Here is a 288,358-nt window from a genome sequence, read left to right as displayed (position 1 = left end):
TTGTCAAGTAAAGGAGTTAGACTAAGTTATCTCAAAACCATAAAATTATTTGCTATCTGTTACATGTATCTTTTGAAATATCCACTTGCAATCTCTTCTAGTTACTAGCAAATATAAGTACAACTTGTACGACTATTGGAGAAATTATGAAAATAAACATGGGATGATTAAGATGTGATTCACAATGACGACATAGATGATGTTTGACTTAGATATCAAACTGCCCTACTGAAATTAACTATGTACAAAACTAAACTCATCATCTTGCCCCATAAAGATTTTCTTTTCTATTAGAATGAGAAGTATGTCCATCCACCCAGGAGCTTATGACAAAGATTAGAGTGTTGGTCTTGACATTTCCTTTACTCTAAGCACATCATATTGTAACTACAATCTATATCCATACATCGTGTGAATCCATCACATCCGTCTCCATTAGTACCCCTAACTCAAGTTACCATTGCATGTCTCTTGTAATAACATGATAATCTCCTAATTTGTTTTCCTACAGTCATTCCTGAACCCTCGAATCCATTCTCCACACTCCCTCATATGCCCATTTTAAAAACAAATCTGTTTACTCCCTTCCAGGCTAGAGTTGTTGTGTCCTCTGTGGGAGGTTATATTATTCTAAAAAAAAAAAAAAATCCTCATTCCCTCTCCTATCATCTCCTTTAGAAGATTACACTCTGAGTCCCCTTGATGTTGAGCATGACCATGTGATTTACTTTAACCAACAAGATATCAGTCACATGATAGCAAATTTTTGCCTATTGTTTGCTGCCAGGCTTGCTCTTTTGTGCTTCTGCCATCACCATGAAGAGAACTTCCTCAGCCACTGACCCTTAGACCGCTGCTCTGGAACAATCCATATGAAGCAGAGCGTCTTAGCTGACCATCAGACCTGCAGCCTCTAGCAAAACCAACCCAACTCAAATGATATGTGTAAACAAGAAATAAACACTTCCTGTCTCAAGCTCCTGAGATTCAATGGTTGTTTGTTATGCAGCAATAGCTAACTGATACAGCTACACGTAAAATCAACTTAAAAATTTTAATATGCCCTTACACCATGCTCCCTCTTTTTCCTCCCCACACTATGCTGTAATCACTCTTTCAGTTCTTCAAATCTGCCAACACTTTTACCAGCCTGGAGTCTCTACACATGTTGTTCTCTTGGATGGGATATTATTTCTCTTTCTTGGTCTAGCCAACCTCTACTTACCATCAGTCTATCTTTATATGTCCCTGTTTCAGAGAAACCAGCCCTAAAATGCTTCCTCATTCAAACACCAGACTAAGAATCATCCCCGTATTATATGTTTCCACCTCACACTGTGCATTTCTTTCATGACATTCATACAAATTATAATTTGTTACTTTGGGGAATGCTTATTTAATGTCTCTTTCACTAAATAGCTCCATCATATCAAGGACAATGTCAGTCTTATTTACTTCTGTTCTTCATGACTGCTAAGTCACTTCAGTCGTGTCCCACTCTGTGGGACCCCATAGACGGCAGCCCACCGGGCTCTCCCGACCCTGGGATTCTCCAGGCAAGAACACTGGAGTGGGTTGCCATTTCCTTCTCCAATGCATGAAAGTGAAAAGTGAAAGTGAAGTCGCTCAGTCGTGTCCGACTCTTAGCGACCCCATGGACTGCAGCCCACCAGGCTCCTCCGTCCATGGGATTCTCCAGGCAAGAGTACTGGAGTGGGGTGCCATTGCCTTCTCCGCCTTCATGACTAGTACATGCCAATTATGGTAAACACTTGAACAGACAACTTGAGGCACTCACAGTTCTTTGATTAGAGGAGACTAAAAGAGGAGTTACACAGTATTTATTTATACCAAATAAAGTCAATAAAGCTGGATTTTAAAGTCCTTCAATTCCAGGTTGTTTTGCTCAAATAGACAATTTTCATGTCTCTCTAGAATTCAGCTTATTTCTCCCATTCTTGTCACTACAATACATCTAAAGATGTCACGAGTCTGAAATGACAGTTAATAATCTACCTTTTCCTTTTTGTATTTCTAGCAATAACATTTGACAAGTTGAGTTATGAGTTCCCATATGTAAATAAAATATTAAAAGAAGTCATAACACACCAGAGCTTTTTTTTTAAATGTTAAAGAAATTTTTTAATTAAAATGTTGCTGAGGGAGAAAAGTAAAGTGAAAATATCTTGAGTCTAGAATTGTGATAAGGGAGGAAGGGGCATATCAGGTAGCATTTTTTTTAATTAACCTATTATCCCATATTTGTAGTAAATGGTAATTGCAAGAAAAGAAGGGGGAGGAATGGGAAGTGGAAGGAGGCAAAGAAGGGAACAAAGGGAAGAAAAAACGAAGGAAATAAGAGCTTTCCTTTTCATCAGCTCCTCTGGTCAAAACTGAACTGGAACAGAAATGCCTGTCTATAAATAAGTAACCCTTATTAGACTTCTAACTAACTAATAAGTGGTTAACAAACTGTCTGAAGGCTGGAGCTCAGTCTGACCACTCTGCTAAAGCAACTGTGTAAGCAACAGACTCTGTAACCTTCAGAGCAGTTGCTAAGAATGGCAGAGAATGGGTCAGGCCATATGGGAAAAAGAGGTCAAATCTGCATTTTTGCACAGAAAATTTAGAAGAAGATAAACTTTCTTACAGTGTTTTTTGATAGTTCTTGATATATCACCTAAAATCTGTTCTTCCATCACTGTAAACCACTAGCAAACAAGACCAGGTAGAGTAGATTTTATCAGACTTCTCTTCCAGAATGACCCACATAGAGGGGCCCCAAAGCACCTGTATTTTTATACCTGAAGACAATACAATTTGATAATAAGCTGAGTTGAATCCTAAGGATTGTTTGCATACGTGGTTGGATTCTCTGAAGTAATATGTATAAGATACTTAGCATTACATCTAAGTAAGAAATGAAGTTCAGATCCACTCAAAATAATACCTCTTTCTGGAATTAGGCACATGATTAAAAGAGAAATTGCCACTTTCTTACAAACCCCAACTAGTCAGCACCATTGATTGGTTGACAGATGCTTATCAGACAAAAGTGTATCCTACACCCTGGATGCAATTTACTGGTCTGGGATGGGGAAAATGACATCTGTTAAGGTCATTCTAACTTTTCCTTAGGCTATCATTTTTGTTTGTTTGTTTATTAACTTGGGACTAGAGAGCATCTTGGCCCCTCCTCAGTAGTACATTGGAGAGGAATGAGGAGAAAAGCTACTTGTTTCCCACTGTGGCATGAAAGCCAGCAATATGCAGAGAACAGAAAGAAGACAGAACAAACTAGTGGCTGCCAAATCCATGTTCCCACCACTGTAAAACCAGCTGGAGTCCCAGCTTCTGTAACTTGCAACACAAAGCTCTGGCTCATATACACTGACATCAAGTAACAATTCAACACATGATGAACTGGACTGTTGAGTCTATTGACCATGATTGAGAGATCCCAAATCAAGACTTAGCCTGATAAAGGATTTCTCATGTTTGTGATTCTTCTATATCAAATTTTTACAAATGTGTAAATGCTTAGTGATACTGTGTCAAATATTTAATGTGTCATCTTTTTACAAAAGAATACAATTGTATGGTGGTGAGGATAACCTTCCCGGAAATATCCGGGAAGTATGGGTGCCCCAATTTCGGGTGCTGAAAGCAATAGCTAATCATATAGAAAAACACATATTGGACTTCTCCTCCATAAATAAAAATAATTCTGAACTGGAAAAGAATGAGTTAACCTGCAATGCCTAAAATCTACATTACGGTTGTTACTATATTCCTATGGGTACCAGAACAAATATGTTATCTGATTATTCCTATGGAGAATTTTTTATACAAAACTATGAAAAGAGAATATATTTATGATATTAAAATGCATCCAAATGCTATCAAGCTCTAAGCAAAATAGATTAGGTGGCTCAGCAGTAAAGAATCTGCCTGCCAACACATGAGACGCAGGGTCTAGCCTGGGTTGGGAAGATCCCGTGGAAGAGGAAACAGCAACCCACTCCAGTATTCTTGCCTGGAGAATCCTATGGACAGAGGAACCTGGTTGGTGGGCAACAGTCCATGAGGTCACAAAGAGTCAGACCCGACCGAGTGACTGAGTATGCATGCATAGCTGGTTGTCCAAGACCATTCCTCCACTCAGGATGGGTTTAATCAAAAGCGAGAAAGAGACAAAACTTGTTTCCCATGTTTTTGTCATGAGTGCTAGATATCATAGCACTTATATATATAAGTGCTTATATATCATATATCACATATATATCATAGCACTTTATATCTCCTAAATCTACTGTGAACATATTTCTTAGGGAACTCTCTTCACAAAATTCAATGCTTTTTTTTGCTCTGGATTCCTATAAGATTTTGCTTCATGTTGAATCTCTCATACTGTGTATGGTACAATATAAGATTTCCTTGCTACAATTTAAGATTTTCAAGGGCAAAGATTGTTTTGAGAAACAAGTATTAACCAAATCCATTGTTCTTGCCTCAGAAGAACTGAATTGAATAAATGATTTAAATGCAATCACTAAAGATTACATTAAGATAAGCTTGCATTTCTGTCACTCAAGGACAGAAGCTGAGACTGTTTTTTGACCATCACCCAAAGTAAGAAATACATTATACTTTGTAACACAGTACACATGTACATAGATACATAAAACCAAAGAGGAAATTTCACCAAACAGTATTTATTCTTAAAACATGTGACAAACTCTGACATCTAATCTGTTTTCTTTTCATTTTATTAATAATGGTTGTGATACACCAGATAAATTTCATGACCCCCTAATGGGTCGTGACTAAGAGTTTGAAAACATTGTTCTAATGAGAACCTGTGGTTTAGTGCATGCTTATCAAATAAGATAGGAAAACTGAGAGGAATTTGCAAAGCAGGTGAAGTGTCAAATGGCCATTATGCCTACACACCTATTTAACTTATACAGAAGTATAAACTTACAGAAATACTAGCCTAGAAGCAAAATTTAGAGTATTCTTTCTCTCACTCTAGGATATTATTTATCTACAGATGACCAAATCTGCATTAGGTAAAGGAAACAAAATCTTGAAGGATTTGTTCATTCCTTCAATGATTTACTGAGCACTGCATGCTAGATGCTTGCACTACAGAGGTGTATAAAATATACAAAATTCCTGTCCTCATAGAATTTACCTTCTAGTGAGGATATAGAGAAAAAATACAGATAAATGAAATGCAATGTCAGGCAGTGATAAATTTTTCAAAAGAATAATGAAACATAGTAAGGGGCTAGAAAGTGGTGGAGAAAAAAGGGCTGTTGCAGACACGGTGATCCCTAAAGCCTTCTCTGTGAAGATGTATCAAGAAGGCATTGTGTTTAGTGAAATACGTCAGGCAGAGAAAGGTAAATACTGCATGCTCTCACTTTCATGAGGAGTCTTAAAAATGAAACAAACATGAATATAATAGAAACAGACTCACAGATACAGAGAAGGAACCAGGGGTTTACCAGCTGGGAGAGGAAAAGGGGAAGGGCAAGACAGGGGAAGTAGCAGGTACAAAGTACTCTGTATACAGATAACCGATTGGTCATCTGGAAGGGGCTCAACATCACTAATTATTAGTGATATGAAATAAAAACTACAATGAGTTACCAACTCACACAGCCAGAATGGCCATCATTAAAAACTCTACAAATAATAGATGTTGGAAAGAGTGTGGAGAAAAGGAACATTCCTACATTGTTGGTAGGAATGCAAATTGATGAAGCCACTACGAAAAACAGTATGGAGCCTCCTCAAAAAACTAAAATTAGAGTTGTCATATGATCCTGCAGTCCCACTCCTGGGCATAAATCTGAAGAAAACTATAATTTGAAAAGATATATACCCCTCAATGTTCAGAGCAGCACTATTTATAATAGCCAAGACATGGAAGCAACCTACATATCCATCATCAGACAAATGAATAAAGATGTGGTATACACACACACACACACACACACACACACACACACACACACACACACACATACAATGGAATACTACTCAGCCATAAAAAAGAGTGAAATAATGTTATTTGCAGTAACATGGGTATATCTGGAGATTATCATACTAAGTGAAGTAAGTAAGAAGCAAAAAGACAAATGCCATAGGGTATCACTTATATGTGGAATCTAAAATGTGATGAACTTATTCATGAAGCAGAAAGAGACTCACAGTCATGGAAAATAAACTTATGGTTACCAGGAGGGAAAGAGGGTGGCAGAGGGATAAATTGGGAGTTTTAGATTAGCAGGTAAAGCTATTTTATTTATAAAATAAACAACAAGATACTACTGTGTACCATAGGGAACTATATTCAGTATTCTATAAAAAACTATAATGGGAAAGAATATGAAAAAGAATATATGCATATAATTGAACCACTTTGCTATATACCAGAAACTAATACAGCATTATAAATCAACTCTACTTCAATTTTTAAAGACTATTATGTATAAAATAAATGAATTACAGGTTGTATTATAGAGAACAAGGAATATAGCCCATATTTTAAACTTTAAATAAAGTGTAATCTATAAAAATATTGTTTCACTATGTTGTACACCTGAAACTAATAATATACTATAAATCATGCTTCAATAAAAATAAATAAATAAAACAGATGACTCAATAATTAAAAAAAGAAAAGAAGAGAAAGCAGCAAGTACTGCAGATATGTTTGTGTGAAAGAAAAGGAAGATGTTAGGCAGATGGCATGATTGATAGCTTTAGCCATCACATCAGTGGTGTAGATGGGCCCAACCCCATCCCTTCCAAGGGAACCACCTTGAACATAATCACTGGCCATCGGGAAGATATGGGCAGTCATGATGGCAATATCTCCTTCCTCCTCTTCCAGCATGCCAGCCTCAACATTGTGGACCAGGTATGGACATTAGACCCAAGGTATCCTAGATTTGGGGTTGATTTCAATAACTGCATAGGAAATAGCAACTATATCTTGCTATGGATTGAATTGTCTCCCCCTCCAGGTTCATTTGCTGAGACCTTAACACGTAATACCTCAGAATGTGACCTTATATGAAAATAGGGTCATTGAAGATATAATAAGCTAAGCTGAGGTCCTATTGGAGTAGGTTGGGCCCCTAATCCAACATGACTGATATCCTAACAAAAGGGGCAAATTTGGACATGGATAGGCATTCAGGGAGAACTCCATGTGGACATGAAAATGATCACCTACAAACCAAGCAGAGAGACCTGAAATAGCTCTTTCCCTCAAAACTTTCTGAAGGAACCAACCCTACCAACAGCTTGAGCTTAGACTTCCAGCCTCCAGAATTGCTAGACAACATCCTTTTAGTGTTTAAACTGCCCAGCCTGTGGCACGTTTTTATGACAGCCCTCACAAACTAATACATCTCCCCAGGGGAGAAGTTGAGTGTATTCTATATGCAGTAGGATGGATAATATACAAGTGAATTGTGGCACCTGTGGCAGACTGCCAGTTGATCTATTTCATATTAAACATATCCTCACTTTTTAGCTGAGCCAAATTAAGTACATTTATCACTCTCCAGGAGAAGGCAATGGCAGCCCACTCCAATACTCTTGCCTGGGAAATCCCATGGACGGAGGAGCCTGGTAGGCTGCAGTCCATGGGGTTGCTAAGAGTCGGACATGACTGAGCAACTTCACTTCCATTTTTCACTTTCCTGCATTGGAGAAGGAAATGGCAGCCCACTCCAGTGTTCTTGCCTGGAGAATCCCAGGGACGGGGGAGCCTGGTGGGCTGCCATCTATGGGGTCGCACGGAGTTGGACACGACTGAAGCGACTTAGCAGCAGCAGCATCACTCTCCAGTGCAGCTACATTTGGCCAGGTCACTAAATTCTGGCTAATGAGCCATAATCAGATGTATCTGGTGGCAGCTTCCAGTGGTAGTCCTTAATAGACAGCTGAGAGCTGTCCTTTGCCCCCTTTTTTCTGCATTCTTTCCTGCTATCTGGTGACTGAAATGCAGATGTGATGGGTATATTTAAGCCAAGAGTGACATCAGGAGTGGCTGCCATGAGGGATGAAGAACCAGGGTGAAAGGAATGAGTAATCAAAAGCTTGGCAGAGCAGAGACATCATACAACAGTGGACTGCTCATATCTGGACTTAAACATAAGAAAGAAGTGGTCTTTTATCTTGTCTAAACCACTGTCTTTGGATGGGGGAAGGGATGGCATTACTATTACTTGAATCTAATCTTAAACAATACAAGAACAGAGAGTGGAAATAGAAGAAAAGCAGAACCCGAGAGAGGATCTTAGCTACAGAGGTGGGGAAATCAGACTGAGAATGAATAATTGAAGAGATAGAAGGAAAACCAGGAGAAAATTTTATCTGAAAAGCTAAAGAAATAACTAAAAGAAGGGAGAAACAATGCACTAGGTATTACTTGATCAACTGTTGTAAGAACCAAGAAATATCACACGGTAGGTCTGTGCTTCTCCAATTTTCACACTTCAAGATATAGAAATGATTCAGTTCAGTTCAGTTGCTCGATTGTGTCCGACTCTTTCAGACTCCATGGACTGCAGCACACCAGACCTCCCTGTCCATCATCAACTCCCAGAGCTTACTCAAACTCATGTCCATTGAGTCAGTGATGCCATCCAACCATCTCATCCTCTGTCATCCCCTTCTCCTCCTTGCCTTCAATCTTTCCCAGTATCGGGGTCTTTTCAAATGAGTCAGTTCTTCACATCAGGTGGCCAGAGTATTGGAGCTTCAGCTTAAGCATCAGTCCTTCCAATGAATAGTCAGGACTAACATCCTTTAGGATGGACTGGTTGGATCTCCTTGCAGTCCAAGGGACTCTCAAGAGTCTTCTCCAACACCACAGTTCAAAAACATCAATTCTTTGGCACTCAGCTTTCTTTATAGTCCAACTCTCACATCCACACATGACTACTGGAAAAACCACAGCCTTGACTAGATGGATCTTTGTTGGCAAAGTAATGTCTCTGCTTTTTAATATGCTATCTACGTTGGTCATAGCTTTTCTTCCAAGAAGCAAGTGTCTTTTAATTTCATGGCTGCAGTCACCATCTGCAGTGATTTTGGAGTATCCCCCAAATGAAGTCTGTCACAATTTCCATTGTTTCCTCATCTATGTGCCATGAAGTGATGGGACCAAATGCCATGATCTTACTTTTCTGAATGTTGAGCTTTAAGCCAACTTTTTCACTCTCCTCTTTCACTTTCATCAAGAGGCTCTTTAGTTCTTCTTCGCTTTCTGCCATAAGGGTGGTGTCATCTGCATATCTGAGGTTATTGATATTTCTCCCAGCAATCTTAATTACAGCTTATGTTACATCCAGTCCAGCATTTCTCATGATGTACTCTGCATATAAGTTAAATAAGCAGGGTGACAATACACAGCCTTGACGTACTGCTTTCCCAATTTGGAACCAGTCTGTTGTTCCATGTCCAGTTTTAACTGTTGCTTCCTGACCTGCACACAGATTTCTCAAGAGGCAGGTCAGGTGGTCTGGTATTCCCATCTCTTTCAGAATTTTCCACAGTTTGTGGTGATCCACACAGTCAAAGGCTTTGGCATAGTCAATAAAGCCAAAATAGATGTTTTTCTGGAACTCTCTTGCTTTTTCAATGATCCAGTGGATGTTGGCAATTTGATCTCTGGTTCCTCTGCCTTTCTAAATCCAGCTTGAACATCTGGAAGTTCTTGGTTCGTGTACTGTTGAAGCCTGGCTTGGAGAACTTTGAGCATTACTTTGCTAGCGTGTGAGATGAACGCAATTGTGCAGTAGTTTGAGCATTCTTTGACATTGCCTTTCTTAGGGATTGGAATGAAAACTGACCTTTTCCAGTCCTGTGACCACTGCTGAGTTATCCAAATGTGCTGGCGAATACATTAGAGATTTCAAAACATTAAATTTGAGCGCAATCAGGAGAGGATGGGTAAGAAAAAAAGATTATTGTTTCTATTATGGGTGCTTTGAGAAAATAGGGTATTTATCCAGGAAAGAGGAGAGACTTGGGTTAAATATATTGATAATGGTGAACTTTGAGTATCTAGTGGATTATTTTACAAAAGGGAAAAAAAATCTTATTCTTACAGATCCAGAGAGAATACCAAGGAATGGAAGTTTCCAGGGATAGATTTCATCTTACAGTGAGAAAGAATAGCCTAATGATTCAAGTTATTTGAAAACAGAATGACTTGCCCTTTGAGATAGTGATTTTCTTATTACTGAAAGCATTTAGGGGAAAGTTATTTGCCACCCATGATGCAAGTTGTATAAGGGATTCCTGCAAACTCACTAAGCATTTTAACTATGCGAAAATTCTGTTCTGTGTCCCTTCACTGCCTGTTTCTTTAGTAAACCAATGAAGTATGGTACTGCTTATGGTAAGAAAGATTTTCTTTGTGTAGTCCATATCTTGAAGCCTCCCTGCTGTAATCTGTAAATAATGGGTATGCAAAATAGGTGACTGCCTACATCTCTGAACTTATTAAAACAATTCATGTATTTAAAATCATTCAAGTCACCATTCAGACTTCAAATCAGGGATTCTAAATTCTCACTTTTTAAATAAATCCTTTTTTTAAGCCTCTACTCACTTTCCTCAAGATTATTTTGACCATTTAAACAAATGACCTGGATTTTTCTATCATGTTAAATTGGAACTTCTTTATCATATATTTTCAGCACTCCTCCTTTTAGCATATTTTGCTCAGAGCATTCTGCAAACGTCACCATGACTGAATAGGTAGAAAGTCTCTCATCCCATATGACAGACATCAATATTTCCAAAGCAGAGGAAATTACATTCCAACGACTTTATGAAAAAAAAAAACAAAACAAAAAAAAAAAACCACAAAGCCCAGCACATCTCAACAGATCCCAAATCAACACTGCAGAGACTGCTGTATTCTTTTTTTCTCTTAGCCTAGAGACAGCAGCATGACCTAAACACTTCCTGGCTGCTCCACTGTGGACCACCAAGCCATTGAAAATGGAGACAAAGTCTTCTGCCCTTCAAGATGAGCACAATTCACCAAACTAAGTGGTGGCTTTTTTGCCGGCTGATTAAAAGGGAGAAGGAAATTGCAACCCACACCAAGATTCTTGCCTGGGAAATCCCACGGACAGAGGAGCCTGCGGGGGTGGGAGGTGGTCACAAGAGTCAGACGTTACTTAGTGAACAAACAGCAACAACAATAGAAGGGCGGAACAAAGGCATCTTGGGGAGTGCCGCAGGGTGACACCATCTGTGGCACCTGTTGTGAACAACAGCTGATCCCAGGCCATATTGTAGATTGCAATCAAGAGTTGGCATTTACAGAATTGCTATTTCCTTGTGGGTTCAAATTTATTGCTGTAGCAAGTGTTTTGTGAAACTTGATTTAAATCTCAATTTTGCCAAGTTTTAAATGATCAGAACCCTCCGTCTCTTAGGATAAACTGGAGAAATAGGGCATTGATAGTTTGTTCTTGGATTGTGAAGTTGGGAAGGTTATACTCAGGTCTTTAACCCACCCAAATCACAATATGTGGATTTGCTTTTGAGCAGAATATTTTTCTCTTCACATACCTGTGTAATATTTTGTAGAATACAGTAATTAATATATAATCAGATATACATACATACATAGATATGTGTGAGTACATGTGTGCATATATAGATATATGCAAGATTTTGGACACATCACTGAAACTTCAGATTCAAAGTGGCAATTCTGCTGAACATACTGTCACATGGTATTTGCAAGCACATACATTATTAGGAACATATCAGGAGGGAATGAAAAGTACCAAATGCAGTCCATTCCTTTGAAATAGTTTAAAGAGAAACAATATTTTTATTTGGCGTTTCATGTATCAATATTTGCTTCCTTCTCACAAACTTGAATGTCGATAAAAATTCACAAACAATATAGTCTAGAAAGGCAGAGTTCTAAGATTCTAGCCTAGCCCTTGAAAATAATTTGCCAGGGGCACACACCACAAAGTATTTCAAAAGCTACTATCCTAATTGTTCTAACCTTTTAAAGCACCAAATAATCCTCAAATGAGCCTTTTAAATTTATGTGTAAAGCAGTCATGCCATTTTAGTTAAATCAGAAGAATTGTTGATATAGGGTCGTAATTCCTATCAAAATTAGATTACTTTCTGATCCAGCTCCCGCGCTGTTCTGTGAATCGGTTCGTTTATTCTAGTTCTTCTGAAGGAAAGGAAAAGCGGAAGGGAAGAACACTGCTGTTCTCTACCTTGGGTAAGAGGGCTATTAACATTCGACCACTAGGAGGCAGCACGGACCTGGGAATCAGAAACCTTGGGTTTGGTCCCGCTCTTCATAGCTCATCTCCACTCCTTAATCGTCCTCTAAACGAGAAGCTTCAGTTTCCTTATCAGAGCCACGCCAGAATTTTGACTTATCTATTGTTTTAGGATATTGTTGAGATAGTGACCCACTTGGAGAGCCTGACATGCAGGGCGACATGGGCTGGGAACCCAAAACTGGGCCAGCCAGTGTGTATTTGAGGAAAGATGGAGCCTCCTGGGGAGGCTGCATCCCAAGGTTCAGTGTCTGGGTCCAAGGATAGTGGGAAGGTGGGCAAGGGGAGGGACTTTGCGTACAGCCAACGGTGTGCTACTTGCCCTTACATCTAAAGTGGGATATGTGGCCAATTTTGTCTGCAGGGCATTTGCAAATAAATATCAATCTGATCATTTGTAAGAAGACTTGGACATCTCAGGGATCAAAACACTCACATCTCTGTGGTCAGAGCATTCTCTTCCTTTAGGCAGGCGGACAGGAAAAGCAAGCAGCAACCAGAAGGTCGTAAGGTGACAACGTTGCACAGCATCTGGGTATGATGCATCTGTCTTCCACAAACAGACTTGGTGGGACCAGAACATTTAACATCTGATAGCTAAAGCCCACTTTCTGCTCTTGGTATGGCATACACACTGCCCATGAGTGCTGTTTTTTGACATTAATTTTTCCCACAAGCCTGGGAAAACAGTGAATATGTGTCTTTAAAGGAACCTGAATGAATGATCCCGATTTCCCTTCTGAATTAGTATTCGTGAGTTTGTGATATCACCAAGACTCAGGACAGCTGAATGGTGAGCGAGTTCTGGCCATACTGCCTGGTGTCAGATCTGGCTGCTGTGGCTTGCTATACCTGCTGGATAAGTTACTTAATCTCTCTGTGACTCCACCTTCATCATCTCTAAAATGGGGAGAATAGCAGTATCTATGTTCTAAAATTGTCATCAAGGTTAGATGAGTTAACACATGAAGCGTTTGACATGGTGCCAGCCACATAGCGTGCCCCTCAATTTTAACTCTTTTGAGATTGTTCTTACCTGTTTTCTTTGTAATTTTTTTTATAGATTTAGTGAGTCTAATATTTAGACTGTATTTCAAGACAAGGTGTACTAAACACAATCTAGTCTTAATATTTCATGCTGATTAATCAGTTGACACAGCCAGTTTTTTAGTAGGAAGTATTTTATATATATATAAAGCTTCCTTATGGCTCAGCTGGTAAAGAATCCCCCTGCAATGTGGGAGACCTGGGTTTGACCCCTAGGTCGGGAAGAACCCCTGGAGAAGGGATAGGCTACCCACTCCAGTATTCTGGCCTAGAGAATTCCATGGATTGTGTAGTCCAAGGGGTTGCAAAGAGTGGGACATGACTGAGCGACTTTCACTTTCAAGCTGATTACCTGGTTGACATAGTTAATTTTTTAACAGTAGTATTAATATCACTATTAGCATTGTGTACTTCCCAGGTGGTGCTGGTGGCAAATGAAAGGAGATATAAAGTGACTTGAGTTTGATCCCTGAGTGGGCAAGATCCCCTGGAGGAGGGCATGGTAACCCGTTCCAATATTCTCGCTTGGAGAATCCCTTGGAGAGAGAAGCCTGGCAGGTTATAGTTCATAGAGTCATAAAGAGTTGGAAATGATTGACACAACTTAGCCGCACTAAAATAAAACTTATTTTTAAACTAATGAGCATGTATTCCTTAGGCACAAAGAAAATAGATAGCTCCTCCTGGCTGAAGTCTTTTTCAACTAGAGCCATGGCCTTCAAAGGGAGACAATCTATTGATCACTTCCAGAATTGTGCCAGAGAGAAAAAGAGACCAGAAAAAAAGAAAGCCCTTGAAGTTGCTTTTGCATGCATTAACCAAGTCCAAGGTGAGCTTTCTGCAGAAATGTGTCAGGCTTTGTTTGTGCTATCTTATTCCTATTCCCACTGTAGGGTCAGAGTAATTAAGGAACACTAATCATTCCTAAGTACTGGATAAAAGTTGTCAAATAAGAATAGAGAAGAGCTTTAAACCACATAGATGGAACTCATTTTGTAGTTCTTCAGTTCAGTTCAGTCTCTCAGTTGTGTCCAACACTTTGCAGCCTCATAGACTGCTGCACGTGAGGCCTCCCTGTCCATCACCAACTCCCAGAGCTTACCCAGACTCATGTCCATTGAGTCAGTGGTGCCATCCAACCATCTCATCCTCTGTCATCCCCTTCTCCTCCTGCCTTCAATCTGTCCCAGCATCATGGTCTTTTCAAATGAGTCAGTTCTTCACATCAGGTGGCCAAAGTATTGGAATTTCAGCTTCAGTATCAGTCCTTCCGGTGAATATTCAGGACTGATTTCCTTTAGGATGGACTGGTTGGATCTCCCTGCAGTCCACGGGACTCTCAAGAGTTTTCTCCAACACCACAGTTCAAAAGCATCAATTCTTCGGCACTCAGCTTTCTTTATAATTCAACTCTCACATCCATGCATGACTACTGGAAAAACCATAGCCTTCGCTAAACTAACCAATCTAATCACATGCACCACAGCCTTGTCTAACTCAATGAAACTATGAGCCATGCTGTGTAGGGCCACCCAAGATGGATGGGTCATGGTGGAGAGCTCTGACAAAGTATGGTCCACTGCAGAAGGAAATGGCAAACCACTTCAGTATAGAACACTGAAAGATGAACTCCCCAGGTCAGTAGGTGCCCAGTATGCTACTGGAGATCAGTGGAGAAATAACTCCAAAAAGAATGAAGAGACGAAGCCAAAGCAAAAACAACACCCAGGTGTGGATGTGACTGGTGATAGAAGCAAGATCTGATGCTGTAAAAGCAATATTGCATATGAACCTAGAATGTTAGCTCCGTGAATCAAGGCAAATTGGAAGTGGTCAAACAGGAGATGGCAAGAATGAACATCGACATTTTAGGAATCAGCAAATTAAAATGGACTGGAATGTGTGAATTTAACTCAGATGACCATTATATCTACTACAGTGGGCAACAATCCCTTAGAAGAAATGGAGTAGTCATCATAGTCAACAGAAGAGTCCAAAATGCAATAAATTGGTGCAATCTCAAAAACGACAGAATGATGTCTATTCATTTCCAAGGCAAAGCATTCAATATGCTTCAATTCTATGAAGACCTACAAGACCTTCTAGAACTAGCACCCAAAAAAGATGTCCTTTTCATTATAGAGGACTGGAATACAAAAGTAGGAAGTCAAGAAACACCTGGAGTAACAGGCAAATTTGGCTTTGGAGAACAGAATGAAGCAGGACAAAGGCTAATAGAGTTTTGCCAAGAGAATGCACTGGTCATAGCAAACACCCTCTTCCAACAACACAAGAGAAGACTCTACACATGGACATCACCAGATGGTCAACACCAAAATCAGATTGATTATATTCTTTGCAGCAAAAAGTGGAGAAACTCTATACAGTCAGCAAAAACAAGACTGGGAGCTGACTGTAGCTCAGATCATGAACTCCTTATTGCCAAATTCAGACTTAAATTGAAGAAAGTAGGGAAAACCACTGACCATTCAACTATGACCTAAATCAAATCCCTAACAATGATACAGTAGAAGTGCAAAATAGATTTAAGGGACAAGATCTGATAGACAGAGTGCCTGAGGAGGTTTGTGACATTGTACAGGAGACAAGAAGCAAGACCATCCCCAAGGAAAAGAAATTCAAAAAACAAAATGGCTGTCTGAGGAGGCCTTATAAATAGCTGTGAAAAGAAGAGAAGCAAAAAGCAAAGGAGAAAAGGAAAGATTCCCATTTGAATGCAGCGTTCCGAAGAACAGCAAGGAGAGATAAGAAAGCCTTCCTCAGTGATCAATGCAAAGAAATAGAGGAAAACAACAGAATGGGAAAGACTAGAGATCTCTTCAAGAAAATTAGAGATACCAAGGGAAAATTTCATGCAAAAATGGGCTCAATAAAGGACAGAAATGGTATGGACCTAACAGAAGCAGAAGATATTAAGAAGAGGTGGCAAGAATACAAAGAAAAACTGTACAAAAAAGATCTTTACAACCCAGATAATCATGATAGTGTGATCACTCACCTAGAGCCAGACATCCTGGAATGTGGTCAAGTGGGCCTTACGAAGCATAACTATGAACAAACTAGTGGAGGTGATAGAATTCCAGTTGAGCTATTTCAAATCCTAAAAGATGATGCCGTAAAAGTGCTGCACTCAATATGCCAGCAAATTTGGAAAACTCAGTGGTGGCTACAGAACTGGAAAAGGTCAGTTTTCATTCCAATCCCAAAGAAAGGCAATGTCAAGGAATGCTCAAACTACTGCACAATTGCATTCATCTCACATGCTAGTAAAATAATGCTCAAAATTCTCCAAGCCAGAGTTCAACAATATGTGAACTATGAGCTTCCAGGTGCTCAAGCTGGATTTAGAAATGTCAGAGGAACCAGAAATCAAATTGCCAACATCTGCTGGATCATCAAAAAAGCAAGCGAGTTCCATAAAAACATCTATTTCTGCTTTATTGATTATGCCAAAGCCTTTGACTCTGTGGATCACAATAAACTGTGGAAAATTCTGAAAGAGATGGGAATACCAGACCACCTGACCTGCCTCTTGAGAAATCTGTATGCAGGTCAGGAAGCAACAGTTAGAACTGAACATGGAACAACAGATTGGTTCCAAATAAGGAAAGAAATATGTCAAGGCTGTATATTGTCACTGTGCTTCTTTAACTTATATGCAGAGTACATCATGAGAAACGCTGGACTGGATGAAGCACAACCTGGAATCAGGATTGCTGGGAGAAATATCAACAAGCTCAGTTATGCCGATGATACAACTCAAATAGCAGAAAGTGAAGAAGAATTAAAGAGTCTCTTGATGAAAGTGAAAGAGTAGGGTGAAAAGATTGACTTAAAGCTCAACATTCAAAAACAAAGATCATAGCATCTGGTCCCATCACTTCATGGCAAATAGATAGAGAAACAGTGTAAACAGTGGCAGATTATATTTTGGAGGGCTCCAAAATCACTGCAGATGGTGACTGCAGCCACTAAATTAAAAGACGCTTACTCCTTAGGAGAAAAGTTATGGTCAAGCTAGACAGCATGTTAAAAAGCAGAGACATTACTTTGTCAACAAAGATCCTTCTAGTCAAGGCTATGGTTTTTCCAGTGGTCATGTATGGATGTGAGAGTTGGACTGTAAAGAAAGCTGAGCACCAAAGAATTGATGCTTTTGAACTGCGGTGTTGGAAAAAACTCTTGAGACTCCTTTGGACTGCAAGGAGATCCAATAAGTCAATCCTAAAAGAAATTAGTCCTGTATATTCATTTGAAGCACTGATGCTGAAGCTGAAACTCCAATACTTTGGCCACCTGATTGAAGAACTGACTCATTTGAAAATACCCTGATGCTGGGAAAGATTGAAGGCAGGAGGAGAAGCAGATAACAAAGGGTGAGATTGTTGGATGGCATCACTGACTCAGTGGACATGAGTTTGAGTGAACTGTGGGAGTTGGTGATGGACAGGGAGGCCTGACGTGCTGCAGTCCATGGGGTCGCAAAGAGTCAGACACGACTGAGCGACCGAACCGAACTGAACTGACTAAACTGACCTTTGTTGGCCAAGTAATGTCTCTGCTTTTTAATATGCTGTCTGGATTGGTCATAGCTTTTCTTCCAAGGAGCAAGCATCTTTTAATTTCATGGCTGCAGTCACCATCTGCGGTGATTTTGGAGTCCCCCAAAAATAAAGTCTGTCACTGTTTCCATTGTTTCCCCATCTATTTTCCAAGAAGTGATGGGACCAGATGCCATGATCTTTGTTTTCTGAATGTTAAGCTTTAAGCCAATCTTTTCACTCTCCTCTTTCGCTTTCATCAAGAGGCTCTTTAGTTCTTCTTCGCTCTCTGCCATAAGAGTGGTGTCATCTGCATATCTGAGGTTATTGATATTTCTCCCAGCAATCTTGATTTCAGCTTGTACTTCATCCAGTCCAGCATTTCTCATGATATACTTGGTATACAAGTTAAAGAAGCACAGTGACAATATACAGCCTTGACGTGCTCCTTTCTGGATTTGGAACCAGTCTGTTGTTCCATGTCCAGTTCTAACTGTTGCTTCCTGACCTGCATGCAGAGTTTTCAAGAGCCAGGTCAGGTGGTCTGGTATTCCCATCTCTTTCAGAATTTTCCAGAGTTCGTTGTGGTCCACACAGTCAAAGGCTTTGTCGTATTCAATAAAGCAGAAGTAGATGTTTTTCAGGAATATTTTGCTTTTTCGATGATCCAATGGATATTGGCAATTTGATCTCTGGCTCCTCTGCCTTTTCTAAATCCAGCTTGAACATCTGAAAGTTCATGGTTCATATACTGTTGAAGCCTGGCTTGGAGAATTTTGAGCATTACTTTGCTAAGCTTAGTAGATACAATTGGCTTTGCTTCTTTTACAGTTTTGTTTAAATCATTTAATCCATGTAAAATATATTATCCCAAGCAATTTTTTAATCTCTCCTTTTTAGGGTTTAAGACTTAACAAACAGCAAGCTAAACTGTAGTTAAATGTGTAAATCATTTGTACAAATAATCAATATTAAGATTTATTGCAGAATATAATAGCCAATGTAACACTTAATCTTGAGTAAATGAATAATTCATGAAGGACTTCATGACTTTTCAAGAAATTTGTAATCACATGGTTAGATTTAGACCCAAGCCTTGGGTAATTTCAGGATATAAAATATTAAAAATATTATAGAACAAATTATTGAAAATGTGGGATCTAAAGAGCTTGATTGATGCTTTGAGATCATTGTTTTAAAAATATGTTTCTTCAGTTGTTGGATTATATCCAGTGCCTCAGTGCCAATTTTTGTAATTTGAAATCTTCCCCTCACTTTCCTCTGTTTCTAGTACATTCTACCTGTCATTTTATCCTTTCTAGAATTGCACATACATACCATGAAGGGCAGGTCAACATATACTGCCACTAAAAACTAAAACAAAAAATCAATGTCCATTTTTCCTCTTTTTCAACAAGGGCATCTGAATGGTGATATGCGTGAATTGGCATAGAACTCCCTCCTGGGGAAATTAACGAGAACAAGCTAGAGTTTTCAGAGAGAAGGATGCCCAGTGAGCAACCAGAGGCAGCACCCTGGGTCACAGGGCCCCAGTGGGTTTCCAGGGACCAGGTTTGGTTCTCTGCTTCTTTGGTTCTCTGCTTTGAGCTTTTGCTCTGTGATAATCAGCCTCTTTGGGACTCAAATTAACCAAATCATCCCAGATTGATGCATAAATCAAAATCCTAATTAATTAGATTGTTGTGAAAAAACACGTATTCTTACTTGTTACCATAATATCGAAGCTGACCAAGGATGGTGTCACATTTGTGTGACCAAAGTGCCTATGTGCTCTTTTGCACGTAGCAGCCATTCAATAGGTATTAACTAAATGTTTGAAAACAAGGACAGAAAAAAAAGAAGGAAAGAGAGTAAGGGAGTAAGACTGAGGAAGCAATTATTTCAAATCATAAAAGCTTGGTATTCCATCCCACCTCCTCAGAAAAACATTCCCTTTATATCCTAGTTAATACTAGTCATACTAGTAATTCAGATTCCATTTTGTCTCTTGAGAAAAAGAAAACGCATTGATTATTTTAGCCTCCTTGGTTTTCAGCCTTCATTTCCCTTTATACATTTGCCTTTCTTTAGGGAGATTACATAATAATTGGCATTAGAGACTCAACCCTAGTCAGCTTGCTCAGACTCCCCAAGTGTCTCCAGGTACATATTAATAACAGTTTCTTTGTTCTTGGAGAAAATTGCTTCCAAATTCAGAGTCTCCCTCTTTACTTGAATATATCATCCACAAAGAGCATCTGAAAGAACAGCTAATGCTCTATGGAGAAGACAATATACTTCCACACATCTCCCTCTCCTGACCCCCCAAGAGAAAAAAGGCAATGGTAAGTGAATGTGGATGGCTGGTATCTTCAACAAGAAAAGAGAAAAAGAAAAGGAAAAAAATCCCTCATTTCCAATTTATAAATTTTTATATCTGAAGTAAAATGCTACTTGTTACTGCAGAATTATGCATGTGTATTGACAATGCAAATCTCATCCTGTTTGACTTTCGGGGCCTAGGGTTGTGCAATATTTTTCCATGTGAAAAAAAATTTTTAAGTCAAATTATTCTCTTATTCTACTTCTTGGCTCAAACCAGGACTGTGCATATCAGAAATAAAGAATTACTTAACTGACAGCTCAAGGCCTCTGTGGCTCCTAACCGATCAATTACCTGAATAGCTCTGAGTCCTGCTTAGAAAATGTATAGGAGGCATAGAACCAGATGGTGTCCCCTGGGTGATGCCAAGGAATCCTGTAGATCCTATTCTGTGTCACAGCCTCAAACACAATATTGAGTTGGGAAGAAGCATGCAGAGAAGTCAAACTTCCTCTCAGCTTTCTTTTCCAGCAAATGTCTAGGGCAATTTTCCCTGTTAAGGTTATCAGTATTATTTGTGTTATTAATGCTAAAAATAATAATGACAATGTTGAGAATTATAGTCATCGTGATGATACTAATAATTAATCAAAAGTCTCTTCTGGCCAAGTCTTTCCCTAATATTTTATAGATATTGTTACATTTAACTTTCAGAACAATTCTGTGAGGTCTTACCTTTCTCATTATACAGACAAGAAAATTGAGACCTGGCAGATAAAAAAGAAAAAACAAAACTTGCTTACAATCATACAGCAATTAAGTGGCATAATCAGTATTGGAATTTTGGATTGACTCCAGAGCTTGGTTTCTTAAACTAGTAGTTTAGGGCTTTCTTATCTTAAATCTCAGTAGGAAAATTAGTTCCATGCCACATGCCAACTAGAGAATCTTGTGTGTGTGTTAAGTCATTTCAGTCGTGTCCAACCCTTTGCAACCCCTTGGACTGTACCCCACCAGGCTCTTCTGTCCATGGAATTCTCCAGGAAAGAATACTGAAGTGGATTCAATTCAGTTCAGTTCAGTCACAGTCATGTCCGACTCTTGCGACCCCATGAACTGCAGCACGCCAGGCCTCCCTGTCCATCACCAACTCCCATAGTCCACCCAAACCCATGTCTACTGAGTCGATGATGCCATACAACCATCTCATCTTCTGTCGTCCCCGTCTCCTCCTGCCCCCAATCTCTTCCAGCATCAGGGTCATTTCCAATGAGTCAACTCTTCGCATGAGGTGGCCAAAGTATTGGAGTTTTGGCTTCAGCGTCAGTTCTTCCAGTGAACACCCAGGACTGATCTCCTTTAGGATGAGCTGGTTGGATCTCCTTGCAGTCCAAGGGACTCTCAAGAGTCTTCTCCAACACCACAGTTCAAAAGCATCACTTCTTCAGCTCTCAGCTTTCTTTACAGTCCAATCTCACATCCATACATGACCACTGGAAAATCCATAGCCTTGACCAGATGGGCCTTGAAGTAAATTAGCCATTCCCTTTTCCAGGGGATCTTCCCAACCCAGGGATCAAACCCAGGTCTCCCATGTTGCAGGCAGATTCTTCACCAGCTGATCCACAATGGAAGCTTAGATTTCTAAAAATCTCATTAGATTTCTTCTTAGATATCCCCTTTGGTCAATCTTGACTCATCTTAGGGCCAATATGCATGTATAGTCATAAGTATATATGTATTCCTAGCTCACCAGTCTTTATGCTCTGCTAACCTTTTTATTCCTTTAGGACTTATATCCCACCCTATCAGAGAAGGGGCTTCCCTGGTAGCTGGTGAAGAATCCATCTGCCATGCGGGAGAAGACCTGGCTTCAGTCCCTGGGTTGGGAAGATCCCTTGGAGGAGGACATGACAACCCACTCTGGTATTTTTGCCTGGAGAATCCCGACAGACAGAGGAGCCTGGAGGTTGCAGTTCATGGGGTCGCAAAGAGTCAGACACAACTGAGTGACTAAGCACAGCTATCAAAGAAGGGGCCCTAGAAGAGGTGGGAGATAGATCACTTAATTGTGTTATCATAACAGCTTTGGATACAGCTGAGAGACTTAGGAACTAATGTACAAAATTAAGCTTCAGGATTATCTACTTTAGTCCTTCATTCATCTGGATCTAATGAGATGACTTAGCCCTTAGCCAAATCCCACTTACAACTGTGATGTTAAGTGTTGGGGGTAAAACTTCATGTATTATATTTCTGTCATTTTGCCCTAAGAACATTCACTTTATGTTTCTTTTTTAAGAATGAAATTCTGTAAATATGATTTATGAATTATGATTAAATTGCTGTTAAATAATAGCTTTCCTAGTTTTGTAGTATTGATTCAATTTTTTTTAATGATTATAAACCCAAGCTAATACATAATTGCTTTAAAATATCTATTTTTTTCTATTATCTTGCTTTTCTTTGTTTTGTAATCAAAATAGCAATATTAGTAACAGAAAAATATGCAAACAAATGACAGTCTATAATTATATCTAGCGTAGGCAATGTACAGTTTCCTTTGATATTTAAATCTTGACTTCTAGGATTCAATGAAGGAACTCTAAAAAATTAAAGATAATATTACTCTCTAATATCTAAATAGTATTCCTGCACATTAGTTGTGTTTCTTCTTGTTCCATCCCTGTAGAGATAGAAAATAGTTTGTCACAGGACCAGCCAAGGGTTAACTTATATGCTATGAAATGTTCTGTGCTTTATATATATGAAGAAGACTCAGAAATCAAATTTTAATAGGATTCCAGTTTTGGACAGCAATCAAAGATTTTCTCTATAGTAACAATTACACACACCACTGATCTGAGATCAAATATTTATGTCTTCCCCCACATTCTACAGAACTAGCATTTCGCTAGTTACTGTTATTACCAGGGCAATTCAATAGAGGGCAAAAGAGACCAAAAATGTCATTTCACAGTGGAAACTCTAAGAGAAAGCAATAACAAAGCTGGAAAAGATTAAGCACAATTGGAAATGAGTCTAAACTGAAATAAAGTATAATATTTGAGTAGATTTTTTAAAGTTATAATTTTAACTTCTACTAAGGTACCCTTGTTTTGCCTATCATTGAAACACACATAAAAGAATACAAAGAAGCCTGATGTTAACAGGAAACAAAAGCTCTTCATTTCCTAAAAGTACTTTCTTTTCTAGAGTGTATTGTTTGGAGAAGACTCTTCCATTATGCCTCAGGGAAAATGTAGCCATTTTCTTAAAAATGACATACAAAGTGTTCTTTCTTTTGGAAAAAGTTTGCTTCCTTTGATGTCTAACATAGAAAGCAATAAAAGAGTAAATTCTTCTCATGCAGGACCCCATTAAGCAATACCAATGCCTCATACAGCTTAAAGAACAAGAGCTTTCTTCACATTGCTGTTATCATCACCACCACCATGATCATCACATTACCAACTGCTATACTATAATATCTTTGGAAGTGTAATTTTGCAGCCCGCTCCAGTTACTTTTCAGGTTTATAGCTGCCTGTGAAGAGTTTATGGTTTAGGAACTTAGATTAAAGTATTATATTGCCATTCTTACAAGACTTTATTTCATTTCTGTTTATATTTTAGGTGATCTTATTTGGTTCTAAAGAAGCTGTAAAATTCTATTATTTCTTCCAGTGCTGTGCTGTGTGCTAAGTCACTTCAGTTGTGTCTGACTTCTTGCGACTCCATGGACCATATAGCCCAGAAGGTTCCTCTATCCATGGGATTCTCCAGGCAAGAATATTGGAGTGGGTTGCCATTTCCTTCTCCAGGAGATCTTCTCAACCCAGGAACTGAACCTGCATATTTTGTGTCTCCCGCATTGGCAGACAGGTTCTTTACCACTAGCACCATCTGGGTAGGCCTGGCTGCAAATATACAACCCAAGAAAGCCTCCCTGTGACCTCTTCAGTCTCCACTGAGGCCTTTAAGCTGGGGATAGCTCCAGTGAGATTATGGTCCCTGAGAAAAGTGCTTGAATAATCCAGATGTGTAGATAGAACCAGAGACAAGAGAAGATAACTAGTAATAAAAGACAGTTCTGAGTCATAGAATGGCATGTTTGGCCAGAGTTCAGGAAAGGGAGAGAACACTGGATCTGCTGGCAGCTGGGCAGACTTCATGGAAAAGGGTCTTGCATAAGAATAAGGTTTCCAGATCACTAAGACTAGAGGAAAGTTCCTCCAGATAACATAAATGGCTAATGTGAAGGCTTGGGAATAGAAGGAGTAAAGATGTTCCTGAAGTGGTAAATAGATCTGTCTGCCTATAATGCAGTATTCATGAAGACAAGAAGTAGGAGGTAACTCAGGTTGTCTCAAGTCTTGAATGGCAGGCTAAGAGATTTAAATTTTGTTCTCCATTGATGTTGGAGTTATTGGAGATGTTTAGAATAGGGAAGTGGCAGGATGAAGGTGGTATTTTAAGATGTTTAATGCAGAAGCAAAGTACAGAATAGATGTGAGAGGAATGGAAATTACCTCCCTGGAATGGGAAGACACATTAGTTATTCCTACAAAATGCAAGGCATCTTTCTTTCATTTACTGAGTGTTTATTATGAGATGCAAACAATTCCAGGCCCCAAGAAAACAGTAGTTAACAAAGGTGGAGCTAGATTGTATGGGGCTTGAAGTTCAAACAATTTGAAGATCCTTCTTTAAGAAAAAGAGTACAAAATTCAAATACCAATTTAAATATAAGGAGAGAATGGCCAAAATGGCCAAGCTGGAAGACCCTAAGCTCACCTCCTCCTACAGGCACAACAACATTATAGGCATTATGGAGCAATTACTGATGAGAAAGACCAGGGGACTAGCAGAAAATATCTTCAACAAAATTGATAAATCTTCAGCCAGAGTCACCAAGAAAAAAAGGGAGAAGGCCCAAATCAGTAAAACCAGAAATGAAAAAGGAGCAGTTACTACCAACACCACAGAAATAGGAAAGATCATAAGAGATTACTATAACAATTATATGCCAATAAAATGGACAACCTTGAAGAAATAGGTAAATTTCTACAAATTACTATCTCCAAGACTAAAGCAGAAAGAAATAGAAAACATGAATAAACCAATTACCAATAAGGAAGCTGAATCAGTAACTTTAAAAAACAAAACAAAATCTGTCAGCACATAGGCCAGTTATTGTACAAGCCATTCACTTTTTAAAAGACCCTTCTCACTGTGAAGAGTGCAATACAGTAAGACAAAAATGGAAACAGGAGTTACAAGCAATATCCTGGTAAGGGCTGGTGCTTTCTTGAACTATGGTGGTAGCTGTGAATGTAAAAAGAAGTTCATGAACTTGGGTATGGGATGAGAAAGATACCTTCATCTAGTGGTTAAAAGCATGTCTGGCATATGCTGAAATTAAAAGTAGAGTAAGGTATTGGGACTTTAGTCATCAGAGAGTTACTGAAGATTTCTTGAGGGTAATTGATTGAATGAAAGCAGTGCTTTAAGAAGATTCGAGTGGGAATACAGTGCGGAATAGATTCAGGTAGAAGCAAAGTGCAGGAAGGGGAAAGAGATCTGACACAGGACATATGTTAGCAAATTCATTCTTTCCGTGATCCAGGGAATAGATGTTAAATCCTAAACCACATCGTAAAGCTGCAGGTTGAAGCAATAGGAGAGGCAAGATCAGATGGGAATGGGCTGTTGCAGAGAAAGACAGAGAGAATTGAGGGTCAAGAGCAAAATATTTTAGAAGTCAAGGTCTGGAAAAATGAGAGTTGCAAGAAGAAAGAGTGTGGTCAGTAGAATCAAAGCTTCAAAGTGTAGTGAAGTCGCTCAGTCATGTCCGACTCTGTGATCCCATGGACTGTAGCCTACCAGGCTCCTCTGTCCATGGGATTTTCCAGGCAAGAATACTGGAGTGGGCTGCTATTTCCTTCTCCAGGGGATCTTCCCAACCTAGGGATCCCACACTGCAGGCAGATGCTTTAGCAAATAAGCCACCAAGGAAGCCAAGTGTAGTAGGATTGTATAAATGTTACATTTACCAATTAGAAGCTCTTTCACAAGATTATAGAAAGCATTCTAAAATGTTTGGATCAAAGATAGAGGTCCAAGATTTCAGGGACTAGGGAAAAGTGAAAGAAGGAAAAAGGATTTGTGGTGACTGGGATCCAGACAACTACCTTATACTTAGTTATTACCCATCAAGTGCAGAGAGAAAGGAAAACAAAAAAGTACGTGTTTTACAATGAGAAGGCCAGCATTGAGGGTTTCTATTTGTTCACCCTATACATTCTATATAAGAATTGAATTTACTTATAAAGATAAAAAAAATAAGTAAAAACAAACAATGCTTTCTGAATTATAGAAACAATTGTTTGCAATGAACATGGCATTTTTTTTAAAAATTCTGAACTACAGGCAGTTTTCCTCCCTTTAAAAAGAAACCACTGTTTCTTTCTTTGCCAAGAATATGAAAACATGGTTTATTCCTTTTTTATCCTCAGAAGTAGTTTCAAGGATCTCTGTTTGCAAGTGTGATGGAGCAAAGAAGCCATTTTTTAAAGAAAGGCATTTCACACAGTCTTCTTTATTGACTTTTTACCCTTTATCCAGTTTTGACCAAACCTATACTTTGCTACACTACACTATCTTTAAAGTATCTCCTCTGACAGATTTGGCAAAGAAATGGAAGTTTTTTGAAGTTACTGCATTTTTCTATCTTCTTCTGTAACTTATTCAACAAGTAGTTCACATGAGCCACAAGGCCAGGCTGCTTAAAACTTGAGATATTTCCAATAAAACTGAAGGGGTGGGAGAGGGAGATATCGGCATCTATAGGAAGACAAATTAATATTATAGAAAAATGCTCCTATGTTTCTGAAACGTTGACACCTAATTTTAATTGCTCATTCAGAAACTATAATAGTAAAATATTATTATTATTCTTATCTGCAGATAAATGGATGGTGAGGCAGACTTCTTTAGCTCTTGTGTTTAAGAGAGAGTGGCAAGGTATTGGATTCAAGCAAATCTAAGCATGAATTCCTGTTTCATTACCCACTAGCTATGCCAAAGTCTACTAACTACTCTAAACGTTCATTGTCAATTTATGTTTTAATTGAACATGAAACACCCTATTTTTAAAATCTTTTTAATTGATGGAAAATTGCTTTATAACATTGTGCTGGTTTCTGCCGTACAACAATGTGAATCAGTCATAATTATATATTTATTCCCCTGCTGCTGAGGCTCCCTCCCCTCCCACCACCCCCCTCTAGGTCATCACAGAACTCCAGGTTAGGCTCTCGGTGTTATATAGCAACTTCCCACTATCTTGTTTAAAATAGAACACCCTATGTTTTAGCAGAGTCCCAGGCTACCCATCTATAGATTACATTTCTCAGCCTCCTTTGCAACTAGATGTGGCTATGCATCTAAATTCAGATTAAAAGGATATGAGCAGAAAAGATTGCTCGGTTTCTGGGTTATCTCCTTCAGGACAAAGCCACTTGTCCAATATATTGGGTTGGCCAAAAGTTTCCTTCAGTTTTAAAATAAAAATAAAAGACACATTTTTCATTTTCCCCTAGAACTTTATTGAACAATGTATTCACCATTTTGTTTCATGACCTTCTGCCATTTTTCAGGCAACTTCATAGTTCCATCTTCCCAAACCTTTTCATCTTTTTGAGCAAACAACTGTCTCAGGTGCCTTTTACAGTCTCCCAGGGAATTGAAATTTTTTTCCATTAAGAGAATTTTGTAAAGACAGAAATAAATGGAAACCCTAAAGTACCATGTCTGGTGAATATGGTGGGTGAATCAGAACTTCCCAGCCAAGCTGTAACAGTTTTTGCCTGGTCATCAAAGAAACATGGGGTCCTATGTTATCCTGATAGAAGATTATGTGTTTTCTGTTGACTAATTGCAGACACTTTTTGTCAAATGCTGCTTTCAGTTGGTCTAAATAGAAGCAGTACTTATTGGAGTTAATCCTTTGGTTTTCTGGTAGGCTCTCTTAATAGAGGACTCCCTGCCATCCCCATCATATACACAGCATCACTATTCTTGGATGAAGACCGACTTTTGGTGCGGTCATTCATTTTGCTTGCCCCACCATCTCTTCCATCCTACATGATTGTACAGTATCCCCTTTTCACTGTCTGTCACAATTTGCTTTAGAAATGGTACATTTTTGTTATGTTTAGGTAGAGGGTCACATGTAGAAATACAGTCAAGAAGGTTTAATACAGTCAAGAAGGTTTTTTTTTTCACTTAACTATGTGGAACCCAAACATCAAAGTGATTAACATAACCAAACTGGTGCAAAAGGTTTTCAACACTTGATCTGGATATTTTGAGTATGTCGGCTGTTTCCCACATGGTGTAATGTTGATTGCTCTCAGTTAATGTCTTAATTTGAGAGCTATCAACTTCCAACTGATCTACCTGATGGTGGAGCTTCGTCCACTGAGAAATCTCCAGCACAGAACTTTGCAAACCACTTTTGACACGTTTGATCACTCACAGAACATTTTCCATAAACTGCACAAAACTTTTCTGCATTTCAGTTGCATTTTTACCTTTCTTGAAATAATAAGACATAATATGCTTTAAATGTTTTTTTCTTCCATCACCAATATTAAAATGGCAACACTGGCAACCCACTCCAGTATTCTTGCCTGGAAAATCCCATGGATGGAGGAACCTGGTAGGCTACAGTTCATGGGGTCGCAAAGAGTCGGACATGACTGAGCAACTTCACTTTTACTTTTCACTTTCACTTTTTCAAATATATATTCTTAAGTGACCAGATTGCATAATGGTAGTTTTCAGACATTTGTATTTTACAAGTAGTTATTGATCTGACTATTATTTACAATAAATTTTGCTCTAGAATTTATAAATCATTTACACAGACAAGTGTACTATGGCTACTGAATTTTATGTGAACTATTCTCTTTTTAAAATTATTTAATTAGTTTCACAAATATTAGTGCACATCCATTATATTAGGACAAGTTTAAAGTAAACATATTAAACAGCTGAGGACTTAGGACACACACACAGTTTATTTCAATGGGAAGCTGTAACACTAAAGTTGGTACTTATCGCAAGTTACATTACATACAAACAGTTTCAGGGCGTCACAAAAAGGCCTAGATGAAAAAGAAAAGAGGTTTTAAAATTTTACAAGTTATTCTCTAAACAACAGTCTCAGGATGAAGAAAAACTAAGAGAATTCATCACAAAAGTAGATCTGATATTAAAAAAACTGCTAAAGAAAGTGCTTCAGACCAAGGGAAATTAGAAAAAGAATTGAACACTGAGAATGAAGGAAGAGCAACTGAAATATACTTACTGAGTACCCTCATACCTAACTTAGGCCCCATGATAAATTCTAAGTGGATAATAAAAACGATAACAACAAAATAAACAAATATTATCGATGGAAAAAAAAAAATAAAATAAAATGGCAACACAAAAATTCACCAATTTTGATAAATTTTTAAATGTATGCTGATATGGCAGCTGTCACAATACAATCTAACAATTGTTTTGAATGAAGTTAAAGAAAACTAAGTGCTACTAAAGCCATTTTATGGAAAAAAAAAACAGAAAATTCATTAGCCAAAACCATTTTCCTTCCTCTCCCATAACCTGGAACATGTGTATGTTGGTGACTGAGCTTTGGCGGTGCAGGAGATGGCAGTAGCAATAGAAAGGGAATCGGGGCCCCAGAATGACCCAATATATATATAGGGTAGAGTTGCTATATATATATAGGGTATAGGGTAGAGTTGCTCCAGCAACCTGAAATGCTCACACTGGGGCTGTTAAGAAATAAACAGAAATAAGGGTTTCCCTGGTGGCTCAGATGGTGAAGAGTCTGCCTGCAGTGCAGACCTGGGTTCGATCCCAGGTCAGGAAGATCCCCTGGAGAAGGGAATGGCAAACCACTCCAGTATTCTTGCCTGGAAAATTCCATGGACAAATGAGCCTGGTGGGCTACAATCCACGGTGTCGCAAAGAGTCGGACACAACTGAGCAAATTTGACTCACTCACTGACTAATTAAGCCTCTATATTTTCTGTTTTCTTCATTATAGCAGTTCAGACTGTAACTTCAACAATTCTTGTGTAAACAGGATAATGCCTATACCTCATCTTTGTTGTGAAGCCTCAGTGAGAAAATACACAGGAGAACTGGAGCCTGGCAAATGAAAGGAGCGTGATAAATATTTGTAGTCTTCCCTTCGACAACTTAGGAGCACGTGTTTCTTGTACTTTTTCTCTGAATCTAAAGTACAGAGACTGAATGTCAGGGTTAATGATACAGCTGAATCATACAGCTGTATATTTTGCACAGTACAAAATACACTCCAGTCTAAGACACTCCAAGTGTTGTTTGAATAAACTCAGGAAATCATTGTGTTAATCAGATGAAGTCCAGTTGGTCCAGCAACAAGGTTCCCTATTAAATCTCCAGTGTCTAGCACAACAGTGGCCTCTGATGGGCCCTAGATATATTCCAAGCTGTGAGTGCTCAGGAAGCTCTAGTGATAGCTCTGCAGTTGTGAGGGTGGGTTGGCGTTGTATGTATGAAAGTTCCTAGCAAATCAAAAGTTTTCAAAAAAATTTTAAAAAGCACTCAGAAGTTTTCATCACACTGTATGCTCCCCCCGATTTTTTTTTTACATTCATGCACATTTTAAATTAAGTTCTCTCAATACCCCAGTAGGTAGGTAAGATATATTCCAGAGACAACATTAACATGGCATATTCAAAGACATCTAGAAGCTAAGTGTACAACTGAGCTGCAATTCTCCTTACTGTGGTGACGGCAATTCAGTGACTAATTTATGTATGACATGTGACCCTTTAATATCTCCAAGGTGGCTGTTTGGATGTCATGCCCTCCACAATTTCCCAAAACTAACTGAGCCATTCTACACTCAGAATGGCCCATAGAATAGGCAACCATCTCTTAATTTTTCATCAGAAAAAAAATGATCTAGGGGGTCACCAGGTCAATTCAAATATTTTTGTATATTTTACAAACGTGTCTAGGTACTATATAACCCTATAGCAGCAGTCATTTTTCCTACTCTTTACTTCTTAGAGAGTATAAACTGTTCTAAAGTACCCCTACCATTTTATTTCAAAGATCTTAGAGTATAACTTGAACTTTTGGGATCCCTATGGGAAAAAAAGTTTATAGAATTTTCTCCAAAAAGATCCTTCTTAAATAGCCAGACTAGCAAATCTCCAGCCTTCAACCCTGGGTGGTATTTACAGTAGAGAGGAAAGGAAAGAGAGAGAAACCACCAGCAGAGCTATCACGTTCTAACTGGAGCTCGTTTGCAACACCGTCTACCCTTTCATCCTGAGTATCAGAGCAACACAAGAGTCACCGATCCCGGACAAGGTTAGCCTCTGCTCTGCAGCGAGGGGATAAGCGGAACTAGTTTTTTTGTGCTGATGGCTGCTGAGGTTTTGATTATAAAGTGCTGGTTATAACTGACTCAAGACTCAGAACTCTGAAGGAGGCAGAGTTTTTCTTCCCAACGTACTTTCCCTTCCAACATCCCTACTTTTATATGCCCTTGCTATTTTTAGAGGCATGTTATTTTTTGCAGCTGATATGAAAGATATTGGCTTAAGTACATTATAGTTGGATGCTTATGCAGGGATATTTGCATATTAAAAAATCAGGTGAGAATGAAAAATTCCAGATGAAAATTTTTTCTCTGTTTAGATTCAGAAGCGCTTCCTCTATGCTGTCTGAACTACTAACTTGAAAAGCATAAACTTGTAATTGACCATTCTTCCATATTTCTTCTTAGGCTCCACTCAACTCAAATAAACTAAATTAATATTTATTTGCATTTAATATTGTACGTATTCCCAGGTTCACAAGGTTCTTCAAATATTATCTGTAAGTATTGTATTGGGTCTTAGATATTCATGATGATAAGGACTTAAAACTTTTTTCTTTCTGTCTTCATTCTTTCATTTTAACCCCTTCCTTCTCTTACCACTCACTCCCTTTTTTCTCTAGCCTGAATCACAAAGGTGGATTCTTTTCAGGGTGAGTGTTTGGAAACCATCTCAGTACCCTTCCAATTCTGCCCCTAGATGTGGGAAAGAAAAATGCTCTTAGATTTTGCCATCTTGAGTCTTAACTGAAATTGTAGCTGCAAAAAACAGTGGTAGAATTTGCCTTTAATCCCACTTGGAGCAATGATTGTACCTGTACAGTTTTGCATCCACACAGAAATCAAGTCTACCCCACAGCTTACCCAGTGGTGATGAAATATAGGGACAAGGAAGATCCTACCCTACACAACCTTCCCTCACCTGAACTTTGGGTCTTTTAAGATATGTATTATATCCTGATAGAAAAAATGTTTTTCTCAAATTAGAACATATATGGAAAGATAATAAGGGAACAGAAATGTATTTGGGGAGGGGAGACCTTGGGAAGGAGGGACTTTAAATAGTTGACTTAGTGAAAAAGGGAAAAAAAAAATTTTATGAAGGCAATGATCTTGCAACTTGTAGGCATTTGGTAGCAAACAGAAAGCCTCTTTTCCATTTTCTTACTGCTGTTATGAGAGACAGGAGTTGGGCAGGGGAAGAGTGGATAGGGCAGCTTGGGTATAGACCAAGGACAGAAGAGAAAAGGGAAGCAGATTCAGATCAGAGAAATTACTTGTGAAGAAGTAGCTATGTGATGTCTTCTTTCAACACCTCATTTCTAAAATGTAGTCAGTTTTCTACTTGCAGGAGATATGAAAGTACCAAACAGCTAGTAAAACCAAACCATGCCAAATGCAAAATAAACTTCCTTAGTAACCCACACTTGCAATCTGCATGTAGGAAGAGAATGAATACTCTCAAAATTCATTGCAAAAAAAGTATAAAATATGTAATACAATTATACTTACTTAGGAACATTATACCTTTCATAAATTACTAAGCAAGAACTTTATTATTGGTTACAAAATTCATTTTAATTATGTTGCTTTGTTGAGTTCTCTTTTCTGGAATCCAGGAGATAAACAATAATTCCTTATTGCCTGCACACTTTTCCACTGGTGTCGGCAGTTGGGTTGGGATCCCCAGCTTGTTCTCATGACCTTTTGGCACAGCATCTAGTAACAGCTTCGGGGGGAGAGCTGCTGGAGGAGGGAGGGACATAGTACATCTGATTGCCAAAGATGAGGCAGCACCAGTTTGCAGTAAACACAGTGTGGCATCCATGGCTTCACTGTAAGGTCAAACAGGAGACATCTTCTAATATGTTCAGAATCTTTTTTTTTTTTTTTCATTTTTTTCACCATGGGCTTCCCTGATGGTTCAGACAGTAAAGAATCTGCCTGCAATGCAGGAGACCCAGGTTCAATCCCTGGGTCATGAAGATCCCCTGGAGAAGGGAATGTCTACCCACTCCAGTATTCTTGCCTGAAAAATCCCGTGGACAGAGGACCCTGGCAGGCTACAGTCCATGGGATCGCGAAAAGTTGGACATGACCGAGAGATTAACACTTCACTTCACATATGTATACACCATAGGTTTTGCCTCCATTACTGGAGCATATTAAATGGAGTACAGAAAGATCCCAGCACAGTGTTTTACATTCTCATACCAAATTGAAAAAAGGATCCCATGCTCAATGCTCAAAAATTAAGACATGTTTTGGTAAATAAAGGGAAGCAGAGAAAAAAAAAGAAAAAAAATGGGAAGCAGAATTCATTTCAGTAGGGCTTCTGTGAGTTTCTAAGGGAGGCACAGAATGGAGAATTTCCATCACATGTTTAACCACCAAAGTCTCTTTTATTCTTTTTAGTTTTTAACTTTTTTCTTTTTTAACCAGGACATGTCAAAGGACTGGAATACTAAACTGAAAGACTGTTTTAAAGTCTCTGTATGTCAGTGATTCAACAGACGTTTCAGAATCAGTCAGACACAATGATGCAGAATAAGCAGCTATTAGTCATCAGGCATTACCCTAGCTGCTGGGTGCGTGCGTGTGTACTGACTCACTTCAGTTATGTCTGACTTTTTGTGACTCTATGGGCCATAGCCAGCCAGGCTCCTCTGTTCATGGGTTCTCCAGGCAACACTGGAATGGGTTGCCAAGCCCTCCTCTAGGGGATCTTCCTGACACAAGGATTGAACCTGCGTATGTTACATCTCCTGCGTTGGCAGGCAGGCTCTTTACCACTAGCCCCATCGGAGAAGCCCAGGGGGTTAGAATAGACAAAGTACTTGCCCTCAGAGAACTTACATTTACCGAACAGAGATAGGTAACAAACAAATAAATAAGACAGCTTCACAAGTGCAGTGAAGAAGATGAAAGAGCCTTATGGGGTCCATTTGAACTGAGAGCTGAATGAAAAAGAAGTCTTCCGTGTGAAGACCGGAAGGAATACTTTGAGGAAGGAAGAGCAGCAAATGTAAAGACCTTGACATGGAAACCTGTCTGACTGATGTTTGCAGAAGTGAAAGAAGTAAAACTGTCTGGAGTGGTTCCAACAAGAGTGGAGTGAAGGGTGATAAAGGCAGTGACCAGCAGGGTTAAGTAAGAGGATATATTTGTCCAGCTAAATGTGGCAATAAGACACTGGACCCTCTTGCTTGGGATTTGTTAATTTGTTATCACTTTTTCATTTTTTATCTTGAGCTAATTTCAAAATTCAGAGAAGATGCAAAAATATACAAAAAACTCCCATATACCTTCCACCCATGTGCCCCTACAAAACCATAGCATAACCATTGAAATTAGGAAGTTGATACAAACCTATAAGCTAAGAGACCCCATTTAATTTCTACAATATTCCTAATAATATACTTTATAGAAAATTGTCATCTTTAGGTAGAAGATTCAATCTAAAACCATGGGTTTAATTTAATTGTCATATCTCTTTACTTCAACCTGGAATAGTTCCTCTGTCTTTCCTTGTCTTCCAAGACCTAGACATTTTGAAAGGTTGCAGGCCAACTATTCTGCAGAATACCCCTCAGTTTGGTTTCCTCTGAGGTTTCTTCAAAATTAGATTCACATTATGCCTTTTCGGTAGGAAATTCACACAAGTTGTGCTGTATTCTTCTCAGCCAACGTGTAAGACAGTGCATGACATTAATTTGTCTCCTTCCTAATAATGTTAATTTTGATTAAGGAGGATCTATTCCTATTTCTTCACTCTAAAATGAATATTTTCAACCCAGGTAATAAGTTATCTTGTGAAAGAAAAACTTTCAGGTTATGTAAATAACCCATTCCTCAATAAAATTTTACTGCCTGGTTTTATTGGGTCCATTGATGATTTATGCCTGAATCATCATCATCGGGGTTGTTGAGTTGTGGTTTCTTAATTTCACCATTCATTCAACATTTATTAGATGCATTCTGGGAGGCGATCACGATGGCAGAACGGAGAATGTTGAATTCACCTCCCCCCATGAGCACATCAAAAATACACTGGAAGACAAATGGATCCTCATCTTAGTTATGACAATTCCATGCTCTAAAGGAGTATCTCCCACTTATGGAGTTGGTAATGGGGACTTACTTGTATTAGGGAAGAGTTTGCATGTTTCTTAACATCAAAAATTATGTTCCTCTCTTAGGGGGATGGTTTCCAAAAGGTTAATTTTATATGTTGCCCAGGAATTGCAGGGCTTCCTTGGTGGCTCAGGCACTAAAGAATTTGCCTGCCATTCAGGAGACCCGGGTTCATCTCCTGGGTTGGGAAGATCCACCTGGAGAAGGGAGTGACAACCCACTGCAGTATTCTTGCCTGGAAAATCCCATAGTCGCAAATAATCAGACACAACTGAGTGACTAACACACACAGAGAAATTGTATCTTACTAATAAACGTTTTATAATTGATTAAAAAATACATCTAAAATGGACAAACAACAGCATCCTACATATAGCACAGGGAACTTTGTTCAATGTTACGTGGCAGACTGGATGGGAGGAGAGTTTAAGGGAGAATGGATACATTTATGTATGACTGAGTCCCTTTGCTATTCACCTGAAACTATCACAGCATTGTTAATTGGCTATACTCCAATATAAAATAAAAAGTTTGACAACAACAAAAAATACATCTACATGTGGAGCAGCTCTCACTGTAAACAAGCTGGAGACTGGCAGAAAGGTTTTCCTACAGCCAAGGCAGAAAGGTAAGATTCACATGGGGTCAGGTATGAAGGGAGAAGTAGCAATCAGGTAAGTACCTGTGCTCCTAGCCTGGGACATAGAAGAGAAGGTGAATATCATGGGCTCAGAGATCCTCCCCGAGAAATGAGGGGCTCAAGCCACATATTGGGAAGCCCAGCCCTGGGGTTCAACACCAGGAAGAAAAAGTCATCCTAGCTAATTTGAAAACCAGTGAGGCATAGAGGAGGGCTGTCAGAAACTAAGCGTCCACTCCTGAAGAACGCACACACATAACTGCCCACTCTTGGGAGGATGATTGAGAAGAGGAAATGACCTGGAACTCTGGCCGGTTTCCTGTGCCAACCCAGCATATGCTCCGCCTGCACCATGCGCCTCCTCCAGGAAAAGGAAGAAAAGCAATGAATTTGTTTAAAGACAAAAATAAGAGAAGAGAAGAAAGGACGAAAAAAACACTGAAGGATTTCCCCTTTTTTTAAGGGGAAAATTTTTTTAAAAATAAAATTTAAAACACAAAAAATAGGGAGAAGAGTATACTGACCCCTCTCAGTCCCTGACTAGTTTTGTCTGTCAATACCCCTTCTTTCTGGATTATTTTGAAACAGCCCGAGAAATCATATAATTTTATCTTTAAAGTTGTCTGCGTGCACATAAAAACTTTTAACCACAATACTACTATCACACTTTAAAAATTCATTGTTGTTTTCATTGTTGTCTAGTCGCTAAGTTGAGTCTAACTCTTTGCGACTACATCATGCCAGGCTTCCCTGTCCTTCACTATCTTCCGGAGTTTGCTCAAACTCATGTCAGTTGAATTAGTGATGCTATCTTTCTCGTCTTCTGTTATCCCCTTCTCCTTCTGCCTTCAATTTTCCCAGCATCAGGGTCTCTTCTAATGAGTTAGCTCTTCATATCATGTGGCCAAAGTATTGAAGTTTCAGCTTCAGTATCAGTCCTGCCAATGAATATTCAGGACTGATTTCCTTTAGGATTGACTGGTTGGATCTCCTTGCAGTCCAAGGGACTCTCAAGAGTCTACTCCAGCACCAAAGTTCGAAAAGCATTGATTCTTCAGGGCTCAGCCTTCTTTATGGTCCAACTCTCACATCCGTATGTAACTACCTCATAATTATGTCTTGATATCATTAAACATCTAGGGAGTGTTCCAGTTTCCTCAGTTGTGGAGGGTTTTAAGCAGGGACAGAATATATTCATCTAGAGATTTTCAAAGAGTCTCTTTAGTCACTGAATGAAGAATGGGTTGTAGGGTAGCAAAGAGGGAAATTAAGAAGATCAGATAAAATTTTCCTGACTGCTTTAGTCATCTATGATGGTTACTTGGATTAGGGTGCATCATGGGAGATAACAAGATGCTTAATGCATTTTGGAAGTAAAATGAATCAGATCTGTTGAATAGATAGGATATGGATGCGAGAAAAAAAGAGGAATGAAGAAGCATTCCTTTGATTATACCATCAATTTCCACCCCTTCTTTCCCTCTGTTGAACTTATCTTCCAAAACTCAATCCTAGTTATATCACACTGTCCACCTATTTGATACATGAACCTGAGTATCAGAATGTGCCTGGAAAAAAATATGAGCATGCTAACAGGTTTTACTTTAGATTCTTGACCTCATATGGGTCTCTAGTGAGATCCTATGCTATTTCACTAGTACATTTACTTTCCAGCTCTCTTAGATAGTGTTCCAAACCTTCTCTCTGCTTAAACATCCTTCCACATTCTCATGCTTGCTACTGACCTGTGTTTTCTATTTTAGGGGTTTCCATGTTTCTCAGTGGGTAAAGAATCTGCCTGCAATGCAGGAGATGAGGGTTCGATCCCTGGGTCAGGAAGCTCCCTGGAGGAGAGCATGGTAACCCACTCCAGTAGTCTTACCTGGAGAATCCCATGCACGGAGGAGCCTGGTGGGCTACAGTCCATAGGGTAGCAAAGAGTAGGACATGACTGAAGTGACTGAGCATGCTAGCATGCAGCATGCACAAGTAAATAGAATTATTAAATGATAGCTTTCAGCTCTTAAGCACATTGTATTACATCAATCACAAAAAGACAAACACTATATAATTCCATGTACATGAGGTGTGTAAAGTAACTCAACTCATAGAACAGAAAGGGGAATGGTGCTTGCCAGTGCTGAGGGGAGGGGAAATGAGTTTTTCAATGAGCATAGCATTTCAGTTTTGCAAGAAGACATTCTAGAGATCTGTTGCACAACATGAATATATGTAACCCTACAGGACCTATATTTAGAAATGCTTAGGATGGTAAATTTTACCTTACATAGTCTTTATCACAATTAAAGGAAAACAAAATCTTTCAGTCTGCAGTGTAATCCACTCTCAGTCAGGGCCATGGTGTCCACCCCAGGTTTCCTGTCCCTGGCCATGCCTTCCCGACCATCTGATCTCAGGTACTTCCATATTCAAGCAGAGGTGCCAATGAAGGCAAAACAGAGACATCTGTGTAGAGCTATTGCCGTAAGAAAACCCTGCCAATACAGAAAGAAACGTCAAGGTATCTAGCGGGAAGTCTCAGAACTTTCAGGCTGCAGCCCAGACTAGAGAGGAAGTTGCCCCATGAACCCATCCCTGAAGACAAGCTGTTGGGACCCCTGGAGAAGTCTGAGGAAGATACTAAGAATGGAATGTGGGTGAAGGAGGAGTGATCAGGATGGCACAGCGAGTAGCAAACCTCAGCATTACCAACCAGAACCTATGCCAAGGAACTCGGGAAGCGGACGAAAGGGGATGTGTGTGCTGCTCGTGGTGGGTGAGAACTGACTGCCCCCAGTGCCTGGAGGATAAAGCCAAGACCCAAGTATCTGGCTCTTTTTTTAAATTCAATAATGTTGAGGGGTTTCAAAGGCCAGTTTTGGGGGAAATTTAATGTTCAGCTCCACCCACCACTCCATTCTTGGGCATGTATTTGTTGCCTGTACTATGCAACCAGAATGAGATTTAGCACTTGTCAAAACACCCCAGTAGAGCAAATTGGCTGCTAATTCTAGGACATCTTTTGTGATTTCCTCCATGATAATCTACAGGGCAAAAATGTGTAATTGCTGAAAGTAACACATGAAAATCAACACATAAATAAATGTTTCTTTATAGATACCCATTAGTGCAGATTGTTTACCTGCTGAAACAGCTTTGTCTCAGAAGTACAATATACCTTCCAAATGTTGGGTCAAGAGAAGGGAGAGTATAAACCAGGGTTGGCAAACTTTCTGTCAAGGTGAATATTTTCAGATTTGCAGGCCATTTGGCTCAGTAAATGATTCCAAGAAGGCTTAGGTAATTCTCTGAGTTGACTACATTCATAAAACGCGTTCCTTCTTAGGAGTTGCAAAAATATCTAGCAAAGTTCTAGAAAAAGGGATTTTACCTCACATTCACTCACAAATTTATTTGTGAATTAAATGCTAGTGAAAATGAAGATTATAAGGCATGTCAATGGGCTGTGGGGAATCATGCCTTCACGTGGTTTGTCACTTCCCTAAACCATTACTCTAGTTGTTATAGAAAGTTATTTCTAATTTCTGGAAGGGTGAGACCCTCATTTTTTCCCGATGCCTCACCTAGCTTGGGTCCCAGGTGGTTCTAGTAGTAAAGAACCCACCTGCCAATGCAGGAGACTCCGGTTCCATCCCTGAGTGGGGAAGATCTCCTGGAGAAGGGCATGGCAACCCACTCCAGTATTCTTGCCTGGAGAATCCCATCGACAGAGGACCCTGGCACAGTCCATAGGTCACAAAGAGCCAGACACAACTGAAGTGACTTAGCATACACCTAGCTTAGCAGAGTATTATGTATTTTAAGAATGGGATTAAGGACTTCTCTGGTAGTCCAGTGGTCAAGAACCTGCTTGCCAGTGCAGGGGACACAGTTTTCCCTGGTCTGGGAAGATTCCACATGCCATGGGGCAACTAAGCCCGTGTACCACACTACTAAGTCCATGCTCTGGAGCCTGTGGGCTGCAACCACTGAAACCCTGCAGCCCTAGAACCCAGGCTCTGCAACAAGAGAAACCACCGCAGTGAGAAGCCAGTGCATGTCAGCTAAAGAGTAGCCCTCACTTGCTACAACTAAGGCAGCCAGTGTGCGGCAACGAAGACCCAGCACAGCTCAAAGCAAATACACAAGCATTACAAATGGGATTCAAATCAAAATAACTTTGAAATTTTGTTATAGAAATCCCTCTCCTCACTAGCAATGACTTAGATTCCGTAGTATCAAACTGGCTGTGTGAGCATTTAGGGATATTTGATATTTCCCATCCTGTACATCAGCTGAGGACCAGCTGTAGGCAAAGCTGAAGCCTCCTCGCAGTTTCATAGGCAAAGAACATAAACAAAACAAGACAGAACAAAAGCCAAGTAGGAAAGTTTCTTTTTTAAGAAAGCGTCCTGCCCACCACTAATCTACCTGCCCTGACACTGTGATTCCAATCTAAGCCAGGATTGTAGGTAATCCTTCTCCTAATTGTTGCTGTGATGCTTCTGCCACTGCAGGGAAGTGAAGCCCCTGAGTTGGGGCTTTGGAGACTGCCAGAGGGGAGGCACTTTGTTCACTCCGTTCCAATCTCTTCAAGTGAAGCCCATTTGTCAATCTTCCCTAGCAAAATAAAACCAAAAATATCTACCTCTGAAAGTTTAGTAACCGAAAACCTATCTGAGTCTTTGCTGGTGGCTCACTGGAATTCATTGCTAATGTGCAGGGGACTGGTCTGGGAAGATCCCACATGCTCCAGGGCCACTAAGCCTGTGTGCTACAACTACTGAGCCCACAGTCAGCAACTACTGAACCCATGTGCCCAGAGCCCACGCTCTGCAATAAGAGAAGCCCCACAATGAGAAATCCATACACCCCAGAACAGTAAATACATAAATAAATTTATTGTTGTTGTTTAGCCACTAAGTTGTGTTTGACTCTTTGTGATCCCATGGACTGTAGTCTGCCAGCCTCCTCTCCCTGGGATTCCCAGGCAAAAATCCTGGAGTGGGTTGCCATTTTCTTTTCAGGGTATCTTCCTGACCCAGAGATCAAACCCTCGTCTCCTGCACTGGCAGGAAAGTTCTTTACCACTGAGTCACAAGGGAAGCTCAAATAAATAAATATTTTTAAAAATTATCTGGATTAACTCATTGCTTTTAAGCAGAGCTACAGGTAATCTGGCCTAAATTGCCCTTAAGAAGACAATTCTAATCTCAAATTTCTGCTTTGCCAATATTGGAACACGCTTTCCTCAGAACTCAGGTTATCACAGAATCAAAGAGATTAATGCCCTTATCAAAGGCCACTTTCCCACTTCATTCACTCATTTTTCTGTACATAAGAAAGATGGGTCTTGGGGGATGATAATAAATCAATATAGAATCCAGAAAATCAGTTACAATCTGAGTTCTCTCTTCCCTGGAGCAAATCAACCCAATCCTTGGTACTAGTTCGGAAGCTGACACATGTATTTGTCTTTTCCTCAATAAATAGAGAACACGTGAAGGAGGAGTCTACTTTCACCAGGAGGTACAAGTTCCGGAGACCTTTTCTTAAGATTGTAAACTGACAGGTCATTTCCACGTCGAGTGGGTGGAGTCAGCAATTTTGCACCCTAGCTTTGCTACTTGTATATATGCTGTTGGTCCTTGAGGCCAGTGCTCTTACCTCAAGAGGCCCTAGAGTAAGGTGGTTAGAGGCAAAGACCCTGGAGTCACACTGTTTGGGTTCAGACCTTGACCTAATGGAAAGATCTGGCATTTGTTAGGTAGCTTGGTGCTCTAACTTAGCACCAATAATGGTAGAATAATCTGCACATGTATACCTCCTACTGTAATGCCACATGGAAACAACAGCATCTCCTATGACAGATTCTTGCCAAAAATATTTTGCTTGAATCTAATAACTTCTCATTTAGTGTCTAGTCTACAGCAAATGCTAGACATTGAACAGCATTAGGGGGAAAAATCATTCACATTCTCTTCTCCTGGAAACATCAAGGAATATAATCAGTTGCATGTGTGAAATGTATAAGATGTATAAAAGCCTTGACCATTAAAATCTCTGAGGTTTAAATACAGATTAGGTATTAGTTGGTATGAGAGAAGTATCTTCTCTGTGAATGTATTATTTAGGTAGGGATGGTATGTTATGAGGTCTCTAGGAATAACATGATTCAGTGAAATATATGCAGAGAGACAGATAAAACATAATAAAACAGAATATTTGCAATTGCTGAGACTTGGTGATGAATGTATAGATGTCTGTTACACTGTTCTTTCAACTTTTCTGTACGTCTGAAAGCTTTCCAAATAAACAGTTGAGGGGAAAATGATAGCTTCTACAGCTCCTACCTAAACATTTACCAGCACACCTGCATCTGCATTCATATACTGTGTCTCTCCTGTGGTTTTTGTGATGGAAGTTTTATTTTGCTTTGTATAGTCATTGTCGCCATGATTTAGCAGAGCATATCACTTTCACTTACCTGAGGACATCATGTCAGCAATTTTTCCTTTTCTCTCCCACATGAAAAATTTTCCCTCTTTTGGCCCACATACCGTTCTACCTACTAATGCATTTTCCCACTACCTTTTACAAAAAAACCCAATTCAATTTCATAAATATTTAATGAATACCTACTATGTGCTGAGGATGTAGTAATGAACAAAAGACAAAACCACCACTCTCGTGGACCTCATCTTTTAGTTGGTGAACACAGATAATAAACAAAATAAGTAAACAAATGATGTATGAGAGGAGGCTAGGAAATAAAGAGAAATATAGCAAAGTAAGAAAGAGGGAGTACGTGTGTAGATGTATCCAGGTGTGCTAACAACCTGTACGAAACACTGTACAGACAGAGCCTTGTACCAAGGCACTTGGCAAGCAAAGCCTCAGCTAGAATTCAGGCTTCACTTTATTCCCCTTGACCAGACACCTGCATAGAATAAACATCCTGCACAACCACGTGGAGTGACTCTGGAGATTTTGCAATTTAAATAGAGTGGCTTTGTAAATACCTTGGATTTTCCTAGTGTTAGAATAAAGAGCTGTTGTTGAGCAGAGAGCAATATGATCTGACTGTGGTGATGCTTCCAGCATCACTTTGACTACTGTGTTGAGAATAGACCTCAGGGAGACAAAGGTGGAAGCAGGGAAATCAGGTAGAAAAATAACTCAAGGAAGAGAGGATGATGTCAGAGGAGATGTTTGTGGTAAAGGTGGTGTTTAGTGGTTCAACTCTAGATGTATATTTTAATAGACTTAAAAGAATGTGATGGCATGGATATGAAAGAGAGGAATTGAAGATGACTCCAGGGTTTGGGGCCTGAGCAATCAGAGGATGAATTGATTATTTGAGATGGAGATTATGTGTAGACCAGAGTTTGGAAGACCGGAAGTTTCACACTGGATACGAAATTTTCACTGCTTGTTAGAATCCAAGTGGAGGTGGATATAGAAGTCTAGAGTTCACGTGTCTCAGAGATTTCGTGTCTCCTTGAGAGGGTTGTCTGCTGGCATCATTATCACTTCCTCTTTCCTCCTTCCCCTGTGCACTTGTGGTATGTTAAGAAATGCACTTTGTCTTTCCCCCTACTTTCTAGCACAAACCTCAAATCCTTGGAACTTTTCTTTAAAAAAAATTTTTCTTTTTCTTTATTTGGCTGCACCAGGCCATAGCTGTGGCATGTGGGATCTAGTTCCCTGACCAGGGATTGAACCTGGGCCCTCTGCCTTGGGAATGTGGAATCTTAGCCACTGGGTGACCAAGGAAGTCCCTTTTGGAATTTTCTGAGTGATAAGAGTGTCTTTTGTCCTTCATCAGGACCCCCTTTTGAGCTGATGCTAATGAGGTGACTTAGGGTGGTGCTCCTGGGTAGCCTTAGGATGGGGCTAGTCACTCACGTGATTAGAGTTAGAGCTTCCAGCCTCAACAACCAACCTCTGAAGAGGGGAAGGAAAGTGCTGCAGATTAAGCTCTATAAAAACCCTTGAAAACAAGATCTGATGAGTTTCTGGGGTGGTGAGCGCGTGCACAGGCTGGGGGGATGGTGCACCCCGGTTCTATGGGGACAAGACTCCTGCACTTGGGATGCTTCTTGATCTTGCCTTGTGCACCTGCTCATCTGTTTCCTCTAGAAAATTCTTTTGATAAACTGGTAAATGTAAATAAATGTTTCTCTGGGTTCTGTGAGCAGTTCTAGCAAATTAATCAAGTCCAAGTTGGAGGTGTGGGAACCTCCAGTCCATAGCAAGTTGGCCAGAAGCTTAGGTGACAACCTGGACCTCTGATTGGCATCTGAAATGGAGGAGGGGATGCAATTTTGTGGGACTAAACACTTAGCTTATGTGACCTGATGCTCTCTCTAGGTAAATAGTGTCAGAATTGAGTCAATTGTAGGACACGTAGTCAAGTGCCTGTTGAGAACTTCAGATTTACTTGTGGTTTGGACAAAACATATTGGAGAACTAGTTTCAGATTTTTGTCCCCTACCACTTATTTGCAACTAAGGTCACTGTTGACCTCCCATTGTTAAATCCAATGATCAACTCTCTTCACACCCAAAGAAAACTATTCCAGGTACAGAAAAATTAGAAGTCTTTGCAAAGTCATCTTATCAGGTTTATTTGACACAGGAGGTCATTTTATCCTTTAAAAAAGTTTTTTTTTTCTAATTTTATAACTCATTTTTAAAATATTTTTTCTACTTAAAAATTTTTTTTCTCATTTTTATTTTATTAAAACATTTTTTTTTCTTCAAACCCTTGTGTCAAGGGCTGACTTTCAGTAGATCCCAGCAAGGGAGCTTCTCTGCTACATACGAAACCCCTATCCAGAAGCAGATTGTTTACGAGTGGTTTAGCACTGGGTTCCCCACATCTCCTTTTTTGGAAAAAAAAAAAATTTTAAGTGAACCTCACCCTTTTCTGTTGTTCCTCATTCCTCACTGGACTCTCATTCCATGTTTCCTTTGCTGGTTTTTTCTCATTTTCGCAATGCAAGTGTTGGAGTGGAGAGTCCTAGAGCTAAATCCCATGGACTTATCTCTTTATATAGATTAATTTTCCAAGCAGTCTTTTCCAGTCCTAAGTTTTTATCTCCAGTGCAGATTTCTCCTCCAAGCTTCAGACCCATGATTACTGAACATCTCCACATGAATATCTAATATTGACTTCAGATTTATGGATCCAAACTCAAACTCCCTTATCCCTTACTGCCCTCTAGTCCTTCCACATCTCAAAACAACAACTCCATTCCCCTAGTTACTCACATCAAAACTTTGGAGTCATCCTTAACTCCCTTTTGTTCTAATATTCATATTCACTGTATCAGAAACTCTTTTAAGATCTACCTTAAAATATATCTATAATCCACATCTACCACTACCACTCTGGTTCAAGACTATCACCCCTTGTCAAAATTAAAGAACTTTATCTCTTAACTGATTTATTTCTTTTACACTTCCTCTTGCATAGTCTGATAAAGTCAGAAGAATCCTTTTAAATATAAGTCCAATTATGCCATCCGTTTATTCAAAACTTTCCAAAGTTTTTCCACATTATTCATGGTAAATGGCCCAAGTCTTCTGATGGCAAAAGTGATTTGCAGAACTTCCCCTTCCCCACCAAACTTGACCTTCTACCTCTCTCCTCCTCCATCACTAACACTACAGTCACCAAGGCCTCTCTGTTTTTCTTGAAGACACTAAACATACTTGTCATCAAGGCTTTTGCACTTGCATTTACCTCTCCTTAAAACTGTTCTTTCAGATACTTACATGTCTTATTCCCTCACTTTCTTCAGATTTCTGCTAAAAATGTCACCTTAGCAGAGAGGTTTACCTTAATCACTCTGTAAATCCATCCCCTAACCATCATTCCTATTATCCTTGCCCATTCAAATAAGGCAAATCTACTTATTTGGGAATTCCAGTGGATGCTGTCCAGTCGTTCAGTTGTGTCCGACTCCTTGTGACCCCATGGTCTGTAGCACACCAGACCTCCCTGTCCCTCACAATCTCCCAAAGTTTGCTCAAGTTCATGTCCATTGCATTGGTGATGCCATCCACCCACCTCTTCCTCTGACACCTTCTTCTTCTTCCCTCAACATTTCCCAGCATGAAGGACTTTTCTAATGAGTCAGGTGTTTGCATCAGGTGACCAAAATACTGGAGGTTCAGCTTCAGCATCAGGCCTTCCAATGAGTATTCAGGATAGACTGGTTTGATCTCCCTACTGTCCAAGGGACTCTCAGGAGTCTTCTTCAGCACCATAGTTTGAAGACATCAATTCTTTGGCACTCTGCCTTCTTTACAGTCCAGGTTTCCTAACTGTACGTGACCACTGGGAAGACCACAGCCTTGATTATATGGACCTATGTCAGCAGAGTAATGTCTCTGCTTTTCAACACACTGCTTAGGTTTTTCATAGCCTTCCTGCCAAGAAGCAACCGTCTTCCGATTTCATGGGGGCAGTCACCATCCAAAGTGATTTTAGAGCCCAAGAAGAGGAAATCTGTCACTACTTCCACCTTTTCCCCTCCTATTTTCCAAGAAGTAATGGAGTTAGATGCCATGATCTTAGTGGTTTTTTTTTTTTTAATATTTAGTTTTAAGCCAGCTCTTTCACTCTCTTCCTTCACCCTAATCAAGAAGTTCTTTAGTTCCTCTTCACTTTCTGCCATTAGAGTGGTATAATCCTCATATCTGAGGCTGTTGATGTTTCTCCAGCCTAACCTTGTTTAAAATTAAATTATTTAACTGGAGGATAATTACTTTAAAATATTGTGATTTTTTTTGCCATACCTCAACATGAATCAGCCACAGGTACACAGGTGTCCCGCTATCCTGAACCCCCCTCACACCTCCCTCCCCACCCCATCCTTCTGGGTTGTTCCAGAGCCCTGGCTTTGGGCGCCCTGCTTCATGCATCGAACTTGCCCTGGTCATCTATTTAACATATGGTAATAAACATGTTTCAATGTCATTCTCTCAAATCATCCCACTCTCCCCTTCTCCCATTGACTCCAAAAGTCTGTTCTTTACATCTGTGTCTCTTTTGCTGACCTGCGTGTATGATCATCATTACCATCTTTCTAAATTCCATATATACATGTTAATATACAGTATTTATTGTTTTCTTTCTGCTTACTTCATTCTGTATAATAGGCTCCAGTTTCATCCACCTCATTAGAATTGACTCAGATGCATTTCCTTTTCATAGCTGAGGAATATTCCATTGTGTATATGTACCTACCACAACTTCCTTATCCATCTACCAAAGGACATCTAGGTTGCTTCCATGTATAGCAACTGTAAATAGTTTCAGCCTATCTTAATTCCAGCTTGTAACTCATCCAGCCCGGCATTTCTCATGATGTGCTCAGCGTATAGGTTAAATAAACAGGGTGACAGCAGACAGCCTTGTCATACTCCTTTCTCAGACCTGAACCTATCAGTTGTTTCATACAGGGTTACAACTGTTGCTTCCTGAAAGAGACAAATAAATAAGTACATTTGTCTTATTTGTCTTCATCCACTGGAATGGAAGGTCATGAGGGCAGTGATGTTATCTGTCTTTGTTTTTTGTTTTTTTTTTTTTCTATTAAATCCCCAACATCCAGGAAAGTGGCCAGCAAACAGTCAGTTCTCAGGAGCTAAGAATGGAGAATGGCGGTATGTATCAGAACAGTGACAATGGAGATGGGTGGCAACCAGCTTCCGAGATGGCTCCCGAAGATCCCCACCTCTGGTCTTCATCCTCTGTATAAGCTCCCTCAATGATTAGAGCTGACTGCCCTGTATGACCAACAGTAGAAATGATAATGCATGATTTACAAAAGATGTTATAGCTTCCACCCCACTCTAAGTCACTACATTTGAGGCTAATCTTTTATGCCACCATTGCCATGACCTCTTTGTGGTTCTCCATCGAACTTTACAAGCTTGGAATCAGGATTGCCGGGATAAAAATCAATAATCTCAAATATGCGGATGACACCACTCTTATGGCAGAAGGTGAAGAACTAAAGAGCCTCTTGAAAGTGAAAGAGGAGAGTGAAAAAGCTGGCTTAAAACTCAACATTCAAAAAACGAAGGTCATGGCATCCAATCCCATCACTTCACGGCAAATAGACAGGAAAACAATGGAAACAGTAGCTGACTTTATTTTCTTGGGCTCCAAAATCACTGCAGACAGTGACTGCAGCCATGCAATTAAAAGACGCTTGCTCCTTGGAAGAAAAGCTATGACAAACCGAGGCAGCATATTAAAAGTGAAGACATTACTTTGCCAACAAAGGTTTGTCTAGTCAAACCTATGGTTTTTCCAGTAGTCATGTATGGATGTGACAGTTGGACTATAAAGAACACTGAGCAGCAAAGAATTGCTTTTGAACTGTGGTGTTATAGAAGACTCTTGAGAGTCCGTTGGACTGCAAGGAGATCCAACCAGTCAATCCTGAAGGAAATTGGTCCTAAATATTCATTGGAACGACTGACGCTGAAGCTGAAACTCCATAACTTTGGCTACCTGATGTGAAGAACTGAATCATTGGAAAAGACCCTGATGCTGGGAGATTGAAGGCAGGAGAAGGGGATGACAGAGGATGAGATGGTTGGATGGCATCACCAACTCAATGGACATGAGTTTGAGTAAACTCTGGGAGTTGGTGATGGACAGGGAAGCCTGGTGTGCTACAGTCCACAGAGGTGCAGAGTTGGACATGACTGAGTGACTGAACTGAACTGACTTGAAACTTTTATTCTTGGTTTCTCTTCTGCCTTAAACTCTACTCCCTCAGTTTTATGTCTTGTTCTCTTACTTCCTTCAAGTCTTTGCTAAAATATCAAACTGTGTGGTTATGCAGCAATGTAACAATAGGCAACAAACACGGGATGTATTTGAGATCCCCTGAAAATAGGGTGGAGGCCATGGGATTTAGCAACTGATTGAATAGGAGGGAAAAGAGAGAGAGGAAGGAATCAAAGTGAGGCTCAAGTTATTGCCTTGTGTAACTAGTGGTGCCATTCTTAGTTTAGGGAAACAGATATGGGGCAGAGGTTATAAATTTAATTTTAAACTTGCTGAATCTGAAATGTCTTAACAAATATCCAAGTGAAGATGTTCAAACAAGTAGGCAGATATACCATGTGCAACACAGAAGAGAAAGCTGAGCTGGAAATAAATATCCTGACATCAAGGCCAACTCTACAATTTGAAGGGCTCAGTGCAAAATGCAAATTCAGGGTCCCTTGTTCAAAGAGCCTTTGAGATCCATGAGCTGCTTGGTCCTCCTCCCAAAAATCTGCAGAACTGAATGCTCTAGATGGGGGTGGAGAAGTTGAGTCCCTTCCTATGGCCTCTAATCTCTAAACCACATCAGAGGTACACCTCCAAGAGACTACAATTTCCAGGCTAGGATGCACTTGCGCATGGGTCAGAGGCTCATTCCTAACAAGTCACGCCTAGGTGCACTGTGGCATTGACAATCCAGGACAGCTGCCACCATGCCCTGCACACAAATGAACCTGACCTTCCCTGCACCCTTGCCCAAGTCTCTCCCTGGTCCTGGATGAGGTGAGAGGGAGAGTATATAGGAGTGAAATTCCAGAAAATGAGAGGAGCTGGCAGCTAAACCTATCCCTGAGAGGCAGAGAGGTGGCAGGAGGCATGCTCCACTCTGTCAGTGGACTTCACTTACAAAACAAAAACCCAAAGATACTGTTGGTAAGATCTTCAAGCTGGCAACCACAGAGCATTAAGACCTCAAGACTTCAAGTATATTAAGCCCTTCTGAGTGCCGGGCCATGTGTGAATGAACTGTTGGTATGCCCATGAAACTAGCCCTGCTTGGAAAAGATAATACAGTTATAAGACTGAATGAGTTAAGTAGGGAAGAAAAGAGGTCTGAGGATGGGAGCCAGAAAAGTACCAATGTTTAAGGCATGGGCAGAGAAAGATGGGCCATTCTGTGGCCGGACAAAGCTTGCAATTAATTAGAAGACCAGTGAAGGGGAAGATACTTGGTCTATGATCCCTGACTTGGAAAAGCTTTGCCAGTTTTATCACCTGGCCACAAATTTATTTCATAAACTATTCATGATATAGATGATAATTTTTCAGAGTCAAAGGTGCGGTTCTTACCCAGGCCTGTTACCTAATTATTTTTGAAGCATATATTACTCAGTTGAAAAAAATAATGCACGAAAGAAGCTATAGGAAATAAAATGGATTAAATGAAATAATGGACTACTAATAATAAATTTACAACTAACCAAAGTAATTCATTTCCCTTCTAGCAACAGTCACCTTTACATATAAGTCTAGCAATGTCTCTGCAACGTTTATCAGGTAAGAAAAATTCAAACTTCAAAATCTGCGAAGAATTTCAAATGATTCAGTGAAACCTAATGGAAAATCAATCACAAGAGTTTTCTAACTACTGATTAACATTGAACAAAATCCTAGGCCCAAAGAACTAGACTATTTGGTGAAAGAACTATAGCAGGGAGTTGACGAGAATTTTAAAGCTTTAGAATTGGTGGGGAGGGACTTCCCTGGTGGTCCAGTGGCTAAGACTCCATGTTCCCAATGCAAGGGGCCCAGGTTTGATTCATAGTCCATGCTTCCAATGTTGGGGGCCCAGGTTCGATTCATGGTCAAGGAACTAGATATCACATAACATAACTAAGAGTTCACATGGAGCAGCTAAAGATACTGAATGCTACAACTAAGACCTGATGCATCCAAAGAATGTTAATCACATTCACATGTAACCAAAATACTTCTGGAATTTCTATTTTAGTAGGAACCATATTTTAAGCACTAGGGGCAAAGTTTACTAAAAGAAAATAATCTTTTCTCCTCACTTTTTCCCCTTCAGTCTCCTATCTTTAAAATGCTGTATTGGTTTCTCTTTATATTAAAAATAATTTTCCACCAAAAGTTTCCCTAAGAAGCAAATGTGTTTCCTGGATATTTTCTTAAAACTAATTTCCTCATGTCTTATAATGCATATTCATAGCTGCTTTCCCACTCCCACTGACAGTTAATCTCAATGCTTTCTTTCATAAGAAAATATGAGAAATAAGTATATAGGAGAATGAAATGCACAGATTTTGTGTCGTCTGAATATTTATTCTCATTATCATAACAATTTTGGACTTAAATGGAAAAAGCACAAAAAGTTTCAGTAAGTTTTAGGGGAACAATGAATATAACAAGGATTTCAAATGCACCTTCTAGCCCTTTGGAGAAGTCAAAATGGACCCATGGGAACTCACCAGCTTCTTTGGAAAAAAGTTCTGCTGATGTACCCGCAGTTCAAATTACCCCATGTGTCTGAAAGCAGAAATCCCTTTTTATTGGTCTTACTGCTCCCTCTTGTTACCAGGAATGCATTCTTATACTCTCTGCCTCAACTTTATTTCAGTACTTTGTTTCCTCTGGTTATGATGGTTTTTCACACTGCTCAAGAGTACAGTTCACACCTAACCATTGCTTGAGAGTAGAATCCACACCTAACCATAATGGAGGTCTTCGCTTCCTTTGCCCTTGTGACACGGAGGATGAAGCTTTCAAGATGACCTCTTGGCAATCATTTCTGACCAGCCCCTGCATGCGCCCCTACGGGCGGGAGTAGGGGGCGCTTCTCCCGTCCCTAACCTAACCTCACTAGATGCGGAAATCCTGCCTCTTGTGAACGTGTTTCTTTGGATCTCGCTCTCTTGGTCTCGTTTTCTTTTGTTGTTTCTTATCTTCGAGTTTGGCCTCTTCTCTGTAATTGCCACCTCCCCACTCCCCTACAGAACACATGTTTCCCCACTTGGAGTCAGAGGAATTGATACTTTAAGATCCGCCATGGGCTCCACTTCACCTTTAAACACCATCTAGACTCGCTCGCCTAAAGGGTCTTTCCTGGGAGCTGCAGCAGCAGCGTCGTCTCCCCTCTCGCGTAGCAGATATCAAAGAAAGCGGGCCCAGGACGTGCCCATATAAGAACTTGAAACAGAGAGCTGCCTCTTTCGGAGTTCACGCTCTCGCCTCCCCCTTCGGCGAGTTCACTGGCGGGCACCGCGCGAGCACCAGCTCCCTCCTCTCTCCGCCTGACTTCCTTCTGGGAGCTCGTAAAGCCGCGGCAGTTCAATCATTCCGCAGCGATCCTCGGCGCTCACTGGGCATGCTCAGTGGCCCGGCCCGGCCCGGCTCCGGCGGCCAGAGGTTGTCTTGGGCGCACCACTCGGGTCCGGATTCCCCGAGCGCGGGCTGAGCACAGCGGCCCTTGCGCCGGGAGTGAGACGCGCCCTGCCGTCCCTGCCCGGGCGCCCGCCCCGTTAGAGAGCCGAAGTTCCGGACTCCACGGAGCCCCCAACTTTGCGCCAAGTTCCCAGCTGCGGGGGGAGACATGCCCATGATGACGAGGGACGTTCTGCTAGAAATGGAGCTGGAGGAGGACGACGAAGAGGATGGGTATATCGGTGAGCGAGGAGTTTCCCTGGGGCCGGGGTGGGTAGGGGGGCGGCGCGGGGCCGGGCACCCGTCCCCGAAATCCTCAGCCCACGCAGCAAGGACTAGGGGACTGCGCGTGGGCGCCGCACCCACCCTCGGCAGGTCGGGGGCGGAGGGACCGGGAGAAGGAAGCCCGCGCCGCCCGCCTGCGGCCGCAATGCGGTCGCTTCCAGCCGCCTCCCGGCTCAGCTCGCGGCGGGCGGGCTGGCGAGCGGGCGGCCCCGGGCAAGGACGGGGAGGCGCGAATCTCCGCGTCAGTTTCGGGACGGGCGAGGGACGAGGGCCCTGATCGGGCATCGTAGATACAGGGAGACCCCCGCGCGTGGAAGCCTTGACTTAGGACAAGAAGTTTGGGTCATTTTCTCCGGCTCGAACTGGCACGGGGGATTCCGGGGAGCCAGCGCAGGCTGCCAGCCCGAGGGCGGGGTTCAACGGAGCGCGCCCTGGTAAGGCGAGCAGGGGTGTGACCCGCCTGAAGCCATCTCTAGGTGAAGGCAGACGCGCGGCCCAGGGACGGAGGGCTGGGGCTGGGTGGGGCGGCCCGGGACTGATTTGAGTCCGCTGGGCGTGGGCCGGGATCCTTTTTCTATCGGCGGCGTTGGCAGGGGAAGTGATGCGGCGGAGGAAGCCCTGAGGCAGGGTAGACCGCTGGGCATTTCCTACCGGTCCAGGGGGCCCCGGAACTCGGGGGGAAGCCCTGCGTGCCCTATTTCTGGTTAAAAATGCTTTAGAAGTGGTGCACGGAGCTGAGGGAGAGCTATTTAAGAGTTAACTGAAAGGGGTGGGAGGAAGTGAGGAAGGGGAAAGCAGTTGGAGTGGAAAGTCAGGTCCCTAAAGAGAACACTGTCAGCTAATGATGACAGATAGAGCCCATCCGGAAGACTGGCAATTAAATTACCAGGCAGACTCCGACTCAGTTTCCTGGACGCCAAATCAGTTTCAATAACCTAACAGTTCTTGCTTATGTACTAACACTCTTCTCTAATATATTCTAATATAGTCTTCTGTAATAACTTTAGTAGTAATTTTCGGAGTTAGGTGTGGTTTTTCGTTCACATTCTGGGTACTGCTCATGTATTTATTTTTGTTGTTTTCAACTCTATTGAGATATAATTGACATTTAACAATGTGTAAGTTTAAGGTAAAACATGTTTGAAACATTTATATATTGCAAAATGATCACCACCAGACAGCTAACACCTCTAACATGTCACTTAATTACCATGCCTTTTTTTGTGGTGAGAACATTTAGGGTCTAATCTCAAAGATACAGTGTTAATTGACTCCAAGCACTATGCTTAGATACCTGGAACTTACTCATTTTATAATTGGAAGTGTACCCTTGCCTAACATCTCCCCAGTCTGCCCCACATTTTAGTGTTTCTGTGAGTTCACCTTTTTAAAATATTTCAGATGTAAGTTACACAGTATTTCTGTGTCATATTTCACTTAATGCCTTCAAGTTCCATCTGTGCTGTTGCAAATGACAAGATTTCCTTCTTTCTCATGGCTCTAATATCCCATATTATATGCATGTGTGTATACCTATACATATCACATCATCGCTCTTCATTCACCTGTGGACAGATAATTATTGTCTTTCCATATCCTAACTGTTGTAGGCACTGCTCATTTAAATCCAGAGACAAATTGAATAGAAGGTATTATATACTCCATACTTTCATTTACTTGAGAATAATTTATTAGGTATTCATCCATATGGAGGGGACAAATAGTAGTGTTCATTTTTATGGGAGAGAAGACTGAAGCTCACAGGTTGATTTGCCTAACTTCTCACACAGCTTAAGATTCAAACCCAGGTTTTCTGACTTGCGAGATCTGTGTAGATTGACGCCCTTCCACCTGGTCACTCCAGCTGTCAGGGTGTTATTATACTACTATTTAGCAGGCTGTGGTAGTAAATCCTGTTTCCTGCAGTCCTGTGGAGGTCCTGTAATCAAATCCTGCAGGCCTTCAAAGTCAGATTCCCTGAGGATTCCCAGTCTCTTGGCGGGATGGCCAAGCTGGAGAGCCTGGTGTAGGGCCTAGAACCTTCACAACAGTGTGAAATCTTTTTTGGTCTTATTGTTCTCCAGCTTGTGGGTTGCCCACCTGCAGATACAGGATTTGATTGTATCATGGTTGTACCTCTCCTACCATTAGTTGTGTCTTCTCCTTTGTCCTTGGATGTGGGGTGTCTTTTTTTTTTTTTTTTTTTTGGTGGGTCCCGGTGTCTTCCTGTCAATGGTTGTTCAACAGCTAGTTGTGATTTGGTGCTCAGGCAGGAGAAGATGAGCACATATCCCTGTACTTCTCCAGCTTGACCCAGTTTCCTCAGTATACTAATACTGATTGTTTAGTCACCAAGTTGTGTCTGACTCTTGTGACCCCGTGACCTGTAGCCTACCAGGCTTCTCTGTCCATGGGATTCTCCAGGCAAGAATACTCGGGTGGGTTAGCATTTGCTTTGCCAGGGGATCTTCCGGAACCAGGGGTTGAGCTTGGATCTCCTGCTTTGGCAAGTGGATTCTTTATCATTGAGCCACCAGGGAAGCCCAAGTTCTTATTACATACAAATATAAATCATAGGAGCAAACTTGTAATAAAGTTATAATAAAATTAACACAATCTGTTTCATAGGAAAACAGTTTTGCCTGTTATGGTGAGGTGTCACTGTTTACATGGACAGTCGTAAATAAAGAAGGGTGAAAACCTTTCACCCTTCACAAATAAAAATTAAAGTAAGCAAGACTGAGCTTTGTTAACCATGCCATCAGGAGATTTCACTTTAGGGGGAAAAAAACCTAACTTCTGCTAGTCTGTATTTACCTGATGGTTGTATCAAGTCAGGCAGTGTAGATATATTTAAGAAAATAAATATGTCTATTCTTCTTTAATTCCACCCTTCAGAGTCTACTGATATTAATACTTTAGTGTATATAGGGGTCAAGTCAACATTTTTTATGTCAGTCAACAAATACCAGGTTTCAACAATTTGGAGTTGTTATACAAATTTAATGTGGGTTGCCGTGGCTTTATATCAGATGTTTAGCATACCAGTGGAAAGTTTGTCATTGTAAAATAAGCTTTTTTAGAGCTTACCAGAAGTAGGCTAATGGTATATAACCTTTTATGAAATAATTATAATCGCCAACTATGGGAGAGAAGACTCTGGTGCTCTACCTCTAGTTTTATAATGTAGGGCTCTGCTAAACCTATTGACATATTTCTCCCAGCACTTGTCACTACTGAGAGTTGTGTAATAATTTAAAACCCACTCAGTTACTGAAGGTTTCTATGAAACTTCTCTATAGCTATTAAATTTGTAACTCAGAGCAGAAGAGTTATTTTGACGCAATTTCCTGGTTAAAACCTCTATCATCAATTAATTAGCAAGAGACAAAAAGAAAAACTATTTAAACTAGATGTGGCCCCCGATTACATCATAGAAATGTTTTACATAAACAGAAGTGTGCCTTCTAGTAGACTGGGATTTGCACTGTCCCCCCACCCCCTTTTGTTAGACATGTGGGTTTCTGCTTACTTTCAAAGCATTGTTGAGTGCTTTAAGTATAAGGCTTGCTTCCTTGTTTAGCATGAAATAATCGCCAGAGGTCTGTGAAAGAGCCTAATGGCATGGGAGCATTGTTGCAAAATGGCACTTATTTTCTTAATCATTTCTAACAATGAACCACAGATGTTACATCCAGGCAGTGATGGCAGGAGGTATCTGGCTCATGGCCTTGATTGCACTGGTGCCGATGGAGATCACAGTCGAGGTAGGTTCCGTGTGTCTGGTGTGCAGAAGGTCCTTAGCTGCCTTGCCTCCAGAAGCACTACCCCCACATCCTGCCACCTCATTAATCAGCGAATTGAATTAACATCTCTTCTTGTTGCTGTAGAAACTGATAGAAATGTCTGTTATAGTCAGAATGTAGATATTTAGTATGCTGTTTTGTTTCTTGCATTTCCAGTGTTCAAACTTAGCTGAGGGATGAAAAGTGTTCTCCAAAAGGAAGGCTTATCAGGAACACTTCAGATGGTTTAGGCAAAAGGTTTTTGTTTAGGTGGATGGTTGGGTCAGCTGGAAAAAAAAAAAGCATGACCTGAAAGTTGAGAATTATGTTTTGTTCGGGAGCTTACTGAGGACCATAGCCTGGGATGACAGCCTCTCAGGTAGCTTTGAGGGACTGTTTCAAAGAGGCAAGGGACGACCCAGGATATATAGGAGTTTTCTTGCTTAAAAAAAAACATGAAAAACAAGAAACAAGAAAAAACAAGAACATCAAAAGATTACTGCTAATCACAAAAACCAGACATCTCAAGTTAGAGGTTTTAGTGCGTTTCTGTGTATAGGAAAATGCAAGAATCTGGGCTTATTGAAATCATTCCTTTGATATTCATCTTAACTGTTATCTAGGACCAGTATCCTATTTTCCCTCCATCCTGAATTCCCTTCAGAGTTCATCATGGGGTGGCTACAGTGGTTGATGAGTTTATGGCAGTAACAACTTCATTTACTGAAATGGCTGGTGACATTTTTTGACTACTTTGGATTCCAGACTGCCTATGCTAGAGTTTACTCTCTGAGCCCACAGTTAATAGTCCTGTCACTGGAATGGAGGATGGGTGGGAAGAGGCCTATTACCTCTGAGAGGCAGTAGTCCAGCTCTGCTTCTCAAGTGTCTTTGTTAGCTTTCCTTTTACTGTTGCACTTTTCTGTGGACGTATCTTCTGCACTACCTCTGTCCCCTCACTACAAACTTTACCTTTAATCACTTGCAAATCTGATTCTTGTACCAGTTTTGCTTTGTCACCATTAGTTGAGCAAACCTGTACTAGTTGTAGGATTAAGTGCTGAGCTTGTGGGGAGAGTAAGATGCATGTCCTGGCCGTAGAGAGTGGGTTCCATGGAACCAGTGATTTGCAGTAAGTGCTATTACGGAAGTACATCCACAGCCATGGAGGAGGGTGGGAGACGGCTGCACAGAGGAGATTGCTGAGCCAGATGTTGAAGAAGCAAGCAGGCAGAAAGTCTGGAGTTCCATGTATTGCCTGTGGTGGAGGAGAGCAGTGACGAGTCTGGGAAGGCAGGAAAATGTGGCACCATGAAGAATCCTCCAAACATTTTAAGGGTTTTGGATTTTACCCTGTAGGTCAGTGGTCCCCAGCTGGCACCAGGGACTGGTTTCGAGGAAGACAGGTTTTCCACGGATGGGGTGGGGGATGATAGGATGATTCTCATAAGAAGAATGCAGCCTGGATCCCTTGCTTGCGTAGTTCACCACAATAGGGTTCATGCTCCTTTGCGAATCTAATGTTGCTGCTGATCTGACAGGAGGCAGAACTCAGGCAGTAATGCAAGGGATGGTCTGTAGCCCGGGGGTTGGGGACCCCAGCTGTAGGTGATCTGGAGCTCATGAAAAATGATTAGGAAAGGAGTGATAGAATCAAATTTGCTTTTGGAAAGGTCTCCCTGGCAGTGCATTGGGAAATGGGTTGGAGAGGGGGAGATGGTTGAGGTAAGCCTTTCTGGTGGTCAGGTTCAGAAATGGCCAGTGGTGGTCATGGGAATAGAAGTGGAGCTGAGAGCTTGTGAGAGAGGCAGCACCTATAAGGTCTTGGAGACTGAGGGCTTCTGGTAAACAGAGGAGTCCCAGGTGGGGACTTGAGCTGAGAGATTAGGTGGAAATTAATGGCAGGAGGTGGAGAACAGATGTGCAGGAGAGGAGAATTTTGCATTGTTCTGCAAGCTTTACACTTTTCTCTTCTGCTCTAGCTCAGACCATTCCCCTTCCCAGCAATACCAGACTCTCATTCTCTTTCTCGGTAGCTCCCTCCCCTTCCAAACCCATTACAGTCCCAGAAAGCTATTGTTGATCTCTCTAAACCCAAAGTGCCCACCAGTGGATGCTCACATCCCTAATTTTTCTATTGCACACAGTTAGCACTCACCTTGTATTTTTGTTGTTCATTATCTTTGCATTAATTAATCCACCAAGTATAATGTAAATTTCTTGAGGGCTGAGACTAGGTCATGTAAAATATCCTAAATGTTATAGACATTCCATTCCTGTAATTTAAGAAAATTCTCTCTTCCTCACCCTCCTCTAAAATGTAATAAACTTTCTGCAGTGTTTTGTGTGTTTTCTGTTCTAAGCTAGTCCCCTGGTAGCTCAGCTGCTAAAGAATTTGCCTGCAATGCAGGAGACCCCGGGTCGGGAAGATCCCTTGGAGAATGGATAGGCTACCCACTCTAATATTCTTGGGTTTCCCTGGTGGCTCAGCTGGTAAAGAATCCTCCTGCAATGCAGGAGGTTCAATCCCCTCTTGGGTTCAGTCCCTGGGTTGGGAAGATCCCCTGGAGAAGAGAACGGCTACCCACTCCAATATTCTGGCCTGGAGAATTCCATGGACTGTATGACTCATGGGGTCTCTAAGAGTCAGACACGACTGGGTCACTTTCAGTGCCTAGAATGATGCTTGATATCTTCAGTGGAAACCAAGTAAATCATTGTTGAAAGGAAGAAGAAATGAATTACTCTGAATAATTAAAATAATTAAATAAATTTATGTAAGTTAACTAAATTTAATTAAGTAAATAATAAGCGTAATGGTTAGTGGTTTTTATGGCCCTTGGCCCTTGGAGATGCCCACAGTCATCTATCATAAAAGTGCTGATTGTACATATTCTTCCAGGCTCTCTGTTAGGTTCTGTGGTCTCTGACCTTCCGGTTCCTCACTATCTGGGAAGGAGGTGGATATGTGAATAGATAATTGCAGTCATCTGTGATTAATGCTAGACTGTGATCAACATGTGTACCAGTGTCACGGTGGCACCAAGGACAAAATATGTAACCTTGCTTAGGAGGATCCAGGCTGGCTCTACAGAGGCAGTGCTGACCCTCAAGGAATGGCCAGATAGGTGAGGGGATGGGGCTAAAATAGTGGAGGGTTCTGAGCATTCCTAAATGTTGCCTGATTTCTCAGCAAATCATCCTCGATGCTGTCCTTGCCTTATTTGCTCTGACAGGGGCTCTTATGTATATGGCGTGCATGTATATGTGTGTGTATTCCCTACCAGGGGTATGCCGGCTAAAAAGCAAACTATTCTTAAAATCCTCTTTGAGCGTAGTCAGTCTTACCCTGTTGCATAAACTTTTTGTTATTTTCAGTTTTAAATCCACAGTCACAATGTATCTTCTATGTTCTAACTCTCAAGTCAGATAATTGCTTTCCCAGTCTCCTCTTAGCTGTCTCATTGTTCTTTGGATCTGACACAAACAGCTCTAAAAGAGGGAAAGAGTTCTACACACACATACTCTACCCCTATTTTTTTCTCAAGAGGTTGCAACAATCACATATGTTGATTGCCATGTGTTTTTTTTCCTTTCTTTTAGAAACCAAGAAATTTAGACTTGTGTAAAGGTTACCCTCAGAGATGCTATTTAAATTCTGACATTCGTGGAGGAAGATTATAATATATTGTTAAGAACTCCACAGTCTAGCTTTATTTATACTTTTTGGCCACACTAAGTAGCATGTGAGATCTGAGGTCTCTGACCAGGGATCCAACCCGTTCCTTCTGCAGTGAAAGCATGGAGTCTTGACCACTGGACCACCAGGGAAGTCCCAGTCTAGTGTTTAATTAAAGGATGGTCTTGAACTCTCGGTGTTATTTGTAGCAAGTCAGATTAAAATCATTGTATTTTATATAAGTTTTCACTCTAGCTAATTCTTTGGGTTTTCTTCTATCATACACATCGCTTTGTGTTTTGCATTCCAGTTACTTTAGCACATTTTAACAAACTGTGTATCCTTAGAGGGAGAAGTGCTATCTCATTTCCTTTGTACCCTACAGCCTAAATATCATAATGCTTTTCACAGAGTCCCAAACATTTGTCAAGAGATGACATTTTAGATTGTAATTGGAAGCCTTTTTATTACAAGTTATAAGCTGGTTGATCTGCTTTTGATACAAATCATTCAGGGTTTGGGTCTATGCAAAAATCACTAGTTTTAGAACAGAAAAATCTATTTCCAGTCATCTTCAACCAAGGAAATGTACTTCTTGACTGATTGGTAACTCATATGTAAATGTAGAGATTGTGAGATTTTAATACAGTGTAGTCATTGTTTTATGTCCTTATTGCTTTTCCTTTAGTTCTGTCTTGCTTTTTAAAATGCAACTAAAATTATTTAGCACCCATCTTAAGAAGTAGCCAGTTTAAAAAGACTGCTTGGTGAAAATGTCAACAATAGAATATTTTGGACATGTGCCAAAGAGCAATCCAAACACTATTCAGCCCCAAATCAGATGGAATGTTTACACAGAAGACAAGTTGAAGGGTTAATAGGCAACTTTCTCTGCCATGGTACTTATTACTGCCCTGGCTACATGTCTGAATATTAATTGAAAGAACTTGCTACAGTAAGTTGTTCAGCAGCCAAAAATACAAATGGATGAAAATGTATTCTTTTGTGAAGTCCAGATGTTGCTTTTATATTTAATGCTTTCAATCTAGAACATTGAAACTCTACTGTCTCCTACATTATTTGAAAATACAAATACTTGAAATTGGGGGGGAAAAGGATATTAGTCACTAAAATTCTCTTTTCTATAATTTTTATTTTAACTTTGGCAGAACTTGAGCCAGAGGTCAAAGTCATGTAAATAGATGTTCTTTCACAAAGTACAATTATGCAAATTATAGGTTTGTTTATAAAGCTTGTTTTACATAAACTAACATTGTATTTACATAATTTATTTTTTTATGATTTCTTCAGACATTCTATCTAGATGTTTGAAAAATAATCTTTGGCTTGGCACAGACAAGATGATGGTGAGATTTTTCTTGTGGCATCACACAGACATAAACTAAGACATGTTTTTAGTTTTACTTTTTTCTGATTTGCATGGTTTCTAATAAAAGTTATTCCCCACTAAATTTAAAACAAAAATAATACAACCTCCCCACATGTAAACCCTTAACATTATTATAAATGTTTTGTTCTAATTTATGATTTTAAACTATTGCATTCATTTGTTATATTTTTATTCCCCTCTACTGTTATTTATTAAACAAGCCCTGAATGCTCAATCTGTGTTAAACACAAGATACTTTTATTTTTCTAAAGCCAACAAGCAAAAAAACAAAAACCAACAAATCAAACCCACCTTTGTTTCTAAGCAATACAGATAGTGAAGAAAGAGTGTAAGCTCACTGATCATAGATGTTCCTTAGGGAAAGTAGAAGATTTTAAAGACAGAGCCTCTTGGATTCATTGGGGGTGAGTTATTCCTTAAAGAGGACAGTTTAAAGCAGAAGGAAGAAAGAGCCTGTGAAGCCTGTGCTAATACAGAGCTGTGAGGAGGGAAGACAGGCCTGTAGATGGAAGACCTGAATTAGCGGTTGGCTTTGGCCTCCGAGAATCTATCACCTGGAGCAAGTTTCTTGACTTCACCGCCTGTGTTTTCGGCCTTGTGGGGTTGCTAAGAAGAGGCGAGGAGGCTGGTATGGTGCTGATGTGCTAAGTTGCTTCAGTCGTGTCCATCTATTTGTGACTCTGCGGATTGCAGCCAGCCAGGCCATCTGTCCATGGGATTCTCCAGGCAAGAATACTGGAGTGGATTGCCATACCCTCCTCCCGGGGATCTACCCCATGTCTCTTATGTCTCCTCCATTGGCATGGGGGTTCTTTACCACTGGTGCCACCTGGGAAACCCCAGCAGTGCTGGGTATGGGGCCTTTTCACTCATCCTACCTGAGTGGCAGTTACAATATCACCATCAAAGTGAATTCTTTTACTTAACAGCAGTCGTAGGAACTGCTCCTCTTCACCTCGGAGAGCCCTAAGTCCTTCCCCGCTGTCTGGTTTGTGCTGCTCTGTCGCATTATGCGTGCAGGAACTGCCCGCGAAGTGTCAGGTTAAGGGAGATCATGACAGTGGTTGTGCTGCAGACACATGTGCTTAAAGACAAAAGAGTTGAAGGATAGCATGTGGTTTCTGCAAAGAGATAATTACTGTGTGTTTTCCTATATTCTTACCGATCTTCAGACAGGATGATAATGTTCTTCAGATTCCAGGAAACGTATTTCAGGGGGAATCTCTTTCAGGGAATCTTAGCAAAAGATTCCAACAGCGGACACTTCGTGGGTTCCCGATAAATGACTCATAAATGTAAGATTGTATTTTCATCGGGAGCACCTGTGGCTTTTCCCATTCTTCAAGTTGCCGTCAGCAACCGTGTGTCACCATGTAATTGTATGCACAGGAAGAGAGGAAGGAGACTTTTAAGTAAGAGGTGAATAGCTTTTATTACAAATTGAGCTTTTGGAATATCACCGGAGGACTGAGGAGGGAATGACTGATGTTGAGATTATCGGTGCTCAGTATTCTCCGTGATCCCTTTGTCTCTACTGAATGGTGGATCCTGGAGGATTTCAGTGAGTTCAGCGTTCCATGGAGAAAGGGCAGTCACCAGGCAGTGAAGGAACGATTATGGACCTGATGTTAATAACTTCTGTGAGGGCTTCCCTGATGATGGTCCAGTGGTTAAGAATTTGCCTTGCAATGCAAGGGACACGGGTTCAGTCCCTGGTTTCGGAAGATTTCACATGCCGCGGAGCAACTTAGCCCATGTGCCACAATTACTGAACCCATATGCTGCAAATACTAAAGCTCAAATGCATTTGAGCCTGTGTTCGGCAACAAGAGAAGGCACCACAGTGGGAAGCCCGGGCACCACGGTGAAGAGCAGTCCCTGTTCATGGCAACTAGAGAGAGCCTGAGTGTAACAAAGGCCTAGCATGACATTAAAAAAAATACCTCTTGGACGTTCTTCCTACCAGCCCTCTCCCAATTTCTGACCGTTGTGTTTGCAGGCACTGTCAGTCTTGGCCCCACATTCTCTTAATATCTTCGGAGATTATCCCTGGGTCTCTGAGAGAGGACCTTCTCGGCCTTTGTTGGCCCGGCATACTCAAACCCACTCTTACAGGGTTGGGGGATGCCTTGGGAATCGACATCTTCTTTGATCCAGAGGGGAGGAGAGACGAGGCCCCGGGATCCCTAACCACCAACCAAGCCCTGCATAAGTGTAGATATTAGGGATCAGGTGAAAGTGGTCTTTATTTGAGGCTTGGATTTGCAGGTGAAAACTTCACTTTCATTAGAGGTACTTACATTGGAGGTAAAAGAGGATGATTCTTCCCTCTGTTGAAAGATTATTTCCACCATCTTTTACAGATATCCTGACATTGGCCAAGGCTGTGGACCTGCTTCCTATTGGACCACAAATGTCTGTGATGAGGGAGAAAGGGGCCATTCTGCTGGTTTGTGGTCCTTTTAATTTATCCCACACCAGTTTCTCCTGCTCCTCAGTGGCTGGTCGTTCTCCTCGGGGTCTGTTGTCTTGCCCCTGTCCCAGTATTTTCATCAGGCCCTTAGCCTGGGTCTGCCGAGATAGAGGCCACCACTACTTAACCTTAAGTTTTATGCAAATAAAAGTTCAAATTCTAACCTATAAATTCACTAGCTGGGTGACCTTGAGTGATTAATGTAACTTTCGCCTCTGTAAAATGAAGTTAATATTAGGACCTATTCAAGGGTGATTATGTCAAAAATGACATAATTTTAAAAAGCTTGCTTTCCAGGATTGTGGTGTCTAATAGAGTAAAGCCCGCCATAATTAGGAGCTAATGTTAGTATTGTGGATAGCTGTTTTTTCCTGTGTTTTAACTCAAGTGTATCTCTTTTGCTTTTTATTAGAGATTTTACTACTCTTCCATTTATACAGCTTGTTGTTTTTGTCTTTTTCGTTAAACTAAGGGCATCTTGAGAGCTATTATCTCAGTGAGAAGCATAATGCCTGACACAGAGTAGGTGATCAATACAATCTTGGTGAATGAGTTAGGCAATGAATGAAAGATATTGATTACTGAAGAGTGGTATGGTATAATTGGAAAGGTGGGACGTTGGATACAGATCGACCCTTGGATAGGCTCATGTAACTGTGGAGCCTTGGTTTCCAGATCAGAAAAATGAGTAGAGATAATAATACAGAAGGGGTAATGATATATACTTTATAAGATTCTTATAAAGTTTAAAACTGACATATAAAATGATGAGGGACAGTTCCAGGCACATAATAGGCCAGTAACTAATAGTGACGTTCATTATAAAACAATTAAAAATGGAGAAATATAAAAAGTGTGTTAGTCTCTCAGTTGTGTCTGACTCTTTGTGACCCTCTGGACCATACGTAGCCCTCCTGGCTCCTCTGTCCATGAAATTCCCCAGGCAAGAAGACTGGAGTGGGTTGCCATTCCCTTCTTCAGGGGATCTTCCCAACCCAGGGATCAATCCTGGGTCTCCCACATTGCAGACTGATTCTTTACTACTGAGCCACTGGAAGAAATACAAGTGACTAGAATAACCTAAGTTGGATTTTCCAGTAGATGCATTTCACAGTAGGATTATATCATGAATATATATAATTTTAGTAAGAAAGGTAGGAGAATATAGGATAAAAATTCATAATGAAATTTAAGCGATACTTTGATAAGCTTTACACTAAAGAAAATGTGTAAGAAATAGCGTCTCTTAATCTAACAAATTTAAGATTTTTGAAAGTGTCTTTCATCAAGGCATAAAAAGTAACTGTTAATGTTGATCATGTGAACTTTTAATAAAATAACCATTTAATAAAATAGGTAGTTTTAAAGAAATATGTAATTTTACTTATCGTGTGAATGATCAGTTATTTTTAATGGGAAAATTCTGAAATGTTTAATTTTCCCACAAGACTAAAATTTCTGTTAGTTGAGTTTTATTGAAAAGTTTGAAGTCAAATAAAAAAAACCTGTTAAAAGAGATGGATGTGAAACAGCTCAAAACGACAAAACATGAACACACAAAGAAATTGTTACCCTTCTGGTTTGAATTGCTTTAAATTTAGTGATATAAAATAAGGCAATAGACCATATATAATTTGCAAAATAGGTATATGAAGTAAGGTTTCTCATTTTATAAGCTTGACATTTGGGAATGAGTCAGCCTATATTGGTTTGTTAGAAATGGAATACTGCCAGGTCCCCCTCCAGTAGCATCAGACCTAAGAAAAGTTAGACATTCCATTCCTTTTGGGTAGGCGAGAGCAAAGGAAAGGGAGGAAGGCTGCTTTGATCCCCAAATATTTTTACTGTTATTTGTGTTATATGTAAGTCTTCCCTAGAGGTGACTTTTCAATAAAAGCCAGAGTTACATCCTTCAGTTACTGCACTTAGAACTGCGTTTCTTGTCCCCTGGGTTTCAGCCTTTGCTCCATCCACAAGATGCCTGGCTGGCTCATATTTCCTGCCTCCACTTAAATTTAGATAGTGTTTGGTGCTCACTGGGTACATGCTTCTATAACAGGCATATTGCAGCTTCCAAGTCACAGAGGAGACGGGAACATTTCGAACATGCCTTGCCATCCGCTCTTAATGGTGAGCAACACAGCGAATGGCTTTTGAGCAATGGGGTGATCATGGTTTTCTTGAGGCTTACAGTTGCCTCAGCTGTGGCTGGTGGCTTGTTTTGTACTTCAAAACGCTTATTTGGAAGAGTTCAGTCACAATCTTGACTAACTTATTTGGCACATACACAAAAGTCCCTTTGAAAGCTGATCATAGTATTGCTAGCAGTGGCCTTCATAGATCAGACCAGGTTTGTTGCTTTTTTAAAAAGTCATGTGCAGAGATTTCATTTAGCTCTGAGCTGGCTTGATCTCATCTCACAATTTTTATTAATTCGGTAAATATTTTCTGAAGACCTCCTATAGGCATGTGCTGTTTAAGGTCTGAGGGCACAGAACCAGGTAGAGAAGATCCCATCTCTGATGGAGCTTATAGTCTAATAAATAATCAAATACTACCCCCCCCCACACACACACAGAAATCTGTTTATTTACCTAATGTCTATTCAGCACACTCTCTGTGCCAGGCATTGTGCTGGGCACTAGGAATTCAGTATACAAGACAGAAGAAACAGTCTCTGCTCTCGATGAGTAGGCCCACTGGCAGGGAAGACAGACATGCCACCCAGTCACCAGCAAATTTACCAGTCACCAGCAAATTTATATTTAAAGATTGTGAAGAAAGAGGCAGAACCAGGACAGCACAGCCAAGAACAGAAGTGGGGCATGTCCGAAGCCCGGTCAGAGGACTGGGCCCTCCCTGGGGGATGGCTGACAAGTGCAGCTGCTGTTCTCATTATTCTTAAAATAGCATGACCTTAGACTACAGTCTTTAAAAGGCACGTCTTCGAGAAGGTTCAAGATGTACATTAGATTAATGTGTACAACACCACACGTGGTTTCAGGCTCACAACTCCAGTTTTACTGGGGGGATCCTCCACTTGGCAGCTTTGTTGGTGCTGATGTCAGTAGCTGTTAATACACCTTGCAAAGGTGAGCAAGTGGCATTGTTGCTGTGCCAGGGGGCCTGTATCTCTGTACCCCTTGGTAGATTGGCTAACATGTTAGCCCTGGATTGAAACTGAAAGTGTGAGCCACTGAGTTGTCTCCGACTCTTTGCGACCCCCATGGACTGTAGCCCTCCAGGCTTCTCCATCCATGGGATTTTCCAGGCAAGAATACTAGAGTGGGTTGCCATTTCCTTCTTGAGGTTATCTTCCCAATTCAGGGACCAAACCCGGGTCTCCTGCATTGCAGGCAGATTCTTCATCATCTGAGCCACCAGGGAAGTCAGGTGAAAGGGAAAGTCGCTCAGTCACGTCTGACTCTTTGTGACCACATGGACTGCACGGTCCATGGAATTCTCCAGGACAGAAAACTGGAGTGGGTAGCCTTTCCCTTCTCCAGGGGATCTTCCCAACCCAGGGATCAAACCCAGGTCTCCCACATTGCAGGTGGATTCTTCACCAGCCGAACCACAGGGAAGCCCAAGCACTGGATTGGAAAGGAGAAAAACTTAGTGGGTCACTCGTAATTCCTTTTTCTCTTTCTTTGTGGCTCAGTTTAGCCTAGTGTTGTGATGGAAGTTGAACGAGAAGGTGAGGTATGGCCCAAGCAATTCTGTGTATTTTCCTTGAGCTTCCAGCGGAGGAGGACGGATGGGGAGGTGGGGCACGTACCTCTTGTTCCCTGTGCCCCACCCTTTCCTCTTTTCTAGATTCTCAGCCAGAAACTTGTCTTCCTGCCCCACCAGCTGAGGGGTGTGACTCATTCCTGTTTGGAAGTGACCAATGTTAGCTGGGAGTCATAACCAAGCCCCTGAGGCATGAATCAGAATTTGTGTGAGGGTGGAAAAGCCTCACAGAGACTTTGAGATGCATATTCAAGAATTTCTCCCCTTGACAAATCCTATAACTAGTGGGGTGGTGGTGGCAGTTTAGTCACTAAGTTGTGTCCAACACTTGTGACCCCATGAACTGCAGCCTGCCAGGCTCCTCTGTCCATGGAATTTCCCAGGCAGGAATACTGGAGTGGGTTGCCATTTCCTCCTCCAAGGAATCTTCCCAAACCAGGGATTGAACCTGGATTTCCTGCGCTGCAGGAGGTCTCCTGTAAAACTTTCTAACAAATAAGGTCCTACTGTATAGCACAGAGAAATACATTCAGTATCTTTACGTTAAACCATGGAAAGGAGTATAAAAAAATCACTTTGGTGTACAGCAGAAATTAATGCAACATTGTAAACCAACTACACATCAATAAAGAAATATTGAAGCTAAAATAAATATAAAAAAGAAACATTCTCTAGAATTCCTTCCCTGTGAGTAGCCGAAGCACCCTGGTATCAGAGTAGTATGTGGTGGTGGTTTACCTGCTTAGTTGTGTCTGACTCTTGCTACCCCATGGGCTGTAGCCTGCCAGGAATGTCCTTGGAATTTTCCAGGCAAGAATACTGGAGTGGGTTGCCATTTCCTTCTCCAGGGTATCTTACTGATCCAGGAATCGAACCTGGGTCCTGCATTGCAGGCAGATTCTTTACCAACTGTGTTCCTGGAGTAGTAGGGAAGATGCAAATTAAAACTACTTTTGTGTTTTCAGTTGATAGAACAGAAAGAAACAGATGCAAATTGTTTCCATTTACTCTTAAAACATCCTGTTGTTTTTCTGTGTTAGAATCTTTCATACGTGACTGAAATTTAGTAGGCAGTATGGTTGTATTGTTAAACTTATTGTCATATCCATTACAACTAGTTCCTTACAGATGGAGACTGTTTTCTTATAAATGCCATTGAGATCTAGAGGTGCCATTAACCCTTTGCCATGCTTTTTATCTGAACCCTCCACTCCTGGTAATGTTTACTTAGTTAAGTAGTATTTTTTTTTTTTAGCATGTAAAAGACATATTTCACATCCTGTAAGATGCAGTTAAATGTTCAGTTTGGTAAGTTTTGACAATTGTATAACCACCCACCCAAAATAAGACAGAGGACATTTTCATCACCCTTTCAATTCAAGCTGTCACCACCCCCTCCCACAATCCAGGCAAACACTTAAGGATATATACTACATAAATTGGTTTCACCTGTTCTTAAACTCCATATAAATGAAGTCATAGAGAATTTATAGTCTTTTGTGTATTCTTCTTTCACTTAGCATAGTACTTTTTGAAGTTCATCCATGTTGTGGATGAATGTTTAGTATATTTTAGCTGTAAGAATATCTGGAAAAATATTTTGATTTAAGTCTTAACATATTACATCTCTGATAAAGAGCAAACTAACAATACTTAACCTTTTGATTCTGTTTTTAAGGTCAAATATGTTTTGATCTTTGTTATTTTTGTACTTTTGTAATCTTTTTAGAAGCTCATACAATGCCTTGCCTGTAATAGGAAATTAGCGAATGTTTTCTTTAAGTTGGGAGAGAATGTGTGAGGAAAATGAACTCATATCTCATTTTATAGAAATTCAGATTTTAATTGCCCTGCTGTGGTTTGAAAACAAACAGCACGTTCATTCTGAGCATTAGCCCACTAGCAATTTTACAGTCCAGAGTGGACTGTGGGCACTTTTCTCCAGGGTAAGAAGTTCAAGTGTAATAATAATTCATTTTTCCAAAAGGTCAGTTATTATTGACTTTTTTTAAACTGGTAAAAATATCTAAACAGATATTATTAGCCTCATTTGGTAATTGAAGAGCTCTGAAAACAAGGACATTTATAGTGATCTATCCAAAATGAAGGAGTGATTCAATGTTGGTGCAAGATATTCAGTTCCAAAATATTTGTTCTAGCACATGTGTTCCAAGTTCCCAGAGAAGTTATTGACACTGACGCTGGTTCCTCTTAAGGGTGACTCATGATTTCTTGAGTCTGGTTTCCACTGTTAGTCATCTGCACTGCTCGGATTAAAGCAGGCTGTTAGATTCCTCTGGATTCCAGCCTTCACAGTATACCACCACCCCCCCAACCCCCCTGCAACCCGCCCCTGCTCCCACCCCCTTGATTCCCACCTCCTGGCTCAGCCACTCAGCAGTCTGGAACCAATTCTGACTCCAGGAAAGCAGGATTTTATAACTGAACTTTTAGTATCAGTGCATTGTCAACCTTGGCTTACGTTTCGTTTCAGTCTTTGATCCCTGGTTGCCTAAACTCCTCTCAGAAACGTGCCTGGAACGCCAGTCTCTCTAGCTGTTCCGGTCCTGTCTTAGTCTCCTCAGCGTCTCCTCGTTTCTCCCATTTGTGGGAAGTGAAGTCCTTCCTCCTCTTGTGTGGTGCCGCCTGCCCATGTCCCCAGATTTGGTAACACCAGCTGTATCTCTGTCCCTTTCTTGAGCTGTTTTACCAGTGGTGCCTTAAATTTTGGCAGTTTTCCGTCAAAATGCATTTCTTTTCACTCCGTTGCATTAGTCACGCATGCTGACTGTAAGAGTGGGATACAGTTTCCTGCGATAAGAGATAGGAAACGTGACTTCAGCCCAGCACCTGAGAAAGATCAAGTGTGTATTGGGATGTGGGCACACCACCTTCTGGGCCCTGGTGGAAGTCTGTGCCTGGCCGTAAACAGTTCTGTTCAAAAGCAGTTCCCAGGGCTGAGGAAAGACCAAGCTGAGCATCGGGGTAGCTGAGCTGAGCTGGTGCTTAGCTGAGAGGGTGCTAGCTGGGGCTGGAACCCTTCTTTCCCTGTTCTTCGATAGGGAAAGGGGATATTTTCTCAGCCTTGTGCATGTACACATTTAAGAAAAGTCCCCGGTCAAAATTTCCAGTATTTGAAAATGTGCTGAAAATCTACAAAGGAGAGAACCACTCCGAGCTTTCCCCTTCCCTTCCTGATGCTGATGGCGTTTCTGAGCCAGCCTGCTTGTCTGCCTTCACGTTCCTGGGTCACCACATCCTCTGACAGGTGGCCTGCCTCCTGGTTCCTGCACTGGGCTTAGTCCAGGCACATGCTCTCAGGCCTGCTTCCTCCCAGGCCGTCTCCACAGCCTCATCCTGAGTCTCCCTGGGCCAGGCTGACTGTCTTTGGAAATGGCAGAGGCTGTATATGATGCAAAGAGGGTTCTTAACCTGCATTTGGTGAGGGAAATTAGCTAAGGTGAACACACAGGCAAGACAGCCCTAACCCTGTTGGGACAGAACCTAGAAGACATCAGGTTCACATTTTAATTGTTTTAGAAAAGTGATGAATGCTGTTAATAGGCAGACTATTTAAGGTTTATTATCAGACTTCTGATGACACTAGTGTGTGTCCTTGTCATTTTATTAAGCTTTCACATGTGAAGCTGAAGATAGATTGAGAAAGATTCCCTTCAGAATGTAAAATTTGATACAATATCTAAGGTTACAGTATTTCACATGCCTTTGAAAAAAGCTGATGTGACTGCTGACTTTTAATCTGCTACTGGAATAGAAATGTATGTATTAATATTTTGTAAACACATGTAGAAAATCCATAATCCGTGACTTTATTTGTCCACAAGTAGTAAGAGATTTGGATAATAAAATATGGTGACAAATTGCTTTGTAACTTTTTGAAGTCTAAATGAATTTATTGTACATAGGAATCACCTTGTCCATCCGTGCATTCACTTTTTGTTTTTTTTTTTTACTTTGGCCAGAACATGTAGCATATGGGATCTTTGTTCCCTGACCAGGGATCAAACCTGTGCCCCTTATAGTGGAAGTGTGGACTCTTAACCACTGGACCATCAGGAAAGGCCCACATTCTGAACTTTTAAAAGCACCACTTTCTTAATATTATCTGCTCATGACAACCTGGAATAAAGCATTTTATTTTTCTACAAATCTCTCTCCTCAAATATGAAAGAGTGATTGAATTTACCTGCTTTCTGTTTTTATTAGAGACGAATATAGATGCACTTTTTGGTGTAATTCATTACTGCAGTTTAAATAAGAGAGATTCATACATAGTACACGTTGTCTTTCATTTAATCTCCTGGAAGAGTGTGTTATAAAGAAATATTTAAATAACTTAACTTGGAAGCTTATTTTCTTGTAGGAATAGTATATAAAGGAAGATTATACTAAGGGTTTTTTTTTTTTTTTGTCCTGTGTTTTATAGAAATAATCACAAAATACTTGAATCCAGTATAAGTGCTATATAAAGCTTTCCGTGTAACTTAAAAATTGATTGGTCAGGGAAATCCAGTGACCATATAAAATCATACTTGATTTTTGATGACGGAATAGTAAAAACTTCTGTTCATGTTCTCATGCTGCTGCTAAGTCACTTCAGTCATGTCCGGCTCTGTGCGACCCCATAGACGGCAGCCCACCAGGCTCCCCCGTCCCTGGGATTCTCCAGACAAGAACACTGGAGTGGGTTGCCATTTTCTTCTCCAATGCATGAAAGTGAAAAGTGAAAGTGAAGTCGCTCAGTCATATCCGACTCTTAGTGACCCCATGGACTGCAGCCCACCAGGCTCCTCCTTCCGTGGGACTTTCCAGGCAAGAGTACTGGAGTGGGGTGCCAGTGCCTTCTCCAGTGTTCTTTATGATTCCTGCCTTATTTTTATTGCAGCCATTAGAAGATGAGTGAGTGAAAGACTTTGCAAGTGGATGGGTTTTCAGGAGGCTCCTGGAAGGACGGTATCTGTGAAGCATCTTTGGAGAGGCTTGTGGGAGTATCTGGCATGGAGGATGGCCTTTCTTTTCTTCTTTTTTGGCCATGCTCTGTGACACGGAAGATCTTAGTTTTCTCACCAGGGATCAAACCTGTGCCCTCTGCAATGGAAGTGCAGAGTCTTAACCACTGGGCCACCAGGGAATTTCTGAGGATGAACTTTTTGAGAAACTGAGCAGGAAGATGCTTGCTGCCCCATTTCTGTCCCTATTGCTCAAGCTACTAACTGGGTTCTTGACTTGGGTCAGTAGATTGACATGGGTGGGCTTGGGGGTAGGAAGACTCTTAGATCTCCTAAACTGTATGAGGAAAGAGTTTATTTGCATATTTACAGGTCTCTGGTGAAAGGAATCCATAACTTTCATCAGACTCTTTTTTAAAAAGTTTTTAAATTTTAGTTGGAGGCTAATTACTTTACAATATTGTGGTGGTTTTTGCCATACATCAACATGAATCAGCCATGGGTGTACATGTGTCCCCCCATCCTGAAACTGCTCCCACCTGCCTCCCCACCCCGTCCCTCTGGGTTGTCCCAGAGCACTGACGTTGAGTGCCATTTAATGCATCGAACTTGCACTGGTCATCTATTTTACATATGGTATTATATATGTTTCAGGGCTATTCTCTCGAATCATCCCACCCTCGCCTTCTCCCACTGAGTCCAAAAGTCTGTTTTTTATGTCTGTGTCTCTTTTGCTGCCTTGGGTATAAGATTGTCATTACTGTCTTTCTGAATTCCGTATATATGTGTTAATACACTGTATTGGTGTTTCTCTTTCTGGCTTACTTCACTCTGTATAATAGGCTCCAGTTTCATCTGCTTCATTAGAACTGACTCAAGTGTGTTCTTTTTTATAAGTGAGTAATATTCCATTGTATATAGGTACCGCAGATTCCTTACCCATTCATCTGCCGATGGGCATCTAGGTTGCTTCTGTGTCTTGGCTATTGTAAACAGTGCTGTGATGAATATCAGGGTACATGTGTCACTTTCAACTCTGGTTTCCTCCGTGTGTATGCCCAGCAGTGGGATTGCTGGGTCGTATGGCAGTTCTATTTCCAGTTTTTTAAGGAATCTCCACACTGTTCACTGTAGTGGCTGTATTAGTTTGCATTCCCACCAACAGTATAAGAAGGTTCCCTTTTCTCCACACCCTCTCCAGCATTTACTGTTTGTAGACTTTTTGATGGCAGCCATTCTGACCAGCGTGAGATGGTGCCTCATGGTGGTTTCATCAGACTCTTAAGGGACTTGTTGATCCAAAAGGACTGAATTGCCAGCTCAGTGAGACTGGGAGGATTATGATAGAGCACTCCTGCATTAAGATTTGTCAACTGCACAGGCTGTAAGTTCACTGACAGTGCTGCCTTTTGGAATGCGCTGTCATCATCTGCTCCCAGGTGGCAATCCTAAGGTCCACCTGGTTTAAAATGGGCTCATGACAGTGGATTCCCTTGTGTGGCTGTACTGGGGGAAGACTAGAGAAGGAATAGAGAATGTTCTTATTATATATATGTTTTTTAAGTCTCCTGACTTTTGACTTTGTTTTAATTAGGAATCTTTGGTCACAGGGGACAGGAAGTCTAATCAAATGGCCTGAATAATCAAGGGAATTTATTAGTACAAGAAGTGAAAGGCTCAGGGGGTGATTTTAGTTCCAGGAGCCAGCCTTGCCCTCGGGTCTTATGGAAGGGCCTCTCAGCTGCACCAGCTCTCCCACTGTAGCTGAGGACAGTGGTGGTTTCCTACCTTTTGCCACATCATCCACAGAAAGAAAGCATTCGGGTAACTTCTTAGCCCTATAAATCCCACCAAATAGCACTGATGAGATTATATACCCACCTCTGTAACCACCATTGTGGACATGAGTCACAGGGTCTGTTGATGAGCCCCCAAGAGTGGAGTTATTTAAGCCACATAAAGAAAATTTCTTCTGAACTTTTGTATTGTTAAATTCTGAAACTAAAACTGTGGTGAAATAATCAGTTAGTTCACAGTACTGAAGTATAATTTTTAATAGTCACAGTAACTTAATAGTTTTATGTTTGCTTTTTCTTAATATAAAAATTGGAGCCATAATATCTTTTCTATTATTCTGTCTTAAAAACAAACAAAACATTAAAACTGATTTTTCTTTGAGGGAGGAGGCTCATTAGAGCCCTCCTCTCTTTCCTTGTGTTGGTGGTGTTGACAGCTCTTTATAGAAAAGATATTTCCCTGGCTTAATCTGATTTTTTACTGTGTTACCACAAATGTTTTTCAAATACCTCTCCAGTGTAAAGCAGTGGAAAACTTGTTGGGAAGGTTTTTTGATGTTAGGATGACTGAATTAAAATCTTTACTCTGATGCTTACTTGTTGTGCAAACTTAAGTAAGTTGGTGATTTCCTGAGCTATTTTCTCTCTTTGTAAAGATAAAATGAGAAAATGTATTTAAAGGACTTTGTACAGTGCCTCGAACTAGTAGCTGTTTATATTAGCCAAATTATGTAAATGTTATAATTTCAAGTAAAATTATTATAATGTATACAAGAAATTAATTATAGGTATTCATGCGTGGGTTCATGGCTAATTATTATGTCTGTAGAATGAATATGTTCATTGTAATTTTGCATAGATTCTCTTGGGTAGGATTCCAGAAGTTAGATTGACATTTTAGTAAAAAAAAAAAAAAAAAAACCAAGAAGATTATTAAGATGACAGAGATAGCATATGGTACATTAATATTACTAATAAGCAGTACTTGGTTATTGAATTAAATCTGAAAATATCAAGAGAGAAATTAGCTTAAAAGTGCTGAATTTCCAAGTCTGAATGTAAGTACACAGTATGTCTGTAATTGATTTTATTCCTTGGGGGACCTTATTCAGTTTGTACTAGGGCTCACTTTTCATAATATTGTAATAGGGATGAATAAAAATGAATATATCCATTTACTTTCTGCAGTAAATAGTTTTGATCAGAATTGTTGTATCAGCGACATCCTTTGGTGCCAGTGAGTACAAGACTGAAACCTATTGGAAGTTTACTTTGTGGTTTTTGGGTTTCTTGCACTTTCCAGTGTAATCCTCTTTGAGTTTTTCAGGATTTTTTTAACCTGGGTCAGTATAGTGCCTGAAACATTTCTACACTTGGGAATTCAAACAAAATAAATGTTGTTAATCCTGAGGCCAGAGTAATGGGGCTGAGGTTGTTGGGCTTTAAAAAAGAAAGCTGACCAGTAGCCTGTAATAATGTAGAGAGGCCAGCTGTGGAAAATGGATATAGAGGGAATCCTAGCAGATTCAGGGAATTCATTCCTATAATTCAGACAGTGGTATAGATTGTTAAACACTTAACGTGTTCCAAATATAGACTTTTCCCTAAGAATGTTTAAAAGTAGACCAAGCAGGGGTTGGGTTGGTCTGATTGTTACAGCCTTGCTGGTGGTGATGGTATACCAGATGATTCCATGTGGGTTTGTTCATCCCACTTTCTAGTGAAATCCATCAACCAGAATTTAATTGTCTGCTGTGTGCTTATCAGTGTTAAACACTAAGCAGTTGTATAAAAAGAGGAACATATATTATGCACCATGTATAATGATATGTATTTTATATGTATTAATACATTTACTGGTTATAATAATGCTACTGTTACCAAATCAAGTCTGGCTGCTAGCTGCTTGAAAATCAGTATGGGAGAGGGAGTGAGAAAGAAATGTTGATAGAAAGGAAAGTTGCTTTTAATCAAAATGCTGACCATCTGGGGAGATAGTGGACCCAATGTTCCCTTAAAACCACCTTCAAAGATTCTGCTGGTCCATGAAAGCTCTTTTAAGAAAAATATTTATCTATTTATTAATTTGACTCTGCCAGGTCTTAGTTGTGACATGACGAATCTTTAGTTGCAGTGTGCAGGACCTAGTTCCCTGACCAGGGATCAAATCAGGCTTCCTGCATTGGGAGCACAGAGTCTTAGCCACTGGACCACCAGGAAAGTCCCTCCACTCAGCTATAAAAGCCTTTAAAAGGAAAAAGGAAAGTCATCTCAATTAATCATCGAATAGGGGGTCACAGTCATCTCCATTCCCCCACGGTGTGCAGGCTTGTGATTTTTCTTTAGATTCTATCTTGTTCACACAGTTTATTCTTGAGATTACTGAAGGGGGAACTGGGGAAGAGATCTGGTTATCTGTTAATTACTTATTTTTCATTTCTACTTCTTTGGTCTGTGGAAAGACCTAACAAGTTAGGCAAAGTATTGTGTGATTGAAAGATTTGAAAGATGTGCTTGGACCTGAGATAAGTAGAGCCTGGCAGTGTCTGGTTTAAGGTTTAGTGACAAGACAAAGAAGCCTCCTGCGTAGAGCTCTTTTCTGCAAAAAGCTCCTTCCAGCCTGAAGTTGCTTACAAACCCCCACTTGTCAGAATATCATTCCATTTCCATGGGGTGATGGGCAGAGGTCTGTCTTTAGTAACTTCTTCCTGCTGACATAGGATGCTATATTCTTTGAGTGGGAGATATTGACATAGGGCTGTACCATATACAGGCAGGACAAGCTATGATTATTTTGATGTCCACAAAAATATAGATTATTATGAGCAATAGTGTTAATCCCATTCTCTTAAGGCCAGTTCTAGGAATTGTTCTAGCCACTGACTTAGTATTGCTCCAGGTGGGGAAGCTTCTGTTTTGGCTGCAGTCTGTCATCCTGTAGTCAGCCCTTTTCCTCTGGTGTCAGTTAAAGTACTTTAAGACAACTCAGGTATGTGCATCAGATACTGTGATTCTATTGACCTAATCATTAGTTGCTTGAGCCTGGTCCTTTGTGACTCAGGGAGGCCTGGGAGACTTCAGATTCTCTACAAACAAGAGGCAGGAGACGTAGATGGGCCTTTGTACTTGGGGGTGGAGGGCCCACAGAGTTCTGCTTTGTCCCACTGTTAGATAAGTGCTATTATGATAATACCTATTTTGTGGATGATAAAAGAGGGTCAGGAAAGTTAAGTAATTCACTAAAGTCACACAGCAAGTAAATGATGAAAGCAGAATTGGAACTTAGGCTCAATCATTATGCTGATTCCTAGACAGTCTAGTTATGGATACAGAAATGCAAATGAAATAAGAACAGTATAAATGTTTGATTAGCTAATGTACTGGGGGACTATGGATCTTGTTTCATAAGGAATCTCATTGCCATTAATTTTGTTTCTTCTGCTTAAAAACCCTGCTAATTTTTCCCTAGGTGGAAGGCTGATCTGGATATAATAGTGAGTCCTTGGAGTTAATGAAGGAAAGAGTTTGATAAATACTGCTATAAAGTTACCCTTTCCCCCCCTTGGCAAGCATGCGTAATGGTTATAACTTCACTTTGTGTAACTGTGGCACTTCCAGTTAACACAGCACTTGAGTCTTACTTGATTCTTACAACAATCATGTAGAGTTGGCAGGACATCTATTTAATGGATGATGAAAACTGACCTGCTGTGTTACGCTGAACTTTGGTCACTACACTATTGTGTTGCTCAATTTAGAAACCTTTTGCCAAATAGTATGGCTGCATTTTTGTGTGTGTGTTTATAGGGAATATACATGAGATAGTGAAGTAAATGTGTTTCATATAAGTAAACTTTTTAGGAAAGAAAAAAAAAAAAGGAATTTGCAATCAGTTGACCTGAAGGAATATGGAAGAAGACACTGGCAAAAGGCATTTAAGCAAACGGTTATGCCAATAGCTGGTATTATGGGTCCCCACTGAGTCAGTCTTAGAGTGTGTTGACGGGGGGGAAAAGAAAGCACACTCTGAAAGTTGAGCATTATGATTTATTTGGCAGACAAAACTGAGGACTTAAGCCCAGAAGATAACCCCTCAGGTCACTCTGAGAGACTGCTCCAAGGAGGTAAGACAGGAGCCAGTGTTTATGGGCATTTTTGCAACAAAGACCAGGTAGTTGAAACATCAAAAGGTTACTGTTAGAGAAAACCCACACAGCATTGTAAAGCAACTGTACTCTGATTTAAAAAAAAATATGTGTAAGTCACGGCTTGTGACATTATCTTGGAGGATTTTGATGATTCCAGCATTTACTGCTATGGTTAGTTAATCTCTGCATTTAAAGTTGTGCATTATTCCCTGTCTGATTTACTTCACTCAGTATGACAATCTATATAGCTTATTTGTGGGGTCTAAAAAAACGGGTACAGGTAAAGTTATCTAAAAAAACAGAAATAGAGTTAAAGATATGGTTACCAGGGGTTAAGGTGGGTAGGGAGGAATAAATGGAGAGATTGGGATTGACATATACATACTACCATGGATAAAATAGATGCCTGATAAGACCTACTGTATAGCACAGGGAACTCTACTCAATATTCTGTGATGGCCTATATGGGAAAAGAATCTAAAAAAGAGTGGACATATGTATATGTACGACTGATTCATTTTGCTATCCACCTGAAACTGACTTGACATTGTAAATCAACTATCCTCTAATAAAAATTAAAAAAAAAAGAAAGCCAGATATCTCAAGATGAGGAATTTAATATTTTTCTATGTATCAATTCAGTTCAGTCACTTAGTCATGTCCGACTCTTTGCGACTCCATGGACTGTAGCACGCCAGGCCTCCCTGTCCATCACCAGCTTCCAGAGTTTACCCAAACTCATGTCCATTGAGTAGGTGATGCCATCCAACCATCTCATCCTCTGTCGTCCCCTTTTCCTCCTGCCCTCAATCTTTCCCAGCATCAGGGTCTTTTCCAGTGAGTCAGTTCTTCACATCAGGTGGCCAAAGTATTGGAGTTTTGGTTCCAACATCAGTCCTTCCAGTGAACACTCAGGACTGATCTCCTTTAGGATGGACTGGTTGGATCTCCTTGCAGTCCAAGGGACTCTCAAGAGACTTATTCAACATCATAGTTCAAAAGCATCAATTCTTTGTCACTCAGCTTTCTTTACAGTCCAACTGTCAAATCCATACATGACTACTGGAAAAACCATAGCCTTGACTAGACAGCCCTTTGTTGGCAAAGTAATGTCTCTGCTTTTTAATATGCTATCTAGGTTAGTCATAACTTTCCTTCCAAGGAGTAAGTGTCTTTTAATTTCATGGCGGCAGTCACCATCTGCAGTGATTTTGGAGCCCCCAAAAATAAAGTCAGCTACTGTTTCCACTGTCTCCCCATCTATTTGCCATGAAGTGATGGGACTGGATGCCGTGATTTTAGTTTTCGGAATGTTGAGCTTTAAGCCAAATTTTTCACTCTCCTCTTTCACTTTCATCAAGAGGTTCTTTAGTTCTTCTTTACTTTCTGCCATAAGGGTGGTGTCACCTGCATATCTGAGGTTATTGATCTTTCTCCTGGCAATCTAGATTCCAGCTTGTGCTTCATGCAGCCCAGCGTTTCTTATGATGTACTCTGCGTATAAGTTAAATAAGCAGGGTGACAATATACAGCCTTGAGGCACTCCTTTTCCTGTTTGGAACCAGACTGTTGTTCCATGTCCAGTTCTAACTGTTGCTTCCTGACCTGCGTACAGATTTCTCAAGCGGCAGGTCAGGTGGTCTGGTATTTCCATCTCTTTCAGAATTTTCCACAGTTTATTGTGATCCACACTGTCAAAGGCTTTGGCATAGTCAATAAAGCAGAAATAGATGTTTTTCTGGAACTCTCTTGCTTTTTCGATGATCCAGCGGATGTCGGCATTTTGATCTCTGGTTCCTCGGCCTTTTCTAAATCCAGCTTGAACATCTGGAAATTCATGGTTCATGTAGTACTGAAGCCTGGCTTGGAGAATTTTGAGCATTACTTTGCTAGTGTGTGAGATGAGTGCAATTGTGAGGTTGTTTGAGCATTCTTTGACATTGCCTTTCTTAGGGATTGGAATGAAAACTGATCTTTTCCAGTTGCATGGCCACTGCTGAGTATTCCAAATTTGCTGACATATTGAGTGCAGCACTTTCACAACATCATCTTTTAGGATTTGAAATAGCTTAACTGGAATTCCATCACCTCCACTAGCTATGTATGGGAAGATGCAAGAGTCTGGGCTTACTGAAATCGTTCCTTTGATATGTACCTCAGCTCTCTGTGGCCAGCATCCTGTGGTTTCTCATCCTGAATCTCCTTGGGATACGTTGCTGACTGATGGCTGGATGATGGGCATCTGGTTTCTATCCTGAGGTTTCTCAGGGCTCACCATAGGGCAACTATAATGTGATGGCTTGATGGCTGCAGCACTCTTTGTTTACTGATATGGCAGGCAACATTTTTTCATTGACTGATGCTACTCCAAGGATATCTGGTCTGGGCTCGTTGGGCCAGCCTTAAGCCAAAAGTAAGACCTGCCCTTTATAACACTTCCTTTCTTGAGAATGAGTCTGCTGTGGAGACGGAAGCTGGTACTCTGAGGTCAGGATTGTTGGTCTGGTGATGGAGCTCAACCTCACTGGTCTTCAGATTGTCTTAAAACTCTATATACTGGTTGTACCACATAGGACTTTTTGTAGGAATGAATTGATAGAGTAGGTGTGAAACTGCTTCAAAAAATACTGAATTTCAAGCTAATACAGAACATTATCCCAACTGCTGTAATATCCTGGGTCAAGAGTAAGTAACTGTAACAGTCTGCCATTTTGAATTTGATTTATTAAGTATTCTGCCAGTTTATAAAGGTTTTCAAAATCGGAAGTTTTTTTCTTTTTTTCCCCCCTTCAGGACAAATGCATTGGCAGGGCAAGACATTCCCCTTTTGAAGCATTTTAGGGATCTCTTTTTTGTGTGTTTGGGATAGGGCATGGAGGATGTAGGTTTATTAAGGGAAGAAGAGGCACGCCATCAGATACTAAACTTGATTTTCAAAAATTTGGATGATACTTCATGGAATTTTAGAGTAAATTTCTTCTGGAGGAAAGTGATATTGAGGATCCTCCAGATGATTCAGTTATTTTTGACTGTCTGACCTTTGATACTTACAGTGACCTTTAGATACTTACAGAGTGCCAGTTACCTACACATCAGTATCTTGTCTACTTTTCCTTTTAAATGGCTGCCAGCACCTGTTTCTTTATATTTGTATTGTCTTCTTTTCCTTGCTAATTAACAGTTTAATGAACCATAGAATCCAAAAGACTGAAGTACTTGATGAGAAATCTTCTGACTGAGCAGATTGTTGATCTGTGCCTTCAGGTTCATATGGAGCCTGAAGAACTTGTGAAAATGCCACACAGAAGGCCAACCTTGTAAAGCTTAGTGTTGACTTTTAACATCTAGTGCCGCTAACTGAAAAGATATAAGTAAAGCTCAAGAACTGGGTTACTAGTGCTAATCACAGGTCATTGATTGTCTTAACAAGTTGGAGCAAAACATTGACTATATAAATAATAGAAGAAAATGTCAGTGAAAATGATCTATCTATAATAGAATTAGGAAATATTTTTATTGGGGCCAAACTGAAGACTACAGCCTAGAAGACAGATTCTCAGATAACTATGAGAGACTGCTCTGAAGATGCATGGTTTTCAGCCCTTCTTTGTATCTTGTCAGAACAAAGAACATCAAACAAGTCCAGGATACCTTCCTTCAAGGTTTCAACAAAAAAACAGGTTACCATATACACAGTGTATCAGCATGGCTTTGGCACCTGGGAAGGGAGTCTTATCATTGAAGGTGGACCAACATTGCATCCCAAGAAGGGGGCATTTAGTCTTTATTTTTGATGTGGACATTCTTTACTTCTGGTCATTGTGCCCTTTCTTTAATAATTAAAGCAGATGTACAGTGTGTGTTTGATAGGCCACAAACAGGCTGTTCTAATTAGTATCAGATTCAAGTTAACTTATGAAGAAGCCAGAATGTCTTCCCTGTATCATGATATGTGAAAATTTCTTTTATCAAAAACATCACCAAGGTTTACCCTGAAGATATTTCACATGAAATGAGAACAGAGGTGAAACATTAGGCATACCTTTGGAAGCTAACACTGCTGTCCACATTACTCAAGCAAATTCTGGTTAGAAGTTTTATTTCAGACTCTCTCAATAGTAATTCTTCCCAGTTTCACCCAAGGAAAATGTTTAAGATAAAGGCATGAGAAAGAAAACATGTCAGATTGTCCTTAATTTTTAATGGAAGACACAGCTTCTAAGAGCGTGCCCTAATACTACTCTTTGAGTTCCCACAATAACAGGATAAAAATGTGGAGATGGGATGTGATGAAACCAAGGTGGGCTCTTTAAAAGAACAGACCTGGGAGCCCCAAAACCTGCTTTTTAGTTTTAACCCAGTTGCTAACAAGAGACCTTGGACCCTTAACTAATCTGAATCTGTTTCCTCAAAAGCAAATAGCAAACAGTGTTTCACCTGGAGATCTTCAAAGCACCTTCCAAATTCTGTGATTCTCTGCATAGTTGCTACATAACAAACTCTCCTAAAGCTTAGTGATTAGGACAATAGCCATGTGATTTTACACAGACATTCAGCCACGGCTCGGTGAGTAGCGCCCAGCTGGCAGATAGTCATGTCCCAGACGGCTTCACTCGTGTTTGTCTACCCTTGGCGGGGAGTCTGGAAGGCTGAGTTCAGTTGGAGCTGCCCATCAGCTTGGCAGCCTCAGGGTAGTGGGGCTTATGCTAGGGGAGCTCAGGGCTCAGAGCCCCATGTTCCCGTGGATGAGGAGGGACCTGCGTGACCTTTGAATTCACAAGCACCCTTTCCATCATACTTGATTTGGAGGAAGCAGTCGCCATTCCACCCAGATTCAAGGGGAGGGGACACAGCCTCCATCACCTAATGAGAGAAATTTCAGAGAATTAACGGCCGTATTTTAAAGTTGCTATAGTCCCATTCACCATGGATGGTAAAGTCTGTTCACCTGTGGTAAAACTGGCTGTTTTAAATTTGGCCTTCTCAAAATCTTGGCAGGATAGAAAAATCATCCTTATGCCCTAGCAGAGAATGCTGATGACCAAAATTAATACCCTGTTCTCCATTCATTTTTTCTTCTCCATTCTCCGGAAAATGTTTTCTTATTCATTTAATTCTTATAAACTTTTATTTGTTCAGTTTACATCTCAAGGTCCCTCAACCACTGTTTAAACTTTACTATTATTATTATACAATATAAAGAGTAAGTACTAAGATCTTGAAAAGTGGAGCTTGAGAGCATATTTCCAAAGGTTTGACATGGGGTGAAATGAACAAGGTGTTTCCCAAACTTATTTTTTTCTTTTTAAAAAAAATTATTTTATTGATGTGTATTTGATTTACAATGTTGTGTTAATTTCCGCTGTACAGAAAAGTGATTCAGTTATACATATATACTTCTTTTCTGTATTTTTCAGTATGGCTTATTGCAGGATATTGAATATACCTCCCTGTGCTATGGAGTAAGATCTTGTTGTTTATCCATCCTACATGTAATTTGTGTCTGCCAATCCCAAACTCTCAATCCATCTCTCCCCCACCCCTTCTGCCTTGGCTGGTCTGTTCTCTATGTCTGTGAGTCTGTTTCTCTTTCATCGATAAATTCATTTGCATGACAATAAGATTCCATATGTAAGTGGTATCACACGGTATTGTCTTTCTTTTTCTGACTGACTTCTCTTAGTATAATAATCTCTATGTGCAACCATGTGGCTGAAAATGGCATTATTTCATTCTTTTTATGGCTGAGTACTATTCCATTGTATATGTGTACCACATCTTTATTCATTCATCTGTTGATGAACACGTAGGTTGTTAACATGTCTTGGCTATTGTGAATAGTGCTGCTGCGAACATAGAGGTGCGTGTCTCTTTCAGAATTATAGTTTTGTCTGAATATATGCCTAGGAATGGGATTGATGGGTCATATGGTAACTCATTTTTGAGGAACCTCCATACTGTTGTTTTCCATAGTGGTTGCAATAGTTTACATTCTTGTCAACAGTCTAGGAGGGTTTGTTCCTTTTTTCTCTACTCTTCAGCATTTATTATTTAGAGTGTTTAATACAGGTCATTCTCACCTGTGTGATGTGGTGCCTCGTTGTAGTTTCGATTTGCATTTCTCTAATAGTTAATGATCCAGCCTTCTTATTCTGTGTGGTTAATTGAAGCGGAGAGCCTGGGGGAAGTGCTGGCTTTATGTGGCTGAGCACACAGATAATCATGAAGCGATTTTTTCAGCAATTGGAAAACTGAGGGTAATCTGTTGTTAAACAGCCAAACTGCCTGATCTGATGCATCATGTTTCTGTAATATTGAAGTTAAATGAAACACTTTGAACTCATCTCTCCTGTAGACCTGTGTTCATTCTGAACATAACAGGTGACGTTGTAAAGGGTTTAAAGAAATTAATAGCCAAATATTTTAGGAAAGTGGTCAGAAATCTCTAAACACAAACATACCTGTATCTCCAAAGATGCTTAATCATTTTTTTAGAAGTATAGGTGATTTTTAAAATTTTAATTTTATATTTTGGTTACTTTTAAAGCTATTGTTTTTATTAGCTATAATGTATAAGAAATGACATCTCTCCTTTGCTTCCTAGACAGAGGCACATGCTGAAAATTGGCTGACAGTCAGTGTCCTCATTAAATACTCATTTTGCTGCTGTGAAGGGATTTTGTTACCCAGGCCCATAAAAACCTGAGAGCAGGGTACTTACACCAGCCACCACAGCCGGGCGTTCATTCACCCTCGGTGAGCCCAGAGAACTAGTACAGTTTTACTGAGGCTCAAAGTGAGCTAGGACATGGTGGTGGTGACGGCTGGTGGTGGTTGGGAAATCACGTCCAACTCTAGGAACTGTAGGCTGCCAGCTCCTCTGTCCAAGGAGTGGGGAAACAGCAATTACTTTATTTTTAAAAAATGTTATGTTGTCTTATTTCATTACACTTTATAGATAATGGCTTGTTCATTGACACACCTAAATATAAATAAAAATTTTGTCCCTGAGGGGACAAATTACAGTAAGGACCTGATCTTTATAATCTCTCTCTAAATTAACTTTGGGGATTTGTGGAAACTTCACACAACAGGGGATTCCTGGCTCATTCAGATGCTGATGTCTTTCTCTTGAGACTGGCTCAGGGAAAAAATGACCATTGTATTGTTCTTGCTTTATTCTCTGCAGATACTGAAGATATCAACACTTTTATTAGCCTTTATTGATTAACCTTTTATTAACACTTATTGTCTTTTAGTAATTAGCTTTTTATGAAAAGCTCTTTGTGTCTGTTTTTAAAAGTGGCCACCCTTCCTTGTTCTGTCAAAAAAATTTCTTTGCTTTATTATAGTGAGATGTTCTATAGATGAGTGTAACACAAATTAAGATCCTTTCAGTGAGTAGAGAACATTCTATACTGTGGATTATTTAACATCACATTTGCTTAATGGCATAAAAATTACATTGTCACTGGAAGAAGATGAGAAAACAGAGGAAGACACAAAATGATAGTACCTAAAAATGTTTACCAACATTTTCTTATATCAGGAGTTAAACACTTATGTTTATCAAATGTAAATTAAATAAAAAATACTTAAGAGCCAGTATGGCACAGGCACCAGCTAATGAGAATGGATTTGTCTTTCATGATCTCTATTGTCTGGTTAAAGTTGGCCTTGGATTATATCTCTCGGATATTTCCCCATGTAAATGTAGAGATGCTGTATATTTTAAACAATGAGCTTTCTTACTTCTGCCCCTTAAAAGTGTTTGAATGTTTTCATAGTCTGATTCTACCAACTTCAATTTGTGTATAAGAAATACAGAGCTGAAAAATAATTTTTTCCTTGTTTATTTGTCTATGAATTTACTTTTGACTTACCTTAATTAGGCTTCTCAAGTGGCACTAAAGAACCCACCTGCCAGTGCAGAAGACATAAGAGACTCAGGTTTGACCCCTGGGTCAGAAGGATCCCCTGGAGGAGGGCATGGCAGTCCACTCCAGTGTTCTTGCCTCGGAGAATCCCATGGATGGAGGCGCCTGGAGGGCTGCAGTCCACAGGGTCGCAGAGTCGGACATGACTGAAGCGACTTAGCATGCACGTAGGTTGCCAAACATATAATGATGAAAGAGTTCCCTTTAGTAAATGTAAGAGGATATGTGCATCTTGTTAAAGGCAGAGAACATCTTAGGAAAAGATGTGTGAAGGTGAAAGTCGCTCAGTCATGTCCAACTCTTTGCCACACCATGGACTGTAACCTACCAGGCTCCTCTGTCCATGAAATTCTCCAGGCAGGAATACTGGAGTGGGTAGCCATTCCCTTCTCCAGGGAATCTTCCCAAGCCATGGATCAAACCCAAGTCTCCTGCATTGGAGGCGGATTCTTTCACCATCTTGCAGAATGTGCTCACCCTGCTGTGTCCCGCTGCACTTTCTTGGTTGAAGTAGGAGTCCAGAGCGTGCATCTCACGTTCGTCCAAGTTCCTGCCCTGATCCAGTTGCAGAGAAGAGAAGACAGAATTCAGAAAGCTTAAACACACAGTTATTCATTGTTTGAAAATAATTTTTGAGAAGTGCATTTGATGCCATTAGTAATGACAAAATGTGAAATGTAGGTCCATGGAAGAAGCCCAGGGTTTAGAAAGTTTAAGTATTATTCTAAATTTGCACGTGATTATAAGTTAGAAGGTATTCAGTATTATTAACAACCTGAATTTATATGATTAGCCTTTCACAACATTAAAATGTCGAAATGTGTAAATAAGTTTTTCCTTAATGAGTGCCTTAATAGTTATATGAACACATTAAGTTGCTTTGAATGAGTTGTTATTTTGGCTCTAGGTGACCGGTATCATAGTTTCCTTACCTATACAATAAGGAGTTTAGATAATATCTGATTGCCACCCCCATCAGCTTGCTGATTGCATAAACTCCTATAACGAGGCTAGTCATATTTAGTTTACACTTTAGATTTTCAAAAGCACTTAAGAACTCTGCATGTTATTATTCCAGAAAACTCACTCGTCTTATGAATGAGGGGGTTAATGCATACTGGGTGGTACAGAAAGGAGAAGTCAGTAGGGAAAGACTCATGAGTTATAGTTGAAGGGTTGGGGAAGGTTACTCCAAGATTCTGGAAACTCAGATTTGTAACACAGTTGTCCACACCTCTTGGAAGTATGCCGAGAAGTAGGAGGAGAGAAAGCACGGGCTGTTACTGGTCATTGCCTGCGGGTGGTACGTGCTAGAACATGGCTTTGGCTGAGTGATGACTACTTTTCCTGTTCTACTTTCACATGGAGAACACACATGGCCAAAGAATTGAGGCCATAAAACTTCCAATTGGATGTTTTCAGTATATTTCCCTTGCTTTTACTGTGATCTGTGGGGAAATACATACATTGGTGGGTTATTTATTTACTTATAGCTTTATTTTTGAGCCTGTTGCTGTGGTTTACTGAAAGCCTGCCAAGATTAGAAACCACTATGAGAAAGAGGAGCATCAGCAAGAGTCAGAATTCCCGGTCCAGACCTGTATCTACCCCTTACTAGCCTTTGACTAATAAGTGTCTTACAGTTCACCAAAAGCATGCCCTGATCCTAGACACTAATTATGCTATGGTGGACATAGCAGTTCTGTGAGAACTGCTTTTTAGTTAGACCAGAGTACTCAGACTCCGGTGATTTTTATTGCATGGAAAGCCCACAAAATAGGTAATAGTTTTAATAATGATGATGATAATAATTATAATAAACTACAATAATAAGCCAATCTTTATTGAGTATATACTGTGAGCCTCCTGATGAAGGTGAAAGGGGAGAGTGAAAAAGCTGGCTTAAAACTCATATATGAAAAATGAAGATCATAAAAAAAAACAAGAAAAAAAAAGATCTAAAAAAAAAAAAGAAAAATGAAGATCATGGCATCCAGTCCCATCACTTCGTGGCAAATAGATGGGGAAACAATGGAAACAGTGACAGACTTTATTTTCTTGGGCTCCAAAATCACTGGATAGTGACTGAAGCCATGAAATTAGAAGATGCTTGCTCCTTGGAAGAAAAGCTATAACAAACCTCGACAGCGTGATACAAAGCAGAGACATCACTTTGCTGACAAAGGTCCATATACTCAAAGGTATAGTTTTTCCAGTAGTCATGTCCTGATGTGAGAGTTAGACTGTAAAGTTGAATGCCGAAGAGTTGATGTTTTTGGACTGTGGTTTCGGAGAAGACTTGAGAGTTCCTTGGACAGCAAGGAGATCCAGTCAGTCAGTCATAAAAGCAATCAACCCTGAACATTCTTTATATGGACTGGTGCTGAAGCTGAAGCTCCAATCCTTTGGCCACCTGATACAAAGAGTCGACTCATTTGAAGAGACCCTGATGCTGGGAAAGATTGAGGGCAAGAGGAGAAGGGGTGAGAGAGAGAGTCGGTGGTTGGATGACATCACCGACTCAGTGGACATGAGTTGGAGCAAACTCTGGGAGACAGTGGGCCAGGGAAGCCCGGCGTGCTGCAGTCCCTGGAGTCACAGAGAGTCAGGCCCAGCTGAGCGCCTGAACAACAGCTGTGTGGCCGGAGCTCTTTTATGTCCTTCACGTTAAAGCATTTACTCCTCACAACAGCTTTGGTCGGTTAGGTGCTCTTATGATTCCATTTTTACAGGTGAAGAAACTTAGACACAGAACGATGAGGTAACATGTCAAGGTCATAATATCAGCGAGTGGTTGAGCTGGGAATTGAACCCAGGCCACCTGGCTCCAGAGGCCATTTTTTTAACCATGGTGCAGCCTCTTTCCCAGAAGACTGGGCTGCCCAGGACTGGGCAGGTTCGTTGAAGGCATGAAAATGTTGAAACTACTTGTACTTAAAGAACCAACTCTTTATTGTCACATTTTAAGTTTTTTTTTTTTTTGAAGATGAGTGTAGTTTAGTATCGATAATTGGTGCTTTTTTTTTTTATTTTGACTAATTTTTTTCATTTGACTAATCAAGTGTTTACCACACTTTGGAGTGAACATAAAATGGTGACATTTAATTCTTTTCATTAGTTATACTTATGATTAAACGAATTGTGGATATTTCTCAAAAATTATAAATACAAACAATGAAACCCAGTTATCAGTTGAAAATGAAGTAGAAATTCTGTTATGGCCAAGTTCTTCTATAAACAGATAAACTCAATATATTTGAATGCATCAAGTTTCCTAGTTCTGTGGTTTTAGTGTATATTTTTATCTAAATATTATGCCATGAGATAATCATATTTTATAACCCTGTCAAGATTTGAGTTATCAAACTAGTAACTCCTTTACATACTTTATAGTTTAGAGTAAGCTCGTTTTTTACTTAAACTTGCCATGATAAATGTTTCTTACATTGTAGACAGTAAAAATTACTGTCCAGATCATCAAACTCAATAAAACTTTATTCCTGTTTACTAGAGTGTTCTTAATTTTATAGCTCCTTTTTTCCCCCTATCATTTAGTTATTTATTTTTTCCTCTCTCCTTCCTTCCCTGATTTTATTATTCTGGTATTTATTGAATATTTAATGTATTGGAAGCCCTTAATCTCGCTCACCTTTGAGGTGATTAGCCATCATTACCATATTTTACCTCTTCTTGGAATTCTTTCCTTCATTAAAAGCGGAAATGTTGCTGGCGGTAATTTTAACAGACGTTATTCCTAAAGGAATCATCATGGAATCTTAGGATTCTCAATTTAGGAAGACCATCCTAAAGTTATTTATTTTAAAGTTAATTTTTATTGGAGTGTAGTTGATAATGTTAGTTTGTTCAGCAAAGTGAATCAGTTATACTTACACACATATCCACTCTTTTTTACATTCTGTTTCTTATAGGTCATTAAAGAGTGTTGAGTAGAGTTCCCTGTGCTATTAGTAGGTTCTTATTAGTTATCTATTTTATGTATGGGGGCACTTCCCTGGTGGCTCAGTGGTAAGAATCTGCCTGCCAATGCAGGAGACACAGGTTTGATCCCTGGATTTGGAAGATCCTCTGAAGAAGGAAATGGCACCCACTCCAGTATTCTTACCTGGGAAACCCCATGGACAGAGGAGCCTGGTGGGCTCCAGTCCATGAGGGTGCAATGAGTCAGATACAACTTAGCAACTAAATAACAACACAACAGCATTTTGTATATGGTAGTGTCTGTATATCAAGCCAAATCTCCCAATTTATCCCTCCCCCTACCCACCTTGTCAGTTAGTCATTCAGTCGTGCCTGACTCTTTAGTATCCCCTTGGTAACTGTAAATTTATTTTCTGCATCTGTGACTCTATTTTTGCTTTGTAAATAAGCTCACTTGTACAAGTCATTTTATTAAATTTTGCTATCTACTAGGTGTGACCCCCAGTTCTGGGTGGTTATCAAGAGAGGAAATTATGACTCCATCAGTTCCTGGATAGATAGTGCTTGCATCTCCTTCTAGCCCACATCTCACCACTATAATCTTGCAGTTATTGCCTCTCTTTTTATGATCACACTGCCATCAAGTTGTGCGTGCATATGTTGTGTACACATACATACTATTGGCAGAAATGACAGAAGATGAAGAATTCACAGTATTTGGCCTTTCCTGGCTGTATCAAAAACCGACACAATAATCCTTTCAAATTCTGTCCCTTTCCTGGCTTTCTAAGCCTTCCAGTCTTTATCTAAGGCAGTCAAGGTAATTTATTTTCATATCTGTCTGTTGGTTGTTGTGTTGGTACCTTGGAAGGGCTGGTGTTTTCCATTTATTTGATTGTTCCCACTGTTAATCATTACAAAATCTTATTATTACTCCCCATATATAAATCAGAAAAAGCAAATTTGATTTCTAGCATTCTAATGTGGTAAAAAATTCATGAGTAGGGGAGCCTTTTTATGCAAATGTAAGCAACTGACAGAGAATAAATATGGGCACAAACTCTTGCTGTTATAATCGTCTTTTGACCTCCACCACCCTTTGTATAGGCCAAGTAATGACTGTTTGATATTTATTATAAAGCATATTAAATTCCTTGATTAACTGAACCTTTCATTCCTCTTTTTTTGTTTCACATAGCAGTGAAAATAGATTGTTCTATTATCATTCTTGCCAGGAAACTTATAAAATGTATAATGTTATTCATAAATGTATTTTAAACTGGAGATGTATTAATGTATTATTGGGTGTCCTGAGAAGAAAACATTTCTCTCACATTTGAATGGCAGGCACATGATTATAAATCTACTTCCTACTGAATATTAATTGTCAATTCCATATGGCTGGTGGATAAAGCTCAGAGAGGCAGCCAGGAGATATAAATTCTTATCCTCATCATGGACTTTTTAATCTGGTTTTGTTTAATCATTGAAGTCGACTGAATGACCTTCGAATTAAAAAAAAAAAATTCTTCCTAAGAAGTTCAAGGGCAGGATGGTCTTAGTATTCTTTCTGCTCTGTGTCTGACTGTTTCTTCCTTCTTGGTCTCCTGCTTCCTCTGCTTGACTTGAAGCCCTGGTGTTACTTAAAGTATCCATCTGAGTTCGCTTTTGTTCTCACTCTCTGTTTTCTTTTTTCTTTCTCTTTTTCCCTCTGGTCACACAACTTGCTGGATCTCAGTTCCCCAGCCAGGGATTTAATCTGGGTCACTGGCTTCTCTGGTAACTCAGTCGGTAAAGAATCTTTCTGCAATGCAGGAGACCCGGGTTCTATCCCTGGGTCAGGAAGATCCCCTGAAGAAGGAAATGGCAACCCACTCCAGTATTCTTGCCTGGAGAATTCCATCTCCAGAGGAGCCTGGCAGGCTGCAGTCCATTGGGGTCGCAAGAGTTGGACATGACTTAGGGACTAAAGCACTACCACCGTGGTAGTGAAAGCCAGTGATCCTAACCATGAGGCAACCATGCATACATATGATGAAAGAACAGTATTAGTGGTTTTCTCAGTATGGTAGGGTCCTAAATGTTTATGACTTTTCCCCATTTTCTGCAACTACCATCTATTACTTTCAAGTAAGAAAGAAAAAAATGTCTTTCAGTGACTTCCTACCTTTACAAAATAAATTTGGGCTCCCTTCCACCTCATTCAGGGCCTTCCATAACCGCAGCTTTCTTTACTGCTTCCTCAACTGTTACAGGTTCCTCCTGCCTGACTTTTCAGTCACCATGAATCCTGAATTACTTCCTTCCTTGGACATGCTATCTCCCGTCTGTGTGCCCCTCCGCCTGTAACGTCCACCTCTAACTTTTCTCATTTACTTCTGTCCCTCCTCTGGGATTTAGCTTAAAGTCGCTCATCCCATAACGTTGACCATTAGGATCTCAGTGATAAAATTATCTGGATTTGTGTCTCTTCCACTCAGTGAATGCTTTTTCTCCAGAATAAGGACTTTACTAGAAGCTGGAAATAAAAGATGATTAAGTTACAATCCATACATGCCCTCTGGTTGCTGATAATGTAGCTGGGCGTGGAAAAGAGCTCAGCATGGAGAATGGTGGCAAGTTGAGTCTGAGGTGGGCTCTCCAAGGTGCTTGACACAAGATAGCAATTCAGAAACATTCAAACTGAACAGTATGCCCCTCCTCACAATCCGTGTATGGGCTTTAGGAGCTTGTGAATCTCCAAAAGATGTGTACACTATTTTATGTTTACGTGCTTCTGAGAAATTTTCTGGAGGAGGGATCCTTGAAATTCACCATTTTCCCAAAGAGTTGCATGGCCTGTGAAAGGTTAAAAACCACTCTTGATGAATATTCTACCACTAGACATGGGCGAAGCCAGGGGTGGGGGATAAAAAATGATCAGAAGATGAACTGTGCCTAGCTGCAGCTGATGGGGATGCACGTGGGCATCCACGGGGCAGTCACTCACCGGCTGGGACCGCCGAGGGCCTGGTCACCGTTGGCACTTCTGGTAATGGTTCCACACCCGCTTTTCTAGTTCCTTTCAGTGAGCAGCCGTTCCTGCCTTTATGTTTGCTCCATCCAGGTTATTACAGTGTTCTTTTCCTGATAGTCAAAGCAACTCTCCAGGGCAGGAAACACGATGAGGTTAAAAGCCTTGGAAGGGAGTGGAAGCACCGTATGTTTTATTTTGAAAATAAAGAGGTGAATATGTGAGGAGAACATGAATGCATATGCAGTAACCAAAGCAGTTCAGTGACAGTGGTATTAAACAGACTGCAACATCATTAACCCCCCAGAGACACTATAGGATCAGCTCCTTCATTGCTCAGCAGCCAGTAAAGAGGTGTGTGAATTGCTGACTCCTGGAATCCTGTCTGGACAGGCTCTTTTCAGCTATAGTAACACCCTGGGCATACCTCTGTTGTAGAACATGTTGCATTGTGGTGAACTTGGTAGTACTCTTTTCTTCCATAAGTCAAGACTAGCTTCTTTTTGAATGCCCAGGTTTTAGTACTAGGCCTGGGACATGTTTATTGAAAGAATGGACTTGAGCTTTCTAGCCTGAAGGTAGTAGGGTTCAGAGTTTAGCCTGTACAGAGGAAAACCTGAACAACTGAAGATTTCCATTATCTTTGCTTGGTTCCTTTCCTCTTTTGCCCCGTGAGGCACTGAAGTAAAAGAGCTAATCAAGGAAGGGAGCAGATCTGTGTAGATAGGACTGCTCTTTTGAAGGAAGGGATTTGATGCAATGCTGAATCTGATGCAATCTCAGAAGCTATCAGCTTGCCGAACACCCGTTGATAATGGTGAAGCAGAGGAAGGGACAAAGGTTACAATGGAAGCAGATGTGGAGGGCACTCTTGGTCACACTTGGATCTATCTCGGGAGTACCCACACGCCCCCATCAGTTACCCCAAGTCAGGTGGCCTTCAGAAACATAATGATTAGTTTTATTTTCCAAGGGCAACACTGGGATGCTTAGCACAGGTGACTGCCTTGTGGGAAAGAATTCAGAGGATTCCTTAGAGTGTGGGGAGAACTCACAGGGGGCTCAGAGGAGCCACAGCGTGTTTAAAGCAGTGAAAGATTTTAAGATGGGAACATTGGAGAAGGAACTGAAGGGTGGCTTCATGATCTCAGGTGTATGAAGTACACAGAGTAAGTGATTAGTATTTTCCTATTACTAAAGAAGGCTTCCCAGGTGGCGCTAGTGGTAAAGGACCCCCGTCTGCCAATGCAGGAGACTGTAAGAGATGTGTGTTTGATGCCTGGGTTGGGAAGATCCTCTGGAGTAGGAAATGGCAACCCATTCCAGTATTCTTGCCTAGAAAATTCCATGGGTTGAGGAACCTGGTGGGCTACAGTCCATAGAGTTGCACAGAGTTGGACACAATTGAAGCGACTTAGCACACGTTACTAAGGAACAGAGAATAGAAAATTGTTTTGAACCTTATCATGAGGGCTGCTGAATTAATGGGATAAACTAAAAGATTGTTGAAACTATCTTCCTGTACTTCCCGTACATCGTGTTAACTTGATGAGTTATAGACAGTTGATTATTTCATTTATACTTTTGCTTTCCCAGATTAGACACTTGATGGAAAGAAGGAAACAGAAGAAAACCAATGATACAGATTGAGCACCTACTGACATCAGGCTCTGCTCTGGGTTTTCTTATGTCTTGGATTTGCTGATATCATCCCATTTAATACTCACGGGGCAGGTATTATTATTGCTCTTTATTTGAGGCCAGGAACACTCAAGATGACAATGGTAGGTGGCAGTCCTGGGGCTTTGTTACGTTACTTCACTCCTGAGTTTGTGCAATGCCAGAGGCCTTGCTTCTAATTTATCCATAAATGTGATGAATCTCATGTTTACTGAGGCCTTCTGGATGCCTCATTCTCTGTGAGGCGTTCCAGACTGGCCCATCCCAGATCCGGAAAGCTTTCCCCTCTCAGAACAACCATGCATTTGATCCAGTTTGGCACTTGAATGTCCAAAAACAATCATCTGTTGCTATTTCTCAGCCAGGACAAAACATACTTAGGGAGAAGAAAAATTTGTAATATGTGCTTTCTAGCATAGCAAGACAAAAAAGACATTTCAGTATAATAAAGTTAAAATTTTTAATCCTGTTTGCATGCCTTTTGGGTTGTCTTCGCAGTGTGGGCAAGCACAGATGGTGTGCAGTACGCACATCAAGGATCGTAGCAAGGTGAACGATTCCCGTCCAGATTAAACCTGTTGGTATCCAAACCTTCCTGTCCCCACCAGCTGCCATACCACATATTTTTCTGATTGTGAGTGTTACACAGTCAGCCCTGTATATCCACAGGCTCTGCACCCACAAATTCAATCAACCGTGGATCAAAAATATTCCAAAAAACATTTCCAGAAAGTTCCAAAAAGCAGAACTTGAATTTGCCACAAGCCAACAACTATTTACTTAGCATCTACACTGCATTAGGTATTATAAGTAGTCTAGAGATGACTTAAAGCATATAGGAGGATATGTGGAGGTTATATGCAAATACTTCACCATTTTATATGAGGGACTTGGGAATCCTGAATTTGGGTAACTTCAGGGGGTTCTGGAACCAGTCATCCACAGAGACCAGAGGGCAACTATAAGTGGGCCATTGTAGATATTTTGGGAAAAAAACCCCAGAAAATTGTAAATAAAACAAAAATCACCCATAAAGCTACTGCTCAAAGATAAACCAAACATGAGCACCTTGGTGTACTTGTCTCCAGTTAAAAAACTGAATTTTATATAGAGTTTAGACACACAGTATCCTATCTTTTCACTTAACTTGCGTCATAAGCATTTCCTAATATTTATTTTTCACTGTGGCAAAATATATAATACATAAAATTGACCTTTTTATCCAAATTCAGGCTTACCAGGCAGCTCATAAAGAACCCGCCTGCCAATGGAGGAGATGCAGGTTCAATCTCTGGGTCTGGAAGATCCCTTGGAGAAGGGAATGGCTACCCACTCCAGTATTCTTGCCTGGAAAATCCGATGAACAGAGGAGCCTGGCGGGCTACAGTTAATGGGGTCTCAAAGAGTCAGACAAGACTTAGCGACTGAGCACACATATCCAATTTTAGATGTATGATTCAGTGGCATTGTATACATTCACTGCTCTTGTATTTTAGGATCTTTTCATCATCAGCATTCCTTATATTAAAAAATGCCTCCCTAACCACATTTAATAGCTGCATGATACTCCACAAGGCAGAGTTGATGTGGAAACCTTTGCTAGCAAACATGTCACAGATAGTTACTGTGCTCACTGTGAGGTAGACTTTATGGGTGAGGCTGTGAACAAAACAGTTTTTGCCTCCTGGATCTTAAGTCTAGTGAAGAGGTTGTCTACGAGCCAGCAGTTTGATTATTGTAGAGGGTAAGCACGGGGCTGTGGAGGAGAGTTTAAGTTGAGGTTCAGTTCAGTCACTCAGTCATGTCCAACTCTTTGTGATCCTATGGACTGCAGCACGCCAGGCCTCCCTGTCCATCACCAACTCCCGGAGTTTACTCAAACTCATGCCCACTGAGTCAGTGATGCCACCAACTATCTCATCCTCTGTCATCCCCTCCTTCCACCTTCAGTCTTTCCCAGCATCAGGATCTTTTCAAATGAATCAGCTCTTTGCATTAGGTGGCCAACGTATTGGAGTTTCAGCTTCAACATCAGTCCTTCCAGTGACTACTCAGGACTGACTTCCTTTAGGATGGACTGGTTGGATCTCCTTGCTGTCCAAGGGACTCTCAAGAATCTTCTCCAACACCACAGTTCAAAAACATCAATTCTTCGGTGCTCAGCTTTCTTTATAGTTCAACTCTCACATCCATACATGACTACTGGAAAAACCATAGCCTTGACTAGATGGACCTTTGTTGGCAAAGTAATGTCTCTGCTTTTTAATATGCTGTCTAGGTTGGTCATAGCTTTCCTTCCAAGAAGCAAGTGTCTTTTAATTTCATGACTGCAGTCACCATTTGCAGTGATTTTGCAGCCCCAAAAAATAAAGTCTGCCACTGTTTCCACTGTTTCTCCATCTGTTTTCCATGAAGTGATGGGACTGGATGCCATGATCTTTGTTTTCTGAATGTTGAGCTAAGCCAACTTTTTTATTCTCCTCTTTCAATGGTAAGTTGAGGTACCACTTACACAATCATCCCTTGATTATTGTATCTCTAAGATGTGGCAGACTATTTTACTGTTATGAGTAATACTGTGAGATAATTGTAGGTATAAATATTTGTTCACATTTCCGATTATTTTATGAAGATTTTGAAGAGGGGAATTACTGGACTGCTGCTTATGACAGGGTCATAAGCTTGTTCTGTTAGATCTCTGGTTGTCAGTCACTGTGCCATTCTCAAGGTCGGGAATGGTCACCTAACATTTTCATTGCCTATTGCACCTGATGGACTCTACCAGCTTTTTAATAAATTTGTGTCTTGTTGCACTCGGCAGGATTGTGTGAAGTGTTGGGGTTCAGTGAAGAGTGTTATCTGACTGGGAAGAGCATGGGAGGGCAGAGGCAGAGGGATCATGGCCGAGGTGGATATGGCACAGGGAACATTTGAACTGTCTGGCTGTTTGTACTCATTTCAGAGGCTTTGGTTTGACTCAGGCTTCAGGGCTGTGCTCTGTGTATAAGTTGACAAGCTTGGCTCTCTTCTGTGAAACTCTAGACGAGTGCACTTGAAACCCACTGTGCAATAAAAATAGACTATTAAAAAAAAAAGCATCTGTTTATCATCTGAACAGAAAATGTCTGGTCTGTTATCCAAACTTCAAGAGACTTTTGGATATGGTGCAGTATTGCCCTGTTCAGACAACAGATGAAGAGTCAAGGGTTCAGAGAAGTTACACATTCTAAAGGAGATCGGTTGGGTGGACAAAGAAGAGAAATTCAACTCATTTCTCTTGATTTATCTGCTGGTCCCCTCATTACCTGACCACGTTGTCTAAGCCTTTGTTTTTCTCTTTATAAGAACCCTTTCTTCTTCCCACTCCTAAATTCCTGATTTTGTTCTCTGCTGTTTTCTTCCACGATTTTACTCATTTTTAGTATTGAATATATATGTTGTTGTTTAATTGCTAAGTCGTGTCCAACTCTTAATGCAACCCTATGGCTGTAGCCCACCAGGCTCCTCTGTCCATGGGATTTCCCAGGCAAGAATACTGTAGTGATAGTCACTTTCTTCTCTAGGGGACCTTCCTGACCCTGGGATGGGACCCATATCTCCTGCTTGGCAGGTGGATTCTTTAACTCGGAGTCCCCAGGGAAGCTCATTGAATGTATATATGTGCTGGCTAATATCTGTCTTGAGTCGTCACGTGATGCTGGTGCGTTTCCATTCCTTTGGTTGACTAATTTCTTTCGCTGCTAACTCTCTCTTCATTTTGGCCTTGTTTATTGGAAAGTTTCTCTTGGCTCTGGCAAAACTAATCAGTTATGCTTTATTTTTTTCCTTACTCCCTTTGTGTTAGCCCTTTGGGTAATTTTGTTGGGTTTTGTGGATATTTTTTTTTTTTGTTCTCTTTTTAAAATTAATCTTAGGAAGTAACACAGCTTCCAATGAGATAGCGAATGTGGAAATCTGGTTCAGGGCCAAAGAATAAGCAGTTTTTAAATAGATCGTGTATGTTGATAATACTAATATTAGCACAAATTAGTACATTCTCTGATGTATTAATTTCATTTGATACATAAAGGTTAGTTGGTAAACCTTTTACCGTGAATACATATGTATTTGTGTGTGTGTCAGTCACTCAGTTGTGTCAGAATCTTTGTGACCCCATGGACTGTAGCCCACCAGACTCCTCTATTCATGAAATTCTGCAGACAAGAATACTTCTTTGGATTACCATGCCCTTCTGCAGGGGATCTTCCCAACCCAGGGATAGAACCTGGGTCTTCTGCATTGCAGGCAGATTCTTTACCGTTGTCTGAGCCACCAGGCAAGCATATTTATATAAATGTGGGTATACCTTTTTTATGTGCAGTGATTCTTCCTTTTAAGGTCAACTTGACCAAAAAATAGTTAACATTGTGTTGTGTTGGACTAAATGCTACTATCTTCAGTAGAACTTCATCTACCTAGTGACTCTTAAATATAGAGCTGTGAAAGTGAACGTCGCTCAGTCATGTCTGACTCTTTGTGACCCCATGGACTATAGAGCTGTGGTCCAGAAAACGATCTTAAAAAGCCAGAGCACCAAATTTGGTCTGAGGCTGTCAGCCCCAATATGAGGTGATTATTATGCAGCTGGAAAATTCTGTAGTTTAGATTCTAAACAATTTCTGGTAATCAGTATCTCAGAGTAATTTAGTTATCAGGTCTTTTCATTTATGAGAGAAAGGAACAATTCCTCATTTATCTGAAGTCTTTTATGTTGTTTATTCCATCCTTAATTAAAAAGGCATTGGCATTTTCATTATGAAAATAGTTATTCTGGATTTATAGCTGAGTCTGTTAATTTAGTGTTTGAAAACTGATTAGCCTTAACCTGTATAGTTACTTTTATACAAAACCAACTTAAAAATTGATTTTGGAGTATCTTGATTTTTAAAGATGATTTCAGACATCTGATTTTCCTGTCTTAGGTCTCCTGTATTTGATATATTAAGTTCTGGAAAAATAAGGAATGAATACTGTACACTCCACTTCCAAAACAGCCATATCCATCCTCTGTTTAAGGGACTTGAGAATCCAAGGAGACATACCCTGCTTCTGCACCTCACACTTTTCTCTCACTCATTTCTTTGTCTAGCTTCCAGCCTGGAATACTCATGGTGATAATAGCAATTACATTTGCTTAAGTGCTTACTGTCAGGCCATGTGCTGTGCCCACTTTAGTGTTCACAGGCATAAGTATGGAGATAAGATAGTGTGATGTCCATTTTATAGATTAGGAAGCCAAGACTTTTCCCAGAGGTCACCTGATTAATCTCCTTTGAGTAACCCATTGATTGATTGATTCTTGCCATTTCCCTACCACCTCTGTCCAGTCTGCACGTCAGTGCTGATCCCATCTGTGTTCTTTAATATTCTGTTTTAGAAACACCTTTAAAGCCTCCCCAGACTTTAATCAGCCTATAGGTTGGCCCCAACTTCTTTTCCTTTGTATCCCACAACCTCCTTACAGGACCTACCCGACAGACCCCAGGGTGAGCACACTGTGTCTTTTCCCCACTGCCCCAGCACAGGCAAATACCTATGTGCCAAGCACTCTGTTAGGATCTTAGATATACAGTTCTTCTTTCAAAGTTTTATACTCAGTGCCCAGGGAGACCTGGACACATTACCTCTCCTTAGCCTCTACATGTCTAATACAAAACTGGTTTCCAACTCTTGCCCTTGGTGAAACTTTCCCTAGCCAGTCAAAGCAACAGTGAGTGTGCCTTCCTCTGAACGTGACCTACACTGACTGTACCAGATATCTGGCTTCAGGTTTTAATCTTCTTTTTATGTGCCTGAATCTCAGCCTACTTCTGGGTTGTGGAATCTATTAATAGAGTCTGTTTCAGTTTACCTTTGATTACTAAACTCTACTTTTTAAAGGAAGGATGGATTAATTTATAAAAATACATGAAATTTCATAAATTTTAGCCTTGGAATATCATACTTTTAATAAAATATATTGCATTGTGACCTGAGACCACATGTATTAAAGTATAAAAAAATAGATGGGCGCATAAATATGTCATATGGCTGTTTCTCTGGAATTTTTTTTAGAAACCCAGATACCAAATCTTTTATTTATTTTTTTCCCTTTATTAGTTGGAGGCTAATTACTTTACAATATTGTAGTGGTTTTTGCCATACATTGACATGAATCAGCCATGGATTTACATGTATTCCCCATCTCGATCCCCCCTCCCACCTCCCTCCCCACCCCATCCCTCTGGGTCTTCCCAGTGCACCAGCCCCGAGCACTTGTCTCATGCATCCAGCCTGGGCTGGTGATCTGTTTCACCCTTGATAATATACATGTTTCAATGCTGTTCTCTCAAAACATCCCACCCTCGCCTTCTCCCACAGAGTCCAAAAGTCTGTTCTGTACATCTGTGTCTCTTTTTCTGTTTTGCATATAGGGTTATCATTACCATCTTTCTAAATTCCATATATATGTGTTAGTATACTGTATTGGTCTTAATCTTTCTGGCTTACTTCACTCTGTATAATGGGCTCCAGTTTCATCCATCTCATTAGAACTGATTCAAATGAATTCTTTTTAATGGCTGAGTAATATTCCATGGTGTATATGTACCACAGCTTCCTTATCCATTCGCCTGCTGATGGGCACCTAGGTTGCTTCCATGTCCTGGCTATTATAAACAGTGCTGCGATGAACATTGGGGTGCACATGCCTCTTTCAGATCTGGTTTCCTTGGTGTGTATGCCCAGAAGTGGCATTGCTGGGTCATATGGCAGTTCTATTTCCAGTTTTTTAAGAAATCTCCACGCTGTTCTCCATAGCGGCTGTACTAGTTTACATTCCCACCAACAGTGTAAGAGGGTTCCCTTTTCTCCACACCTTCTCCAGCATTTATTGCTTGTAGGCTTTTGGATAACAGCCATCCTGACTGGTGTGTAATGGTACCTCATTGTGGTTTTGATTTGCATTTCTCTGATAATGAGTGATGTTGAGCATCTTTTCATGTGTTTGTTAGCCATCTGTATGTCTTCTTTGGAGAAATGTCTGTTTAGTTCTTTGGCCCGTTTTTTGATTGGGTCACTTATTTTTCTGGAATTGAGCTGCAGGAGTTGCTTGTATATTTTTGAGATTAATCCTTTGTCTGTTGCTTTGTTTACTATTATTTTCTCCCATTCTGAAGGCTGTCTTTTCACCTTGCTTATAGTTTCCTTTGTTGTGCAAAAGCTTTTAAGTTTCATTAGGTCCCATTTGTTTATTTTTGCTTTTATTTCCAGTATTCTGGGAGGTGGGTCATAGAGGATCCTGCTGTGATTTATGTTGGAGAGTGTTTTGCCTATGTTCTCCTCTAGGAGTTTTATAGTTTCTGGTCTTACATTTAGATCTTTAATCTATTTTGAGTTTATTTTTGTGTATGGTGTTAGAAAGTGTTCTAGTTTCACTCTTTTACAAGTGGTTGACCAGTTTTCCCAGCACCACTTGTTAAAGAGGTTGTCTTTTTTTCCATTGTATATCCTTGCTTCCTTTGTTGAAGATAAGGTGTCCATAGGTAAGTGGATTTATCTCTGGGCTTTCTATTCTGTTCCATTGATCTATATTTCTGTCTTTGTGCCAGTACCATAATGTCTTGATGACTGTGGCTTTGTAGTAGAGCCTGAAGTCAGGCAGGTTGATTCCTCCAGTTCCATTCTTCTTTCTCAAGATTGCTTGGCTATTTGAGGTTTTTTGTATTTCCATACACATTGGGAAATTATTTGTTCTAGTTCTGTGAAGAATACCATTGGTAGCTTGATAGGGATTGCATTGAATCTATAGATTGCTTTGGGTAGTATAGTCATTTTGACAATATTGATTCTTCCAATCCATGAACACGGTATATTTCTCCATCTGTTTGTGTCCTCTTTGATTTCTTTCATCAGTGTTTTATAGTTTTCAATGTATAGGTCTTTTGTTTCTTTAGGTAGATACACTCCTAAGCATTTTATTCTTTTTGTTGGAATGGTGAATGGTATTGTTTCCTTAATTTCTCTTTGTTTTCTCATTGTTAGTGTATAGGAATGCAAGGGATTTCTGTGTGTTAATTTTATATCCTGCAACTTTACTATATTCATTGATTAGCTCTAGTAATTTTTTGGTCAAGTCTTTAGGGTTTTCTATGTAGAGGATCATGTCATCTGCAAACAGTGAGAGTTTCACTTCTTCTTTTCCTATCTGGATTCCTTTTATTTCTTTTTCTGCTCTGATTGCTGTGGCCAAAACTTCCAAAACTATGTTGAATAGTAGTGGTGAGAGTGGGCACCCTTGTCTTGTTCCTGATTTTAGGGGGAATGCTTTCAATTTTTCACCATTGAGGGTAATGCTTGCTGTGGGTTTGTCATATATAGCTTTTATTATGTTGAGGTATGTTCCTTCTATTCCTGCTTTCTGGAGAGTTTTAATCATAAAAGGATGTTGAATTTTGTCAAAGGCTTTTTCTGCATCTATTGAGATAATCATATGGTTTTTATCTTTCAATTTGTTAATATGGTGTATTACATTGATTGATTTGTGGATATTAAAGAATCCTTGCATTCCTGGGATAAAGCCCACTTGGTCATGATGTATGATTTTTTTTAATATGTTGTTGGATTCTGTTTGCTAGAATTTTGTTAAGGATTTTTGCATCTATGTTCATCAGTGATATTGGTCTGTAGTTTTCTTTTTTTGTGGCATCTTTCTCTGATTTTGGAATTAGGGTGATGGTGGCCTCATAGAATGAGTTTGGAAGTTTACCTCCTTCTGCAATTTTCTGGAAGAGTTTGAGTAAGATAGGTGTTAGCTCTTCTCTAAATTTCTGGTAGAATTCAGCTGTGAAGCCATCTGGTCCTGGGCTTTTGTTTCCTGGAAGATTTCTGATTACAGTTTTGATTTCCTTGCTTGTGATGTGTCTGTTAAGATCGTCTATTTCTTTCTGGTTCAGTTTTGGAAAGTTATACTTTTCTAAGAATTTGTCCATTTCTTCCAAGTTGTCCGTTTTTATTGGCATAGAGCTGCTGGTAGTAGTCTCTTATGATCCTTTGTCTTTCAGTGTTGTCTGTTGTGATCTCTCCATTTTCATTTCTAATTTTGTTGATTTGGTTCTTTTCCCTTTGTTTCTTAATGAGTCTTGCTAACGGTTTGTCAATTTTTTTTATTTTTTCAAAAAACCAGCTTTTAGCTTTGTTGATTTTTGCTATGGTCTCTTTAGTTTCTTTTGCATTTATTTCTGCCCTAATTTTTAAGATTTCTTTCCTTCTACTAACCCTGGGGTTCTTCATTTCTTCCTTCTCTAGTTGCTTTAGGTGTAGAGTTAGGTTATTTATTTGACTTTTTTTTGTTTCTTGAGGTAAGCCTGTAATGCTATGAATCTTCCCCTTAGCACTGCTTTTATAGTGTCCCATAGGTTTTGGGTTGTTGTGTTTTCATTTTCATTTGTTTCTATGCATATTTTGATTTCTTTTTTGATTTCATCTATGATTTGTTGGTTATTCAGAAGCATGTTGTTTAGCCTCCATATATTTGAATTTTTAGTATTTTTTTTCCTGTAATTGAGATCTAATCTTACTGCACTGTGGTCAGAAAAGATGACTGGAATGATTTCAGTTTTTTTGAATTTCCCAAGGCTAGATTTATGGCCCAGGATGTGATCTATTCTGGAGCAGGTTCCGTGTGCACTTGAGAAAAAGGTGAAATTGATTGTTTTGGGGTGAAATGTCCTATAGATATCAATTAGGTCTAGCTGGTCCATTGTGTCCTTTAAAGTTTGTGTTTCCTTGTTAATTTTCTGTCTAGTTGATCTATCCATAGGTGTGAGTGGGGTATTAAAGTCTCCCACTATTACTGTGTTACTGTTAATTTCCCCTTTCATACTTGTTAGCATTTGTCTTACATATTACGGTGCTCCTATGTTGGGTGCATATATATTTATAATTGTTATATCTTCTTTTTGGATTGATCCTTTGATCATTATATAGTGTCCTTCTTCATCTCTTTTCACAGCCTTTATTTGAAAGTCTATTTTATCTGATATGAGTATTGTGACTCCTGCTTTCTTTTGGTCTCCATTTGTGTGCAATATCTTTTTCCAGCCCTTCAATTTCAGTCTGTATGTGTCCCTTGTTTTGAGGTGGGTCTCTTGTAGACAGCATATATCGGGGTCTTGCTTTTGTATCCATTCAGCCAGTCTTTGTCTTTTGGTTGGGGCATTCAACCCATTTACATTTAAGGTAATTATCGATAGGTATGGTCCCGTTGCCATTTACTTTGTTGTTTTGGGTTCATGTTTATACAACCTTTCTATGTTTCTTGTCTAGAGAAGATCCTATAGTATTTGTTGAAGAGCTGGTTTGGTGGTGCTGAATTCTCTCAGCTTTTGCTTGTCTGTAAAGCTTTTGAATTCTCCTTCATATCTGAATGAGATCCTTGCTGGGTACAGTAATCTAGGTTGTAGGTTATTCTCTTTCATTACTTAAAGTATGTCCTGCCATTCCCTTCTGGCCTGAAGGGTTTCTATTGATAGATCAGCTGTTATCCTTATGGGAATCTCTTTGTGTGTTATTTGTTGTTTCTCCCTTGCTGCTTTTAATATTTGTTCTTTGTGTTTGATCTTTGTTAATTTGATTAATATGTGTCTTGGGGTGTTTCACCTTGGGTTTATCCTGTTTGGGACTCTCTGGGTTTCTTGGACCTGTGTGACTGTTTCCTTCCCCATTTTAGGGAGGTTTTCAGCTATTATCTCCTCGAGTATTTTCTCATGGCCTTTCTTTTTGTCTTCTTGTTCTAGGACTCCTATGATTCGAATGTTGGGGCGTTTCACATTGTCCCAGAGGTCCCTGAGGTTGTCCTCATCTCTTTTGATTCTGTTTTCGTTTCTCCTCTCTGCTTCATTTATTTCCACCATTTTATCTTCTACCTCACTTATCCTATCTTCTGTCTCTGTTATTCTACTCTTGGTTCCCTCCAGAGTGTTTTTGATCTGATTTATTGCATTATTCATTTTTAATTGACTCTTTTTTATTTCTTCTAGGTCCTTATTAAACATTTCTTGCATCTTCTCAATCTTTGTCTCCAGGCCATTTATCTGTAACTCCATTTTGTTTTCAAGATTTTGGATCATTTTTATTATCATTATTCTAAATTCTTTTTCAGGTAGATTCCCTATCTCCTCCTCTTTTGTTTGACTTGGTGGGCATTTTTCATGTTCCTTTACCTGTTGGGTATTTCTCTGCCTTTTCATCTTGTAGATTGCTGTGTCTGGAGTGGCCTTTCTGTATTCTGGTGGTCTGTGGTTCCTTTTTATTGTGGAGGTTTCTCCCAGTGGGTGGGGTTGGACGATTGGCTTGTCAAGGTTTCCTGGTTAGGGAAACTTATGTCAGTGTTCTGGTGCATGGAACTGGATTTCTTCTCTCTGGAGTGCAATGGAGTGTCCAGTAGTGAGTTTTGAGATGGGTCTATGTGTTAGGTGTGACTTTGGGCAGCCTGTATGTTGATGCTGTATGCAGGGCTATGTCCCTGCGTTGCTGGGGAATTTGCGTGGTATGTCTTGCCCTGGAACTTATTGGCTCTTGGGTGGTGGGTGGTTTCAGTGTAGGTATAGAGGCTTTTGGATGATCTCTTATTACTTAATGTTTCCTGTAGTCAGGAGTTTTCTAGTGTTCTCAGGTTTGGAGCTTAAGTCTCCTGCCTCTTGATTTCAGTCTTATTCTTCCAGTAGCCTCGAGACTTCTCCAACTATACAGCACTGATAATAAAACTTCTAGGTTAATGGTGAAAAGATTCTCCACACTGAGGGACACCCAGAGAGGTTCACAGAGTTACATGAAGAAGAGGAGAGGGAGGAGGGAGATGAGCAGGAGGAGAAAAGGGGGGACTCAAGAGGAGAGAGACAGATCTATGCAGTTGTCTGTTCCCAGAGTGTTCTCTGTAGCCCAGACACCCACAGAGATTCACAGAACGGGATTGGGAAGAGAAGGGGGAGGGAGGAAATAGAGGTGATCTGAGGGAGGAAACAGAGTCAAAAGTGGGAGAGAGTAATCAACACACTCCTGAGTAAAAATGGGTACTGAACATTGGATTCTTAAATGTCCAAAATTGATATCAAATACTGAAAAACAAAGATTAAAAATCTAGAGTAGAGGTTAGACCCTTAAAAATACAATATTAAAAACAAAAACACAAAAAGTTTAAGAAATATATATGAAGGTCGGTTTAAAAATAGGGCCTTTTTTTTTTGGCAAGGTTATAGTGAAATGAAAATGAAAATTAAGGAGTAATAGAGGAGTAATAGAGGATTTTAAAAGAAAATAAGAGAAAAAAAATTTTTTTAAAATTTTTAATTAAAAAAAGTAAAAATAAATGAAAGTTAAAGAGTAACAGAGGAGTAATAGGGAATTTTAAAAGAAGATAAAAGAGAAAATATAAAAAAAAAAGAAAAGAAAAAAAATTTTTTTAATTAAAAAAAGTAAAAATATATCTAGGAATTTCTCTGGAGTTGTGGTCATTGTGGGTTCGGTTCAGTTTCAGATAGCTCCTTGTTCCAGCTTACACTTCTCCATATCTATAGGCCCCTTCCGGTGTAGTCTTTGTTAACCTCAGGTGTTTTGATCTGTTGCACTGGTCCCTTCTGAAGCAGTTCCCTTTGTTTATTTGGCTTCTGTTTGGCGGTCTCTTCAGTGTCTAATTTTCGCCCTGACACAGGCGGGTGGCGGTGGTCTCCTGTTTAGGCTCCCCCGTTCATTCTTGCTGCGGGGAGGGAGGGGCGCTGCAGACAAATGTCACTGGCGCGTGTGGGGAGCACTCGCAGTGTTCCGGCCACACTGGGCTTGCCTCTGCTCACGGGTGTGTGCTCTCCCCGTCTACATTGCTCAGGTTTCCGGCTGCTCTATATGGAGCGGGCCCTGCGTTGTGTGTGGTTCCAGTTTTCAGGTATTCCACAAAAGCGCAGACTCAGTTGGGCCTGTGTTTTGTGCCTTCCCCGGCCCGAGCGGCTCAGACCGCCAGGAGCTTGCCGGGCGCACTCTCCCCGGGTGCGGTGCGCCTTCTCCCCTCCGTGGTCCCAGCCTCAGTTTCCGCGAGAGCCGGTTGGGTGTGCCTTGTGTCTGTTCTGGGGAGCTGGTCTCTAGCCGCGACCCTCCCGGCGGATGTCAACCATCCAGAATCTCAGGAAGTCTTTGCTTAGAAACTGGAGGCCTGTCTGCAGTTTGGTACGGATGCCGTCTCTGGGGCCGAGTTTGCCCCTTTCCCCTCCCCCCTGCCTCCTGCCTCTGGCGGGGGATGGGCCGGTCCGCTAGCTCTTCTCTGGGATTGCTCACTTCTTCCTTTGTTCTGCGAACAGGCCCGCAGTGTGTTCGGCTGGTTAATTTTCTCTCTCTCTCTATCCCACAGTTTAAGTTGCTATCTCACCTTAGCTGCCTCCGATTGCCCTCAGGGCTTTCAGGCCTGGTCTAAGCAATGCCGCTGGCTCCTCTCCGTTCTGCCGCCACTTGCTGGTGGCGGATACGGGTGTCTGGGGTACTTTTTTGCTGGGAGTTGCTTTTAGGCATGTAATCTGTGGGTTTTATTTATTTTTCCTCCCAGATAGGTTGCCCTCCAAGATTCGAAAACTTCCCCCAGACCCACCAGTGAGAGGGGTTTCCTGGTGTTTGGAAACTTCCTCTATTACGACTCCCTTCCCAGGACGGGTCTCCGTCCCTAGCTCTTTTGTCTCTCTTTTTATCTTTTATCTTTTGTCCTTCCTCTTTTCGAAGATGATGGGCTGCTTTTCTGGGTGCTTGATGTCCTCTGCTAGCGATCAGAAGTTGTTTTGTGAAGTTTGCTCAGCGTTCAAATGTTCTTTTGATGAATTTGTAGGGGAGAAAGTGGTCTCCTCGTCCTATTCCTCCGCTATCTTAGCTCCTCCCAAATCTTTTATTTTTTAAACTGGTTAATAGGACAGACATCCTGGAATGTGAAGTCAAGTGGGCCTTAGAAAGCATCACTACGAACAAAGCTAGTGGATGTGATGGAGTTCCAGTTGAGCTATTTTAAATCCTAAAAAATGATGCTGTGAAAGTGCTGCACTCAATATGCCAGCAAATTTGGAAGACTCAGCAGCGGCCACAGGACTGGAAAAGGTCAGTTTTCATTGTTTTGCCCGATGTCCGAATCCCCGAGTGGGAAGAGAGAAGGCTTCCAAGACAATGCAACTCGCAAAAAGTGAAGTTTATTAGTGACTTGAGCCAGGGCTCCTGCCGCATCCAACGCAGTGGTGCGGGGTCAGAGAGCCCCGAGCCCCAGCTGTTACATAAATTTACAGGGTGAACATAAGCAGTTGGTAGCTGGCTTAAGTGGATTGGTTACATGTTTGCAAAGCAATTTTATTGGTACAAACTTTCGTGGGCTTTTGTTCAAACTTAGGCGTTCACGGGCTCTTCTGCTTTCCCTCGATATATTCCCTTTTGGGCACCTGTTGATTGGCTGGCTCCAGGTGGCCTGATGGGGGTGGGGAATCTTACCATTTCAGGGGAAACCAAAACTTAGGTCTGGGCCACCTGTCATAGTGTTAGCCCTGGCAGCCTCACATTCATTCCAATCCCTAAGAAAGGCATTGCCAAAGAATGCCCAAACTACCGCACAATTGCACTCATCTCACACGTTAGTAAAGTAATGCTCAAAATTCTGCAAGCCAGGCTTCAGCAATACGTGAACCGAAAACTTCCAGCTGGTTTTAGAAAAGGCTGAGGAACCAGAGATCAAATTGCCAATATCCACTGGATCATCAAAAAAGCAAGAGAGTTCCAGAAAAACATCTATTTCTGCTTCATTGACTACGCCAAAGCCTTCAACTGTGTGGATCACAATAAGCTGTGGAAAATTCTGAAAGAGATGGGAATACCAGACCACCTGACCTGCCTCTTGAGAAACCTGTATGCAGGTCAGGAAGCAACAGTTAGAACTGGACATGGAACAACAGACTGGTTCCAAATAGGAAAAGGAGTACGTCAAGGCTGTATATTGTCACCCTGCTTATTTAACTTATATGCAGAGTACATCATGAGAAACGCTGGGCTGGAAGAAGCACAGCTGGAATGAAGATTGCCGGGAGAAATATCAATAACCTCAGATATGCAAATGACACCACCCTTATGGCGGAGAGTGAAGATGAACTAAAAAGCCTCTTGATGAAAGTGAAAGAGGAGAGTGAAAAAGTTGGCTTAAAGCTTAACATTCAGAAAACTAAGATCATGGCATCTGGTCCCATCACTTCATGGCAAATAGATGGGGAGACAGTGGAAACAGTGTCAGACTTCATTTTTTTGGGCTCCAAAATCACTGTGGATGGTGACTGCAGTCATGAAATTAAAAGACACTTGCTCCTTGGAAGGAGTTATGATCAACCTAGATAGCTATTAAAAAGCAGAGACATTACTTCGCCAACAAAGGTCCATATGGTCAAGGCTATGGTTTTTCTAGTGGTCATGTATGGATGTGCGAGTTGGACTGTTAAGAAAGCTGAGTGCAGAAGAATTGATGCTTTTGAACTGTGGTGTTGGAGAAGACTCTTGAGAGTCCCTTGGACTGCAAGGAGATCCAACCAGTCCATCCTAAAGGAGATCAGTCCTGGGTGTTCATTGGAAGGACTGATGCTGAAGCTGAAACTCCAATATTTTGGCCACCTCATGTGAAGAGCTGACTCATTGGAAAAGACCCTGATGCTGGGAGGAATTGGGGGCAGGAGGAGATGGGGGCGACAGAGGATGAGATGGCTGGATGGCATCACCGACTCGATGGGCATGAATTTGAGTAAACTCCGGGAATTGGTGATGGACAGGGAGGCCTGATGTGCTGTGATTCATGGGGTCGCAGAGAGTCGGACATGACTGAGTGACTGAACTGAAGGGATTATGCTTACACCTTCTTCTTCATTAGTTATCGGCACAAGAAGAAAGCCTTTTGAATATAAGCTAAGCCTTTAAAAGACACTAATAAAATATTTTGAACTTTGAGTTATGGAATTTGTTAAAAGTATCATAAAAGATAAATGACATAAATGACTGAGTCCTGACTGAGGTGGGAAACCTGTTCTAGTCCTGGCTCAAGTCACTAAATGGGGTCACCCTGATTTAGTCAGAAGCACAATGAGCCCCAATTTCTTCACATGTCATTTGAGGCCATCTATATTATTGCAGACATGGTGGGGTTTTGACCACTGAAGACTTGTGGGTACCTCTCTCCATGTTATATTAGCTTGAATTGCATCCATCTATTTGTGTATATGCAGGCATTCCTGGGAGATATTTTGGGCTCGATTCCAGACCACCATGATGAAGCAAAGAATGCAACAAAGCTAACATCACAATAAAGTGAATACTGTGATAAAGCAAGTCAAAAAGTTTTTGATTTCCCACTGCATATAAAAGTTTATTCTGTAGTCTATTAAGTATGTAATAGCATTATGTCATATAAACATTGTGCATAACTTCATTTAAAACTGTTTTATTGCTGAGAAATACTAGCCATTACCTGAAGTCAGAAAATCATCTGATTTTCATTATCAGAAAGTTAGCATCTTTTTGCTAGATGGAATGTCTTGACTTGATGTTGATGGTTGCTGACTGACCAGGGTGGTGGTTTCTATGGCAGTTTCTTAAAATAATACAGGAATGGAGTTTGCCACATCCCTTGACTCTTCCTTTCACTTGAACACTTTTAAGAGGCTCTTGTAGGGTTATTAATTAGCCTAGTTTCAATATTGTGGTAGGTATCTCAGGGAATGGGGAGACCCAGGGTGGAAGGAGCAGGATTGGGAACAGCTGGTCAATGGAGCAGTCAGAACATACACAATATGTATTCTTTGTTGTCTTAAGTGGGTGCAGTTCATGGCGCCCCAAAACAATTAGAATAATAATGTCAAAGATCTCTGATCCCAGATTGCTGTAACAAATACAACAACAGTGAAAAAGTTTGAAATGTTGTGAGAATTAGAAAAATGTGACACAGAGACATGAAGTACCAAGTGCTGTTTTGGAAAAATGGTGCCAATAGACTTGCTCGATTCAGGATTCCCCCAGACTTTCAATTTGTTTAAAAAAAACAAAAAAGGCAGTATCTGCAAGTGCAGTAAATGAAGTGCAATAAAATAAGGTCTACTTGTACTGTGTTAGTGTCCTAGTACTTCCATACAAAATACCAGGCTGGGAGGGCTGAACACTAGCATTTATTTTCTCACAGTTCTGTAGCCCGTGAAGTCCAAGGTCAGGGTGTCAGCAGATTTGGTTTCTTCTGGGGCCTCTCTCCTTGGCCTGCAGACCTCATCGTCTCACTGTGTCCTCACATGGTCCTTCCTCTGTGTGAACATCCCAAGGTCTTTCCGTGTCCATATTTTCTCTTTTTTTAAGGACACTGATCATATTGGACTAGGGCCCACTCTAACTACCTCGTTTTAACTTCATCATCTCTTTAGAGGCCTGTTTCCAAATAGAGTCACATTCTGAGGTATTGGGAGTTAGGGCTTCTACAGATGAATTTTGAGAAGACACAGTTCAGCCCATGATATCTATTTAAAATAGCATTCATTTGTTTTAAATTACATGGAGAGAGACTAATACAAAGAGAAAACCAAAAATAGCCTTCCTAGTTAATGCCTGTTATTTAAAAGCAGTGGGGTGGTAGGTACATGAAAAGATAACTCAGACTGTATTGAGGGTGGAAAAGGAAGAGTGACACCCTCCTAGCCCCCTCCTACTCTAAGGCGGCTTCTTTAATTACATTTACACAAATACATGTTTACTATACGGAGTCCAGGAGCATTTTTTTCTCGGGCCCTAATGTATCATCCAGAGTACATATTATGTCTGCACATGCTCTGAATTAGCCTTCTTTTAAATGGCTATCCAATATTCTATTGTGTGCGTACCAGATTTTAATTTAGTCATTTATTAATAGACACTCAGGTTGTTTTCAACCTCCTCAGCCACCCCCACCCCCTGCCCTTATAAACAATGGAGTTCTTTTAAATACCCATCATGGAAAGAATAGTAACAGGTCACCTAATAAAAATAATTGGCACCCAGTTTTGGTGACAACAGCCTGTGTTTATCACCTTCCTGTTTCTTGGTTCTTACTGGGATTGTTGTGAAAGGTGCTTGTCTTTCTCACCCTCCAGTCCCTTCCTGGATGCCAGTACCTCTTCTTCCTGCGTAATGTGAAGGGAGGACCCTCCCTGGGCACCCTGAGGTCATCTCTGTACAGTGGTCCTTCTTCCTCAAGGGGAAAGGCTCTCCCAATTCAACAGCCATGGCTATTTCTAGTTAGGCAAAACCATTTTTCTTGCAAGAATTGCTGTTTCTGTGTCCACAATGACACATGAATCCTTTCTGGCTGCTCCGACCCTTTGGAGAGGGGCCAGTTTTCTAATGGAATGCGAACAGTCTTACTTCCAATCAAGATTTACAGCTGAGACCAGGATGCCCAGCCGCTCATTGGATTTGCAGACCCTCCAAGGTAACAGCAGCAGCTCCAAGATTAAGTGCAGAGCAGCGGCCCCAGCCCTGTTCTCTAGGCCCTCTCTCTGTCCCCAGACCCAGCCTCTTAGCCACAGGTATCATCTGGTGTTATTTTATAAGCTGTGCCACCGTGCAGATGTTCTTTTCTGAAGAATTACTTTCATTTCTGACTCATTTCAGGAAATGAGGCAGTCTATCAGAGGTGTTCTTCATTTCCAGACCTCCAGAGAGTTCATTTTTCTCCTGGGATTTCTAACCACATGTGGGCAGTGCTTTATTTACCCAGATGTGGGAAATAACAGTAATGAACAGCCTTCATCTGAAGCAGCCCTTACATCCCTGAAGAATTCCATGTGAGGGCCCAGAGGTAGCTTATGCTCTTATTAATGTAAATATTTCTGAGACTTTGGTTTCATGATGCTTGTGGACATGCTGTGTGTATGAGCTTGGTGCAGGCAAAATATAATTTAGCAACAGATTTAAAAGGCAGTCTGGAGTGTTTCTAATTACTGTTTGTTTAGTTCAGCATTGCCTAATAAGTGGATTTAAGTAACCTTGGGGGTAGGGAATGTAATGTTCATATTACAGTCAGCCATGCAAATCAGATTCAGAGTATTGCAGAGAACACACCCTGGAGTCATTTTATAGATGCAGTTCATGGAATTTTGAATTTAGAACTGAGAACATTTTGGAATGGACATTTTCTACCTGTCATGCATCAACATGAATTATACACATATCCAAAATCAACCTTACTGTGTGGTACAACTCTGTATAAAATCTATTTGTAGCTTTTGGCACTCAGTTCTTCTTTTAATTTGACACAAGAATTCTCATTCTTATGGGAGAAATGGACTTTTCTTTCTTTTCCTTTCCCACCTTTCATTGGCCATATTGGAAACTGAAGTCACGAGAGGGCCTAGAACAGTGGTTCTCAACCTGGGCTGCACCAGGGAATCAGCCTGGGAACCTTCAAAAATACTGATGCCAGGGTCCCACCCCAGAGAGTCTTGCTTAGTTTCTGGGAATGCAGGCTACACTGGGAGGATGTGACGGTGCACTAAGGGTTGAGAACCACAGGCTTTGAGAGCTCATCTCACCCAGTGGTTCTCAGCCCGGACTGCAGGTAAGGATCACCTAGAAAGCGATTGCAAAAAACCCCTGCTGTCTCACCAATTAAAACCACATTTTGCAGGGGATCCAGGATTTTTAGAAAGCTCCCAGACAATTTCTGATGCACAGCAAGGGTTAAGGTCAACTGATACAACCTAGCCATTCCATATCATAGATAAGGAAAAGGAGAACTGGAAAGGTCAGATGGCTTGCTCAAGGTCAGATCCCAGTTGTCCTGGTGTGAGCAGGTCTGGAATTCAGGTCTGATGCCTTTGACTGGTTTGTCTGCTGCCTAGCCTGGCCCAGGTATGTTTGTTTGTTGTATTTATTGATGCCTCCTCATCCTTTAGGTAATGTTCCTGCCTCCAAGAGGCCTTTAATGGCTCCTCCCACTCTCCCATCCAGCCTGGGTAAGATGTCCATCCTTTATATTTAACAGCACTCTCCTTACCGTTCCCCTCAGACTGTCAGCTCTAGAAGGACAAGATCCATGTCTTTCTTGTCCTTTTGGTAATTTGCTGGCATAGGAGGAAGAAGTGCATGCTCAGTAGTGTCGTCTTCTTCACATGCCAGCAAGTTAACGAAAGGACAAGAAAGACGGGGGCCTTGTCCTTCTAGAGCTGACAGTCTGAGGATAATATTTGGTGAATTGAAGTTCCCTAACTTTTTATTTGCCAGTTAACCCTCTTGAGTTGTTAAAAATAATCTACTCCTTTTGAAAGTAGCTTCTGAGAGCAAATGTTATTGTTTCCTCTCCAACCGCCCACTCTGCTATGGGTCAGGATCTCAAACACAAAGACTGCCCACCCGTGCCCTGCAAGAGAGAGAGTTGGGAGGGGGAGAGTTTATCAAGGAGATTTTGATGACAGAATAATGAAAGCAAGATTTCTGTGACTTTACCTGTTGCTCAGGGTAAAGCGTGTTTATAACATCTAGGGACTTCCAAATAATGTGCTTACAAGTGTGTGTGCTGGCGGTGGTATAGTCACTAAGTCGTGTCCAGCTCTTGTGACCCCATGGACGGGAAGTCTGCCAGGCCCCTCTGTCCATGGGATCTCCAGGCAAGAATACTGGAGTGGGTTGCCATTTCCTTCTCTAGGGGATCGTCCCAAGCCAGGAGTCAAACCTGGGTCTCCTGCATTGCAGGCAGATTCTTTACGACTGAGCTACAAGGGAAGCCCTACACACAAGTGTGTGTAGCATCAGTGAAAGGGAGCACTTAGTGTTACCTTAAGACAAATTGAAAATAATACTCTTTTATAAAAAAATTTTTTTAAATTTCCTTTATCATGTTGTGTATATAACTGAGTAACCACATCCACTAGCATAGCTGATTTAAATCCTTTGGCTTCTCTGGGTTAGTATTTTAAAGTCTGTTCAACTGATTAAAAGACTACTGGGGAGATCAAGATGGCAGAATAGAAGGATACAAAACTCACTCCGCACATAAGCATAGCAAAAATTATATCTACAAATAGAATAATTCTCGCAAAAAAAAAACAACCAGACACTCGGGGAAGATCTCTTAAATGACCAGAGCTGCAAGAAAGATCCCCATGGAACTGAGTAGGACTGAAATTAATGAGGCCAGCTCCCCTGGCAGGGATCTGTAAAGGAGAGTGTCTGCACAGGCAGGTTGCTTTGTGAAACTCCTGTGTCTGCTGGGACGCCTGCCAGAATGGATAGGGAGCTGGAGGGGCCTGGACTCTGCTCTTGAGGAACGTGCACATGCTGGCTTGCTAGCAGTCAGGGCAGAGTGAGTCCAGGACTGCCACTGATGACTGCCACCTCGCTGCATTTCCAAGCCTGAAATGCATGCCAGGCGGGGGCAGCTAGTATGTGCTAAAGTGCTAAAACTCCAGCAAAGGGACCCTGGGAGAAGACTTGGTCTAGCTTCATGGTGACAGCCTGGAGGACTTGAAGTGTGGTCCATTGTTAGTGTGAGTAGCGCAGGATGTGGGTCCACCAGTGGACCTCCACTGCTATTGATAGCTACCTCAGAGCAGGGCTCGGCTCTGGTGGTTTATGCTTTGTAAGCTTGTACAGGGTGGGGGTAGGGCTGACACATGAGCTTATTAGCCGTCTAATGGTGGGGGCATGTTTGAACAGCAGTGGACTTTGTTCATGTGCATGTGACATGGCTGATGGCATCACAGAATCCCGTGTCCTCGGTGGACAGCCCCAGGCAGGAGTATGCAGCAGTTTCCTCCTCAGCAGGAGTGTTGTAGTTTCACCCACCTGACACCAAAGCTCGGAGGTAGATCTGGGGCGGACAGATCTAGGAAGAGACCTGATACAGAGGCAGCGTAGGTCCCAGGCCACAGTTCAGTCACCTTAGTTTTTGGAGCCACAAGGCTCTGGCCCCTCCACCAGCTTAGCACTAGGTCTGGGATGAATACACCAGAGAAGGGAATTTGAACTTGGGCTAATTTGGGCAGAATCTTGGATATCTGCATGGGAAGCACATAGGTTCACTGTGACCACATGGGTCTCACTTGCTTCAGAGCTCACCTCCTTAGGGGCAAATTATATATTTAAGGGCGGTGGAGCTTTCTTGAACCTGACCCTCAGGATGTCTGCTCCAACAGCTGTGGAGCAGACCTCACAACTGAGAGGACTGTGACAGCCACGAAGCGAAGAGGAGGCACTGCCCAACACCCAGTGCAGGAACTGGACACCAGAATGTCAGTCACACCCCCTAGCAAGGGGATAATGCCCAGCACGCTCTGAGGAAAGATGTGGCAGGCATGTATACCAGAAGTAGCCCCAGCACCAGAAATATTGGACACCCTACACAGGAATGGAGGTACTCAGTCGCTCAGTCATGTCTGATTCTTTGCAACCCCATGGACTATAGCCTGCCAGGCTCCTCTGTCCATGGGATTTTCCCGGCAAGAATACTGAAGCTGGTTGCCGTTTTCTCCTCCAGAGGATCTTCCTGATCCAGGGATCAAACCCATGTCTCCAGCATCTTCTGCATAGAAAAGAGACAAGAATCTATAGGAAAGGGAAAAATCATAATAGGAAAGGCAAATATATAAAATGATTGAAGATCATTTAGCTAAGCCAGTACATAGATGAAAAAGAAAAATCAGAATTTTTTTTGTGTGTGAAAGTAGTTATAACTACAATTAATAGAAAAGATAAACAAGAATATGTCAGATAGGACCTCAAAATCGCAAAATGTGGAGGGAGGGGAGTAAAAAAAAAACCTTTTAGAATGTGTTTGAACTTATATGATTAACAGTCTAAAGCCAGTAGTTACAGTTACAGATCAACGTACTTAAAAACCAGAGTAACCACAAATCAAAATTATATAGTAGATTCATAAAAATAAATAAAAAAGGAACTCAAGAATAATTCAGGAGGAAACCATCAAATCACAAAAGGACAAACAAAAAGAAGAAATGAACAAAGAAAAATTACAAAGTCAACTAGAAAATTAGGTTTAAAATGGCAGTAAATATGTATTTATCAAGAATTACTTCAAATGTCTTTGGATGAAATGCTCTGAACAGAAGACATAAGAGTTACATATTGGATTAAAAAAAAAAAAAAAAAAACAAGAACCTACCATATACTGCCTATGAGGGACTCATTTTAGGTTGAAAGACACACATAGATTGAAAGTGGGGGGATGGAAAAAGATATTTCATGCAAATAGAAACTACAGGAAAATAGGGTTAGCAATACTTATATCAGACAAAGTAGGCTTCAAAACAAAGTCCATAAAGACAAAAAAGGGATGGGGGGGACACATGTACACCTGTGACTGATTTGTCAATGTATGGCAAAAACCAGCACAATATTGTAAAGTAATTAGCCTCTAATTAAAATAAATTATTTAAAATAGACAAAGAAGGACAATACATAATGATAAGGATTAATACAAGAAGACAATTTTATACTCATTAACATATGTACACCCAGTTTAGAAATGCCTGGGCTTCCCTGGTAGCTCAGGTGGTACAGAATCTGCTTACATTGCAGGAGACCCTGGTTCAGTTCCTGGGTTGGGAAGTTCCCCTAGAGAAGGAATAAATTACCCACTCTAGTATTCTTGGGCTTCCCTGGTCGCTCAGGTGGTAAAGAATCAGCCTGTAGTGCGGGAGACTTAGGTTCGATCCCTGGGTTGGGAAGATCCCCTGGAGGAGGGATGACAATCTACTCCAGTATTCTTGCCTGGAGAATCCCCATGGACAGAGGAGCCTCATGGGTTAGTCCACGGGGTCACAAAGAGTTGGGTACAACTGAGTGACTTAAGCAGAGCACATGGAAGGACCTAAATATGTAAAACAAATACTAACAGACATAGAGGGAGAAATTGACAGAAATACAGTTAGAGACTTTAATACCACTCTGACATCAATGGACAGATCAACCAGACAAAAGGAATAAGTCAACAGAGATTTCAAATGACACAATTTAACTTACTTAATATACAGGACACTACATCCAAAAAATACCAAATACACATTCTTTTCAAAGTGCACCTGAAACATTCTGTAGGATTGACCACAAATTAGGACACAAAACAAATTAGCCCAACAAATTTAAGGGGATGGAAATTATTTCAAACATCATTTCTAAGCACAATGGAATGGAACTAGAAATCAACCACAAAAAGAAAAACAGGAAAAACAAAATCCATCAAGACTAAACATCATTATTCAGTAAAACCAGTAGATCAGTGGTGAAATTAAAGAAAAAAATCAGAAAATTCTTCGTCTAGTGACAATGAAAACACAACCTTACCAAAATCTGTAGGATGTAGCAGAAGCAGTTCAAGAGTTAGAACCAGACATGGAACAACAGATTGGTTCCAAACTGGGAAAGGATTATGTCGAATGTATATTGTCACCTTGCTTATTTAACTTATATGCAGAGTACATCATGGGAAATGCCAGGCTGGATGAAGCACAAGCTGGAATCAAGATTGCCAGGAGAAATGTCAATAACCTCATATATGCAGATGACACCACCCTTATGTCAGAAAGCAGAGAGGAACTAAAGAGCCTCTTGATGAAAGTGAAAGAGGAGAGTGAAAAAGCTGGCTTGATACTCAACATTCAGAAAATGAAGATCATGGCATCTGGTCCCATCACTTCATGGCAAATAGATGAGGAAACAATGGAAACAATGACACTTTATTTTCCTGGACTCCAAAATCACCACAGATGGTGACTGCAGCCATGAATTAAAAGACACTTGCTCCTTGGAAGAAAAGCTATGACCAACCTAGACAGTATATTAAAAAGCAGAGACGTTACTTTACTGACAAGATCTGTATAGTCAGAGGTTTTTCCAGTAGTCATGTATGGGTGTGAGAGTTGGACCATAAAGAAGTCTGAGTGCCAGAGAATTGATGCATTTGAGCTATGGTGTTGGAGAAGGATCTTGAGAGTCCCTTGGACTACACGGAGATGAAACCAGTCAATCTGAAAGGAAATCAATCTTGAGTATTCGTTGAAAGGACTGATGCTGAAACCAAAGCTCCAATGCTTTGGCCACCTGATGCGAAGAATTGACTCACTGGAAAAGACAACTGATACCACCGAAATACAAAAAATCAGATGAAAATGCTGTGAACAAATTGGCAACCTAGAAAGTGAATAAGTGTCTAGAAATATATGCCCTGTCAAAACTGAGTCAAGATAAAAGATATTTTGAACAGACAAATCACTAAAAGTGAAATAGAATAAAGCTCCCTACAAACAAAAGTACAAGACCAGAACACTTCACTGGGGAATTCTACCAAACATTTAAAGAACTTTAACTAGTCCTTCTTAAACTATTCCAGAAGATTAAAAAGAAGGGAATACTCCCAAGTTCATCTGTGAAGCCACCATCACCCTTATACCAAAACCATTCAAAGATACCATGAAAAAAGAAAACTACAGGTAAATACCTTGGAATATAGATGAAAAGATTCTCAACAAAATATTACCAAACCAAATCCAACAATACCAAAAAAACCCTCTGGTCATACACCATAATCAAGTTGGAGTCATTCCAGGGCAGCAAGGATGGTTCAGCACACACAAATCAATGTGATATACCACAGTAACAAAAGACAAAAATCATATGATCATCTCAATAGGGGCCCAAAATTTTTTTATAAAATTCAACATCCATTCATGATAGAAGTCTCTCACCAAAGTGATAAGAAGGAACATTTCTCAACATAATAAAAGCCATTTATTACAAATCCACAGTCAACATAATACTTAAGGTGAAAGCTGAAAGCTTTTTTACCAAATTCATGAATAAGGTAAAGACACCCACTCTTACCATTTCTATTCAACAGAGTACTGGAAGTCCTAGCCACAGCAATCAGACAAGCAAAAGAAATAAGAGTATTCAAATTGAAAAGGGAGATGTAAAATTGTCATTATTTGCAGATACCATGATATTTCATAGAGAAGCCTAAATATGGCACATGGAAACTATTAGAACTGATAAATTAAGCAAGGTAGCAGGATACAAAATTAACATATAGAAACCTGTAGCATTTCTTTGCCCTACAATGAAATATCAGAAAGCAAAAATAAAGATCTCATTTATAATCACACCAAACACATACATATACACACAGAAAGAAAAATCTAGGTGTAAACTTAACAGAGGAGTTGAAAGACCTCTATGCTGAAACTACAAAAGATTGATAAAGGACACCGAAGGTGATTTAAAGAAATGAGGGGAATACCATGCTCTTGGATTGGAAGATATAACATTGTTAAAATGCTCTTAATACCTATAGCACTCTACAGATTTAATGTGATGTCTGTCAAAATTCCCAGGACATTTTTCACAGATCTAGGACAAATAATTCTAAAAACTTATATTAAGCCACAAAAAAACCAGAGTTGCCAGAGCAGTATTGAAGAAAAACAAAACTGGAGGCATAACCCTTCCAGACTTTAGACAATGCTAAAAAACTAATAATCAAAACAGAATGGTATTGGCACAGAAATGGACATAAAAATCAATGGAACTATATTCAATATCTTATAAGAAACCATAATGAAAATAATCTGAATATATATATGTACCTGAAAAATAAAAAATGAAAATAGCAATGAAAAATTATCACTCTTCTGTCATCTCAGTTTGCTTAAGGTCATGTTTATCCTGTTATTTTGTTATTTGAAAATTGGATCCAGATTTTCATTATTTATGTTTACTATTATAGCCATTACAGAAATCTTAGAATATGGTCAGTATCTCTTTACTTTACAGGTGGCCTGGAGGATCCACATAGGGTAGCAGAAAGTTGCTGTTTTTCTCATTTGGAGAATTCAGAGTTAAAAGTTTTTGGAGTCAGGTCTACCAGCTGGGTTACATTGTTGGGTAAATGTTAAGATGGATGTAAAGAGGTTGCAGTCAGTAGCCAGTAATGGCCCATGTGCATGAAATCTTTCTGAAGTCTTACTAAGATTTCATAGGTTCAGAGTCTTCATATTCCATGTAAGCAGCAGTGTGGCAGAGTATAAGTGAAGTCACTGTTCATTGGGAAATCTTCCTCAAACTAATGTCCTTAAAAATTTCTGGAGAAAGCTAAGTTACTTAGCTGGAGGTAAATATACAACATTTTATATTATAATTTGACTATATTGTGGAATGAAAGTCAACATTTGTATAACTTTTTAAGGTAAGAAATTTTAAAGACCTACTTTTCCAGGCTCTTCTTTGCTGCTACTTGGATAAAAAATTAAACCAATAAAGGCTTTTGCTAAGTAACCAACTTCTCTCTCACCAATTTTGAAGGCTCAGGAGTACATCCAAGGGGAAGGAGGGAAAGGAAGAGTCTACTAAATATGTAACACCGTTACATGGCCCATATTGTGCCATCAAATATGACTGCCCAGCAAATTAGGAATTATTCACATTGATTTTCGCATGTAAAGAGGTCTGCACTCACCTCTCCTCTAGGGAGCAGAGCCAGAATCTGAATCCTGTCTGATTCCAGAGTCCTTGTATTTTCCCCTTAACATGGCCTGTCGTGAGAATGAAGATGTCTCCAAAAGAGCCTGGTTATTAACTCTGAGCATTTGCTGTGCTGGTGGAAGAAGGCTGGCCTTAGTTTCCCCTAGAGTTGTTATTAAACACCAGTAAGTTAACATTTACAGACTTCTGTGACACAGTTAAAAGCACACCGTCACAATATCTTATAAAAAGTTCTGATTTTAAAATGACATGTCGATATTGTAGTGACCCTCAGGAGTTCCAGTGTATTAATTGTCGTGATTTTAAAGGGAGGAAAGGAATAGTCAGCAGTGGCTATTTTTAGCCACAAAACATATAGTGTCAGATAGAATTTTGTGATCTCGCTCAGACATGCCTTTGATTTGAGGAAGGCAGCAAAGCAAAATGATTGATAGTTTGTGCTTTGCCCTGCAGTTTCTGAGCTGGAGAATGCTGGCTCTACTATACGCAGTGTGGTGGTGGGCAAGAGACCTGACCTCTGTGCCTTAGTTTCCTTGTCAGTAAGACAAGAACAGTAACAGCTTGATTGCTGTGTATCTAATAACAACTTTGATAACAGAGTTAGTGCTCAGAAAGTATCCCTATTCCAGGAATGTTATCTCAGAGCATCGTTCATTCGTCCTGAGTCACAGAGGCCCCTGCACTTTCTTCTGGAGCTCCTGCTTATCTCAGCAGCCCTGGGCTTGGCCGACCACTCCCTCCTTCCTGAAATTCTTTCTTTACTTGGCTTCTGTGATGCTCCTCCATCTTGATTCTGCTCACAACTCCCTGGTTTCTTCTGTCTCCTCTCTACTGGATCTGTGTTAAACTTTGCAGCCCCAGCGGCTTTGTTCTCTCTCCTATTCCCCATCTTAACTTACTCCTCAGTGATCTCCTTCACTTCCGGGGCCTCAAATACCTTAAATGGACATGTTGATGACTTCACAGACTTATCTTCAATTCCTATCTCTCCCTTGCTTTGCAGCTGCCTGTTTTACCTCTTTACTTGTTTGTTTAATAGACATCTCAAATTTGACACGTCCAAAACCCAGTTCTTGATTTCTTTTCTAACCCTGCTCGCCTGTTGTTCCTGATCTCAGCAGTGGCTGTACCCAGTTGCCCAGCCATGGAACTGAAGTCATCTTTGATCCCTGCCTTTCTCTCCCATCTCATATGTGAGCCATTAGCATCCATTCCAAATGCAAGTGCTCCTAACCTCCTATCCCTACTCCTAAATCCAAGTGCAGACTACCAGCAAATCTTGTGGGAATTCTGCAACCACTGCCTAAGCGAGCCTCAGCTGTGTACCTTTCGCTCCAAGTTCAGACAACAGTCACATCGATCCTTCTGTGTTAGACTTTTATAAGATCTTCAGTGGATTCCCTCCAGATAGTATACAGTTCGAACTCTCAGCCATGTTGTACTTAAGGCCCCTACTCCCACTCCATCCCCATCTCTTTCTGCCCTGCCTGTCTCTTGAAGTGCCTTAGACACCAGACTGTCTCTGTTCCCTGACAAGCTGCACCCCCTAGCCCTACCCCAGAACACTGTCCTCATCCCCTCTCACCTCCCAACTCCCTCCTGTCTAGAATTCCTTCTCCTGCACTTCATTCAGTTCTCTCTTAAATGCCACACAGTCCGAGCTGACCCTCTGACTCATTTGAAATACCACTGTCACTCTGTGTCCCTTCATATGCTTTACTTGTTTTCAGACCATTTCCCCCACCTGAAATATGCGAATGGGTATTTGTTTATTGCCTCTGTCCTCTGGCAGATTGAAAGCTCCCTAAGCATGATGTTCTGGTGTTTAATACACATTTTCTGAACAACTGAAGGAATAAGGGAATTAATGCTCTGGTGTGTGTGCTCAGTCATGACAGTCATGTCTGACTCTCTGTGACCCTATGGACTGTAGCCTCCAGGTTCCTCTGTCCATGGGATTCTCCAGGCAAGAATATTGGAGTGAGTTGCCATTTCCTACTGCAGGGGATCTTCCTTCCCTAGGGATCAAACTTGCGTCTCTGGCATCTCCAGCATTGTCAGGGGGATTCTTTACTGCTGAGCCACCCGGGAAGCCCCCTAGTTCTCTGGTACCCCATATTAAAAATTAAAGAGCCAGATATCTTCTTAGACCCTAATATCCCTGTCTCTCTCTCCCCCATTTTCTCTGTACCCCTTTAGAATTTCTAAAATGTCTAGATGCACTGTAGCTCGTTATTGCTCATGTTACCTTTACTCTTGATGGTCTGATACCTTTTCTCATCACTCGTGTGGTTTCCCAGGGTCATTCAAGTTCTATGTGTCTCTGCCTCCAATAAGTACATTCCCATCCTGTCTTACTAGATCTGAGTAGCTTTCAGCACAGCTTTCCATTCTGTTCTTCAAATTCCCTTCCACCTACGAGCCATTTGTTGATCCTTTGCTGGCATCTCCTTTTGGGGACCTGAATGTGGAGAATTCTTCAAGTTCTGGCTTAGGCCTGCTTCTCATTCTGCATGCTTATTGGTTCCCAGAGCTTTACATGCCATCAATGAGCTGATGACTCCCCATTGTATGTATGTGTCCAATACTGACGTCTTCTGACCTCCAGGCCCCATATCTGACTGCTTCCTGGACACTTTCGGATGCCTTGTGCTCAAGGAGAACTCTTGATTCACTTCCGGATCCCATCTCCCTGAACCTGCCTTTCCACATCCCATCTTGATACCATCATCCTCCCCATTTGCAAAAAGTCAGAAACTTGAGTATCATCCTGGGTTTCTACTTCATTGTCCCCCTTTGCTCCAGTACTTTTGCTGTTGTTTAGTTGCTAAGTCATATCTGACTCTCTGCAATCGCATTGACTGTAGCATGCCAGGCTTCCCTGTCCTTCACTATCTCCTGGAGTTTGAGTCAGTGATGCTATCTAACCATCTCATCCTCTGCCATCCCTTCTCTTGCTCACAGTCTTTCCCAGAATCAGGGTCTTTTCCAATGAGATGGCTCTTGGCTCAGGTGGTCAAAGTACTGAAGCTTCAGCTTCAGCATCAGTCCTTCCAGTGAATTTTCAGGGTTGATTTCCTTTAGGAATGATTGGTTTAATCTCCTTGCTGTCCAAGGAACTCTCAAGAGTCTTCTCCAGCACCACAGTTTGAAAGCATCAATTCTTCAGTGTTCAGCCTTCTTTATGGTCCAACTCACACATCTGTACCTGACTACTGGAAAAACCATAGCTTTGGCTTATATGAACCTTTGTCGGCCAAGTGATGCCTGTGCTTTTTAATATGCTGTCTAGGTTTGTCATAGCTTTTCTTCCAAGGAACAGGTGTCTTTTAATTTTGTGACTGTAGTCACTGTCTGCAGTGATTTTGGGGCCCAAGACAGTAAATCTGTCACTGCTTCCACTTTTCCCCATGTATTTGCCATGAAGTGATGGGACCAAAGGGCTTCCCCTGGTAGCTCAGTGGTAAAGAACCTATCTGCCAATGCAGGAGACATAAGAGATGTGAGTTTGATCCCTGGATCGGGAAGATACCTTGGAGGAGGTCATGGCAACCCACTCCAGTATTCTTGCCTGGAGAATCCCATGGACAAAGGACAGAATCCCACCCACAATCCAGTCCCACGGACTGGTAGGGATTGGGTCTATGGGGTCCCAAAGAGTCAGACACAGCTGAAGACTTAGGAAGCAACACAAATGATGGGACTGGATGCCATGATCTTAATTTTTTGAATGTTGAGGTTTAAGCCAGCTTTTTCACCCTCTTTTTTTTAACCCACTTCAGAGGCTCTTTGGTTTCTGTTCACTTTCTGCCATTAGCGTGATATCATCTGCATATCTGCAGTTGTTATTTCTCCTGGCAGTCTTGAGACCACCTTGTGAGTTATCCAGCCCAGCATTTTGCATGATGTACTCTGCATAGAAGTTAAATAAGCAGGCTGACAGTACAAAGCCTTGATGTACTCCTTTCCCAATTTGGAATCAGTCTGTTGTTCCATGTCCAGTTCTAACTGTTGCTTCTTGACCTGCATACAAGTTTCTCAGGAGGCAGGTCAGGTGGTCTGGTATTCCCATCTTTAAGAATTTTCCAGTTTGTTGTGCTCTATACAGAAAAAGGCTTTAACATAGTCAGTGAAGCAGAAGTAGATGTTTTTCTGGAATTCCCTTGCTTTTTCTATGATCTGGCATTTGATCATGGACGGATATTGGCGTTTGATCTCTAGTTCCTCTGCCTTTTATAAATCCAGCTTGTACATCTGAAAATTCTCGGTTTATATACTGTTGAAGCCTAGCTTGAAGGATTTTGAGCATTATCTTGCTAGCATGTGAAATGAGTGCAGTTGTATGATAGCTTGAGCGAAGACTAGTCCTCCTGTTTCATTGCCACAATAAGGTGAGGAAACAGGCTCCGAGAAGTGCCCCAGGTCACACAGCTTTGTGTCTGCTCTGCCACGGTGTGGCCCCTCCCTGGCATTACTTCATGAGTCTTTGCACCAGCACTGGATTTGCCTAATGAAAAGCTTCTTGCTCTCCACAAGCTGCTGCTTGAAAGGGAGCCACCCGGGCAATGAGGTGAGGTCTCAGGCTGCCCCATGGGAGCTGTTTGGGGCACGAGCCCTTCTCAGGCCCAGTGCTTGCTGCTGCTCTCTGGAGCAAGTGACGTCTTTAGGAAACAGGTGGCGGTTGGTGCCAGCGACAGCCTGACTCCCTGTTGGCAATGCCTAGCAACTGGTCTGTTGTGTCTCGTCTTGCCACGGCGTGTGCAAGCATGTTTAGTGGCTTCAGTCGTGTTCAACTCTGCAACCTTATGGACAGTAGCCCACCAAGCGCCTCTGTCCATGGGATTCTCCAGGCAGGAATGCCGGAGTGGGTTGCTCTTCCCTTCTCCAGGAGACCTTTCCCTACTCAGGGATCGGCAGAGGACTCAAAAACACTGGGATGCCATTCTCTGCTCACCTGGCAGGGCGTGTGTCCTTTCCCCCGCCTCCTCTTCAGCCTGACTTTATTCCTCAGCCTCTGACTCCTCAGTCTTCAGTTACACGGACTGCTTTTAATCACATCCTTCAACACAACAAGGTTTCTGCTTCAGAACCCTTGGCTTGCCTCCCCTCCCCCCTCCCCTCCCCTCCCCCCTCCCCCCTTCCCCCTCCCCCCTCCCCCCTCCCTTCCCCCCTCCCCCCAGTCCTGAGTGCTCTTTCTGAGTGCTCTCTCTCTAGCTCTGTCTCATCCTTCAGGTCTCAAGTATCACTCCTCAGGGAGCCTCCTCTGACCGCACTACTCAAAAATTCTTATTTTCTCTATTATTCTCTGCCGTGACCACTGTATTTCCTTATGCCTCAGCACCACTCATTGGAAAAGACCCTGATGCTGGGAGGGGTTGGGGGCAGGAGGAGAAGGGGACGACAGAGGATGAGATGGTTGGATGGCATCACCGACTCGATGGACATGGGTTTGAGTAAACTCCGGGAGTTGGTGATGGACAGGGAGGCCTGGCGTGCTGTGATTCATGGGGTCGCAAAGAGTCGGACATGACTGAGTGACTGAACTGAGCTGAACTGAAGCAGAATCAATTACTTTTAAAGGATTTATGTTTAGTTGTTATTATGGAATATAACTTCCCTGAGAAGAGACTTCTGCTTTATTAGCTGTTGCATCTTTTGCCTCTCTCACAACACTGATGCATAATAGGTGCTGGAAGGTGGATTCTTGTGTTGATGTGTGTCTGTCAGACGTTTAACATGAGCTCTCGCCTCCCCACTCCTTTTGTTAAAGGAAAAGAATTAAGCTTTTATTTTTGTCAAAGTTTTGTATAATTAGTTTATGGCATTTTACATAATTAGAAAATTAATACTTCAAGATTTGTTATGAAAAATAGCATCTCCTCTTTCATCTTCTATTCCCCGGAGGCACGTGTTTTCAACTTTAGCTGATTATTTTAGTAATTACTTCTATATCTTTAATTAAGATATTTGTGTTGTTAATTATCTATTTGTTTTATTTTGAGGAGTAATCTCTTGCCGAAAAAGTGAGTATTTAGCTTCCTTCATCTACCCTTGCCCCCTCCCCTCCTCACACACTCTTCCAGCCCCCACCCTCTTAGCTGTGTTATATTGTAATTTTGGTGAGATCAATAAGCAGTGTTTATTATAGCTCTGTGATGCTTTCTATAGAAAAGCCCTGTAATGTCGTTTGATTACTTTTCCTCTCAAGACGGCCCAGCAGATACTGACTTTTTTTAATCTCTTAATTTTTTATGGACTTATGACTAGTCTAGCTCCGACTCTACCCCAGTTGTAAATCTCCCTAAATTAGCCAACATAGAGGATCTACCAGATTCATCTTTGGGGGAAATTCCTCCCAGAGCCTCTGATCTGTCTCAGTTGCTTTCTCAGTCATAAAACAGCTAGGGAGTCCCCTTTGCTACCCTTCTGAGATCTCCTTTTGTCTCTACTGTTTTGGAGCTGTCAGTCTCTGGAACTTATGACTTCTTCTTTGTTTATGACTTCATTTTGGTGGAGCACATTCTCCAGTTTCTTATGAAAAAGTGGATGTGAGAGGTAACTTTTTGAGACTTGTAGATGCGACATTGCCTTTGTTCTCCACTGGCATTTACTTGATGGCTTGACTGAGTTTATAATTCTAAGGTAGAAATCACCTGTTCTCAGCATTCTGAAGTTTCTGCCATCCATACTTACACTTGAGAAATTCCGGTCATCCTGACTTAACATCCTTCATATGAGAACTCTTTCTCTGGGAATCACTACGATGTACCTTGGGTGCACTTCCAGGTGGCTCAGTGGTAAAGAACCCACCTGCCAATGCAGGAGATGCCGGTTCAATCCCCGGGTCAGAAAGATTCCCCTGGAGAAGGAAATAGCAACCCACTGCAGTACTCTTGCCTGGGAAATTCCATGGACAGACAAGCCTGGCAGGCTACAGTCCATGGGGTTGCAAAGAGTCGGACACAATGAAGCACCCACTCAGGCACGTACCTTGGTCTGTCTGCATTTTATATGTTTGAAACTCACTTGGCCTTTTTGCTATGGAAACCCCATTCTCCCACATCCTACTTCTGTCCTTTCTGTAAAGGAAAAGCAATGTCCTTTAGTTCTGGGGGAAAATGTCTTTTGATTTTGGGAAATCACAATTACTTCTCCTTCTCTTTGACTCTGAACACTGTTTTTTGGATATTAGCTGTCCTGATTTAGGCCCTAAACTCTCTATCTTTCCTGTTTTCCATTTCTGTCATCCTATTTAACTTTCTTGGACATTCCTGAATTCTCTTTCAAACCATCTATTGAATTTTTAATCTGCCTTCATTTTGATGTCTGAGCTCTTTTTCATTCTCTGTTTCTCTGCCTTTAATAACATCTTGTCCTTATTTCATGAATATACTTTTCTCAGATCTTTGAAGATGTTTGAGTCTTTTATTTATTTTTAGATTTCATCTTTATGTGATTTTCTCTTTCCTCAAAGTTGCTTTGGTGTTTCTCTGCTATGTGCTTACCTTAATATCTGGAAAGTCTTTCTGTTTCCTCCTGTTTTAGATTAGCTTTGAAAGTGAGTGGGATTTGGCAGTTGGGGGCTTCATTCTGTGGGGACCTAGCTAGACTGTTTGTTTTATTTTGGAAATCCTGCTGTTAGTATAGTTATGTCTTTTTTTTTTTTTTTAAATAAGCCTATCAGATTCCCAGTGAAAGTATGACTAGTCAGAAAGCCAAGTTGAAGGCTGGTGGCCTCTCTGTTGAGCAGTAGTTTTTTGTTTTATCTCTTTAGTATGGAATCCCCTTCCCAACTATGCTTAGACTCTTCTAGTCCAAAGATCCTTCACTGGCTCTTTTCAGGAGTTACATTTCCAGTCTTCTCCTAGGTGGCACCTGAGGGGTTGAACAGTCACTTGTCTTCACGGAGTGAGGGAGAGTACTGGGTCTTAAACGTCTTAAACAGACTTTCAGCCATTGCCCTGCCCCACCTCCACCACCATTTTCAGAGGAACCTGGGGCCACCACCCTCAGAGTCTTGGGGATTTATCATTTAAATGGGGCTGCTTCTAAGTGGTCCTGGTTTGAGACTGAGTTTTGTCTAGTCTATTCAGCCAGTTGCCATTTGGCTGTTTGCTCTCCGTCTTTCAAAACTGTGTTACTGTCTCTAGTTCATTCTCTGTCTTTATCTCTTTTATGTTCTTGATTTGAGGAGGGAGCAGAACTAAATGCATATGTTTAGTACTTTAAATAATTGTTAATGAGGCATTTGATCATACTTGTGAAACAGATTTCTACATATGCTCTGAGTCTCCAGTTTCACCACATTCACTTCTTTCCTTACTTGTGGTCAGAGTTGGGGGCTGATATGTGGTGGAATGTTTTCTGGGCTGGGATTTAGGAGACTTGGCGTCTATCCCCAGATTTGCTGCAAACCATTTAATCTTGGGGATGCCGCAATTGCTTAAGTGATAAATAATCCTCCTGGAGAGGAGGATCCCCTGGAGGTGGAAATGGCAACCCACTCCAGTATTTTTACCTGGGAAATCCCATGGACAGAGAAGCTTAGCGGGTCCATGGCGTGGCAGAGTCAGACATGACTGAGCATGCATGCATGCATTTAATTGTGAGCATTCTCTCTCATCATTATTTCCTCATCTAGAAGACCAGGGAATTGTAATAGATAATTGTCAGGTCTCTTTGTACCCATAGGTTTGTTTTATCTCTAAATAGATAATTATGTGTAACTGAGCACTAGATTTAGTAACAAAATTGCAGCAGCCAGCTGAAAAAATGCAGAATGTAAGCTGTCTCCTTGTATTTGTCAGTTTCTGTAACTTTGACATCTTTGAAGTCTCAAGTAAAATTGCAGCCCATATTTCATGAACAAGAAACTGTTAAAAGGTTAAAATTTCTGATTTTTTTTCCCCCTCTGTGCTATTTTCAGGTGATAGCAGTTCAACTCCAAGGCATAGTTGGATTCAAGTTCTCATAAGTAGATAAAGTGTTAGTTTTGAGCCAGGAGGACAAGAAAGATAATAAAGAAAGAAGTCTATTTTTTCGCTTTTATCCTGTGGCAGGGATGACTGTCTTGATTGTAACCCACCAGGAAATGTGCCCTCCCCATCCAAGCCGTGTGTGAGTAGATAATAACCCATCTATGTTTCCTCTCTGCTCCATGTTGCTCTCTCTCAGTTAAGTGGAAAGACAGAGTGGACATCTCACGTCACTATGGTTTTGACTGAACGGGTGTGATCGCTAACCCAGTGTGCTTAGCATTGGTCAGTACAGTGACTAGGGAGAAAATGTGGTCCATGAGGCCAGTGACTTGTGGCTCAAGAGACCAAACTTAGAGCAATGAGAGCCACCCCGCCCCCACTTACGAAGACAGGATCTTCATGGAGTGGGGTGTAGGAATTATTTCATCAGAGTCCTCCAGGTTATTACGAAACACTTGTTTCTAGTACTGACTCTGGGGAACTGTTTCTCAGGAGCAAGAGGTCAAAAAGAAGAGCAGTCTTGAGCATTGGTAGAGCTCAGGACAAAGCCAGCAGAAAAGAAACTGAACCATACCCACCTAACTGGCTCTCATCAATCACAGATGTGATTTCTACTTCTCACTGCTTTCCTCACGTCCTTATTCACACCCTTTCCCCTCATGCTTAGTAGATCATCTCCTTAAACTAGAGAGGAAGTGGAAACCTTCAGAAGATGCTCTCGACTGCTTTTCTTTCTTTTGTATGTATAAATATATATGTGTGTGTGTGCGTGTGTGTGATGTACATGTAAATTTTTGTTTACACTCATCTTTGCTTCCCTGATTGAGGTTAACCCCTCTCTCTCCATCAGTGCTTCCTCCTATGTGTTTTTCTTTCACTCTCGCCTATCAACATGTGTGTGTATGAATACATAATATATACCCTGTGAATATATATCTCATCTTACAAGATAAAGCACAACAAACAAAAATATACCTTCCTCAACTCTACGGCCATTCTAAGTTCTGCTGTATCTTATTCATTTATTCCATGTTCAGTCAGTCAGTATTTATTAGGGTCAGTTGTATGCAGAGACCTTGGCTAGGCAGTGAGGGTCTGCATCAGATTAAATAGACATGACCCCTGCTCTCATTGTACTTACAGTCTCTTTTTCACCACACTTCTTTTAAAAGTTATTGTTCTTATTTTCCCGCATTACAGAAATAACACATGCTTGTTGTCATAAATTTGAAAATCTCTTCTTAATGGGAAGCCACTAAAGGGTTTAAAGTAGAAAAAGAGTACTTGGTCAGAATTGTATTTTCAAAGATCTCTTGACTGCTCTAGGGAGAAAGGATTGGGAGGGGCAAAAGTTGCTGGCAGGTCAGGAGATTAGTGCTATAGTCCAGATAAGGGCTCCTGGAGGCTTAGCAGTATAAGATGAGAGAAGGAGACAGCATCAAGAAACGCAGAACACCATATGAATGTTGACTGTGCGGATGAGGGGGAGAGGGGAGTCCAGGAGGACACACAGGTGTCTGGATGAGTTGAATTGATGGTGGTGCCATTTACTGAAACAAGAGGTAATGGAGAAAGAATAGCTCTGTGTGTGCACGCACGCATGTGTAAACCTAAGTTCTGTGTGAACACTGCAGCTGAGGTGCCTGGGAGGTTTCTCAGTTGAGGCATCACATCGGCAGTGGGATGTATAAACCTGGTGTTCACAAAAGACATCTGAAATAGAGTGATGCACTAGGAAGCTTTGGCCTGGAGGTGTTAACAGATGCTGCTGGCAGATGACAGAGGAGTAGGCCTCAGACAGAGCCCTGGATGTTTTTAGAAGTGAAAGTTCAGTTAGGGAGGAGGCTTCAACAGAAGAGACCAGTGAGATGTAAGAATCTCCAAGCGAAGGAAACCAAGGGAAAGAGAACCTTCACAAGAGGTCATGGTCACATGGTCAGTTATGTTAATGACTGTTGAGATGTCTCTAAGGTAAGGGGGAAAAGCACATTAAGTTTATCTGTGTGCACCTCATGCATAACTTTAGCTAGAGCAAGATGCCAAATAGTAGAGGCTGATCCCCATCAAAGGCCCACCAACTCACCCAGTGCCCTGGTGGGAGTAAGTAAGGATTTTGGACTGTGTTATACTGCAGTAGATGCAGTGGGAAAGGTTGATAAACTTGTGTTTCCTTTTTATGATAGTGTCTTATCTTTATTGTTTCATTCTGCTTACTAAAACAGTATGCATTCATTATACAAATTTTAAATTAAAAGGACTGAGACTCACCTCAATAATCACGTTCTCTCATTTCTCTCACATAATCACATTTATAACCACTGTTAATAATTTGAGGCACATCCTTCAGAATTTTCGTGGCATATGCTACCACATACATACACTTTTTAAAAATTGGGTTTATTGCTATATAGTCTGCTGGAGCTTGTATTCTTAGATTCTTATCCATATATTCTTATTCTATTTTTATTTATTTATTTTAAAACTTTTAATTTTATATTGGAGTATAGCTGATTAGCAATGTTGTGATAGTTTCAGGTGCACAATCTGTATATTTTAGACGTTGGGCTACATGCAGCAGATATATAGTATTCTGTTGTGCTGCAGTATTCTCTGGATATTTGAGTTTTATTTAGGCATTTTTGCTCCCTCACATAATACTCCTCAGAACATACTTGTACATATTATTGTATATTTTTTCATATGTGTACACAAATTTCCATTTAACAAATTCCTAAAGTGGGGACAGAGGGCATGCACATTTGACATTTTGATCCTGCTACATTGCCAAGGAAAAAGGGTTGGGTTTTTTTTTTGTTTTTGTTTTTTAAGATGGAAGAATTTTGAGCATGAAAAATGCCCATAAGGGGTAAATACAAGTAGATTGAAATCACGGGAAAAAGTACTGAATGGCTGAATGTTCACTCATGAGATGGTGAGTGGGAATGGAAACCAAGGCATGAGAGACGTTCTAGGCGGCGGAGGGTGGGCACAGTGAGAGGGGCGGAGGGCAGGGTCTGCAGCCTCTCTCATCCCCGGAGCCTGGCCCTGTGCTGGCATGTGGCAGACATGCAACAGATACTTGCTGTTTGAGTGAATAAATGAATGTAGTTTGGCTGATGGGGCAACAGAACTCAATGATGTTTTTATTTGAAAGCTTCTAGTTTTCCACTCTTTCCCCCAAATAGAAGGTTAAGATTTCCTACTGAAATTGGTGAAAGAAGAGTCGAAGAGCTTAAAGGGCCTCTGACTTAGTGACCCCAGATGCCCAGGTCAGTCAGGACTCCTGGTCTAGGTATCTCTTATCTTTCTCTCCAATCAGCCTGTTGATTCTAACACCTTATATTCCTGGACTTCATCTAATTCTGTTTATTCCCACTACTACCATCATTGTGTTATTTAGGTTGGTGAAAAAGTAATTGCAGTTTTGGACCATGAATTTTAAATCATCATAACTAGGCTCAAACACACCTGTATTAATCAAAACAGGAACCATTACAGTCAACACATTTTTGCCAACAAGAAATAAGTTTGTTTATTCCTGAAACATAGAGATCTGTACTCCGGGATTCGATGCACTCTTAGAAAGCATTTTCTACCTCCTGCTGGTTGTGGAAGCATTTTCCCTGCAAAAAAAGTTGACAAGATGCTTGAAGAAGTGGTAGTTGGTTGGCGAGAGGTCAGGTGAATATGGCGGATAAGGCAAAACTTCGTAGCCCGATTTGCTCAACTTCTGAAGTATCGATGTGCAGTCAAGTGTTGTCATAGAGAAGAATTGGGTCCTTTCTGTTGAACTATGCTGGCTGCAGGCATTGCAGTTTTTGGTGCATCTCACTGATTCACTGAGGATACTTCTCAGATGTAGTGGTTTCACTGCTGGGATTCAGAAAGCTGTAGTGGATCAGATGGGCAGCAGACCACCAAACAGTGACCATGACTTTTTTTGGGTGTAAGCTTGACTTTGGGAAGTGCTTTGGAGCTTCTTCTTGGTCAAACCACTGAGCTGGTTGTCACCAGTCATCGTATTAAATTTACTTTCCATTGCATATCACAATTCAATTAAGAAATGGTTCATTGTTGCGTAGAATAAGAGAAGACAACACTTAAAAACATTGACTTTTTTGATTTGTGGTCAGCTCACGAGGCGCCCTCTTATCGAGCTTTTTCACCTTGCCAGTTTCGTTCCAGTGTATATCTTGTTGTCCTAGCTGACTCTTAGACGGTCTCCTGTTTCCTTGGGGCTCATATTAGAGGCAGCCTCTTCCAGCCCAGCCAAGCTGGCTCAGGAATCTCTTCTGTTCCCCAGCCCTGTGCAGGCATCTGTTCCTTCTGGATGTCACTGGTGTGTTTATTTACCTAAAGCCCACATGCCAATGTCTTAATGGCTGTTTCTACGAAGCTGTAGTGCTTAGTTCACATTGCATGCTAAATAAATGATAGGTATTATTTTGTGTGAAATAAATATGCTTATGTAAACTTGCTACAGGGACAGGAAGGACCAGGAAAAGAAAAAGGAGTGAGATAAGCTCACAGAGCACCAGTAACATAAGACATTTGATCCTGAAACAAGCTTTAAGATTATTACTCACTGCTTGGGAAGAGACAGTCATTTGTATTATGATTTCAGTAATTAGCACATTAAATACATATATTGAGAAAATTTAAATATTTTCTTCTCTAAGGTGATTTCCCTAGGTTCAGGTGATCTTTTTATCTTGGACGTCTCATTGAAGAATTACTTGGTGATATTTTCTAGAGTAGAAACGCCTGAACCGTCTTAGCTGCCTCTGGCCAGCTGGAGGATAATCACAAGGCTGAAGTCCCTGATGGGATTCTAAAAGAAACAGCTTTCCAGCTCATTAAAAGAGCTCCTAAATTGGGGTGGAGTGTTCCTGTTTGGATCTGCCTGCCTCCCCTGTCACCACTCCCCACCCCCAGCTGCCAGGGAGAGAAGTAGGAGGTCTCTACAGCTGGCAACTGAACTAGTATTTCAAGTTACACAATCAGAGCTTAATGAATGAAGAGACATGAGGAGTTGGTTATTCTTCTGTGGAGCAAAGAGCACGGGTTCCTTCCTTCTAAAGCATTACATTCCGAGCTGAGAAGCAGTGTGCTCAGAAGACCGAGAGTGAGGACTGGGAATCATCCACGTCCCCAGGCCCATCTAGAGCAGTCCTTGTCGCTAGGACTGCAGTCCTGCAGAAACAGCGCCCTGGGACACGGGCAGATACTTCTTGCTGCGATCCCTCCCTTCGCACCCAAAATCGGAGCCCCCTTCAAACAGCCACCTATTAATAGCACACTTTCCAGGTCCTCAGTTAGGAGGGTCATGGCCCTCGCCACTCGTTCAGCAGAAGGGCCCAGGTCTGGATATCCCACCTTTGAGCAGTCCCCTGAGGCTACTGGCTATTAAAGGGTGAACGAGGAAGAGGCTGAGGCTTGTGTTGCTGGGGCTGACCTTTATTTTCTTATGCTATTTTCCTGGAGCAGTGGCAGCACTCGAGGCTGCTGGGAATTCAGTCACCTTCATGGCGTAGGCCTTCAGTTCTATTTAGCCTAAGATAATGTCCTGAACTATTAAGAGCTGATTCATTTGGAAGAAATTTTTGTTGTCTCAGCCTGCTATTTAACTGGTGGCTTGAAAAATGTATCTATATATTCAAACGTTAAATCATGGACAGAAGTATCTAAATATTAATATAGTAGGAACGCATAAAGATGGGATTTACATTTCTTCATTTTCAGTATTAGACCGAATTTACATACACCTTCCAATTTTTTGATACAACGAAAGATTTAATAAACTGCTGTCAGCATTCTTATTCCAAGACATATTCCAAAGGTTATACGCCTTTTTAAAAACTGAAAAGAGCTTCAGGAAGGTTCAAAGGTAACATTTTCCCCCTCTCAGTATATAATACTTGTAGCTAATATTTATCTAATGTTTACTCTCTGCAGATGCTGTGCTAAACATTTTACAGCTCATTTCTTTTGCCAAACAGCCTTAAGAGGAAGTATCAATACTATTAGCCCCATTTGCCAGTGTAGACTCTGAAGCATAGAAAGGTTGGTTAAGCCGCCGAAAGTCACAGTTAGGAAGTGATGGGTCTGGATTTGAGCTCGGGTCTGTCTGACTCCAGCAGGCAGCCAGCCATGGAGAAGTCAGGCATCTGTTTGGCCAGTCATTCAGCAGAGAATTGCAGAGTGTCTGCTGTGGCCCAGACACTATCCTAGGTGCTTGGGATTCAGGTACAGACAGGGCACAATCTCTGCCCTCGTAGAACTCACATAGTCTGTAATGAAGTGAAGTGAAAGTCGCTCAGTTGTGTCTGACTCTTTGTGACCCATGGACTATACAGTCCATGGAATTCTCAAGGCCAGAATACTGAAGTGGGTAGCCCTTCCCTTCTCCAGGGGATCTTCCCAATCCAGGAATCGAACCTCTTCTGCATTGCAGGCAGATTTTTTACCAGCTGAGCCACAAGGGAAGCCCCATAATTTGTGACCCCATGGATTATACAGACCATGGAATTTTCCAGGCCAGAATACTGGACTGGGTAGCCTTTCCCTTCTCCAGGGGATCTTCCCAACTCAGGGATTGAACCCAGGTCTCCCACATTGCAGGCGAATTCTTTACCAGCTGAGCCAACAAGGGAAGCCCAAGAATACTGGAGTGAGTAACGTATCCCTTCTCCAGTGGATCTTCCTGACCCAGGAATCGAACTGGTGTCTCCTGAATTGCAGGCGGATTCTTTACCAACTGAGCTACAAGGGCAGCTCTGGCTTACAATCTGTAATAAGTGATTTTAATGAAGTACTAAGGGAAGGGTGAGCAAGGGCTCTGCTCTGGGGCTGTGTAATTTAGGATTTGAGGGACAGTGTTTCAGAGTCAGGGATATTTTAGAGAGACTTGGATAATGCAGGAAAGCAAGCTATTCAAGCCTAGTATAATGTAATATGTACAAGCACAGCCTGTGGGCTCCTGGGTTCAAATTAGGATTCTCCTGCTTATGAGCTGTGTAATCTTGGGGAAAATCCATGCCTCCTCATCAATATAAAAGAAACTATTATATAGTACTTATCTTTACTTTTCTAGGGCAGTTGTGAGAAGAAGATGGGTTCATATATAAAAAGGACTTACCACAAAACAGGCACTGGAGCATAGTAAGCACTTTCCAAGTATTAGTCTCTATTGTCTAGGCCCAATGGGAATGGTGACATGTTTCTGGGTAGATTGTGAAAATTCAACTGATGTGATTTATTGAGGAGCCAAATGTGGGGGTAGGGGGAGGTAGGGGGGTCAGGGATGATTCCAGCAGTTTTGGTCTGATTAATTTGACCAAATTACTGAGAGGGGGAAGACTTGGGGTATAGCAAGTCTTTTGTAGAGGGCTTTCCTGGTGGCTCAGATGGTTAAGAATCTGCCTGTTATGTCGGAGACCAAGGATCAAGCCCTGGGTTGGGAAGATCCCTGAAGTGAATGGCAACCTACTCCAGCATTCTTGCCTGGGAAATCCCATGGACAGAGGAGCCTGGCAGGCTGAATCCATGGGGACCCAAAGAGTCGGACATGACTGAGCAACTGACACTGTTTACTGTCTCTATGGTTGTTGATGATTCACTGTTCACAAGTCTTTTATAGAGCAAAGGCAGAGTGCAGGGCAGAAATCAACAACTTTGGTTTGAGCGTGTTAAGGCTGAGCTGCTTCTTGACACGTTCACATTTATATTATGTTCACTGTGAAAAATCTGAAAAATATAGACAAGTAAAAACACCTGATATTCTGCCACCCATTATCTTTTGCTTAAGTCTATTTTTACCTCCACACAAATTTTAAATATAATAGTGTATATACAGGGTTTTTTGGTGTTTTTTTTAATACCCTCTTCAGTTAATTGGAAAATGATTCATGGCAAAAGGGAGAGTTAAAATACAAGCCAGGTGATAAAAGCACCATGAGAGCCCTCTATACCCACCGCCACTAACACCGATTATGAACCTGAGAGAGGTTTTTTTTTTTTTTCAATTTTTTGTCTACACTGGGTCTTGGTTGTAGCACATGGGCTCGTGGGCTTCTTTAGTTGCAGTGCATGGGCTTGGTAGTTGCAGCTTGCAGGCTCTAGAGCTCGAGGTCTGTAGGCTTAGTTGCCCTGTGGTATGTGGTATCTTGATTTCCCAACCAAGGAAAGAACCCACATCCCTGCATTGGAAGGCAAATTCTTAAGCAGTGGACCACGAGGGAGGTCCCTTTAGAGAGGTTTCTGCTAAGGAAGGTAGAGCATGACACAGATCTTACTTCCGCTCATCTAAGAACTCCCAGTTCCTACTGCCTTACAACCTTATCCACAGTTGTTGGCAGACTTTACCCCATTTTTTTTTCTCTCATTGTAGTAAAATATATATAACATAAAGCTTACTACTGTAACCATTGTTAAGTGTATGGTTCAGTGGCATAAAACAAGTTCACGTTGTGTAACCATCCCCACCATCCAACTCCATAGCTTGTTCATCTTGCAGAAGTGAAACTCTGAACCCATTAAATAATGGCTCCCCGTTCCTCCCTCCCACCAGCCTCTGGTAACCACCATTTACATTCTTTCCCTCTGTATTTGACTATTCAGGGACCTCATGTAGGTGGGATCATAGAGTATTTGGCCTTTTATGATTGGCTAATTTCAGTTATAATATCCTTAAAATTCATCCATGTTGTTACATGTGTCAGAACTTGCTTTTAAGGCTAAACAATGTTCCATTGTATGTTTTGTTTATCCATTTATCCATGGATGAATACTTATATTGCTTCTACCTCTTGGCTGTTGTGAATAATGCTGTCATGAACATTAGTGTACAAGTATTTGAGTTCTATTTTTGGGTATGTACTAAAATCTCATAATCTTTTTCACGTTAAATACATTCTTAAAATTTTCCATGTCATGAGTATTTTCCTCCAAAATTAAATAATTGCATTATGTATCATCATATAGCTGTATCCTAGTTGATTTAAGAAAGCAAGTATTGTTTTGTAGAAATAGAACTATAAATTCAAAGGGTATGACTATTACTGAAACTGTTGCTGCATTTGTCAAATTGCTACCGAGAAACTTACACAAGCCAACAATGGCAATATCTGTCCTTGCATCTTTGCTAATGTTAGGTATTAATAACTATTTTCTGTCAGTTTGGTAATTAGAAATGATGTATCAATTCAGATTTTCCTTTTATGCAAATTTAGGGTTCACTTTCTGGGTTAGAGTTTATTTGTAGCTGATTACTGGGGGATATTTTGATTTGCTAAACACTCAGCTTGTGAGATTGAAGAAGGAAATGGCAACTCATTCCTGTATTCTTGCCTGGGAAATCCTATGGACAGAGGAGCCTGGCAGGCTACAGTCCATGGGGTTGCAGAGAGTTGAATACAACTTCTAGTGACTAACCACAACCACAGCCAGCTTGTGAGATGTTGAGAAGTAATGAAAGTCTAGGAATCTTTCCTTCTTAGTCTTTCATTCTAAGGTAGTTGCAAGCTTTTTGCTCTGTGTATATCTGACAAGCTGCTGTAATAGAGCTTTTCTGTTATTGTGTTCTAAATACACTCTTAGTAGTTAAACTTGCAAAGATCCTTACTCACAATTCAAAAATCCAAAAAGTGATAGAAAAAAGTTTTTCTGGTAATTCATGTTACAAAACCTGTCAGATCTGATGAAAAAACCTGACCACAGCCAACATGAGACTACTTAACGTTTTTTACTGATCCCATTAGAGGGTTCACATTTTTGGCTGCAAAACATGATCATGCTTTAGTAAGAGATGCTGTCCCAGGCCCCACTGAGGTTGCATAGTAATATACAATATATACAGAGAAGAGTTATTTTCTTTCTGAATTCAGAAAAATTCTGAACTTTGGCAGCAAAAGTTTTAGATAAGGGAATGTGGACCTATAGTGTTTTTTTTTTTTTTCCTTGTATTTCTATGTTCTCATCTCTCCTAGGCTTTAAAAACTTACTTTGAAATCAAGCCTACTGTGGTAGATTAAGCATGGAGTTATGACTCACATGTGCTTTGAGTTTAAAGACAATAGAAATGTATGTGTGGTATCTTCTTTCATCCCCAGGACATGTATAATCACTGTAATCTGGGAACTAACAGATCAATGACTAGAACCAAGTTTCAGCTGAACCATAGCCAACTGCAAACTCAGGGTGGTATTCCATTGGGAACCCTTGGGGTCTTAAGAGACTTGAAGCAGTTGGACTGTGGAGTGACAGTGATAGCTTTCCAAGATGTTGTTAGAAGATACTTCTATAATTGATACCACTTGTCCTTTACAGAGCATCAACCATCTTAGCCAGAGTTTTAAAAAATAATACCAAATTGGTAAAATTAAATAAAAATTAGTTCAATTTTAAGATTGACTGTTGTTCATGTTATTAAATCTAAAATTTTAAAAATTCATTTGTTAAAATGATAAAGGATGCAGAAATGAAAAAGCTGACTCATATTCATGTGGAATTGCAAGGGGCCCCGAATAGCCAAAAAAATTTTGAAAAAGAAGAATAAAACTGAAGGACTCACATTTATTGATTCCAAAACTTACTAGAGAGCTACTGCAGTAATGAAAACAATGAGATACTTGCATATGGATAAACGTATAGACCAACAGCATAGAACTGAGAGTTATGAAATTGCCCTGAAATGACCAATTGATTTTTGAAAATGGTGCCAAGTACACTCAATGTGGAAAAGAGAGTCTTTTTTTAAACAAATGTTTTTGTGATAACTGGATTCCATATGCCGAAAGAATGCAGTTGGCCCCCAACCTCACATAACATATATAAATTAACTCAAAATGTATCAAAAACTTTAACTATAAGAGCCAAAACAATAAAACCGTTAGAAGACAAAGGTAAACCTTTATGACCTTGGATTTGGCAGTGGGTTCTTAGATAGAACACCAAGAGTGCGGCAATAACAGCAAAATAGATAAATTGGACTTTTCAAAACGAAAACTTACGCGCAACAGAGGATATTATCAGGAAAATGAAAACAAAATAATGGTGGGAAAAACATTTGGAAATAATATATCTGATTAGCCTTTAATATCCAGAATACGTAAAAAACTCTTAGAGCTTTATGAAAAGACAAACAATCCAAGTAAAAAATGAGCAAAGGACTTGAGTAGATATTTCTCCAAAAAAGATCTTCAAATGGTCAGTTTTGCATGAAAAGATGCTTAGCATAATTTGTCATTAGAGAAATGCAAGTCAAAATCACGACATCATTTCACATACGCTAGAACTGCTGATTTTTAAAAAACAGAAAATTACAAGTATTGGTAAGGATATGGGGAAGTTGACACCCTCCTGCATTGCTGATGGGAACGTAAAATGGTACAAGCACTGCAGAAAACAATTTGGTGGTTCCTTGGAAAGCTAAAAATAAAATTACTGCATGACTCAGCAATTCCACTACTAGGTATATATACAGAAGAATTGAAAGCAAGAGACCTAAACAAATATATATACACTGTTGTTTCATTGCAGTATTGTTGACGATAGCTGAAGGTGGAAACAACTCAAGTGTTCATCAACAGATGAATGTATAAACAAAATGTAGTATATACCTACAATGGAATATTATTCAACCAAAAAAAGAAAGAAGTTTTGATACACAATGCAACATAGATGAACCTTGACATGATTATGCTAAGTGAACAAAAGGACAAATATCATGATTCTATTTATATGAAACATCTAGAATAGGCAAATTTGGAAAGACAAAGTAGATTAGACGTTACTGTGAACTACAGGAAGGAGGAAATATGGAGTTGTTGCTTAATGGTTCCCAGAGTCTCTGGGGTGATTTTAAAAAAAGAAAAAGTTTTGGAAACAGTGGTTATGATTGCACAACATTGTGAACAGAATTAATGCCACCAAATTGTACACTTAAGAATGATTTATATGGCAATTTTTGTGATGTATATATGTTACTGCAATAAAACTTTTTTAGATGATGAAGAAACTAATAAAACTCAATTAGAATCTGATAGGTTTGTGATATATATTGGGCTTTCCTAGGAAAGCATTAGCTCATCTGGTTGGGATGTGAGAATGAATAATGTGAGTTCAAAAAGAGACATGTTTAACTTCCAGGAATATCTTTGGAGCTGACTTATTGGGACACGTTTGTGGGAATAGGGAAAGGCTATTTAGAGGAACTAAGACAACAGTAAGCATCACTGGGAATGTAACAAGATGGGGAAATTATATTTTCTGGAGCTCTTCTCAGGAATAGTATTGTTATTTGTGGATGGAGGAAATCCTTAGAGTTGCCGCTTGGGGTAGGGCTGGGAGGATGAGATGCCCAAGGGACTCACCAAGTTGTCTGTTTCCTTCTTCCATGATGTCTTCTGTGCTGCAGGTAGGAAATGTTTCTGGCTGATATTTTGCTGGATCAGTGGGCAGGGTGGAGGAGAGGCAGAGTCCCTCCTTTTTATGAATATTGTCCAAACACTAAAAGACTGCTGTCTTGAAGGAACATTCTCCTGTTGGCCTGTTTTTTATGTGGATATATCTCAGTGTGGTTCAATGCAATGTATTTCTGGAAATATAAAATATCTTTTTTGTTAGATAGATGAGTAAGTTCATTTTGAGGGACTGAGTGCTAGTAACTTTTCTAGACTGACAAAACGCTGATAATTTGTTCCATCATTTGTTCACTGCCCAATGGAACATCCTTAATATGCTAAGTGTTGTTCCAGTAGCTTAAGACACTGGCTTGCTCTCTAAGAGGTCATAGACCAAGTGGAGAACAAAAGCAAGTCATGATCATACCGTGTGATAATGAGATGGATAGCTTTTCTCCCTTTTTTTTCACCCAGATTTTCTCTTTCTTGGAGGTAGCCAATTTGTAGGCATGGCAGCCTACTCCAGTGTTCTTGTTTGGGGAATCCCCTGGACAGAGGAGCCTGGAGGGCTGCAGTCCACGGGCTCACAGAGAGTCAGACACGACTGAAGTGACTTAGCATTCACACACATTACTATGTGACTGAGATTCTGTTCAGTATAAGCTGCAAATTAATTTATTTAAAATAATCACTCATTTTATATCTCTTTTCTATACTTTAATGAGAAGACCAATTGAAAAACACTGTATTTTGATATTAATACCTAGTAATGCAGTAATTCAAAGAAGGAAATGGCAACCCACTCCAGTGTTCTTGCCTGGAGAATCCCAGGGATGGGGTCGCACAGAGTCGGACATGACTGAAGTGACTTAGCAGTAGCAGTAGCAATGCAGTAATTCAGTTTTTGATTCCATAGCGACACAACGGATTTTATTAATACTAGACCTGCAAAGCCTAGTGATTTTGTTACCAAGGGAACATTTCATGCAAAGATAGGCTCAATAAAGGACAGAAATGGTATGGACCTAACAGAAACAGAAGATATTAAGAAGAGGTGGCAGACTACACAGAACTATACAAAAAAAAATCTTCATGACCCAGATAACCATGATGGTGTGATCACTCACCTAGAGCCTGATATCCTGGAATGCGAAGTCAGGTGGGCCTTAGGAAACATCACTAGGAACAAAGCCAATGGAGGTGATGGAATTCCAGTTGAGCTATTTCAAATCCTAAAAGAAGATGCTGTGAAAGTGTTGTACTCAATATGCCAGCAAATTTGCAAAACTCAGCCATGGCCACAGGACTGGAAAAGGTCAATTTTCATTCCAGTCCCAAAGAAAGGCAATGTCAATGCTCAAACTACCACACGATTGCACTCATTTCACACGCTAGTAAAGTAATGCTCAAAATTCTCCAAGCCAGTCTTCAACAATTCATGAATTGTGAAATTCCAGATGTTTAAGCTGGATCTAGAAAAGTCAGAGGAACCAGAGATCAAATTGCCAACATTCCTTGGATCATCACAATAGCAAGAGGGTTCCAGAAAAAATATCTACTTCTGCCTTATTGATTACGCCAAAGCCTTTGACTGTGTGGATCACAATAAATTGTAGAAAATTCTTAAGGAGATGGGAATACCAGACCACCTGACCTGCCTCCTGAGAAATCTGTATGCAGGTCAAGAAGCAACAATTAAAACTGGACATGGAACAATAAACTGGTTCCAAATAGGAAAAGGAGTACGTCAAGACTGTATATTGTCACCCTGCTTATTTAACTTATATGCAGAGGACTTCATGAGAAACGCTGGGCTGGATGAAGCACAAGCTGGAATCAAGATTGCTGGGAGAAATATCAATAACCTCAGATACGCAGATGACACCACGCTTATGGCAGAAAGTGAAGAAGAACTAAAGAGCCTCTTAATGAAAGTGAAAGAGAAGAGTGAAAATGTTGACTTAAAACTCAACATTCAAAAAACAAAAATCATGGCATCCAATCCCATCACTTCATGGCAAATAGATGGGGAAACAGTGACAGACTTTATTTTCTTGGGCTTCAAAATCACTGCAGATGGTGACTGCAGCCATGAGATTAAAAAACGCTTGCTCCTTGGTAGAAAAGTTATGACCAACCTAGACAGTATATTAAGAAGCAGAGACATTACTTTGCCAACAAAGGTCCTTCTAGTCAAAGCTATGGTTTTTCCAGTAGTCATGTAATGATGTGAGAGTTGGACTATAAAGATAACTGAATGCCGAAGAATTGATGCTTTTGAACTGTGGTGTTGGAGAAGACTTTTGAGAGTCCCTTGGACTGCAAGGAGATCCAACCAGTCCATCCTAAAGGAGATCAGTCCTGGGTGTTCATTGGAAGGACTGATGCTGAAGCTGAAACTCCAATATTTTGGCCACCTCATGCGAAGAGCTGACTCATTGGAAAAGACCCTGATGCTGGGAGGGATTGGGGGCAGGAGGAGAGGGCATGACAGAGGATGAGATGGCTGGATGGCGTCACTGACTCAATGGGCATGAGTTTGAGTCAACTCTGGGAGTTGGTGATGGACAGGGAGGCCTGGCGTGCTGTGATTCATGGGGTCGCAAAGAGTTGGACACGACTGGACTGACTGACTGAACAAGGTAAAGGACAACAAAATTTATTAAAGAATGAAGTTTTAAAAAAGTAGTTACATAGTATTAATACTTAACAGTCTTCAAGTCACTTTTATATATGTATCAGTTTATTTTTCATTTACTGATGTAGGTATTATAGAAAGTGAAAATATTAGTTGCTTAGTCATGTCCAACTATTTGCCCCCATGAACTGTAGCCTACCAGGCTCCTCTGTCCATGGAATTCTCCAGGCAGAAGTACTAGAGTAGGTAGCCTTTCTGTTCTCCAGGGATCTTCACAACCCAGGGATAGAAGCTGGGTCTCCTGCATTGCAGGTAGATTATTAACTATCTGTGTCACCAGGGAAGCTTGTAGCTTTTATAATCTACATTTTAATGGTGAGGAAACTGAGTGTTAAGGTTGATGGGTGGATGGATGTGCCTGAAGCCACAGGGTTATACTGTGTAGAGGTTTTATGAATCAAGCCCACTGCCCTGGGTAGTAGAACACCGCCATCTTAGCCTGGAAAGAAATTCTCCTGTCTTTGTGTTTTATATTTCATTATTAACTTTCTTTTCATTGATAATGACTCTTTGGCCCCATTTTAGAATTGCAGTTAATATTTTAAGGCTTATAATCTGTAAATTTACAGCCTCTGGTAATAGGGAAAAGAGATTTTCACCTACCTGTCATCAAAATTCAGTAGATCCTGTAAAACTGAGGCCAAAGGAAGAGACGCTGGAACCTGGAGACCAAGTATGATGCCATAGGATGATGTTAGACGTGGGGTGTAGGCTTAGCCTTGGATGGTGTGGGCATGGAGACTGGGCAAGCCTGCGTTATATCTGGATATTATGGAGTGACAGGAAATGGTGGTCCAAGTGTGTGGTTGCTTTAAAAATAGTGGCTGGTGGGTGTTGGTATTCAGGTCAAACATTAGATAATGTGCTGATACCCACTTTTCATAGACTTGTAGTCCAGTGGGCAAAGAGAGTTTCAGGTATAGGACTATCTGGCAGATCACTAGACATGCCGTTCATTATGAATATGTGAACGTATCTTCATATCCTAAGGTGATATGGGCCATTCTTTGAACATTTCTTTAATTGTACATTCACTAAATCATGGGATTCCTGAAGACAGTTTCTATGCCATCTTCATCCTGATATTTGTACTCATATTGCTTAGCTCCATCCTTGGCACATGAATATCTTTAATTACTTGTCAGAATATTGTATTTGTTTATTTTTTGGAGCTTTTCTATTCTTCTAATTGTGAATGCTATATCAATAAATTTCACTGCATTTTTTTCATTATTTGCTTTTCAAGAATCTTTTCTGACTTGTACTCACAGTGCTAATTTAATTTCTTATCAACTTATATTTAGCATTAGAGGGCTTCTTGGAATTATTTAGAGCAGTTTAGGAGACATTAGTATATTAAAAAAGATGTACAGTTTTGGAATTATGTTCCCATTATATCACTTATAGTGGTTGATTTCAGGCAACTGATAACCTGCAGTTTTTCATCATCTGTGAAAATAAGGATAAAAAAAAATGAAGTAAGATCAGACCTTTAGAAGTGCCAGACATTTTATAATACACCCAGGAAGTTTCTGTTTACATTTCTTTATATCATGACATGATATGATTAGGTTCTGTGTACAAGAACTTTATTTATGTTTAGATAATGTTTTATTTTTTTTTACAACATGCTTTTGAATTGTCATTCGTGTTCTTTGCACAACCTGTGAGATAACCAGAGGAAGTAATTTTATCACTAGTTTCAGATAAACTGAGAATAAGTCATTGCCCAGTATCATGCAGCTAAGTTGCAGATCAACCCAGTCAGTCTCCTTAATTCACGCCCTTTGCCACCAGGCCATGGTCTGTTTTTCCCTGCTGTCTCTCATATACTTGCTATTCCTCTGATGATTTCAGTCACAACCAGTCACCATAAAGAATATGTCATTTGAACCCAATGACCTGTACTGATGCTGTGTGTATGCCTAATTCTGATTAATTTTATTGCTGGAACACTGCTTAGCAGGCACTCTGGGTCTTACCCATGAGGTTCTCATGAGGTCATTTTGTATTTTCTGATGGATGATAGATTATCTAAGTTATAGAATGTAGATAATGGGTCTTTTTATTACCCATTTTAGGTAAATCTTACTCATCTTTGCTGTAGAAGTTTTCTCTTCATTTTGGAATTAGAGTGAAGAGTGATTTTCATTTCTGATTGATGGACAAGTAGTCATGTGAACTGCAACTTTCTGCTGAGGTTTCTACTGTTTTCTTATTAACCCATTATTGTGAGTGGACGTCTACACATTTCTATTGGGCCCTTCATGAATGTCACAACTAGTACCACCTATGACTTTATTCCTTTAATCTTACTATAGTAAGTAACTACATTGATAAAGTTTTAAAAATATTTTTGTTGTTTTTTTTTTTTAGTTTTAAACTAATTGCTATGTGATTCATAAAGTTAGTAAAACTAAATAGCGAATTTCTTTTGACCAAATCCTCAATTATTTGAGTTTTGCCAGTAATAAATCAGTTGATATCTGTGTATACTGTTTTCTTTGGTAGTCCTACAATACTCCATTAGTCTGTCTAGCCTAGCACTTAACTAATTATCCTAAAAATAGCATTTATCATGCTTCAAATTCCTTTACTCAAAAGAGGTAACTTTGTTTCTTCTTAGTATCCCCAGGGCAGAAGAAGACAATGACTGTGCAATACCAGGCAATTAATATTTGTTGAACCTGATTTCCAATTGAACTTTAATTTTGCATCCATACAAAATGTTATTGACATGTCAAGGCAAAGACTTTTCATAGAATAACCAATTTTCTCAGCAGCTCTGATGAACAGGTAACATAGAAGTCCCACATGCTTTTTATATTCCAAGTGCCAAAACTAAATGAGCTAATCATGATGCCATTCAAGGAGGTACTTCTGTAGTACAAAGTAAGGCATTATGGCAATGCTAAAAATGCATTCCCAAATACTCTTATTTTAAAATGACTTATGTCTAGAAGAAAACAAAAGTGAACATTTTTGCCTTTTTAGAATTTTTTCCCTCTGATTCTGCACCTATTTTGATAAAAAGCCCTCAAAGTGTCACCTTGATTTTGACTATTTTATTTTTGCTGAGAAATGAACTTTTTCAACTATGTTAGATTGCCAGAAATGAGAATATCAAACAGTAATCGGAGCCCCTTAGTAGGGAAGTATAATTATCATATTAGCAGCATAAATCATTTGCTTCTCAGGACTGTATTAGGTCATAAGAGCAACAGCTGCAGCTTTGTTCTACCTAGATGATGTTTCAATAAAGTCATTTCTGTTTTATTCACTTAAATTTACAGTTTCTCCTTTGCGTTGACATTAACTAGTGAATCTATTAGTTTCCATTACCAGCAGAATAACTGAAACTATAAATAGTTCTGTATTTTCTCTCTCAAATCCTGTCAAGCTGCATAGATGCCTTTAATTTGATAGAACATCTGGGTAATACATCTGCTTTCTTCTCTGTGTTTAGGCAAAATTTGTACTTTCTTAAGCTTATCCTTTCATTTAAAAGAAAAAATCACTGATGGCAGCTCTGTCCCTTCTGCTGACCCCAGGAACATAATGGATAAACTGAGCATCTATTTATAAAGGAATACAGATAAGATGCAAAATCAAATCATTCCATCAGATTGATGGTAATCATTTAAAAAAATACCTGCAGTATTATGTTTCATTGATTTGCTAGTTCTGCCAGAAAAAAAAAAAAAAGAATCATAAGTACTACAGATACAATTTATTCGATACTATCTATCTTACTTCTGTGAAAAGGTTAGGTCTTTTCTTTTTGCTCTAAACCAAACTACAAAACACCAGTTGATAACCGATCCTCATAGCCACTAGTCTAAACATATATTTTGACAACCTTCAAAGGTGATCTGCAAGCATGTAATTATGTTGGACAACTCTTGTTCTGATGTTGAAATCACCAGGTTTATTCCAGTTCCCTGAGTGTAACAGACTGTGTGATACTTGCTGTCACCCACCAGAGTTCTCAGGAGCAGGCACCTTATTTTGGCTCAGGTCTCAGCTCTGCAGGCCTTGTTTGGCTCCCCTCATCTATTTCTTGTTTCTGCTTTGGTTCACTGTGATGAACTCAGTTTTTCAGAAGCATTAGAATCATTTGTTTGTGTCCTTTTCTACTGGCATTTTCTTGCAATCCATAGGATTACAATTCATAGGATTATAGTGGGCAAGATTCTGAGTGAACCTAAAATCTAATCCTGATATTGGGGTAGTGAAGTGCCAAAGCTAAGTAACTGAATTGTTGACTGATAGTTTGGTTTTGTTAAACACTTAGAGATCTCTTAGTGACCCTCACCTATACATACTCAGCTGTCCTTTGGGCCATTGAAGGGAATTTTTCTGGTTCTGTAGGAACCTAACCATTTTGTTCATAAAATCCTCTAATGGATTTTTTTAAATCAATATGCAATTAAAAGTCACTACATTTCATAACATTATAAGTAATTTAACATAACTTAATGCTTATTTCAGTCTCCCTAGTTTTGATAAACAAAAACCCTTATAGCTAGTTTCTTGAAGTTAGGATCCAGTTGAGTACTGCATGTAGCTAGTGGTTGTTGTGATATTGTGATTTGTAATAAGAAGTATATATTTATACTCCTTTCTTTTTTTTTTTTAATTTTTTGGTCATGCTATGTAGCATGTGGGATCTTATTTCCCTAATCAGGGATTGAATCCTCATCCCCTGCATTAGAAGCACAGTGTCTTAACCACTGGACCACCAGGGAAGTCCCAAGGGCAACTTATTTGTTTATTTACACTTATTTATTTTTGACCATACCTTGTGGCTTGTGGGATTTTAGTTCCCTGACCAGGGATGGAAGCAGTGAGAGCCTGGAACCCAAACCACTAGACTCTGGGGAATTCCCATGGAGCTCCTTTTTAAAAAACATTTGAAATTTCCTAAGTGATGAAAGGGATAAAGATGCCTTTTATTATGTTTAATGAGGTGCTCTGATAGCCCCTAGGTAAGCAAAGGAGTGGGGAGCTGGACACCTGGGCAACCCACTAAACCCACTAAGTGATTTGAGGATAGAAATTTTCAGTTCCACCTCCCTGGCCCCAGGGTAGGGGAGAGGACAAGTTTAATCAGTTGCCAGTGGCCACTGATCATCAATCAATCATGCCTCTGTAATGAAGCCTCCGTTGGGCTTGCCTTGTGGCTCAGATGGTAAAGAATCTGCCTGCAGTGTGGGGGAAGGTTCGATCCCTGGGTTGGGAAGATCCCCTGGAGAAGGGAAAGGCTACCAACTCCAGTATTCTGGCCTGGAGAATTCCATGGACTGTACAGTCCGTGGGTTTGCAGAGTCGAAAACAACTGAGTGACTTTCATGTTTACATGTATAAAACCCCAAAAGGACCAGATTTGGAGATCTTCAGATTGGGGAACACGTGGAGATGTGGGGAGAGCGGTGTCCCTGGAAAGGGGCGGTAGTTCTGCCCCTGTCCCCACACACTGTTCCCATGGACCTCTTCATCTGGCTCTGCATCTCTGTCCTTTGTAACACACTGGGAAGTGTGCGGAAATGTGTCTCTGAATTTTGTGAGCCACTCTTAACAAATTAATTGAACCTGAGGAGAGGGTGGTGGGAACCTCTGATTATAGCTGGTTAGTCAGAAGCACAGGTGGCAACCTGGACTTCAATTGGCATCTGAATTGGGGGCAGTCTTGGGGCCGTACGTACCCTGTGCAATCTGATGCTACGTTCAGGTAGATCATGTCAGAACTGAATTAATTGTTTGGTGGCATGGGAAAAAACACTCACTGGAGTTCTGTTCCTTAGGGCTCTTGATTTTTATTTATTTATTTATTTTTAATTGAAGGATGATTGCTTCACAATATTGTGTTGGTTTTTGCCATATATCAACGTGAATCAGCCATAGGTATACGTGGGTCCCTGTCTCACCTCCCAGCTCATCCTACCCCTCTAGGCTGTCACAGAACACTGTTTGAAGCTCCTTAGAGTTCTTCAAGGCTCTAATACTCTACATATTTCATGTCATTGATTTGCAGAAGAGGCTGGATCTATTGATACATGAGATTATTTTAAATGCTTAATGATATTTAAGATTATTTACGTTAGTTTATTTAACTAAGAACATTTTCCTACATGGTCAAAATTGCAATATCACACTTATTGATATTAATATAATCCAACATTTAATCAATATTCAAATTTTCCAGATTTTTGTTTGGAAGTCTTTCATATCTGGATTGTTTAAAGCAGGATCCAGCCCAGAACCACACACTTCAGATGATTGTTTGTTCTCTTAATGTGGTTTAATCTGGAACAGTCCCTTTTATTCGCATCGGGAACTTGTTTATAAGAGGAGACTAGTGTCTTGCAGAATGCCCACTCTCTGAATTTGGCATCTTTATCTTTCTAACACTGTGCTGTCCAGTGTAGTAACCACTGGTCCCATGAAGTTACTGAGATTTTGAAATGTGGCTAGTTCACACTGAGATGTTGTGAGTATAAGACTAATACCCACAAATGTAAAATATTTAACTAATAATTTCGTATTGAATATACACATTGAAATGATAATCTAGGTATATCAAGTTAAATCTTATTGCTAAAAATAATTTTACCTATTTATTTTTCTTAATGTAGCTACTAGAACATTTTGTTTGGCTCCCAGTATATTTCTATTAGATAGTGCTTTTCAGCCGGTTTTGAAATTACTACCCTAAAATGATTTCACATCAATTTCCTGAGACATAGTAGAGGAAAAAAGGACATCAATAGGCTAAAGTGTTCCTGAACTGGAATTGTATAACATTTAGTTGCTGTGTCCTTACATGTAGAAGCTAAATGGTTTTCCATGGTAGATCTAGCCCAGAGCATTTTAAGACCTAATATCCTATAAACATGGCATTGTCCAATAGGTGAAACAGCTGCTGAAGATTTTGAGTGTCCTGGTACCTGAAAGCATTAAATAATGTCAATTTGTGAGTGTGCCACAGGCACAGTAGTTAATCTGATGCTGCTGACTTAAAAGCAAAAAAAAAAAAAAGATGTATGGGAGTCAGTGAAAGTTCATGCTCATTTCTTTTTCCGTTTGTTTCTTTTCAGCTTTGGAAAACCTTGAACAGACAACTGTCTCTGGTTCTGGATCATTGAAAAGTCAGCAGGACTTCCGAACCCCGGAATTTGTGAGTACCACTCTATCTTAAATTTGTATCAGTTACCTAGAGAAAGAGGGTTGGTTTGTTTTAAACTGAGTTCTTGCTTCCAGGGGCTCTAGGTCTGGCACCGGTCAGGCTGGTACGAACGTGTGTGCAAAGCTCTGGTCCTCTGGGGAGCAGGTTCCAGAAGTAGTGTCTCTGCATCATGCACTGTAGGCTCGCTGTTCACGCTGCTTGTAATCCCGAATGAGAACGCTGCAGTAAAATAGCATCATGTTTCTAAAACGCCCCCTTTATTCGTTGACACCCTTACTACAGTTTCTGCTGTCAGTAACCCTGGAAACCAATCTTCACTGAGCACATCCAGGACATTGACCAGTCCATTTCATGTTTCATTCCAGAGGTTTCAGTCACACAACCTATATGGATACGTCTTGTAGGGCTAGGCGTATTCTATTGGTTGTTTCTGTTAAGAAGGGGACTAAATGCTCTCACTAAATTGGACTCATTAAAAATTAGCCATGGTTCCTACCCTCAAGGAATTAAAAATCTTATTAGACGCTACTGTGATTGTATTAATGCCTTGTTTAAAGAAAATTAAGCACATAGGACGCCTGGTGCAGAATGTCCTTGCAACTGGATTTTATATTGGGCTCTTTGAAGAGGGGGATGGGAAGAAGTGTTTCTCTGACTCATGTACCATGTTATTGCACCAGATGTGTGAGGAGAGCATGCCAGGATGCACTTAGATTTACTTTTTGCCTACTGCTGCAAATGGCTTGTCTATCACATCAGCAATGGAAAAATCTGTTTTTCATATTTATTTTCTAAATACGATATATAATCACCTCTCCAGTAATTGGCAGAGCACAGTTATTATTGATAGTGACAAAAAACCAAAAAAACCCCACCCCACCTCATTATGTGGTTTCCTTCTTCTCATTGATTCTTTAAGGGTCACCCCCGCCGTTCAGCCAAGAGTAAGGAAACTAGTCAGGGCTCTGGACTGAAAAGGGATCGCACATGAGACTCTATTCAGGGTGCCATTTTATTTCAAAGTGTGAGACTCCTGTGGTGTACCAGCAGATTGCCTACTGTGAAAATCACTTGGATATAATAGAAAGACATCGTATTCAATGACTTCCCTATTATATTCAGCGAGATTTTCAGCGAAGCAGAATTGTGACTGCTCACCAATATCCCCGCGTCTTAAAGTAGCAGAGCAATTTTTGGTTTTTCCCATTTCTGCTATCACAGCCCCAAAGGACAACTGACACAGGTATGTTTTTCATGTTTGAGTATGATACTGGCGCAGACTCATGGAGCTGGCCCTTTTCTGTCCTGTTATTTTCTTAACTGCTTTTTACTGATAATCTTGAAGCAACACATGTGCAGCTCTAAAAAGAGCTGGGTGTTATTAAGACGTCAGTACGCTTGGTAAACACACACACTGTCCACACCAATTCCCCGTGTGAAAATAAAACAGATTTCAGTATGTAATAATGACGTTTGAAACTGGCATGCCTCAGCAGTGTGTTTGCTACAGTCTACTGGGAATTACACTGATAATCTTCTTCGATCTTCAATGCTAACCCACCACTTTTCCCTTATCAAAGCGTGAAGACTGGTGAGACTAGGATAGACTGACCAGGGGTGGAACCCAAGGATCATAGGCTATGCTTCCTTTTGGGGACCCTTGTCTTAAAAATGAGTCTTAGAAAGAAAAAAAGGAGTCTTAGGATACCCACGCTGAAAGGAGATTTTTAGGTTAAGTCTCCATATTTTTGTTTTCACCGCCATGCCTCAAGAATATCTAGAGTCATTTCTGTGGACCACATGATGGAGCTGAAATTGTTAATCACACTTTCCTTGCTTGAGTGGCTGATAATCAGATCTCTATGTCCTGGCTAGTATCTTTCTTTAATTGTGTGTTCATATTGTGTTCAGGGAGGAATCTGATTTTCTTACACTACATAGACTTTCACACTTACTTCTGCTTTATTGACTATGCCAAAGCCTTTGACTGTGTAGATCACAGCAAACTGTGGAAAATTCTTCAAGAGATGGGAATACCAGACCACCTGACCTGCCTCTTGAGAAATCTGTGTACAGGTCAGGAAGCAAGTTAGAACTGAACATGGAACAACAGACTGGTTCCAGATCAGGAAAGGAGTTCATCAAGGCTGTATATTGTCATTCTGCTTATTCAGTTTATATGCAGAGTACCTCATGAGAAATGCTGGGCTGAAGGAAGCACAAGCTGGAATCAAGATTGCTGGGAGAAATATCAATAACCTCAGATACTCAGATGACATCACCCTTATGGCAGAAAGTGAAGAAGAATTAAAGAGCCTCTTGATGAAAGTGAAAGAGGAGAGGGAAAAAAATGGGCTTAAAACTCAACATTAAGAAAACTAAGATCATGGCATCCGGTCCCATCAATTCATGGCAAATAGATGGGGAAACAGTGACAGACTTTATTTTCTTGGGCTTCAAAATCACTGCAGATGGTGACTGCAGCCATGAGAGTAATAAGACGCTTGCTCCTTGGAAGAAAAGTTATGACCAGCCTAGATAGCATATTAAAAAGCAGAGACATTACTTTGCCAACAATGGTCCATCTAGTCAAAGGTATGGTTTTTCCAGTATTCATGTACAGATGTGAGAATTGGACTATAAAGAAAGCTGAGCGCCAAAGAATTGATGCTTTTGAACTGTGGTGTTGGAGAAGACTCTTGAGCATTCCTTGGACTGCAAGGAGATCCAACCAGTCTATCCTAAAGGAAATCAATCCTGAATATTCATTGGAAGGACTGATGTTGAAGCTGAAACTCCAGTGATGCAATGAAACTCCAATGATGCAATGAAACTCCACCTGATGCAAAGAACTGTCTCATTGGAAAAGATGCTGATGCTGGGAAAGATTGAAGGCAGGAGGAGAAGGGGATGACAGAGGATGAGATGGTTGGATGGCATCATCGACTCGATGGACATGGGTTTGAATAAGCTCTGGGAGTTGGTGATGGACAGGGAGGCCTGGCATGCTGCAGTGCATGGGGTCACAAAGAGTCCACCACGACTGAGTGACTGAACTGAACTGAACTGATAGACTTTCACATGTCTGATGCTCTTTGCCTGCTGCATCCATGTGTAGCATGTGTATAGCTGTTCGTGTTTTCTCCTCAGCATCAGTCTAACCCATGTTCTCCCAGTTCCACAGTAAACATCTATTCCCCAAACTGTGGTCTCCATGGTAAACAAATAGGAGGTGTAGAAGCCACCTTGAGAATAGGGTTCTCAGGGGAACCCGGTGTGATATTTAAGGGAAGCCTCTTTTGTAGACAGAAAGTTACAGCATCAGTAAGAATGGGTGGCCCCCGTTGGGTAGGGAGGCAGATTGGGCACATGCCAGGACCAAGTCAGGTAAGTTGACCCAAACCAAAATCTTAAATTAGGACAGGGACAACAGTGCCAACCTGGGAGCAAAACGAGCCCAAAGACAAAGGAAAACTGAAAGCAGAAAAGACAGAGTAGAGTAAAAGGAACTGAAGAATCCATATTCTGTTCTTCTCTGGGTGGCATTTTGGAAGGTCCAGCCGCAGTTTGCTGAGTTGAACTGAAATAAAGCAAGTCTTAGACCATGTTTGCTCAGGCCTTATCCTCAAATAGTTCAGACTTTAGAAGGCTCCAGAGCCCAGTGTTTTTATACAATGGAGTATATTTATGTCATTTGACCAGGAGGGAGCACAGAATTCTTAGCGCTATTACTTTGTTCCTTCAGCTGTTGTCTTTCTTTCATTTGAAACAAGGCCTGAGAACAGTGCTCCTTGGGGCATGATAAGGAGATTAAAGGTTTCCTTCCCAGCCCAGGTGTCTGTAATGTGACTAGTCCAACAAAGTACCATTGTATCGTCTATGTAAATCGTGGGTAGGAGATGCTCTCGTGAACCCCCTCTGTGCCTGCAGACGACGGCCACCTTGTCGGGCCGTGATCTTGCGATCACGTGTTGTCTCGTGATCTCGTGGTGCTCGTGCCTACCTCCTGCTCCACCCTGCAGGGTGACGTGGGTGAGGTTAGCCCAACCATGCTGGCAAGTTAAGGGGTAAGTGGAGATGTGGACACTGGTGCATGAGTTGTTGCCGCCCCAAACTTGTGAGGACCTGGGGAACATGTTGTGGGAACATGTTGAAACTGGACATGGAGCCGCTCTGGGGGGAGATGCATGCGTGGGTGAGGGTCAAAGAGAAAGAGACTTGGCTAAGGACTAACGTTTCAGAGAGTCCCTTGGTGCTCTCACTGTGGTGGAAAACCACCGCAGCTGTGGTTTGGTTTTTTTGTTCAAGCACAATGAAAAATCCGCATGATGACTGCTTTGTTACCTTAGTATTTTATCCCAAAGATTTTCCCATTCTGTTCTTGCCCCAGTCCTCCTGGCGCTACAATCGCCATGCAGCGCAGTGTACGTTTGAGCCGTACAGCCCCATGCTGGTTTTCTGTCTCTGGCATTGATACCTTCGCTGACATTTTCTGTTCCCTGTGTCAAAAGACTATAATTCATCACATTAGAATTTTCTAAGCAGATTCAAGAGGACTCTCATTGGGCAAATGGTGGCATGGTTGGATGCTCTGTGACCATGTGGTTGGTGACTATCATTTTGGGACCTGGACTCTGAAAGTAGATGGGTTGCAAGATAACAGGTATCAGACTCTGAGGAAGGGGATCAACCAAAGGGAGGCCAGGAACTGGGTACCAGAGGCCCAGATAAACGTGTAGAGTTCAAACTGAGAAGTGGAGACTACAGCACTAGGCAGTTTGGTTAGAACCAAGGATGGGGAATTATTCACACGGTGATGGAGCAGATAAAGGTGGCCCTGCAGAATGGCAGCACAGACATGGGGCATCCCAGGCTCCGACTGGTGTTCCCAATCCCAGATGTAGTTAAGAGCAAAGGCGATATGATGTGTCAGTGCAGGGATGCAGCAGGCATGACTGCCCAGCAGACCCCAGGTTGATTCCAAACCCCAAGTAGTAAAACCTGGGGGTTGTGGGCTCATAGGCGGAAAGTTTGGGTAGTGGTCAAGGCTCTTTGTAGACACCCTACCTCTGTTGGCACTAACCCAGGAACTCACATGGGCCTGATTGCTTGAGTATACATGGGGTGAAGGAAAGGGTATGGGGAAGAATTCTTATCTAGTGATCATGGATCTATCTAGCAGCAAGCTGGATAGAAACCAGGCTGCAGTCAACATGGAAGGACATGGAATGAAATAACAGGACTAAAAAATTACATTTTAAGATTTAAGTCTTGAGAATAAGAGCCTCTTTTTGGAGTTTTTCAAGTTTCAAATAGTTCAAATTTTTCTAGAACTTGAGATTTATGTCTGACTCTCTGGACTTTTTAGAGACAGGGCTTGCCTGATAGCTCAGCTGGTAAAGAATCTGCCTGCAGTGTGGGAGACCTGGGTTCAATCCCTGGGTTGGGAAGATCCCCTGAAGAAGGGAAAGGTCACCCACTCCAGTGTTCTGGCCTGGAGAATTCCATGGGTTATATAGTCCATGGAGTTGCAGAAAGTCAAACACAACTGAATGACTTTTACTTCTAGGCTTCTTATTATCTCTTGTCTCATGTCAATTGATGATGTTTCTCTTTGTTTAGCTTCTATCAGATTTGGTATAAGTAACATGAAAAAGTTTAGGCTGGTGAAAGAGTATAGGATTATAACAGGATATATCAGGGAAGATGATGAGAAACCACAGAGATTGGAAAAGACAAAGAAACCCAGAAAGATGAGAGTTTAAAGTGGAGCAGATATGTTCCCTTAGTTCAGCACTCATGATTATGCAGAGAGAAGGATGTGGGAAGAGTACTTATGCCATTTGGAATTCTGTTTAACTGCGTTCTCTTTTTGAGAGAGGGTACTACCACCTGGGCTCCCCTGGAGGCTCAGTGGTTAAAGAATCCACCTGCAATGCAGGAGAAACAGGTTCGATCCCTAGGTCGGAAAGATTCCCTTGAGAAGGAAATGGCAACCCACTCTAGCATTCTTGCCTGGAGAATTCCATGGACCGAGGAGCCTGATGGGCTGCAGTCCATGGAGTTGCAAAGATTTGACCATGACTGAGCGTGTATGCACTGCTTAATAGAAAATACAATTGATTTCCTGAAATTCAAATTTGATTGCTTCTAACTAGATGAAGATAGATGTGACCCTGAAGAAAGAGTTAAGATATTAATTCATTAAACAAATATTTATTTGATATCTACTATTTTAAGGACCATGGTGGACAAACAGAAAACATCCTGCATGTGTGGAGCCTGCGTTTTGGTAGTGCATGTATAAAACACAAAATAAATAAAATACATAGCATGTCCCATGACACTAAGTCATTCAGAGAAGGAAGGATTATTTATGTGTGTTGTGGGGGGAGTTGGTTATGGCTTTCAGCAAGGTGCACAAGCATATCTCACTGAGAAGGTATTGAATGGAAAGGCCTGAAGCAGGGGTGTTGGAGCAGACTCTTTGGAAATCTAGATGAAGAGCATTCCAGACAGACAGAAGAACATGAACATAGGAGTTTGTGGAATGTTTGAGTAAATGGAAGGAGGCCAATGTGACTGGAGAAGAGTGAAGAGTGGTGAGAATAGTAGCTAGTGGGGACTTTACAGGTGATAGTAAACACTGTGGTTTTACTCTGAGTTGGGAACTTATTTGAGGATGTTCTCTGAAAAAAAAAAAAAAGGCACAACCTAACTGTTGAGAGTTATGTTTTATTCAGTGGACTGTCTTAAGACTTCAAGCCCGGGAGACAGCAACGCAAATAACTCTCAGATACTGCTCCGAAGAGGCAAGGGGTCAAGCAAAGTTATACAGAAGTTTTTGTAACAAAAGACCAAGTGGTCAGTCTTAATGAGAAAATACCAGATGTCTCAAATGAACGAATTTAGTGCTTTTCTATATAAGAGAAGGTAAGAGTCTGGGCTCACTGAATTTACCCCTTTGATATGCACCTTAGCCCTCTGGGGCCAGTATCCTCTGTTTTCTCATCCTGCGTCTCCTCAGGTACACTGCCGGGGGTATCTGCAGCAGCTGACTGTCCGATGGGCTTGGCAGTGGGCAGTTTGGCTCCATCCCAAGTTCCCTCAGGGCTGACTGTCCAGGAGGCTGCCATGTGATAGAACATCCTGTGCTTACTGATATGGCAGACAACATTTGAGTTCTCAGGGGTAACCCTTGGGAGGGCTTCCCTGGTGAATCAGACAGGAGTGAGGAGGAAGAATTTCAGGGATGATGACCTTGAGAGGGCTAAAAGGGGAGGTGGGGTGGGGGTCCCCCCATAGCTTTAGAGATGGCTCATTCTTAGGGACAGGAGGGAGGCCAGCCTATTGGGGCCCAGGTGGAACAGTTCAGTAGATTTACTAGTAGGAGCTTGTTGAAGTTTTTACTTGATTGCTTCCCATTTACCAATGAAATGGGAAACAGAGCCTAGCTAGGGTTGAGGAGGAAAAGAGATGAAGAGGCTGAAGAGAGAGAAGTTATGAGATAGTCATCCGAGAGTGAATGCACTAGGTAATGGAACATGATTGCCTAGCAGCCCTAAGAGCCCACTTGAGGTCAGTTGTTTTTCCTATTCAAGTCCAGCTTGGGGGGAGCAGGTGCGGAGTAGGTAGAATTTGATTTAACTCATTTGGGGGTCAGCTCAGCAAAGCAAGACAAGGATGAGAGAGTTGCAGGGTCTTTGTAACAGTAGAGAACCACAGACATGAGGAAGAAGAGACAGTAGGATCATAGATTTGGTCTGTAGTGGGGTTTGGTAATTTTTGGAATTTGTGGTATAGAAGAGCGTGAACTGGAAAGATAGGAGGCTGGAGTTGGAGAGTCAGATGTATATAATTGAAGGAGAAGTTGCGGGAAGTGGTACAGACCAGGTCTGGGCTATGAGCTCGGGAATGGAAGGCTGAGGAAGGGTGAAGCTACAGGGAAAGGGTGCTGGAAGGATTACATTTGTGGATAGAGGAATCCCCAAGAATTATGTCGGGAGTAGTGTGTTGGAGAAGTAACAGTGAGCCAAGGCTTAAGTCTCCAAGGAATAAGGGGCAGTGACTCGAGAATCAATAGATGGCTGCAAAAGGAGATCACTGGAGAGGCTGAGGAAAATCTGGAGAGTGGCCAGAGGGAAGCTAAGAAACAGATGAAGTGGTGAGTAGTTTTAGGTGTGGCGTAGGGGTCGTCGTCTCAGGATTTCTCAACCTCAGTACCACTGACATTTTGGTCTGGATTGCTCTTTGTTGTGGAGGGTGTCCTGTGCATTAACGAATGTTTAGCAGCATCCCTGGCCTCTACCCACAAGATGCACAGGACCCTCTCCCCAGCCAAATAGCTCCAGAAATTGCCCAGTGTCCCCTGGAGACATAACTGTCCCCATTTGAGAGCCACTGAGTGAAATGAATACTGAAAAGGCATTGAGGTCACTGGTGTCCTCGGATAGAGCTGTTCCTCGGGAGCCTGGAGATGCTCCTATAATCCATGTTAGGGTGGATTATGGAATGAGAAGGAGAAAAGGAGGTAGAAAATACTGAGCTCTCTTTCAAAGAAGGGGTTTGACTGAAGGGCTCAGAGAACTAGAGGAGAATATGAAGGCTGGGGATTTTTTTTTTTTTTCTGTCAAACGGAGAAACTAGAACAAGCTTTACTGTTGATAGGAAGGATCCGCGTGAGAGGAACTGTTGACTCTAGAGGAAAGCGTGACTTTGAAAATGGCCATGGGATGGTTTGTAGATGTGGAGGAGTCAGCATTCAGGAGGAAAGCCGCATCTCCTGAGGCACAGGTGCGGCGGGCTGATGCTGTTGGTTTACGGCTTTGACGGGGAGAAGCTGAGGGAGTTCCCGTCTCAATGCTTCAGTTCTCAGCTGCTGAGAGTGAAGAGGACACCAAGTGTGAGGAGTCAGCACTTTGAAGTACTTGTGGAGAACTGGGGACCAAGCTGACCCGGAGAAAGTGAGAAAAGGTGCTAGACTTTCTGAAGGCCCATATGGGGCTGAGGACCCTGAATTTATGATGACGCCAAGCTGCCCTGCGGTGGCGTCTCTCCAGCATCACTCAGACACCGAGAAAGCACATAGCCAGCTTTAGCCAGAGTTGGTGCTTTGTTCAGCGACCTTGATGGAAAGAATTCTGGTAAGAATGTTCCTGAAAGGATGACCTGGTTATGGAACCTTAAGAATGAAGGAAGAAAAAGAGGATCAGCAGATTAGTAAGGAAAAGTCATGGGACCTCTGTGGTCACTGTGAAATGAGAAGATGTTGTTGTCTTCAGAAGGAGAGGCTCTTGAGTAGGTGACTTTGGAACAGAAAATGTTTCACGTGATGACAATGTCCAGGGTGGGAACTTGGCAGTTAATACATGAAAGGAAGAAGGACGTTGGAAATGAGGAGTCCAGTTACTAAGAGGCCGGTGTGCACTGGTCTTAATCTGTGGATGCAGATGTGCTTCTGGTCTGATGGGGGACCTGGAACAGAGAGGGACAGTGTGAGCTGGGGCCAGATTTGCACTGAACTATAAGCAGCACCTGAGAAGTAGGGGATGCCAGGCTCTAGAAAGCCTGGGGGCATACCTGGGGGTATATTCCACTTGCATGGACCTAAAAGGAACTGTTTTTTCCCCCAAGAACACTGGGAGAGGGATGATCTGGAAGTGGCACAGAGAACCAGGAAACTGTCAGTCTCTCTGTCCCTGAGGTGTGAATGCTGTGAGGGAAAAATCAGAGCCAGTACCCATGCGTCTGCAGAGTTTTGTTTCCATGTTTTTATTCAAAATGGTTGGTCAAGTTTTGCTTCAAAGTAGACTCAAGGATCCATTTTCATCTTTGTTTCCTGCACTCTCCCCCCAAATCCAGACTTCATTTTGTTTTTTTCTGGTCTAAATGACCCTGAGGCAACTGAATTGGTGCTGGGTGTTTTGAGAGAAAATAAGGTTTATTTTATGTCAATCCAAGGTCTTCCTTGGAAATCCCAAGAAACCCAACTTAAGTCCCAAGGACTGCCTCAGGCTCCAAGATCTTCAGGATTGAGAAGACTGGGAATAAAGCTTCCATTCAAGTATGTCTATTCTCTTGTGCCTTCTACAAACAGAGAAACAGAGTGACTTTGCCTTGTAGCTTCATGACACGAAGTTCATTAAACTAAAGGAGAAAAAAAAAAAGCACAACTGAAAAAGCGTTTCTCCAAAGAAGACATACAGATGGTCAAAAATCACATGAAAAAATGTTCAACAGCACTAATTCTTAGAGAAATGCAAATCGAAACTGCAGTGAAGTATCACCCCATGCAGGTCAGAATGGCCATCATTGAAAAGTCTACAGACAATAAATGCTGAAGAGGGTGTGGAGAAAAAGGAACCTTCCTACACTGTTGTTGGGAATGTAAATTGATAGCGCCATTATGGAGAACGGTATGGAGGGTTCCTTAAAAAACTAAACATAGAGCTACCATATGATCCAGCAATCCTACTCCTGGGCATATATCCAGGAAAAAACCATAAGTTGAAAAGATAGATGTACTCAGGTGTTTGTTGTAACACTGTTTACAATAGCCAGGACATGGGAGCAACTTGAATGTTCATTGACAGAGGAATGAATAAAGAAGATGTGGTACATATATACAGTGGAATATCAGCTGTAAAAAGAGAATGAAATAATGCCATTTGCAACAGTATGGATGGACCTAGAGATTATCATTCTAAGTGAAGTAAGTCAGAGAAAGATAAATATCTTATGATATCACTTATATGTGGAATCTAATAAAAAAATAATACAAATGGACTTATTTACAAAACAGAAACAGACTCACATATATTGAAAGCAAATTTATGGTTACTTAAGAAGGCAATGGCACCCCACTCCAGTACTCTTGCCTGGAGATTCCCAGGGACGGGGGAGCCTGGTGGGCTGCCGTCTATGGGTCGCACAGAGTTGGACACGACTGAAGCAACTTAGCAGCAACAGTAGCAGCAAAGAGGATATTGGGGTGGGCTGGGGCAGAGAGTGACAAATTAGGAGATTGGGATTAACATATATTCACTAATATATATAATACAGATAACTAATAAGGACTTACTATGGGCTTCCCTGCTGGTGTTAGTGTTAAAGAATCCACTTGCCAGTGCAGGAAATGCAGGAGACATGGATTCAATCCGTGGGTCAGGAAGATCCCCTGGAGGAGGGCATGGCAATCCACTCCAGTACTCTTCCCTGGAGAATCCCGTGGACAAAGGGGCCTGGTGGGCTACAGTGCATAGGGTCGCAAAGAGTCAGACACACCTGAAGTGACTTAGCACACAGTACAAGAGCCTACTGTATAGCACAGGGTACTCTGCTCACAATTTTGTGATAACCTATATGAAACTGAAAAGAAACTGAAAAAGAAGGTTATATATATGCGTACATGCATGCTGAGTCACTTCAGTTGTGTTCGACTTGGTGACCCCACGGACAATAGCCCTCCAGGCTCTTCTGATCTTGGCATTCTCCAGGGAAGAATACTAGAATGCGTTGCCATGCCCTCTTCCCAGGGATCTTCCCGACTCAGGGATTGAACCTGGGTCTCCTGCATTGGCAGGCACGTTCTTTACCACTAGCACCACCTGGGAAGCCTATGCACACACACACACAGCTGATTCACTTTGCCAGATATCTGAAACTAACAGAACATTGTATGTCAACTCTACTCAAATAAAAAACTTTTTAAAAAGAGATGGTATCACCGAAACAAAGGAGTGTTAATTTGGCATAAATATGGTCAAAAAGGGAAATGAGATCAAAGGTAAATAAACTAGTAAGATTTCCTACATTGGTCCATTTGCTGTGGTAGAAATTCACAGGGCATTTCAGTGTTGAAAGCTTTTTGTGCATTCAAGAGAAAAAAGTGATGGTGTTTTTCCTGAATCTGGAGGAAGAGGATTTACTCATCTGTTTTATGTGATTGATTCAGAAGCTACACTTGTGGATTTGCTAGGGTTGGGACATAGGAGCAAAAGGCAGTCCAAGACACACAGATCTGAGAAATTTCTTTCCGAGTCACTTCTTTGGAATGCAGAGTGTATTTTCCCAGAGAAACAGTCATAAATGGTGAGTAGGCTTCTATACCCAGCCAGGCCAGACTTGCTAAACGCAGCTGAACACAGATGCTAAGAAGTGTTCATTCTGTGCATTATCACTGATCCTCTGTAATACTCCAATCTTATTTTTTCCCATATTACTAAAGAAGAGCAAATAAAACTAAGGTGCAAAGTGAGTGAGTGAGTTGAGGCCTGTGAACAAGTGCTTAGCATCATGAAAGAGAGAAGGACACACTTTGAGTTATGTTAAACCCTGAAGAAGCAGTGAGGAGTCCCACACCTGAGGAAGACAATTTAATGGTATAAGATGACAGAGAGCTTATCAGCTTCTATATTACTACTTTTGTCTTTTCTGCTAATGAAGGTCATCTTTTGATTGAAATGGCTTAAGTTCTAGTATCGGACTATAGATGCCCATGCTGCGCTAGACTGTTTTAGAAAGAAATACAATTATTCCAAAGCAGTTTAAGCTTCCTAACTAGAAAAATTATGTGCCTATCAGGGCATTAAAAGAGCTTATAAATTTGTTCATGGAACCACAGCTGATAGTCTTGAGGTCATATGGGGGCCAGGACAGGTGCCAGAAGAATAGAAAGAGGGACAAATGTGATAGTCTTCAAAAAGGGATGAGGTTGGGTGGAAGTTGGGCATGATGGACTATATTCTGATAAATAGAGACATTAAAGCTGGGGCATTTATCTCCAGAGATATTACAGCTGAGGTTATTATTATTATTATTATTATTATTATTATTATTTAAGCAGATAGGTTGTGACTGTTAAAAGGTCATCAGGAACCAACTTGAGTTCAGTAAAACAGTAAAAATAAGTCATTTCAAACTGACAGCGTGTTCCTTTTCTTTCTTTTTTTTTTTTTCATGGGCATTGTCAGGATTTTAGAATAGGAGAAAGCTGCAGACATTTTGTGTCTTGAGTTTAGCAAGGTGTGTGGGGAAATAATCATTTTTAAATACAGATTGAAGAAATGTGGGCCTAGTGAGAGTGTGCTTATCTGGGCAATTGATCTTGCCAAGACTGCAGAATAAGGATGGAAATCAATTTCTAGAGGAGACAAAAATCAATATGAATTAAAGTCAGCTCCAGCTCCTAATTCGTTACTATCAGTTGCCTAAGGAAAGATCACAAGAGCTGAGGCCAATAACTGATCACATGAAGAGGCTATAATTAAACTCAGTATGAATTGAGCATGTAATAACGATGTCAGCAATTTTATGTGAATCTGGGTTGTATTCATACTTGTCTGCCCAAAACCAAGAAAGAACTAGACTTCTTCTGTTCAATATGGTGAAGCCACCTCCCCATCTGGGTGCTCCATTTGAAGGGAACATGTATTGAGAGGAGAAAGATGAGCGTGGTGGTGGATCCTGACCCAGGCGAGAAGATGGCAGCAGGTACATATTTTGACAGTGGTAATAGGTGGATGATGGTGCAAAACACAGTATTAAAACCTAGGGCTAGAAGGTATACATAGGCAGACAGGTTTCATTTCAGTAGAAAGACGGTCTCATAATTGAGCTACCTTAGTTCCTTGGAGTCGTTCACAAACGGACAGACTAGATAATAGTCTCGGCAGATGATGAATACTTGGCTACGCCAGTAGGGAAGGAAAGGAAGGGCATACATATTTTATGTGCTGCAGGACTTGGTAGTTGATGCAAAGTGGGGAAGGAGGGAAAGAGGATGTTTCTGGGAATGTACCACTTAGTTACATTTGGCTCATGGATGCATCTGAGTTGCTTTTGTTTTACTTTTTATTTCCCTAATTCAACCTGTTGTCATCAGCAGCCAAATTATGTAATGGATTAAAATCCTTCCCTCCACAGAACAGTGTTCATTCTACCTGGTTTTATTCCCCTGTTTTTAGAAGCCCTTGACTGTAAAATGCGTTGTGAATTCCTGTCCCACAGTGCATCCCATTTGAAATTCTGCTAGCTATCTGTTATCTGGGGAATGTCAAAATTAATTTGACAAAAACATGCATGAGGAAAGCAGGGAGCCCTGGGCATTCTGAACAAAGATGTGATAGCACTATTTACCATGGAACTCATTTGATTATAAGTCATCTAGAAGCGTATCGCAGTAATGGCCAGAAAAGCCCGCAAAAGCAGAAGAATTGAGTTAAAGCTGAAAGTCCGCCAGTAAATGACCTGACCGTGCCATGACCTAAAAAACAGCACTGATGTAAAAAAGTTGTAATAAAAATTTAAAGAGAAACACAGAACTTGGTGGAGATGTAAACACAATGTGAATTCACAGGATTCCTAGAAAATTGAAAAGGGGAGCTCAGTGAGATTTCAGCTGTAGCCGACCCTCCCACATTTTGAACTGTTCATTAATTCGGAAGGCCTTAAGAGGATTTAAAATTCTTTCATTCCTGAAGTCTTAATACTTAACTGTAGTTTTTCTTATTTCAACAATAATAATAAAAAGTGCATTTTTACTCTTAAGTCTCAAATACACTTCTTAAGTCTGTCTCTGGTTTGAAAAAGAAAAAAAACAACTATAAATATGCTTTTACCCTGAAAACGCTAATGGCTCCTTCAAAAGGAAAATGTTACAGTTCCTTCTCCCAAGTCACTTTTTGAAATGTAGATTAATGTGATCTGACAGATTGTAATGGCTACTGAAGAGAATTTTCATTAATTATAAGGGACAAACCAATAATATGGATCTTTATAATGTTAATATGAATTAAAACATATCAATTCAAGGCCATACTTGAAGCTGGAGTAAAATTTGACTGTGAAGTCCAAATCCATTAGAATAAAAACACATGATTAAAGTTTTGACAGATCATTTAGGAATGCTGTCCTAATGGTATCATCACCCTTTCATGCACTTTCATGAGCCTCAAGTGTTTTTAACAAGTAAACTAAATAAACTGTCCTGTGAATGAGGAAGTAAGAAAGTTGAAGAGAGAGGTGAATAAGAGGAGGCACTTCTGTAACCTTAAAAAGTGTTTTTATTTTTTTGAGTTATTTTTCTTTTTTGTAAAAGAAAGTCCTAAAAGCACCCCTAGGAAACTAAGCATGATGGAATTCCAGGGGATTGGGAGCCCTCCATCCCTTCACGGCTCTGCTCTCAGTCCCTTGGGGAAAAAGTTGATTTTCCTTTTAGGAGCTCAGTCTCCTCATGTATAAGAAGCAGAAAAATCAGCAGTGGATTTCCTCACAAGAGTGTTGTTCAGTGACTGCACAGGGGTTGAAAAGCATTTTAGCTATCTGAAAAGTGTGCTCATAAAATAATAACACACTGAGAAGTCTTATCTAACATTTATGGACTCACTTAGGGTCGGCAAAGCACCTTGCAGGCACTGGGCTAGCCAGCCTTGCAGCCGTCCCAACCTACCTTGTTCAGCCCAGACAAACCCTCCTCCTGTTCTTACAGATTAAATCAGACTGTGTTGGTGTCAGGAATTGGTTTTGCTCTCCTTAGATTGAACGCACAGAAGCATTTGTAGCTTTTGCTGCTAAGAAAGTAGTTACAGACACTTCGATGCCTACCAAATTATCTCTGGGTTGAGAATTAATCATGCCCGGCAGTATTACAAATACCAACAGTACGGTCTATTAATAAATACATATAGAGAGCGTTTATTAACACTTGCTGATAGAGTTTTCAGTTGAACTAGAAATAAGAGCTAGAAATTATGCACTGTTTTGAATAACCACTATCAGCTTCTCTAAATATTGCAGTAAAATTTTTATTTATTCCATCCCATAATAATTCATTAATCAGTGTGCTTCAAAGAATAACATTAAGCCGTATTTCTCAGTGTTTGCCCTCAAGACCAAGAGTGGATATACTGTTGCCTCTATCCCCTGCACACTGTCTTATTATCTGACGGATGTTAAATCATGTAACTGATGCTGGTTGGTTGGTTGGTTGAAAGAATGTAAGACAGTGTGCTGTGTTTGATGATTTTCAGTGGCACTTATAACAAAGATGCCAGAGGAGTTCGGCTTGGACTATAGTTCTCAACCTTGGCTGTGCGTCAGAATTACCGGAGAAACTCTTTTAAAACGTGATTGCCCAAGCTCCACCTTCATGTACTAATCTTGCTCTTGCCTGTGTTTATATAAAGAACCTGAGTATGTTTATATAAAGTTTACAAAGGTGACTCAAATGTGCAGCCAGGTCTAGAATCATTGTCTTTGATAAATCAGGTTTGTATTTTTGAAGAAGGTGGTAGTATTGTAACCTTGAAGAGTACATTTTATCAGGTTCTAAAATCTCTACCAGTCAAGGTTTTACCAGAAAGCAGAATTCATAGAATATCTAGACACAAATGCACATGTGTAAACATATGTTTAATATGTATGTGTTTGGCTATATCTGTATGTGTGTATGGGCTTCCCAGGAAGTGCTCATGGTAAATAACCTGCCTGGCAATGCAGGACGCATGAGAGATGCAGATTCTATTCCTAGATTGGGAAGATCCCTGGAGAAAAGAATGGCAACGCACTCCAGTATCCCTACCCAGAGAATCCCATAGATAGATAAAGGAGCCTGGTGGACTATAGTCCATAGGGTTGCAAAGAGTTGGACACAACTGAAGTGACTTAGCACACACACATACACATACAGGTATATACACAAATGTACATGTATGTATCTATATTAATACACACATACAGAGAAATATTTATTAAAGAGACTTATCTCAAGGAACCTGCTTCCACAACTGTGGGTTCTATATCTGTGGGGCACAGAGGCAGGAAGGGCAGGCTGGAAACCCTTGGATAGGGGCAGACATTGCAGTCTAGAGACGAAATTTCTTTTTCTCAGAGAAGCCCCAGTTTTTTTCTTAAGACCAGCCAGCTGCCTACATGAGTCCCACTTAGATCACTGAGAATAATTTCTATTACCTAAAGTCATCTGATTACCACATCAGTTAACCACACCTACAAAATAAGTTCATAGCAACTCTTAGATTTGTGTTTGATTGCTTAAGTTCCCTGGTGTCTCAGATGATAAAGAATCCACCTGCAGTGTGGTAGACCTGGGTTCGATCCCTGGGTTGGGAAGATCCCCTGGAGGAGGGCATGGTGGCCCTCTCCAGTGTTCTTGCCTGGAGAATCCCCATGGACAGAGGACTGGTGGGCTACAGTCCATGGGGTCAAAAAGAGTCCGACTCGACTGGACGACTAAGCACAGCATAGCACAGAACCCAGGCGAGGTGATGCATAAACCTGACCATCTCAATAAATATATTACTGGAGGGTATCCAGATAGCCTGGCCTAAGTCAAGAAATGAAAATGGAAGAGAGGGAGGTATGCTCAGTTTGTGTCCAGCACAAGGTTGATCTAGGGAAGTGGAAGAAGATGAAGTTAAAAAGTTAGTTTTGTGAACTTACAGTTGCTAGGGAGGGAGAGTGGGGAGAAAGGATAGTTAAGGAGTTGGGAATTGATTTGTGCACACTGCTATATTTAGAATGGGTAACCAACAAGAACCTACTATATAGCACAGGGAATTCTGCTTAATGTCATGCAGCAGCCTGGATGGGGGAGAGTTTGGGGGAGAATGGTTACATGTATACCTATGGCCGAGTTCCTTTGCTGTCCACCTGAAACTGTCACGACATTATTAATCGGCTGTACCCCAATATAAAATCAAAAGTTAAATAAAAAAGATAATTTAGGGTAGACTGTAGCAGTCTCCAAGTAAGGGTCTGGACTTTGAACTGAGGAGACAAAGCTATGTCTAGGGGCAGCACTGACCGTGTTCCCATCTGTGCTGTGTCTGCACTGTCCACTTAGCTACACGTGGTTGTAGAGACACTTGAAAGTGGCTAGTGAGACAGAGGAAGTGCATATGTAATTCTGTCTCATTTTTAATTCAGGTAAATTAAATAACCCCATGCAGCTAGTAGCTACTGTATTGAATAGTGTAGCCGGAGAGAGAGCAATCTGGCGTGAGTATCCAGGGGGCATGGGAAGGAGAAACAGAACATAAGCTGTGCAGTTAGCAGCCTCTGCTGGTAGTCCTGTGTGGGAGTGGGGGGTGCAGAGAAAGTGGGAAGGGAAAGAAGGAAGTGGGGAGAAGGGAGTCAGTTTACCGTGTGGTTGCCCCTCTCCATCTTGCCCACCACTTCTCTGCTTGCCTTCCCACTGTCTGCTTCTCTTACCCAAGGCCCTCCTGTCTGTCCCGTGTCCTCAGAGCTCACCCAAACTCACCCACTCCTCTCACTCACTTCCTCAGATTTCCATTATAAACTCTGTGTTAACACCTCCCACGTTTATATTTGCAGCCTCAGCTTTCTCCTCTCAAGCCCAGACCACTGGCATCTCCACTTGGAAATCTTACTGATTCATCATCTTCCCCTCTAATTGTATTTCTCTTCCAGCTTTTTGAATTTTGCTAAAAGTATCTCCATCCTTTCAGCCACCTGAGCTGGAAAGCTCAGATTCTTCCCCGCCCCTTATGTCTGACCTGCTGATTCAGCCTGTCCCTGTCTCCTTGCCCCCCTCAGAAGCATTGCCACCTCTCTTTCTGGGACTCACACATCCCCCTGTACACTTCTGCCATCCATGATCTACTTTCTGAGCAGTTTGTTTAAAAAGAGAAAACACATCAATTTGTTTCTTTTGTGATGTGTAATAAAATTTTCCTCCTGTTGTTTTAGCTATCATATTTCTAAATGTCATAGGATAAAGGGTTAATTAATTTCAGTTGATTTATTTAATAATATTTATGCATTTAATATTTCTATAACCCTGTCAAATAGGTACAATTGAGAAATTTCACTGAAATATCCCTCGGGGCATATATTCCAGTGAGAGAAACAGACATTAATCAAATAATTACGCAATTAAAATTGTGAGACGTGACATTTAAAGATAAGTATAACGTGCTCTGAGAGAATGTCAGAGGGAGACCCAAGCTACAAGGAAGGTCAGGAAAGGGCTCCATGAAGAGTCAGGAATCATGGAGAGGGAGAGAAGGAAATTTAGGAGGTGGAAACTACAGGTGCAGAGATAGGGGAAAATGCTTGGATGGAACAACATAGTCATTCAAAATGTCAATGAGGATTAACGTTAGTGAGAATTTCCTGGAGATCCAGTGGTTAGGACTCTGCACTCTCATTGCCACAGGGACACAGTTTCAGTCCCTGATTGGGGAACTAAGATCACACAAGCAACATGGTAAGGCCAAAACCAAACAAACGAAAACATGTTAATGGAATATAGTAGCTCACAACTGCATTAGGATAGAGCATAATCTGAAATTTCCCAGACTACCTGGAACAGCCTTTGGAAACTGACAAGGCAGAACCTTGTCTATTAAACACTTTGACTTGAATATGTTATCTCAAGGCAATTCAGCAAGTATCTGTCGGCTTACTTTCCTAGTTGTTACAGGTTAAAAACAGTTCTTTTCCTTCATATTATAACCCAATTAAAATTATAGTATGTATACATAAAAATAGGTGGCATTATACTCTATATGGGCTTCCCTTGTGACTCAGCTGGTAAAGAATCCACCTGCAATGCTGGAGACCTGGGTTCGGTCCCTGGGTTGGGAAGATCCCCTGGAGAAAAGGAAAGGTTATCCACTCCAGTACTCTGGCCTGGAGAATTCCATGGACTGTATAGTCCATGTGGTCGCAAAGTTGGACATGACTGAGCGACTTCACACACTCTATATGGTATCATACTACTACAATTTATATAATGTAAAATTAAAGCCACAATGAATGCTATAGAGCAGCAGTTCTAAACTTTTTATATTCTTATACTTTACACTCTTAATAAAATATTGACCCCCCCAAGAGCATCTTTAACATGGATGTATCCATCTGTATTAAATAATTGAGGGTATTAGAACTGAAAAAAATTAAATAATCCATAAGAAACTCAACACATATGAAAATATTTTATGAAATGTGACTTTTCTAAAACAACAATTAGTAAGAAGAGTGGCATTATTTTATATACTTTACAGATCTTTTTAAGAGAAGACAGCTGTTTCTTCTATTTGATTCTTTTAACTTTACTTAAAAGTTGCAGTATGTTGTTTTGGTTGAAGTAAATGACATAGATGCAGCCTTACAGAGATCGGTAGGTAGAAAAGAGTATTTTAAAGCCTTTTTAGGTCGATGTCAGTATTCTTCTTTGATGTCACATTAAAACTCAACAAGTAGTGGTTCTTAAACATTGCATGTGATACGGGATGCAAAACCTTTTCAATGAGCTTTTGTGTTAAAAGCCTGTTTTGCATCTTTTTTATGTGCCTGTTGTCCTTCTGCATTTCCTCTTTGGAAACATGTCTGTTCTTCTGCCCATTTTTAAAATTGGATTGTTTGTTTTTTGATGCTGAGTTGTATGAGCGTTTATATATATTGACTATTAATGCCTTATCAGTCATATCAATTACAAATATCTTCTCCTGTTCAGTAGGTTGTCCTTGGCAAAAGCTTTTAAGTGTAACTCAGCCCCATTTGTTTATTTTTGCTTTTGTTTCCTTTGCTTTAGGATAAGGGTCCAAAAAGATATTACTGCAACTCAGTTCAGAGAGTATTCTGACTGTATTTTCCTCTAGGAGTTTGATAGTACCCAGGCTTACATTTAGGTCTTTAATCCATATTGAGTTATTTTTGTGTATGGGGTTAAAGAATGTTCTAATTTCATTAGTTTTCAAGTAGCTGTCTAGGCACAGAAAAAGATGCTCAACATAACTATTCATCAGGGAAATGCAAATCAAAACTTCAGTGAAATCACCTCACACCTGTCAGAATGGCTGTCATCAAAAAAAAAAAGAATACAAATGTGGGGAAGGATATGAGAAAGGGAACTCTCCTATCTTATTGGTGGGAGCAGCCACTGTGGAAAATAGTATGGAGGTTTTTCAAAGAAATAAAAATAAAGCTGCTATATAACCCAACAGTTCCACTCCTGGGCATATACCCGAAAGCAAAAAACCCCACTAATTTGAAAAGATGCATCCACCCCAGTGTTTATAGCAGCAATAATTATAATTGCTAAGGCATAGTAGCAACATGAAGGGACTTGGATGGTATTTTGCTAAAGTGAAATAAGTCAGACAGAGAAACACAAATACTGTATGATACTGCTTATGCTGCTGCTGCTAAGTCACTTCAGTCGTGTCCGACTCTGCGACCCCACAGATGGAAGCCTACCAGGCTCCCCTGTCCCTGGGATTCTCCAGGCAAGAACACTGGAGTGGGTTGCCATTTCCCTCTCCAATGATACTGCTTATATGTGGAATCTAAAAAATACAGCAAATTAGTGAATAAAACAAAAAAGAAGCAGATTCATAAATACAGAGTACAAACTAGTGGTTATCAGTGGTGAGAGAGAAGGGAGGATGGCTAATGTAGGGGTGGGAGGTGAACTCTGTCTTGCATTTTGATTGAATCTTTACCCAAGCATGATTTTATCATTGTGCATAGAGCAGTTGGAAAATATTGGTTCATTGAATTAACTCTTACAAATTTTGACCCATTTCATGATATAAAATATTAAAAAAAAATACCTTCAATCTCCATTTCATCAATCTTATCAGAAAGTCTGTTAAAGATTGGGAACCTGTCAAGTTCCCAGTGGCAAATACAAGTTGTCTTAAATTCTAATACGTTAATTGCTTGAAAGCGTGAATTTTATCATTAGCAACAAATATTGTCAGCTGTTTTCCTGGAATGACAGTTTCACTTTGTTCATTTTAGGGAAAATATCTGCCAAACACTCAAACTTGATAACTGCATTTTGTGTCAGTTGTCTGTTAAGTGAAAGTGGTGTCTGTGGAAAAAACCGGCAACTCAGAAATTGCTCGGCGATTTTCCTCAAGACCACCATCATACTTTGATGCACAGCAGGAGTGCTTGATGAGTACCTCCGTTTCTTCACAGACTATGAAAAACCCAGGTACTCAGGGGTCAGGGTTTCATAAAGTTTGTTATTGTTTTAGCTTCATGAAGAACATTCCTAAGTGAGGTGATTCACAAATATAGAGAACAAAGTAGTGGTTACCAGTGGGGAGAGAGCAGGGAGGATGGCTAATACAGGCATGAGAAGTGGACTCTGTCCTGCAGACTGTGAGTTGGTGCTGAAGAGTGTGATGATGCCTGGCATGGTTTGGTGCCCCTCCTGAGTTGTGCTATGTTGCTGGCTTTCGTACCATCATTGCATATGTGAACACAATGAGAAAAAGAAATAGCATTTTAGTATTGTATAAAAATGTTTTTGACCTCACGGGCCCCCTCAAAGGGTCTCGGGAATCCCCAGAGGTCCACAGAACACACATCCGTTGGCATGAACAGTAGTCTGGTGCAGGAGAAAGAAACATGAAGCCAGTTGTTAGGAAGGCTCCATGAGAGAAGAACTGAGCCAGACCTTCAAGGAAAATCAGGATTAGGATCAGTGGAAAGAAGCATGGAAGGGGTTTCCGGAGGGGAAATCATGTGAGCAAAGGAGGAGAGACAGGAAGCAGATGATACAGGTAAAGTCTGATGAGAAGGCGTGGTTGGGTTGGAGGGTTTGGAATGGAGAGTGACAGCAAATAAAATGTGATTTGAATCAGAGTAGGAGAGATCCGAGTACCTATCTGAAAAATTCGAGCTTTCTCCAGAGGACATTGTGGGTAACGAGGTTTTTTAATCTGTGATTTGAATGTGTTGGTTTAGGAACATCCATATAGTGACAGCGTATAAATCGAATTGACAGACAAGACAACTGGATACTAGGAGATGAATTGGGATATTAATTGTGATATAGTTAGTGAAGGTCAAGAGCATGGGCTAGGGTGATGGTAATAGATCAAACTAAGTGAAATGCAGACTAGTGGCTTCAAAAGTAGAAGCACTATGAGAACTAAAGACAAAAAAGTCAAAAGGTTACCAGTATATTGTATTTTATAACCCCAGTTCCTTGCCAAGGACATTGTTAGGAAAATGGATAAAAAGTGGGTGTTTCTGTGTAAGATCGCACATGAAGCTTTCTCCTCCCCGAAAAATCAGAATGCTTCCTTTTTTTCTGATAACAAGGACTGTATCACTGAACACACTTCCTTCTTGTTCTGCTGCCTGGAGGCCTTGTGCCAATGTCCTGTTAAAATCACAACAATTAAAATTCTTCCTGTGGTTAGCACATTTCTTCCTCCTACGTTTGATAGCCCTGATTCTCCATCTCTGTTTATTTATTTTTTTTCTTGTTAAGGTATAGTTGATGGATAATACTATATATTAGAGGTATGCAACACAGTGATTCATAATTTTAAAAGGTTATACTCCATTTACAGATACTGGTTATATTCCCTGTGTTTATAGTATTTCCTTGTAGCTCATTTATTTTATACTAATAGTTTGTACCTCTTAATCCCCTTCCTCTATCTTGCCTCCCTCCCTCCCCAGTGGTAACCATTTTGTTTGTTCTCTGTGAGTGGCTTTCTTTTTCGTTGTATCCACTGTTGTGTTCGCTGGTTGTCATGTCTAACTCTTTGCAACCCCGTGGACTGCAGCATGCCAGGCATCCCTGTCCTTCACTATTTCCCAGAGTTTGCTCAAATTCATGTCCATTGAGTTGGTGCTGCCATCAACCATCTCATCTTCTGTTGCCCCTTTCTCTTTCTACCCTCAATCTTTTCCAGCATCAGGATTTTTTTCCAGTGAGTCAGCTGTATGTGTCAGGTGGCCAAAGGATTGGAGCTTCAGCTTCAGCATCAGTCCTTCCAGTGAATATTCAAGGTTGATTTCCTCTAGGATTGACTGATTTTATCTCTTTGCTGTCTTAGGGACTCTCAATAGTCTTCTCTAGCCCCACAGTTTGAAAGCATCAATTGTTTGGTGCTCAGCCCTCTTTATGGTCCAACTCTCACATCCGTACATGACTACTGGAAAAACCATAGCTTTGACTATATGAACCTTTGTTGGCAAAGTGATGTCTTTGCTTTTTATACGCTCTCTAGGTTTGTCATAGCCTTTCTTCCAAGGAGCAAGCATCTTTTAGTTTCATGGCTGAAGTCACCATCTGCAGTGATTTTGGAGCCCAAGAAAATAAAATCTGCCACTGTTTCCATTGTTTCCCCATTTATTTGCCATGAAGTGATGGGACCGGATAGGGGTGATCTTAGTTTTTTGAATGTTGAATTTTAAGCCACCTTTTTCACGCTCCTCTTTTCACCCTCATCAAGAGGCTCTTAGTTCCTCTCTGCTTTCTGCCATTATGGTGGTATCATCTGTGTATCTGAGGTTGCTGATATTTCTCCCAGCAGTCTTGATTCCAACTTGTGCTTCATCCAGCCCAGCATTTTGCATGATGTACTCTGCATAAATTAAATAAATGGGTGACAGTATACAGCCTGACATATTCCTTTCCCAATTTTGAACCAGTTAGTTTTTCCATATCTGGTTCTAACTGTTGTTTTTTGACCTGCATACAGGTTTCTCAGTAGACAGGTAAGGTGGTCTAGTACTCTCATTTCTTTAAGAATTTTCCACAGTTTGTTGTGATTCACACAGTCAAAGGCTTTAGCATAGTCAGTGAAGCAGAAGTAGATGTTTTACTGGAATTCTCTTGCTTTTTCTATGATCCAGTGGATGTTGGCAATTTGGTCTAATTTTATTTTTAGAGTCCACATATAAGTGATATCATATAGTGTTGGTCTTTTTCTGTCTGACTTATTTCACTTAGCATAATGCTCTCTTCAGTCCATCCATGTTGTTGTAAATCGTGGAATTTCATTTTTTTTTAATCTCTGTCTCTATTTACAATTCATTAATCTTACTATTTTCATTCTGTTTGATGCCAGATATCATAGGACCTCTTTTGAAAGAGATTGGGATAAGGGGAGTAATATGTTAACTCTTAACTCATTTCTGGGATGGAGCCCTTTGCCTCAGTCACAGTTTTCTCTGAATCTGAAGAAAGCTAAAAAGCCTCTGACATCCAAAACCAAAGCACCGAGGCCTAATTTCAAAGAAAGTCAACAAATTCGGTTAATCTGGATGCCCAAACCGGATATAAGCAGTATATCTATGATAGCAGTATATCACTATCATAAAAGGGTAGTGGAATACCTATTAAAAACTGCTAAATTCATAACAAAAGAAGAGACTTTATAATCTGAGTGGTAGCAGAGAGAAACAGCAAGATGCAAGTGCAAGTTCATAATGACTGTAAAGTATGTGAATGCACTTAACATAACAATTAAGTAATCAGTAAGTAATCAATAAAAAACTATTTCATGTTAAGTAGAGAACACCAAGAGCGCACATTTATTGAGCTTTTACTATGTTCTGAGCTCTGTGCTATCGCTTTACATGCACATCTCACTTAATCTTCGTAAGAACCCTGCGTAAAACCCTGCGTTTCTTTCTATGACTTCCCCCCTTTTTACAGGTGAATAAATTCAATTTAAAGAGATAAAATATATACACAGAGGCACACGGCTAGTTGTATATAGTTGAGTTGCGATTTGAACCCAGGTCTGCCAGATACCACAACTCATGTTTTTTATTTTTAATTGAAGCTCTCTCTTCATTTTTACCTCCTTAATAATAATATAGTAGTAGTAGTAGTAATTGTGTGCAGTATTCTCTCTAAAGATCAGAAATGTTATTTATGTACTATATTTGGGGAAATTTTGAGCACAAAAAGGTTGAAGTAACCTTTTAATTGGCGTAAAGTTCATCTGAATACTCATTTCCTCAGAACACTTCATTTCTTAAGACTTCCCAATAATTGATTGGGAGGAGAATTTTTTAATGTGTTATTTATTATTTGTAGTCAGTTAAAAGATTTTTGTGCCATTGTTTTAAGTGAGTCACTTGGGTTTTTTAACTTTGTTTTGGAAACATCTCTGCATCCTCATTTTGATGCCACAAAGATCAGCCTTTCTTGTAAACTACATCTTGAGTTACAACAGAAAAAACACTGTCTTTATAAAGCATTAACCAGCTGACAGGAGTTGGCACAATCCTTGCTTTGCTGGGCACCAGGTGCTCTGATTTGTTTTTCTTCCTCTTGCTATGAATGAGGTTGCAAACGTAAGTTCCCAGAGACGTGGTCTGAGAAGATTATGCCCAAGGCACATGTTACGACATGGGGATGTAACAGTCCAATGGGGGAGTCACAGTGGATGACGGGGCGTTGGTGCTGCAAACCATAAGCAGCCAAAAATAACTCAGGGCAGTTCTTGGATGACACAGGGAAATCTCCCATAGAAGATAAAGAGCTCTCTGGGAATGATGGCTTGTCATTTTGAGGGAGTCTGCAGAAGAATAACATGGGAACCTAGTAAGGAGATGAACACCTCTTGCCTTAGTTACGCCCTCACTTATACCTTATGTATCTTCTTCAGCTCAGAAATCTGAAGAGCAATATCTTAAAACTCCCTTTTCTGTTTATTGTCAGATCATATTCACATTTTATGAGATTGGCTTTCATTCAAAAGCGTGAAATAACAGTGGTAACCCAGGCCCCATGCAATTCAGGTGACTGAGAAAAGAGGGGCAGTTCACAGCTGTGGATTTGGTGTATTAATTAACCTAACAGTTAATATTTCTGAGTCATAACCACTTAATTTTCCAAAAACTGAAACTAAGTATGGTATTGAAATCAGCTTAATTAAGAGGAACTGGAGAGTAGGTAGAGGAAAACCTATGGTAATAAAGTCAAGCTAAAATTGTTAAGTCTAAGGATTTTGAAATTGTAGATGGGATAGTGTGCTAGTCCATTAAGTCATGAAGGATTTGGTTACAGCAATATTATTTTTGTTCTAACTGATTCCAGAATATGAGATTGAGAGCTATTTCTTAAAGATCAAGAAATGTCATTTAGGACAGACATCTTGCCTGCATGGAAAATCTATTGCATAATCTTCCTTGAGAGGTGACACAAACTAAAAATGTTAGTAGGTTCAAAAAAGTTTAAGATAATTGGAATGCTATTAAATCTGTAATGGAATAGTAAAACTTAGGGGATATCGAAACCTTTGGAGGTCAGCCTCCAGGAAGATAATCATTCTCTTAAAAACGTCCTATTGCACCCTTGTCTTGTTTCATCATATCCATCACTTTATCATTCCTGAATTTATTGGGAATATCTTACGGCTTAATCTCACCCACATTCCTTTCTCTAATGTTACCACTACCGGATGAGAACAGTGCAAGCAGATGATGGCTTCTTCTAGAAAAGGGGACGTATGAAAGCAACCACTCCAGGCTTTTTCACATTTTTCCTCTTCTTTTCCTTTTCTTCCTTCTCCTTTACTTTTTCCTCTTGTTTTCTGCAGATCCCCTTTAAGGACGGCTAAGAGAAAGTTGTAAAAATGGTGGACTGCTTGCGGGGAACCAGGAAAGCAAAACAAGTTTGAAATCATACTAATGCAAATCCCAACCCCAGCTCCAACTGTGGGTATAAGGAAAAGTTCACTCAGAGTCACCGCGCTCTGAGAAGGCTTCTAAACTAATAAGCATCCTCCCACTGTGGAAAGCTTACTATCTGCTTGGTTGCTTAGCTCCTTTTAAGGAAGCTTTATTATAAATGTCATGTCATAGTTCTATTTTCATATTTCCTCTAGCCTGGTTCATAAATTTTAAGAATGTAATATTTAAAAACATAGGGAACTCTGTTTGCTAAAACTACTGCTTCCTTGGCAGAGGCTAGAGGGAAATATTGAACCACAATTATGCCTGAGGCATTATGCCTCCACCCTCATCCTGTGTTTGAAACGTGATGTTCTAATAATAGAACTCTAGAGTTTATTTTAACACAGGCAAACAAAGGCAAAATACATAGACCAAACTAGGGAGCCATTGGCATATGAACATTCCTTTATCAATATAACAGCAAAAAAAGAAACAGCATCAGTAGCAGCGTTTTTATGGCAGAATCTAATATTATTTATAAATGAATTACATATATTTCTGATGGGAAATGACTGAAAGTAGTCAATTGCACTATTTGGAAACTATTTACAGCCATTTACAAATATAAAATAGCAAGTCTTTTTTTGTTTTTAAGAATTTATACATCAGTTTTTAACCAGCAACAGAAATCATTTATAAATTAAATAAGCAGTAAGTTCTATATTCTAAAGAAATATGAGTCAAAATATATACTAATATTTGGTAGTTGCATAGGAGGCATATAAACTGTAATGGAAAGTATATCCAGGGGGCAGTGATCTTCTCAAACTACTCTCACACATTCCAGTTAAATGTCTTCATTTTAGAAAACACATCAGCATTGTTGAGGACAGAGTTGGTAGACAGTGCCCTAGAGTCTTTCTCTCTTTTTCTTTTGGGAAGTAACTGTATTGTCTATTGTCTGCATTTACTTACAGTGTGGTCTTTAGAGTAAAAACCAAGAGAACCTACTGGAAAGGGATTAAATAATAAGATAGTTAGGTCAAGAATGTGTAATAAATAATAAGATAATTCGGTTAGGTCAAGAATGTGTGTATGTCTGTGTGTGCACTCAGTCATGTCCAACTCTTTACAAACCCATGGACTGTAGGCCATCAGGCTCCTCTGTCCATGGAATTTTCCAGGAAAGAATACTGGAGTGGGTTGCTATTTCCTACTCCAGGGGATCTTCCCAACGCAGGGATCAAACCCACATTTCTTGCATCTTCTGCATTGGCAGGCAGATTCTTAACCACTGCACCACCTAGGATGCCCAAGTTGAGAATAGTCATTGACATTTCAGAAAAGCAGTAATTCAGTTGGGCAGTACCCATGAAAATGTTAGTGCTCTCTAATTAAAAGGTGAAAATGAAAAAAAATTTTTTTTTGACTATGATGGGAAAAGTGAGAAAGAATGAAATCCAGTGAGGAAAAGTCACTTTGTACTCTGCTGGTGGAAGTGTTCGTTTTTATAAATATTTTTGATGATGGTTTGGCGACATATATATCAAAAAACTTCCAAAACTTAAAATCTGCTTGTAGAATTTAACCTAAGGAAATAGTAATTGAACATGTACACAGATAACGTATGTACAAAGATGCTCCTTGCAGCAGTTTTTGAAAGCAGCAAATTGGAAGCAACTTATACATGTTCATCAGTGGAGGAACTGTTTAGATGGTATTGCAGCTATTAAACATGATGGTGTAGAGCTTTATATCAAGCTAAAAAAAATGGTTGTGATGGGTGTTTTTAGAACAGTGTGTATAGTGTGGTATTCTCTTAGTGAATGTGCATATGTGTGAGAGAGATCCAAAATATTGACAAGCTTGGCTCCTCTTTGGGAGATGGGATTACATATGACTTTTATTTATTCCTTTATACTTCTCTGTATCTTTAGGATTTTTTTGTTATTGAGTATATATTACTTTTATCATCAGAAAAAAAATAAAGGTATTTTTTCCTAGGAGAAAAGCACATCTAGCTCCTGCTAAATGCAAAGACTCAGCAGAGAACTCAGGGTGAAGAACTGGCCCTCGGCCTTCAGAAGCTGATAGTGTGTTTAACTGAGTGGAGAAGGAGACGGTGTAATTTGTACAAATGTCTTCCTGGGTCACTGCTGAGTTGAGTTTCCCCTGATTGTCATGGAGTCACTAACAAGGGGTATTCTTGGACTCTAACAGATTTGTAGTTGTCACAGAGACCTCCTCCTTGAATAAGTAACTTTTCCACTGCCCTTCTTTCCCCTCAACACATTCCTGAAAAATGAAGTGAGAGCGTTAGTCGCTCAGTCAAGTCCGACTCGCATTTGCAACTCACAGACTGTTTGCCTGCCAGGCTGCTCTGTTCATGGAGTTCTCCAGGCAAGAATACTAGAAGAGCTAGGCATTCTCTTCTATAGGGGATCTTCCCAACCCAGGAATTAAACCCGGGTCTCCTGCCTTGCAGGCGGATTCTTTACCGTCTGAACCCCTAGGGAAGCCCACACATTCTTGAATGTCTCATCAAAAACATGTTCACTAATCCCCGTAACATGCCATTGACTTGGGTGACTTCCTTTTGGCTCTCTTGTACATCCATGTGTTTACTTCTCCTTACTCCTGGTAGTGAAAGTGGAAGTAACCCCTGGTACTAATGTGTTACTCCCATCCCGGCTTCTCACAATACTGATCTTCCACCTTCAGCATTCAGCCTTCCACGCCTGCAGTTCTTGACATTTTGCTTTGTACTTTGCATTTTCTCACTGTCAAGTATTCTTTCAGCCCAAGGAGGTGGCCTGAATAAAAGGAATGAAAATTAATCGAGTCTGTGCCATCCTTTGCACTAATTTTTCACAGTTGTTTAATGAAAAAAAAAATTCCACTAATTCTTATGCCTTGAATCCTCCTGGACTCTGCTACAGTTAGGGAAAACACCAGAATATATTGATACCTCATTTATAACTACATGGCATATAAATAAATTTTCACTATGTTCTAGATTTCATGGGATCTAAATATTTACATAAAGGCTTTTGCTTCTAAATTTTGTTTCCCTACAACTTGCTGTGGGCAAGGATCCAAGGTTTACTGAAAAATAGAAAATCCTGTATTTTCACTTTAGTTTTCTGCTATGATTAAAGTCTTTTTTTGTCTTTTGTGTTCTTCTTGGAATTAACTAACTACTTTGTTTTGCTAGTCTTAAGGACTGTAGAGAGCCACATGTGTTTTCCACATTCACATATCTGTTGCTATTTAATTATGTGTTTTGATATTTTTTATTTTTCATAATGTAATTCTTCAACTATCATTGTTAGACAATAAGGCTTTTTGTGTCCTGCTCTCTGTAAAGGTTGAGACCATTAATCCCAATAAACCTGAAATAGTCTCTGATTTCATAGTAAATGACAACCCTATCAGGGCAGGAATAGACAGTGTGGAAATTCTCTAGAATTTTTTAGTCTGGTACAGTCAGATAATATCACTTGCTGTCCAAGGCAAGTTTCTAACATCATTATACATAAACAAGAGTTTGAGCAGAGATACCGATCTGATTGCTTTGTATCCAGATCTTGGACAAATCATTTAACATTTGCATTTTAAACTCTAGGAGTAGATGCCTCTATTGTGAAATAGGACTTCCAATTTGGGTTTTGCAGGGTTTATTTGCAGAAATGTTTTGTTTACTTATTTAGTGGCTCACATGGTGAAGAATCTGCCTGTAGTGCAGGAGACCTGGGTTCAGTCCCTGGGTCAGGGAGATTTCCTGGAGAAGGGAATGGCAACCCATTCCAGGATTCTTGCCTAGAGAATTCCATGGACAGAGGAGCCTGGTGGGCTACAGTCCGTGGAGTCACAAAGAGTGAAACACAACTGAGTGACTAACACTTTCACTTTTTTTAATTTAAAGACACTTGAGAAGTGTGAGGTTGGACACATGTTGAGGAGCAAGTCCTGGATTCACCAAGTGCTGGTGCTAAGGGTTCCAGGAGCGTGCTTTGTGAGATCAGCTGCTCCTCTCTAACTGGCATAAATGCCATGGAGCAGTATCACCCAGGCAGCTGTCTCCCGAAGTTCTCTCCTTCCCCAGCCCTTCTTTTTCCACCCAGAAGATAAACCTGAGCATCTTGTAAGCATCATGTGACCCTTCGTGTACCCAAATCATCCTGTTCAAGAAGTCCAATGCCTTACTGGATTCTGAGATTACTTAAGTTTTCCTACCAAGTAATTTCAGTTGTTCCTTGGTATCCACAGGGGACTGGTTTGACCCCTGTGGATACCAAAACCTTTGGATGCTCAAATCCCTTATATAAAATGGCATAGTATTTGCGTACAGCATATGCACATCCTCCCATGTCCTTTTATCATCTCTAGATTACTTATAATACCTAGTACAATGTAAAGGCCTTGTCAGTAGCTGTGAATACAATCTAAATAACATGTGAAGAGTTGCTAGCACATGACAAATTCAAGCTTTGCTTTTTGGAACTTTCTGGAATTTTCTTTTAATATGCTTTAGCCTGAATTTGGTTGAATCCACGGATTTTGGTAATTTTGCCACTTACATTTTTATCCTGATTTGGTTAAGCATTTGGTTAAAGGGCCCAAAGGCTCTTCCGTTGAAGGAAAGTGAAAGTAGTGAAAGTGTTATTCGCTCAGTTGTGTCCGACTCTTTGTGACTCCATGGACTGTAGCCTGGCAGGCTCCTCTGTCCATGGGATTTCCCAGGCAAGAATACTGGAGTGGGTTGCCATTCCGTTCTCCAGGGGATCTTCCCGACCTGGGGATTAAACCTGGGTCTCCTGCACTGCAGGCAGATTCTATACCGTCTGAACCACCAGGGATGCCCTGCAAATAAATGGAGGAAAGAAGCCATCGGAGAGTGGGGAAACCTGGAAAAAATCAGTTGGATACATCATACCCGACCTTTCTTATCCCTTCTCTCCTACATTGCTCTGCCAGGACCTTATTTTTTAGCTCATCCCTTGCAACAAGCGTGTCTTGTCTTCTTCCCAAGTGTAAAATGAGAGTGCCAACAGCCTAAGACAAAGGTGATCAGGTCATTCTTCTGCAATGGTTGGCTGGTTGGTTTTTGTTTATTTTGACATAATGACAAATGAACATGGCTAGTCTTTTTAACCATTGCAGTCTTTATAGCTTTGGGATAGATTGCTGCACGTGAGTAAATGAATGCTAAATTGGTGGAATCTAGTATCCTTGGGACCAGAGCAGGCAATGGCTATGAACAGAGAAAGCATATTATAGACACCAAACTGTAATCAGAAGTTTATTTGTTATTTTTCCAGGACAAAAGAAGTGTCAACAACTAGAGACTCTTGACTTTTTTGACATTGAAGACATTTCCCTAAGATTTAGGGTAACAGTAAGTTACTCTGATGAGCATAAGAATTAATAAGCTTCCTGATGGAGAAACAACAGTTAGATACAGACGTGGAACAACGGACTGGTTCAAAATAGAGAAAGGAGTACATCAAGACTGTATATTGTCACCCTGCTTATTTAACTTATATGCAAGTACATCATGCAAAATGTGGGGCTGGATGAAGCACAAGCTGGAATCAAGATCACAGGCAGAAATATCAATAACCTCAGATATGCACATGACACCACCCTTATGGCAGAAAGTGAAGAGGAACTAAAGAGCCTCTTAATGAAAGTGAAAGAGGAGAATGAAAAGGTTGGCATAAAACTCAACACTCAAAACTTGAAGATCATGGCATCTGGTCCCATCACTTCATGGCAAATCACTTCATGGGGAAACAGTGGAAACAGTGACAGACTTTATTTTCTTGGGCTCCAAAATCACTGCAGATGGTGACTGCAGCTATGAAATTAAAAGATGCTTCCTCCTTGGAAGAAAAGCTATGACCAACCAAGACAGCATATTAAAAAGCAGAGACATTACTTTGCCAACAAAGTCTGTCTAGTCAATGCTATGGTTTTTCCAGTAGTAATGTTTGAATGTGAGAATTGGACCATAAAGAAGTCTGAGTGCCAAAGAATTGATGCTTTTGAACTGTGGTGTTGGAGAAGACGCTTGAGAATCCCTTGGATTTCAAGGAGATCAACTAATTCTAAAGGAACCAACTCTGAATATTAATTGAAAGGTCTGATGCTAAAGCTGAAACTCCAATACTTTGGCTATCTGATGCGAAGAGCTGACTCATTAGAAAAGACCCTGATGCTGGGAAAGATTGAAGGTGGGAGGAGAAGGGGCTGACAGAGGATGAGGTAGTTGGATGGCATCACTGTCTCGATGGACATGACTTTGGGCAAGCTCCAGGAGTTGGTGATGGACAGGGAAGTCTGGCATGCTGCACACCACAGGGTTGCAAAGAGTTGGACATGACTGAGTGACTGAACTGAACTGGTAGAGCAGTCAATACCCATACATCAGCTCTGATCTCTCAGATGATTTGACCTGATAAATTTTAAGCCATCTGTTAAAGTGCTTTTAAACTGAAGCTGCTGAACTGAAAAGATTGTTTCAGGGTATTTTTTTGTTGTTTTGTTTTGTTTTTGTATTTCACCTTGATGCCATTTGACTTGGTAGAGAAAAATGGAAGCTCAAATTTTGAGCTGACTTTGAGAGTCAGGACTAGAAAAATCCATTTCTGATTAATCAGTTGTTTAAGATGATCAGTATTTATCCTAGGAAACTATTGAAACTTGACTTCAAAACTTTAGAAGAGGGTTGTTTTTTTTTTAGTTTTCTGTCATTTTAATACCTGTTGCATGAGTCAGGCCTGTAGTGGACCTTATAGCTTAAAACAATCCAGCCTTCTTTTTAAACAGCACAGATGTGTTCATAGATCAGTCTCTTTGATGTGGGACAGTTTCCTTCTTTGTTAGAAATGCTTTCCAGCCCAGCGTTTTGTTCCTCCCTCCCCTCTTCCCAGTTGTTTTCTGCCAAGAGATGGGAAACCTGGATTTCACAGCAGTACAGAGTTGGCACCTTTCCCCCAGCATTGCATTCTAATAATACCATATCAGAGTCTGACCTAGTTATTTCACACAGGCAGCTTTTGCCAAGCCAGTGGGGTTTTCCTGCAACAAAGGACCATGGTCTTCTATCACACAGGAGAGACATGCCTACAGACCGGATTATCTGGTAGCAGGCTGCCAACATATGTGGCTGAGTGAGGGCCATGCAGGGAGGAATGCTGGGGGCCCCATGCAGACATAGTTCTCTTTCCATATGTCATTCTTCATAACCTGGCTTCAATGAGCTCCTGCGGATGCTACCAAGGAAAGGCAGCAGAATCTGGGCTCCAGAGCACGAGCTGCTTCTGTACACATTTCAGACATCTGTAATGATGACCAGGTTTTTGTGGCTGTATTCCACCCCACCCCACTTCCCCTTGGCCTCATAGTTTTTTCCTCTACACACAGTTTTCCTCTAGCAACTGCCCAGGTTGTCACCAATAGTAGCATCTTCAGTGAAAGAAAGAGAAATTGAAGAGAGGGGCCTCAAGGACTCTGTTGCTGAAATGAAGAGAGACAGGCCTTGGCACTTTTGTACAACTTTTAGAAAATATAGTTTTAATTTATTTTTTTAATTCAAGTACACTTGATTTACAATGTTGTGTTAGTTTCAGGTGTATAGCACAGTGACTAAGTGTATACATACATATATATCTTTTCAGATTCTTTCCCTTATAGGTTATTACAAAATACTGAGTATTTCTCCCTGTAATATATAGTAGGTCCTTGTTGGTTATCTGTTTTAAATAGAGTAGTGTATATATGTCAATCCTAAACTCCTAATTTATCCCCCCACCCTTTCCCTTTTGGTGACCATAATCTTGTTTTCTATGTCTTGTATAACTTTAAATACTCTCAAAGCTTACCAATTTTAAAGAGCTGAAATTGCAAATAAAAGACTTGAGTAGTGGCCTCAGCCGTGGACATCACTATGTCTATTTCCGTGGTTCCTCAGTGCCCTGACTGGGCAAGGTCTCAGGCCAGGTCACACTGTTCATAGTGAGGGTCCCTGATCAAATGCAACCTTGGTGAAGGGCTGTGAGTTAGCTTACATTGCCAGGGTGCATTCTGCAGGTAAAATACCCTGCTGGATGAAAGGAACTGCACATACTTGTTAACAATCTTCAGATGCTCTGTGGTAGGAAAGAAGAAAGACAAGTATCAGCTTGTATTTGTTGTTGTTGTTGAGTTGCTAGGTTGTATCCAACTCTTTGCAGCCCCATGGACTGTAGCCCTCCAGGTTCCTCTGTCCATGGGATTTTCCAGGCAAGAATACTGGGTGGGTTGCCATTTCCTTCTCCAGGGGATCTTCTCAACTCAGGGATCGAACCCATGTCTCTTGCTTGGCAGGTGGATTCTATACCACTGAGTCACTTGGGTGCTTTCCCATCAAGTTGTATGTATTTGGCAAAAGAACACATCCTCTCAAAAGTGTGACTAAAATGAAAAAGTTGTAGTGGTAAAATAAGGTGACTTATGTACTAAATGACACTGAGTGCAGAGAATTAATCACACTTAATAATAAAGTGGTTTCAGCAAGTGACTGCAAAGTCCCACCTTCCCATGAATTTTTAATGGAAAAAACTTGAAAAATTAAAAAGTATTACTTAGTTTAAAAGTATTCAAATTATAAAGCAAAATTCATATAAGGATCTTGACCAGCTATGTGAGAAACTCAAACTCAAGTCTTTCCTTAGAGCAAATAAAAACAATTCTGTCCAAATCCGTATGGTAAGAGATTGTTTTAAGCTGTATTAGGTCTGTTCTGCCATTATGACTTTGTTTTTATGCCATAAGGCTTTTAAGCTCTAAATTAAAGTCTCATTTATTTGTTCTTGTTGCTGGGATTTTTGTTTTTTTGCTAGGAGTGAGTGGGTATTTTGTGTGGATTTGGGGACAAATACCAACGACTGCTGTGTATTTTGTGAGTATCAAAGCATTTTTTTACTTTTGTTTAAGGTTATAAAATGATACTTTTTATAAAGTGATATGGTTCAGAAAGAAGTCATGAAAATTGATGGAAAGGTTAGATAATATGACATAGGTAGGGTGCAGGCATTCACTCAGTCGTGTCCAATTCTTTGGTACCCCATGGACTGTAGCCTGCAAGGCTCCTCTGTCTGTGACATTCTCCAGGCAAGGATGCTGGAGTGGGGAGTCATTCCCTTCTCTAGGGGATCTTCCCAACTTAGGGATCGAACCTGAGTCTCCCACATTGCAGGCAGATTCTTTACCATTTGAGCCACCAGGAAAGCCCTGAGATTTTCATAAACATATATGTTTCATAAATATCTGTGCCTTAGATTTTTTTTTCTCTTGTTAAAAGAATGTTAGTCCTTCAGATAGGCATCTCTGATTACTGTGTTTATTTCCAAACTTGAAACTCCTTTTCTTGTTCTTGTGGGAATAATTCTGGGATAATTGTATTACATTCACAATGCTGATATTTCCCCATATATTTGTAGAATAATGCTAACCTGCTCAATTCAAGGACTTTCTTTCCGCAAGAACAGACCATGATTGCAAAGATCATGTTGGTCATGCCCTCTTGGTCAAGTAACTAGTAAAGGATGTATTTCTCATTTTCTGTAAACATTCTGATGTACCTATTAAAGCTACAAAATAAGCACTTATGAACTGACACTTTTCAAGAAACTATATTAAAATTTATTTTTCTTTTCCACACAGGAAGAATTTAATGGGAAACCTGACTCCCTCTTTTTTAATGATGGTCAGCGAAGAATTGACTTTGTTCTAGTGTACGAAGATGAAAGTAGAAAAGAGACCAATAAAAAGGGTTCAAATGAAAAACAAAGAGTAAGTTTATTTTCCTATTTTCTTTTATTTTTATTCTTTATAATATTGTAAAATTAAAAAAATAAACTGCCATTTTTGTGTAAGCAATGAAATGAAACTGGTGTTTGAAATATCAAGACATGCATACCTTCATATTTTCTCTATTCATCATTCCCTCAAGGCATGGTAACAAAAAAACATTAAAAAAAAATTTTTTTTTGAGTTTTAAAAAGAAACTTCCTCAGGCTCTTAAGCTGAAGGCAGATTTTCTTCCAAGGAATTGCCCTTTCTATCTGTAAAAGAGATTTACACTAAAAGCACACTTGGCTATTTGCAACTAGATTTGAAAGGAAGCTAATGATAAATAATGGCAGCAAGTATAGTAACAACCAACCAGTGTCAGGGTATGCTAACTCATGGATGGTCTGTGTATTTTGCACGCATGTTCTCATTTAATTCTCAGAATAACCTTGTCGTTGTTGTGATGGCTCAGTCTCTCCGTCGTGTCTGACTCTTCGAGACCCCATGGACGGAAGCACCCCAGACTTCCCTGTCCTCCACTGTCTTCTGGAGTTGGCTCAAATTCATGTCCATTGAGTTGGTGATGCCATCCCAACCATCTCATCTTCTGCAACCCTCTTCTCCTTTTGCTTTCAGTCTTTCCCAACATCCGGGTCTTTTCCAGAACAACCTATAAGATGCCTTTTATTTTCATACCGTTCTGGATAACAAAATTGGCCCTTAGAGAGATTAAACGATTGTCCAGTTCATGGACTCTAATTTAAGAACTGGTGGAGCTACAATTCAAACTCTTGTCCTGAATCGCGAACCCGTGCTCTTGAGGTCTCCCACTTTCTTCCCTTCCTTTCCCTTTCATTCACTGCCAGTCAGGCTTTACCTTTCCTTTGCATCAGACTCTTTCAGGTAATGCGCCCATCTTTATCTCAAGATATTAAGCCATTTAACCTGCTAAATAGATAACAACTTCCTGAAACTTCTATATGAAACTGCATCAGACTAAAATAAAAAAGAAAGTATACTAGTGTGTTACTTTTACCCACTTTGAAAATCACTTCTTCATTCTGTTTTTGTTTTTTCTCACATCTGTGCTCTTACAAATACACAAGTATTAATTTGTCCCTCTCTGGGCTTTCTCTCTGAAATATGTCATCCTTAAATCTATTGATCTCTGTCTTAATTTTTCAAATCAAGGATGAAACCTACTTAAAATGAAGGAATCAGTCCTTTTTATTTTGATTTTTGTTTGTTTTAGAAAGGGTAATTTGGGGGGCTTGTATTTGCATAGTGTCACAGAATGAGCCCAGCTTTTGGAACCTGATATTCAGATTCTAATTCTGCCTCTGTACTGTTTGGAGTAATTCTAGTTGAGGCAACACCAGCCTAGAATTACAGTGGCTTAATAAAATAAAAGTTTGTTTATGGCTCAAGTCAATCTTGGCATCCCTGTTTGGCACAGTGTCTTAGAGGTATGGACAGGGTTTTGTTGCTTGCATTCATTCAGGAAACCAGGCTGACACAAAAGCTTTGCCATGTCCAACAGGTAGTTTTGGAGATCACTCTGGGCATCAATAAATGGTAGGTAGAATAAGGGAGAGGATGAAGAACATGCTCTTGCTTCTTTACCTGTTTGAGTTGGAACTGACATCATCAGTTGGGTTCACATTCTTTTGGTCAGAACTCTGGAAGGTGGAAAGTGTAGTTTCTGGCTGGACAGACATTTCTCAGTAGGAATTCCATGCTATGGACGGGGAACATTAACTTTGGTCATCAGCGGCTTGTCTTTGCCACAGTTTCCAGCTAACTGTGTGAGTTGGATGAATTTTCTTTTCAGTTTCATATTTTATTATTATTTTGGATATGCCTTTTATTTTACATTTTGACATCTCTGAAATCAGGGTACATCTTTAAAAAGTGTATCATAATTTCATTGGATGAATTTTTTATTAGCACATAAAGTATTAGCTCATCATACAACCAGAGGCATCTTAGATTCTGGAAAATAGGAATCTCAATACCTAGTCCAGATAATTATGTCTAGGATTGAATAAAATAGTATACAGAAATGCTACATAAATTTTCAGCAAATATTAGATAATGGATGTTAATTTGTGTACCTTCTCTTTTATTTGGGGTATACACTGGTATGAAAAGGCATCACTCTCTGGTTATTATATAATTTTGTCACTAAATAGCTTAGAGTATTTTATCATTTTCCTATGAACACTAAGATATCTTCTGTGCAGTCAGGGCCACCATCATCAAATATTTATTAGGCATCCAAATGCTGATGGAACTGAATTGAGCACTATATAAAGTAAGTTAAACAAACCTAATCCGTTACAGTATAGAGAAAACATCTTTAGTTTTATACAAAGGCTTCTCTCCCATGGTAAAGGAGCCTAGAGCTGATTACATTATTAACAAGGTCTGCATTTATGTTATACAGAAACAAAGGTGCTGAAATAACTTTCATAAATCAAGAGAAAAAAAAACATCATTAATTTTGGTATCTGAACTCATGGATTGATGTACCGTGGTGTTGATGTTTATAAGCTATGCTTTTAAGTGTTTTGAGACTATTTATACATGTTACTTAATTTAGATTCTACTAGAGTTTGAAGCTCAGCTTTGGAATCACATTTTTATTAATTGGAAAATCATTTGCAAGTTCCATCACACTCTCTGTCAGACCGTATTCAGAATTTAGGACAATGCCAAGGAAAGACGATTTCAAAATTCTCTTTTCATTGAGAGGAAAAAAAAAATTATGTCTAAATCATATTGATTTCCTAAAACAGCCCCAAGGTTGACTTTGCCAGGGGCTGATCTAAAAAGTATTGTTAAATTCTTGTTTAGAGGCAGAGAAAGATAGAACTGATAGGGCCATCAGCATCAAAAGCATACAGGAGTAAAAGTCTACTTCTGCATATAAGCAAAAGAGAAATTATTTTTCTAGCCAGACCTCCAAATATCATATAACTTTGTCCACTTGTATTAGTGAAAATACCTCAGAATCTCACACCTCCCTTTGAAAAAGCATAAACCATTTATGTTTAGATTACAAATGGGGTTGATCATAAGTTGTTCCAAGAATTAGTGTTTGTTTAACCAGTACTGCTGTCCATGGCATAGAATCCATTCGAGTGTCTTTTTACTGGAAGTAACATGGAAACCAAACTCAAAGTGATTTAAGTGCTGAAAGGAAATAATAATTCTCTCACTTAAGAAATCGTGCGGAGATAGGAGCATTTCTGAGTTAATTTATTGGCTTAATGGGATCATCGGGACTCGAGCTTCATTATATCCTTCTGCCTGGCCATCCTCACATGTTGGCTGTTCTTAAACTGTCTTCATTTCATGATGTTTGTTGTGTTTCTAGATATCAGCGGCAGTAAGAAGGAATGCCCTTTTTTTTTGGCCCTCTTTTAGAAAGGGGAAGAAATCTCCCCTAGAATGGCAGACTTCCTTTCACTGTTGATTGCCTCTCACAGGCTTATTCCTAAACCAACCACTGGTAAGATGAATGAAACTACCATCATTAGCATAGACTAATCAGGACTAGTCTTTCATTTCCTAAATCATCTGATCACTTAGTATCTGAAAAACTGTCAGCTTTTCTTGGTAATGAAGAAGGGGAAGATGACTATTGAATAGGCAGCCAGCAATGCCTGGCACATCTCATGATTAAAATATATCTAAATAAGTTTGCTCCATATTGTGAAGAGCAAAAATGTTTTAAATGAAACATGTTTCCATATATTTCTCCAACTCTTCCTGCTCAGTTTTGCTCGTCACTCTTCTTTCTTCCATTTCCCTTATCTAGAACTGCTAATGGGTGGCATAACTGATCTATTCTGAATTTCATTTTGCCTGACACTTGGCCTCCCTTCTAAACAGATGTGTTTATGACCAAGTAATGGTATAATGCAGATGATGATAAAGAGAATAGAAAAGTCTAGATAGCACAAGAACAGTATAAGTCATCCTGAATGTAATGCTTTTTTATCAGCAGAATCCATCCCTAAAAGTTGATAGAAAAATTATTTCCTGGAAGTTGATGAAAAGTTATGGAAGTATAAGTTTATCTTGTATATCAGGCCTTAAGAATTCTTTAGTGGATCTGGCCAGTAGAGACTACAGAGTAAGAAATTTTCCAAAAAATGTGTTTAAATTAAATTCTATCCAAACCTTCAAATAATGTGAAACAACTTACTAGTTGGTTATAGATCCCTTGAGCTTTTAAAACTGTATCCATTGTTTTATATGAGTTATCATAAGGCTGGAACTGTTTACATAGAAGCTAAGTGAAATCCCTTTGGAAATGGTTAAAAGTTCATCAGAAAATTCTAATAAAATGCACACAGTACACCATGCCATTTATTAAGATTTTACATACTTTAGTAAAGTTTTATAATAATGTGTGAGGATCTTATACATTTTTATTAACTATTACAGTGAATTTTTGTTGCTGTTGTCAGACACATTTTAAATTGCAGCTTGTGATTTAGTATTTTGTGTTAAGAAAGAAGTCTATTGATTTTTTACAAGATCTAGTTACATTGATAAACTTTTTAGTTCCAGTAGTTTCTAGTGCTTAAGTTTATTCAAAAGAAGACCATGTTGTCTCCAACTGATAGCTTCACTGTACCTTTCTTTACACTTCATTTGTTATCTTGTCCAGATGATATGGTTAAGACATCTTGAATAAAACCTGTAGCACATAGTAGTCACCACTGTATTGTTCCTGAGTTTGGTGCAGATGTTTCTAAAATTTCACCATTAAATACACATTTGCTATAAATTTTTGGTAGTTTTCTTTTAAAAAGTTAAGAGTTCTCTTCTAGTTGAGATAGCTCTGAGATTTTATAATTGGGTTTTAAAATTTATCAAATGTGCTTTCTTTGTATCATTGCTTTATCAGTAAGTCTTATGTACATAAAGTAGATGATTATTTGTAGCTCATAAGATGATAGCTAACAGTATAGAATATTCAAACATCATTCATTATTGGTTTTAATATGCAATGTATCATTTTTATAGTCATTAGCTTTCTACTTATGTTAATACTATGTTATAACAGTTTATTTATAATTCATTAAAAAGTGCTTGAGGTCACATACAGAATATACCATAAATAAAAGTAATTAGATGAGGATATCAAAGCTATGGTTTTTCCAGTGGACCATAAAGAAAGTTGAGCACCAAAGAATTGATGCTTTTGAACTGTGATGTTGGAGAAGACTCTAGAGAGTCTCTTGGACTGCAAGGAGATGCAACAAGTCCATCATAAAGAAAATCACTCCTGAATGTTCATTGGAAGGACTGATGCTGAAGCTGAAACTCCACTACTTTGGCCACCTGATGCAAAGAACTGACTCATTTGAAAAGACCCTGATGTTGGGCAAGATTGAAGGCAGGAGGAGAAGGGAACAACAGAGGATGAGATGGTTGGATAACATCACCAACTCGATGGACATGGGTTTGAATAAACTCCGGGAGTTGGTGATGGACAGGGAAGCCTGGCGTGCTGCAGTCCATGGGGTCACACAGAGTCGGACACAACTGAGTGACAGAACTGAACTGAACTGATTATGGTGACAAAAATGTAAAAGCCAGAAAAATAAAATGAAGCTATGTATCAAAGTAATAAGCAAAATGACTTATTATTAACCATAAAGTCCTGTTCAGAAATTAGAGTTCAGGTGCAGATTTGCCTCTTGAGTTCCCTAGTAGCCAAAGAAAATAGAGGATGTTATCAACACCATGGTTTAAAGTTTCAGCACAATAAAAACCAAACTGGATATTCAAAATATAATCTTTCTGGTCTAAAGGTCCCCCAGAAAGAAATTTATCCATGGACCCTCCTAAAGGAGAAGGCATGAATGATTGAGTCGACTTAACATCGACTTGTATTCTACAAATTGAAGAAATAAAGAGATGGCAGAAGGGGATTATGACAAATCAGAATAGTATAAAAATTTTCCTAAAAATGGCATTTTTGCCACAAATAGTCCATGAAAAATATTACGCTGGGTTAAGTGATGGTGGCAACTCCTGTTGGGTGGTTTCACCTCCTCAGATAACTTATGGTAGGTGTTCTGTCTTTTGTTTTTGGATGTGAAATCAGGTTTGGCTTTAACTCCTTAATATTTTAAACTAAAACAGGAAGTTTTTTTATATTTTTATCTCCTTCCTTTACACTCTACTTGCTTAAACTAAGATTGTAGGTTAAAAGGAATAAATTAAATTAGAATCAGCAGTTTCAAATTACAACTACAAGATGTGTTGCTGGTATAAGCATATTTGGTTTTATTTTTGAGTACTCAGCACAAGAGCAGTGAATCCAAATCTTGCTTCATATTTCCAAAATGGGACTTGTCTTTGGGCCCAATCCTTAAAAACAGACAAATGAAGAGGGCAGTGAAATTCTGAAAAGTAAAATCTGTTTATTCTACTTCATCTCAGAAGGATGTGGAGAAGAGAAAAATCCTTTTCCAGATTAGTCCTTCTGAGTTAGTTTTAAATGAAGAAGCTGTCATTTGCCCTGGACCAACAGATACTTGTGTCTCACTTTCTGTAAAAGGATAAAGAGCTGGGAAACATCAACTATACCAAGTTCTCAAACAGAACAGGCTTGAAGAAAATCAGCTCAGTTCAGTTCAGTTGCTCAGTCATGTCTGACTCTTTGCGACCCCATGAACCGTAGCATGCCATGCCTCTCTGTCCATCATCAACTCCCGGAGCCATCCAAACCCATGTCCATTGTGTTGGTGATGCCATCCAACCATGTCATCCTCTGTCATCCCCTTTTCCTCCTGCCTTCAATCTTTCCCAGCATCAAGGTCTTTTCAAATGAGTCAGCTCTCTGCATCAGGTGGCCAAAGTATTGGAGTTTCAGCTTCAGCATCAGTCCCTCCACTGAACACTCAGGACTGATCTCCTTTAGCATGGACTAGTTGGATCTCCTTGCAGTCCAAGGGATTCTCAAGAGTCTTCTCCAACACCACAGTTCAAAAGCATCAATTCTTTGGCGCTCAGCTTTCCTTATAGTCCAACTCTCACATCGATACATGACCACTGTAAAAGCCATAGCATTATAAATAATCATAAAAGAAGAGCTTGCTTATGTTCACAGAAAAGATATGCTCTAAGAAAATAGTATTTCCTAAAAAATTTATGGTTGCTGGGAGGGAGGGGATAGTTAGGGACCTTGGGAAGGTCATGTACACACTGCTATATTTAAAATGGATAACCAATAAGGACCTATTGTATAGCACATGGAACTCTGTTCAATGTTATGTGCCAGCCTGGATGGGATGGGATTTGGGAAAGAATGGATACATGTATATGTATGGCTGAGTTCCTTCACTGTTCACCCAAAACTACCATAGCATTGTTAATGGGCTAAACCTCAATACAAAATACAAAGCTTAAAGTTTGGGGAAAAAAAGAAAATAGTTATTTCTTAAACTTGCCTGATGATAAGAACAGTCTGCTTTGCTTGTTAAAATTAGATTATCCAGGCCCATCCTGTATGTACTGAGCCAAAATGTAGAGAAGAGAGGCCCTAGAATCTGCATTTTAACTAGGGCGCTTCAGGTTGTTCATATAAGCAGGTAGGTTAGTTTGGAAAACACTGCCCTGAAGTGTTTACAGTATTTATCTTAGCAGTGGATTGATAACAGGTGATTTTTTTTTTCATTCTTGGAAAATTTCTAGTTACCATTTATTTATTTTCATAATTACACCAAAAATGTTAATTTAAAAGGAACAGTTGGAAATAAGCTTCAGCTACATATTCACTTCCTTTCTATGCTTATCATTTAGGATGCTTGTCTGTTTCTATCTCCTCATGAACATATGTCACCTACTAAATCAGTCCACTAATACGCAATGTTTTATCAACAACATGTGAATTTAAGTCCCAATTAAATAATTTATTCCTGCTTACCAGACCTTACCAAGTAAGAAGCACTTTGAGTAATTAGAAAGAAATATTTTTGCACAGATTAAGTACCTTTGGTTTATTTCTTACCCAACTTCATAGGCATAACAAAGATTGGCAAGTTGAAAAGTACAGTGACAGCAGCATCAGTATTTTGCCTGACAGAGCTGGAGGAATATTTGAATTAAATCTGTTTCATTAATCTCAACTGACTTATGCTGATATAATATCATCAGAGTGTATTTAGTAATCTTCTTAGACATTGCAACCTCAGCTTTTTATGCATAAAAGCAGAGCCACATAAAGGAAATGGTAGAAATTGGTGTTTAAAATCAGTATTATTACTATATAATTCACAAGCAAGTCCTTCCCAACAATGACTTTATTAAGCCAAATGAGATGTGCAATCTCAGGTGCTTAGGGGACAGAAAGCTGCCTTAATTACGCCAGTCTGCCCTTTGTGATTTTGATTGCTTTATTCTTTATTTCTCTGACAGCTTTATTAACCTCCCATAAGAGGTATGAATACAATTTCAGTTTCTGGGGTGAGATAAGTACTCTTGTCCTTCTCTACTTTGAACCCCAGGTACCATTCTGCACTGACAGTAGTGGAATCATGTGCCTCTTTCTGTCATGTCCATAGATCCTCAACGATTTAGCCTCTGGCTTTACTAGAAGTAGGTTGAAAAGAAAGAGAGAGATCCAGGTTACAGTGCCGGGGGATTTACTCTCCTAGAGATAGAGGAACTTACAACATAATCTAGTATATGACTGGGCTTTTTTGAGAGCCAGTGAGTCTGGTTTAGTCATTTTGTGCTGCCAAATGCATATCATAAGACTATAAACATAGGTCTAGGTTCTTACCTGTAAGGTTTCCAATAAGGTACATAGATAATTTTTAGTTAAAAATTGTGTGTCCTCATTTATTCAGCAAATATTTATTGAGCAATGAACATGTCATTCAACATGCAATATTAATTTTCTTTCATTTTTAACATGGAAGACAGCTCTACCTTAATTTTTTTTAAATGTCAGGAACACTGTTACTTATCCAAGTGCAAATTCTACAGAACAGTAAAGCTGATGATCTCATATTAAATAAGATTTAAGCAAAAAAAAAAAAATAAAGCAGAAATAGATGTTTTCCTGGGGGGAAAACAAAAAAAGATTTAAGCAATCTTTTCTTAAGTAAGCAGTCTTTTCCTGATATATTCCTGTTTGCAAATATAGCACATATGCTAATTTACTTTAGCTACCTGACAAACCAGAAAAACTGGTTTGATCAATTTATTTATTTATTTATTTATTTATTTTGATCAATTTTTTAAATATTCCACTAGTTCTTTGTGAACTGCCATGCCAAAGGGAAATAACAAGAACAGTCTTATTAAAGTAACACCAAGGTGATATATTAACATGTTTAAGCAAATAAAAATGCCCTTTCCTTGGTTCAACTATTTAAGTATTTATAGTTAGTGATAAAACAGAGGGCATTATAAACCAACTCCAAGATCTGCCAACTATCAAGAGATAGCAGGTAAATATCTTAGAAGGTCTTTGTAAAGAATCAAATAAGAACTAAAATAGGATACACTATAGTATAACTTCTTAATGGCATTATAGCAATATCTGTTAAAGAAGTTAAAGTTGCATGCACTTTTCAACACTTCTGCATCTAGGACTTTATTCTGAGGAGGATACACAAAAATTATTCTACAAGAATTGTGAAAACTTATTCTACAAGATTGTGAAAAATTAGAAACAACTAAAACATTCAGCAATTTGTGAATAAATTGTTTTGTATATGTATTCACTTATAGTCTAGATTCCTCATACAAATGGTATCATATAGCATTTGTCTTTCTCTGTGTGACTTATTTCACTAAGCCTAATAATCTCTGGGTCTATCCTTGTTGTTGCAGATGGAAATATGTCATTCTTTTTACGCCTGAGTAGCTGTCCACTCTGTGTGTGTGTGTGTGTGTGTGTGTGTGTGTGTGTGTGTGTGTGTGTGCGCGTGCCTGAGCTTGCAAGTGTGTGTGTATCACATCTTCTTAAGACAATCATTGGATTGTGTCCACATCTTGGCTCTTGTAAAGAGTACTGCTATGAACATTGGGATGCATGTATCTTTTCAAATTAGAGCTTTTGTTTTTTCCGGTATATACCCAGGAGTGGAATTGCTGAATAACCTGGTAATTGTATTTTAGTTTTTTGAGGAAACTCCATACTGGCGTCACTAGTAGCTGAACCAGTTTACATTCCAATCAGCAGTATACAGGAATTTCCTTTTCTCCACATACTTGACAGCATTTGTTATTCATTGACTTTTTAATATTAGCCACTCTGACAGCTGTGAGGCAATATATCACTGTGTTTCTTAAAATATTTTTATTTATTTATTTGACTCTGCCAGCTCTTAGTTATGGCATGTATCTTCAGTCTTTGTTGTGGCATGCAGGATGTTTAGTCGTGGCATACAAACTCTTAGTTGTGGCATGTGGGATCTAGTTCCCTGACCAGGGATCAAACCTGAGCCCCCTCCATTGGGAGCGTGGAGCCTTAGCCACTGAACCACCAGGGAGACCTCGTTATGGTATTGATTTGCATTTGTCTAATAATTAATGGTGTTGAGCATCTTTTCATGTGCCTGTTAATCATCTGTATGTCTTTTTTTGCAAAAATGTCTGTTAAGGTCTTCTGCCTATTTTTAAATCACTTTTTTTTTTAAGTATATTGAGTTATGTGAGCTGTTTACATATTTTGGTTATTAACCCCTTTTGGGCCTCATCTTTGCAAATATCTCCTCCCATTTTCTTTTCATTGTCTTTTCCTTTCATTGATGGTGTCCTTTGCTGTTCAGAAATGTTTAAGTTTGATTAGGTCCTATTTGTTTATTTTTGCTTTTATTTCTTTTTCCTTGGGAGACTTAGCTAAGAAAATATTGCTATAATTTATGTCTGAGAATGTTTTACTTGTATTCTCTTCTAGGAGTTTTATGATTTCATATCTTATATTTAGGTCTTTAAATTGGTCTTTAAACCATTTTTTAATTCTTGTATATGGTATGAGGGAATGTTCTAATGTCACTGTTTTGCATGGAGCTGTTTAGCTTTTCCAGCACCACTTATTGAAGACACTGTCTTCTCCATTGTGTATTTCTGTCTCCTTTATCATAGATTAATTGACCATAAATGAGTGGGTTTATTTCTGGGCTGTCTATTCTGTTGATCTCTGTGTCTGTTTCTGAGCCGATACCTTGGTTTTGGTTTTGGTGTTTTTGTTTTTGTTTTTTTTTTTGATTAGTGTAGTTTTGTAGTATAGTTTGAAGTCTAGAACGGTTATACCTCCAGTCTTGTTATTCTTTTCCCAGGATTGCTTTGGCGACTCTGGGTCATTTGTGCTTCCATATAAATTTCAGAATATTTGTTCTGTGAAAAACATCATGGGTATTTTGATAGAGAGTACATTCAATCTGTAGGTTACTTTTAAGTAGTATGACCATTTTAACAATATTAATTTCTTTCTTCAGAGAGTGAAAAGGATATATGAAAGTAAATTCACTCAGTCGTGTTCGACTCTCTGCGACCCCAGGGACTGTAGCCTACCAGGCTCCTCCATCCATTCATGGGATTTTCCAGGCAAGAGTACTGGAGTGGGTTGCTATTTCCTTCTCCAGGGGAATCTTCCTGACCCAGGGATCAAACCCAGGTCTCCCGCAGTATAGGCAGACGCTTTTATCATCTGAGCCACCAGGGAAGTCCAGAAGGATATATATATCTATTATATATCAAAGAAGGTAATCTGAGGGCCAGGACAATATAGTGTATAAAGAGTCAAGAGGAGAGTGAGCTAAATGACTCAGATTTAAGATCCAGTTCCTGTAGTTCTGGTAAAATATTGTCATTGGTATCCCATTGGAGGGATTAAGATGTCACTGGGTGCACATTGAGGACTTTATACTCATGAAGCTATTTCTTCCACCTTTGAGATGAAACCACTGATACTTGCAGAGTTTATTTGCCCAACATCACAGAGCTAGCAAATGGCAGGACCAGGATTTAAATTTTGACTCAGAATCTAACCATGTCTAATTTGCAGTATGCTGCCTATCACGGTCATGGCTGATGCAGCAGATACAGCCAAGACAGGAGTAGTTTGTGTTTGGTATGTGTAATGATTGAACTGCCCTCTCGTGGGGCTGGTTCTTTGCAGGTTCTCTGAACTGGCCCCCTTTTGTCATCTGGTAATTCAGACTCCCAGGGGATCAAGAGATATCTTCCCACTCTGAGTACCCTGGAGCTATTTGGTGCTAGCACATTCCAGAATTAAACTATATCTCTCCTTCTCCATCATGTCCTGTAATGCCCGTAAGTAAAAGTTCTTGGAGCACTGTGGGGAAAGGGGAGCTCAGGAAAGAGGCACCTGGTTACTACACTACATTCCTCAGTCAATTCCCACAAAACTGGTAGCCATCCACGCACCATCCACTCATTCCTTCTTTCATCAGACATCTATTGCTTGTTTATTCCACTTTAGGCCCATTCTAAGTGCTAAGGATATCAAGATTAAAAGACAGACATCCCTAGGGAAAGGAATGGTAATCAAAGAGCAGCCAGGCCTTAGGCAGGATTTCATATTCTTTAAGAAAGGAAACATTTAAGGTGTTTGTTTGCTGAATAAGAGCAATGAAGATAAAGGACTGAAAAGAAGAGAAGGTATTGCCGAAGCACACTCAGGAAAAACAGGAAAAAGGTGTGATCTCCTGATACCCAGGAGAAAGATGGTGTCCTCCTAAGAGAGGTGGCACGCACAGGACCTTTTGTGAGTGGCTGCATTTGTCTGAGGAAGGGGGAAGGAGGCCACAGTATTTGAAGAGTCTGGGAGTGAAGTGTCGAATGCAAGGAGCACCTTCAAAGTTTGGAGCCACTCCCCAGTGGAGGAGGGGCGCAGGAAGGAGACATTTGTGCATCACGGTTTGCCTTTGATGGAAACTGTGGAATTTTATGAGACCAGTTAACACAGTTATGTGGTTTCTTATTACCATCACTTCATTGTTGGCACACCCATTAAGCCATGGGAGAAGTTGCCCTTTTAACTGATTCTCCTAGCCTTCTAGAAACTGTGTTGCTGGAGAATACTCTTGAGAACCCCTTGGACTGCAAGGAGATCAAACCAGCCCATCCTAAAGGAAATCAGTCCTGAATATTCATTGAAAGGACTGATGCTGAAGCTCCAATACTTCAGCCACCTGATGGGAAGAGCTGATTCACTGGAAAAGACCCTGATGCTGGGAAAGATTGAGGGCAGGAGGAGAAGGGACGATAGAGGATGAGGTGGTTGGATAGCATCATTGACTCAGTGAGTTAGAGCAAACTCTAGGAGATAGTGAAGAACAGGGAAGCCTGGAGTGCTGCAGTCCATGGGGTGGCAAAGAGTAAGACACGACTGAGCAACTGAACAACGACCTAGTCATCTAACTAGAAGGACATTTGTTCATAAGACCTAAAAGCCTTGAGCCTGAGCTTTCACGTCCTAACTGAAATTATTGCTACCTGACTCCTGAAGGAGACAGAAGACAGTTGAGTTCTGCTTATGACCTTCTAGTGGGACAAGCTGGGTCGCCATTTGTACAACCTCAGGTTGAGGCTTCTCCCCAGAAAGAGAGGAAGTCAGAGCGTCCGGTCTGCAGAGAACACCCCTCTTTACTGCACAGTGACTTCGGTTTCAGGCTAACAGGTTTTCCCTAGTTCATGGTTAGTACTCTACTAGGATTCTTGCTGGCAAGTAACAGAAATGAGCTCTAGTTTAAGCAGACGAAGAAACAAAGAGTCTGTTGGTAAAGAATATTAGGGAGTTCACAGATTCATTGGCAAACTCGGACAGACGAACCTGGGGACAGTGCAGCCAGAGGCAGTGCTCCAAATTCCATCTTACAGCTGGCCTGGGACAAAGCGAGGCTGCTCGCCAGGGTCCAGAACTGCCTCTGGTCGCTTCTGACCAGCAGCGCTCCCCGGAAGCTCCTGCGGAGGCCTCTGCCACTGCTGTCACTGGCACCCACTCTCCTAGCCGCGCCCGGAGGGGTTCTGCTTGGCCTGACTTCTTTGCACCTGCAGCTTCTGGTTAGAGTCTTAAGTGGTCTGCTTAATAGTTACTCACTTGCCAGTAGCTGAACTCGTGGGAGACAAGGAATAGGTGTGTCTGTTTTAACCTGCTGTGGGGGATGTGGGCTCCGGCGGGAGTGGAAGTGCTGCTGAGCAAGTGTGTGGCACAGCAGCCGAGCTCCCTCTCTGCCCGTCCACAGTGGGCAAAGCATGACCCGGGCTCCGTGGGCACCATGGCCTGACTGCCCAACCCACTAGATACAGAACATTGACTCAGTAATTCCTCTCTATCCTGCTAACTGCTGAAGTGAAAAACTGATTTTGGTGCAGCATTTTTAGTTGTCTTCAGTGGGAGAATTGGTCTAATTCACCTCCTGTGATTACTCAAGATGGAAATTCTAATTATATTTTATGTGGTTTCTTCTTTGTGTGTGGTTTTGTTCTTGTTTTTTCAGAAGTATATTCTTCCTTTACTTCCTCTGTGTTTAACATCTTAGTTGAGATATGTTTCACCATGTGGTTCATATAAATGGCTCTGTAACATGGTCAGATATATTATCAGTTAATTCATTTTGTAGATTTAGGTGTTTGTTTTATAGCTTCACTAACATTTCAGTCTTACAAAGAGAAAAATTTCTTACATTTTACCAAAATTGTGTGTTGTTTTATTTAAATGGGTGAGGGCATGCAAAGATGAAATATATACATCCAAAACCAAACTATTTGAATGTCTGATGTAGAAACAAAGTTTTAATAATCTAGAATGTCAGATCTGGACTGTAACTCTGGTATATTCCATGGGTGAATGGGACTCCAAAAACTCCACTTGTGTACACAATCTCTCATAAGCCAACAAAAATCTTTGAAGTTGTGCCAAAGCTGGAGACTTTTATGTACCTCAAGTGGCCAGAAACCTACAGGACAACTAAGGGTCCTTCAGAGTCCCAGGAGAATCCAGTTATTCTTCACAGCATTGCCTCTGAGGAGTCTAAACCCACATGTTACCAACAGACAGAGCACCTTCGTTGCTTCTGTGCTGTTTTGAGCAAGTGTGTCTCTTCATTCAGTTCAAATTGGTTTGATTTTTTTTTTTTAATAAAAAAAACACACAGCTCTTTTTTTTCCCCCTTGGTAAAACCGAAGGCCTAACACATTTCCAATTTCTTTTGGCAGAGAAAAAGACAAGCATATGAATCTAACCTCATCTGTGATGGTCTGCAACTAGAAGCAACTAGATCCGTAAGTGTCAGACCCTTCCCAGTTGTCAGATGACTGTTGCTCCTGGGAACTAGCGTGTCACTGGGAGTGCTGGAAAGGCATTTGAAACATGTAACCCCAGCCACGCCTTAACTGCAGGCTGCGATGGGAGTCAGTCAAAATCTGCATTATAGAATATATGTTTGTTGCTGATAAAAACCATGGATCCTTTTTAATATCCAAAGAATGTAGTAATAAATCTATGTATGAATGTATTTATTCAAGCACCTTTTTAAAGATTTTTATATAATACAAATGATAGTTTACCCCCCCCCAAAATTAGAAAATATAAGAATAGTGGAATTGAAAATCATCTGTACTTTATCCATAAATAATCTTGTCCTTCTAAATATTTTCTTTTGCTCAAATATATACATTTTTCCCTTCCAAAAAAGAAATTATCATTTCACAGTTTTAAAGTTTGCTTTTCTCTCTTTATCATATAGTAAATGCATTTCTATGTTAATAAATATAGTTCTTTTAAATCCTTTTTAAACTACTGTAATGATGTAAAGTAATTAGCCTCCAACTAATAAAAATTAAAAAAAAAAAGATAAAAAAAAAATAAAAAAAAAAAAATAAATCCTTTTTAATGATCACATAATGACATTGAACAGATATATAATAAATTAAACAGCCTTCTTCTCAGTTTAAGAAATTTTAAAACTTGTCGTTACAATAACACTACAATATAGTGTTTTTATGTTTAGTTACTAATTTGGACTAATAATTAATACATTTGCTTTTCTTCATGTAAAATATTGGTGATTTTATGAAAGGACTATGCGACATAAGAATAATCTGTCTTAAATTTGTGAAAATATCAATAGTTGATTTGGTTTCCCGGTTTGTATGCTCATTCTTTCAATATAGCTTGTGGATGACAAGCTCGTATTTGTAAAAGTACATGCCCCATGGGAGGTGCTGTGTACCTATGCAGAGATAATGCACATCAAACTGCCTCTGAAACCCAACGATCTGAAAACCCGGTCCTCAGCCTTTGATAATTTCAACTGGTTTACCAAACTCCTCCAAGTGGATGAAAGTATCATCAAGCCAGAGCAAGAGTTTTTCACTGCCCCCTTTGAGAAGAACCGCATGAATGACTTTTACATTCAAGATAGAGACACGTTCTTCAATCCAGCCACCAGAAGCCGCATTGTAAGTCTAAACCCAATTTAGCTGCTGTCTTGGGGTGATTTAGAACCTACTGTTGAATAATTAGTGGTTTAATTTGGTTGGTTTGGTTTGGGTTTTAAAGCTGCCAAAAAAAAGAAAGAAAGAAAAGTAGTACACCTACAGATTCCTGTTAGGATAGTAAGCAATGATTGGCTAGTTACACTGGATAAACTACACACTCTGTTTTGGAATCTTTTTTAGGTTTACTTCATTCTTTCTCGGATAATGTACCAAGTAAGGGACAATGTTAAAAAGTTTGGGATTAACAAACTCGTAAGCTCTGGAATCTACAAGGCAGCTTTCCCTCTCCATGATGTAAGTCAAATGGCAAAAATGAAATAAAATATCTAAAATGTGTTCTAGTGTTAGGGAAAGGCTAATCTTCTTGACCTTGTTTCTTCCTTGGTAAAATGAAGAGGACATATTGCAAAATTGTAAGCTCATTTAGGACAGGAATCATGTTGTATTGTTTACTGCTGAATCCCAGCCACCAGGGAACACCACTTAATTAAGTGAACGAATGAATAGACCGCATTTCCCAGAGTTAATGTGTGGACCAACTAAGAGCATAGACTCAGACTCAAACACCTTTCTAGCTGAAGTATCTTGTGAAAGTTGCTTAACCTCTCCATTCATCAATTTTCTTGTCAGTAAAATGGGGATTATAGTAGTACCTATCTCAGTAGAGTTGTTATGAGGATCAGTTCATCCACGTGGATGTTAGAACAGTTCTTGGCATATAATAAGTACTATATATCTGTCAGCTGTTTTCATAATTACTGATAGATATTATTGTCAACCAGAAAAGTATTGGTTCTTTGTAAGAAAAATATACGTTAGACCATTTCATTTATCATTTTCTGTAATACAGGTAGGCATTTTCTCCTCTGAAATAACCATTTTCAAACTGTGTCCTGGAATATCACAGGGCTTCTAAAAAGGCATCTGTCAGGGTTCTTTTCAGGATGGCAATACAGCAGAGTGTTGATATTTTTTAAGGACTTCGTACTGAGATGACAGCAACTCCTCAAATTCAAGAGCACTTCTTTAGCTGATAAGATCACTTATGAAATGAAAATTTTAAAATGTGACTGCTGTAGAACCTTAATGATTCTGTAAATGCAAGGATATTTTACCTAAGCTCCTTAAATAAATTCTGTTATTAAAATAAATAAAATCCTGTTTTATATAGTGCTCTGTTACTTTGTTATATTCACTATCAGTTTATGTGGATCTCTAAGGCCAAAGAGTACATCATGAGTAATGCTGGACTGGATGAAGCACAAGCTGGAATCAAGATTGCCGTGAGAAATATCAATAACCTCAGATACGCAGATGACACCACCCTTATGGCAGAAAGTGAAGAGGAACTAAAGAGCCTCTTGATGAAAGTGAAAGAGCAAAGTGAAAAAGTTGGCTTAAAATAAAGCTCAGCATTCAGAAAACTAAGATCATGGCATCTGGTCCCATCACTTCATAGCAAATAGATGGGGAAACAGTGGAAACAGTGGTAGACTTTATTTTGGGGGGCTTCAAAATCACTGCAGATGGTGACTGCAGCCATGAAATTAAAAGACGCTTGCTCCTTAGAAGAAAAGCTATGACCAACCTAGATAGCATATTAAAAAGCAGAGACATTACTTTGCCGACAAAGGTCCATCTAGTCAAAGCTATGGTTTTTCCAGTAGTCATGTATGGATGTGAGAGTTGAACTATAAAGAAAGCTGAAAGCTAAATAATTGATGCTTTTGAATTGAGGTGTTGGAGAAAACTCTTGAGGTTCCCTTGGACAGCAAGGAGATCCAGCCGGTCCATCCCAAAGAAAATCAGTCCTGAATATTCATTGGAAGGACTGATGCTGAAGCTGAAACTCCAATACTTTGTCCATCTGATGCGAAGAACTGACTCATTTGTAAAGACCCTGATGCTGGGAAAGATTGAAGGCGGGAGGAGAATGGGACGATAGAAGTTGAGATGGTTGGATGGCATCGCCGACTCAATGGACATGAGCTTGAGTAAACTCTGGGAGTTGGTGATGGACAGGGAGGCTTGGCATGCTGCAGTCCATGGGGTCACAAAGAGTCGGACATGACTGAGCGACTGAACTGAAAGGCCAAAGAAAGCAAAGACTGATTGATATTTGCTACTATAAAGTACATGTATTTGTGGATGAAGGCAATATTGAAATGTACTGTGTAAGTTAATAAAACTAGGACAGTATGCATGCTCCTTGATACACATGCACAGAGAACCGGGAGCTGGATGGGGAAACAGATGCTGAGTTTCCTGGCTCAAAGACCCAACAGAGCAGTCCAACCTGACAGTCCATGTGTTTTATATTTGTGCACCAACAAGATTAGCAGTGAGCATGACATGAACTTGGGTACACTTGCAAATAGCTGTCATGATTATTAGTATGGGATGTCAAAATTCTGTAGTATTCAGTGGACATCGGCCCATGCCCAGTTCTTTTCCACTAAAGCTTCCTGTAATTGCACTGGTCCCACATCCAGGCTAAGGGATGATCTCATGAGGTACTTGGAAGGCAGCCAAGTAGAGGTCAGGACTCATGTCAAAGCTTTAATATTAATAATTTTCTGGTTGATAATAACATCTGTCAGTAGTTATTATATGCTAGGGACTTTGCACATTGTTATGGGTGAATTGATTATCTTAACAACTCTTTGAGGTGGGTAGTATTACTATCCCCATTTTATTGATGAGGAAATTGATGAATGGAGAGGCTAACTGACTTTCACAAGGTCATCCAGCTAGCAAGTGGTGGAGCAGGTGATTCTGGTTCTAGTATGAGGGAAGGAAAGTGAGTCAGGTGGGAAGAAGAGGCACTGCATTTAAGCAGAGGCAGGAAGTTTGGTTTCTTGAATAAGCTAAATGTGTAACATCACATCAAGCTTTTTTGTTGTTTATATTCTGTATTTTCACAGAATAACTGCTGAATTGAGGGACAAGAAAGCATGGGTTTTAGAACTGACTCAGTCACTAACCAGCTGGTTGTTCTGGGTGTCTAAGGAGGGGGCTGGGCTGCCAGATATTCCTCTGCCAGGAGAGTTTGGGCCCTTGAGCCGCCAGGTTTTCATTATTTAGAGCTGGTCCACTTAGAGTACATTAAGTATCCTCGGGGTTCTCACCAGGTACCTGCGGTGGTCCCTGGGATTGTAACATCAGAGCCATTCTTTCCACCCACATTCACAAATGGCCCTCCAGGCATTGGTATTGAGTATTGGTATTGGTTGAGAATTACTAAGAACTACATGGTATTTCCACCCCTTTCAGCAAGTGAGACCCCTTATTTACAAATGACTGTGAAGTGTTAGGGCCACATTTAGCCAACAGGACACGCAAACGCAAACACATACCGATTATGATGCTCGTTTCTTTGCTGCTTCTTCCCAGTGCAACTTCAGCAGCCCATCGGAGGACCTCAGCTGCCCCAATGAGCGGTACCTTCTGTACAGGGAATGGGCTCATCCTCGAAGCATATACAAAAAGCAGCCCTTGGATCTTATCAGGTGAGTTGTTGTAGTGAGCAGTCCAGTGGGAAGGACTCAGGGTTGCCCTTGTGGTTTCTAAGCATGACAGTCCTCTAAGAGTATTACCAACCAGGAAGCTCACTGCAGCTATGAGTTTTGTTGCCCAGAATTTTTATTGGGGCCTCATTACTAGGCCGGAGAAGGCAATGGCACCCCACTCCAGTACTCTTGCGTGGAGAATCCCATGGATGGAAGAGCCTGGTAGGCTGCAGTCTATGGGGTCGCTAAGAGTCGGACACGACTGAGCAAATTCACTTTCACTTTTCACTTGCATGCATTGGAGAAGGAAATGGCAACCCACTCCTGTGTTCTTGCCTTGAGAATCCCAGGGACGGGGGAGCCTGGTGGGCTGCCATCCATGGGGTCGCACAGAGTCAGACACGACTGAAGCAACTTAGCAGCATTACTAGGCATGATTGATTGAGTCACTGCCCACATGGTTCTATCTCCAAACCCTTCTTCTCCCAGTGGGTCCTACAACATCACATGGTTCCAATCATGTGATTGGTCTTTCTGGCCTGGCCAGTCCACATCCTGAATCATCTCATTAACACAAACTATTTAAGGTCTACCGTGAATAACAAAGTCAATCATATCTTGGGAAATTCCAAGGCAAATGAGGTTACCTCCCAGGAACTGGGACCAAAGACCCACCAAATTCTTCATTAAACAGGAGTAAATGTTAGATTTAGCTTAAATTGTATGATGGTGGTTTAGTTGCTAAATTGTATCTGACTTGTGACCCCATGGACTGTAGGCTGCCAGGCTCCTCTATCGATGGGATTTCCCGGGAAAGAATTCTGGAGTGGGTAGCCATTTCCTTCTCCAGGGGATCTTCCTGATCCAGAGATCGAACCTGGGTCTCCTGCATTGCAGATGGATTCTTTACGAGTTGAGTCATGATAAGAGATGCCAGTTTTCACTGCTTTCCTGTATCTTCTATTGGGTACCATTTCCAACAGCATGTGAACATAATGTCCAGCATGCATCTTCTCAAAGCACCAGTGTCGGCTGCTCTCCAGAAACTTACGTTGTTTGGGCAAAGCTATTGGAGAAAAATAGATCAAGAACAACTAAGCACATAAATAAGTAAAATTTCTGAGTGAAATGAAGAAAATGACACAGTGATGAGATGGAGAGGAATTGGGAAGTGGGAAGGAAAGTGAGTCAAGAAAGTTATCTTTGAGTAAGTGGCATGTAAGCTGAGATTTGTCTAGTGGAAAAAAAAAGCCCAGTACTTTAAGGATCTGGGAAAAAGTCATATCAGGAAGAGAGGCCACTGGTATAGTGGCCTCAAGGCACAAAACCACTTGTTAAGCTTGAGGAGATAGTGAAAACCAGTGCGAAGAGGAAAGAGAAAGGTGAGGCACAAGGTTAAAAAGGTATCAGGAACATGGAAAGGAGTGTGTAGACAAGTGCAGTGAAAAGCTGCTGTAACATTTTAACCATTCGAGTAATTTTATCTCACTCACATTTTGCAAAGATACAGTGGAAACTAAGTGATGGGGGAGGCAGGAAACAGGGAAAGCCGGTAAGAGACTCTTAGCACAAACCAGATGAGAGATCCTGGGGGCAAACATGGAATGTGTTTGGGGAGTCAGGTTGACAAGACATGGTTATGGATTGGCTATGTGGGATGAGAAGAGGAGGAGGGTCAAGGCAGCCCCTTGTGGGCCCAGAACCGTGTGCCTGTTCTTCCTATGATGTCTCATGGCCTGTCCACCTGAACTTGGGGAAAACCTCTTAACCTTAAAAGTGAGAATTTTAAAACACTGAAGAATTTTCATTTTGTTTTACATTTTATTAAGGGAAATTTTGGGCCCCCCCAGGTGGTGCTAGTGGTAAAGATTACGTCTACCACTGCAGGAGATGAAAGAGATATGGGTTTGAACCCTGGGTCAGGAAGATCCCCAGGAGTAGGAAGTGGCAACCCGCTCCAATATTCTTGCCTGGAAATTTTCATAGACAGAGGAGCCTGGCAAGCTGCAGTCCCTGGGGCCACAAAGAGTCGGACATGACTGAGCACAAGGGAAATCTTAAACATATACAATAGTAGAGAGAATAAATAGTACAGCAAGTTTGCCTATGTCTGTCACCCATCTCCAGACATTATAAACTCATAGTCACCGTTGTTTCATCTTTTTGTCTAACTCCTACTTGGTCATTTTGAAGAAAACTCCAAATAGCATAACATTTCATTAATAGAATGACAAGATCTCTTTTAAATGCAACCAGAATACTCCTTTTGTTTAAAGTCGTAAAATAATCAGTATTCATGTTTTCCTGACTGTCATAAAAATACAGTTTTTAACAGTTTTTTGTTTGTAATCAGTATCCAAACAAGGTCCAGATGTTGCAAGTAACATCTCTCAAATAGCTTCTAATCTATAATTTTCCATTTTCTTTCTTGTTTTCCTTGTAATTGTTTCTCTGTTTTCTATCTGGCTGATTTCATTTTCCCCTGTGGTGTTACTTGTTTCTCTGTCCTGTGTATTTGCTTTAGCAAAGTCATTTGATCCTCATCTAAAAGCTTGATCTGATTGAGATTGAACCTTGCACAGAACACTTGTGTGAGTTTCATATAGTATAAGGTATATAGTGTCCAGTTGTCTATCTTTTCTGTAATGATAGCAGCCATTAATGAATGTTGTCTAGATTCATCATTTCCTAAGGGATTTTATTTTATTTGGTCATTTGTTGTTCAGTCATTAAGTTGTGTCCTACTCTTTCCAACCCCATGGACTTCAGCACGCCAGGCTACCCTATGCACTATCTCCCAGAATTTGCTCAGATTCATGTCCTCTAAGTCGGTGATTCCAACCATCTCATCCTGTCGCCCCCTTCTCCTCCTGCCCTCAGTCTTTCCCTGCATCAGGGTCTTTTCCAGTAAGTCGGCTCTTCACATCAGGTGGCCAAAGTACTAGAGTATGATTTCTTCCTTTATTTATTAGTTGGATTTGAATCATAAAGAGGCAGTTTCTCTCATTAACTCAGCTACCCTGTAGAATAAAATTTTGAAAAAGGATGTTTGTATACATGTCAGTATTTGAAGCTGATATTTACATGGGGGTTCTCTTTCATTATTTTCATTTTGTATTAAACCTATAGCATCTGTTGGCAGAGTGCTTGGTTTGATGGCTTTTTAATCATTCTTTATGGGTTTTTGTTTGGGGGCAGGGGTTCTATGAAGGAAACAATTTCCCCAAGATTTTAAGTATCTTTTGCTAGGAAAATACATTTAACTATTCCCTGCCTCTGGTCCACCTGTCCCCTTTGTTGCTTCTGTAAACTTAAAAAAGAAATGTACATGAGCGTTGTGAATTAAGTTTTATTTGGGGCAAAATGAGCCCAGAGATAGCATCTCAGCTCTGAGAAACTGCTCCAGAGAGGCCGGGGGAGAGGTCAATATATATGTGATTTTGATGTAGGGGGAATACATGCAGTCAAGCACATATTTTTTTTTGCAGAAGGTTTCTGCTAGTCATGAGGAACTGTCTTCACCATGAAGAATTTTAGTGCTTTTCTAGATATGAGGAGATACAAGAATTGAGCTCATAAAATCAGCTTCTGAAAAGATTTAACTGTCTGAAGACCTGTTCTGCCAGTTTTTCTCAGAGCACAGAGTGCCTCATTGCTGCTGCCTACCCTGAGCGCCGTTCCGGAGCTGTTGAACATCAGCAGCTCGTGATTTAATCCTTGTAGCGGTGGATGGCAGGTGCCAATGGCAAGTGTCGATTTGTAGCTGACACTTCCCGTTAGTAACCCCTTGAGCACTCAGGATGTTACACCTTCCTCTCTGGTTCCCAGGGATTAGCAGAGGGAAGATGAACTCTTTCCCAAAAAGCGAGTCAAGCAAACTGGAAAGAACACCTAGAGGAAACAGACCTTGCACAGAAAAAAAATAAATAAACAAGTTTCCTATAACACTCGCTCAGAGTGCTAAGAGAATCCATGATATCCACAATACAAAAACAGGGTTCTAATTTAAAGAAAAGTAAAGAAAGGATCATTCTGAGAGTAACATGTAGCTCTTAGGGATAAAAAGTGAACAGAATAGGGGGAAAAACCCAACAGTAGTATTAAAAAATGATGTTGAAGAAATTGTACCAAACATGGAGTCAAAATATAAAGACACAGGGAAAAAGATAAAAATTTAAAAATCAGTCCAGGATGTGCAATGAACAAATAATAGGATTGCTAAAAATAAGGCCTGAGAAAATGTGAGGAGGAAATGAGAGAAATATTTCAAGACAAGTATCTGAACTATTGAAGAACTGAGCACCCCGAGTCTCAGTGTGGACAGATCATGCAGAGCACCCAGCTTGGAGAACGGACAGGGAGCCATCAAGTCACCGAAATGTGACCTCTCAAACCCTGGAGCAGGCAGAAGGTCCTGCAAGCTTCCAGAAAGGAAATCAGGCTTCATACGAAGGAGCAAGACTCAGAGTAGCTTTGCATTTCTCAACATCAATACTTCAAGGTACAAGAAAAGAGAGCAACAATTTCATATTGCCAAGGAAGGTGATTTTTTTTTTTAACTCACTGTCCCATATATGGCCAAATTCTTCATTCGGTGTGAGGAAATTTTCATTATTTAAATGTGCAAAGTAATGGAGGAAGTACAGAGGTACTCCACCCAGAAAGAGAAATACATGGGTTCAATAAATGGGGGTTCCCAATCTAAAAGAGGGGCATGGAGAGCCCAGGTAACAGCTTCGTGGCAGGACGACTAGCAAGTCATTCATCCAGGTGGTAGGAGACTGAAGAGTTTCATTCAAGGAGATAAAATTGATAGACTGACTCACGTGTTGGAAAGCAGTGAGAAAGTTACACCTGAAAGGAAAGTCTGGGGGTTGAATTGTTGCTAAGTACACGGAAAACTAAGCAGTGAACCACCAAGACAATTAGTAACTCCAGAGAAAACAAAATATTGCGCAGAAAAGAAAAAGTAACCATCGCAGACAACTTGATGCAGCTGTGAACAGTCTTTATGGCATCTTAATAATGCAAAGCAAGGCTATTACTCTAACCAAAATTATATTGTAACTATGTCGCGAAGATGCAGGAAAGGAGGTATGGGTGTGTAGATGAGACGGGGGTTGAAAGAGAACTTAATTCTCATCTTCCAGAGTAAAGCATCAGGAGGTGATGTGTAAAACTGAGAAGTCAATGAACTACACTACAGGTATATTATTTACAGAAGTGGAAGTACATATTACAAGACTCAGCTATAAGAAGTGAAAGTGGTTACTTCTCGCCAGGAAATGGGAGCGGTTTTTGAGGGTTGCTTCTTTTCATACCTAGTGTTCTAGAACTGACTCTTTATTGACTATATAGTTATAGCTTTGATTTTTGTTTTAAATCAAAGCTGAATTTTTAAAAATTGGTGTTAAGAATTGGGATGTTTGGGGCAGCGAAAGATAATGATCAGAGGATATTACATTTGCAGGGATCCACATTTTCCCCAGCCTTTCACCAAGAACCCAGGAGACAGGCTTTCTGTTTAGGATTCAAAAATTCTTTCTCAGCTCCTTGTCTAAGCAGTGTTAACAAGGGTGACTTGGGAAGTACTGAAGGCCGTGTCACTATAAATATCCAAGTAGAGTGACCAGCCCTCTTGCAGGGTGTTTTTACTATTGGGCAGTTGGAGTGGGCAACTTCTAGCATTCTTTCCAGTTTTAACTGTGGCATTTCCAGGGCAGATGTTTGATAGGAATGTATTACAAAAAGCCTAACAGCCAAGAGTCCAAAATGTCTCAAACCCACTGCCAGGATTTTCTCTCCCAGACACCATCTCCTGAGCTGTCATTTGCCTGCCACCCATGAGCCAGACCACAAAGCCCCGGTCACATCGGAATGGACGCACTGCGTTCCTCCCAGCTCGTGATTCTATCTCGGTCTCAGCCCTTCCTTTTCCCCATGGATGTGGCCCACGCCCAGGCCTCTGACCAGGGAGCTGGTCTCAGAACTACCCTGTGAGTGCTGGTCCCACTCAGGGATATTCCTCTGTGAAGTCTTCCAGACTCCAGGCTGTTCTGAGAGCTCAGTCCCCACTGAGCTAAGCCCATCGAGCTCAGCTCAGCGTCACACTGAGCCAGCAGTCTCCTAGAGGCCTCAGAGCCAAGTCAGTCTACAGGTTGTACCAGTCTACAGGTTGTACGGAACCAGGTTGTTCTGGCTCTGTACTGCTGAGCCAGAAGTGAAAAGTGAGTCAAGGAAAGGTATACGCCAGAGTTGCAAACAGCCTTCTTACTGCCTTGTCCTCACCCCTAAACCCTTTCTCTGTATTTGTCCCCTTCAGGAACAATCTGGCCCTGTTTCATGCCCTGCCTCTTTTTTTGTTTTGACTACCTGTTCTCTTCCATTTACTCCAGATTAATTTAAAAACATTGAAGAGTTTTTAAAACTTAGGAAAAATAGAAATGCTACATGCAAAGAATACGGGACAGTAGATTACTTAGTCATATCCATCCTACCCTTTCCCATTCTCGAAAGGAGTTTTATAAATAGTTTGGTCAGAGAGATATTCCACTCATAGTTATTATTATTATTGGCATTTTCTTATTAGTTGTGATTTTACATTGCATTTGCTCCAAGAAAGTTCTCAAAATAAAGCAAAAACAGGTAATTGAACAAATGGTTCATGTTCATTTGTTTCATAAATGTCAAGAATAATCTTTGGGGAAACTTAGCTTATCTTTATGCACAGTGATGATAATATCCTCTATCTGCTCCATATTTAGCAATTTCTCCTCTTTGTGTTATTCTAGTTTACTTTGCTGCAGCAGCTTAACCAGTGGTCAGTACTTCCGTAATATGTAAACTACATCTTATTTCACAGTAGAACTGGGGGCCTGCTATGAGAATGGATATGTTTTTAAATGTGCATTGAGTCAGAGGTTTAAGTTTAAAGCCCCCTTTATTTAGAATCAGAAATTAATAATGAGGATAAAGCTGCAGACTGATCATATGTCTCCTCTGAAAATAACTTCTGTCTTCCTTCAGGAAATATTATGGAGAGAAGATCGGGATCTATTTTGCCTGGCTGGGCTATTACACTCAGATGCTTCTCCTGGCAGCCGTCGTGGGAGTGGCTTGCTTTCTCTATGGATATTTTACTCAGGATAACTGTACATGGAGGTAACCTCTCTCTCTTCCTTGTTACCGTGCTGAAAATCTACTTAGACATCAAATTATTTCCCGGGTCTTAGACTGTTTTAGTAAAAGAAGACTCATTACAGAACACTTACTGCTTTGGATGATACGTCTCTTTTGTCATGAGCATAATAACTAAGTGAAATGGAAAAAAAAGTTTTCTTAGATAATGCAGCCCAGCCTCTGACAAGACTGTTATCCTTAGGAAATACTCCAGTATTTTAAGGCAATACTTTGAAAAAGAAAGGAGGTTTGAAGAGAGGAATATCTTTGAACTTTTGGCCCCCTGAGGAATGCTTCATTCAGCCCTACAGATGTGAGCCTAGAGCAGCTCTGATTGCATCAGGGTTTCAATGGCAAAACTGGTAAAACCAATGTTTTTATGTTTTTTAGAAATTACTTCTTTTTTCTTATAAATTGATTTAATTTACTGATTTTGGGCTCTACTGGGTCTTTGTTGCTGCATGTGGGCTTTCTCTAATTGTAGCAAGTGGAGGCTATTCTCTAGTTGCAGTGTGCAGGCTTCTCTTGTTGTGGAACACAGACTCTAGGGTGTGGAGGCTTCATTAGTTGTGGTACGGGCTTTGTTGCCCCTTGGCATGTGGAATCTCCCCTGACCAGGGTTGCAACCCATGTCCCTTGCATTGACGGGCAGATTCTTAACCACTGGACCACCAGGGAAGTCTACGGCTTTGTAATATATATTGAGTATATATTATAAAACTCGAGTAAATGATACTTTTTGTTTGTTTAATTTAAAAAAAAAACACAGTGTTAGAGGGGTAAAAAAGCAATAAAGAATGAGTTTGTGCTTGATGTTGAAATTAAAATACCAGCTACACTGTGTTTGGGAAATACATGGGTGCCAAAACACTGAATTTCACCATCTCTGATCTGAAGTGTGTTACTAGTCCTTTGCTTTTGGTGATCTCAACCTCCAGAAGGGGTGCAACACTGAACCATGCCTTTTCTCTTGTTCATCTGGCCTCTGTCCAGGTGTGACAGCCAGATCAGAATTTCTGGGTAACAATGACAAGCTGATGACCAAATTTTTCTAGCCTGCAGCATATGAGCATGACGCCAAAGGCAGGAAGTGTACATGGCAGCTCTGATGTATAGGCGTAATTATCCATTCTATTTAACAAAGGATTCTGAGTGTTTGTGCCATTATGGCTGTTAGCTTGAAAGCTGCAGATGGTCCTTGAAGTACTTGCCTCTCTTTACTGAAAAAGAGTTTAGGGCTAAAGGCTGAATGTTGATATTTTTTCCCTAATTTTGTCTTTGGCTTCTCCATTGTTTTGTATATTGTTCCAACCAAAAAAAGGTATCTCAAAAATATGCTTTCAGAGTGAAAAAGTAGCATTTTTATGTGGTTCTTGCATAGTGGTGGTTCTCATTATAATTTATTTTATAAAGTCACCATACAGTCATCCCACATACTTCCTATATGTGTTTACAGTTAATTTTATTACAAATTGAGTAGATTCACAAGAATAGAAGATAGATTTAAGATGTAAGGAAAAATGATCCATTACCCAGTTTAAGAAGAAAACATAACTGTTACCCAGGAAGTTCTTTGCTCAACTGCATCCCCTTACTTTCCACTTTGGAAATAATGACTATACTAAATTTTTATTTTTATCATACACTGTATATTCTTTTTCACATGTACTTATACCCCTATAAAATATAATTTTGTGTGCTTTTGAAAATATCTGTGCATAAGTGGAAGATACTGTAGGTATTTCCTCTCCCATAAAAGGTCTATTTAAAGCTTATACACACTTGAAAATAACAACTTTATTGAGATATAATGCATATACCATAAAATACAGGCTTTGAAAGTGTACAGTTTGTGGTTTGAAGTACTTCCACAAAGTTCTGTAACCCTCACCACTATCTAATTTTAGAACATTTTCATCACCCCGTAAGGAACCAGTATCCTTTAGAAGTCACTCCCTAACGTCTATTTCCCTTGGCCACTGGCAATTACTAATCTACTTTCTGTCTCTACGTATTTGCCTATCCCAGACATTCCATTATAAGTGAACCTTACCGTGTGTGCAGTATGTGGTGCCGTCTTTGTCATCTTTTACTTAGCATGTTTTCAAGGGGGCTTCCCAGGTGGTGCTAGTGGTAAGGAACCCGCCTGCCAGTGCTGGAGATGTAAGAGATGTGAGTTCCATCCCTGGGTCAGGAAGATCCTAGGAAGGAGGGCATGGCAACTCTCTCCAGTATTCTTGCCTGGAGCATCTCATGAACAGAGGAGCCTGCCTGGTTATAGTTCATAGTGTCGCAAAGAATTGGACACTACTGAAGCAGCTTAGCATGCATGAACACAATGTTCTCAAGATTCGTTCATGGTATAGCATGGATCAGTACTCTATTCCTTTGTGTGGTCAAATAATATGCCATTATAGAAAAGGAAATGGCAAACCATTCCAGTATTCTTGCCTGGAAAACCCCATGGACAGAGGAGCCCGGCAGGCTGTAGTCCTGGGGTCTCTAAGAGTCGGACACAACTGAGCAACTTCACTTTACTTTACTTCACTTCACTTTAATATGCCATTGTATGGATACACCACTTTGTCTAGCCATCCATCAGTTAATGTTTGAGTTGTTTCCATTCCTTAGCTATGATGAATAACTATGAACAAATGTGTACAAGTTTTGTGTGAATATATTTTTGTCAATTCTCTTGAGAATATATTAAAAAATGGAATTGCTGGGATATATGATAACTCTAGATTTAACATTTTGAGGACCTGCCAAAGCATTTTTTTTTAAGTGACTGCACCATTTTACATTGCCAGTAGCTATGAATGAGTATTCCAATTTTTCCACATCTTCATCAACACTTGTTATTGCTGAATTTTGAATAAATAAGCAAACAAGTAAATGTGTGTGTGTGTATCATTCTAATGGGTATGAAGTGGTATGTCACTGTTGGCTTAAACTTGTATTTCCCTAATTCCCCGTGATGTTGAGCATCTTTTCATGTGCTTATTTTGCCACTTGTATCTTTTACAAGTGTTCAGTACAGCTGTTGAGTTTTAAGTGTTCTTTATATATTTTGTGATAAAAAAGTGAAAGTGAAAGTCACATCTGACTCTTTGTGACCCCATGGACTATACAGTCCATGGGATTCTCCAGGCCAGAGTACTGGAGTGGTTAGCCTTTCCCTTCTCCAGGGGATCTTCCCAACCCAGGGATCAAACCCAGATCTCCTGCATTGCCGGTGGGTTCTTTACCAGCTGAGCCACAAGGGAAGCCCAAGAATACTGGAGTGGGTAGCCTATTCCCTTCTCCAGGGGATCTCCTCCACCCAGGAATTGAACCAGGTCTCCTACATTGCAGGCAGATTCTTTACCAACTGAGCTACTGTGATAAAATCCCCTTATCAAATGTTTTCTTGCATTCCGTGGACTCTTTTTCACTTTCTTGATGTTGTCCTTTGAAACACAAAAGCTTTTAACTTTAATGAAGTCCAGTTTACCTGAGATTTTTCTTCTATTGTTTGTACTTTTACAGTCATATCTTAAAAAGCATTGGTGAGCCAAAGTCATGAATATTTTCTCAGTGTCTATCTTCTAAAAGTTGTTTCTTTCTTTCTTTCTTTTTTTTAGTTTTAGGTCTATGATTTCATTTTTGTAAACAGTATAAAATAAAGATTCACCTTTCTTTCTTGCCAGGTGTATATTCAAGTGTTCCAGCACCATTTTTGTGAACATAATCTTTCCCCATTAGCACCCTTGTCAAAAATTGTTACTGTCATTCAGACACTAAGTCATGTCCGACTCTTTGCAACCCCATGGACTGCAGCACACCAGGCTTCCTTGTCCTCCACTATCCCCCGTTTGCTCAAACTCATGTCCACTGAATCAGTGATGTTGTCTGTCTATCTCATCCTCTGCTTCCCTCTTCTCCTTTTGCTTTCAGTCTTTCCCAGCATCAGTCTTTTCTAATCAGTTAGCTATTCACATCAGGTGGCCAAAGTATTAATTACTAATTACTAGTACAAAGTATTAATAAAGTGCAAAAATTTAATTGGCCATAGACTTAAGAGTTTATTAGGGACTGTTAGTTCTTTTCTATCAATACATATGTCTGTCCTTCATGTAAGTCCCACACTATACTGATTATTATAGCTTTTTAGTAAGTTCAAGATTGCTTTGATTTTTCTGGGTACCTTGCATTTCTATAATTTTAGAATTAGCTTTCTCATTTCTGCAAAAAAGCCAGAATTGCATTGAATCTGTAGGTCACTTTGAGAGATATTACCATCTTAACAATATTAAGGCTTCTAATTCACGAACACACAATAGCTTTCCATTTATTTAGATCATCTTTAATTTCTATCAATATTTTGTATTTTTCAGTATATATATTTCACACTTCTTTTCTCTAATTTAATCTTAAGTATTTTATTATTTTTGATGCTACTGTAAGTGAAATTATTTCCTTCATTTTATTTTTAGATTATTCATTATTATATAGAAGTATAATTACTTTTAATATATTGACTTGTCTTATAACCTCAATGAACTGGCTTATTAATTCTAGCAGATTTTTGGTAAATTTCTTTGTGTTTTAATGTACAATATCATGTCATCTGGGATAGAAGTGGTTTTCCTTATTTCTTTCTAATCTGGAGATTTTTAATTTATTTTCCTTATCTGGTTGCCCTGACTAGAACCTCTAGTACAATGTTGAGCTTGGGAGGAATCTGTTCAGAGTTTCACCATTAAGTATAATCTTTGCTATGTGTGTTTTTTCCCCATAAGTGTTCTTTATCAAGCTGAGGACATTCTCTTCTGTTCCTAGTTTTTAATCCATTATTCTATCAGTATGGTGTATATAAATTGGTTTTGTTCATTGAACAATCCTTGCATTCCTGGATACATCCCACTTGATTTGATTTACTGGATTTGATTTGCTAATATTTTTTTTAAAGATTTTTGCATTTATATTCATAAGAAATAATAGTCTGCAATTTTTTGTGATGCCTTTGTCTGGTTTTGGTATTGGTGTAATACTGGTTTTGTAAAATAAATTGAGATGTGTTTCTACCTCTTTATTTTTAGAAGTGTTTGTGAAGCATTGGTATCAGTTTTCTTTCAGTGGCTGATAGAATTTACCAGGGAAGCTATATCGGCCTTGACATTTCTTTCATTATTAATTCAGTCTCTTAATCCATTGTAGATCTATTCAGGTTTTCTATTTCTTCTTGAGTCAACTTCAGTCATTTATGTTTTTCTAGGAATTTATCCATTTCACCTAGATTATTCCATTTGTTGGCATTCAATTATTGACAGTAATCCCTTATATTCCTTCTTTATTTTTGTAATGTCAGTAGTAATGTTCCTCTTTTCATTTCTGATTTTAGGAATTTAAATCTTCTTTCTTTTTTCTTAAATAGTCTAGCTAAAAAGTTGTCAGTTTTATTGATCTTTTCAAAGAACCAACATTGATTTTTCTCTGTTGCTTATCTGTTCTCTATTCATTTATTTCTGCCTTTTGTCTTTTGATTGCAATATTTAATTTATTTACATTAAAGTACTTTCTGATTAGGGCTTCCCCTGTGGCTCGCCTGGTAAAGAATCTTCCCACAATGTGGGAAACCCTGGGTTTGATCCCTGGGTCGGGAAGATCCCCTGGAGAAGGGAAAGGCTACCCACTCCAGTATTCTAGCCTGGAGAATTCCACGGACTGTATAGTCCATGGGGCCGCGAAGAGTCGGACACAGCTGAGTGACTTTCACTTCATTTCACTTCACTTTCTGATTAAGTTGGAGTTACACTGGAGTTATATCTGCCATTTTGCTACAGTAAGTCCCCTACATATGAACATTCATATTGTGAGCTTTCAACGATGCAAGCGTGTATTTGCATATCCAGTCATGTAAGTTAGTTTACATGTCTAGGATACATTGTCACGTGCATTCATTGTCTAGAAGTGATGGTGTGTGTGTACTTTACAGTACTGTATACAGTAAGTCCAGTATCTTTATCTGCTTACTTGATGCCAGCCCCTGTATGCCAGCTATCGTACTGTACTACTGTAAGATTAAAAAATGTTTTATTTTTGTGTTTGTTTTTTCTGTCTTATTTGTGTGAAAGTATTATAAACCTATTAAAATATAGTAATATATAGCTGATTGTGTTATTTGGGTACCTGCACTTTGTTGCACTTAGTATATATAAATATATATTATGTAAAAATGTATTTATATATATATATGTTTTTTAACCTATGTAGTTACCTCTGCCAGCGATCTTTAATTTTTCAAGTGTGTTTGACTTACTGCCGAGTGTACTTTCATTTAAACCTGAAGGATTCTTAGTATTTCTTGTAGGGCAGGTCTGCTAGAAAAGGAGTCTTTCAGATTTTATTTTTGTAGGAGTGTCATAACTTCTCTGTTTTTGAAGAATAGTTTTGCAGCATTTAGAACGCTTGGTTGACAGTCGTTTCCTTTTCAGCATTTTGACAATATCATCCAACTGCCTTCTGGTTTCCATGGTTTCTGATTAGAAATCAACTGCTTATCTTACTGAAGAGTCTTTGTATATGTGGAATGATTTTTCTGTTCGACTATCAAAATTCTCTTTGTTCTAGACTTTTGATACACTGAGTCTGATGTGCTTATGTTCGGAGTTCTCTGAGTTTATTCTACTTTGAGTCTGTTGAACTTCTTAGATGTACAAATTAATGCTTTCATCAGATTTTGGAAGTTTTTCAGCCATTATTTCTTCACATATTCTTTCTGCCTCTTTCTTTCTCTCATTCCTTCTGGCTCTCCTATTATGTGTATTTTTAATGGTGTCCCACTCATCTCTGAGGCTACATTCTTTTTTTGTCATTTCTTTATTCTTCGTGATTCTCAGACTTGATAATCTCAATAGACCTAATGTTAAGTTAGCTGACTTTTTCTTTATCTAGTTCATTCTGCAGAGGAACCTCTCTAGTGAATTTTTTGTTTTACTCATTATGTTTGTATCTCTAGAATTTCTAGTTGGTCTTCAAGTAATTTTTATCTGTTCATATTCTTTGTACAATGAGATGCTCACATACTTCATGTCTTTAGGTATGATTTCTATTAGTTCTTTGAACATATGTATAATTGCTTATTCGTGTATTCATTTAGTATGTCCAGCATCTGGACATCCTCAGGGAGTTTCTGTTGGCTTCTTTTTCACCCTGTGTCATGGCCAAACTTTTCTGTTTCTTTGTGTATCTTGTAATTTTTTGTTGAAAACTGGGCATTTTAAATATTATAATATTATAATGCCAATCTGAAAACCAGATTTTACTCCTCCTCAGAGCTTATTGTTGCTTCTATGTTGTCATTGCTGCTGACGATAGTATTTATTTAGTTTCCTGAACAAATTCTGTAAAGTCTATATTCTTTATCATGCATGGCCATGAGATCTGTATACAAAAACTTAGTTATCAGCTAATGATTGGACAGTGATTTCTTTAAATGCCTGGAATCAATCATTTTTTTCAGCCTTTGCTGGTGGCTCTCTGTTTGCATGTTGGGGAATGCCTTCAGCACTCCATCAGGCAGTTGGGAGCGCTTCCTTAGCCATTACTCCTTGCTTATGCAGAACCTTAAGGTCAGCCAGAGTTGAGAGATGCAGGTTTTCTCAGGTCTTTCCTGGCCATATGCACTGTCTACAATTATAGGTATTTGTTGGAGCTTTTTAACCCTTTACCTACTCCTAGAACATCTCATTATCCAGTTTTCCCTTCTAAGTTTTCTAATCGGCATCTTGTTAGCCTCTACTTTATCACTGCCTCAAGCAATTGTAATATAATGGAATTATTTAATTCCTGGTAATTGCTTTCAACAGATACCCTGGGGATAGGGCTGTTTGTACAGTATGAGCTTGAGATAGGTCAAATAGTGACAGCTCTCTGGAAATGGGTAACTTGAAACCACTTCTGCCCCATCAGTAGCTTCTTAGGCTACCTTGTTCAAACTACTGCACAATTGCACTCATCTCAACACGCAAGCAAAAAAATGCTCAAAATTATCCCAGCCAGGCTTCAACAGTACATGAACCATGAACTTCCAGATGTTCAAATTGGATTTAGAAAAGGCAGAGGAACCAGAGATCAATCACCAAAATCCACTGGATCATTGAAAAAGAAAGAGAGTTCCAGAAAAACATCTACTTCTGCTTTATTGACTATGCCAAAACCTTTGGCTGTGTGGATCACAACAAGCTATGGAAAATTCTTAAGGAGATGGGAATACCAGACCCCCGACCTACCTCCTGAGAAATTTGTATGCAGGTCAAGAAGCAACAGTTAGAACTGGACATGGAACAACAGACTGGTTCCAAATCAGTAAATGAATATGTTAAGGCTATATATTGTCAGCCTGCTTATTTAACTTATATGCAGAGTACATCATGAGAAATCCCAGGCTGGATGAAGCACAAGCTGGAATCAAGATTGCCGGGAGAAATATCAATAATCTCAGATATGCAGATGACACCACCGTTATGGCAGAAAGCAAAGAAGAACTAAAGAACCTCTTGATGAAAATGAAAGAGGAGAGTGAATAAGCTGGCTTAAAACTCAACATTCAAAAAAAGAAGGTCATGGCATCCAATCCCATCTCTTCATGGCAAATAGATGGGGAAACAATGGAAACAGTGACAGACTTTATTTTCTTGGGCTCCAAAATCACTGCAGATGGTGAGTGCAACCATGAAATTAAAAGACACTTGCTCCTTGGAAGAAAAGCTATGACCAACCTAGACAGCATATTAAAAAGCAGAGACATTACTTTGCCAACAAAGGTCCATCTAGTCAAGGCCATGGTTTTTGCAGTAGTCATGTATGGATGTGAGACTTGAACTGTAAAGAAAGCTGAGTGCCAAAGAATTGATGCTTTTGAACTGTGGTGTTGGAGATGACTCTTGAGAGTCCTTTGGACTGCAAGGAGATCCAACCAGTCCATCCTAAAGGAGAAGAGTCCTGAATATTCATTGGAAGGACTGATGCTGAAGCTGAAACTCCAATACTTTGGCCACCTGATGCGAAGAACTGACTCATTGGAAAAGACCCTGATGCTGAGAAAGATTGAAGGTGGGAGGAGAAGGGGATGACAAGGATGAGATGGTTGGATGGCATCACTGACTCAATGAACATGAGTTTGAGTCAACTCTGGGAGTTGGTGATGGACAAGGAAGCCTGGTGTGCTGCAGTCCATGGGGGTCACAGAGTCGGACATGACTGAGCAACTGAAGTGGACTGAACTGAGGCTACCTTGGTTGTGAGACTGTTAGTTTTAAAGGGCAACATGAAGCTGAGGTTTTGGGGATAGGGATAAGCCAAGTTAAAATGCCACAAGGCTCACTATTTTATGGAAAAAATTTAGTTATTTTTTCTCAAAAAAACACTTCTCAGACTATTGGAAACCTTTGTTTAGCTTCCACAGTTCTGCAGAGGTTAATTTTGACAGATTTTGTCAAGTTCTTTGCTTTGTGGAGGAGCATGTTTTCCATGATCTTTACTTAGATATTCTTGAAGTGTTTCTCATGCCCAGTTATTTTTTACTGAGTTATTTGCAGGGCTAACTAATTCTGCAATTCCAATCCCATTCACATAGGAGTCCATCTGCATAGCTTCTCCTAGAGTAAGCTGTGTGCAACCTGTTGTTACTAATAGTTTGCTGGGTTTTTCTTATTAACTTGCTGGAGTTTTTAAAATATTCTTATGACTAGTCCTTTGTCATTCCTGTATGTTGCAAAACTTCTACCAGTCTGTGGCTATTTTTTCCCCCTCTCTTTGGAGTACTTTAATGAGGTTCTTACTTTTAAAAGATTTTGAATGTATTAATATTTTTCTTTATGGTTTATGCTCTTTTGTTTTTCTTTATTAGTAGTTTCCTTTACCCCAAGGTTATCTAGATACTCTTCTGTAAGTTGGTACTGTTGCAGTTTTATTTTCCACCTGGAATTGATTTATATATGGTAGGATTTAGGGGTTCACTTTCCCCTTGTCCTGTATGGATATTCCACTGCAGCAGCCCTATTTATTCAAACATCTGTTTTTACGTTACTGGTTTGCTGGGTCGATGCTGCCTGTTATACATCAGTTTTGGTGTACGCAGATGTCTCTTGCTGAATTCATTATTTTTCTCTCTTGCTCAGTTTTTCTTAACTTAAAGGGCTTCCCACGTGGTTCAGTGGTAAAGAATCTGCTTGCCAATTCAGGAGACGTGGGTTTGATCCCTGGGTTGAGAAGATCCCCTGGAGAAGGAAATGGCAACCCACTCCAGTATTCTTGTCTGGAAAATCTCATGAACAGAGGTTGGTGGGCTGCAGTCTGTGGGGTCACAAGAGTCAGATAGGACTTAGCGACTGAACAGCAACCCCAGTAGCACCTTGTTGTTTAGGAGATGTCTTGACGGTTCTGAGTCTTTACTTTTCCATTAAATTTATAGCTCAAATAAGGGAGAAATGACGTCTTCAAGTATTGACTCTTCCAAATTATGAACATGATAATTTACCTATTTATATAGGTTCTTCACTCTTTTACAACAGTTTTATCATTTTCTCCATATAAATTTTCTACATTTTGAATTAGATTTTTGTTCCTAGGCTCTTCTTATTTTTAAGTTGTTGAAAAACAGTTATAAAAAATTAAAATTCTTAACTGTGGCAGGTCTTTAGAGACACAATTTCTTTTTTGTGACCCTACATATATATATTGTATACCGATTTTGTGTCCAGCAAACTTACTAGATTCATTTATTCTCATAATTTATCTGCAAGTTTTATTGAGTTGTCCATATAAACAAATATGTGATTTATTAGGGATAGCAGTTTTTTTCCTTGCCATTCCCCTGTCTTTGCTTTTTTGTTTCTTTTTTTGTTTGTTTGTTGTTTTACTAACTATGTTAGCAGTGGTATCACAACCAGTGAAAAGAAACAGTGATAGTGGGACATATTATCTTGTTTCTGATGTAAAGGAAATACTTTCAGCCTTTTACTATTAAGTATAATGTTTTTTATTAGGTTTTATGAAGCAAGATTTTATCAGGTTAATGAAGTTCATTTCCACTCCTAGTTTTATAAGAATTTAAGTTTAGTTTTTTATCATGAATGGATGTTGGATCTTATCATTCTGATAAAAAGTCTTGTTCATTAAATTTTTAAAAATTAAACTTTATTTTTCTCTTTTCTTCAGCAAAGAAGTTTGTGATCCTGATATTGGTGGCCAGATCATAATGTGTCCTCAATGTGATAATGAGTGTCCATTCTGGTCACTCAATGTTACTTGCGAGTCCTCAAAGGTATTTTTTTCAAACATTTACAATTAATGAAAGCTTTTTTTCCTTCTAATAATTTTAATACAACATAGTGCTTAAATTTTTTTTCTCTTGAATTTAGAAAGGTAATTTTCAGCTAAGCCTTCATTTTTAAAGATAGATGTAAAATACTTGTGTTATTCCTTGTTTATAAATAATACATTGAAATTAAAAGCCTTATCAATAATCTCCTGAAATGTCAGTGAAGAACTGTGGAATTGAAACTGCTTGAGTATTTCAAGTAATCAAAGCAGATATCTCAAACCTGACTTATCTCATAAATACTATTTAATAGGTTTACTGTTATAAGTATTTTCCTTAATTCAAGTGATAATTCAAGTGAATGGAAACCTGAAATCTGTACTTGTTTTTCCACTTTGAAAGTATGCTGAAACTCTCCTTGGATTTTAAAAGACTTTGCAGATCAGATTTAGAATGTATTTATAAAAATGCATAAGAAAGTTTTTGTCTTCAAATGGTAGCAGATATTCACTTTGTCTCTAAACATTCCCACCAAACACATCTGGTTCCCCTTACACATGCAGATAGATGGTCTTGAGCTATATGACTTCTTAAAATCCAGGAGGTTTAGCAAAAGCATTGAGACTGGAGGGAGCTTCCTGAAAGGCATGCCAGAAAGGCTAGACAGGAAGAAAGACGGTTGGCTTGCTTCAGAAGGTTTTCCTGACAACTTTGTCATTCATAGAATTCTTCCCTGTCTTGACCTCTCTGTCCCCTTATTCTGCTGTGAAAGTTTAGGAATATTTCTATGATCTGCTTCTGATCTGCTGCATGTAAGTCTTACTTTAACTGAATACTAATATAGTATTCTATATTATAGAATATTCACTAATATAGCTAATATAGTGATGCTACTTTATATTTAGACTTTGCAAACTTATGCTCAAACCTGTATTATCACTGGACTCACAAAACAGTGCTGTGAGGCAGGCAGAACAGATGTTACCTCTATTTTACAGATTAAAACACTGAATCTGAGGGATTGAATAATTTGCTCAACCACCTGCCTAGTAACAGACAAGCCAGAAAATGACAATACCTCTGCCTTCCTTGCTATTACCTTGTTCCTCACTGGCTGACTGTAGGACCAGGCACTTCACCCTTGAATTGAACTCAGTTTGAAAAACTGCTCCACCACTTAATTAAGAGGATCGCAGGGTATTGTCAACACATGCATTTTTATACTTTATGAGTTAAATTAGATTTCATCGCCCACTCCCCTTCAGCCAACACAAGTTCTAGACTGTAAATGCCCATCATAGATCACTCAAAGTGGAAGACTTGGAGGTAGTGAGAGAGAAGCTTCCTTCCAGTACTGCTGACTCGTAAAGGCCCTTAGTTAGTGTGTGCCCCCAGGCCACAGGATTCAAGGTAAGTGCAAGGGATGACACCAGAGGCGAACTGACTCCACAAAGTACAAATGGAAATTCCTTTTTCCTTAAGAAATTTTCATGCTCTCATGTTTTGGGGGGAAAAAGTGAATCATTCTCTTCCAGCTTCAAAAAAAAATCCTTTGAGTCTTTTCAGAGTGATTTACAAAGGGAGGGAAGCATATAAAAGAATATAAGTAAAAGAATGAATCGGGTGGAGAGGGAGGTGGGAGAGGGGATCAGGATGGGGAATACATGTAACTCCATGGCTGATTCATGTCAATGTATGACAAAACCCACTGAAATGTTGTGAAGTAATTAGCCTCCAACTAATAAAAATAAATGAAAAGAAAATTAAAAAGAATATAAGTAAAAGAATGAAATGAAAAAATAAAGTAAAAAAGGAAAAAAGAGAAGCACCTTTCCTGTTTGTTGGTTAATTCAATCATTTCTTCATTTATACGTTTTTTAGTCATTTCTTTCCTTTTGGAAAGCATGGAATATTCACTAGTTGACATGTATGCCAGAATTATTAACAAATTAGACATAGATAATCAGGATCAAGGAAATGAAGAAACAGTTATGGAAATAATCAGGATTGATACTGGTTTTGTGACTGAGCATTAAATAAGGTTCTTAGCTTTTTAGCTGTCAAGATAAAGAGGAAATATGGTTAAGTTATATTTAGGTCTTTGAAATGAATTGGTATATAAAAATTTGATTTTGTTCCTTTGCAGGAAGAAAGCATAGCAAATTGCCACTTTTCTAGATTCTAACTTTTCTAGATTTCTATCCTCCACTTAAAATCATCATGCCCGCATGTGTAGCTCCCTGCCTTCCTGCTCCACATGACTAAAGCAGTATGCTGACTCTGGGCCGCTGTTAACACAGCCAGCTTTCCGTCTCTGCCATCCTGCCAAGCGAAGCTTGGTAAGCTAAGCTTCTTACCAAGAAAACTCTTTGCTTATCTTCCCCCCTTACTTCCTGCTTCCGTGCTGTTTCTGGGGCATGTAGAGCAGAGAGGCCAACCATCTTATACTTTCAGTTCCTCGTTTCTTACCCATGTGGCAAAAATGGTAACTTCCTCCAAGCCACCTAACTCTCCGTCATAGGAGTACAGGGCACGTCTCTTATCTTGAGCTCAGCAGCTGCACTGAGTTTGGCATTAGCAGCAAACTTGCCTTTTCTCGCTGCTCCTTTCCCTCCCACCCCTCTGGTATTGACAGAGGTGCTCGCAGTGGCTTTTTGTCAGCATAGTAGGATTTCCTCTTTCTGGAGTGGGAGGGTAGAGGCATCAGGGCAAATCGGGAGGTATCACAGAGAGAGAGGTTTGCGTTGATTCCTAGAAGAGAAGTAACTCTGGACAGAATCTTCAGTAATAACATAACACGCAGAACTGTATTTCATAGGACTTTTCCTATAATAATTTTTCAGTAAAGGATAAGACATGACATTATAAGAGAGCTTGAAAAAGATAGTTCAAGAGAGTCAAAGATAAAAGATTTGAAATCTGTGTTCTGTGTAATCCCAGGACAGAGTAGGTGTGGAGCACTGTTCCCCAGATTGATCACTCATTTATTAATTCTGTCTTCCTTGAGCTGGATTTTTGAGAGGAGTAATTGAATGAATTTGGGACTGTTCTTCCTGCTCAGGAAATATATGTGTGATTGAGGGGCATCGACATGATTTGGAAAAGGATATATAAGAAGATGGGTAGGTGGATATTATTTTACAAAAATAACATTGACTTATATTTTATTTAGATGGAAGTTTATTCATTTTGCATCAGTATAAGGGCAACCCAGAAAGAACCTTGAAAAAGTCAAGTTTTTTACTTAGAAGCAGCTTTGAATTTTCTTTAACACTGAAAAGTTTGCTTTTTATTTATTTATTTTTAGCCTATAGCTTCCTTTTCTGGCACATCTTCTTTACTTTTCATAAGATCTTTCATAAAGTTGATATTGTGTTTGCCACTTTTTCCACTAACTTTATAGACCTTTTAAGGAGATATAAAAATGCTCACTGATGAAAAATTGGTAGCTAATTGGAAAATTTTTCAGGAATTAATAGAGGGAGACAATTAGCAAAAATTTGAAAGTTAGTAAGCTAGTAAATAGAGCATGTAATATATTCATTCATGATCATTGTACCCTTTGTAATGTCAGCAAAAGCACTTTTGCATCTTTATCCTGATGAGAGCTTCTGTCAGCCATGATAGAAAAGTCATCATTGGATTTGAGGAAAACGAGCTCTGGAGGAGAGCCATCTCAAAGTAACCCCAGTTTTGTGCTTCTCTTAACAAGAAAACCAGGAATTCGGGAACTTGCCCTCTGACCAGGGTGGGATAATAAGATGCAAATCATAAATCTCAAAGTTTGTTTGGAGTTCATTGTACTTTTAGGGCCATACTCTTTCCTCAAATTCACTGATAGTCCATAAAAAGAGGCTATTATTCAAAAGTATGTTAGAAGCTTTCAACAAAATGGAATCTTAGCAGCTGTGCTTATTTCTTTATCAAGACACAGAAAGATTCCTTTGGAAAATGTAGTCTGGTAAAGGCTGTGTGCTTTCAGGAGAATGAGAAATCTCGTCTGTAAGTATGTAGTAGATATGGTGATTGTCAAACTAGGTAACAGATTTAAAAGAAATTTCCAGACTGTAAGATATACAAAGCAGTGCATATTTGATGAGTTCTAGTAAGTGAAGAACATAATTCATGTAAATGTCATTATTGTATTTTACAGAAATTGTGCATCTTTGACAGTTTTGGAACCCTAGTCTTTGCAGTATTTATGGGGGTGTGGGGTAAGTTATATTCATTTTTTTTCAGTTTCCTTTTGCCTCTTAACTGAAAAAAGACAAAAACCCTAAAATCACATAAGTACTGAACTTGGTATCTTTATACGGTTTTATATATATAGACTATCAAAGCAACCCACTTTTAATCTCTTGGATTGCCCAAGCTTCAGCTCCCTGGAACTCCACATTTATAATTCTTAAGGCCATTGTTTCAATTACTGCATAAAAAAACTACCTCAAAATGTAGTAGCTTAAAACCCACACGCATTATTCCTCACAGTTCTCTGTGTCAGGTGGGAAGTTCTCCAGGCAGGGTTGGTGTACGGGGCTCAACTGGGCCACCTTGTCTTGGTCTGCATGGTTTCTCATCCTCCAGGAGCTGGACCAGCATTCTTCACATGGCAGTTCAGAGTTCCAAAGAAAAGCAGGAAAGGAGAAGTACACACCAAGCACCTTTTAAGCCTACATTTGCATCTAGTTTGCAAATGTTCCATCAACCAAAGCATGTCATGGTCAAACCCAACAGCAATGTGAAGAGATGGGAGGACAGCTCAAGGGCTTAGGTAATACAGGGAGGCATGGTTCACTGTTGTGGTAGCATCCCTAGCTGTGATCCAACCTAATTTTCATGGGCTTGGGGTTCAGGAAAAGCAGCAACATGGGGATTCCAGGTAAGCTTTCTTGTTTATATACTTCTGTATGAGTGACTAGTTAGTAAAATACATGCTGCTACTCTTATCATAATAACATTCTGTTTAATGAATAGGACAGATGTGATCCTCAAGAATTTAATTTGTATATAGAAGCCTTAACACTATATAATTATTTATCTTGAAGAGCATCAGTAATGTAATGAGGCAGTTATCATTTTATACAGGCTTTCACGTGTTTAATTGATGTAAATGTTCTACCATAGTAGAAAAAAAATGTTCATTTTCGAAGATAAATGCATTTCCAATTTCATTGTGTGAGTCTGGGGTAAAACAGTTCAGGATATAGATAGGTGGGGGAGGAAACAGAACTAAGTCTCTTGTTTTGGAGAAGACAGCCTGTCAACACATGCTACTCACATATAGATACCGTTGTTTATAGGTATCCCTGCCAGTATTTCTCTTTTGCAGTGGTTGTGCCTATGAAGGGTCCCCAAATGAATCACAAAATAGACAGGCCAATTACTTTGGACACTTTTAAGAGATATTAGTTGCCACTCCTGCATAAAGTAAATTGTAAGATCCAAATGTACCTAATAAGTCACATTGTCATTCAGACATTTAGCATATTTTGGCTGGAGACCAAACAGTAGCTAATATTTGCCACACAGAAGAATAAAGATCAAGTTCATGTATTAAGATTCTCTGTACTCCTTCACTGTGAAATACACCTTTCATTTTTTTTAATCCTGCTAAGAGGATGGGTGCTGAACATCTGGGCAAGAGCAGTTTTAACTAAATTGCCCAAACCTCAGTCTCAACACTAATTCATAATCTATAAAGTTCAAACGCATCTATTGAACTCTGTATGTTAATAGATGCTGATAGCCCTAATTAAAAGAGACTTCTAAAATGAAGCAAAAATTACTAACTTCGACAAGAAAGAAAAACTTCAAATTTCCTAACCAGCTCTGCTTTCTGTGATCATTAAACTACACCATGTTTATAGAAGTGACAGGCATATTGAGCTGCTGATTTTATTTCATCAGATTTTAGAATGCAGAAAGCATTTCAGCCCTGCTCATGGCACCATATCTTTAAGGAAATGTGTGTGTATGATGAAGTTTTTATTTTAAATGCCTTATTGCTTTTCTTGTTACCTCTGCCTGATGAGAACTACTGCTGGGAACCTCATTACAGAAAGCCTGCAGTTGCAAAACTGAAGTTTTTCATATCACTATCATCATATTCCTATAGCATGTCTTGTGCCCAGATGTATGTGGCAGAGTATTTTTCTTCTCCCTGGAAACTATAAAAGTTGAAAGTAGAAAACCTTGTATAATAAATTTCGCATAAATCATGTACTTCTTTGAAAAATATCCCCCCTTTTAGGCCAAGCCAGTCCATCTGCTCCTGCTGACTCCTAGAGTGCTAAACACCAACTACTCCCAGTGGAAGCAGAGGTTCTGAAAGCCTTCTCCCCTCCCTATTCCTTGTCGTTTCTTACCTACTTCTCTTTGATGCTCCCCACCAGCCTCTTGGCTGCATGGCTGCCATTTTTAATTTTCATCTTTGAGTTCTAGGGTGAGCCTAGTGATTTCCAGAAAACTCAGGCACCTAGCTCATAAGAAGGGGGATTTCAGGAAGCCATCACCCTAACTAGCTGCACTTGGAGATCAGAAAATGACTATTACAACTGTTCATTTCAGGTCTCTGCTTCTGTGGCTGCATCCACACTAGCAAAATGATGCAACTCCTATAACCACCTCTGTCTCCATTCAGCTGCATTTCTGATGTCAGTGACACACAAGTGCATCTGATGGACATTTTAAAAACCACATCTGGAATCCTAGCTGCAGGAGGGTCTGAGAGATGTGTTTTTGTTTAGAATTATGATTTTTAAAATTTATTCAAATATAGCTGATTTACAACATTGTGTTAATTTCTGCTGTACAGTACAGTTATTCAATTATACATATATAGGAATTTTTCATATTTTTTCCATTATGGTTTATCACAGTATATTGAATATAGTTCCCTGTACAATACAGTATGACCTTGTTATTTATCCCGAGAAATGTATCTTCAGCCTTGTAGTCTTTCAGTTAGGAAGTAGGAATCTAGGCTAAGCAAATTCATCTGCCTTTGTGAGTGATTACAGAAGTCTGAATAGTTTCAAGACCCAGTAAAACCTGCCAGGCCTTTTGCAGCAAACTGTTAAAGCAACCAGAACGATCCCAGCTACAGAGTCTGCCTTGTCCTTAGACATTGCTGTATACAACCACCAACACTGTGTATTGGAATCTTCCATCAGATGGATATTTTCTTTAGCTGTATAATATCCTGATTAAGAGGACCAGCTGGTTTTGGTTCCCATGGTCCTAGGCAGCCTTCTCTCTTTTCTTATTCTATGTTCATTTAAGGGCCCTGTCTCTCTCAGTCAGCTAGAGCTGCCTGGTATATGGTTTGCCAGAGAATGTGAGTGCCGTGCTCCCCTCTGGAGTCCAACCAGTTGTTTTATTGCAGAAAGAGAGAGTACAAAAGATAGAGAACAGGAAATTCCAGTCTGGCAACATGCAGTCACCCCAGGTCCCTGTGCTTTCACTCCGGGACTTGCAGCACTGTGAGTAGGCAGCCACGTGGCCCAGGAGACTCCAGACATTGAGTGGTTATGCTGGGCTATGGAGTCTGTTGTGGACCCTGCTGAGTTCTTGGCTCTATGAAATGAGAAGCTAAGAAACTCCCACCCATTCCTGCAGCCCTCCAAGGTTTCGAGGATTTGCTACCCACTCACCATTTTTCATCAGGCCATTTCTGGCTTACACAGCAGTCCTATCACTTCCCACTCAGAATGCCTCAACTTCAGGATTTGGTAAAAACATCCATACTTTTATGTTCAAGTTCAGGGAGGGAGGGGAAGGGTATCCACTGTCCTTTCCTTATAGCAACCGATTAAATTGCTTCTCTTGCTTTTTTGTGAGTTTTATTTTCATAACTCAGCTCCTGCTAATACTGCTGCTAGATTGTTACTGAGCAAATGAATGGCTGTTACACTCCCATTTTAAAGATGAGGAAAATGACATTCAGGCAGATGCGGCAAATTACCAGAGGTCCCAAAGACAAAAAGTAACAATCACGGAATAAGAGCTCTGTAGGTACTTTGGTTGTCGTCAGCCCTTAAATCAATGACAAAATGCAGGGAATAGTAATAAAGCTGTAACAGACTTTTAGAAGGATGCAGAAGTATTTACTTGATATAATTGCACTATCTTATCTGGCAATCTGAGAAATGGGCTAGAAAATAATGGTTCTACAACCTTGGTCCTACTTCACCTACGCAGGTACAGACCCTTCTTTCTGAATCAGGAGTAAGAAAACCCAGCCTTATGAGATCAATCCTAGTTATTTCATCCACCTGCCTGTAGGTGCCAAAACACAGTAGGACTTTCATGTCCTGCATCACAAACTTCTTTCAAAAAGTTATGTTTGAAGATATAATTTCGTGAAAGTAAGCTGCTCTTTCAGATGAAGTAAAAAGTAATTTTCTTTACTTAGCAGAGGAAGAAAATAAGAATTTTCTTCGTTGAAAATCAGTAAAAGTTTCAAAAGTAGCTGTATTTCTTACATTTCAATTAAAGTGACAAAATTTAGAGAGATTCCATAAACACAAGGAAGGTATCCAAAGTGGCTTTAGAGAGCTTTTTCCAGGCTAGCCTTATAAAGATGCTATTAAAGGAAAGATACCATCTTCTCACCCACAGTCCCTTTCTTGAGGGTGGAAAGGGCCCGCATGTCCCCTGGTGAGTGGTCCTGGGTCAAGTGAACCATGGGACAGGATGGTACATGTGATATTTTCTCAGTCTCTCTTGAATAAGTCCCAGCACTCAAAGGGCTGGAGCCACCACAACCTCAGCCATCAACAGTTGCATCCTCCTCTCAGCTCCTCCAGGCCCTCAAGATGGGCAGAGCAGAGAGTGGTAGACAGTGGACGGTCAGGCATAGCAGGGAGCGGCTGGAGCTAGCTTGGCCCTCCAAGTAGACGGTTCCATCCTTCAGGTGTCCCAGGCAGTGGCGGTCCTCCAGTTTCTGAAATGACTTCCCACAGTACATTCATTTAGCTAATGCTTACCCAGTGCCTGCTGCGTGCTAGTGTTTCAGCCATGGGCAAAACCAAATCCCTGCCCTCACAGACATCATAAACGACAAACGCAGGAGCAAACAAAGGTCAGGGTGTGTGAGTGCTATCCATTGTGACGTGCACAAGTGGAGATCAGCGTAGGGAATAAAGTGTGTGCCTTTTTTGCAGAGTGTACACTAACCCTGGACTGATTTCATAGCTGCAGAGGGGAAGACAGAGTGTAAAGAACTTCATGGGTGGGAGGTGTAATGCAATGTTGGCAGTGGAATTCTCAAATTAAAAAGCAGGGGGTCTTCTGTTAGGTGAGGTATGTGGTGGTGTGAGCTCAGGGGTCTTTAGTAAGTGGGTGGTGGTTCTGCTTCATGTGCAGCCTGAGGAGAGTAGGCTCATTCCCCCAAGCTGGGATCTCTCTTTGGAGTATCTGCGTGTGAGGAGAGCATGGGTCAAATGGGGAGCAGGGCCAGTCAGTCACGGCTTAGTCCACAGTTACCTGGGGCCCTCAAGGCTTTTGTCCCATGGATACTTCATTTCCCCCTGGATGGGACAAGAGCGCGATGGCTGGGCAGGTTCTCGGTGGTGGAGGCATTGCTCTCTGTGTGGAACATGCACCGCTATGGATCCCTTGCACTGACTGGTCTGAGCCAGATGAGGCTATGGAGTAGCTGAGGTGTGGTACCACGCTTCCGTTCCAGCAAAGTGGTCTGTTGTTGAAGGTTGTGGTCAAGCAGTCACAAATGCTGTCTTAGCCACAAAGGAGGAACCACCTCTTTCATTCTGAGAAGGGCATGTAGAAGGAGAAAGGCTTGTCCTGAAAGCAGGAGCCTCTCTGGGGGCTGACTGAAACCGTTCTAGCTTCCCAACCACATAGGAGATGAGAATTGGCCTCCGCCACTAACTTTGTGCTCTTTGCCTCCATTGACAGCAGCATCTGTGGCAAAAAGCCAGGCTGCCACCCATATATGCTTGTGAACCTCAGGTAATCACAGCAGTGGCACCATGAGTACCCACAGAGGCAGGGTTGGGACAGAGGGCAGTTACTAGCTTTATGTCCTGGACGAGGAGAATCAGACACTGGGCAGGCAAGCAGTGATGACCTCTCAGCAGGGTGGGTGCTGGAACAGAACCAGAGGGAGGCGGGTTATGGAGCAGGCAGCTTGGGCAGTTAGGCTTAGTTGTAAGAAGGGCTTGCGCTCTGAAGCCAAGCATGCCTTGCCTCAATACCTGACTCCTTATCTCAGGCAAGCATTTGAAGTTTTCTGTGCTTCTGTTTCCTGATGTACAAAATGGGGATGGTACTAAAAGTTACCTCAGAGGGTCATGAGGGTCTTCATAGATGTTATGTCATTTAGCTCAGGACAGCCTGTAAGCTGGTTCCTATTTCCCCCATTTTCCATAGAGGGAAGCAGGCATTGTCACCAGTAGTCAAACACCTAGTGATTGTCACAACCAGAATTCAGACTTGATTCCAATGTCCAGATTACTTCTACTCTCACTCACTGTTGTTGGAACATCAGTGAAGTCAGAACAAGCATTGCCGGGAAGTGGGTATTTTGAGCATTTCTGCTGTCCCCGCCGTCGGGAAGCATTGTGTGCACGTTCCTCATGGCGCATCCCGAGGTTTCCCCTGCGTGTCCATCTGCCCGTGGCAGGGTCTGCAGGATTTCAAGGCCGCCTCTGTTTGCCCTGTACCCAAAGGCTCCCTGTTCTCTGCAGGTTGATTCTCAACCCTGACTGCCCCATTGAGCTTTCCAAAGACAAAAAACCATGCCAGACGGATGAAATCAGAACCTTGAGGGTGGTGCCCAAGCTCAAAACATTTTAAGAGTTCTCAGTGCTTATCATGCAGCCAGGGTGAGAACTGCCCCTCCATAGTCCATGCAGAGCTCATCCACTCATGCCCCAGTTGCCAGTGGAAACAGGACAAATTCTCTGCTCAGTCTGGGTCTTTCTCCTGAGTTCTAGACTTTTATCTGCCTACCAGACATCTCTCCTGGGGCCCACAGGCAGCTGATCAGAACTGAATCAGTTGTCTTCTCTCTCAGACTTGCTCCTTTTCCTGCCCTTCTTATTTCAGGGAATGACACTAGAATTCAGGACACTGCCAAAGCCAGAAGCCTAGCAAGCATCCCTGATCTTCCCCTTTCATCACACCTGCATCCAATCTGTCTACCTGCTAAAATGCCATCTTCTCTCACCTCCTAGCTGAAGCGTCCTGGACCTGCCCTTGGGTCTAGCTGCCTCTACTCCTTCTTGACCGCCTTTGATGTCTCCTCCATCTTTAAGGCACACAGAGTCCTTTGTGATATTCCCCTGCCATCTATCCACCTGGCTGCCCCACCCGTCTCACGACACTCTGGACTCAGACTATTTGAACTTCCTGGAAAGTAGTGCTCCTGTGTCTCTTTAGCGTCTTGCCTTTGCACACACAGCTCCCTGGGGGAAATGGCCTTAACATTCTACCTTCACCTGATCAGCTCTGTGGCATCTCAGAACTCACCCCAGAGGCCCCCTTCTCCGGGACAGCCTTGTTATCAATCCACTGTGACTCTGCACCCAGACCACCCAGCACTTATCTAGATCACAGCCCTCTTAACAGCCCACTGTAACTGACACTTCACTGTCTTTCCTAAACACTTAGGAGCTCCTTGAAGCAGAGACCGTGTCTTTTTTTTCTCTTTATTCTCAGCCCTCAGTAGAGGCTCAGAAATATTTGTGGGTATAACTGGTTATTCCACAATTGCTGTGTAGAAAGGGCTAATGGTAACAGTCTGATTGGAAGAAGTACCTAGGGGATTTACCCTGAAACCATATTTTCAATGAACATGTAGTGTTGTTTCTGTCTAGTATTTGAAGTGGCAAGTCTTGAAAAATAATAAAGATTTCTAAAAATTATTTTACTTATACTTTATACAAGTTTGAAAAATATATTTCCACATTTAAGAATATTATTTTAATTGGGGTGACTTGGGCAGTAGAAAATAAAGATTTGGGGACCACTAAAGCATTCTCATCCCCCAGGCCCTTTGGAGGGAATGTGGGAGAGGATGCAAGGGGAAGCAAGACTAAAAGATGGGCCATGGACTGCTTTGAATTATTCTAGTTGCCTGTGTTTTTTATTGGCAGTAATGTGCTAGTAGCAGATGCTTTAGTGGTGGACACGATCACATGCCTTCTGACCATCACACTACTACCCTTCCCATGGGCTATAGCCTGGTTTCACAAGTTGGATACATTATCAACATTTTCCTTAAAAAACAAACATTAGCTCACTTTTCTCTTTTAAGTATTAGTGTCATCTATACTTAAAACTGGATTTTATTGACCATGTACAAAAGTGTTGTGAGTAATTCATATTATTCAGTACAGATTTCTGAAGCATCACTGATCCTTGAAGATCCACATAATGCCCTTCTTTCTCTTTGTTAGTAACCTTGTTTTTGGAGTTTTGGAAGCGGCGCCAGGCAGAACTTGAGTATGAATGGGACACGGTTGAGTTACAACAGGAAGAACAACCCCGACCAGAGTATGAGGCACAGTGTACTCATGTGGTGATAAATGAGATCACTCAGGTAAAGAGAGCTTGTAAAATGTTGATGCCGAGCTTCTGTCTATGTGCACTTACGGTACTCAGTGGAATAGGGTGCATCTGGCACAAATTTTTTTTAAAGCTTCTTTGGTGATTCTTAATGTACAGCCAAAGTGAAGGAGCACTGTTTAGAATAGTGGACACAGGAGACAACTGTGGTCCTCTCTTTCTTAATAACAGTAAAATGAAAAATACATAAACTCTGAAAGAAACATATAAAAGATGTATTGATTTGTATCTTTTCATACCGGTAAAAAAAATAATCATAGTGACGTAGAAGGAAAGACACATTGGTTTTCATAGTTGATTCTCAGTTTTTCACATGTGCCTTCATTATTACAGCCCTCTCTCTTTTTTTTTGAGCCTTTATTGAATTTGATACAATATTGCTTCTGTTTCATGTTTTCGTTTTTTAGCCACAAGGCATGTAGGATCTTTGCTCCTTGACCAGGGATTGAACCCACACACCATGTATTGGAAGGCAAAGTCTAACTACTGGACTGCCAGGGGAGTCTCTACAGCTCACTTTTCATCATAGACTAGCTGCCCCTTTGTCTTACACGAAAGCCTCAGTCACTGCTCCCCCTTCTGGTTGGGATGTGCACAGAGTACTGTGGCTGTTAGCTTAAAATCGGACCGTGGATGAAAAGGGGAAACATTTTTGGGATCCCGCTATATTCAGGCCCCATACTAGGCATTTTGTATAACTAGAAAGGTAAATATGCTGCTTTTACTGTTGCTGCAGAATTTAAAAATAAAACTCTGTATCTCTTTGTATAAACATTTCAAAGTCAGTGAAAGATGATTTTTTAAAATCATCTGCATTGTTACTTCTTTCCATCAACATAGAAAATTTAGAGCTGATTGTATTTGCAGTCATCAGTATAAGGACAGTAGGTTTTGAATATGAGTAACTCTTGGAAAGAAAATGCTTTTTACCAAGAGCATCTGAAAATGGCTCCAGCTATAGATTTTATAAATTGAATCGCAGATTTACAGAATGTTGGCACTTAAAGGGTCAGGAGAGAGCAGTTCAACCTCCTTATTTTATAAGTGGAAAAAAATGAGGTTCAGTTACCCAACAGAAGGTGACAGTTGTTTCTTATAATGTAACAGGCTTCAAATAATTTCCATTATGAGTAGTTCTCTTGTTTATAATGAAAGACGGGGGTCAAAGCATGTGTTTGTGAAAGATTGTACATTCAGAAAAGAAGGCTGAAACTTAGACAAAATCAGATGTGCATTGTTTTTGAGTCCTGAAAAGCAAATGCCTATGTTATTGGCAACGTGTGAAACATACTGAGGAAAAGACATTTTAGAAATTTAAACCTACCCATTTTAAATTTAAAATTGCCAGCTAATAAGTTAAATTTCCATTGTAGCATTGCTTGGTAAAAAAATTGAAGATGAAGGTTCATTTTTTTCCTTCTTATTCCTTACTTTGCTTTTATTGCAAACACATCCTCTATTGTATAGAGAGGCCAGCAGTGTTATGGTGAGGCCCGGGGAATAAAACATATGGAATTCATATCCAAACATAACACCTTACAAGCTGAGTGATATTAGAAATTGGTTAACTTCTCTGTGCCATAGTTTGGCCAGCTATAAAGCAGAAATACGAGAGTTGTTTCCTCATATGATTGTGGTAAGCTGGTGGAGTTAATGAATAGAACCTACTTAGAAAAGCACCTGGAACAAAAGAAATGCCATGTATATGTTTGCAGCTATGATCACGTGGTTGATTGGGTCTCTAAAAAAATCTCAATATATTCATATAAACTATAAAATGGAAATGCTAAAAACTCAAGAGTTACATTTTACTAATACAAACACTCAGTCAGGAAACTTACAGTGGATACCTGGTACTTGCAGGTCTCTGCTAAACTTTCTGTCCTGCACAGGCTCTTTGCTATTACTGCAGCTACTTCTCAAATCTGAGACAGGCTCAGGAATAGCATTGTCAGATACCCAGACTATTGAGCTCAAATCATAGCAGCTAAACAGTATGTTATTCACACTTGCCTTTTCAGAAACTGTTAGTAAAATAAATACTGCACTGGTTATGTTGTGTGTATGTTTGAAATTATTAACCACCCCCCAAAAAAAGCATGCAGTTTTGAATAAGGAGGCTGAGTTTGAAAACTAATTTTTTTAAAAAATTAAGTCTAGGCTTTTGAAGACCATGTGATTTTTAAGAGCACCCACGAATGCATTATTCCTGGAAGTCAAATGTTAATTTTGTGTCATTGCTGTTTATAGAGGCTGGGATAAGTTAATGATTTTATCTTTAAACTCACTGTGTGTGTGTGTGTGTGTGTGTGCGTGCGTGCGTGTGTGTATGTGTATGTATGTATTTATCAACTTTAAATGTACAATATGATAAATTTTGAAGCATATATATATATATATATATATATATACAGGAAGGTAACCACCACCACAAACATAATCATAGAACAATTCTTTTATGCCAAGTGTCCCCTTGTATATTAATAATTTTGGATTCTAGATCCTCCCTGAAATCCTCACCTTGACAAGCACTGATCATTTTTTCCTATAGCTGTAGGAAAAAGTGATTTTTCCTATAGTCTTGTTTTTTGTGGAATTTTTATATAAATGAAAATGACTAGGATGTAGTCTTCTGTGTCTAGTTTCTTTTAATTATCACAATCCTTGTGAGATTCACCCAAACTGTTTGGTGTATTCTTAGTTCTCCTTTTACTAAGTAACTTGTCATTACATACATATACTACAATTTGTTTATCCTTTGAATAGATTGATGATGGGCAATTGGGATTTTTCTAGTTTGTGTTATTATGAATAAATTTCTGTGAACATTTATGTACAAAAAATTAAACCTAGAATACAGCAACCAATTAAGAGAAAAATCATTTTGTTGGAGAAATCCTTTGATTGCCTTTTTTTTTTCTTTTTTAATTAGGAAGAAGAGCGTGTTCCCTTTACCACGTGGGGAAAGTGTATACGTGTAACCCTCTGTGCCAGTGCTGTCTTTTTCTGGGTAAGAATCTGCAACAGGTTTTTTTCAGTATCTAATTTTAAATGTTGAGAAAACTGAAAAGTCGAGCTGGAAACTGTGCAGTCTCATAAAAAAGATTGATTCCAGAGAACAATTAAGCCACCACATGGAGTGGCTCTCAAGGTTTCACAGTAACTCCTGTACCCATGTCTCTTCCAGCTTTTTTTTAACCTCTATTCTTTAGATCAGATCCATGGTTCAGGTTTTCCAGTTTCTAATAGACCAGATGGGAGGCATCAAGTATTCTAAAATTTTCCAAGAGTAGCCTTAATAAAAAGGTAATAGGAACTCTCAGAAATAAAAACTTCTGAAAGACATAAAAGAAGTCTCAAACGATTCTGGATAAAAAGACAGTGCTCCTAAAACATCAGAACTTAAAGTTAATTTTGTATTTATTATTAATAAAATCATATTGTTGCTGCTCAGTCACTAAGTTTTGTCCGACTCGATGTGACCCCATGAACTGCACCACACCAGGCTTCCCTGTCTTTCACCATCTCCCAGAGTTGCTCAAACTCCTGTCCACTGAGTCAATGATGCCATCAAACGATCTCATCCTCTGTCGCCCTGTTCTCCTCCTACCCTCGGTCTTTCTCACTATTAGGATCTTTGCCAATGAGTCAACTCTTCCCATCAGGTCACCAAAGTATTGGAGATTCTGCTTCAGCATCAGTCCTTCCAATGAATATTCAGGGTTGATTTCCTTTAGGATTGACTGATTCGATCTCCTTGAAGTCCAAGGGACTCTCAAGAGTCTTCTCCATCACCGCAGTTCAAAAGCATCAGTTTTATGGCCCTCAGCCTTCTTTGTGGTCCAGCTCTCACATTCATACATGACTACTGGAGAAACCATAGCTGTGACTGTATGGACCTTTGTTGGCAGTGTGATGTGTCTGCTTTTTAAATACGCTGTCTAGGTTTATCATAGCTTTTCTTCCAAGGAGTGAGTGTCTTTTAATTTCATGGCTGCAGTCACCATCTGCAGTGATTTTGGAGCCCAAGAAAATTAAATCTGTCACAGTTTCCACATTTCCCCATCTATTTGCCATGAAGTGATGGGACCAGATGCCATGATCTCCATTTTATGAATGTTGAGTTTTAAGCTAGCTTTTTCACTCTCCTCCTTCACCCTCATCAAGAGGCTTTAGTTCTTTGCTTTCTGCCATTAGAGGGGTATCATCTGCATATCTGAGGCTGTTGCTGTTTTTCCTGGAAGTCTTGATTCCATCTTGTGATTCATCCAGCCCAGCATTTTGCATGATGTACTCTGCATATAAGTTAAATAAGTAGAAGGACAATATACAGCCTTGACGTAGTCCTTCCCCAATTTTGAATCATTCTGTTGTTCCATGTCCAGTTCTAACTGTTGCTTCTTGACCAACAAATAGGTTTCTCAGGAGACAGGTAAGTGATCTGGTATTCCCATCTTTTTAAGAATTTTCCACATTTTTTTGTGAGCCACATAGTCAAAGGCTTTAGCCTACTCAGTGAAGCAAAAGTAGATGTTTTTCTGGAACTCTCTTGCTTTTTCTATGATCCAGTGGATGTTGGCAATTTGTTCTCTGGCTCCTCTTCCTTTTCTAAATTCAGCTTGTACATCTGGAAGTTCTTGGTTCACTTACTGCTAAAGCCTAGCTTGAAGGATTTTAAGCATTTCCTTGCTAACATGTGAAATTGGTGCAGTTGTGCAATAGTTTGAACATTCTTTGGCATTGCCTTTCTTTGGGATTGGAATGAAAGCTGACCTCTTCCAGTCCTGTGGCCACTGCTGAGTTTTCCAAATTTTCTGGCATTTTGAGTGCAGTACTTTCACAGCGTCATCTTTTAGGATTTGACATAGCTCAACTGGAATTCCATCACCTCCACTAGCTTTGTTGCTGGTAATGCTTCCTAAGATCCACTTGACTTCACATTCCAGGATGTCTGGCTCTAGGTGAGTGATCGCACTGTCATGCTTATCCAGGTAATTGAGACAGTTCAATTTTTTGCACAGTTCATCTGTGTGTTCTTGCTACCTTTTCTCAGTCTCTTCTGCTTCTGTTAGGTCCTTGCTGTTTCTGTCCATCTTTTGGGGGTTTATTATTAATAAAATCATATCAGTAACATAATGAGTTTTATTAGCTCAAGAGACTTACCTGCTGGCTCAGCAGTGAAGAGTCTGCCTGAAATGCAGAAGGCACAAGAGACAGATTCAATCCCTGGGTGAGGAAGACCCCCTGGAGAAGAAAACGGCAACCCATCCCAGTATTCTTGCCTGGAAAATTCCATGAACAGAGGAGCCTGGCAAGCTACCATCCATGGGGTCACAAAGAATCGGACACAACTGAGCACATGGCACAACATTAGCTCAAGGATACCCAGGTTAGAGAATAGGACATGAAGCCCAGATATGAGCTCAATAATAATATAACATATGAAAAGTAAGGCATTACAAATCAGGGAGATCAGTAAAGGTTATTCAGTAAATGGCAATGAAGCAGTTGTTAGCTATTTGGGAAAAAAAGAAAGGAAAGATTGAAATCATACTCTAAACCACATTCTGTGATAAATTCCAGAAACATTAAAAAAAAGTAACATCCTAAAAAAATTAGATGTAAATATTGAGAGATATATACACACACACACACAGTTTCTAGATGTGGAAGAAGTTTCAGAGGAAAGCATTTCTTGTCAACAAATAGGACAAAGGGCTAGTTCCTTCAATACATAAAGACTTCAGAGCACTTCTAAGATAACACCAAAAATCTCGGGAGTTAAGAATGCAGAGGAGATGAATATCAATTCAGAAAGGAAAAAATACAATGGCAGATGTCAAACCTCAGTGGTAATTAAATCAGTGCACATGAAAATGAAATACAGTTTTTCATCTCTCAAATGATAAGCTCTGTAAGGATGAAGTGCCAAGTGGTCATCTTCTCTCATACCTAGACTACTGGATTTATACACTGCTCTAGCCTTCTTAGGAAGCAGTTTGGCAGTATATATCAAAAGTCAAAAATATTCTTAGGCTTTAATCTACTAATTCAGCTTTTAAAAACTTTTAATCAGGAAGTATTTCAAAATGATAGAAGTCAGCATGGATTTAATCAGACATTATATATATATATATATGTATATATATAATATTTGTGTTGATATATAAATATTATATATACATATATAAAACCTCTGCCAAAAATGTCCTCCTTCCACCTTTCATACAGTAGAATATTGGACGGCCGTGAAAAAGTATGTCCACAAAAATATTTTATGACCTATAAAAATGTTATGATGGGTTTAGGAACCAAGTTAATATGTAAAATAATTTTTATATGCAAAGAGCACATAGTTCTGAAGGAATTATGCCTACATATAGATGCATTCTTTCCTATTTTTATCTTTTCTTCATTTTGATATTTGGAGTCTTTCAATTGTAGGTGACAGAAGATCAGTCTCCAGTTGGTTTAAACAATAATCAAAAAATGGGAATGGGTGAGATTTCTTGGTTCTTACAACTGAAAAATCTCATGTCTGAGGTATGACTTCAGTCAAGGATAGATACTGTAGCCCAGATGATGTCAAGGCTGGTTTTGTTCTGACTTCACTGTGTGTCCAGTGGCCCCCAGTGTAGATCTTCCAGGCATCCCTCATGGGCACAAGATGGCTGCAGCTTTCCAGATCTCACATCACATCCAAGCCAAGAAAGATCTGCAGTTTCCCCTGTTGACAGAGAAAGCTCATCTATCATGTGGGCAGTAGCACTATCTCCTCACATCTTGGTGGCTCTTAGTAGGTTATTTGCCAATCCTTCGATCAGGTGCTGAGCCAATAGGATGAGACACTTACTTGTCTCAAACCAATTGGCATCTACATCTGGAGCCCACGGAGGGTGGGCAATAGAGCCTAAACCACTAGAATAAAAATAGAGCGGAGGTTATTTACCCTAAAACAAAACTAGGTACTCTTCTAAGACAGGGAACAGATCCCGGGCAGCAGAAGCAACCAGTGTCCCCGATCAGGATACTTTCCAGTTTGCTCTAAAAACATACATTAAAGTCATGATCAGAAAAAATGAAATGTAAGAAACTGGAGGAAGGAGAATGGAAAGTTTCCCTGTCTCTTTAAGAAGTATTGAACCCATTAAGTGCTCTGAAGAAAAATGGAAACATGTCAAGTTTGTAAAAGTTCTGAAATGAATTAGAATCCAACCATGTAGGAGGCAGTGCCATATAGAATTTCCTGTTTCTTGGACTCTGAGAATCTCAGTTCTCTCACTAGTTGCTTAATTGCGGGCATATTGCTTCATCTCTTTGTGGCTCTTTCTTCATCTGTAAAAAGAAATACAGTACTACCTACCTCACAGGACAGTTGTGAGGATTTTTAAAAAATATGTGGATGCTGAAGCAATAGTACGCATTTAAAGAATCTCAACTATTAAATGATTACTGAATTTTAAAAATTACTAGCAGACTTAAAAAAAAAAAGAACTATTTCAATGGCCTGTATGTGTTGTGCTGAGAGAGGAAGACTTGATATCCTTTCTCTAATACATCTCTCTCAGCCTTAACTAATTTTCACACGTACACACACAATATTATTTCCTTTCACAAGTGTGAAGCCTTAGCTATGAAGAAAAGGAGATAATGAAAGAGATTAGAGGAGAAAGTATAATGCTTCATCCACAAACTGACGGCTTCAAAAGTCAGGAAAACATCTTTTTAACACTTTGGGGCACCATTAATTATAGCTAAAATTTAGATCGTGCTTTTCATGTGCCTGAGCTTAATGCTCTGTTTTTACCTGTAGTAACTCATTGAAGCCTCACAGTAATCCTATAGATGCGTTGCTGTTATTATCCCCCCCATTATGTGGGTGAGGCAATTGAATGCCCCAAGGACTAAGTAATCTGCACGAGGTGGAGGAGCTGGGATTCGAACTCTGGAGTGCAGCCAGGCTTGTGATCACTCCCTCTCCTGCCCCCGACTGGTAGAAACCAGCTTCCCTCTGTGACGATAAACAACATGACATGACTTGCTTGGCCCTGAAATTCACGTTCACTGTAGCTCTTCTCTGTCATGGCAGTCATCAGAGGCCATCAGAGACACTGAATACACGCTTCCAGAATGTGTCCAAGAAGGTAGATAAAGGGAATGCAGTTTACAAATGGGGCCTTCCTCATGCCCCGTTCAGTGGCCAGAGAAAACCCACCTCACTAGGAAGTGTCTGTTGTGTTAGACGCCCCCGCTGATCTCGGGTCTGTGCAGTCAAAACGACAGTGGACTGAGAAACTGAATCTTGTGCAGGTATGAATAACTGCCGGTTCACCATCTCAAGATCCAAGCGTAAAACGCGTGCGCAGCGTCTGCCAGCGGAGAGCTGCCTGCTGCCGTTTCTGGCGGTCACCTCGGGGCACCTCTGTAGCCTCGCTGGTTCTCCTCAGGGTCTCCTCAGCTGTGGGAGTGAAGGCGGCAGCCAGCACCTGCTCGCCCACCCCCGGAGCCAGGGAGAGGTTCTCTGTTGGAAGGAAAGGTATCCTTTGCCTGGACTGTGCTGTGCTGTGCCTAGCGGCTCCATAGCGTCTGGCTGTTGGCGACCCCGTGGACTGCAGCCCACCAGGCTCCTCTGTTCCTGGGGATTCTCCAGGCAAGAACACTGGAGTGGGTTGCCATGGACTACAACTAAACAAAGAGCGCTCCTTTATAACCTAAGTAATTCCATACCTAGAAGGGATATTTTCACTGGTTCTGTGATCACAGATTTTTCTCTTCTACCAGAACATGCTACCAGGTACTCCATTTTGAAGATACTGTAAAGATTCTCTGTTTCTCTCTTTTTATTAGGGCTTCTTTTTTAGAGTTGTTTCAGGTTTACAGAAAAAGTCACAGAAAGTACAGAATTCCCACACACCCCTCCTTCCCTGCTCATAGTGGCTCTAGCTGTTAGCATCTTCCGTTAGCGGGTGCACCAATTCTTTTGACTACTATCATTCCTTCTGCTTTCTTTGAAATGTAACATGCCTGGTTTTCACCCCTCTTGTGACACTTACGTGAGATTTACACCACTTTGCAACGCATGTTGTCCATTTCAGCATGGGGCCGGTTTTTAAGTGTAAAAGTATAGTTATTGATGAGTCTCACACTGCCGTGTTAATATATTGTGTTTTCAGATCCTGTTGATCATTGCTTCCGTTATTGGGATCATCGTCTACAGGCTCTCAGTGTTTGTTATATTTTCTGTAAACCTTCGCAAGATCTCTAATGGAACAGACCCAATCCAGAAGTATGTAACGCCACAGATGGCCACATCCATCACTGCTTCCCTCATCAGCTTTATCATCATCATGATTCTGAACACTATATATGAGAAAGTGGCAATCATGATTACTAACTTTGGTAAGGTCCTGCTATATATCTATAACATGGGTCTTTTCTAAGCCATTTTTAGAACCAAGTAAAAACAGGGACTGTATATTTTAGGCATTCCAATTCCGGTATGTTACAATTTTTAGAAAATTTCAAGTGTAAACATATTTTTCCAGCCTGTCCAAGAAATGAATTATCTCCAGGTTTGCATTAGTAAAAGGGACAAAGCAAAGACAGTCATTATGATGTCCAAGCTCTGTGTAAACAGATCAGTGCTGAATAATATTTTCAATTACATTATATTATGTACCCTATTGTTGAAAGTAAATAGTCTCTTTATTGCAAATAAGTGGAAGAGGGTCACGATGCCAGTGGTAAATCTGCTCCTGCATTGCCGAGAGGACAAACCATTAGATTGTTATGTGTCTTCCCCCAACGCTGTTCATATTAATATAGCTCTGCTCTCATCAGCCCTGGCGATTGTTGTAAATTTTTCTTCTTTCTGGCTTGCATCCCAGGCAGCTGCTTAGTAGCCAGAGTTAAGTGCTTCCTACACACTGCATGTGGCTGGGTTGTTCTCCAAAATGTTATGTTCAGTGGTCATCTTCTGAAAATGATAAGACTGATTTAAATTCTAAACTCGAAAGATAACCCATTTTGTCTTCCCCCAAATGCTTCTAGCAAAGTTTCCCTTTCCAACAGACCTACCTTTTTGCAGTTCAGGAAGACAAGCGAATATCATTTAGCATACTGTTGAACATTACTTTTCTGTCTTACATTAAAAGAGGATAGTTCTTGCCTATTTGACATCATTGTGGTTATAAATTTTAAGGAACAGTTGACTACTTTTCTGCCCTTTGGGATATTGTTTCTCCTAGGGGAGAAACTCAACAATGTGTAAACTTGGAATTAACATTGTAGCTACATTAAGAAATTGAGAACAGCTGAAATGGAAACTGAATTGTATTTTTTTATCATGTTAACTCATGTATCAGTATGATTTTGATTAGGGTCTCAAAGCTGTTAGCAATTTTTAAATCTTAACATTTCTTTTAACTACAGAACTCCCAAGGACCCAGACTGATTATGAGAACAGCTTAACCATGAAGATGTTCTTATTCCAGTTTGTCAACTACTACTCTTCGTGTTTCTACATCGCATTCTTTAAGGGAAAATTTGTGGGTTATCCAGGAGATCCAGTTTATTGGCTGGGAAAATACAGAAATGAAGAGGTGTGAATATAGAGTTACATTCTCTTGGCAATTTAAGCTGTTGCATGTTTTCTCTTAGTTGCCCAATGAAAAGTATATTCCTTACATTTTCATTTTATATTCCTTACACTTTTTTTAGCCTAAACTAGAATTTCAGGAAAAAAATAAAATTACTGACTTTTTCATGTTAGATCCATCTAAAATTTAAATGGGACTTTTTAATTTTTCAGTGTGACCCAGGTGGGTGTCTCTTTGAACTGACAACGCAGCTGATAATCATCATGGGAGGAAAAGCAATCTGGAATAACATACAAGAAGTGTTACTTCCGTGAGTACCGAATCGTGTAATCTTGAGGATAGAACGGCCCACCCATCACACTCACTTCCCCGCATTTCCACATTGCTGCACGCCCACCTCTAACGTGAAGTAGACTCTCTGCTTATTATCCAACCAACAGTGTGCATGTATCCAGTGCTTAATAATGATATTTTAAAACCTTTCTATTAAACATAAATCCCCATCTGCTATAGTTTCTGCTTATTAGCCTATCCTTGGAGGCTGATGGATCATATAGCCCTGTGAGAGATGGCCCTTGTTGGAGCTTCAGACTGTTTTTTCACAGCTTGTTAAAACTTTCTCCACCTTTTATACATGCATTTAAAAATCAGTAATAGTAATTTGTTGAGTTCTAAGTATGTGCCAGCCAGTGTATAAAGTGCTTTATATACTCTCTCATTTAATCATCTAAACAATCCTTATTTTTATTTCCCTTTTGCAGATGAAGAATCCATGTCTTAATGAGGTTAAATGATTTGCCCAAGTTCACATAGCCAATAAGAGGCTACTGTGGGTTCAAATGTAAAAACCCCATGGCTCCAAATCCATGTGCTTTTAAGAACAGAGGTTCACTTATGGTCCTAAAGCACCAGGCTATGTAGCAGTTTAGGAGACAGTTGTCGAAAATAACTACAAAGGTTTTGACTTACAGTTCTTTTCCTGGAAATGAGAACAGATGTTAGCTAAGGTCACTCTGTCTTTTTCAATGAAACCCAATCCCATATCAGAGTGGACAAGTCCAATGCCATCTGCAATTTCTGCATATTTTAGCTTATTATCTTAGTATTCTATTGCTGCTTTAACAAATATCCCCACAGTTAATGGTTATTGGAAGAAAATGGGGTGGGGGGAGCCCCACAAAATAATAAATTGAATATTAATATCCTGTGGGTCCTGAAACTCAGAAGTCTGCAGAGGTCTCACTGGGCTAACATCAAGGTACTGGCAGGGCTGTTTCCTCCAGGCTCTAGGGTAATCTGTATCTTTGCCTTTTCTCGCTCCTAGAGGCCACTTGCATCCTTTGACCTGTGACCTCTTTTCTGCATCTCACAGCCAGCAAGGTTGCCTGTCTCTGACTCTTTTCTGTGGTTACATCTCCCTCCCACACCCCTCTCTACCTTCTCTTCTGCCTCCATCTTCCACTTTTAATTACCCTTTGAGTACACTGGGCCCACCTGGATAATCAAGTCTTGTCTCTCATAGAGTCAGCTGATTAGCACCCTTACCTGCATCTGCACCCATAATGTTCATATGTTCTGGGGATTAGGATGTGGACATCTTTGGGAAGAATATTTTCCTGCCTGCCACACTAACCTTTTCAAGATGATTTCTGGCTCTGAGTTTCTGTTGTCACAAAACTGTTGATCCCTCTCTTGTCTCACTCCCACACCGGTACTCTGCTCCTGCCAGCCTGAATGTCGAATGCAACCTTCTCAACATCCTCCAAAGCCACTCACACAAGCAGGCCTTATTGATGTTTGGGGCATGGAGGAGAAACTTAGGCAACTTCAATCTCGAAATGCAGAACTCCATTTTTTTAGTCTTTCATCCCACTGTACTACTGAGAATATTGTTGTTGTTTCTTATTAGCCTTCTCTGTAGGCTGATACTAGCATCCTGCCTTGTCTTCCTGCCACCACACCCAGCTTCCTTCTCATCCTTTCTTCCTCTCCTAGCCTTTCTTCTCTCTCCCTCATTACCAAGTTTCTGTTTATTCTCTTTGTAGAGGAGTTAATTTCTTTTTTTTTTTTTTCCTTTTCTGTTTTTGTAGAGCAAAACCTTTTGGGTTTCAGCATGTCCTTCCACATTTCTTCACTGGAGCTTTTATCTTCTATCTTCAGTGTGAATTATCAGGGTCTGTCTATAAATAAAGACATCCTCTTTTCTCCAGTTCCAACCATCTCCCTTAAAAACAGATTCTGATCTTAGCTGTGAAATGAATACTTTTTTGCCCTGCTGTGCAGTATACAACCCTTACCTTGGGCTCATAGTTAGATTTTTTCCAGATGAGTAAAAGTAGGTCGTGTGCAAATAACACTGTGTTTCCCTATGAAAATGAATGTATCAAATAAAGGAAAAGCTTAACTCAGATTACCAAAAAAAATTAAAGCATTTTCTGAAGGAAATAGGTTAGTTACCTAACACTGAGTGTTTGTGAATAACTCATCAGTGAGCTACTTTCTGATTTAGACAATCAAGGAGAAGGGAATATTTCCTAAACCAGTATTGAGAAATTCATACAAAATGAAACTTATTCATGTGAAATAGTTAAAAATAAAGGATACATTATAATATCAGTGGTTTGTGTATACCTTCACTTCAAGGAAGCACATTATTGTAAATTCTTGTGAGCTGAACTTTGCCTTCAGGTATTTCTATTACTCACCTAGAATATTTAGGTAGGGTATTTTGAATTATGTTTCCCTTCTTTGAAAACTGGGAGTGCTAAATGTTAGGTAAGTTAGGGACTTCCCTGGTGGTCCAGTGGCTAAGATCCCATGCTTCCCATACAGGGGGTCAGGGTTTGATCCTTAGTCAGGGAACTAAATCCCACATGCTGCCACTAAATGTCCTGAATGACACAGTGAAGATCAAAGATCCCATGTGCTGCAGCTAATACCAAGCATAGCCAAATAAATAAATTAGTTTTTTTAAAAATTAGGCAATTTAGAGAATAGCTTCTGCTCTTTATATAGGCGCCAATTTCCTTCCTTCCTTTTTCATACAACATTCTAACATAACAGAGATATATCAGTTACTTTTGCTATCAGAACTACACCTATTCCAAAAACACATAGAAAGGGGAAAGAAAACGTAGAAAAGTTAGTGGCTATTTTCACACCATTTAAATAAGTCAAAAGGAGCATGCATACTTAGTTGCTTAGTCATGTCCAACTCTTTGCAACCCCGTGTGCTGCAGCCCGCCAGGCTCCTCTGTCCACGGGGATTCTCTAAGCAAGAATACTGGAGTGGGTTGCCATGCCCTCCTCCAGGGGATCTTCCCTACCCAGGGATCGAACCCACATCTCTTCTGTGTCTCCTGCATTGCAGGCAGATTTTTTACTGTTTGAGTGACCCGTGAAATGAATTTCACCATAAACTCACCTGCTTCCACCCTCAGCTCCACTTGGGGTCCTTGCCTAGGGTTTGCAGAGCAGATAAAGGCCATATGAAGCTGTGATCTAGGCTTCCTTTAGGGGTTTGGGGAGATCTCGCTAGCACATGCATCACCACGTGGCATTTAGTAGGTCCTCAGTAGAGCCAGCTGAGTGAATGAGTGACTCATGTGCTTCAAATGCAAATGTCAGTAAATTAATGGAATTGTTCATTGGACCCAGAGAAAAAGCCTAGAGCCCTTTGGCCTTCCCAACCTCACTTTCTATTTTGATAATTGGACATTCCTGGGAATTTTATTCTGTACTTGACAAAAAACTAGTACAGTTCCTGCATTAAGCTACTCACTCTGAAGAAATTTTATGATAAAATGTTTAAAAAAAAAACAGAGTTAAACATCCAAAATGCCTTAGCATTGTCCTTTGGTGTTTAGATAATGGATGGCTGTAATTCTCTTCCTTTATATGTTTTCTATATTTTTCACAGTGAACATTCACTATTTAGATAATAAGAAAAAGCAGACTTTTTACAAGAGGAAATATCTCTTATCAAGATATAATTTGACTAGAGAATGAATCAGAGACATACAGTGAGAGAATCCTAAGTACAGGTATTCTTCACTCTACACACTCAGTCTTAAAATCCAGGAACAGTAAACTCAGGAGTAAAATAGATTCAGATAGTGAAGGATGCTTGTATTCAAAATTAGCAAAATTACCATGATCTATAATATATGGATAAAATGTGGTAATAAAGAGACAAAGACCAAATGAGGTGTAAAGTGTTTCACACCACAGTTTACATGTAGTAAATACTCAATAAAGGACAATTTTTTATGATAGTGTTAGACTAATATGCATGGTCCATTCCTAAGAGAATTACTTTGTAACCTATGCTTAGAGGACGAATCTTTTTCCCCAGCCTTGACCAGGGGAGGAAGTATCCAGTGTGTCTATACTTTTTAAAAGTTTTATAGGTGATTCTCATGGGCAATTAAATCGATATTCCTATACTAGAATCATAAACCAATAGAAGAACCCAAAAGACCACGAACAATAACAGATGGACTTCAAACCAAGATTTCCTGCTACAGATGAGTGATTCAACTCAGACTGAACAAGAGGCTCAGTGTGATGCTCAGAAAAGCCAGCTAGTCAGGACTTCTGATTTGACCTAATATGATTGGTGGTGGGAGGCAGTACAGTACAAGGAACAAGCGCCAGATGAGTTAGTCATGCAAGTGACTGCCAGGACAGAAGTTTCATCCTGAATCCAAGTCATGATGGATTTGGGTCCCTGACCGTGAAGGACCTGTTTCTCTGGAGCCTGGAGAGGATTTCATGAGAGGCTGAGGCTAAAAGTGTGAGGGCAGAGCAAAAACTAAACCAATAGAACCCAGTGATCTTGAGTTTGGGTGTCACGAAGGGAGATGGATGTGTGTGGTCTTCGTTGCCACGTGTACCACAAGGGCCCTTGGAATGTCTGAAGAACGGTGCATTCCCGGCCAAACCTGACTTGACTGATTACAGAGCTCCGGGTTGTGGCCTCGGAAGTCACACCATCAACAAGCACTCCACGTCATTCTTGTAAGTGCTGAAGTGAGATGCGAGCCAAGGTTCTAAGTAACTTAGCCCTCATTTACTGTTGGCCTCAGCCAGTTAGCCTCTGTTTGTCAAAAGAAAATCTCACACAGAGGGGTAGGAAGTTTGCTAAATCCTCATCTGTTCTGAGTCATTTCATCCTGACAACAACCCTGGGCAGTGTAGGTTTTATCACCCCATTTTATGTAAACTTGACTAAAGTTATAACGAATAAAAGATGAAGTTTGGATTCAGATCCAGGGATATGTCTGAACCCATCTCCCCTCTCCACTTGCACAGCCTCCTGCTCTTCCCCTAATGTCAGAGAAGAAAGACGTGGGGAAAGATGGTGAAGCCAAGAGCACCATTGCTCGTAGAGAAATCTCCCCTTAGCAAGCCTGGGGAGGTGTCAGTGAGCAGTTAACGCTGCGATCAGGAGCAGTGGGAAACCCAGCCTGGTCAGCTATTTGTAATCCACATCTTACACTCTAGGTGGGCGGGTGGGTGGATGCGTACATACAGGTGTTCATGAGCAACACATCTAGTGGTCTTTACAGTGAAATCCTTATAAATGTGCTGTGTAATCAGCCAGAGCTTAACCAGATGCTACATTATTTGCTGTTGTGGCGCATCTTCTGATGAACTCGACAAGTAAACCGCAAGCCAGCTGTTACTTCAGGGGACCACAGCCCTACACGCTAGAGACGCACACCTTGTTTCAACGCCAGCTGTTTCCAGTTTCTTTTCAAGAGAAATTGCCATTAAAAAGGGGTGGGGTGGGGGGCATTTAGCTGGCCCAGAATCTTCTGAGAAAGAAAAACACATAACCCAAGAGGAGACACGGGACTGCTCCGCGGGGCAGCTTCCAGCACTGGGGGCAGAGCCCTGGGCCACCAGTGGAGGCCAGGATTCCTCCGAGCTCTGCGCTGACTTTGAGGAAGCATGTCACAGCTTTGGTCTTCAATTTGTTCAGCTGAAAATAGGGCCATGGATCTGTCTTATCTAAAGTCAAAGTATGTCAGTTTTCTGCACAGTTGCCCTCAATGATTCCCCACTTCCTTCAGTGTGAAAAAATGCCCAAATCCTCATTGTGGTCTCTTAGGCTCCAACCCCCACAATCAACAGACTTACTTTTCTCTTTGCCCTGGACCACACGGGCCTCCAGACTTCCCGGATGAGGCTCAGCAGGTAATAATCCTCCTGCTACACAAGAGACGCAGGTTTGATCCCTGCATCAGAAGATCCCCTGGAGGAGGACACAGCAGCCCACTCCAGTACTCTTGTCAGGCCCAGAGTCGGAACTGACTGAGCACACATACACACTGGCCTCTATGCTTTGTTTATTTTCTCTGGCAATTTTCAGGCTGGAAAGATCACTTTGGATAAGAGCAGGAAAATGGTGGGGGTGGGGGACGGCAGCTAAAGTTAATCAAATGAGGAAAAGTATTTTTAAAAAACTAAAATGCCCACATGAATAGGAGGTAGGAGAACAAATCATAGTTACACTTGTGATAAAACCAGGTATGTGGTCAATATTATTATTGAAAATATTTTGGGTTAGAGAGGCAGAAATAAAAATAAATTTAGCATGAAAACAAGAAATTGAATTCTTGGAAAGATGATGTGTTCAGCTCAAAATATCAGTAATACTTTTATGCTGTTGGTCTGACAGTATTCTGACTGATAATTTGATCTTTTTGGCAGCTGGGTCATGAACGTGTTTGGACGATGTAACACCGTTTCAGGAGCAGAAAAGATAACCCCACGATGGGAACAAGACTACCATCTGCAGCCCATGGGCAAACTGGGATTATTTTATGAATATCTTGAAATGAGTAAGTCGCTAGTGAAATTTTGGGTTGCATGAAATATATTGGAACATGCTTTGGATCCCCAAAGCATCAATTATAGAGCCAAATTATTCTCTAGCCTCCATTTCAATAAATGGAGTCCATTTTTCTCTACTAGATAAAATTATACAATCAGGCTTTCAAATATGGTGACTGTGTGTATCTTTCTCAATATTTGTGTTATACAAAGCTGAAAATTTATTACACAGCAGTGAAATGGAATATTCATTGAGGTACATCTTCACCATTAATTCTCAGAGGATTCTTACCATGTTGTCGAAGGATGAACTCAGAGCTATTATTAGACGTGACTCAGCCCTGGCTGGAGTCCATGCAGCGCAGCTGTTGGCCGATTCCTTCTGAACAGACTCATGTGAGCAAGCCTGGCAAGAAGTCCATGGGAACGAGGGTCACAGGGTCCCCCCGACCCCCTCCACATCTCACACTTGCTTTGACACTGCATCTATTGCTTCTGGTTGGTGGTTTCTGCCTAATTCCTTAAGTGACCTCATGGCAAATCACTGGCTTGAATTTGAAACTGTTTTGCTGGTCTGGAATTAAGATTTAGTACAGGCTCCCTCCTTCTTGGATGTCTTTGTCCATTTCTGTAGTATTTGCTTGGGCTCTCTTTCTCTTCACTTGAACTTGATTTTGAGCTGTCGGTTGCCTTTAAATGAATGCATCTCAAAATAGATTTCCATTGGAAATACCATCTTTTCTATTATGCATGACACACTTTTATCTAATAGAAGGCTAACAATGGACATGTTTTGTATCTGTGCCCTTTCAGCTCACCATTGCATTGAATTACAGTTTTTTAAGCTTAGGAAAACAGGAAAGGATTTTGACAGGTTTTGCATTTATGCATGCGGGTTTGTGTGTTTGCAGAGACACCCCTTTGTGGTTCCTTTATAAGTCTGCAGATAGAGGGAGGTTTTTATTAAGTCACATTCTATATATAAAATAATTGCTTTTAAGAATATACATTATATGTGGAAATGCATCTGCTTCTGAATGGTTCCTCTTGTAGTTTCTTCAGTCAACAATGCTTTGCAGCAAGAAGTCTGATTTGAATTTCGTTTCTGCTTTTGTTATGTTTCATGACCAGGTTCAATTAAGGGTGTAGCTGCAGTCCATTATGTAGAAGCTATCTTTATTCTGTTTATTTTCAAAGGGACTACAAGACAATTATCTGTATTCCAAAATGAGTCATAATTGTAAATATTTCTTACTGGAGCCATTATCAGCATTAATAACAACAATATTATGGGGCAGAATACCATTTGTTATTTTAACACAAAAAAACTTGGAAAAAATTATTTTTCTGTAGTCAAATAAATGGTATAGAAAGCAAAAGTTATATGGTCATGCTTTGGGGAGAAATTGATAGGAATTTTAGAATTTCATAGTCTCATTAAAATAATTACCAGCTAAATAACTCAGCCTCTCATGGATGGACCTAGAGATTATCATACCAAGTGAAGTAAGTCAGAGAAAGGCAAATATCATATATCACTTATCTGTGAAATCTAAAAAGATGAAACAGTGAACTTATTTACAAAACAGAAACAGACTCACAGACATAGAAAACAAGCTTACGGTTACCAGAGGAGGAAAGGGAAAGGGGATAAATTTGGAGTTTGGGATTAACAGGTACAAGAAATGCTGGGCTGGAAGAAGCACAAGCTGGAATCAAAATTGCCGGGAGAAATATCAATAACCTCAGATATGCAGATGACACCACCCTTATGGCAGAAAGTGAACAGAAAATAAAAAGCCTCTTGATGAAAGTGAAAGAGGAGAGTGAAAAAGTTGGCTTAAAGCTCAACATTCAGAAAACTAAGATCATGGCATCTGGTCCCATCACTTCATGGGAAATAGATGGGGAAGCAGTGGAAACAGTGTCAGACTTTATTTTTGGGGGGCTCCAAAATCACTGCAGATGGTGATTGCAGTCATGAAATTAAAAGACGCTTACTCCTTGGAAGGAAAGTTATGACCAACCTAGATAGAATATTAAAAAGCAGAGACATTACTTTGTCAACAAAGGTCCGTCTGGTCAAGGCTATGGTTTTTCCAGTGGTCATGTATGGATGTGAGAGTTGGACTGTGAAGAAAATGAGCACCATAAGAATTGGTGCTTTTGAATTGTGGTATTGGAGAAGACTCTTGAGAGTCCCTTGGACTGCAAGGAGATCCAACCAGTCCATCCTAAAGGAGATCAGTCCTGGGTATTCATTGAAGGGACTAATGCTGAAGCTGAAACTCCAATACTTTGGCCACCTCATGTGAAGAGTTGACTCATTGGAAAAGACCCTGATGCTGGGAGGGATTGCGGGCAGGAGGAGATGGGGACGATAGAGGATGAGATGGCTGGATGGCATCACCGACTCGATGGACGTGGGTTTGAGTAAACTCCGGGAGTTGGTGATGGACAGGGAGGCCTGGCGTGTGCAGAGTTGGACACGACTGAGCAAACTGAACTGAACTGAACTACTTTATATAAAATAAACAACAAGGTCTTGCTGTTTTCATGCAGGAAACTATATTAAAAGATAATAAAGATAATAATTCAGCCTCACCCTCCTATATAAGACAGGATGAAATAACAGTGGTTATAGAGAGATTTTTAAATTTTTTTCTTTCTCATTATGATTTATTACAGGATATTGAATATAGTTCCCTGGGCTATACAGTAGGATTTTGTCATTTATCTATTTTATATATAGTAGTTTTTATCTGCTAATCTCAAACACCTAATTTATCCCTCCCCCAATTTTTTTTTAGATTTATTAAATTGGTTTCCTATTATTCACATAATTCCTAATGAATTAGAAAATTAATCAGTTTCCAAGTGTAGGCAGTCTGTTATTCTGTATCCGAAACAAGAGTGAAATCTATGTTTCGTTCTTTGGGTTTATGGGAGATAGAGTTTCCAAATGCCTTTTGAATGATTTTTGTTGCTCGAAAGTTAACATAGAGTGCCTGTGGTGGTGAGCTCATCCCCACAGTTTACTCATTAATGGTAGCACCATCTACCTTTTTAATTATGCATCTTAGCTGCTGAAGGGGACCGTCTTCTGACAGCCAATCCTGTTAGCATCCCCTGTTTCTTGGCTAGGATTCGTGACCAGCTACCAGCTCTGGTCCCCATGAAGGGAACTAGAACTTCCCTCTGCCTGGAAGAACTTTTCCCTTCTTTTCTACCTGAAAGGATCCCTACCGAGCCTCAGCAGGAGCCCTCAGCTTTCCACACAGATTCCCCACTCTCTTCTCGGCATCAGTAGCGCTTGACTCGTGTCCTGATGGTGTGTGGCTGTGTGCATACGTCTCTCCCGAACTGGACTGAGCCTGTTGGAAGTAGCGCTCAGGCCTCTGGACCTTCCAGTCCTCAGCTTGGAGCACTGCTGCCTGGACCCTCATGAATATTCATTTAAGTGACTTGAGCTTGGAGTTCAACACACACAAATACAACTGTTAACTGAGTGAATAGTAGCATTGCCTCAGCAGCCCCCACCAGTTTCTGTATGGCCTGTGTTTTTTTGAGTGAAATTCTTTTATTTTGGTAGTGAATTCCCCACCACCCTTTGAGGTTATTAGAGTAATCCTGGGTTGTTAACCAAAATTGCTTCCCTAAGTATATGGTCCTGACTTCTCAGACACAGGACATAAGGTTCCCAGTGTGCAGGTGCGATAAATGAAGTGCAGGGCAGTGATGAAGTGGGCTCTGTTCGTCTCTGGTACTGCCTCTTCCATCCTTGCATGTTCACTTGATCTTACCTTCCTGTATTATTTTCTCCATTTAATTTACTGTAATTAATATCACTGGTTCTTCAACATCTCCATGTACCTACTTCTTTCTTTGCCTCTACAGTGCTATACCCACCCAAGCATCCTCTACGCTCTCCAGGACCAGGCCTGTCTTCCCCCACCCCCCTGTCTCTGCGCTGTTTCTGCCTACCACCTGCACTGATGCTTCCTCATCTTTGCAGGCTGAACATTCCAAAATGGCAGCTGGACAGTTGGGAAGGATTTGTAGGCCTCTCATCTGTTAATCACTTACTCATCCATCCATCCATCTCACAAACATTGAGCAACTGCTGTGCCAAACACTGTAGCAGTTGCTGGGGATACCAAGCCAAGTAAAACTTGGTGTCTGGCCTCCCAGGGCCAAGCAAGGGATAGTGAGTCCTTGGTGGATTGCTAAGCAGGTGAGCAGAGATCAGACTTCCTAGAACCGGTGATAATTAAATTAGATTTTGGAAGGGTGATTGGAAGGTAGCTATCAAAAGTGTGATAGAGATAATGGACATTTCATGCAGAGAGAAGAATGCAGTCACAAGTACAAAGACATGAAACAGCTTGGCCAGTTCAGAGAACAGCACATAAACAAGGTATGGCTAGAACAAAGGATCCATAGGTAGAAATATCAGGTGTGCTTAGCCAGGACAGCTGAACTTATCCTTAAAGAAATACAGACACTTTGGAACATTCGTAAGCAAGAAGATTGCATAATGTGTATATTGAAGAAGATCCAATGATTCTGACAGCAGAATGAAAGATAATATTTTAGGTGGTGCCCATATTTGGTGGGAAGAGGATATATAGGGGTCCACACCAGGTAACCAGACAAAAGCACCTAAGTGGAGTCTATGGTCTTAGGTAAAGGAGACAGATTTGATAGGTGTTAAAGAGATGACTAGTGTGGCAGGTGAGGAATAGAATTGTTGAGATAACTTTCATCAGTCTCCTGGATGGAATACAAGGAGAGGAGCTGGTTTTGAGAAAACGGTTCTGAGTTGGATATTTTGACCATGAGGTGTCTATGAGCCATCAGAGAGGTGAGGTCCATTATTAAGTTGGATTCACCAGTCAGGAGCTCAGAGAAGCTATTGCTGAGGCCATGGGGATGATTCAGGCCTGCCAAGCAGAGAATGGATGAGGAGGCCCTGGGGAAAGGGGGCATTTAAAGGGTAAAGCAGGCGAAAGAAATCCACAAAGAGAAGAACAGCAGAACAGTTGGGAGAATATTGGCATAGACATATGTTTACAAAGAGACATCTATAACCTTACTTGAGAAGGATATGAACATTTACTGAAAGGAGCATAATGAAAAGGGACAGGGAGGCAAAAAAGCAAGAGCTCGAGTCCCCATAATTGCTAGGACTGTGGGGGAAAATATAAGAAGCACTATAGTTAGACAGTATTTAAAAATATGTATGGTGGGAGGAGGGGTACAAAAGGGAGGGGGCAGATGTATACCTGGGGCCGATGCATATTGATGTATGGCGAAAAGCCATCACAATATTGCAAAGTAATTATCCAGCAGTAAAAAGTAAAATGTGTGTGTGTGTGTATGTATGTACACACACACTTCTACCTTGGTTTTTTAAAATTATTTAAGTAAACAAAAATCAACAGAGAAAAACATTCCACAGAGAAGAAAATATCTGGCCATGTCAGAAGCTGCTTGGGGTGGGAAAGAACTGCCTAGTAATCGAATAAACAAGGACTGAAAATGTACATTGGCTTTGGCATGTGCAGCCACCAAACAGTGAGCAAGATGAGTTTCGGTGCCGTGGGGAGGGCCGCAGAAGGTGTAGAGCTTTGAATGGCAGAGAAATAATCAGTGTAGGGACTTCTTCAAGAAACGTGACTTATGAATAAAAAAGAAAGCATATCAGAGAGCAATTCAGGATCATGAGCAAGTTTCAGGCGAGGGTTATTTTTGTTCTTACAATGGATGTTTTTTGCCTTGCTACGTTGATAGGCCTTGGTTGTTCTTGGTTTCCAAAGTTGTTTAGAAAGTTCTTCTCACTTGAATATCAGAAGAGATTAAACCATCTTGGTTTTTTCTGCTTTTTTTTTTTAATTAAAAATGTTTAATCCATCTGGAATTTCTTTTGATATCAAAAACGAAGACTCCATACCAGCTCTTCTAATGGTTTAGCTAATTACTCCAGTACTTGAATCTACTGATTTGAAACATCATTTTTATAATATACTGAAATCCCTTGAGTATCTCCATCTGTTCTTGAAATTTATTCTATTTAATTCATACTGTCTATTAATGCACTAGTTCTGAATTTTTTCAATTGCCATAGCATTATAATATATGTTAATATCTCTTAGAGGTGTCCCATTTTATCCTTTTGCAGAAATATCCCTAACACTGTTACTTTAAATATCCCTCCTCATTATTTTACTTGTGTACTTGTATACATTTTTTTTGAAGAACTTTAGCCTCGACTGTCAGCTTTTCTTCCTTAAATCCACTTGGAATTATTAACTAAATTTGCATTCAAATTCTAAATTTTATTTTTGGAGAAGGAATTTAATATGTCCCCAAGCTTGAATCTTCCCAATTAAGAGTATGGTGTATCATACCATTCATCCATCATTACTTGTTCTCTATTTTTAAGTCAGTTATCATAACCATCTTAACATTTCTCACTAATTTATTTCTAAGTAGTCTGTGCCTTTGTTGTCATTTTAAACTATGTCTTTTCTCCTTTGGATTTTTAACTGGATTTATTGCGAATCAAGTCCTAATTTCTGACTTCTCTTGAGTATTAAGGGGACCTGGCAGCATGGGGCCCTCCTTCCAACATGGTACCTTTCATTAGGACATCCGTTTGCCAGTTTGCCAGTTACTGTACCCACGCCACACATTTCTGTTACTTGCCTGGCCCCTGGAGGCAGATGAGTTCTTTTAGGGTTGGGTGAGTCATGGATGTTGACATCACTGTCAGTGCCACGCTCTGTGATGTCACCAACTCTGGCCTGTAGATCAGCCAAGTCCTTCCAACCCCTACTGCTTTTCTGCAGTACATTCTGGCCTCTCAGATCAGAAGCAGATGTCAGCTCCTCCTACCCAGCTATACCTCCACAGTCTTGCCCTTCTTGGCCAGAGTGGTCCCTGCCCGCTGGCTGAGAGGAGTGCTAAAGGGCCTGTAAATTCTTCTCTCATCCACTGTCTCAGTTACAGATACCTATGGTAGTTTACTTCAAAGGTCTGCCACTTAGATCCCTGGCCTTATCACAGCTCACTTCTCCCTCCCTGTGGTCCAGCGTCCCCACCCTCCACCCAGCAAGTCTCTGCTGCTCACCTATAGCAAAGCCACATAGATTCCAGACAGAGATGAAAGACCCTCTAAGCCACCAGCATAATTCTAACTTACTGTGACCGCACACACTGCCACCATTTCAAAATAAAAGCTCGTGAAGGACTAAATTTTGACTTATTAAAACACTTATTGCATGCGTTTCCATGATTTGTAGTAGTATCACAAATTCTCAGAATGTGCTGCCCTTGCATTCATAGACTCAGTGGAGCTTGGTCATTTACCTATTTTCCATATATTTCCTCCAACATTCTCTAAACATTCTCTCAAAGGTACATTACTTATTTCTTTTTAACTTCAGGTATTTCCACAATATTCCTTTTCTATCTTTCTTTCTTTTTTTAATCCTAAATCACAAATCCTCTCCCAACATTCTATTATTTCTACACTGGGAATGAATAATTTACTTCAAGTGCCCCAAGTTTATTGCCAGCAAGTAATTGTGGTTGATTAAAGATTTTTAAATATGTTATTCCTATTGTGTATATTTGTGAAGTAAACAGGCTATATTTAGACTTCTTTCCAGAGACTTTGTATTTGTCTTTTGTTTTGATTCTTTCACTGTTGAACATTATTATTACCATGAGTGTCTTTTCTCTTTGGGGTTTAGTTCACTGTATGCCTTTCTCTTTAGAAGAGTAAAGGAACGTTTGTTGTCCTCCCATCCATCCACCACTCCATGATGTGTGTCCGTTCCATTGACAGTTATTCAGTTTGGGTTCGTCACCTTATTTGTGGCCTCTTTTCCACTGGCCCCTCTGTTGGCTCTGGTGAACAATATATTGGAAATAAGAGTGGACGCGTGGAAACTGACTACCCAGTATAGACGCATGGTGCCTGAAAAAGCCCGGGACATCGGAGCATGGCAGCCCATCATGCAAGGAATAGCAATTCTGGCTGTGGTGACCAATGTGAGTAAATAGGCTTCGCAGGGTAAAGACCTTGAAAAGTCCAAAACTGCATTAGTGTTGCTTCCTAAGGAATCCAGTGTTTTTCATAATATGGGAGGAAGATGCTAATACTTTCATCCACATAACAACATAGTTGCTGTAACTGTTGTTATTATTTTTTAATGTATTTTGTTTATAATTATTATTGGTGACTTACAAGACCTCTTACAGGGGCAGTTGCTAAGAATAGTGACTATTATGCTTTTGTTGTTCATTTATTAGTTTTATTCAGTAGAAACGTAATAATATTAACAGTAAGTACTAACTTTTAATCCTCACATGACTATAAAAGGAATTATCAAATAGTGCTTTTATAATGGAAATAGAAATCTATCCATTTAGAGTTTGTAGACCCTAAAATACGAACAGTCATTCCACCATATTTTACTGTATACTCCAAACTATCAATTTAAACTAGTAACTACTTGACGAAGAAGTATGTGCTTTGTGCATTCCCCATCATTCCTTACCTTCCTTGTGTCATGGGACAGAGGTTCTTCAAGGAGGTGGATTTAGGGCAGGTCCCAGCTCTCCTCCTTGCCCCACCCTTGGTCTTTGCAGTGTTAGTCGTTAGCTAAGCACCTTCACGTCCTGCACGTGTCTGAGTGATGAGGGAACAGGACTCACTTGTTTCAATCTGTTCTGATTATGGACCAGTCTGCACCGTCTGTCTGCTTCCCTACTGCTGCCCCCACGGTCAGCAGGGAGCTGTCAAGCAGAGCAGTTCCCATGCCAGCCCATCAGGGAATCTCCTTCCCCAGAAATATCCAGACACTCAAGGTTATCTCCTCCCTTATTCCACTGCCAATTTGACTCCCAGGTTAACAAAATAATATTCCAGTTTTAACTTCTTAATCAAGTCCCACTTGCCTTGAGTCCCCTGCCTTTCCCATGAGCCCTTGTAGAAACAGAAGAGTCTGGCAGTGCCTGTGGGTCAGGCTCCCGGCTGAGGGGCGTCCGCCCAGACCTTAACACTTCCGAGCTTCCTTTTATCATCTGTAGATTGAATAATTTCCCTGTCACATATTTTCAGATGATTATATACCACAAAGGGTGCATGGGGAATTCAGTGAGTTAGTGCCTGGGATGCACAGAGCCTGGTCCTTGTGGGGATATTAGCAGCTATTCTGTTATCACCCCTGGAGGAGGGCACGACAAGCCACTTGAATATTCTTGCCTGGAGAATCCCATGGACAGAGGAGCCTAGTGGGCTACAGTTCATAGGGTCGCAAAGAGGCAGACACAACTGAAGTGATTTAGCACGCATGCATGCACGCACTCTGTTATCATCTTCATCACACAGCATTGTTTATAGCAACTCCGTAAGCTCTGCCAGGTGTCGAAACTAGAGGCACAAGAATTTAACAATATGTCACGGTCTAGACCATGGTCACAGTTTTACACAATAAGTTATCTGGAACCCAGCTCTCACCCCCAAGAACCCTCAGTTTATTTGGATCACCTCCTGTCTCTCCTTTTTGGAGAAAGTTGGTAAATCACACACACGAAAACAACTGTGAGGTTATATCCATTTCCATTCACCCAAAGAGCCCCCACCTTCAGCATCCACTGTGCTGCAAAACATAGGCTGATGTTCAGAAATACAACAGTGAGGCCCTTCAAGCTCCACGGTCATGAAAGTATGAATCTGTCATGTTCAATATAGTATATGACATGAAGCCAGGCTGGAATGTGGAGTTATGTGCTTTAAGGAAATTTTTAGCAACAGGGTTTGGAACTAAAAGGTTTTTATTTGACCTTCAACTAACCAGAAAATTCAACTGACTCCTACTCCCCATTACTCAGGTGTCCTGTCTTAATTCCATGAGGCACCTTTTCCTCATCACCCCAGCATGGCTCCTCACCATTAATGCAGATGGAATATTGGCCGTGTCTTCAAGGCAGCTCTACCTGCACGTGTGTGTGCACACAGGCACACGTGTACCCACTCATCGGTGCTACTGGGTCTCATCCGGCAGTTGTTCTTATAATTCAGGTGCTGGCTTACTATACACTAGAAAAATTGCTTATTCAATTATCAGTTAAACTATAGTGACATAGTGTTAGTTGGTCAGTCGTGTCCAACTCTTTGCGACCCCATGGACTGTAGCCCACTAGGTTCCTCTGCCCATGGAATTCTCCAGGCAAGAATACTGGAATGGGTTGCCATTCCCTTCTCCAGGGGATCTTCCCAACCCAGGGATCGAACCCAGGTCTCCCACATTGCAGGCAGATTCTTAACCATCTGAGCTACCAGGGAAGCCCAATTACACTATGGACTGTCCTTTTTTCCATATTAAGATGTTAGAGATTCCAAGATGCAGGTCCTCTTGCATATAATTCTATAAGAGTTAAACATGTATGTTATCCCCTCACATGCCTAATTTGTGCCTTCCCAACCTCACATGCTCAGTAACGGCTAGCTTTCCATCATAGGAAAGCTTTTTAGGAAGGAGGAAGAAGAGAACAGCTCCTCAGGATTTGAAAGGGCATCAGGCCAGAGTTTGGTATAAAATCATTCATTTTAAGGCTGCTGGTTCAATAAATAAGCAGAATTACATTGTTGTGTCATGCCAGAGCATCTGCTATTGAAGACCAATTTTAATTTATTTTGATATAAATGGAAAATTGTGTTTGGAACAGCATGGGAAATGAAGCACACTGCATTTATTTGTGCTCTTGCACTGTGGCTCAGAGCAGCTTAATTCAGGAGGAAAAAGTATCTTGTCAGAAGACAATAGAATTATCTTCCTTGTTGGAATTTGTATAGCTTCTTGAAGCAAATCTGCAGGTGATTCTGTAAAAAGCTCTAGTTGAGTTAAATGATAACAGGAAATTTTAATCTATTGAAATCTGGGAGACGTTAAATAGTCTCGCCTTACACCACCACCACCACCCCCGACAGGCAAGAATACACACCGAGAAACTTTACACCAGAGGAAATGACAAAGCTGGTTCTGGGAGGGGAAATTTTGCAGTAGAAAAGCCCCTCAGTTGTTTTTCTTGCTTTGCATGAGATCTTGTTTGTTGGCTTGTGGTCTCACTGTGTCTAAACCATATGTTCAGATGAATACTGTTAAAATCGTGTTGTGCAAAACATGTCTGTTCTTCTGCTTCAGGAATGACTGAAACATTTAGCTTTGTTTATTCACATAGAATTTGGATTGAAGTATATTCATTACTTTGTCCTTCCGTGACACCGGTTTTACATGTTGGAGAGTTTAAAGCCCAAATTTGAACTCTGGAGAGAATTCATGTAATTAATAATAGCTTTAGATCCTAATGAATGTCTGCCTGACACAGATTCAGATTTAAGACTGATCCATATTTATTCCTTTAATCTGGAAACACATTAAACTCTCTTAAAGTTTTTTGATAACTATAATCTTTCTGACTTTATCCATTTAACCTTTTGAAAGTTGAAAGGTTTAGACACTAAGTCTAACAAAATAGACATCATTGCTTGATTATGTGAATAGAACAATCCCAACACAATTTCTTGCTACTATATTTTATTGAATAATAAAGAATTCTTGCTCTTTAATGAAGCAACAGACATAAGTATATACTGAAAGTTTAAATCAGACTGTGAGGTTGAGTTATCTCAACAAGTGAAGATACTATAGGGGAAAAAGTATAAATTTGAAGGAAAATATTGTTATCAGTTAGTATTCTATTTTTAAGAGACAAGTGATTAAAAAAGCAATTTTTATCAATTATTTATCTACAAAGGAATCATATAAAGCCAGCTTATTTTCACAATACTGATCTTGTTATTTCACATGCAAAAGGGCCTTCTAAGTCATAAAGATTAAATTTTATCAAGTAGTGCTCCAGAATTAATTGAATTTTATTATATTCTAATTTTTAAAAATATAAGTTACATGTAACATATGCAAGTGGCTCTCGAGTTATCCACAATACCCTAGTCTACAATTATTCTTACTGTGCTTAAGATACATAATAGGCAACTATCAGGGCTTTGCTTTTGAACTGCAGGTGAACTGCTGGATATTCCCTTCAAAGACCAAAAGCAAACAAACTACTTAAAAGCAGCTGCTCAAAAGTTTTAGGACATTCACTACTTATATCCATTTGACAATTCTGAATCTTTAATTTAAAAAACTCAACTGATGAAAATGTAATTTTGGCATGTCTTTTAACCCTAGCTATAAATGCTCTAAATTAATACCCTCTCTACCATTTTCTTCCAACATAGGCCATGATCATTGCATTCACATCAGACATGATCCCCCGCCTGGTATATTACTGGTCCTTCTCCATCCCGCCCTATGGGGACCACCCAGACTACACAATGAAAGGATACATCAACATAAGTCTCTCCATCTTCAATACTGCCGACTTTAAAAGCAGAGTCAAGGAAAGTCCGTACGCTGGGTCTAAATATTACACATGCAGGCAAGTTCTACTTACAAGTGTTTAAAAATACACTTCTTCGGGTGGAGAGGGAGGTGGGAGGGGGGATCGGGATGGGGAATACATGTAAGTCCATGGCTGATCCATGTCAATGTATGACAAAAACTGCTACAATATTGTAAAGTAATTAGCCTCCAACTAATAAAAATAAATGAAAAAAAAAAGAAGTATTTCAAAACAAAAAAATAAATAAATAATTTGGGGAATATTGTTTTTAGTATGTGACACTGATTCTGAAGTCTACTTGACATTTAAGTAATAAAATAGTACAATTAAATTAAAAAAATAAATAAAAAATAAAAATACACTTCTTCTTTTAAAGGACTTTCATTGTAATATTCTATCTGGTATTATTTAAATAAAGTTGCTAGATATTTTTTTTCCTAGCTTTCTTTTCAATCAGACTTAAAAAAGTATAAAATATAAAAGTTACTATAGATTAAGATTAGAACTTTCAAGCCAAACCGTAAGGCAGGATTGTATTTTATGTTTTACAAATTGTAAAGTATTCCTGTAACTTTTTAAAAGATTTATTTTTATTTTTGGCCATGCTGGATCGTCACTACTGCTGCTGGACTTTCTCTAGTTGTGGCGAGTGGTGACTATTTGTAGTGGTGTGCAGGCTTCTCATTGTGGTGGCTTGTCTTGTTGCGGAGCACCATCTCAGAAGTTGTGGTGCAGGGACTTAGTTGCTCCATGGCATGTGGGATCTTTCTGGACCAGGGATTGAACCCACGTCTCCTGCATTGGCAGGCAGATTCTTAACCACTGTACCACCAGGGAAGCCCCCATATGGCAAGATGTTAAAATGAGAGTTTAAAACGATTACAGAAAGACTTATTCAGGGGGAAAGTCTTACGTCTTAGAAATGAAGAAACCCTGAGAGTTCCAGAAAGCAAGATGATTCAGTTGTTTCAACTCATATTTTATTCAACCACAGCCTGACGGTACTAAATGATGACAAACTAGTACCATCACTTAACAAAGCAATACGGAGACAAGACGGTCGATACCTCAGCCCAGCCTAGCAGTGTTCTCTAAAAGTATTCCAAAGCTCTCTGCGTTGATTTTAAGGGCTGATAAGATCAACTGTGGACAGTGGACATCAACTAAGTTACTGATTGATGTTTGTTGACTGCATGGTATCGTAGAGTTGTTTTGTTTTATTTTTCAAAGTCTAAAACCTAAAGAGACTTTAAAATTTAAACTCCTCAAAGCTGTCTCCTATTCACATTCTCAACACCACCACCATAAAATAAGCCCCATTGAAAAAACCATAAATAAGCCCCAAATAAATGTGTGTAGATTACACATAGCAAAGCCTCTTCAGAATCACACACTGCATCTGCTTACTCTTACTTTACATAATTCTAAAGAGTAATTAAACTTTAGAATTAAACTTTAAAAATTAAAAAATAGGTTACAGGTGGAAAGTTAGAGATTTGCTGCCAAAGGGAGATACACTCAAGCAACAGCATATGATGTCTGACAACAAGGAAATTAGGTAAGAAAACTATAAAAAATAGGTAATATCCTCTGTAGCATGTTTCTGAAAATATGGTAATTTGTTTTAGTTGCACTCTTTTGAGGAAGCAGGGATAAAATTTGATGTTTTTGTTCTTTTTTTTCAAAGATGGAAACCATCATTACCATCTTGTAAGTTAAATGAAGTATTACTGGAGTAGTTATTTCAGGGTTTTGTCATCAAATTAAACTCTTGGAGAAAATCTGGGCATTCCCTGGTAGCCTCATGGTCATGATTCTGGGCTTTCATTGCCGTGGTCCCAAGTTCAGTCTCTGGCCAGGGAACTGAGACCCCACATGACACGGCCAAAAGAAAAAACCCAGAAACCCTTGGAGAAAATTTATGAGATGACCAATTTAAAAGAGTGTTGCATTAAATATGACCTTTTTAATGGGCCCTTGTTTACATTTGATTAGGCAGAACAATCTCCTGAAATGCTCCCATCTTTTTTCCAGGTATCGTGATTTCCGGTACCCTCCTGGACACGAACAAGAGTATAAACACAACATCTATTATTGGCATGTGATTGCAGCCAAGCTGGCTTTTATCATTGTCATGGAGGTAAGGGAAGTTCACTTTGAAATAGTTTATAAGGCAGTGTATTTGCAAACCATTTATTAACTTTTAAGTGTTGCCATTTCTGACTTAAAATACACAATATGTCTGACCTCTTGCTAATAATTATTTCTATAACATTTAAATTTGACCTGAGAATACCCATAATGCTCTCAGTAATTAAATGAAGTTGGTTATCTGCTGTAAAGTTAAAAGCATGTGGGCTTAGGGAGTTTCAATTTCTTTCAGTTCAGTATTAATTGAAGGCCTTTTTATTTGGGGAACTGGGTTCCATATTAGGCTATGAAGAGGTTTATTCAAGATAAATAAGATAGCTTATCTTCCTGGAGAAACTTTTATTGCTGTAATAGTTTATTTGTATTGCATTTTCACACTATACCTTCTTATAATAGTTTTTTACATCGCTGAAATTTACCAGCTCTGAAAAATATTAAGGCAGCTATCAATTTGAAATTGATCTAGCCAACTTTACTTCTTACACTGAGCGAATAACTACTACTAAATTCTAAAGGTTCAAAAGTGACTTGATTGGTGTGGTCAGTTAGGATTACATTTAACTACAAGAAACAAAAAACCCATCTACAGTGGCTTAAACAAGAGTTGATTTTTCCCACGTAACAGATTTCACTGGAAGCAGGTGAGTACTCCTGGACAAATTCCAAATCCATGGTGTAAGGAATAGATCTGTCTTCTGTAGGTTTACTTTCATTACATGTCACTCTGTGGTTGTAATATGACTACCACAACTCCAGATAACACATTTATGTTCTAGGCACGAAGAAGGAAAAAGGGCAATGCTAGCTATACCTGTTCCTATGTTAGGAAAGAAAAAGTTTTGCCAAAAGCCCTGGAGCAGACCTTCACCTGCATCTCACTGACTAGAACTAAACACATGGTTCTTCTTAGCAGCTAAGCAGGCTGAAACAGGAGGTATTTGGTTTGGGGACAGGCTACTTGGCTTAGATAATTTTTCTAGTATTTTTTTAATAGTTATCAAAAGTTAACTGAGGAAAGTAGTCCATCATTAGTTCACTGTATCACAAGTAGAGTACAGTATCTGATATGTTGACAAGAGTTACTAGTTTATACTCAAATATGTAGTTGCCAGACTGCTCCATTTGATATCATGATGGACTGGATACTGTGAGGGGCCATATCACTATGAAACATTTAGAACCAGCTAGAAACATAACTTCCTTTGCAGTTTTAAGCTTACTAGAAGGAAAGAGAATATAAAAAGAGGAAAAAAAGATAATGGCTTAAGATAGGGTAGTGAGCACCCCTGAAGTTCAGGAGTGCTCTGAGAACAAGTTCTGTTATCAGGCCTCCAGCTAAAGGTTCAAAGAGACCAAGCCTTGGGTCAGAGTGAGGCAGAAGAGCTGAATTTAAGACCCTTAGATTCGGCCAGGGACCCCACAAAAGGCTAGATTTGTCTCAGAGCAGATGGGCGTGCACATCTTCTCTGAAGAAAAGTATCCTTAATTTAGACCTCAGTTTTTTTCCCAGATTGGGATAAGTAAATATGAACTAATTATCAAAGATTAACAATGACAAAGGGGGAATTAAAAATATTCTCCATTTTTCACACCACCTAACTTAAAGAAACATTGACACAACTGATCACTCCTCCTTGAGACTCTTCCTCACTTGGCTCCCAGGAACACACATATTTTGCCTTTCCTCCTACCTCACTAGGCAGTCCCATTTTTAGCTTCTTTGCCAGCCCTTCCTTTTCTTCTTAATGATCCTGGAGCTCATTCCTTGGTTGTCTTTTCTCTCTACTCACAGCCTTGGTGATCTCTTGCAGTCTGGAGACTTTAAGTGCTATCTGTATGCCTGTGACTCATTAATGGATATCCCCAGAAAACCTCTCTCCTGAGCTCAACCCATCAATCCAACTGCATACTTGACCTTTCTGCATGGATATCTAACAGATACCTCAAATCTACTGCCCTCGATTCCCATATTTTCTTAAATCCACTCTTAATATTCTCCTCCCTACCCTGCCCTGAATCTGTTCTGTCCACAGTTTCCCCTCCCCTCTCAATTATGCCAGTTCATCTGAACAGTTGCTCAGGCCAGAATTCTTGAAGGCCCCCTTGTTTTCCTTCTGTTGCTTATTCCACATCCAATCCTGTTAGCTTTTGCTTTGAAAATATATCACAGATCTGACCACTTCTTACCAGCTTTACAGCTGCCTCCAAATTGGAGCCACCGTCATTTCTTGCCCAAATTGGGCAGCAGTCTACTAATTGGACTCCCTATTGTCTTCACGGCTCACTCCACCTAAAAGCCAAAGTCCTTATAATAGCATTTAAAGCCCAGCAAAATCTAGCCACGCTCTATTACCTGCCTGATGTTACTCGCTCAGCCTTCCTGGAATACACCCAGTAGGCCTCCCCCCTGTGGACTCTCTGCTAGGTGTTCCCTCTGCCTAAACTGTCTTTTCTCCTGATGTTTAACTCCTTACTTCCTTAAAGTCTTTGCTCAGTGAGGCATGTCTAAACTGATCTACATAAAATCTGTATAAATGTTATCTCCCACCATAACACTGTTAATAACTGTTACTCTGCTTTACTTAGCTTATATCACTTGTTTTCTCCATAGTTCTTACACATTTTAATGCTATGTGTAATTTATTTGTTCTTAATTATGTTTATTCTGTGTTATCTCTATCCTCTTGTTAGGTTAGGGTTTTTGAATAGTGCATAAATAAAAAGGTTTTCAAGCTCATTAGTCATCAGGGAAATGTGAGGAAAGCCCAAAGTGAAATAAAGTCCATTTCATAGTCATCATGTTCATTTAAAAAAAAAAACAAGTGATGATAATAACTGCAGACAACAATGAAGAGTGATTGAACTCATCACACACTGCTGGTGGTGGTGCCAGCTGTTTTGGAAATATTTGGTACCATCTTGTAAAATCGAACATTCATGTAACATAGGGTCTCAGCAGTTCCACCCCAGGTGCCGCTCTTAAGAAACTCTCACAGGTATTCTCCAGAATCCAAGTGTATGAATGTTCCCAGCATCATTGTTTCTAATCTAAAACCTAGGAACTAACCCAATACTTTTTGATAGGGGAACATATAAAGTATGTTCGCACAGTGGAATATTATAAAGAAGTGAAAATGGACTACAATTGTACACAGTAACATTGATGAATCTTAAAAATTAACTTTGGATGGAAAAAAGCAATTTTCAAAAGACTGTACCATACAGTATTGTACTGTTTTTATAAGGCTTAAAGTGAGAAAAACTAAACAAGATATTCTTTTGGGGATATATACATACTTTGTTAAACTATTCAAAAATAAATGAAAATAATCTACATATACTCAGATAGGTTAGAGTTTTCCTTTGGGGATGAGGCCTGGGAATAAGACAGGAAAGGAACACACATAAAAATGTCATAACATCATCAGTGCCATGGTGAATGTTCTAGATGTTAGGGAGATTTATTCTTCTCTACATAACAAATAGTATGGTTGAAATTTATGAAGTAACGAAATGTAGATCCATGGCAGAACCACGCCATGGAGGTCAAGCTTAAACACTTGCCTCCCTGTCCTAATACACTGCTGTAATGACCGGCAAAAATAAATCGAAGAAGCTCTGTGTTCCCCTCCATCTCTTTGTGACTGACATTTTTTTTTTCTCTCCCTCAGCATATCATCTATTCTGTGAAGTTTTTCATTTCATATGCAATTCCAGATGTATCGAAAAGCACGAAGAGCAAGATCAAGAGAGAAAAATACCTAACCCAGAAGCTTCTTCATGAGAATCACCTCAAAGACATGACCAAAAACATAGGAGTCATAGCTGAGAAGATGATCGGAGCAGTAGTAGATAACAGTTTACGACCAAAATCCGATTAAGAGCTTTATGTTCTGAGAAGCACTTTAAAGAATTTAGCTCTGTCAAAATTTATTATGAATCACTAATAAGAATGTTTAAGTTAAATCACTTTGGCAAATATGAGTCTTAACTATCACCATTTTCATGCAGATTATTTTTCAGTTTCAGTTAGTGATGCAGGAACTGGAAAATGTAAAATTGAGTTGAGGAAGGGCATAAAACTAATCACCAGGAAGACCAAAAATGTTACTTTTTTGGATAAATTGGAATTTTAATCACACACAGGAATTCTCTTCATGTGCTTAAAGAAACAACATCTACCAAAGCAGAGTGGGTTTTTTTCCTCATTTGATTATTTTCATTCCTTTCTGTTCTCAAGCACATGATCTTTTTTTTATTTTTAGGCACTGTTTTATTTCTTCACTTTTGCTAGACCTGTTCCAGAGTTATCTTTCCATTACAATACCATCATTAAAGGCTAGACATGCTAGTTTGTTGTGTGATTAAAAATATCTAACATAGAATTCAGTTTAAATGCTGTATTATGGTGCAGATAGACCCAAGACTTTACAGTATTTAGGTGTATTATCACGTTCCTATAGAAAAAGAAACCTCAGGTAATAAGAGGAAATTGTTTCAGTCTTCATCTTGGCCTGTCTTTCCATCTTGGAGAAATACTCTTAATGGATTGAAATGAAAATAGCATTTCTGAGCATATTTATGCTATTGATCAGGATAATTTACATCTTCTAAAGATATGTTGTATCTTGAAAAAAATGAAATCAAGTGCTTAAAATTACGTATTTATCAACATAATGGTTTGGAAAAGGTGAGCCTATCGAGTTCCCACCAGTTGCCCTTTATCTGTTAGGTCTAGGAAGTACAGTATTGCAAGGATCCTTGTGATTGGCTCACAGCCATTGTAACAACACAGTGCTGCGCACGTCAAGGGAACAGGTCTCCTCAGTGTGACCACACTGTGTTCCTAAGAGGGGTTCTGCACATCCTAGTGATCAGCCTACCAAAGCATCTGCCATAGTGAAGGTAGCTCAGTACATCCTCCCTTCTCTTACTTTCTGCCCAGTAATGTGTTTGTAATTGCATGTTTGCACCAGGGGAGTGTTTTTAGGGAGGAAGACGGAGAAACAGGAGGATACCCAGATTATTCCCAAACAAGAAAAGAGACTGGATTTGATTTGAATTTTCAGCCTCCTCTCAAACCAATCAGGCAATTAAGGGTCAAAAAAATTTGGTTTGGTCACAAACCCTGCTGTCAGCTGGAGGTAACTTCCTGCTGAAGTCCTGTCCCACCGTGCACATCTTGCCCTCGATTTATTCAGTTCAGCATTCTTTACTGCACTTTACTGCCTTTTGGATGCCCAGCCCGCTGGATTGATAGGCTCTAGAGAAGACATAGGGTCTGTACCTCTCACCTGTGACTGGTGACAGGGCAGGGCTGGGTGCAGGAGAGAGTGTCTGGCACCTCACTCTCTCTAAATGGGCCACTTGCCACCCATTAAGATGCTGCTCAATGCCCAGGTGCCACAGGAGCCGAGGCACTCAGAATCCCAGCAGCAAAGGAGAAGGAAGCACTTTTCAGTGAGCAAATTGACAGGCTTGCTATAAAATAGCAGCTTCACTCCAGGTCATAGTTCTGCCTGCCTGCCATAAATGTTAACAAACCAGGGCGGGGGGAAAGTGTTAATGTAGGATTCAGTGAAACAGTATTCTGGCCTTTTGAATTGTCCCGGTGGATCAGGATCATTTCACTAACTTTCTTGGTAATGTTAAGGGTATGTGTGATCAGACTGCTCCTGACAGGCCTCGTAAGGTCTGGTCACAGAGGGAGCGAGAAATGCATTTCTTCCCAGTGGGGAAGCATTCTCGTCCCTTCCCCCACTCACCTGGGACCCTGCTCCTGGAAGTGGTGCCTCTTCCTCTCGTATTACCTCTTCTCTTCTCTGAAGTGTAGGACTGTCTCCTAGTGTTGGATTTAGCAGTTACTCACTGTTTGTGGAACTATAAAAAAGGAAATGTTCCTTGCCTTATCTTCTTGTATATAAAATAGAACTTGAATTGTGCATTTCTGTTTTCATAAATCGTCTTCATAGTTCAAAATGTGCTTCTGTGGACAGGAGGGAAGAAAACCTCTACGTTTTTAAAGGCAGCAAATGTGATGTGTGACACTGCCAATACTCCCCAAGTGGCCAGGTTGTAGTGGAGACCTAGGGTCATCTGTGACACTGACATTGTTCATGCAAGTCTAGTGCTGACTTTTGGGTGATGAACATGTGGGGCTGTGTCTGCAGGCACTTGTGGGCTGGATCTGTAAATGCGAGCAGAGACAGCCCCCTGGCAAGATGGATGAGTGTGGCAGTGGACCCATGAAGGGAAAGTCTGGCCCTAGGCCTGCGCCGTGTTAACCACTAGAGAAATTTTACTTTGTATCCTTTTGTGATGCCTGTGAATTTTAACAGATCAAAGCATTAGACCAAAATACTCAGGAGATTTTTCTCTAAATATCCCTGATATTTTAGTTATGTCAATAGGATGGAAAAGCTTTTGTTTTTGTTTGAAAACTAAACATCTTGCAAACTGTTTATCACTGAAAGTCTTCCCTTATAATTGCACGTGCATCTTGAATTTCAGAAAACATTAATTCACAATAGGGGAGCAGGACGTGCTCTTTGTTGAAACACTTCTTGTACCATTTTCTTGTGTCCATATAATATTTTAAGATGTTAAAACATATGAACAGCTTAAGTAAAACTGAAATATTCATGATGCTTTTCATACACTGTGGCATAAGATGTAAAGTTTGTAATATTTTGCAAATTTCTGTGCATTTTAATATTCTTTTTATAATTATGAGCATTTTAATAAATTCATTTTTAAAAACAATACTGTGGCCTGCTCTGTATGCAACTGTCATAATGTTTTTAAGAAAGCAGATATATATCTGATTACCAGTTATGTGTCACCCAGATAACATGTGCACTTTTATGTGAATTATATCTAAAATTACGTTTTTCATAACCTATACTTACTTAAAAAAAATGATTTTTCTAGGGATAATGGGTAGGATTTCAGTCAGGGCTGCTGCAGACAGTTGTGGGGACTGAGGTGTGCCAATGTAGCACTGCATCAGCTAGTAGGAAGAGGTGCTTCCCGCTAATGGTATAAAGATGCTTCTGCATTCTAAACCGGAGAAGGCAATGGCACCCGACTCCAGTACTCTTGCCTGGAAAATCCCATGTGCGGAGGAGCCTGGTAGGCTGCAGTCCATGGGGTCGCTGAGTGTCAGACACGACTGAGCAACTTCATTTTCACTTTTCACTTTCATGTATTGGAGAAGGAAATGGCAACCTACTCCAGTGTTCTTGCCTGGAGAATCCCAGGGACGGGGGAGCCTGGTGGGCTGCTGTCTATGGGGTCGCACAGAGTCGGACACGACTGAAGCGACTTAGCAGCAGCAGCAGCATTCTAAACCTGGAGCATGTCATCTGACATGAGGCAGTGTCACCCAGACAGGGCACATCTCTAATGAGGCTCAGAAATGTTCTGTTTGGATCTGCCATGGCCTTTGAGTACAGAAGGGAAAATTATTGAAAAGAATATGAAGGAATTTTTCATTACAAAAACCAACATTTTTTTTTCTTTTAATCCTATACAACATAAAATCCAGATTTTAACTCATTCCATCCTTTGATTTTTTTTTTGACCAGCTTAAATCTCATTAGGCTTCCAATAAAGCTAAGTCAAAAGGTGTCCATAACTGGACAAACAGGGTAAAGTGTTTGATTCTTAAATGATGCTCTTGGGACAAGTACTAATGATATTCTTCCCTTCAAATATTTTAAGTCCAGTAAAGGAGCAACTAGAAGCTCTTTAGCAGCATCTCCTTATTTGGAGAAAATGGTTAAATCTTCAATAACTGGTATCTATCTGACCCATCAGGTACTCTGCCAGATGTTTGCTTACACATGATCTCACTGCCAACATGATTTTATTACAAGAAAATTTTAAGTAACTTTAAAAAATTATGACAGTCAGTACCTGATTAAAAAAGAAATATACATATTCAAGGTAAACAAATGGGACCTGATTAAACTTAAAAGCTTTTTGTACAGCAAAGGAAACTAAAGGCCAGGTGGAAAGTCAACCCTCAGAATGGGAGAAAATAATAGCAAATGAAACAACTGACAAAGGATTAATTTCCAAAATATACAAGCAGCTCATACAACTTGATACCAGAAAAACAAAAGAACCCAATCAAAAAGTGGGAAAAAGACCTAAACAGACAGTTCTCCAAAGAAGACATACAGGTGGCTAACAACACATGAAAAGATGTTCAAGGTTAGAGATGTTCAAGATTAGAAGAAAAGATGTTCAAGGTTAGAGAAATGCAAATCAAAACTACAATGAGATATCACTTCACGCCAGTCAGAATTCAGTTCAGTACTCTGCAACCCCATGGACTGCAGCATGCCAGTCCTCCCTGTCTATCACCAACTCCCAGAGCTTACCCAGACTCATGTCCATTGAGTCAGTGATGCCAACCAACCGTCTCATCCTCTGTCATCCCCTTCTTCTCCTGCCTTTAATCTTTCCCAGCATCAGGGTCTTTTCAAATAAGTCAGTTCTTCACATCAGGTGGCCAAAGTACTGGAGTTTCAACTTAAGCATCAGTCCTTCCATTGAATATTCAGGACTGATTTCCTTTAGGATGGACTGGTTGGATCTCCTTGCTGTCCAAGGGACTCTCAAGAGTCTTCTCCAACACCACAATTCAAAATCATCAATTTTTCAGTGCTCAGCTTTCTTTATATCCAACTCTCACATCCATACATGACTACTGGAGAAACCATAGCTTTGACTAGACGGACCTTTGTTGGCAAAGTAATGTCTCTGCTTTTTAATAAGCTGTCTAGGTTGGTCAAAGCTTTTCTTCTAAAGAGCAAGTGTCTTTTAATTTAATGGCTGCAGTCACCATCTGCAGGGATTTTGGAGCCCCTGAAAATAAAGTCAGCTACTGTTTGCTCTGTTTCCCCATCTATTTGCCATGAAGTGATGGGACCAGATGCTATGACCTTAGTTTTCTGAATGTTGAGCTTTAAGCCAACTTTTTCCCTCTCCTCTTTCACTTTCATCAAGAGGCTTTTTAGTTCTTCGCTTTCTGCCATAAGGGTGGTATCATCTGCATATCTGAGGTTATTGATATTTCTCCTGGCAATCTTGATTCTAACTTGTGCTTCATCCAGACCAGCATTTCACATGGTGTACTCTGCATATAAGTTAAATAAGCAGGGTGACAATATACAGCCTTGATGTACTCCTTTCCTGATTTGGAACCAGTCTGTTGTTCCATGTCCAGTTCTAACTGTTGATTCCTGACCTGCATACAGGTTTCTCAAGAGGCAAGTCAGGTGGTCTGGTATTACCATCTCTTGAAGAATTTTCCACAGTTTATTGTGATCCACACAGTCAAAGGCTTTGGCATAGTCAATAAAGCAGAAATAGATGTTTTTGTGGAACTCTCTTGCTTTTTCAATGATCCAGTGGATGCTGGCAGTTGATCTCTGGTTCCTCTGCCTTTTCTAAAACCAGCTTGAACATCTGGAAGTTCACGGTTCACGTATTGCTGAAGCCTGGCTTGGAGAATTTTGAGCATTACTTTACTAGCGTGTGAGATGAGTGAACTTGTGCGGTAGTTTGAGCATTCTTTGGCATTGCCTTTCTTTGGGATTGGAATGAAAACTGACCTCTTCCAGTCCTGTGGCCACTTTTGAGTTTTCCAAATTTGCTGGCATATTGAGTGCAGCACTTTCACAGCATCATCTTTTAGGATTTTAAATAGCTCAACTGGAATTCTATCACCTCCACTAGCTTTGCTTGTAGTGATGCTTCCTAAGGCCCACTTGACTCTGGTCAGAATGGCCATCCATCATCAAAAAGTCTACAAACAATAAATGCTGGAGAGGGTGTGGAGAAAAGGGAATGCTCTTGTACCATTGGTGGGAATGTAAATTGATACAGCCACTATGGAAGAAGGTATGGTGAGTCCTTAAAAAAAACTAGGAATAAACCACTGTATGACCCAGCAATCCCACTCCTAGGTATATACTCTGAGGAAACCAAAATTGAAAAAGTCACATGTATCCCATTATTCATTGCAGCACTGTTTACAATAGCTAGACCATGGATGCGACCTAGATGTCCATCAACAGATGAATGGATAAAGAAGCTGTGGTACATATACACAATGGAATATTACTCAGCCATAAAAAGGAATGCATTTGAGTCAGTTCTAATGAGGTGGATGAATCTAGAACCTATTATACAGAGTGAAGGAAGTCAGAAAGAGAAAGATAAATATCATATTCTAATGCATATATTTGGAATCTAGAAAAATAGTACTGAAGAATTTGCTTACAGGGCAGCACTGGAGAAACAGACATAGAGAATAGACTTATGGACATGGGGAGAGGGGAGGAGAGGGTGAGATGTATGGAAAGAGTAACATGGAAACTTACATTATCATACGTAAAATAGATAGCCAACGGGAATTTGCTGTATGGCTAAGAAACTCAAACAAGGGCTCCGTATCAACCTAGAGGGGTGGGATGGGCAGAGGATGGGAGAGAAGTTCAAAAGGGAGGGGATATGTGTATACCTATGGCCGATTCAGGTTGAGGTTTGACAGAAAATAACAAAATTCTGTAAAGAAATTATCCTTCAATAAAAAAATAATACTCAGGAGGGGAGGAGCTAAGATGGCGGAGGAATAAGACGGGGAGACCACTTTCTCCCCTACAAATTCATCAAAAGAACATTTGAACGCTGAGTAAACTCCACAAAACAACTTCTGATCACTAGCTGAGGTCATCAGGCGACCAGAAAAGCAGCCCATTGTCTTCAAAAGGAGGTAGGGCAAAATATAAAAGATAAAAAGAGAGACAAAAGATCTAAGGATGGAGATCCATCCCAGGAAGGGAGTCGTAATAGAGGAAGTTTCCAAATACCAGGAAACCCTCTCACTGGCGGGTCTGGGGGAAGTTTTAAAATCTCGGAGGGCAACCTAACTGGGAGGAAAAATAAATAAAACCCACAGATTACTTGCCTAAAAAAATAATAAACAAACAAAAAGAAATACACACATTAAAAGAAGAAAATTTCGAGTTATACAAGGTGGCTAAACAGGAAACATAAGTCCTGCTAGTACCATAACTCAGGCCAGGCCACTCCCCAGAGGTCCCAGGAAGTATGAGTTAAGTCCACCAAGGGCAGTCTGCTTGCCCAAAAGAGACTTCAGAGATGTTGTTTTGTTTTGTTTTGTTTTTAAGTATATTCAGTATGTTAAAGTTACAGATCAGAAAAGCTAGTTCTTTCCTTTAAACTTTGAAGTTGAGCCCAAATCCTATTCTTGTCATAAATTTAGCAAATTTTACCACTTTTAAAAAGACTTCTGAATGTTTGGCTCCATTTGAAAACTTAATGAAATGCTTTAAATTATCTGAAATAACAGTTATAAGTTTAGTTCAGCCTGTTTCCTTTCTAAGTACTACAGCTTTGCAACCATGACCAAGAAATCATAAGTGGAAGAACTACGAACTCTTCCTTCTCCTGCTCATCTCTTTAGAGGATTCCTTTCACAAACCCACGTTCTCCCGTGTGACCCCTCGTCACTGGGAGACTGAAGGTGCAAGTGGACAGTGGCCAGACCGTACATAAAAATATAACACTGACCCACAACCTGCAGCAGCCAGCCTAGGAAACCAACCCTTTATCTATAATAATCAGACTAGGAAGCCAGCCAGACTTGTAGGAAGTCAGACTGTTTTCTTTCTAGTGACAGGCCAGGATGCCAAACAATAGCCTCTGAAACAATCAGCCCCAAATATCCAGGACTTGATTAATAACTGACAACTTTAGTAGTTTTTATCCCTACTTCTGTCTTAGGACCAACCAGAGAAAGCCAAATATGCTTTGGCTCACCAATCATGCAGGATGCCCTCTTCTATTACCCACCTCCAGCTTCCCCATACCAGTTGCATCCGATCAGAGCACACCTGAAGTCTTCCCATTTTTCCACTATATACCTGTCCCACTCCCCTGCCTGCCTTTGAGTCTCTGCCACAACACAAATACTATTTCCTTTGCTACAGCAAGCTCAGAATAAATAGGCTTTGCTTTTCCTCATTTAGTTGGTCTTTTTCTTTTCTCTACTTTTTAGTGGAGGATAATTGCTTTACAATGTTGTGTGGGTTTCTGCCATACATCAACATGAATCAGCCAGAGGTATACATATGTCCTCTCGCTCTTGAGTGGTCTTTATTCCTACTAAATTATTTAACGTAGGCTCTAGCTTCCTACCACGAAATGGGCCTAAACAGTTCCACCAGTCAGTATCATTTTGAAGTCCCTAGTGTGTCACACTGGATTCAGTGCGCCAGGAAGTATAAAAAACCACAGGATGAATACAAGGCATCTTCTTGGAGGTGAGTGTTTCAATGATTAAGGGAGAAATTATTGTATTAAGACAATCACAGATATGCTATGGCATTGAATGCAAAATGTGAGTGCATTTTTAAATCAAAATAGCAATCTTCAAAGGAATCATATGTTTATGGAGAGCTGCTCCATCTAGGCCCCTAGGTCTTACCTATACTTTCCTCTCTTCATGGGAACTTGGCTGGAAATGTCTATGAAATATTGACATATTTTGAAAGCACCTTGTCAGCCATAAGATTCGAGAAGAGTGGTTCTTAAAGTGTGATCTAGATTCCTTTAGGAGAGTCTGAGACTTTTTCATGAAGTCTACAAAATTAAAGCTATTTTCATAATTATGTGAAAACAATTTTAGTCTTTTTCACTCTCATTTTCTTACAAGTGTAGAGTTTCCAGAGGCTACAGAACATGGGGTTTGGCCACAGATTGAACACAGAAGCAGTTACGAGCATTCAACTGTAAGCCAGACATGAAAACTATAAAACAATATACTATTCTCTCATTTTAGGGCTTCCCTCATAGCTCAGTCAGTAAAGAATCTGCCTGCAATGCAGGAGACCTGGGTTTGATCCCTGGATCAAGAAGATCCCCTGGAGAAGGAAATGGCAACCCACTCCAGTATTCTTGCCTGGAGAACCCCATGGACAGAGGAGCCTGGTGGGCTACAGTCCATGGGGTCGCAAGAGTTGGACACAACTTACTAAAGAGAGAGAGAGAGATTCTCCCATTTAGAAAAATAGTTATTTTTCATTTAAACATTTTATGTTTAACATGTAATAGGGTTATTATTTTTAAATTAAGTAATTTTTAAAATTTTTCAATTTTAGCTTCTAATATATTAAATATTAATAGATGTTATTCACATAAAAGCTTTTTGGAGCTCCAAAAACTGCTTCATAATACTTTAAGATTGTCAAGAGGCTTGGTGACCAACAAGGATGAGAACTACTGCTTTATACTAATAAAAAATGTGAATCAGAGCCAACCATCACATTCATGTTGGATTTGGACAGTAACACTCCAAGTGTGACAGTGTCAGAAAAAAAACCAATGTGCCCATTCAACTCAATGCATGTAAAATGCATCTTCTGGTCACTATCAATGGCTTCTGTTGAAGCCCAG

General features: G+C 40.2%; 1 protein-coding gene across 2 annotated transcripts; it reads left to right on the top strand.

The window, feature by feature from the left end:
• Window positions 1-52,604: 52,604 nt before the first annotated feature.
• Window positions 52,605-281,629, top strand: ANO6 (anoctamin 6). Of its 2 annotated transcripts, XM_020900987.2 has the most exons (21): window positions 52,605-53,003; window positions 115,586-115,645; window positions 154,357-154,436; window positions 191,580-191,708; window positions 206,931-206,996; window positions 207,888-208,175; window positions 208,395-208,508; window positions 211,608-211,723; window positions 218,750-218,884; window positions 230,105-230,210; window positions 234,361-234,421; window positions 242,630-242,772; window positions 245,731-245,808; window positions 251,972-252,197; window positions 253,230-253,399; window positions 253,609-253,706; window positions 260,114-260,244; window positions 268,089-268,294; window positions 272,553-272,752; window positions 274,751-274,856; window positions 278,539-281,629. In XM_020900987.2, the coding sequence occupies exons 1-21, from the start codon at window positions 52,931-52,933 to the stop codon at window positions 278,746-278,748; spliced, it is 2,796 nt and encodes a 931-aa protein (XP_020756646.2). In that variant the 5' UTR covers window positions 52,605-52,930; the 3' UTR covers window positions 278,749-281,629. The 2 variants fall into 2 exon arrangements, with proteins under 2 accessions (XP_020756646.2, XP_020756647.2); XM_020900988.2 differs by lacking the exon at window positions 115,586-115,645 and having other exon boundaries at window positions 52,607-53,003.
• Window positions 281,630-288,358: the final 6,729 nt, after the last annotated feature.

This window comes from Odocoileus virginianus, chromosome 24 (genome assembly GCF_023699985.2).
Source record: "Odocoileus virginianus isolate 20LAN1187 ecotype Illinois chromosome 24, Ovbor_1.2, whole genome shotgun sequence".
In the NCBI taxonomy this organism is placed as follows: Eukaryota; Metazoa; Chordata; class Mammalia; order Artiodactyla; family Cervidae; genus Odocoileus; species Odocoileus virginianus.
The sequence above is the reverse complement of the archived record's forward strand: the minus strand, read 5'-3'. Positions and strand labels throughout refer to the sequence as shown.

What these genes read in the sequence shown, in the direction of transcription:
- ANO6 (XM_020900987.2), top strand. Translation starts at nt 52,931, where the DNA reads ATGCCCATGATGACGAGGGACGTTCTGCTAGAAATGGAGCTGGAGGAG. An exon ending in CAGCCACCAGAAGCCGCATT is followed by an intron (nt 208,176 to 208,394) that starts GTAAGTCTAAAC and finishes AATCTTTTTTAG; the next exon opens with GTTTACTTCATTCTTTCTCG. An exon ending in TTCTGGCTGTGGTGACCAAT is followed by an intron (nt 268,295 to 272,552) that starts GTGAGTAAATAG and finishes CTTCCAACATAG; the next exon opens with GCCATGATCATTGCATTCAC.